This window comes from Melozone crissalis, unplaced genomic scaffold (genome assembly GCF_028551555.1).
Source record: "Melozone crissalis strain CALT ecotype California unplaced genomic scaffold, PUWL_Pcris_2 ptg000045l_1, whole genome shotgun sequence".
Taxonomy (NCBI): domain Eukaryota; kingdom Metazoa; phylum Chordata; class Aves; order Passeriformes; family Passerellidae; genus Melozone; species Melozone crissalis.
In genome coordinates, this window is record NW_026535823.1 from 16,697,421 (window position 1) to 16,908,369 (window position 210,949).

The 210,949-nt window shown below is 39.7% G+C and overlaps 7 protein-coding genes across 12 annotated transcripts; 2 read left to right on the top strand and 5 right to left on the bottom strand.

The window, feature by feature from the left end:
• The first annotated feature begins 7,735 nt into the window (after nucleotides 1–7,735).
• GFI1 (growth factor independent 1 transcriptional repressor) lies at nucleotides 7,736–17,556 on the top strand. The gene is made up of 6 exons (XM_054286130.1): nucleotides 7,736–7,864; nucleotides 8,093–8,291; nucleotides 12,960–13,375; nucleotides 13,463–13,600; nucleotides 15,186–15,351; nucleotides 17,378–17,556. The coding sequence occupies exons 1-6, from the start codon at nucleotides 7,736–7,738 to the stop codon at nucleotides 17,554–17,556; spliced, it is 1,227 nt and encodes a 408-aa protein (XP_054142105.1).
• Nucleotides 17,557–42,750: 25,194 nt separating this feature from the next.
• Nucleotides 42,751–76,411, bottom strand: RPAP2 (RNA polymerase II associated protein 2). Of its 2 annotated transcripts, XM_054285622.1 has the most exons (12): nucleotides 76,330–76,410; nucleotides 75,422–75,467; nucleotides 74,567–74,681; nucleotides 73,810–73,908; nucleotides 72,704–72,769; nucleotides 71,404–71,492; nucleotides 69,620–69,655; nucleotides 67,825–68,761; nucleotides 67,424–67,518; nucleotides 65,621–65,701; nucleotides 59,490–59,558; nucleotides 42,751–44,011 (listed from the first exon to the last, which is right to left on the bottom strand). In XM_054285622.1, exons 1-12 carry the CDS (start codon nucleotides 76,376–76,378, stop codon nucleotides 43,873–43,875), a joined length of 1,821 nt encoding a protein of 606 aa, XP_054141597.1. In that variant the 5' UTR covers nucleotides 76,379–76,410; the 3' UTR covers nucleotides 42,751–43,872. The 2 variants fall into 2 exon arrangements, with proteins under 2 accessions (XP_054141597.1, XP_054141598.1); XM_054285623.1 differs by lacking the exon at nucleotides 59,490–59,558 and having other exon boundaries at nucleotides 76,330–76,411.
• Nucleotides 76,412–94,536, top strand: GLMN (glomulin, FKBP associated protein). 4 transcript variants are annotated; one of them, XM_054285617.1, is made up of 20 exons: nucleotides 76,412–76,469; nucleotides 76,758–76,894; nucleotides 78,109–78,232; nucleotides 78,697–78,822; nucleotides 80,213–80,332; nucleotides 81,355–81,463; nucleotides 82,642–82,888; nucleotides 83,361–83,460; nucleotides 84,470–84,657; nucleotides 85,116–85,169; nucleotides 85,966–85,996; nucleotides 86,352–86,441; nucleotides 86,982–87,023; nucleotides 87,115–87,188; nucleotides 87,500–87,584; nucleotides 88,355–88,464; nucleotides 89,581–89,644; nucleotides 91,698–91,821; nucleotides 93,210–93,292; nucleotides 93,422–94,536. In XM_054285617.1, exons 3-20 carry the CDS (start codon nucleotides 78,167–78,169, stop codon nucleotides 93,527–93,529), a joined length of 1,821 nt encoding a protein of 606 aa, XP_054141592.1. In that variant the 5' UTR covers nucleotides 76,412–76,469; nucleotides 76,758–76,894; nucleotides 78,109–78,166; the 3' UTR covers nucleotides 93,530–94,536. The 4 variants fall into 4 exon arrangements, with proteins under 4 accessions (XP_054141592.1, XP_054141596.1, XP_054141595.1 ...); XM_054285621.1 differs by having other exon boundaries at nucleotides 88,358–88,464; XM_054285620.1 differs by having other exon boundaries at nucleotides 76,758–76,866.
• An 8-nt stretch (nucleotides 94,537–94,544) lies between these two features.
• CUNH1orf146 (chromosome unknown C1orf146 homolog) lies at nucleotides 94,545–101,949 on the bottom strand. The gene is made up of 5 exons (XM_054285624.1): nucleotides 101,881–101,949; nucleotides 99,491–99,584; nucleotides 98,221–98,389; nucleotides 95,140–95,218; nucleotides 94,545–94,677 (listed from the first exon to the last, which is right to left on the bottom strand). The coding sequence occupies exons 1-5, from the start codon at nucleotides 101,947–101,949 to the stop codon at nucleotides 94,558–94,560; spliced, it is 531 nt and encodes a 176-aa protein (XP_054141599.1). The 3' UTR covers nucleotides 94,545–94,557.
• Nucleotides 101,950–111,095: 9,146 nt separating this feature from the next.
• On the bottom strand, nucleotides 111,096–142,106 carry BTBD8 (BTB domain containing 8). Its single transcript, XM_054285595.1, has 18 exons — nucleotides 141,997–142,106; nucleotides 141,750–141,920; nucleotides 136,596–136,846; nucleotides 135,613–135,730; nucleotides 132,505–132,594; nucleotides 130,302–130,382; nucleotides 129,157–129,253; nucleotides 128,445–128,533; nucleotides 128,138–128,240; nucleotides 124,028–124,210; nucleotides 123,086–123,223; nucleotides 121,954–122,083; nucleotides 119,378–119,439; nucleotides 118,052–118,679; nucleotides 117,652–117,742; nucleotides 116,943–117,082; nucleotides 113,552–115,873; nucleotides 111,096–112,203 (listed from the first exon to the last, which is right to left on the bottom strand). Exons 1-18 carry the CDS (start codon nucleotides 142,104–142,106, stop codon nucleotides 111,734–111,736), a joined length of 5,274 nt encoding a protein of 1,757 aa, XP_054141570.1. The 3' UTR covers nucleotides 111,096–111,733.
• Nucleotides 142,107–143,709: 1,603 nt separating this feature from the next.
• Nucleotides 143,710–160,438, bottom strand: EPHX4 (epoxide hydrolase 4). Of its 2 annotated transcripts, none has more exons than XM_054285667.1 (7): nucleotides 160,246–160,438; nucleotides 156,551–156,636; nucleotides 152,992–153,149; nucleotides 150,823–150,951; nucleotides 148,616–148,719; nucleotides 147,547–147,695; nucleotides 143,710–144,630 (listed from the first exon to the last, which is right to left on the bottom strand). In XM_054285667.1, exons 1-7 carry the CDS (start codon nucleotides 160,300–160,302, stop codon nucleotides 144,396–144,398), a joined length of 918 nt encoding a protein of 305 aa, XP_054141642.1. In that variant the 5' UTR covers nucleotides 160,303–160,438; the 3' UTR covers nucleotides 143,710–144,395. The 2 variants fall into 2 exon arrangements, with proteins under 2 accessions (XP_054141642.1, XP_054141641.1); XM_054285666.1 differs by lacking the exon at nucleotides 160,246–160,438 and adding an exon at nucleotides 159,507–159,767.
• Nucleotides 160,439–164,739: 4,301 nt separating this feature from the next.
• BRDT (bromodomain testis associated) lies at nucleotides 164,740–184,773 on the bottom strand. Its single transcript, XM_054285847.1, has 19 exons — nucleotides 184,582–184,773; nucleotides 183,844–183,981; nucleotides 182,985–183,114; nucleotides 181,984–182,165; nucleotides 180,520–180,891; nucleotides 179,393–179,521; nucleotides 179,042–179,230; nucleotides 177,596–177,783; nucleotides 177,232–177,521; nucleotides 177,035–177,148; nucleotides 175,367–175,492; nucleotides 174,440–174,507; nucleotides 173,080–173,242; nucleotides 172,239–172,351; nucleotides 170,824–170,965; nucleotides 169,066–169,139; nucleotides 167,594–167,811; nucleotides 166,186–166,345; nucleotides 164,740–165,473 (listed from the first exon to the last, which is right to left on the bottom strand). Exons 1-19 carry the CDS (start codon nucleotides 184,771–184,773, stop codon nucleotides 165,405–165,407), a joined length of 3,057 nt encoding a protein of 1,018 aa, XP_054141822.1. The 3' UTR covers nucleotides 164,740–165,404.
• Between the last annotated feature and the right edge of the window lie 26,176 nt (nucleotides 184,774–210,949).

Genomic DNA, 210,949 nt, shown 5'->3' on the forward strand with positions numbered 1-210,949 from the left:
AAGTTTCAGCCTAGCTACACTAACAGGCTCATGTCAGAAATGCTTGTTCAAAACACTATTGACTGAAATCTTTTACCTTCATGTATATGTAATGAAAATAAATTTTTCATGATTTAACAAGGTTGCAGCATTTACTGTTTAGTCCCGTCCAAGCTACAGTCCTTGGTTAGCACATAGTTACTTGCATAGGCTCTAGCTAGGTTCAAATGAGGTGAAGAATTATTCATGTCTTAGTTTTAATAAATACACAGAGCAGTGCACATACGTTCAGTCCTCTTAGAGTTTATATTACGAAGCTATTTAGGAAATAAACAATTGGTGCCACCACCAAATAGCTGTGATTGAGCAGAGCAGTAAGAGCTGAGCAATCTGCTTCCAGGCTCCTGAAAACTGAGATCTGGTCAAACAGCCTGAGCTTCTTGAACAGAACAAGATATCCTGCTGTTGTCATATGAACATTTATGTGCACTTGCAGACACATTCTAGAGTCAAGAATGTTCTGTTATTGCCATCTTATGTAATTAGGCAATCTTTAAGACTTCTTTTAGTAATGTTTACAACTGTTCTATTAAATAAAAAGTAATGGTGCTGAAGTTTGGTACTGATAAGCAGTGTGTATGTTAACTGGCTTGCTACCCTCAAGAAGCAGTGTAGTTGTTTAAAATTGCAAAAAACGTCTGGAAGCATTCTGCTGAATGCACCTGCTGGTCCCATTTGGCATTTCCTTTCCCTTTATTTTCAATGTGTTTTAAGAAAGAAACAGCATAACTAGGAGCTAACAAACACTCAAAGAATGATAAGGACTGTATGGAAACAGCATATTATGGGCATCTCAACAATATTTATAACTATCTGCCCAGGTGCAATCTAATTTAAATCTTTAAGCATGTAGGTGACAAATTCCCGATTACTGATTTCTGCAGCTCCTAACTTATTTCAGTATTTCTGCCAAATTTCCACATCTCCTACCAGTGGATATGTACCTCCAAGTACAGCCTGTGGAAATTGCCACTTCTGACTTGGATTAGCTGAGTGATTCTTATTCCTGTTGAAAATGTCATGTATGCAAAACCAAATCAGAAGCATTCTGTTCACAAATGAGTAACAGTTGTCTTCTTTCCTTCCAATGAGCATCTGCTAACTGATGTTTGCACCTGGATCATTGTTGCCCAAGAGGATAGGTGACAAATGTCTTGTTGCCTGTCATCAGTACCAGCTGCAAGCCTCTCTTAAAGGTAATGTTCTGTAATAAGTGGCAGGAGTAAAATTCAGTTGGAGGGCCATAAAAACTGTGTCTGTTTGAATAGTGGAGTGTTATGATTTTGCAATAACTGCCTTACGGTTCAAGTGATAGCAAATGAGATTAGATGGTAAGGGTTATTTCCTGAACTTTTGTGGTTTTAAATATACAAATAGAATAAATACTGATACTGAATAATAGCATAAATAAAAATCTGCAGAAGTCCTTATCCAACTGACTACATCTCTTCTAGTGATAAAAGTGAATCACTGAACACACTGCAGTTTCAGACCTGGTTATACACAGACTATCCTAGAAAGGCAGACCAGGATAGGTTCTTCAGAATCATTCTGCTTTTTCTCCAAGTCTTCTGGCAAACAAATGACACTAATCTCTTTGCCTATGTATATTATAATTTGAATATACATCAGAATAATGACAAATCATTAACATAATAGACAATATATATAATAATGTGTCAACAAATAAAACATGCTAATTATGCTACACACCATTATTTCATTACCTTCTAACAAACATTGCTATTTGCTTAGATTTGCTCTTGCATGCAGGCTGGAAAAGCTCAATATGAATACTAAAAGCATAAGGTGAAAAAGCATGTAAACTCTTTGAATTGCATAGTACTGCACAAGTGACCGAAATTTCTGGTGCCCCACTATGAAAACTAGAATTCCTATGAGAACATTTTGCACAGTCTATGTTCTGTAACTATTGATTCAACTGTTTTCTGTTCACTGTGGAGGTACATTCTGGGTCCACTCCTTCCCAAAGCTGGAATCCCTCTTTTCATCCTAGCTTTCAACACCAGAGCCTACCATCACTTTCTCCAGTTTGTGCTCACAGTGATCATTTTCTAATCTGCTCTGGGAGCAGCAGAAGTTTCTTTGGTTTCTCCAGCAATCAAAAAAATTGCAATCAAAATCACTGATTAATTTCTGACATATTTACAGCATGTGTTTATGCCAAAAGGAGGACCACAGAGAAGGCAGTGATAAGATGCTGGGGGAAAAAAAAAAACAAGCAAGGTTTTACAAAGGTAAAGACACACTTCCCAACGGAATGCACAGTGCTACAAGTTCTAGCAGCTTTTCATAGTGGAAGTGTTCTGCATAACTGTGATCCCAAGTTTTATCACTTTAAAGTGGGTATAAATTCCCCACAGCATCATTCTTTTTGCTGCCTTCTCCCAGTCCTGGCTCCCCCACACAGGAAACCACTTCTCCTCCCCTCTGTACCAAGCAGCTAACCTGTCAAATCCTGTTCTTCAAATCCTTCCTCCTGTTGCAAAGTGTCTCATCACTTCTGAAAGCAAAGATCTCACCTCCAGCTTGACACCTTTTGTGCCTTATCTGATGTTTTAGCTCTAATGCTGACACCAGGCAACTACTGTAAACCGTGCAGTGAATTACACTGAGTAGCTCTTCAATCTTAAACACGACTATTACATAATCCCACCCTACTTTAAACCCCTCCTTTTATTTATTTATTCCCCTCTCTTGTCACAATGGTATAACAATCATGTGCCATTGCATTCAAATGCATCTTACGAAGTTTTAATGTTTAACTTTGAATATCACACTCCCTTTGAGAGACGTATTAGTGTAATTTCGTTACAACCCAGCCTTACATTTCCCATTAATTACATCGCTGTGCCAGCTCTGGGCTTGACGTATGGCTTTTCCACGCTGGACCACAGAACACTTGGCACTGTCACACAGCTCGGCACTGCAGGCGCAAGACCATCTCAATGGTTACTGAGCTGCGGCACACAGGTCACACCGTAAACCAAGAATAAAAGCTGAACCCCTTCACCTCTGCTCGGCGTGCTGGTAGCGCAGACAGCAGCTCCTCTCGGGGTGGGAAGAGCCGTGGGACCATGGCTGTGGAGGCTGCTGAGGGCTCCCCTCAGGGCTTCTCGCCTCGCCGGCCTCGCGCCTCCGCCCGCGGGCACGTGACGCAGCAGCCCGTGCGCACGAGGCGGCCGTGCCGGGCCCCGCGGGCTCCGTGGGCAGAGCGAGCCCTCACGGCCCCCGCTACCGCCGGCCGTGCCCGGCCCCCGCGGGCGGTGCGAGCCCTCACGGCCCCCGCTACCGCCGGCCGTGCCGGGCCCCCGCGGGCGGTGCGAGCCCTCACGGCCCCCACAACCGCCGGTCGTGCCGAGCCCCGCGGGCGGAGCGGGCTGTGCGAGCCCTCACGGCCCCCGCTATCGCCGGCCCGTGTCATGACCCGCAGCCCGCCACGTCCCGGCCAAAGCTGCTGCTCGCGCACCTTCCGGTGACAGAGCTAAAGACAAAACTTCGCAGGCAGAGTCGGGTCATCCTCGGCGCTGCTCGGCTGCTGCTCGGCCCGCGCCCCGCTTCCCCCGTCCTCACCGGAGGCGTGAAACAAATCGCCCGTCCAGCCGAGATTCGGGAAGGCAGAGGATGTGCTTCAGCACGAACTAGTTTTGCAAAACACGAAACACAGCCAGTTTCGTACCATTTCTCCTCTAATCGTTTGAGAAAGCTGACACCTCAGGAGCCGGAGGTGCGTTCCCTGTGCCCGTGCAGCACCCACGTTCACACGAGAGATTATATGCTAGATTTAGCATTTGCTTTGTTCACTCGTTGGATTTAATTTATTTCTGCTGAAGGGGTTTAACCTGATTAGGAAGCAGTAGGTGAGAAAGGGCCGTCCGCAGGTGAGCGCAAGGGGCTCAGCAGGGAGCCCCCCGCAGGACAGCCCCAGCGGAGCCCGGCAGCCCATCCCGCTTCCTAGAAGGCTGCAGACACCCTCCGAACGGAGATCACCACGCCTTGCCTTACTGCCCACAGCAGCACCTGTACACACTTTAAATTTACATATATAAAGACGAATGTGTATTTTCTTGTAACCAGGTCACAATTATTTGTGAGCGTTACTAGTAATTTAATGTGTTCTGGCGCTTTCATTACACAGTCAGAGAGATGTGTAGCAAGGTAAACGAAAGGGCATTAATTTATCATCCCATTTCAGAAGCAAACGAGAAAGATTGTTTTGCAAAAGGTAACAGTGAGTCAACGAAGGCACATACACGAAATTATACACAGTTGTTCTCATCTGGTTATTTCTGCTGATTCCAGCATTGATTCTTGAAGCTGAAGGCGTGAATGATCTTCGCAGTAATCAACCTAAGGCTGATGGCACCAAGGCGACTGCGGAAAGTAAAACTGCTGTGCCCAGCACCAGGAATTTTCCGGCAAAAATGAAGCTATCAGTCGTGTTCTTCAGCTTCCTTTTGTGTCACAGTAAAACATCACACAGCTGTTGGACAGTTTTACTCGAGGTGGTGTTCACTTGCTTAGCTAGATTTTGGGAAGTCGGGCTAGTTCCTATGAACTAGCCCGTACAGGCTCACAATCACCAAGTGGCTAATTTTTCTGTAAATGCTTCGGGACTGGTGGAGAAAAATAAGCATCTGGTCTCAAAGCCAGCATACTCCTGAGCGTGAGGGAAGCTGAAGTTTGCTTCTGTCGTTTCTGAACGAGAAATGGTGTTAAACCTCGATTCGCTCACTGCAGTGTCGCACTTTAGTCGATCCTACAGTCACTGAAACGAAGTTGCTGATGGCCTGAGATGTCTAAGACCGAAGCCCAGAATCGCCTCAGAAAGATACTGAAGATCTAAGCTTGACTTCCTGGCTGCATTAGGAATCCGAGATGAGACCTGGAAAACTGTATTTTGGGGTCGTGTGTGTGCATAAAGCAAGGCGAACCCTTTTCTTTTTGCAGAAGGGAGCAGGCTTCCCCGTTGTGCAACGCAGGGGTCCCCAGCGGTGCAGGATGCTGCCTGATGCGAATCCCGTTACCGTTCTCGTCGCGGTGCCCCACGGATCCACCCCGAGTTAGCACCTGAGCACCGGCACGCAGACGAGGAGGAGGAGGGCAATCTTTCCCCGCTTTGCCTGGTTCCGCTCCGCTTTCGCCTTAGAGTTTGAATCGCAGTCAAGCAACAGTGGCCGGGAGGGGTGGGGGGGACGGGACGGGACGGGGGGACGACACCTCTCGCCTACCCCTTCCATATTTAACCATTACCTAAATCCGAAGGGAAATGAGCAAACCTCTAGGTTTGGGTCTTTAGGTATTTTCAGCGCCTTTGGGCGTATTTATCCCAGAAGAGTTTTCCACAACAAGTTATTTCAAGCCTAGGAGAGGTCTCCGCGCCCAGGGCCCGGCCCTAGCCCCGATAACAACGCCATGCACGGCCCGATGGCGGCGGGAGCTGTGTTCCCCCACTGCCGGGCCAAGGGCAGGGGATGCGGCGCGGAGCGGGCAGGGCGAGCGCCGGCTGCCCCAGCCCCTGCCCTCTGCCCGCCCGAATCAATCTGTGTTTTGAATCTGTGACTTGTTCTCGTTGCGGAAGTCGAAGGGGATCCAAGAATAGTTCAGATAGATGTGTGTAATTTCTAGAGCAGAACCCCGAGAGAAACGAAACGCCCGATTCCAGAATGACACTTCGATGTCACTTCAGCGAGCTCTGTGAGGTGGAATACGGTAAGACGTTTTCATTTAAGGAAAGCTGAGAGAGAAACAGAGGCGGGGAACACTACTGATTTGTGAGGCTTTGGCGCTTTTTTGTAATTTTTTTTTTTTTTTTTTTTTTTTTTTTGCAGAAGCTCCTAACTAACGCTCAGGAAGTGGAATTTGTGGTTTAGGGGGCCGAGCTCTGAAGGAGTTGACAGAGACAGAAAAGTTAAAAAAAAAAAAAAGCCAACTCAAGCACCATTGCTCCTTAAAGGGAGGCTAAATTTAAAGTCACATAAATTAGCAGGCTGCCCCGCGCATACCCCGTCCGCAGCCCAGCTTTCTTCGGCCCTCCAAATGGGTAAGCGTTCTCGCTTCTCTCGCCTCGCGTGGGCAGCTGCCGGCGGGCGGGCTGGGGCGGCAGCGACCCCTCTGCTCTCGGCTGGGACCCCGCGCCGCTCCGGCCCTGCCTCAACCGCGCGGCCCGGCGCCAGCCCCGCGCCCCCGCAGTGACGGCAGCCGGGCGGGTGCGGCCAGCGGGAGCCGAGGCGAACGGCGGCCAGGTGGGCTGCAGGACTCGCCTTCCCACGGGCCTGGCACCTGCCTGGCCAGCTCCGGCCTTGGGAAGCCGGCGGCGCCTCCGCGGCGTGACTTTTGGAGGGAAACAGGCTGCAGGAGAGGCGCCGGATCCCCCAACGGCTGCCGCTGCCGTTGCTGTCGGGGCGCGGGTGGGTAACGCGCTATCGGGCCGCTTTGATTTCTCTGCCCCCTCCGTGCGGGCCCGCCGGCTGCTAGCCCCTGCTCAAGGATGAACGCAGGCACAGGTGGGTCCGGGCAGCAACGCTCCCACCCGGGGGGCGGCGCCTCCCTGGCAGCGCTGAGCAGCCCTGCCCCTGCCGGGCGCGGACGGGCCGGAGCTTTGTGGCGCAGCCAGTGCCGCCACCTGCGGGGCAGTTCCTGGGCCCCAGCTGGTGGACTGGGGCTCTTCCCTCTCTTCCCCGTTTGCAACCCTCCGAAGTGCCCTATCCCCCAAACGAACGTGGATTAAACTCGCAAAGTCAAGTGTAACGGCAGAGGCGGCCCGGTGCTGGATGGGTTCGAATGAACCTCTCCGGCCTTCTCCCGAAGAGTCGGCTCGGGGTAGTTTTGTTTAACCCGGTCCCCCCCGACTCCCGCAGGAGATTTCCCACCTTGTCTGCTTTCCCCGCCCCGGCTTTCGGTGCTCGCAGCTGCAAGGTGGCGCGGCGCCGACAGCTGCGGGCTGGAAGAGAGATTCCGTTTTGTTCGTTTTCGTGTTATCGTGGTTCGCGCGGGATGGGTGAATCAGTCCCTCCGACAGCAACAGTCTCTCAGGCGCCAGGTTTGGGCTGTCGGGTTTGGAACGACTCCCCCTCCCATCCCGGTAACAACCCCGCGCCGGCCAGCCCGTCCAGGGTGGTGGGACGTGATAAGCTGTTTCGGATGGCACCGCTTCTGCCGTGGCTGCCGGCGCAGGGGCAAACACGGAGGCGCGGTGTGCCCACTTGAGGGACGGGATAACACCCGACCGCACCCCCTAGCTCAGTCAGCCCCCGCTCGTCCGAAGAACGGTGCCCAGCTTCTGTTACTGCCTGCTCCCCGCAATCCGGCAGCGGCTGTTGGAGCGTGTCCGGGGCGGCCCCAAGGCCACGGTGGGAGGAAGGGGGGGGGTAAAAGGCGTTGGCTGGGGGCGGTTGGAGGCTGAGTTATCTGCACTCCTGGAAGAGGGGGCGAGGCGAGCGGGGCCGGGGGCGGTGGCCGGAGCCACCTGCGCGCTGCCACCTGGCACGCCGCCCCTGGCGAGCGGCCCCTCCTGGCCGGCGCCCCCGGCCCTCACCGGCGGGCGCGGCGCCTTTCCGCAGGTCGCCTCCCCGCCGCCGCCCCGCAGGAGATTCGGGGGTGACGCTCGCCGCCGCTGCCGTGCCCGGCTCTTAGAGAGGGAGTGCGGCCGCGCCGGCCGTGACAGCACCCCACCATGCCGAGGTCCTTCCTAGTGAAGAGCAAGAAAGCGCACAGCTACCACCAGCCTCGCTCTGCTGACGAGGACTACAGCCTGCGGCTGGAGACGGTGCTAGCCCAGATCTGTGCAGGTAGGAGTCCCTCTGTCGCATCCTCACTCGGAGACTGTCCACCCGCCCGACATCACCTCGGTGCTCTCGGCACCGGGCGGTTGCTCTGCAGCCCCTGCGGGACGCCGGAGGGGCTGATGCGGGCTTGGAGAGTCGGGCATCAAACCTTGGCGGGAGCGGGCCGCGCGGGAGGTGGCTGGCTCCCACCACGGACCCACGCTGAGGAGTTCCCTCTTCTCCTTTGCCCTGCAGACCCCTGCAAGATCCCCGAGGACACGGAGCTATGCCGCACCGCCCTGCCCGATCCGGAGCCTTCCCGGGGGCGCTTTTCCCCGGAATCCCACCTTACTGAGGTTGCCGATGGCACCTCCGAGTCGGCGCCCAGCTGCGAGGGCAGCGTCTGTGACAGAGTGTCCGAGTTCGAGGACTTCTGGAGACCTCCCTCGCCCTCCGTCTCGCCAGGTAGGACCGGGGCGAGCAGCGCTCAGCGAGGGTCCGGCTGCATGTCCGTGCCCGTGCCGTGGGGCACTGGACCATGCAGCTCATGGCTGTGCGCCACCACTACAAACGAGTATAAGGGACAGATTTGCCTGGCCCTTTTAAAAATTATTATTACTTTTCCCCCAGGTTTGCCAGAATCTGTTCCTTCCCCTCGTTTTCGGGTTCCCTCTTTTGGGTTGCTTTTCCAGCCCGTATTGTGCTCCTGAGGGAGCAGCAGGTGACACGCTACAGCAGGAAAGTTGTCGTGACATGGGGTGTTATTTTTTTATTTGCGATTAATTGTTAGAGGCGAGCCAGGTCATGTTTAATGGTCCTAGCATTCTCCTACAGTGTCGTGCCTCCACAGAGTTTTTCAGTCTTTTTAGACAGTATAGGCAATTTATATACCTGCAGTAAACAGAGCTGATTTTGTGTTTTGTACAGCCGGCTAGACATTCTCCTAACGCCCTTTCTTTCACTATTTGGTTGGGGGTTTTCTTTTTGTTTTGTGTTTTTGTTTCTTTGTATTTTTGTTTGGTTTGGGGTTTTAAAATGTCTGTTTATTTTTCTTTTCTAAAAACACATTTGTAAAAAACAGAGGGGAAAAAAACCCAGTGATGGTCAAATTTAAACACCCCAAATCCAGGAAACTCACACTTATGGCTGCAGCGCCTGTCTCTAGCTCCCTTGTCCTGCCTTTGATGTGGCTGGAGCAGTGGAAGACGCTGTCCCCAGCCTGGCACAAATACTTATCTCGTTTAAAAATACAATGGCGTCATTTTAGAACAAAAATATGTATATATATAACCACTTTTTATTGCCTCGATTAAAAAGAGACAGCTGGAAAAAGGACAATTTTTGTCTTGATGAAGGAAAAATTGTGTCAGCTTTACCGACTGACAGCAGACGCCAGCAAAAAAATACTTAGCCCGGTTTGCCACCCATTCCCACTTCGTCTTTGCAGTGTCCGTGCATATGAATGGCTAATTGTAATGATTTGAATTTGCATTTTTAAAGCCGCATCTTCTTTCAAGAGTCTAAGCTCCGTTAAGGGGACATTCAAAATGCTGTCCAGCATCAGCCACAGGACACTTTCAGTCTGTGCAAATGACACACCAGTCCAAATGCAACATTGCTGCATTACTCTTCTGGTAATATTTCTGCACAGACACAGTAGCAATGTGTGTAATTTTTGTTCTAATGAATTTTTCCTGCTTCTCCTTTCCCAAATAACTACAATTTCTGCACAGGAAACAGACCATTTTCACGGGGTGTCAAAATGATAGATGTGAAATAGAGCAGGTATTTTATCAGGTCTGCTCTGCCTTTTCCTCCTTCCCTCTTATTTCTTCCCTCACATTCATCAGCTTTTGACCAACCATCAGGCTGTCCAGGGAAGATATCTTTACAAAATGAGGACGATGTCCCCAGATCAAGATTCTTAAGGGTGGGATAGGCAATCCTGGGGCCATCTGATTCCATTCAAAGGAGGTTTGGGAATGTACAGGACTCCAAGCACATAAGAGCTTTATTAAATGAATCTCAGTGCATTGAGTGACGTGCTGTTATATTAATGATGAAGGCAGTGGCAACAGGATTAGATAGTTGGGCTTCCTCCCACAGCTCACCTCCTCCAGCCCCACTGCCTTCCAGCTGCTTTCTTAGACTCAGTGTGAAGCTGGAATTTGTGTCTAGGTCACTTCTGCAACATGCAGTGGTGAGAAACAGTATTCCTACAATTGTGTTCAGATGGGGCACAATTTTTGTGCTTTGCCAGGCAGAGCAGGTGAGAAATGCAGGTTCTCAATCACGCTGAAGGCGTGTGTGGTGAGTAGTACTACCACTCCTGTATCTCTGGAAGTGAACACAGCTGCAGGTTGCAATTCAATATGCAGTGAAAGCTGTATTTATTTCACTTTGGTCTTTGAGTGCTGTGCTGCTGATGTAGGCAGTCATACAACACACAGACATAATAGCTGTTAACTCCACCAGTGCAAATCACTTTATTTAATCTCACCTTCTACATGTGTCTAATCACACACATGTGCATATGCAGAAGGTGCATGACAGCTCAGTGCAACAGTATTAGTAGCTCCTGATGAGCCTGTTGATGCTGCAGAAGGAGAAAGACTTTTCCTGGGTATAATGGAGCTGTGCAGAAAATGTGGTGTTTTGTGTAAGAGGATGCTCCAATCTTTTTTTGCTGTGCATATCAATCTGTTGCCAACCATTTAAGGTTGAGTTTGTCTTGCCTTCAAAAGCAAGCACTGATTTTTTTTTTTTTTTTTTTTTTTTTTTTTTTTTTTTTTTCTCCCAGAAGTAGTCTCTATAACGGCTGCACAGAATTTCTAGGAAAATGAGGGAGAATATTTCTCTGTGTCTCTGCTCCCCCCTAGATGCTGTGGAGAAGAGGCACATACAGAAATGCCTTGCAGTGTGGGAGAGCAGAGTTTGGAGGTTGCTTTGCCACTAAGCTTGGATAGCTTGAGTATATTGTGAGGAAATATCCTGCATTTGTGCTTGAGAGGGCTCCAAAGCATGTGAGGTGATGGAAGGAACATTGCACGCAAACTGATCTGTGGTGCAATGTTCACTGTATACTGTATTGCCAATTCCAAGGGCTCAAAAATCAGGTCAGCCTTCCCTCTCACTCAATGAGCTGGCTCAGAAGTCAAGATTGTAAGTAATACCTTATGGATATTCAGTTCTAGTGTTGAAATATTGAGGGTTTATGTTTTCATGCTTTTCTTACAGTTTGAGCTACAAGTTGACTTTAAAAGGAAAAAAATACACTTAGAACAAACAAAAGCAGAGCTGAGGGCCTGATGAAATCACGCCATTTCAAGAGCTGGGACTTTAAGATAGGTTTGAATTTTGTGATAAAATCATGTGAGATGGCAACACTGAAACTGGTTGCAAAGATACAAGATAGATGATGTGATGCTGACCACAACTTTGCAGTCAGTGCAGAACAGGAAAAATCATGCTGAACACCATGTCAGCTAATTTGATTTCATCACTCTCTTCAAATGTCCCAGCTGGTATTGTGCGTATATTTCCAACCAAAAGATTGCTAATTTCAATGGAAGAATTTGAGACTGTTAACATCTGAAATTATGTAAAAGATAGGAAAAAGCCAAGTCATTCAAAGCTCAATTTTAACCTCATTTCCTACTGCCTTCTGTAACCCCTTGGTGACCACTTGCCTATCCAAGTGGATAGCCTAACACATCGTGCCTTCTTTGCTTAGTCCACCCCCATTTATCTTGGTTTGCCAACAGCTGAAAAAGCCGTGGGACCTGACATGAATAAATAAGAGATTCATTGTGGGTGGACAAGTTTCTGGTTAAAGGAGGTTACTCTGGAAGCCCAAGTTATAAGGGAAGCCAATATCTCCATGAAGACATCAGCATTTCAGTAGTTAATTGATTCATCTCTTCCTTGCCTCACTAAAACTTGTCCAGTGGAGACATTTGACTCTCCCAGTGCTGCTGCCTGTTATGATAAGGAGTGAAAGCAGCGCACCTCAGGCATTAATCAGCATCTCTGGCAGACACTGTTGGGGTCTGGTGCCTCATGTTCCATCCCAGCTGTGCTTTCCTCCATGTGAGGCTCTTTGAGCAGTTGTGCCTTTAGAGACTCCTCTCAAAAGCTGTGCTCCTGCCGTTGTATCAGACTCTGCTCCCCAAGTGTGACTCATGTGCCCACTGCATTGGTCAGATGCCACTGCTGAAGGCAAGCCTCTTCGAGCCTGCTGAAGCCATTTAAGCTTGCCCTGGTGGAAATTTGCTTTGATTATGACTGCTAGGAAAATGGGTTTGTGTCTTCAGGTTTGGATGTGGCCCATCCCAATGATTTTACAAAGCACTGTGTTTTGGGTGGACTCAATTTCTTTATATGGAGAACCTCAGAGCAATCTGAAACAACTATGATTTTCTTTCAGATGAGAAGTAATTTTTTTTTTTCTGAAAAAGTGAAGCATAACATGCAAGCACCTTAGAAGCTGTTACTTATTTAAGTTATTCTGCAGTATAGTTATGGTCAGTTGTGGCATTAAGTTGAGAGACTAGATTTGGGCATTAAATTGTGCAACAAGTTTTTTTCATTTTGTTGACCAGGTAAATCTCAGCACATTTGCTCTGCCTGGCACCTTTGTAATGTTATATTTGCACAGACACACACACACACACACACATATATATATATATTGTGTGTGTGTGTGTGTGTGTGTGTGATCTCCATCAGAGCTTAAACATGTGGACTGTCAGCTTTGATGTCCATCTTACGATATGGTAGATACATGTTTCAAAGAAGCTGCAGATAAAACTGTAGGAAGTTGCAGACCGAGTTGTTTAGAGTCTTGCTAGTCAGATCAGTGTGTACACACGAGGTATCCAGAGATGGAGGTAGACAAAATTGATGTTGGCTTTAAATAATTTGGCTGGAGTAATAACTGGGCAAGGAGTTAGTACTGGATACTCAGATTGTAATATGAAATATAAAATGTCCTCCCATTGAGATGAAAGGGCAGCCTCAAAGTGCAGTACAGGGGTCAGGCTCTGGACTTGAGCCTGGGTGCTGAGACTGCTCTGCCTCATTATAGTGTGGATTGTGAAGTGCACCAATTCCCATGCCCTTGTGTTTCCACAGCCTCGGAGAGATCTGTGTGTCCGTCCCTAGATGAAGCACCCCCTTTCTCGGTGCCCTTCAAACCCTACATGTGGAACAGCCTGGGTGGCTCCGAGCTCAGGCACCTCGTGCAAAGCTACAGGCCCTGCCCGGGGCTGGAGCGGACCTCAGCCCTGGGGCTCTTCTGCGACCGAGGCTCGGAGCCCGCCCTCTATGGTGCCGAGTGCAGCTCTTCCCTGGGACTGTACGGTGACTTCAGCTCCCCGGGCCCGGGGCTGTTTGAGCGGCCGCCAACAGCAGCTCCTGGACTCTATGCCGAAACGCAGCCTGGGCTGCAGCAGGAGAAGGGGCCAGGTGGCATCAAAGTGGAGTCTGAGCTTCTGTGCCGCCCCCTGCTCATCAGCGCTGGCTCTTACAAGTGTGTCAAGTGCAGCAAGGTAGGGATCCCTTTCTGCCACACTGGATTGACTCCCCCCAGCCCTTTCTCCCTGGCAACCTTGACGCTGTGCACTCTGTTTCCTCAGGTCTTCTCCACACCGCATGGCCTTGAGGTACACGTGCGCCGCTCACACAGCGGCACGAGGCCCTTTGCCTGTGACATGTGTGGCAAGACCTTCGGCCATGCAGTCAGCCTGGAGCAGCACAAGGCCGTGCACTCGCAGGTGAGAGCACGCAGGCTGCCAGCATGGGCGGCTGGGGGCCAGGGCCAGCTGCTCCATTCTGCTGGCTGGGGAAGCCACGAAGGCAAATACAGGGCAAGGAGCCAGAGACCTATACTGAGGAGGGGAAGAGAGCGTGGGAGAGCTGCAGTGGGCAGTTGTAGGTGAAGGATATGGTGAGAATCAGAGGAAAGGGTGGCCAGTTAGTGTGCAGAGGAGCTATCAGGTAATTAAAGAACACAGGCTTTGTTTCTATTCTTCAGACCTTGCATGCGTAGTCTGTATTAAGCAATGTGCACTTCTGGCACTCAAGCAGTAACAGAAAATAATAAATGTTCACTCTCAGAGCTGGAAATTGTAATGCAGACGTTGGCTATTTTTTTAACAGCTAAAGCAACTCAGTGTGATTTCTTCTGATGCAGCACTCCTCATTCTTTCTCCTCCCTCCCACAAAGAAGTGAGTCTTCCCTTGTTTGTAGTAATTTTTGTCAGTGCAGGGAACATCTAAACGACCATTCAGGTATAGGGCACTGACTTCACCCGTCTCGACACACTGAGTCACACACCAAAAGAATATGATGGTTAATTTTGGTAGGAGGACTTGTAACATTTTCCACCTTCTGATACCATGCCATGTTTCCCCTTCCCCACCCACCTGACCCAGCAAATCTTCCTTCTTCAGATTGACTTTTGGAGGATAGAGTTACAGTAATGTTTTTTTGCTCTTTATAATTTTGTGAGTGTGCAACCAGCAGAGCACACAATGAAGGGAGATTTCTCATTATCCATGAAACAATGGTGAAAAGAGCAGCACTGCATAATGTGTCCATGGAGGGGACAGCATTTTGGGGAGAATGCATAAAAGCCAAATAAAGAAGGTGATTCTGTGAAAGCATTGAAGTAAGCAAAGAAGGAAGAAGAAGGTGCAATGGAAGTTGAGGGATGTAAAGAAGAGATGATATGTGGTAAAAGAAACTGATGGAGAGGAGTGTGTGAGGGAGAGGTGAAAGACAGTAAGATCTTAATATATTTGGTTTTATATGTTAAAGTAGTAAGCTGAAAAGCTGTTTGTCCCAGGTGCTCTACATACCTTCCACTTGAATTTTAATGGAACTAAAAAAAGCAGTTAGTTGTTACCATGCCAGAACTCAGTCTACCAGAGGGATTTCCCAAGAAACCCAAGCAGCCCTTGGCACCCACTTTCCGGTGTACAGTGGAGAGGTGGCCTCTGAACAGTGCTGCAGCTGTTGGGCTTCCCAGTAGAGTGATTGTGTCTCAGGCCTCTGATAAAGTGTGTTGGCAGACTCTGCCTAGTCCATTGGGGTTGCTCCCACCTGGCCATTCCTGCCAGCAGGAAGAGCTGTTCAATTACATTTTAGTAGTGCACAGCACTAGGAGAAGATCTATTATCTTTTTTATCATGTGGTGCTGCTATCAAGCCAGTGTTATCTGTGTAGGCCAGTCCAGCTCTCTGGAGAAGTGTAAGTTCTTGCTAATGCAGAAGGGGCAACACTCATGTGCTGCTGGGCAGTTTGTTGCTGATGGGATCATTGGTGTGATGTGTGTGTCTGGGCTCATCTCTCTGCAGGAACGCAGCTTTGATTGTAAGATTTGTGGCAAGAGTTTTAAGAGATCTTCTACTCTCTCCACCCACCTGCTCATCCACTCAGACACCCGACCCTATCCGTGCCAGTACTGTGGGAAGCGGTTCCACCAGAAATCTGATATGAAGAAACACACCTTCATTCACACAGGTCAGCCCTGCAACTGCTAGTGTCAGCCCCAGCACAAGGGCACGTCCCAGAGGTCTGTCTGCAGCAGTCCCTTCCTCCTCAGCTGGGACAGCACACACACCTCCCTGTGTGTCTCACTGTCCTGCTGCTGTTCATGTTACCTGAGCTGTACTTGGGCAAAGCAGGGTGATCTGGAGGAGGTTTAACGGACAGCAGCTGCAAAATAACCTACAAAAATCCTCGCAATCCAATCAGTGTTTCCTTAATAGGATCCACCAATGTTTATTCACAGGGCTTTTGTGTAAGATGATTTGTAGAGTATTATATTCATGTGGCCTTGATTTACAGCTGAGGTCCCAGGAAAATGACAGGTAAATTTGATTTCAGCATTGCTTTTTGCAGGATCTACCAATTTACAATAGGAACAACAGGAGTCTCTTCCTCTAGATCAAACACTAAACTAGAGGGCCTAGGTCTTAGTCTAAATATTTGTTCAGAGATTGTCTGCACTTCCACCTGGACTTTCTGAGAAATGGCTACAGTTTGATACTGAATAGGAGAGGTGCAGAGTTCTCAAGTTTCACTGTTACTAATAAACATGGAAACTAATATAAAGTGCAGGTGAATCACCAAAGGAAATTGTTTCAAAAGTATAATTCAGTGAGAAGGCAGGTTTATCATATCAGAAATCATTAAAAGAATATCTTGCTTTTCAGACCTGCATGGTTCACTTGAGTAGAGGGAAATGAATGTGTAAGATATGGAAGAACCTGTACACATGAAATATCAGTTGTACTGGACAAATGTACAGTTCAGATGATCAAAGTCCTTTTTCCTGATAGTGGCCACTAGCAGCTATAAAGGGTGAAGCCTAGAAAGGGCAAATATGTAGAGAAATGGCACTATACGTAGCACTGCTTAGCTGTGACTTTTCTAGGTGACAAACTGTGAATAATAAATGTTACTTATAAAGATTTTTCACTGAATGTTGCTGGATGAAAATGAACTATTTATGAAATAATACAAGAAGTAGCTCCTTAGTACCTTTTTCAAATTATGCCTGATTAAGTAGAATTTCAGACAAATTCTAAATCTGTCAGATTATTTTCCTGTAAGATCAGAAACTGTGCCAGGGCTTTTAAATTGCTAATATAAAAGCAAGTCTTTAACTGAATGAGGGATTCCTTTCATATGCACCATATACATGTGAAATGAGCCTTAAGCACACTTTGCATTATTTTTTTGATTCTAAGAATCTGAACTTCAAACACCCAAAGAGTTTGTTGTTCCCAGCTGAAGCCAGTGGGCTCTGCAGGTGCAAAGCCACTCTGAAAATCTGGGTTGTTATTGTGGTTGGGTTCCCTTTTATTTGTTATTTGATAATAAACAGTAGGAAAATACACTTGGATCCTGCTCCCATGGAGTTTTGTCACTGACTCCTCAGTAGAAGTTCCAGAGGTTGTATTTATTCCCATTTACATTATCTGCCTGCAGGAGAACTTCAGGGCTCTGACTGCTAGCATTGCAGTGTGGGGAACAGAGAGAACCCTGGATGAACCTTGCCCTTCAGGGTTCACTTAATGGCCCTCATACCTCCCTTGGGGACAGACCCCAGATCACTGGGTTTGTTTTAACAACTTCTATCTACCTATTCCATCTGCCCTCATGCTGATGGTATAGTAATCAATGTCAGGCATTCATCACTTTTCCAGGAGTTCCTCATATTCCTAGGACACAAAGCCAGTTTAAACTTCACAGAGCCCATGCAGCCAAATGCACTCACAAGGTCTGGTGTCCTGAGAGCACTCCATGCTTCAGGCTACTCTCAGGACTATGCTGAGCTGATGGAGGTGCACCCAAGTCCAGGCCTGCTCAGTTAATGCTCTGTCTTGGGCTCCCAACTCCATGTCTTTTTGTAAAAATGACTTAGGTAATCACACAAAAATCTCTTTGATAAGCCCTAAGTACCAGTGTATATTTGCTGTGGTCTCACATAATCAGCATGTTGCCTCTTTCACAGCCTCTCTCTCCCACCTTCTGCTTGCAGGTGAGAAGCCTCATAAGTGCCAGGTGTGTGGAAAAGCCTTTAGTCAAAGCTCCAACCTCATCACCCACAGTCGGAAGCACACAGGCTTCAAGCCCTTTGGCTGTGATCTGTGTGGCAAAGGCTTCCAGCGGAAGGTGGATTTACGGAGACACCGGGAGACACAGCACGGCCTGAAATGAGTCCCAGCTGCAGTCCGGAAAGCGCTACAACACTATGAGAACAGACTCCCCTGGCTTCCCTGCTGGACCCTGTCTTGAACGCGGACCCTGGCATTACCTTTCTGAACAGGAGCTCTAGGAGGAAAGAGCCATATGTTGACAGCTCAGCCTGAATGACTGTGAAGGGGAAAGTAAAGGCTGGGGTTTCTCTTTCTCTTTCCCTCGTTGTTTCTGAAATAACACTGAAATACAAGCCTTTTAGATATAAAGCCCAATACTCCAAAGACGGATAAGCTATCAAATATCTGCAAGCTGGAAAATATTTCTCCCATGGCCATGATGAACCCCTTCAAGTTTTCAGTAGCTTGAATCAGCTGGCAGGAAAACATGGGTATAACAGTGTTTACATGGGGTAATGGCAGAGAGCAATCAGCACCTGCCCTGGTTGACTTCAGTGCTGAATGGGTTCACTCTTGGATGACTTCCTGTCAGGAAAACCTGGAGGATCAGGACTGTGTAATTTGACATCTTGCTGGTTTTTAACCAAAGGTACCAGCTTGGGTCTGATCCTGCTCTCACTTATTCTGGTGCAAATCAGGAGCTGTATTAACAGTTACAGAGAGGTCCTTTTTATCCTCCCTGAGCCATCTCTCTCTGTGCAAGGCCCGACTGCCAGTGTGTTTGAAGCATGGAGGGTTACTTCTTCCTACATCCACTAGGGAGAAGGAAGCTTGTGAAAGACCAGTGGAAAAGCCAAAGCACAGAATTATGCCTTAGAACTAGAAACCAATCCAACAAGTGAACCTGCCTGAGGAGGGCAGGAGCACCAGGGAAGCACAGACTTTCTGTCCAGAACCATTACTGGCTTCTACACTCTGGGCTTGTTCTAATAACTGGAAAATAGCTACTCAATACCATCAGTTGTATTTTTGTTTTTGGTTTTTAAATTTTTAAAGGGAAACTTTCTGAGGTGGGCAGGACTTACTATAAAAGTATAATTTACTTAATTTGCCTTAACAACTCTGCATGTACCTCAGTTTAAAAAAAAAGCTGTTTTTACTTTGTTGACAAGTTTGTAAATGTCCTTATTTAGATTTTATGGAGTGTCTTACATTTCTTGATACATATTTATTAGAACAATGTTTTAAGTTAATAAAGTATTGAGGATGGTCCGGAGTGATTATTATTTCTTATGTAACTGCACATTTGTGAATGTTGGCCATTACAACAATACACCGCAGTGACTGTCAGGGAATCCAAGGAGGAAATGCAGGCACAAGGGCTGTAGTGATTAAAGAACACAACTGCCATATTTATTGTTCGATTCCTACTGATTTCAGATAAACATTCACACTTTTGAGGACAAAGGGTATACCATGGCTTGGACTATCACTATAAAAGGATTTAGGGGGAGGAAATGCAGTTTTAAGGCTTCGCTTTGGAAACGTAGACAGCCAGAAGTCCCTGCTTAGCCCAGGAGTAACTTGAATGTCTCCCACAAGATTAAATATCTGTGCCTGGGAGTTTGCAGGGACACCTGAGCAGCAGGTGCATCATTTACACTTAAGCCTGTTGGGACTCACAATATGGCCTTTTGCCTGCCTTGTCAGCAGTGCTGGCTCCATCTGGCAGTTGCAGCCCATACAAAAGAGAAGCAGGCGGATGATGGAGGGGTCCCTTGTCCTTTTCCCAACAGAGCACAGCATGTCAGCCTGGCTTTTTAGATGTGCAAGTAATCTTATGTGCCCACACGGGTATGTATGTATACTCATGTTTCCAGCTTTTTATATTTTTTCTGGACAAACCCAGTGAGCAGAGTTGCCCTGTGCCCTGCTGGGCTGGCCCAGCCCTGAGGCGCCCTTCCCGCCCGAGGCCGGGGCACTCACCTGCCATGGTGCCAAGGAGGTTCTCCCTGTGCTTCTGCTTTCTGCCACCCTTGAGAACTTCAGTTGGCTCCCCAAGGGGCTGTCCCGGCAGGCTGTGGCTGTGGCCGTGTCCCCAAGGGGCTGCCCCGGCAGGCTGTGACTGTGGCCGTGTCCCCTCAGGGCTATTCCGGCAGGCTGTGGCCGTGTCCCCTCAGGGCTGTCCCGGCAGGCTGTAGCCGTGTCCCCGCGGGGCTGCCCCGGCCGGCTGTGGCCGTGTCCCCTCAGGGCTGCCCCCGCAGGTTGTGGCTGTGGCCGTGTCCCCTCAGGGCTGTCCCGGCAGGCTGTGGCTGTGTCCCCTCAGGGCTGTCCCGGCAGGCTGTGGCTGTGGCCGTGTCCCCTCAGGGCTCACCCGCTCGGGCTGCGCTCTACCCCTCGGGTGCCCAGGCCGGGCGCCGCAGGCCGAGGTCTCACAGAGCAGAAACGCGGCCACAATCACAGCAGCCAGGCTGAAGGGATGTGGCACAGGCATTGCAGGAGGTGACAGGTGCTCTGAAGACCACACTAGACCCATCATGCTGGATTAATTAATGCGGAAGGTCAGTGCAGGAGACTCGGTGGTTATGCGGAAGGCCTGTGATACCCTGGGTCCCACCCAGGCCAGGGGAGGTGGCACAGGCCGGCTTGGGGCTGCCCCAGGGTGATGCTCAGTATTTATTTTCCATGGAGGCTGTTGTTGTGGATGGAGTGAGTGCTGGCCAGTGGTTTGGGTTGGCTGGGGTGTAGCTGTTGCCCCCAGTCCCTCTGCCCTCAGGAAGACCTTTCCTGCCAGGCACAGCCTCCCTCCTTCCTCCCTCTAAGCAGGCCTTGCTCCAGCAGGCCCTGAGCGGGCTCAGTTATTGGTATTTACCTTTAAAAGTACAATATCAATGTTTGCTCGCCCCTTTGGAGCATCCTATTTCCAAACAGTGCAACCAGTGTGGTTTGAGTCTAGTGTTGCCCACAGGGTGGGGTGGATGGCCAGAGGCAGTATGGACACAGCACAGGGGGCAAAAATGTTCTTCTTCATGGGAAGAAACCCACAGGTGTTTTATTGGTTTAAGTGTGTCTCCTCCCAGAGCATTTGCAGTTAGTGGTGTCTCAGGGCACAACTGTTGGGTTGCAGCTCCAAACCCCCTGAAATGTTTGTGTGTTGCTGCATGGGAGGGTGTTCCCATGCCTCCAGCCCTGCTTGCATGAGTGCCAGTTGCTGGTTTGGGTGAAATGCGACTACCCGTGGAGAAAAGCAATGGCTTTAAGGTGGAGAATTGAAATGAAGAAGAGGAAAAGAAGATTTATCTGGAGAGAATCAGAACAGGCTACTGAGAGGCTGTGGAGCAAGTCTGAAGATTGGAAATATCTCTCTCAATGTTATTACTGTGTGCCATTAAAAATGCATTATGCATATTACATGACCCATTATTCATGAAGCAGGTTCCATACCTTTTGTTTGCCAGAGTAACAGTAGAAAGGGTAAGGAGAGACACTGGAGCACACCTTTGTTTCTTTCTGTAAATTTTTAATGACACCTCTAGCTAACCAGTTGGTGAAGCTCAGTTCCTGCATAAAAGTGGAAAGGCAGAGCTATCTACGGGACAACTAAGCCTTTCAGAAGCTAATTTGAGCTTGTGTTCATCCACACCAACAATGATTAAATTACCTATCAAGTGTGCAGAGCTATCAGGATTCAGGGCATTGAAAAACAAGGTGAATTTATCTGATTGATTTAAAAGACATGGGTGGAACAAGTGGATTATAAAAATAAAAGGTCTATTCCTTATAGATATTATAGAAGTACCTCTCAGGCAAGCTAAAGAACTTTTTACTTTGCTTCCAAAAGTTGTTTTGGCTGTACAGAAAACAAATTTATTAGTTGGAATCAAAATGCTTTATCCAAATCTGTTAGCAGGCTGAATTTATTCATGAGGCAGAAACAAAGTGCCTTATTAGGTTCCATCCGTATGCCAAGCAGAGATGTTTAAAATTAAAATATGCAAACATCAGCTGTGTTTTCTATACAGTCAGTTTCCAAAAGCTGATAGTAACACTCAGATTGGATATTGCACCACAAGTTAGAGAGCAGCTCTTTTGGGACTTGCTCCTTCCTCAAGCAAAACATTTGTTGCAGTTGATGGGGGAGGGAGGAAGAGGTTTCTAGAATAAGCCTTGGGTGAAAGATTGCGAGACTCGTGCAATTCTGCTTGCCAGCTGTGCTGCTGTTGCATGTTGACAAAGGTGTGCTCCTTAAGCCTCTGCATTTTCCACCTGTAAGAGAGAAAAACCAAACAGGTCAGTTGTATCAAATTCGTCTCCAGCATAACCCTAGGTCACATCAGGAATGGATTTTGCCTTTACTCTGTAAGATTTGGGTCTTACTCTAAATAGTGAAACATAGCTTAGCATACAGTCCTTTGAGGAAATTCTGATTTAGAAAAGCACTGAAATATGCATGTAAGTCAATGGAGTGTGTCTCTAGCAGAGACCTTTCTGGATGCCTGCTCAGAGTTAAAATTCCAGAGATTTTCCCTACTGAATCTTAGACCTTACTCCATTGCCAAGCCACATCCTGTCTGTCTATTTTCACCTGCAGTGGAAGTGGCTTCTGAGAATGCCAATGGTATTTTTTTTTAATTGTCAATAGGCTAGTGGTAGTTTCCAGTATTTTTTCCTCTGAGTAATAAAGCAGTCTAAATAGATTTTAGGTGTGTAAATATCTGTTATGCATTATGTGTAAAATGACAGAACCAGATTTTAAAGGTATTTATGCATCTAAAGTTGCAGATATGGCTGAAAGTAGATTGGATATGAGTATCTAGTTTTGTATATGACTTCTTTACTGGGGGAAGAAAAATGAAAAAAACCCAACACAAGTCTCAGAACATTTGAGTCTGTGTCACACCAGTTTGTGATATGCACAACATACAGACTGTAAAGAGAGAGCACATAAATCTGAAGGAAATTCTTCATACATTATAAAACTGCTGGCCACACCTTGTTGGAATAATGCTGCCTAATGGATTTACCTGGAACATGGGATAAAGCTTTCAAATAAGTTGAAAGCAAACCACTTTTATGTGCTTGTTCCAACATGCTGCTTCTCATCTGCATTTTTGTTTTTTGTTTTTTTTTTTTAGTAGAGGTGACATGACAAAAGAATATTGAATAAGGCGAACATAGAAGGAAAATAATGTAACAGGTATTGAAATGATTTTCTTTTAATACTGTGCAGCAACTTTTTGACACACATGGGATCCCCCAGCCAGGTGGATACCACAGTGCATGGGGTGCATCCACCCCAGCTCACTCAGGCTCAGCTTCCCAAGGCACTGGCAGTTGCTGCAGCAGTGCTGGGCTCCTCTGCTCAGGCAGCCCAGAAGGCAGCTCAGCTGCTGGCTGCTGCTGCCAGCTCCCTCTATGGCACCCGGCTCAGAGGTGGTGGCTCCGCCACCGCGCTGGCACTGGTTGGCAGGAGTGCAGTGCTGCAGGTGTTGAAAATGGCCGAGATATTCCATTGATTTAGGTACTGTAATAGGGCCAGCTGGCATTAAAGGGAAACTGTAACCCTCTGAGGTGGCAGACAGTTCATTATGATACATAACTTATGTTTTACACTTTTTTTTCCTCCTATGAATAATACATTTCCAAAGCTCACTGATACACTCAAGGGGTGAATTCAAAGGGGAAAAAGAGGTATCATTGCAAAAAACAAGAGGCTAACTCCCAATTTTTTTTACTATTTTGTATAGGAAAGTTCAAGTGTTGAAGTGAAGAGCCACAACATATTATGTGGTCAGCCAGAAAGAATAGACATTACTTTGGTCTAAATTGCTTCCAAGGACTCCTAGCAATTAACTTTAACTTATTTAAGACAAGGAATCTTATGTTGCCTGTTATACCTGCTAAATTCCCAATTTCACAGACTATCAGCTCTGCCTCTACTGTTGCCCTTTGCCTCCCTGAAACACAGCAACATGGACAGGCAGGCAGGAGGGTGAGACCCAGAAAGGGAATGGGTGAAAAATAGTCTTGATCCTTTTTATGTAGCTGTTCTAACTCTTTGAGGTGCTGCAGGAATGATGATTGCAGGTAGACATCCCTTATTGCAAACCTGCAGTCAGGGAGCTCGGACCTTCTGGACCAGGATGCTCTTGCTCACACTGAGTAATAGTGAGTGTGAGTCAGGGTGCTGTCACCTCGAGCTCTGAGAGCAAAGAGCTGGGTCTTCCTGTGTGCTTGTGCTGGGCTTTGTGCTGCAGGGGCCTGACCTTTGCTGAGCTCTGCTGTGTACTCTATATATCTGCTGTCAGTTGGTTTTGGAATTATTTGTGTTTTCAGTAGCTTAAATTAACATTAATGGCAATTGAGAAGAGTCTCCTTCCTGTGTGATATTTCCACCATGGCTGAGGTGTTTTGCTTGTCAGCTCCTTTACTAAGCCAGGTAGCCTCGCTCTCTCCCTGCCCATTTGTCAGCTGGGCCTGGCTCTGGCAGGGCTCACTGCTGTTGTTCCCTACAGGCATTTGGCAATCTTTGGATTGATTTCTGTGGCCAGTTGAGGTGGTGAGGCCGTTTGCCACCTCTCCCTTCATCCCAGGCGAGGGGGGTGATCTTCCAGCGGGTGCTTCCTTCCCAGTTTCCCCAGCCCAAGTTGCGTCACCAACCCTTGCAGGGATGGAAAAGAACGGTTGCATTTATGGGAGGAAAGGGTTTTATGCAAGTGGGGTGAACTCTGTCCTCTCTTACTTTTCCCTAAATTCTAAATACGTCTGTCTGAAACCTTTCACATCACTCACCACACTCCAGGAAAACATGGGGCCGTGGCAGAGCATGTGCCTGCTTAAGTGTGAAGTGCCTCAAACTGCTAGGCACCAAATAATTGCAGAAGGGGAGATGCTTGACTGTTACTTCTCTCTTCTGAGACTGCTGTGGTTTAGTTTTTAACTGTGGCTCTTTCCACTTGCCATTTGGATGTCGGTTTTGTTCCTCTGCATGTTCAGTTGCTGAAATCTCATGTTTGAGCAATTTTTTCTGCGAACATCTCTATATTGGAGAAGGCCACCACAGCCTTGATATTGATGCTTTGGCAAGGTTAAGGACTCCTGGTTTTTAGATCCCAGTAGTGGCTGGAGAGCCAAGATACTCTCTACAAAATGCAAGTATGAGGAGGTGTGGTTCTCATCCAGAAACTGTTGGATCCTATGGGTCCCATACAGTAAAGAGCAACACAAAAAGACAACTGCACCGGCTGGGTTGGGTTCTGCCACTGTTCATCTGAATGGGGGAAATGCTGCAGTTAAACAGCATGACTGGATGTGCAGCATGTGTAACAGCAATGGTGTCTCTTGGTACTGCTGGTGAGAGTCTCCTGGGTTTATGTTATTGCCCTCTCTCCAATCCCCCTTCCTGTTAGCTGTGTGGGGGGAATTCAGCTGACAATCACTGAAGCTCCCTGAGAGCACAAGTACTGGCATGTGAATCAGTCTCCAGTGGTGGTACCAGTGCCTCTTGGCCAGAGACCCGGCAGTCCTGAAGCTCTGGTGGGCTTTGTTTTGCAGGGAGGGGAAAAAGGGTAAAAAAGCCTGTTAGCAATGACAAAAAATTGTTTCCTTGTGCTTCATTTTCCTCACCAATGTAGAAACCAAAAAATACCAGGCCTTGCTTTCTACCCAAAATGCTGTTTCTCCTCTCCCTCTGGCTGGGCTGCAGGCATTGCTGTGCCTGTTCTCTGCTGCTGCTGGGGGTGACTCAGGGCTGTGCATTTTCCTGGCCCCCATGCTGTGAGGAGGGGAGTGTCACCCACGTGTGAGAGCTGGTGGCAGTCAGCTTTGCCAAGAGCTGGCTCCTGCCTGTGGGCCCCCAGGCAGGTCAGTGCATGGCAAACACAGCCCTGTGATAGTGCAGTCCTTCTCCTGGCCCGTGGTTTAGGTGCTCTGTTTCCTATTTCTTCAATCCCTTTATTCCAGCAAGCTGCTCTTAGGTATATTGACAATAAAGGCTGGAAACTGAAATCGGGTTTATGGGATAAAGGAGCTAAAGTGGCCTTTTAGCACAGTCCACAGTAGCCAGGGACATGATAAAATCTCTGATCACCTTGACACCACAGCTGGCCAGACATGCTTCTGAGAAGTTTTCTGTTTTCCACAATACAACAAAATAATTTGTCATCTTAAACAAGTGTAAATGAGCCCAATTCCTTATCTGTTGATTAGCAGGTTTTCATTGTTAGCTCTCACAAAGCCTTGTTCATGGGACTGACAATCTGACTTAATTTTACATGATGCCCTGAGGACTGAAACTCACTTCTGTTAGAAAGAGATAAACTAAACTGCCCTATTTGTAAAGGCTGGCCAGGGCATAGGAGCCAGAGGGAGCAGGGAGGATGCCATCAGTACAATAAAATCATGGGCCAGAGGAGGTTGTGTTTAAGTCCACCTGCCGTGGCATACAGAGACCTGGCTAGGGACTCCTAGCAGTCCTATAAACTTGAAAGAGAAATTTAAAATAGGGTAATTGCACGTCTTGCTAACAGTGGTGCTCAGGTTTATGTTGTAACAGTGGTTGCCAAAGAGGTAGAGGAAACTCCACCACAATACTGAGAGAAAATGTTTGTGCAGCAAGTGCCTCTGGCACAGCCAGGCTCTGGGCAGAAAGGTCAGGCTAAAGATCCATGAGGTGGTGCTGGACAGATTTGATTCCTCCACAGGAAACCCTCAAAGGGGGGCTATAAGCTGAATATTCCTTGGGAGATGGAGTACTCAAAAGCATGCTGCAGCCTGGAGGAGGGAACCCAGGCTGAACTCACTGAGACACGCAGAGCTGAGCATGCTGGACTGTCAGTCCTTAGCTGGGGAGGGAGCTCCTGTCCCTGTCAGTGCATGGTGGGGATGATGGCTCACAAGCCTCCGGGTATGAGGCATATTGACTGTAACATGTCTAGAGTTCCCTAGCAGGGAGAGACCTCAAATGGCCTTTCTAGATTTACTGCTGCATTAGGAGGCTTTACATGCTGTTGTGACATGAGGCCTGAGCTTAACTACCTTACCATGAGTACAGAGAAGTGTCTTCCTAGGGCTCCTTTAAAATAACCTTAGTTCCTGAACTGTGGTGTGTTACTGTGAAGTGTCTTGGCCTCTGGTAATGGACTTGGAATATTTTCAAGGAAACATATGGCTAAAGATTCATCTCTTTCCTAGTGCTGGTTTAACTGATCGTGATGTTGAAACCAATTTGTAACTCCCCTTTTGGGAGGTGCAATGTTCCTGCAGCTCAGTGTTATCAGATGAATTGCAAGCTTAGTGACTAAGTAGTTTTCAGGGTTAGTTTTCTGCAGAGATTCACAGTAAGCCTGTAGGTAAGCTGTATGGAAGGATGGGTTGGGTGCTGTAGTGGTCCTTTGTGACCAGGAAAGTTCCAACGCCCCTGAATTTCCAGTGGGGTTGGGAGGCAATGCATTAGAGGTGGGTGTATGTGTGGATCAGTATGTGGCTTGCTGGTTTTTCTTGCTCTGGGCAAAATCTGTTGACTGTTCAGAGGGTATAAGAGCCCCAGGTGTCAGGTGTTGAGTATCTGATGAAAAGATTCACTTGTAGAAAAAGACTCAGCAAAATGTTACTCTTGTATTTCTCAAGTGCTGTTTGGGATGTGCTCCCGATTCAATTATTTTAAGAGAGGTGCTTAAAGGGCATTACTATGAATTTCCAGCCCCAAAAGAATAATTCTGTTCTGTACAAAATTCTACCAATTGAGTGTGGCTCTGAGTGGTCCAGCAAACAAATATTTCACTAGTGTTTTCCCTGCAAATATACTATTATTCCTGCAAATGTACTGAACAAAATTCTGTGGTTTTTCTTTTCTTCTATACTTTGGTAAATACCAAAAAAAGAAACCTCTTTTTCTTCTGAAAATTTGTTACTTCCAAGAACTCTTGTTCCTTCTGAAGGGCCCCCAAAACGAATGCACATCAATTCCCAAAATGAAAATAATGGATAGTAGGAATAGCCATAGGTTACTGGATGGTGCTGAAGTGCTTTCCCTCCCTCCCTCCCCCAGTTTCCATAAGGAAGCTCTGTGAGTGCCAAAGCTGCACCTGACCGATGATATTTAGCAGGAGAGAGTAGATGCACACGAGGAATTGACAGCTGGGGCAGAGAGGGACCTGAGAATTGAAAACTGAAGGTATTCAAACCAATCAAACTACCTTTCTTTTGCTTTCAGCCTTCTAACAAAAGGTGTTTCTCTGCTTGGATGAGTGTTTTTGATGCGTGTTTTTTACTGGAACTCTAATTTCTAATTAGCTGGAGAAAGAGAAGTGGGAGAGGAGTGGGCAGTTACCTTCCCTTCTTCCCTTGGAACAGTGTCTGCATTTCCAAAGCTGCTGTCAGCTGTGGGCCACGGAAATGGTGCTCAAGTTCTTGCAGAAAGCAGCCCCAACACTACATGCCAAGAACTTTGGAGGCTGTGTCCTGAAGCAGTGAGCTCAGTAATTGTTCTCTAGCTAACAGACCTTTTCAGGTTGTCTTCAGAGCAGGAATCCATGGACCCGTTAACGTCTCAGCAGCGATCCTCAGCCCTTGCTCTATCATGTGGTGAGCTGCAGGCGCAGGGATGCACGTGCACGCCCAGCCTGACCGTGCATCGCGGCACTTACAGCTGCCTTTCTTCCTGTGGGTGAACCCTTCGCGCGCACTTCTGGCATCTGGGCACATTGAGAACAACCTTGCAAAGTAAACACATCCACCTACAATTTTTATTTTCCCAAATCACTCCTTTAGCTAATGTTTCAAAGATACATACGCACCACATCTGGTGCAAACCAAATATTTTCAGTCTGTTGGATCCGAGTCAATATTTGCCCAAGGTATTACAAAGACAGTCGTGAAGCTGTGACTGGCTAAAGGTAACAGTGCCCTGGCTGAGCATTTGTCTTGGGCTTACGTGTGAGCAAAGGGACGCAGAGCTTTGTGATGGGGAGCCTTGCCAGCACTGCTCCTGTGGTGATGGTGCTCATGGCCAGTTTCAGATGGCCCCCTTGATGACTGGCCCCCATGCGCTCGTGCAGACAGGGCTTGACTCATCACTGGTGCTGCTGCAGGACTGGCACTGCTCATGCACCTTCCCCGCCCTCTGGGCATTCCCCTGGGAGAGCCAGATGCAATGGGGACGTTTGCAGGAGGGGCACCTCACTAGAGTGAAGGCGGTGAATAAATCAGTGCATTCTGTCATGCTGGCTCAGCTCCTGTTTCAGATTTTTGCACCAAAGTGTTTATTTTGTGTAACTTGTGGGTTCCTGGTGCCTCTGCAGTCTCTGTGTAGGCTTCCTGCTGACTGATGTGCTGTACTTGCCATCAAGTTGTGGAAGTTGGCTTGTCAGAGCTGAATCAATCCTAGAAATGCTATTAAAATCTGACATGCCTTTTGGTCAGTTGAGACTCGCTTGGGTAAACAAAGGTCAAATCTTCAGTTTCTTTTTTGGTATTTACATAGTTCTATATAGAAGCTAACTCCCACTGCTCCAAGAGCATTTAGAAGCTGACTCACATGTGACAGATTTGTCATACTCTAACTGAAATTAAAGAACGGGAACCTGACTGCAGGATGACCTACATTTAATATATCATATTTAGTGTAAATCTAAGTGGTCTGTGCTCTAAACAGAACTGAACATGTTTGCAGCTCTGTAACTCAGTCAATGATGTGTGGATTGCATCTAGTTAGTACTGCAAGAGTCTCACTGCTGCTGGTGGGGTGTCTCTGCAGACTAAACTCGGCAATGATCAGTCTGCTGGGGGAAAGGGTCATTTCCTGGTCACTGCTGGCTGCTGGAGAGGCTGGGTCAGTGGGTGTTACTCTTATCTGTTACTCTTATCTTCAGTACTTCCACTGCACTTCTGTGTGGCTCAGCACATTTGGTCTTTGTGCTTATGGCAGCATCTGTTTTTCACTTTGTTCTTCCTCGAGGCCAGGACTAACATAACACTAAGGGCTACTCTTAAAACTTCCTGGAGAAAGAATTCACGCTAGGTAGCTGCACACCTGATTGTGGTCAGCCTGAAATTCATTGCATTGAACTGGAAGTGACATATCCAGTGCTGTAACAAAACAGTAAATCCTCAGAAACCAGGGGTGAAGGATGAACACATTCCTGGTTAGAACCCAGCCTTAGGGGAGAGGGGAGGTTATTGTGTGACAGAAGCCCCCTTGCAATGGGATTACACCCTGCCTGACTGCTCTGTGGTTTAAGGTGTGGGTTGCTCCAACTAGCAGAACACACAGAGCAGGGTTTGACAAGTCCTCTCCTATTTTGTAGCAAGTATTTATTTCAAATTCCTCTTTTTTGATCTTTTTGTTGCATTTAAAAAGCAGAATTGCTTAGTGCTTTTATTTTGAGATTTTGGGTGACTTAGCAGCCATTATGAGCTAAGAGAACTTGTTCATGGTGATTGCTGTATGTTATGAGCATATAGGAAACACTGTGTTTAAATGTTGTGTAAGAGTTGGTGCTGTGGTCCCTGCCTTCATTTGCCTGTAACTGTCAACAAAATAGGTTGAAGTCTCTTATGTCAGTGCCTGACCTGTTATGTTGCTGTTTGCTTGGGTTTACAGACAGTCACTGTGGTTCAGCCATCTTTGAGAATGAGATGTTGGGCAAATGTCACTCTTGCTCTGTGCCCTCCTCCTTAGGAAGCTGCAGTTTCCTCTCATGGCACCTTGGGTGAGACATCTTCCCTTTTCCACACTTCTATTTGCTGGGTACCTGCAAAATTGCTTTTTCCCAAGGGAGCAAGAAGCACCTGAAAGAGTTCATCCCCCTCAAGCTGCTGTTCTGAGATGGGCACTTTTGTCTCTTCACCTCAAGGTGTGTGACAAGGAAATGAGACCTATACCTGGGCAAACAAGGGAATATGGACATTCCTTAATGACCCTGCCAATTCCCTCTACCCCGTGCTTGTACCTGCCTGCCTGTGAGTGGTGTCTGGGTGACATCACTGTGTTTGCTTGAGCAAAGCAGTGGTTCAGCTGTGTGCCAGGGAATTGCTGTGCAGCCAGCTCCAGCTACTGACTTGGGACTGGCACACAGACCAGAGGTCTTTTGACTCCTGCCATGTTGGTGATGGCTATCAGTTTGGTACCTCTCCTGCCCTTTCATTCCTCTGGGGCATTGAGATTAAGGCTGTAGCAAACATCTTGGGTTTAGTATTGGATTTTTACCTCTGTCCGACATGCATCTCCTACTGCAAGCTGTGAACACACAGTTCAGGTTGGTGGAGACTTTCAAGGGCTCTGCAGCCAAATTCCCTTAATTCCCTTTGGTTCCTTGCATCCAGGTGAGAGCAGTCAGGCAACCTCCAGAGTCCTCCTCCTCCCACAGCCTCAAAACACCAAGTGCCACAGTTCAAAGGGCAGGTTCTGATTCAAGAAGTGGGCCAACACCTATAGATACAGTAATGGTAATAACACTGAAAATACTGCGCTGTATTTACCCACTACTCCAGAAATAACAGATGTGCAGCAGTAATTACCTAAACACTTAATTAGAGATATGGAGAACTGAGTGGTTGAGAGAGAGTATTGCTTTCTAGAAGTAATTTCTGAACTAATACCTAAATCTACAGAGAAAAGTGATTTCTGAGTGCAGTCATGAATTATGCTGCTGTGACAGGATGTTGTGCCCCATCTCAATCTGTTTCATTCTTAGAGGCATGCTTTGCATAAACTAACAGAAATCACACTGCTTATAAAAAACCTGATTTTAACACACGACAGGACTACCCCTTAAGTAGGACCTCATGATAACCTTACATATTGATGGAAATATAATTCTGTTACTGCATTTAGAAGTGTAAGGACATTTTCTTGTGGCTTCACTCAGAATTGCACCTACACAGGGTTTCAGGAAGCCTAATGTAACAGTCAGATTAAGTGCTTTCTTGCCTATGGCAATTTTACTGGAAATCCTGGTAATGAAGACCTCAGAAAAAGCATTTGTGTCAAAAAACCATGTTTTCAGTGCTTCCACCCTGGAAAGGCATGCAGTAAGAGTCTGTTTCTCTTCTATCATTGATTATTTATTGTAGTTCTCACTAGAGGATAGAAGACTAAGCCATTCTGTCTTGAAATGTCAAACCTTAACCTTTGTGCAAACTTTCTGAAGTTGAGCAAGCTGTGTGAAAATGGGCCACTGTGATTGAATAACGTTAATGTGGAAATAGTTAACTCCCACACAATGCTGTGTTTCACCATCTGCAACATGGTTTGGGTCTGCAATGGTTTCACAGGTCTGTGATGCTTGTGCAGATTTTGTGGTGGTTCTCCTATTTGTAATTACTACTGTACTTAAAGAAATGTCTGCACACTGATAAGCAGTACATAATATTGATACATAGATTCAGATGCTAAAAATATAGTTACACTTTTGTGCTGAGCATTCAGCTATCCAGCCTGAACTTCATACCTTGTACCCATAATTGCTTTCAGAGCCAGGTTCTCACCCTGACACAGAGATTTTTCTTTTCTCCCAGATGGGTTCTCTTGCATTTGGTTGTATTAAAACACATTTTGTGACTGTGTGAATCAGATCACTCTGTAACACTGACCTACCCTCCTTATCACCCTCTGGCTCCACGTGCTCTAATGTTATCTGCCAGTTCTACTGGCACAGATTTTTAACATGACAGCTTCTTCCCCACACCCTTTCTCTCACTGTGAGCTCATGTCCCTCCTGTGTCAAACCTCTGCTGACATCCTGCTTTTCTTCACTAAACCTCTGCAGAAGTTTCCACATGGCACCTGGTGCTGGCCCTTCCTTACCCCTCTCTGAACAGGAGTTAATCCCAGGCAAGTTCAGTACCAGCTGTAGGTTTACTGTCACAGACACACTGCAGGTACCTCACCTGTTGGGCTGATGGAATTCATTGCATGAAAAAGTGCCTCTACACAGATGGCCTGGATGAAAAAAATATACCTCCAACAGCCCCCCAAAACCAACCCACCATCAGTCAAAAACTAGTATTTACAATCTTTGCTCATAGTTAGCCCCATTCACTACTGGATTCCACTCTGAGATTGAGTCATTCAAGCTGGTTTTCCATACATTTAATGTGCATCCTTGTTATTTTTGTTCTCCCTAATGGGTTAATTTTTTTGTAATAGTGCCTGGTAGAAGAAACTCAGGATTTGTAATCTTACTAGTTTGTAATAACAGGTTCCCCCCCATGCCAAATCCCCATGCATTTATTTCTTGCTTTGACATTCCTAATAACCAGAACTATTGCGTTGTACTAGTAGTTAACCATGTGGCTTAGGCTTCCTTGGACCCTAATAACCTCTTTTACCTTTTAATACTACAAACATACTGAAGTTCACTGCTGCTTTCAAACACACTTTGATTTTTCAAGACTCTTAAAAAGTAACATTATTTGGTCTAGCCCATCCTGCTTTCTTTCTTGTATAGCCTAGAGCAGTCCATTTTCCTTAAGTGGCCACATTATCTTTTCCCCAAGAGCCATTTACTGTTAGGTGGCCTCAATAAGCAGCTTTGAACTAGAAGATCTCAAGCTCTCAAACTTCTGAGGTGTAACTCTGTCCCAGCCATCAGCTCCCCTTACATCTGTAGCCTTGTCTTCTTCAATGGGAGAATAGTTATAAATAGAGAAGATGGATGGAGTCACCCAGATTCCTCAAAGAGCTCAGCTCTTCCTCAGTTCTCTTTTGAGGCCAGAGCAAATGGTCTGCTTTAGTCTCTTATTCCAAAGTGGTTGGCCTCAACATACTTAACCATGTTCAGAACTGAGTCTAAAGGTGGCTATATCTACAGATATGACCCAAATCTGGTGCTGATTATTTATGAAAATCTGACCCAGTTCAGCTGTAACATTTCTGTTTGGTGTGCAGCCAAGTTTACAGTATCAGCAACTTCAATGCAAAGCAACTGATATGGAAAAATATGATCAATGGACTTTTATTTTTCTTCAGCTCTGTGTAGAGTTAGGCAAAAGAGTAAGGGAGGCATTACAGCATGTATTGCCAAAAAGCAAGCAACGTATTTTGAATTTCAAATGCATGTTCCACCAGAAGGGGATGTTCCTTTGCAACGTGGTGGGATGCCTGCCATCAGTTTTGGTACAAGCTGTGTTAATGCCCTGGCCATGAGTGTGGATACCAGGAGCTCAGAGTGTATTTCTGGCTCTGCAGGTGACATAGTCTGTGTGCCTGGATGAGTCACTCCACTGCCCTTTCACTTTCTTTTTCTGTGAAAAGGGGTTTAGCATCTTTGAAAAATGCTTTGCAATTGATGATCAAACTTCCACTTGATAATCATTCTAAAGGAGACTGCTAATGGTAAAGATGCATGTAAACACCTCAATGCATGTAAACATTCCACAAGGGGACCATTAGCTCAAACAAAAAAAATTAGCAAATAAAAATAAGCATGATCCTGTGAAGTCACTGATCAGTTTGTTCCATCTTCAGTGGTGAATTTGTAATCCTGGTCAAAGTTCTGAAACGAAACAATTTCTTAGAACAATTAATTAAAAGTAGGAATGCATCTCTTTTTTTAGTAAAACAATTTTCCCAGAGGTTGCATTATGAAAGGTAATGACCTTGATAGGTAACAGCCTATAGAGATACAGGGGCTGTTATATGGGGATTCTTATAGAGCAAGAAATTCTGAACAAGGCAGGTACTGCACCAGTTCATCACATAATGAAATTTAACCCATCTTAAAATGAAAAGTGACTTGAAACTTGATTTTCTTCTTTTTTCTTTCTTTCTTTCCTTCTTTGTATGTTTAGAAATGTCAAAATGAAACACACTGACAATTTGGACACTTTTTCAAGTTGAGAAATTAATCAAAACCAACCTTTTCCTGCAGAGGTTTCATTTTCAACCAAGTATGCCGCTTCTGATTAAAGAAGTTGCATAAAAATTCTTAATCATCTCTGCACAGGAGCACTGCTGTAGCTGTTGGGTGATTCATGCCTGTTTTAGAGCCAGCTTTCATAATAATCTTTAGGTGCTGTTGTAAGACTCTTTATATGAGTACTTTTGCCTGTCACAGCTCATGTGGCCCATGGGGCCCTTCCAGCTGCAGGGCAGCGCCTGTGGGCAGGGGCACCAAACCAAGGGCACACTTTGGAGGAGCAGGGGGACAGAGGGGCCGTGTGCTGTCCTGTGCTGGGGAATGAGCCCTGCAACAGGCTCCCCACAGCGAGTCCCTGTGCCCACACGAGCTGGGAGGCGCTCGGCTGGACAGAGCCATCCCTTGCTGGGCACAGGGAGCAGCAGGAGCGGTGGGAAGCCCAGGGGTCTCCTGCTGGGGAAGTTGGGTGGGATCTTTACAGCAACACATGGGGAGCAGGCAGGAGGATGAGTGCTAACTGTTGGAATTGGTGAAGTGGTACGGCAGAAAGGAATGGCCATGCGCTGAGATGGGAAGAACAGGAAGGATTTGGAAGAAGAGGGGACAGAAACAGAGTAGAGATATGAAACAGGGTGGGGTGATTGTCCATAATTCTGGCTTTATACCCAGCTGTGAATTTTTAGTTGAAGTTTTTCAGAAGCAAAAAGTATAGAGTATTATTTATGGAGTATTATCTGTGGAGTTCTGAATTCAGTATTTTTAAGAGCCTGTGACTCTTAGAAATTGTACTTAGATGGTAAGAGCGGATACTCTTCGGCTAACCTGCAGGGAACTTCCTTCCTCCATTTGTAAAGGAAATAAGGATGTGAAGATATGTATCTATGCTCTTGTGCTTCCATTTGCCCCTCCCTCATGCTTCTTAGCACTGGTGACTTTATCAGCTTTGCTTCAGGCATCATCTATCTTGTATTCAGGGTTATCAGATAGAGATGAACTAGGGAAAAAAAAAGAAATCCAACTTTTGACTCAAACCCTTAAGATATAAATGATGTAACCCAGAATCTAGCATTACTCCCATACAGATCAGAACTGGAGGTCAGTGTTTCACCTTCGAATCACCAGATTAGAAAAAAGAGACCTTTGAGTGAAGTCTAGACAACAGCATTACTTATAGTTAGATACTGACAGAGCCTTCAAGGCAGGGAGGTAAGTGTTTGTATCTACACTTTAACTTTTTTTTTTTTTAATGCTCTGACAAATTTTGAACTGTAGGGAGGAGATAGCATGCTGTAAAGTGTGAAGTGTGGCTCGACAGTTCAAGAAAACAGCGAGCAGGTCTTGAGTATTTGAGCGTGAAAATGATCCCTTCATTCTTTGCAGGACAGTATCATAAAACCTTTTAGATCAGTTATGGCATTACTGCCAAGGCAAATTATAGGTATTTGATGCCTTAGCACTACAGCATTGCAGACTTCATCTCGTCCCACATCGTGGGAGAAGGGACGGCTTGCAGAGGCACTGCAGCTGAAAGAGCTGTGGGTCCTGCTACAGCCTGGCCACGGAGAGCCAGACAAACGCTCCAGTGCGCTGTGCCCGGAGCGCCTCTGTCCCGCAGGGCCCGCGGCAGCTGCGGCCCGGCTCTGGGGCAGGAGGGAGCTCTCGGTGTGCTCCAGGCGAAGGGCTCTGGGGCAGGAGGGAGCTCTCGTGTGCTCCAGGCAGCAGGGCCCTGGGGCAGCAGGGAGCTCTCGTGTGCTCCAGGCAGCAGGGCCCTGGGGCAGCAGGGAGCTCTCGTGTGCTCCAGGCAGCAGGGCCCTGGGGCAGCAGGGAGCTCTCGTGTGCTCCAGAGAGCAGGGCTCTCGGGCGCGCTGCACAAACCGCACAAACGCTCCCAGGGCAGTGGCCTCGTTCGCCCCGAGTAACTCAGCCAGCACACCCATGCTGCTTTTCGGCACAAAGGAGACCCAGCTCGTTCCCACAGCAAAGCTCCCTTCAGCTCAGAGAGAGAGAAAACTTAACAAGGAAATAAAAAGTTGTTCACATTAATCTCTTATTTCGGAGAACACTCTCTGCTTATAGAGTAAGTGAGCATAAAAATGGCATTTGCATTCTTAGGAAACAATGCCTGTGCACAGTTTGCAATGTTTTAGATTCATTCTTTGGAAACAATTTGTGTGATTTATTCTGTTTTGCTTCAAGCGTGATTCTGTTTTTCTTCAGGGCTGCTTGGGGTGTGTGGTTTGACACTCAGCTTGTCAGTTTAGCATTGTGAGATTGTGAGTTTTTTGAAGAGGGCACATCTGTGGTTATAGAAGAATAACAAGAAGCATCAGATGTTCAGAGAACAAAAAAAGCAGAGCTTGGGAGGATCTTAGAAATGAATACTTAGCAGAGATGACATATATGTGACCCAGAGCTCTAGAGGGCTAATGTGGTATCAGTAAAATCACTTATTTTTCAAGTTTTCAAATTCTCTTAATTATCTTAATAACGAACAAACACTTTAACTAGATTTCTAGTTGTGAAATTTTTTAAGCCAAGGATCTTAAACAGCAAAAGTATCTATTTTTTTTTTTAATTTACTGAGAACCCGTAGTTGAGAAAAAAAAAGTACTCTTCAGTACTGAAAAAGCTTTTAAGCTTTTAAGACTGCTTGGGAATAATTAAGTTAGATGGACATTTAACCAGCCTTTGTGCAAGAAGGAGTTAAGTTGAACTGCAGAGGATGTAGGCTTATGCAGGTAACAGTGAACTGGATCTAAACCTTGTTCGAAAATCAACAGCCAAACTGTTTTCAACAGTGTCTGCCTTTCTTAAAGTGCAATTATTATTCTAGCTTAACCACCCACATTGTTATCAAAGGACCATAGTATTTTAAAAGTTCTTTTAAAATATTTTTTAATATTTCTCTCCCATACTGATGTGAATTCTCCTTCTCTTTTCTGACTATGCAGGTAAAAATACTACACCAATACAACTTTACTTGCACTTTCTCAGCAAAGTGTTTTTAGTGGATCACATGCTTTGTGACCATGTCTGCAATCTGAAACTTTTGAACAAGAAGTGCAAAAGTTCGTAATTATCTTCATGAATTCTGTGCTAAAGTGATGTTCACCATTTAACTGCTGAAGTAATGTACCTACACTCTGAAATACAGCCAGCCTTGCTAAATCAGTACTAGCCACAGATTTGCAACCATTTATTCTATTTATTAAATTACCAAATCAGAAGTGTCTGCAAAAGCTTTTCCCCTTACTCAGGATAGCACTTGCAGTACTGAGGTGTTTACGGAAAATCCTGCTTAGTGGCAAATCCTGATTAGGAAACTTTATCATTTTTCTGCATACAAGGTGAGATAGGCATGCCTAACATATGGTTGCTATAAAATACCTTAGATGAGTCAGATCTTAGCTGACAGCTGTAAGCAGGATTGCTGTGGCTTCTTAGATAATACTACCAATTATGGTCCTTTTTGTTATTTAACTACTGTACTGGTAAATTATATTCACCTGATTTGTAGACACTCCTGTTTGAGTAGAACAGAAAGGCAAGATTTATGATGTAAATCCTGATCTAATGTTTGCAGCTTATTAAAGCTGTATCCAAAGTCCTTCAAGCTCTCTGTAGTGATGACTAATTCTAACCTAATTGTAGGACTCCTCAGGAAGCTGCTGCTGCCCCACTAAGTGTTGAATTCAGCTACATACACCATGAAATTTAAGAAGGTAAAAAGTCCAGAAATGGAACTGATTTGATGATGCAGGATGTACCAGTAGCCCCAGTGGCTTTGTGCTCTGATCCTTGCATGCAGCTCCCACAGGTAATCACAGTGTGCAAAAATGTACTGCAGAATTTGCCTTTAAAGTACAGGCTACTGCAGTGTCCTGAGCACTGACTTCCCAGCAGGGACTTTGCCTTAGAACCTGTGCTTCTGCTCCAGCCTGTTGTTGGAGAGGGGCTGTTGGAGCTCTTGTCTTCAGGATAGCCAACAAACAGGGGGACAGCTGCAGTGTACAGGGGCACACTTACTGCACTGTTGTGATTGATTAGCCTTACCAAGTCTAGGAGTTTAATCTACACATTCAATCCTCATAGCAAAGTTTATCTATTTTCTTCAGAACTCCAGCTTGCACTTTGCTCTACTCTACAGCTACAAGCAATTCAGGGGGAATGACTTTATCACACATATCCATCCATTGCTCAGAGGCTCACCTGCTTTCCCTGGCTTTTTGAAACCAGAGAGCCTAAATGAGGAATGCTAAATGAGAGCCACCTGAAGATATGTGTTTCCCACACACATCCCCCCACCTCCCCAAATCCTCTGTAGCACCACAAATGCCACAGCTCACGTTCTACAGCACCTTCTGTCCAAAGAAGTGCTTTCAAGATGAAGAGTCACAAAAAGAAAGTTGGCAAGAGGAAAAGTCTGCACCAATATTACTTTCCGCCTTTGCTAATGGAAGGCACACCCACTTCCTTTGACTCTAATCAGAGGAGGGCTGGCTGTCAGGTGGTAGAGATACACAGTTGAGAAACAAGAGGTCTTTATAGTTAGGTGCCTAGCCCTACCTTGTATACCATCTGCTTCCAATGGAAACTTAAGACTTGCCAAAAGGAGAGGCTGAGTCTGCGTTTTCAATATTTAATGCTCACTGGAAATGACAGTTCAGCATTACCTGCTGTCCCAGTGAGATCAAGCTAAACCTCACCCACAGTACTGTGTGTTCACATGCAATTGCAGAAATAAACAGTAAGTATGGAAAACTTAGAGGCAAACTCTTGAACTAGAGTGTGACCCTATTTCAACATAGGGGCATTGTTTTGATTTCCCTAAAGACTGCCACTCACTTGAATTCTTTTGGTGTTAACTCTTATAGGTTAAGAAAAAATTGTGTGAAGTAGTAGCCATCAAAATAAGCGAATAATAGGATCAGATTGCTTAGAAACTCTCCACTGTGCAGGGCCAGGGCCCCCTTCAGTTTTGTGCACACTCTACTACAAATTACTCCAGGGAGAGCCAGTCTACTGTGTCAGCATTCTCAGCTGACTTTTCTGCTTTCTTTCCCCCATGAGGGAACAGGAGCTGAGGCATTACCACCATCCTTTTCATAAATGCACTAAGGTAAGATTTGAAGACCCTAAATTTAAGAGCATCAGTTCTCTCTGAAGCAGATGAAGATGGGAAGGTACCTAAGTTTGGATGCCTAAATTTAGATGGTATGAGTATTGCTTTCCCCTTCTCTCTTCCTTTTTCTTCTCTCTGATGTGCTAGTCCTTTTTTCTCAGCAGTTAAAAGAGACATGTCCAGCTGAGCTGCTCATCCCCTCCTGCACTTTGTAGAGTCCAGGTTCTCTCAAACTAGGGGGAGAAGGGTAGGACATGGAACATCAAGATTCACCAAACCGTCATTTTCCCCCTAAAACCACAACAGATGTCTCACTTTTAAGCTACTCACTGAGACTGAAGAGTGAAAATACAGGTGACTCTTGTTTGTGTTGTGTGGACAAGGCCTGTGAGGCCCCAGACACATCTCATGCATGTACCAGCACCTTGTTGCTCCCTGCACCTCCCTTTGAAAGACAGGGTGGATCTAAATTTCCAGCCCTGGGTTTGGACAGCAGCAGAGCCCTGTCAGTTATGCTGAGGAACTTTTTTGTTTTGATAGTTTTCAATTAAATAAATCAGGCTCTCTTCTGCTTGTTTTAATGTAGGATTTTGCATTACCATGTCTAGCTTGATTTGCAAACTTCACACAGATTCAAGGTAATCTCTTCAAAAACCTGAACGTGTATGGGTTACATGATGACTTTTCTACTTTTCTGAAATGGTGAACATCAAATGAACCACTCTGACTCCTCTTTTTCTCTCCAAAATGCAAGAAAAGTCACTAAGCATGGTTAATGGGAAAAAATAATCAGATGGCAGCAGTGAAGGTCTCTGTGCTAGGAGATTCAGTACTACAGAGTGCATTGCTTACACTGAGAGCATTTACCAGACTGTGAACTGAACTGTGGTGTGAGAATAGACACAAAAGTCTTCCCATCAGCCTCTTTGGCCAGCATAAAGTCTGCTTCGAATAATGTTGAGAAAATGTGACTCTGTGTAAGTGCTTGTTCTATTCCTGAGATTATTTCATTACAGCTATGGAAAATTTGGTAAGAAATCCATTCTGTGACATGCAGGTATGTGTCACACATTCCTCCTTTGAGGCAGAACAGCTGCAACAGCATGAAGCAAACTTTGCTTCAAGCTTTAAACTAAGCTGTTCTTCTGTTCTTTACTAAATCAATTATATATGCCAGAGGAAAAAAAGTCACAATTTAAGTCTGGTTTCCTTCCCACCCCTTTGCTATTAAAAGAAACACATCCTACTCCAATGCTGACCATGGACCAGACAGTGCTAGATGCTTTACATGGTTATGGCAGTGGACTTCTGAGACTTTATGCTCCTTGTCATCTAAGGTGCTAATGGCTTTGCCAAGTTATGCCCCTTTGACAGAGCTGTTCAGAAATAGAGGCTTCTATCCCATTTCCCCTGAACCCCAGATCCATGATGTCTCTCCTCACCTGCACCTGCAGCTCAGAAGTCAGTCACTGCAATTTAGTGTATCTGAGATAAGGCTGAAACCACCACTGACCCAAATGTCAACTGCTCTCATCTGTTTAACTTACACAGAAGGAAAAACAGTAAGCACAGAAACAAGGCCACAAGGAAACAATCTGTCTGCCAACATAAGCAAAAAGAGAAGGGGCAGAACAACACCAAAAACCAGCTGCATTATCTTCGGTATTATCTTCTGAAGGACAGATAGTTGTGACAGAAATTTGCTTTAAGATAAAAAATGATATCTAGATTTGACCATTTCTAAGCAGTTAGGCTGTTACAAAGCATGCTCATAAGAAAACTACATAAATGAACTGAATTTTTGGTATTTGAGTTGTGATTTTTATACACCAGTTAAGGCTGACAGTTTTGAAAGATCTTTTTGGGATGAGTCTATAGCCTCTCTCCTATTCAAAAGTATTGGGTACATATGTATACTTTCTGCATTTATTTACATGTGTGTTATGTCTAACAGAGATGAAATCATTACAAGGAAGTGAAGAATATCCCTTCAGGGTGTTCCTAGCATACTACAGAATGTTCTTCTGGACTCATGCTATTTTGTTTTTGAAGGGCAAGGAAAAGACTGAGGGAGCTTACTACACAGCAGTGAAAGAAGAGATGCAAAACTCCTGAAAGCTGACTTTTTTGAGCTGCTGAGGCAGACAGTAAAAGCAGTTATAGTGAACCCTGATAGAGAGCCTGCAACCTATTCATTCTTATTACAACATTATACGTTTCCTACACAGTAAGGGCTGAAGACCAAGCCTAAAAATAACTACAAAAATATCACACCACTAAACTGACAGGAAGCGTAAAAACTTTCCAAATGAGAGCCATCAAACCTGATAAAACACAGTCACATTCCTGGTATGATGTACACTTGCAATGCCTTCTAAGTGTATTCTGTATGGCAGAACTGTTACGAGGTATGGAACAGAATAATGGCTTGCTCAGAATCTACTAGCTAAAACTAGAAATTCAGTCAACTTCCAAAATCAGAAGTGAACAGATATAAATTCAAGGTTTAAGTTCTGCTCAGAGTATCATACCTATTACTCAGTCTTCTATAGAAGTTTATCTTTTGGTGAGGTCTTGACCCTTCTCTCCATATGTATCAAGTAAACTTTTCCATCATGGTACAAAACCAATGTACCATCTATCCAGTAATTCTTATAAATTTTGAATCAGACACTCTGATTGTAATGGGTATTTTCCTCCCTACTACATAAAAAAATGCATAGCTGTAACTCTGCATTCAGCGTTATCCTAATTCCAAATTGTTGCTTTTACAACTTACACTGAAAGTAACTTCCCATTACAATGTAAATTTGGAAAAGTCTTTGCCTAAATAAAGTCTACTGCTCAGTGAAGCTTCCATGGCAAAGCTGCATGAGTTTCTGTGTGTTGGGGGAATCTACACATATTTACTCTGATTATCATGAAGGAACTACACAGCAGCGAACTACTTAAGTCTAGAGTTCCTTTCTGGTGTCCAATTACAGAAGCAAACCAAAGGAATAAACTTTGGTTTTTTCAATGGAGTGAATGTGTAGCAGCCCTGGTAAGGCTTGTGTCAGCCTTACCTAGAGCTGCCATTTGCTGCAGACTAAGCACTGTCAGTTACAACTTTCTTCTCAAGTCTCTCAAAATACAGACTCCTATGAACTGAGAACTATGCAATAAAACATGGAATCATTAAGAATATTAGTGGACTAGTTTTAAAGTGCCATTTATAATCACTTAGTGACAGAAGCTATTCTAAACATACTCAGCCTAAATAACTCTCTGAAATGAAATGACTAGTGAAAGCAAAGCATTTTTAGTTATTAAAATATATTTAGGAAGTCCAAATTAGTAACAACTAGAGTCTGTTTAAAAAGAACTTTTACACAAGTTCAAAGACCACCCCTTTTCTTAGAAGTAGCAAGACAAACAGGCTATGGATCAGACATGTTTGTGTACTGTAGTCATCATTCCTAATGGTTCCTGCTCCATGCACGAGGGCAACTGGAAAAATGTCAGCAGCACTGCTCTTACCATCGGAGGCTCACATGCTTCCCCCCTCTTTCCCTGATGCCTGTAGACAAACTTTGACTAAAAGTTCCCAAACCAAGAAAGACCAAACCAATCCAAATTCCTTTCTACTGCTTTTAAGCACTTTTCAGATGATCCATATTTTAACTTGTCTTCATACTTTGAACAACTGTGGTTAGTCAGCTTCTTCGCAAGACTGCAAAATTCTTACCCATAGGAAGGAAATGAAAAAGCAGAAATGCAAGTACTACAATTCATACTAAATTTCATTTTTCATTTTAAAAAGTTCAAACAACTGAAGGTGTTCTTTTGTTCTCTGTGCAACTATTTCAGGTAGTAGGAGATGCTACGGTGATCATGTTATTCAGTGGGGAACAAAGGAGTGAGATCAGTAATGATATCATAATCTATATTCATTAAATCAGTTCAGTATGATCAACATAAGGTATTTGCTCTTAAATTTTTTGGCCTACCTGGAATGGAAAATGTAATCTCAACATCATGCAAAAAATACGCAGCTCTTAATTTCATATCACAAAATGGAACATAACAATTCCATTGTAATAATTAAAAAAACCTGCTGAGTCTTAGCCATTGTAGCCACACAGAATTTTTTTTTTTTAATAAACTGTGGTAGTAAAAATTCCTCAAAATTGCAGTAAACCAACCATACATTATCAAAAGATAAGTGTGACAAGTAAGCAGCTGGCATTTACTGGAAATTATTTACATTTTATTGTAAGTGACAAAATGATGACACTCATTTCCATACCAAACATATTTCTTTACTTTAAAATGTGCTTCACACATTTTCTGCTCCAGCTGATACAATCTGTAGTTACTGTACATACTTACAAAATGCTGAACATTAAACCTGTGGTTAACCAGCTTGGTTTTAAGACACACAAAGTAGCTTGAAGTTGACTGACCATTCAAGTTGTCAGTCCATTCTAAATATTCTTGTTAAACTTTCCAGATCTTCATTTTTGAAATGCAGTTCTTCCAGTAATGTGGTCAGGAACTGTGTGTGCATTGGGCTTGTCTGAGTATTCTTGAAAAGTGGAGTTGTTTGTGACAATCTGGAAAAAACCCAAACATATTTCACACAGTAAAGCAACTTTTGAGTGGCAGATGTTAGAAAGCAAAGCTTGTGAGTTCAAACTGTATTGAAGAAAAGCAGTTTATAATGTCACATTTGATTAATTACACTATATAATAGACTGTATGTATGATATACAATATGAGCTGTACCAAAATATGATTTATTAGTATGTAGTAAATAAAAAATCTAATTGGAAAAAATGAGAGTAGTTTGTATGCCTCTAATTAATTGTACATAGAGGTTATATAATGTACACAGATGTCAGAATAAACAAAGTGCAGAATGTACAATTAGACATATAAAAGGAAGTATGCCAGTCATAATTTCTTTACCCAAAAGCTCATAAACAGTCACACAGTGAAAGTCACATACTTCTTCATATGACTAAAATACAAAAGGGATATAAAATTCCTCAGTTTGGAAGGAGCTACCACTATGCAGATCACCTACATATATAATATCTATATGCAGATGAGCTGAAATACTGAACTGTTTGTTCCTATTTACCCTTTAATTTATCTGAATATATTTTTATCCTGAAGTCCTCCCTTTTTCTTCTAATTCTATTGCCAAATATTGCAAAGGTAGTAATAGCTGAATCTACTTCCTAAGCCCAAATATTAAAATCTTGAATGAACAAAATCAAGTATTAAAGCTTATGCTGAATGTTAAGAAACTGTAACACCAAAGATTACTGACAAGATCACTTAACAAGAACTCCTATCCCAGCAACAGTTACTTTGTCTCAAATGCTGTAAATAAACAGTGCCATTGACACCATACACAAAAGAGTTATTTTAGAACACATTTGTGCAACTTTTAATAAGAAATTCAAGACAGTCTGCAGCTTCCTGAAAACTTCCCAGGAAGTCTTCAAGTGAGTATCAACTGAGATCAATCTCCCTGCAGTCACTGGTATTAAGACCACCTCCACTTAAAAAAAGTGCATATGAGAGAAGATTCTTTTAAATTAAGCAAAAAGAGTGATAAAACACAAAGAAAGGACCTTACAAGACATAGTAAATAAGAAACCCTTAATAAAAAAATAAATTTACCAAAAAAATGAATGAAAAAATATTTAACTTCTAATGTGTTAAAATTACTTCCCATTTCTTTGTGGATTGCATTTCAGTGTGTACATTAGCTGAACAGTTCAGCTCTCAAACTCTGACACTTGGTGAGGATTTTCAGAGATGCTGAAAGTCAGGGCAAGGTGCGGAAAGAAAAGACTTCTGCATGAACTCTGTGTAAATATATAAAAGAGAAGTATTCAGAGCGGAGTTTGCGATTTTGGCCTGAGGCCGCTGGGTTTGCAATGGGACTGAGCTGTTTCTGTCCTGGGGAGGCGCTGGGGTAGCTGCCCGGGCCGGTGAATCGGAGCGGCCCTGGCAGGGCAGGCCGGCAGGAGGCCGCGTTTGCACGGGGACGCTGCGGTATCAGCGGGGACACAGCAGCGCTGATAGAGGATCACAGGGACCGCTGCCGAGTTAGGCTGGAGGAATTAGGCGGAATTAGGAGGATTTAGGCGGGAGGAAGACAGGACATGCATTTCTGCTTGTCTTCAAGTCACCCTTCTCAGAATGATGCAGGTTGTATATGAAAAACACTGGTGGCAGAAACAGTCATGACTTCCTGAGTGCTGGTTCGAGGCAGCTGTAGCCCTGTAAACTACTCTCCTGGCCATGATGAAGATTTACATGCATTTTTTACTTGAATTTTCTTAGTCCTGCCATGGGCTTAAGAGGATATTAACAAGGACATTATTTTTCAAAAACAGCAGAAAGTTTGTGCAGTTTTAAGGATTACTCTAAACCCAAAAGGTTTATTACCATGAAGCTCATATGCTTTTTTTTTTTTTTTGGAACTGCATTTGGTGATAGTACATAGTTTCATGAATTACAAGCATGTTTTAAATGTCAGACCCTGTTTGAAAAAGGTATTGCTATTTTCAGAGAAGTTGCCAGGTATTAAATATTGAGAAATGGAAGTTAAAAAAAGTTTTAGACATGGATCAAATTTTTTTTCTTATCTAAACTTTGTTTTAAAATTAATTAAGCTACTGGTTATCTGATAAGCAAGAGACTAAATCAACAAGCCACTTCAGAGAGGCACATACAAGTTTGTAGCAATTAGTTAAAAGTTGCATCTTGATGGGGCAACGTTAAATATTTATAAATCTATGTACAAACACTTTTCTCTTGGAAAACTGTGCCCTTTTGACCTTTAAATGATGCTTTAACTTGTCGTTTGAAAACCAGTTACCATCTAGTACTTTGCTAGTTTCAGGTGGCTGCTGCAGCAGAAGCAGAAGCTTTTGTCTGGGAAAGGAGCAAGCAGAAGTTGCTGGTTTGCATGGAGTGGTAAGTTACATGCTTTAAGTAACACTGCTCCAATGTATATTTGAGGTACTGCCCAAGAGAGTATTGAGGGACTGCTTAACTGAATTAAATCTTAATTGTATGCAAATAAGCCAGAACAGCATTTGGGATCAGTATCTTCAAGTCACAGAAAATTACAACGATCTTATCTCTCAAGAAACTCTGATGACTAATTCAATTTAATGACACACAGGATTTCAGTTCAAAGACTGTAGAATTCCCTTGAAAGTCTGCAGCATCTTCTACAGATGTAGAATATAAACAGGAAATAGGATACTTGGGACCACAATAATAAGAACTGGCTAGTGGACCAGTGGAAAGAAAATACAAATTTTGCTTTTCTGTTGCCCTTTTCACATGTTGCAGCATTAATCTGGAACAAACTTTTATGAATGAAGTCAAATAAAAATAAGAAAAGCTAAAGGATTAATTGATTTTAAAATAACTAACTACAGAAGTACACAATGTAAATGTTACAGTCCAAAATTACCATTTACAAATTACCAATTACACCCATTCTTCAAAGGCTTGCTTTCAGCAAGAGCTACTAAAAGGAAATGTTCATGCTCATACCATGGAAAAGTAGCATATCAGACTTGATGAGAGTGTCGTTTCCTGCACACCCACTTACACCATATGGTAAACAGGCATTTGTAACGTTTAAAAAGTGTTAAAAATGTCAAACTCTATCTGATTGATAAAATTTGTATTTGCTGGCTATTCCACATATGTTACATGTACAAGAAAAAAACCCCACTAAGGTGAAATTCATGTGAAGAATAATCAATTATTATCAAGCAATTAAAGGACATCTGGCTACCACAAAATGTTTACATAGTTTCAGTGCTTCAGCTTAAGACCCAAGCTTTCTATGAATCAGGTGCCTTACAGAGACATTTGGCAAGTATAACCAGGAGTCAAACCTCAATTATTTTTAGGAATAAGTTTCATTAATTAATACAGTAGCATGTGCATCTTGGTCTTAGATCTATGCGTACCTTAACGAAGACAGCTGAATACATCCAGAAAACAGAAAACTTTTATGTAATTTAAAGCATTAATTGGCATTTCCTATCCAGGGGTATGAATATTCTTCCTAAAAACCCAAACCAATTGTCCAGTACCATCCTTCCCCCTGCTACTGGATCTCAGGGAAAGCTTTCTCGACTTTCTGTTTAAGATGAATTTTGTGATTCCCTTTGAAAACGTTAAAAATTTTCAAAGCCCCCACTGTGTTACCAGTCAGTTACAGCTCTTTGAAACAGACACCTGAAAACAGGGATAAAAACACAACCACATAAGAGTCAGGTTCCTTTCTGCTCCTCAAAATTGTTCACTTGAAATTATACATAAATTGTTGAGACTTTGAGTGCACATAAATTGCTCCAATATCATGGAAAGCACTTATGTACTCATGAAGAAAAGCCATATGTTAATTCTCAGAAGACAAACAATAAGCTCCTCCTAGAAAAGTGTAAGCATTGCCAGCCTTCCTAATTTTTTTCCAGTGTTAGAAGTTTGAAAAAGTAAAAGCCACTGGTTGTGGCAGAAGTTATGGATCCAAACACAATTTTTAAAGTTCTTTATGTTGTTTGACCTGCTTGGAATTTGAATAGGAACAGAAGTATAAAGAGAATGATGGAACAGGCAAGCACTACTCTCTTTCCAGAGTAAGCTTGGAAAATAAGTTGACTTTTTGCCAGTTACAGGTATTGAAGCACTATGAATAAGACTCTTAACATAACCACCACAACATAAGGGTTGGGTTTTTTTATTCTCTGTTTCTTTCTACCTTTTGTTTTTAGTAGCTTAATTTTTTAAGATCATCATAACCAGGATCATTGATAACTAGTTTTCTGTCAGAATGATGGAGTTGAACTAATGAATAACCACAAAAGTTTCCTTAACACTTGTTTCAGAACACAGAAATAAAGCAAGAGCTGGCAGCACTACAGGCAGCATTTTCCCCCTTTCCCCAAAAAAACCACAGACACAGACACAGCATGTGTGCTACACGGGTGCCAGCAAATCTCTGACCAGTAGACTCTTGCTCCAGCTATAGCCATGCAGATAACCATGCCATTCTAATGGGTTTCACTGCATCAACACACAAGTGCTGGGTGTTTTGGTTTTTTTTTTTAACACTCCAAATATATTTGCACTACTCTTAAGTTACAGATCAGATGGGTGTAGCAATGCAATAAAATGTTACTAATGAGAAATGCCTTTCTTTTAATATAGCAGTTTTATAGAACACACGTTTAGATTCCATTTTAGTTATGTTCCTTTTAAGGAAGACTCCAACACAATTGATTAAACAAAAGGAATTGTTTTGTTTAAGACAACAGGCTAGACTGACTCAATCCAACAAGTGTTACACATCAGCAATAAAACTCAGTGAATTGATGTGCATTGCAGCCCACTGACCATCTGCCTGTACATGCAGCTGTAGTGCTGCATGTATCAATCACTTACACCAGTGCTTCAGCTGATGGGGTAAACTCCAATGCTTGCTGCATTTATCCATTTCATGAATCCCTACCCAAAGGCACTCAGACATCTGGGCAGAGTAAATTGAAACTATCATTGTAATTTTGCATGTTCTTCACAATACATTGGCTGCTTGCTTAATTTCAGGTAGAATCTCTCACTTTCAGTATCTCACTACATACAGTACACTTCTCCAGGGACTGCAATTTGTTAGTAAAGTATCTTAAATCCCAAAGCCTGGTGCATCCATCAGGCCAAAGTTAGTATTGGACAGAAAGCTGAAGCACTACATGAGTCTAGCTGTAAGATAAAGACAGGGACTTTAAAAAAATTATTAACTTTGGTGTAATTAAGTGGTTACACTTAATTACTACGTTTAAATGTATGCTCAGAAATTAGAAAATATGACTGCCTCAACTTATGTAATTTAGCTGTTGTTGCAGTTTCAGTGAAAAAACCCCAATCCCCTACTTGTTTCTTATAACTTTAGCTCAAGTATGATTTAAAAAACTCAGCATTAAAAAACCCCAAACCCTTAAAAGCAAAAGGCTGTCTCCAGAGTGAGCAATTTCCATTAGAACACATTAATATTTGACAGACAATCTTGAACTTGAAGCATCTAACTTACAAACAAGATGCAAAAGTATTTAGATATATCTTTGGAATTGAGTCTTTTAAATTAAACTACACTAGTACTGGAAAAAAGTAATTATGATGTCAGTGTCACTTGCAACTCTGCAATTAAAGTAGTCTCTAGTTTTGTTACCATATCCAATCAGTCAAAGAGGAAACTGGCATTCAGGGGCAGCTTTCTGTAATCTCCCCCAATATATTTCTGGATTATACTTTCTTAGTGAAAGATAAAACACTCTAAAGCTCACAGCATTGAACAGCAATAAGTGGCAGAAATAAACAGGCAATTTTCTTACTGAGATAAAAAAGCCACTTCTGATCTAGTTTTAAATATAGCCTGAAGATCCTATTCTCATCATAAAGACAAGAATTTTGTAACTGAAGTGCAACTTATGTTTTATTTATTATTTAACTTCCTTTCATTACTGTGTACTGACTTGTCCACAGAATCCAGCACAGGCACTTTAATCCTCTGATGGCAACAGAAACTAAATTATTCATGCTTTAAAATTTTTGTCCACTGCATTTAAATCAATGCTACCAACAGTGATTCAAAATCAACGGCTGAAATTCCTATATAATCCAAGTATACAGCAAAAATTAAGGTTCATTCCAAAGTGAGGTTTGTTAATTTTTGCCACTACCTTCATTTTTTCCTATGCAGCTTCTACAAGTTTCTTCAATAAATATGTTCTTTGATACATGTTTATATATATAGTTATATATATAAGTATATGCAAATGTATTTTTTCTTCATGTAAAGTTCACTTTCCACACAACTTTTCATGTAGTTGTTGTCCAGACACAAGTCAACTTCCACTCCTTTTTAATGGGGCCAACATTTCATGTGTGGTGTAGCCAGATATGACTGGATGCCTATGACTAACAGTAAAAGGAAAGCCTTTCTACAGCACCAGGAGTTAGCTAAGCATTTCATGGAAGTGCTTGGTATCAACTGAAAAAAAAAACAATGGATCTGCTTTTCTCTCTTTCCTTCTTACCCCCACCTCTCCCCCCAGTGAGTTGTTTATGTCCAAACAGGGAACTGGCAATTGGGAGAAGGGGCTGCGGCACAGCTGAAGGTGCAGCAGCCCCAACCCCACCCCTGCCTGGGGCACACCCTGCTCTCCTCACAAGGGCTTTGGGAGCCCAGTGGACATTTGCAAAATACTCTGCAGGCTCACTCTAACCTTCCATATCAGCAGTCATTTCTTGTCTTTCTCTGCGTATGAGAGTTCAACTTCTGTTTTTCCATTAAGCTGCATATGGAAATTTCTGGAAGGCATTTAAATGTTTTAACTAAACTATGTAGGAGAGAAGAGTTGAGGCCATAGACTTAGAGCTACCTTATCAGATACAGAAATTGTTAATTTAAAATGGATTTAAGAAAATGCAAATGTTCTGGAATTTTGGGGTTTTTTTTAACCTAACAAACAAACAAACAAACAAACAATTCACATGAATATCAGGATGCATTGTTTATGCCACTTTCTTCCTCTCCTTTGAAAGTTAAGAATCATTCCATCAGCTGGTAGCTGTTATTTATAACAAACAGCTGTATAACTACAAAGATCCTGCAATGAAAAAATTTAATAGCAATTAATGTTGGACTGATACAAAGACACAGAAAAGGAAAAAACTCAGTACTTGTCTAATACTGTCTAATGAGAAAGTTGACAGCCAATACTCTGGAAATATTTTGCTAATAACAACGGAAGTGACAAAAATTCCAGGACCCATGATTCCTTTAAAGCCACAATAATAATATGGAATGGTTTTATTTGCCTCTTGTTATAATGACATTTAAGAACACTATTTTCAAGGACTTAAACATTTTTAAATGACTACCATTTGCCATCAATACAAATATCATATAGGCCTGGCAAAAACCAAGCACTTTGGCAATTATATGCAAAACAGCACTTCCAGATTTCATTAACAGTGGATTAGAAAGACCTTGAGCCAGGCAAGACTAAGGAAGCACTAAAACCAGCTCAATAATATCTACAGTTTCTTATCCAGAGTTCTCTTCTACAAAGTGTAGTGGATCAGACTTTGTTTCACTATTTTGTACAACAGGTATGACTGCAGGATGATTTCCTCAAAAACAAATGGAGCATGGCACACATCTACATTACTGTATTCCAAAGATGAGTCCAACATTAGCTCACAGACAGACACAGAGCATTAGAACCTCTATAGCACTGAGTGCAATTTAAAGCCCCAGCATTCATACAGGGATTTGTTCCACAAACTTTTAATTTAGCTTACTTATCAGCATAATACCAAGGCAAAATAAGATTCTCAATATAAACTCAGAAGAAATCACTATCAGCTGTTTCTCCTTAACAAATCTAAGTTTCTTATGTACACATTTCAAGGACAGGCTTTGTTTAAAGAGCTCCATTTATTTGAAGCCTGTTTCCCGCTAACCAGCTGACAGATCAAAGGTACTTCTCAATTTGGTAATTTATTCCCATTTCCCCCTCTTCTTTAACTTAATAAAAGTTTAAAATTTATTACATTTAAAATTTATTTTTAAATTGATCCTCTCATCCTTTTCAGTCTTCTCTTCCTTTTTATGTTCCACAAGGTGTTACTGTGACACCTCAAATACTGGAATCTATGCCACTGAAATATCTGGATTACCTAGCTACATGAAATTAAGCCCAGGTATAAGTCTCAGATTAAAGAATGCCAAAATGTAAGCTTTTGAGAACCTGAACCTCTTAAGTACTTTGTAAAATACACAAACTTTGTGTGAACTATTGTGCACATGAAGTGGAACAATTTCATATCTAAAATATGCCTTTATATTAAAATCTGATACATTTTATGTATCAATTAAACACTGTTTTATATCTATCTCTATATATATGTATCTCCATTTTTGCACTTCATTATTCCACATATGGATATTCCTATAAATTCATTACCTTAGTGATCTGTAAGTTGGAAAAAAATTCAAAAAAGACAGAATAAAATATACTGACTTGCAGTACGTTAAAACAGCTACAATGCAATATGCTTAGGTAAATAATGCCAATACTTGACTTTATAAAATGCACTCACCTGTGCTCAGTTACTAGGGAAACGATGACCATAAAATTGATCATAGCTTAGTTTCACAACTTTTTAACATTGTAACTTGATTACAGTCCAGTATACAGATCAAACACCTGTAATAATGCAGCTGAGTAAAGAGACATGCTAGGAATAGCCTTGCTTACACGGTGTCCAAATGTTTTTTATTCAGAAGTTAAACATAACAACCTCAACACTCTTCTACTTGCCTTTCCCAGTTTGAAAAGAAATGCCAGCGTGGTTTTGGACCTCTCAAACCGAGATTCTTAGAAATCTCTGAAAGCTAAGGATTCTTAAGCATGTTTTCCCAGAAATGACAGCACACAGCAGGTTTAAAAAACAAACAAACCAAAACTGAAAAACCCCAAACCCTTTTCCTGCTTGTTTAATTTCCTAATCTACTACCGGCCTGATGATCTCCAGTAAATCACTTTTCTACCCTTAATCTCAATCTCACCAGCTCAACAGCAGAAGAGCACTGTTAACACTGATTTGTGAAAGTCCATTGAACTGAACACAGGCCTAAACCCAGCAGAATACGTGGTGAGGTTTGGAATGAATATGAAGAGCCAGATAAATCTCAACTATTCCTTAACTTTTTAAAAACCCTAGTACCTCATCACAGAAATACTGAGTTTTATGATGAATTACATCTATTCAGTGTCTTAACATGTTTAGATGGACAGAGGGTGGATGAGAGAGCTAAATGTGCATTTCTGTGGAACACAGGGTGTAAGTGTGATATACATCAAAATGAAACATGCTCTAAAATGAAACAAGCCTCTAAACACCCAAGCATCTGCACCTTTAGCACCGATGCTGGTTTTGCACCTGTAGTATGCAATTACACAGATATACTTTGCAGTTTCTGCAATAAACCTCCATGTGCTGGTTGGTTATGGTTGCTACCAGCCAATTAAAGCACACTTTTCCTGGTGGGGAGGAATGGGAAGAGATCATGTGCTGCTGCAGACATGATTGTTCTAGATTCTTTTTATTGTGCCAGGCAAAATTTTATGAAGGTATTATTTTGTTTACTTACACAACATTCTGGTTAATTGACTGGCTGCAGTCTTCTTATCCCCAGTATTTATTTTAATTATACACGTGTAAAAAGAGCCACCTGCCCTGATGCTAAATGCACTGGCTTGGATTGTCTGCAAATTCTGAGAGCTTTATCATAGCCCAATGTCTAGAGAAACACTTATACATCATCTTTGGGTGACCTGCATTTCCTTCCTTCCTTCCTGCCTTCCCAAAAGAAGCTTTTCTGTTTTCATATATATGAGAGGAAAACATTTCAGAAAATGCTGTACATTTTTACCTGTTAACATCTCACTTCAGAACTTAACTGCCAGACTGGATGAGTGCCACTGGGTGTCAGAATGGTTTTGTATCTCAAGAAGTAATGTGAGAAGTAATGAGAAGTACAAACTGCCTTTGCATTTGATTCCTGCAGTATCAGAACACAAAACCAGGTCCCCACCAGTGTACTGGCCACTATCAATTATCACATAAAAATAATTAGGCTCCTCTCTAAGTTAATCTTCTCCTATCACCTTCAAAGTTTCATGTGTCTGTAATTTTTAGTTTATTCCTCACCACTGTGGAATATTATAGCACCACTAATGTTCTCCAATATAACATTATTGATATGAAAAATAAATTGCATCTATTTCCTCTAAATGACATAGACAGTTGGGTCCTTAGGTAGGGTGAAGCACATGATGTCAGTCTGAATGCCCACACATACAGCTGCTGGGAACATGCATATTTCTATCTCTTGGAGGGATTTCCAAGACACCTGGCAGGCAGCCATGGCCCTGCTGGGGGGCACTGGGCAGCGGAGGGGGCAGGTGCAGAGCTGGCAGTTCCGAGCTTCCCTCCTGACTCCACGCAGCAGAGTCCAGGGCACTGTGGGTGCCAGGGCTCCACTCCTGCTGAGGAAGCCAAGCCCCAGCACTGAACAGAGAACTGATTATCCTGGACTCAGAGAGATTGTGCTGGGCATACATGGAAGTTACACAGCACATCCAAATGTCCCATTTAGAAGGCTGCCCATGAGAACACCAGCCTGCAGCTGTATGGGCTGTGATGAAATTCAGTATCACTTCCTGCAGAACATCACTGCAGCAACAGTGGGGGTTTTTTGCTCCAGGACAAACACCTTCTTGGAAACTGTTAAGGTTTGTTCTATTTTCTCCCTTATGAAAGGGGAATATATTTAATTAATTTTAAAGTTGGCACTGAATAATATCCCAATTAACAACACTGAAATCCCTCATGTGTATGTTTCCTAAATAATACATGCCAGAAAGAAATAAGATAATACTGATCATGTCCACAATATGCTAAATAAGCAACTTCAAGTTTGCTTAGAAATTGCTGATAACTAAGCAAGCTTAATAGAAATAACTGCTTAAAAGACTTAAGAACTGCTTAACAGAAAATCTATTTGAATTTACACTTATCAAATGACAGCCTAAAATTAAGAGAAAAAGGGAAGAAGATATTTTTTAATGCATTAAGACAAAGTTCCTCCTTCTCTATTTCACACAATAATATAACTCTACAGATAAACACAACACTATAACCAACTTCAAATGCTTTCATAAAAACTCTTTGGATTCTTGGTCCTGCAAACTCAGCTCTGTTTCGAAATGGAAAACAATTCTATTTCTAGGTTAATGATGAATGATTTTTCTCAGCTGAAACCTGGAACCAAACTTCCATCATGCTATATAAAATATCATCCAGCTGACTTGTATGGGGTTTCTGTAGTAAAGAGTCACTCTGCAACTCTGATTCATATCCTATACGAATTTGTACATTAGATTCATACATTTCAAGCATTCACACACTTTTAGATAAGAATAGTGATATCAGAAACATCTAAATTCCTCATGAAATGATTTAGAAATGTCAGTGCTGAGCAATAGATGTGCTCTCGTGTGCAGAGGAGTAAAAACACATACTTGAACCCAAGATTCTCCAGTTCCTGAACTGTTATCTCCAAGAGAGTAAACCTCTAGAGTACATCTCCACATGACACATTTATCTAAAGTGGCTGCACACATATAATGACTGCTTTTGTTTAGTGATCATGGTCATTTTGAGTTTGTTTAAATACTGCACCCAAATGCTTATAAACTAATCCCAGACCATTTTGAAATGCTTCAAAGCTTTTAGCGGGGGAACCTCTTGCATAGGCTTTGCAGATGAAGCTGACCACAGTTCACTGGAACCAGCCAGCTCAGATAAATAAGATGAAAGCAGACATTTCCTGAAAATATCTTGAAAGCTTTCCATTAGTCTGTGCCAGGGGTATACACTAAAAACAGAAAGTGGCCATGCTTGTATAGCAACCAATCCTCCCACTGCTTTCTCCATTCTTTCTTGAACTACTGTATTTATATCTATTTATCTGCTTCATTTAGTATCTTACAAAGTTCTTTGGCAGAAAAAGATGCAACTTCTGCATTCTAGTTTACAATAAATTATAAAGCAGCTATTACGAGAACAAAAAATTCTATTTAACATATTAAACGATGTAACAGGAAGAGACCAAAATCAACCAATGCCAAAATTACTACAGATTACAAATAAGTAAGAAATTTGATGTACAGATAATTTTTAAGAGTCACCCACTCCACGACAGGCATGAATACCACTGTTTGAACAAGAAGCTCTGGCTGTCAAAGTGTTCTCTAACAAGGTCAATTCAGCATTGCTGAATGTGCCATACTCATAGGAGTGCCTCAGGCTAGATTTTCAATAAAGGCAGAGACTGGCTGTGTTCATATTTTATACAATAATTTGATTGAATAAAAACAACTGTTCCCTAGGAACATGAAATACTCCACTACTGAAATTGCCAACATTTTATACTTTGAGACATGTCACACTGTCCAGTTCCAGGCACTTTATTTCAATGAATGAGAAGCCCAGGTTTCTTTCAGTAGAATCAGTAGACTCAAGGGCACATAAGTACTTTCAGCAGCTTTTCAAAGACATGCAGACTATGAAGTATGCCTAGGGTCTAATTTAAGCACTAAAATTAGGCATTAATGATATCCATCATGGTGTATCTTCCAAAGAGTTAATATGCACACTCAAACAAAGAGAGGAGAGCACGATCATACCATAACACACTGGAATTCAATACAGCCATAATGCTAACAGTTGTTCTGTCCAGTACCTTACCACAAAAAGGGTTGGGGCACTCTGAAAGTGCTCTGTGAAGTTAAGAACACCAAGTCCTCAGCACACACTAGCCATATATGTTTGAGAAGGAAGTGGTGAGCCACAACACTGATGCACAAAATAGGGTGCAAGCGAAGTCCAACAGTTGCTACTTGAAACAAAACAACTGTGCCCCCTTTAATACAAAACAGAAAATACCTGAAGTCTTAGATTTTTTTTGAGGTATACCTTGAAACTCATGCTCATTTTGCCTTCTTGCAATCCCTGCACCCTGGGGCAGCTGTAGCATGGTGTGGCACCCACCTGGGAAGAGCAAGCATTACCCTCTACCAGGGTGCTGCTTATGCAGCTTTACTGGGTAGTGTTAGCAGTGAAATGGTTGTGGAAGCAACAGAAATATGATATGTCATACCTATGTCTGAAACCAGGTCAAGACCTGTGAATAAATGTGAAAGTGTGGCTGAAGCTACCAAAGACCCCCTCTGACTCAGGCCCCACACAACTGTATGATCTAATTAACAGTAGATGTGCTAAAATGTGCATCATGTCTCAGTACAACTAAGGGAGAAGACTTAAATAGGGTGCAATTCTTTTTCTGAAAATTATTAGTAATATATGACAAGTTCCTTGGCAGACTGTAGAAAGTGAGAAAGGGCCTCAGTGAGAATCTGTGAGGGGCTGTCCACATCCTCAGTAGCCTTTCCCTGCACAGTCCTAGGCTTCCACTAAATTCTCAAGCTTGATTAGAATATCCAAATAATTAAATGTTCTGCTTTAATCTTTCTGGAAATAATGCAAGATGCATCACCTTATTAGAGGAATCTTAACACTCATTTTATCCCAGCTACATTCTTCCACATTCTCTCCTAAGAGGCAGCTGAGAGAAGTTATTAAAAATCTCAAGATCATGACCTTGCAAGAACCTTACAATAAGCAGAAATCAGCAGCGGTTTTATTTATGATTTCACAAATATTATAAATAAAATTTACTCTTTTTAGTGATCAAATGTAATTAATTTCTTTAGGGATGGAACTTTATGAAGCAAAAGTAAAAAGAGACTTGGTTCTCTGCTTATACTGACTGCCACCAGGACTGCCTACTACTTGTGTAACATTTTAAAGCAGCTGTAAAACAATCATTACTTATGTAAACATTTACAGCTCATCATATGCAGAGACCAGCTACATATTTTAACTTCTGATCAAAAAGAGACACCATTTCCTTAGCTGTACAGAAACTACTTGAAAAATTCATAAGATCTGTTTCACAAATTACCAATTCAACCATAAGAATATATAGTAAAAATGACAAAAGATTTGTTCTTATAGTTGATAAAAAATTTATGCCAAGGCATTCAAGTAAAGTTACTTTCTGTGTTCTGATTTAATGAATCGTTTGAGCAGTATCTGGCTGGGTGACACAGATGTAGGGCTCGCTGAAGCCTGCTCTAATGCCTGCTGGTACCATCTTCCTTGGGACAGCACAGCCAGAACAATGTGTCAGACTGAAGTAAGATCAAGGAAAGTAAGTGCAGGGCTGGGCGTGCCACGAGGCTGGCCCACAACACTTCCTGACCTGTGAATGGCTCTGAGTAGCTCTCTGTCCTACAAGCTCCAGTGACCCAGGAAGCCCAAAAGCAGCAGCAGCCGCGCAGTCATGAACAGACTTGGAAATAAAGATTTGTGCAATCTCGTAATTCAAGCTCAAGACATACAAAGATTGGTTGATGGTTTAACCCTAATGGAAGGCAGAGCCTGACACTGTGAAACCACCAGTGATTTCTTAAACATTTAACATTAGTTCACCTTTTAATACAAATTTGTGTGCGTTTAACACACTGCAAAGTTTGTGTCTTTAACTTCAGAAAAGTACATGAATTTGCAAAATACAAATTAAGGAACTCACTTGATGCATATGAGTACAGCTTTTATAGATCGTGCTTCTGTGTAGGAGTTTACTGAAAGACACTGTAATACAATCAGGCTTCCCATTAGGGAAATCATTGTAAAGAATTTAATTCCACAGTAAGTAAAACAAAGCTAAGGAGGACTGTAGGTACTGTGGTACTTAACCAACAAAGCTAATCCTCATAAAAACAAAATACTGGGTTCTAGTATTCCCTGGGAGCAATTCTCCTGCTAAAAGAGATTTCCCTTCTAAAAGAAGTGTGCTAGAATACTTATATCTATTTAGAAGCACACATATCGTTATAGAAATAATTTGAGTTTAATTATAAAAGTGAAACCTTTTAAGAAATTAGAAGCAAAATGAGAAATGAAAAGCCTAACAGTTATGCCAAATCCAAATAATACAATATACATGTCATTTTGTCCTAATGTCAGAGAGCAGAACAATGTATGTCAGCAGCAAATGGAAGAGGGTGAATTATACTCCTACCTCATCCTGCAAGGCCTCTTTAAAACCCCCTAAAGCTTAGCTCTTCTTTTTTCTTAACATAAATTTGTCTATTGATAACATTTGATGCAATGGTGAAGATTCTGTTTTCTCAAGAAAATTTTGTTCATTTTTATGAAAGAAATATTTCTGTTGATTCTACAGTTAGTTCCATGAAATCTTTCTTTTCTTTTACCTGAAAATTACATCTTGTTCCAATAGGCTAATAAGACAGTTGCACATAAGAATATTTGACATTTAAGGGTACTTACACAGATAACAAAACAATAGCAATGAGAGTCCATTCAGGCATTTTGTGAATAATATTTCTGTTTGTTAACCTGAAAAATAATTTTTAAAAGGTCAGTACATTTAAAAATAAAAGTAAGCAGATTTAAACAGCTCAATTTTAAGCCTACCATGAATACACTGGGTTACAAAGAAGCAATTACAGCTATATCTGAGCTATTCACCAGCCCTTAAGCTTCTGTCATCCTCTAATGGAGAAATTGCAGAATTGTCAATGACCCCTTTTTTTTATATGAAAGTGGGATGGGAAGACTGAACAGAAGCAATTTCTTTTAAATTGCTCACAAACAGTTCTGGCTGCTGTGAGGGCCCAGCTCTCACTCAAAGCCCTGGGAAATTCTCCAGAACTGACAAGAGTTTCTGAAAAGATGGACCTTCCTACACTTAGTTTCCCTCCTGTTGGCTTCAGATCCAGATTTGCTGTAAAACCTCATGTGGACACAGACTGAATTTTATAAGGTGGCAGTAACAATTCTCTGATGAGTCTTGTTTTTAAAACGGAAATCCAGAATTCTAACTTATGCAATGGCAGCCAGAGCAAATATAAGAGCCATAGAAATATAAATGAGGTGTGAATAAAGAACCACATAGGTGTTCAAGTGCTGCTGCACTGGATACCAGCTGACTCCTTTGGCTTAACTGCCTAAAAAACTGGATCTGCTTTAAGTCAAGTACTAATCTGTGTTAAAACAATTCATCTGTGAATTGCTGTCTCAAATTAGGCACGACCCTTGGTATTCAAAACAAGCAATTTCGTAGAAAAGTCACAGTCAAAAATGAAGCTGTGGCTAAGCAGGCACTCAAAAGAGCCAGCAGAATTATTTGTATTCAGAAATATGGAACCATCCAACAGATCAGCAGAGGGGCAAGTGCCTCCCTATGTTTGCTTCCTTCTTGCTTTCAGTTTCCCTTCCATGACCTTGTACAAATTCAGGTCCAGAACGAAGATACCCTGTCACTCATAGCCACTCCTACAGGCACTGGTGAGGATGGTTCATTCCCAGCAAGCTCCTATCTGGCAACAAATTCAAATCAAGGGTTTTCAGATTACTTAAAAAAAATTACTTTGGGCAAGTGTATAGTTAACCAAAAAAAACAGAAAAAAAGACTAAAATTTGAGAAAGCAGAACTATTTGTAGCTGTCATTGTTAAAATTCAAATTCTAATAAGTAATTCCCTAAAATTATATTCAAAATGGTCCTTAAAATGTAGTTATCAGTAAGATCATTTATAGTATTGGTCTGCATGTCTCTATTTCAGAAAGATACTAAAAATTAATAAAATAAATTTGTAATGAGCAAAGCAATATTATCCCATTTTTATCCTCAAATCTTCAAGTCTTCAAACCAAAATACAATATTGAAGCAATAATTACTCAAGTAGTGTCTCAACAGTCTGAGTTTTGTTCAATTATGAAAGGAAAAACAGCATTTTGCTCTACATACAAGGGAATTGTCACCAGAACCAAGAGTTCTGGCAAATACTGATTGTATTTGTTATTAAAAGGTTCATTTTAGCAATTATTATTTGAAATAGCTAATGGATTTAACTGGCAACAAAGTTTATGCCTGCTAAACTGTTACATTTTTCTGGCGACAGAATAAGAGGCAAAACAGAGGCTGAACATCTTGACTCAACACTGATGACAGTGATAAACACTACCAAGAAATGCCTGATGGAATCATCTTGACAGGCAATTCATATGTAACATTCCAGTTAATCTGTTATGATGAGACATAATGAAAGAGACAGCTCCAAGCCACCTGGGGAAACTCTGTCAAATAGAGAAAGCAGCTTTATTTCAATGCTTTACAAGGAGTTATTATTGATTAGAGCACAGGAAGGTGTCATTCTTGTACACAAACTCAGAGATGCAGTTATTTGTGTCAATTAACTCCTATTCAATGTTAGTATTGATTGGCAAGGTCTGAACACTAGTCATTGCCATCAATATGCTATTTCTGAAGGAGGTAGTCAGAAGACACAGATAACCAGCAGGACACAGCAGTGCGGACCTGCTGATGTACTGCAGTCACTGCACTGCATCAACAGTCAGGCTTCTGCAACTGAGTAACCTCTCAGTACAGCACCTGTCCTAAAACACTTGTGCAGCTGGAAAATATAACATTTCAGAGAGATCAGAGTAAAGCAAGCAACCTACAGGTGTGAAGCCTTAAATAATAAGGAGCAGTGGAAGGGCAGTCACTTTCAAACAAGCTCTGTGTCAACACCAAGGCCTCTGAAGAGCAAAGCTTTCTGAAAACAGGGAACTGCAGGGCCTCTGTAGAAATGGTTCATTAATTCTTTGTCTTGCCTCTAGCCAAAACTGTTACTTCAGAACAATCCATGAAAGAGGTCACTAGATTTCTGTCCTAAAAATATAATGTGGAAATTTTGAAACTGTACAAAACTTTGTGTGTGCGATTTTAGTTTTGCAGTGAAATCTTTTCTGCTAAAGAGTTTGGCCAAATTCTCCCTCACCTACCTAGAGAAAGAAAACAATATGCAACTTCCCAAAATGGAATGTGCCCACTTTCTTGGCCTGTGCAGGGCAGGATACACAAGCTAGGAAAGCTGGAGGATCCCAAATAGCTGTGTGGGTTGCTCAGTTGCTGCTTTGTGGGTCTTGTGGTTCCCTCCAGCAGGACACGCTGTGGCCACCCAGCAGGACCACAGGGGTTTCACACTGTGAGGGAGCCTGACTGAACACCTGGATCCAAGGGGAAGAAACTTCCAAGATAAAGGACTGAAGAGTAAGATGCATAAAAACTCCATCTCAAATGACCTCCTGATAACTGACTAGTGCCCAGCCTGCAAAGCAAGGGAACTCAATAGGAGAATTGTAGGAATCCAGAGTAAATAAAAACAGTAAACCCAGCATCTTTGCAATCACAGCAGCCTCTCCTTCCTACATCCAGATTCCCAGGTAGGGGCATATATAGCTGCAGGTCAAGGATCTGTCCATTCTGTAAATCTGCAAACTGACTTCATGGCATTAGGATGCAAAGCTGTGACTTTAGGGGATCTCAGCTACCTGTATTTTTTCCAAAACTTGCAGGAAGATGAGTGACTTTAACTAACCCAGGGCAGCACAGGCAAATACTGAAGCACATATTGTTTTTCTTTAGGTTTCAACTAGACCAATTTAACCATAAAAGGCAGCTTTTCTACCTCCTGGAAAACAGCAACATATTTACATACTGTAATATCATTTAGTTTGATGACAACCAGCAAAAATAAGTTACTATTCAACCTTAGGCTTCTTTTGAGAAAAGTCTAATTACTTGAGAAAACATCATGAACATCCTGATACTCCCCTACTTCCACGCAGAACTTCATCTGTGGCCAAGTAGCACTGATTAACTTGAAACTCAGAACTTAAAATTCCACTTAACAAGTGTAATAGGTAAAATAGGTATAAATAAGTGTATATACCAGAGAACATATATTCAGGATACATACTTAAAAGCTAAAAGACTGTCTTGGACACATGATAAAATCGAGTTGTAACAAGAAGTCTTGAACATATCTCACATTTGATTCATTGGTAGAGTTCAATGTCAATGATAAGCTCCATAATGGAAATTAAAATACTTGCAACCATAAAATACAGATGGAATCCTGTTTTTAAAATGAAGTATTATGCCTTAAAAAAACCCAACCATACATTCAAAATCATTTATCCTCAATTTATATATAAGAAGCTAATTTTCTCTGGATCTTTTAACAAAGTGCCCTTACACACTCTGGAGAATTATTTGACATCTCAGTTTTCGTAACAAAAGCTTACAGGCACTGAGGGACTTTGTTTGGGAAGAGCTCTAACCATTCTAAAATGTCTCTTGAGATCTCTCTAGTGTGTTTCTTAGCAGTGGTGATTGAATAAATGCTGCCCAAAGGAGGCTGAACTGCAAGTGTTCCTTTAAAAACCAATGGAGCTGAAAATCGTTGTTGCTTAGTTCACCACATGCTCTTTTACCCTTCTTCAGCTAAGCTCTACTGCAGCCATGTGTTTTACCTACTACCCTTTTTGCCAGGCTCTTCAGCCTGAAATATCTTCAGTACAAAAAGCAGGAAAGAGCACCAGCATTTATCAGTGCTCCTCCACTGTCATTAAGCATTTGAACCACATTAACAAAGTAACATTTGAATTTCTATACCTTGGAAATACAAATACCATTTAAAATTCATCCCACATCTCCCTGCCAAAGCACTCAATCCAAAACTTAAGAGACTACTAATATTAAATAAACCTACATACCAAATTGGAGATTCAAGTCTATGCCTTCATCTTAATATCCATGAGCTAGCTCTTGTGTTCCACAATCAGTAATGCAAGACAGAAAAAGGGCTCAAAGGTTTTTATTTATTCTTCCCTATTTCCTGTATTTTTGTATTGTTTTGCTATCAGCGACAACAAAACTGCATTTATTTTGAGATATATTATATGAAGGCTTTTAAAATTCTTGCATAGAGCCCACAAATGTCTTTAACCACCCCACACCCAGATTCCTGAATTTCTGAGCAGCTGATCTGGAATCTTCACCGTAAGAGAACCCCAAGAAGTTGCTACCATCACCTTCAACTTACTTCCTAACAAAAATGACACAAAAAATAAACTCACAGTGTTATCTAAGAGATCAAAACAGATTAGAGGAGACCTTTAAATTATGATGAACTACTGTTGCACGAACCAGGAATTGGGTTAAAGACCAAATAAATTTGATTTGGTTCTATTCTGTAAACCCACAAGTGTGTGTGCATATACATACATGTACATATAGGTGTTTTAGAAGTCTGTTTTGGTTTCAAGTCTCATTCGCTATAAACCACTGAAAACTTTATATTCATGCCCCATTGTCTCTGAATAGCAAAAGTAATTTGAGAACCTCCAGGCCTTCTCAGATAATCAATCATTAGAAAGTTTGAAAGACACCAAATGTAGTTTCTGTGCTTTTATCAATCCACAAGCTAAAGTGACTATTAAGCATTTAAACTGCAAAGCAATAAAACTGTTTTAAGACACAAAGATCTTACTCAAACAATAGCTATCTATACATAATATGCAAAAACATTTTCACTGGTTTCAGTGGTGTTAAAAGAAAAGGCAAGTCAGAACTTTAAAGACTGCAATCACAGAAACAAATTCAAACAGTATCAATGTCTTTATTTAAAAGAGATCATGCACAGATGAAATGCAGTTACCAGAAAGGAAGAGGGAATCTTCCACAGTAAGAAATCTTGCAGAGAGACATCTGTGTTTTAGTGGCATCCTTCCAGATGCGGGATAAGTCGTAAGATATTGGGTAGAGCTGGGTTTCTACTCACCAAAGCCCAGACTCCTTGTGGCAAATGCTACATGAATGAGTTTTGGAAAATATACATGTAAACCTCATACAGGCTGAGGATGTGCGAGGGACGTCTCAAGAATGACAATGAACACACAGCTAGCAACTGCTATTGCTCTTTTTCTGACAATACTTGAGGGTGAAGGACACAATCTAGGTCCAGGCTATGAGAGTTGTCTCCCAAAGAAAACCTAAGAATGTTCAGAGAAGTTACCATTCTGTTTTCCCTCCTTCTTTATCTCACTGTTTCCAAATACTGTCTTTAGTCCTACTGACTGACCTGTGGTGATGAAAACTGCCCACTAGATCTTCTTCCCTTTGAAATCAGGAACAAGACAGATCCAACTGACTCTAGAAGTTACTGGTAAAAATTATTAATCAGATTTAAGCCATTTAGCCCAGCTGCAGGAAGCTAGAGCAAAAGAAAGGGACAGATCTCAGAAACTCACGCTTAATAGGAGGTGACGAGGTAGCAGAACCTTTAAAAGACTCACCAGCATCCTCCAGAGACCACTGGCCTAGTTTTTAAAAATCTACAAACACTCCTGGTGACCTAGCCACTGTCAGGAGCAGGGAAAGGCTGACTTGTTAGTCCACAGGGAATGTGACATTACCTACATGAACACGCAGCAAGAGAAGGGGAGATCTGCAATAGGGCCCTCCTCTCTGTGCCAAATCACAAATCATTCAACTGCATGCTTAATTCATCCATTTATAAAAATCTCTAAGTAAAGACCAATACTCACCGGAAAGTTTTGACAAGATTTTTTAGCTCTGTGTAAACATCACCTGAAGCAATCTGAAGAGGGCCCAAAACTGCAGATAATCTAGAAGGCAAAAGACACCAGTCAATACACATTTTCCTCTCTTTCTCATTTCTTCTGAAGTAGGATTTCCACCAAAGCTTATCAAGGTTAGTAAAAAGGAAAAGAGACTGACTTCTGTGCAGCAGATCAGGCCTATAGTTTTCATTTCAGCTCTCTCTGTGCACTGGTTGGGCCAACACCTTCACAACCGCTTGTTTTTAAAAATAAGCTCTAGTTCTGAATGTGGAGATTTAAATATAATTCTACATACATATACCTACTAGTTTCACCTTTCAGTTCTGAAAAAGTATTTTTACAATTATGAGGATTAGAACTACAGGCCTTATACATTTTTTGAAGGTTTATATTTACTTGGCTCAAAAATAACAATACAAAAGGAAGCTGCATATCTAAATGGGGTATTCACACATAATATACCTGCTAACCTCAGACTCACACAGATGCAACAGAAATGTCAGTCCACTGTGAGCTTGGCAGATGAAATCTAGATGATAGTTACCAGAAAATTTCAAAAGAAAGAAATAGACAGGTTTCCTCCTTACTTATCTGTGCATAAAAAGGATAGACCACACAAACTGCACATACTCTTTAACTAGTTGTCAGGATTCCCAAATGATGAAAATAACATCCTTTGTTTTTCACATTTAGGATTAAACTTTTGCCTCTATTTACTTGTTAAATAGTTAAAATTCTCTTGTATTTGAATATCCAGTGATTTGCACTTATATGCACATAACACTTACTGCATCAGCATTCTGGAAGACTGCATATTTTACAAAAACTGAACACAGAGTTCTTATGATGCTGGGCATATTCATTGCTTTATCACAATGGAAATTATCTCTTGATTGTAACAGAACAACTGCATCAGCTCAGAAAATTTAAAAAAATTGACATTTACAGACAAGACACTTGGGGGATGGTTTGATTCCATGGTTGTGGCCTATCCACACATGGTGCAGGTAGAGAAAAACAGAAAGGATTTTCCTTTTATTTTGGCAGGGATGGGAGGCTTGGTTGTGAGGTTTTAAGTTAAAAAAAAAGGCTTCTGCAAAGCCTAGTTTGGCTAGGTAACACAAACTACAATGACAGAAAAGTAAATACCACTACCAAAGTCAACAGAATCATGACCTTCAAACTCATTTATCTGCACTGCCTTGACAATGAGAATATTTTCAAGGTTCTCCCACCTTTGACAGATTCATAATTCTAACAGCTACATCAGAAATGCCTTAATCTCTTTTGTGACTCCAAAGCCCTTTGATGCATATGAAGAAGGTCTGATGTTTGCAAAGTTTTAAGATCCAATTGTGAGGGCCTTTAGTGGTTGTAGCTAGGGGCATACTGATACCAGCCATCCAAACACACATTACAAAATCTCTCTTTGTATGACATATCTTAAACAATTACAAGGATTTGTTTACAAGTAACAGTATGCTTAACGTACAAGACAAATATTTGAACTCCTCTCAATCAATTTCAAGTTTTTCAGTCTAAATGTAAGCAGTTGGTAGCTACAGACTGTGCAAACTGGCACTTAAAACTGGACTACAGCTGACTATTGCAGAAATAAGTAAGTCCTTTAGGGCAATAATGGGCTTAAGTTATGACTAAGGCCATCTAGAAAGAGCCAGACCCATCCTTGGATGTGTTTGTTACTTAAAACAATAATGAACAAGCACCAACTTCAGACTGACATTCACCAAAGTAAAGGGTACTTACGCTTTTCTCAGTTTTTCAAGGACAATCCGCTTCCTAATCTGCATTTGTGCATTTGAATCAACAAGTGGGAAGGTGAGATCTTCCTGTTGATCATCCTGTATCAGACAAGAAATTTCAACAGCTATAACCTAGTGTTTAACTGAAGTCAGTACATCAAAAAAGTCACAGATAATCAATAAATATTTAAACATTAAATAACTTATCTCTGAAAAAAAAACAACCAAACTCCTTTTTAATGGGCAGACACTTGCATAATCTGATGCAACATAAGTATGCAGCTAATGGAATTTTCTCTTTATGAGAGATACTTATCCACTTATGACAGCAGAAACAAAATACTAATTCTTTGAAGGCCTATTCAGGCTTCATACAGCCTCCACACTGTTACAGCAGATACTTACTCTGTCTTTGCTGGGCTGTTCCCCTTCCTGTGCTTGTGTCGCTGCCTCCTCAGCCAAGACGTACCTTCCTTTATAGAACTCTTTTACCCGCAGTTCTAGGAGCTCTGTTTCTTCTTTTAGCTTTTCATAACTAGGCACAGGCTTAACTATTCCACTTGAGCCTGTGAAAGGTAAAGAGTAGTTCAAACTGTTTTCAGACTCCCCTACAGCAACAGTGCTGAGATCATCAGGTGTATCTAAGTCATCCTCATCAAGTTCTTCAGTCTCCTGGCTGACACATGCTATGCCCTCTGATGAGCACAAAGAAGTATAGTTTGGGCCATAGAGAAATTTTAAAGTTTCCTCAGTTCTCCATTCCATAAGTGTTTGCCTAAGAACTTCTAGTAAACTGCCTTTGGAATTAACTGGATGCCTCAGTTCAGGGTTTTTATGTTCTGTTGACTTAGCTAATGTTCTTTTAAGATGTTCTGCTCCTCTTTTGCTCACACCTAGAAAAACTATCTGTGATCCATACGTATTTTCAAAGATTTCTGAAGCACTTGATTTCCCAGGAGCAGTATTGTCTGAAGGTGGTGCAGTTACTTCATTATGAACAGAGCAAGCATGTCTTTCTTCCTGAGTGTCTAATTTACAATGAGAGAGTTGTTCAGTGGCTTCTGCCACATCTGCATATTCAGTTTTAGGGCTGGCATGGACTTTCTGAGCAGGCTTCTTTTTGAGAATGCTTTTTCTGTGCAATTGCTGTGCAAAATTGGCTGAACTTGACTGACTTCCTGGTAGGACAGAGGAAATAAATTCTTGTTCATTATCAGTACTGCTGTCACTGGCTATGTCATGAGAATGAGATTCACATGGCTCTGAAGATATCCTAGGATTTTCAATGTCAGATGCTTTAATTACTTCATCACGTAGTTTCACCTCTTCTCCAGACTGTCCACTACAAAAGAAAACACAAATCATCACTGAAATAAGAAATGGCTATTATCTGCAATAGCTTCTATTCTCATGTAAGAATGATAAACAAAGCATTTCCCCCCTTATAGCAGAAGTGTAACTTTTTGCTTTAAGAATCATGTGCTCTTCTAAAAGTCTTCTTCTAAGAGTTGTACTATTCTACAATCAAAATGACAAGCATAGAGACTATTTAGAGAAGTGAGTTGTCAGCTGATTATTGCTAGTTAGAAAAGAACAGTATAAACAAAATATTATTAAAGACAGCACAATGTCAGACTTAGCATCGTGAACAGTGCAATTTTACAATGAAGACAGGCACGTTGGCATATGTAGGAATATAGTACCCATAAATCAGGGGGACAGCTGAGCTGTTTCAGCATATGTAAGTTTGCCACCTAATGGCAACGTGTTGCTAAAGAAAACAAACAGAAAGTGCTCAATGCACAGCAAGGTACAGCGAGATGACAGAGTAGTGTGATTTCATTTTGGCTCATATAGACCTTTTAGATTAAGAAGTACAGAAGCTTTCATCACATATAATTGGCACAATTTTCTTTATAAAGAATAGATGGCATAAAATATTCAAAGTACAAACAGTGTATTTGTTTCAGATTTCAACAGGCTCAATTAAGACACACAATCCAAGAGCAGCTGTACACTAAATCATACAGATCAAATATGCTGGGTTAGAATCACAAAGGAAAAAAAAAAGCTTTGCATAGGTTCTAGTAAGGTCTTTTTTATAACACAACAAATCAAAGATTCCCTTTGCATCTGCTATGATGCTAAATTTCTAGCTATAAGTGCATCTAACAAGAAAAACAAAAATTGCTCAGTGTACCTCCATCCCTCCTTCAGCAGCTCTATGTCGGGTGGTCTGGAAAAAGAAAACAGAATGAACATTTTCCTGCTAAATCCGTTCCCTTGAAATACACATGAATACAAAACCAGTTGAGTTCGGAAGAGACATCTGAGGATCTTCTAGTCCAACATCCTCTGTTCAAAGCAGATCACCCTTTGATCTCTTCTTCAAACAAGAGAACATGCCAAGATCCTCATAGATCATAAGGTTCCTACAGTAAGGACAATTCTGGGCTATTTATAGTAAAATGTTCCAATTAATGTAAAAATATGAATACTCATGAAATTTTTACTTATTTTAAATTTTACTTTGTTAAAAATTAGGCTATCAAGTTATATATTTTTTAAAGAAAATGGTTTTCAAAGGTTTCCAGAAACTAAAAATATGAATAAACAAAATCTTATGAGTTTCTTTCCAAAGCCCTACTTGCAATTAATCTACTTCAGTTATGAGGCAGCCTATCAGTCCTATTCCTCTTATCCAATACCAAATGTTAAAAATCTAATGTATCCTGTGACTGAAATAAACCTCTTAAACAGACACTAAATGCAAGTCAGTGTACTAACACCTTTCGGTATATAAAAGACCCTGCAGGAAAGTTGCACCACTCATATCAATAAACTGAATTTGGAAACTAAAGGTGATAACATAGAGTGATTTAAATTTTTAGCTCCATATAATTCTTCTTTGGAGTTTTAAGTGGAGGTTGTAGTCTTTTCTGTCAAAGGAATTTCAACTATTCTACTGTGTCAGTGTGGGCACATGTGTGTGGTTGTGCAAAGAGATGTAGCTAGCCAAGAACTATCTGGGAGTTTGTTGGTTTGGTTTTTTGAAAAGATCACCTCCCCACCACCAACCCAGCATAAATAATTAACTATGTCAGGCATAAAAGAACTATACATTTTTGATGTGAAGACTAAAGGGAGATTTTAGAAACACTTTTCTTGACAACAGCAAAACATTATCTAAAAAGCACTGGTAAACTTTAACATTTAATGGAGAGTCTAGTTTTACCTACTAGAACACCTCAGATCTGACCATAAATTGACCATAAATTTCATATAACAGATATAACTCCAGCTGGTTTCTTTGTTGAAACCCAGGGACTATGAGAAGTAGCATCTTGGAGAATGAAAGCTGAGTAAATTTACTGAACAGTCTCTATGCCAGTCTTTGTTGTTCAACAGTGACACCCACTGGCTCCACTGAATATTTGCAAGCCCGTGTTTCCTAAGCTGGGAACATGGACTGCATACACTGTTCCAAAATGTGTATTGCAGGAAGAACAAGACATGGGCAATCAGAAATTTAGACTGGATAAAAAACCTCTTCATGTTACAGACTGCTTTCAGATGCAAGCATTCACTGTCTAAGCTTAAGATCAATGCCAAGTGCTGTGCTAAAATTAGAAAATCTCTTGTAACAGAGTAAGATTATTCCAACCTGTTTGTAAAAATTCAATCCCAGTCAGTCCACTTTAAAGTTAATAGGAGTTAACTATTATTTCTGACTAGTCAGCCCTCTAAACTAACATGGCCACGTCTGCTAAGTAGATGAGAGTAGTACTGAACCATGCCAATTTCTGTAATCCATACAGCTACAACACTTCTAAAACAAACACCATGCTAAGCTAACACGTTAACATCAGCTACCTCTGCTTCAGACAAATCATTTTGATGTGCTGCAGCTCTTAATTTCCACTGCAGATGCATAGAGAAATAATATTCTCAAAAGGTGCAATGAATGTATAAGATTATACTTACTTTTCCTCTTCTCTCATCCACACTGGACTTTTGGAAATTTGAGCTTCAAAATATTTAGATGCTCTATAGCAAAAGTTGCTGCAAAAGCACTGGCAATGAGAGAAAGCAAGAAAATACCACTAAGGCCAACTTTAATACATAGAAAGGTACAACAGTAATTTCTTTTAATGCCTGTAAAATTAAGTACCAATACTTGTTTCTTTTCCAGCCTATGGCCAGGCTTTCAGTTCATCTGAGAAACCCAACCTATCAAATAGGTCTAACCCATTCCACACAAGCCACATTTAGCTGCTTCTTTCTTCCCCATTTTTCTGCTTTCTGCACTTTTATTACACACTGAGAAGCAAACCAGTGTTGGATTCTATATAACAATAATTTTAAAAAGCCCCAACAAACCAAACTTTGCAAAGAGGAACCCATAACCCAATATGCTGTTCATACAGTTTGAAAGACATATACAATAAAATTCAGATGTCTAATAATGAAAATTTTTCTTAGCAACAGAACCTGCTATTTTGCAATAATTAGAACACCTAAAAATTTGCAGCATCTTTGAAAACCAGATTTGCAAGCTTGCATCACAAGGGAAGAACACAAATCATCCCACTTCTTGTTCGAGTCTTGCCTGATTGCTTATGAAAGCAATTCCTAAAATTTTGTGTTTCCCAGAGTTTTAATCAGAGGAAAGGAATGCATACTAGTGACACTGAAGAAATGTGTTCTGTAACTAGAAACATTTATGTTACAGTTTAGTGTCTATGTGCCTGTAGGCGATTGTGTATGTTGTGAAATGGCAAAGATGATTTTATTGCAACTACCTGTGAATAGGCTTCCAGAAAGAAACATTTTGTGGAGAACTAGGTTTTATGTTGAAAAGTCCTCAAAAAAGAAACCTAAATGTTCCCCAAAATATGTAAGATGTAACTTATACTACATTACTGTAAACTTCAGCGTTGAAAAGGATGTGCACTTTGATCCTACTAAAGCTCACTGACTATGCTGGAGCAAAATAAAGAACACTTCACAAATGCCTTTAACAGATCAGCTGAGCCACATTCAAACACCTATCCAAGTAAAACTTTCCATCTTATGTTTAAACTTAGAAAATCATGTATTTTGTCTCAAAGATATCATCTAGGAAGTGAAATGCACAAAAAATTTCAACAGTTTGTGAAAATTATTTTCATAAGAACCAAACCTATTTGCCTCTGAATCAAGCCACCATATGAATGCTGTTACAAAATGCATTTCTGATGTTGCCACCATTAAACACATCCTAGAAATACACTTCTTACCATACCTTTCTTTCAGTGATATCATAAACTCTGTTCGTTTTTGTTGAGATTCTGTACTTCTGCTTTGGCACCTAAAATAAATAGTTTCATCAGCAACAGTGTCAGTTCCATCATGAGTACAGAGAAATCTTCATTCTTAATTCACATATTTGGGTATGTGCAATATATTCTGTTTAACAGAACTGCATAATACAACCACCTTTTCTCTCAATTCTTCTGATGTTGCACCTTCTTAGATGTAAGAATGGCAGTTTATCTTTAATCACATACATCTCATTAATCAGCTCCATAGCTATAAGAAAACCAGTGCTGAACATAAAACAATGGAGCTGCCATGGCAAAGCTTTCCTCATGTGAAAGTGCTGAGCATTTACAGACAGGTCCTTCCTTAATCCAGATCTATTTATATGCACGTGGGACTAAACTGTCAGACCCCCACAAGCACCCAGACAAACCCAGAGGAACTTATGCAAACTGTAACAGTTTTGAAATGAACATCTAAGCAAACAGATGAAGTCCAAAACAGTAAATTGTTTTGTACGTGAGCAGAATGTTTTCAGATAAGCACATGTAGCACTGGCATCACATCACAGGTTATCTAACTGACCTCTGAGTTCTGCTTAAGCTCTCACACATCACACCTAAAGAGGGGTGACTTTCATATTGCCACAGTTTACATACATTTTCATAGCAGATATATATGCATTCACATAATAACATCCCTGCACTGTATTGTTTTTTCACTTCAATCTTTCTCATAGACATCTGTTGCTACACTGACAGAAGAACAAGATTTCAAAGTTTTTCCATTCACAAAGACAGGCCAGGAAGGCACAACTTGTTCATCTCTACCCCTGTCAGAACAGATCCACACATTGTGATTCTGATCATACAGTAACTGATTCTGTGATTCAAGAACTGCCCTCTACTGATCAAATTTCACCTTTCACTTCAGAAGGATTATACTGAAATGGAATTATATAATGCCTGGCTTCTTACTTGACAGTAATCTGTGCTTAATATTCTAAGTTTAAAATTAAAAAGAAACTGCAAGAGAATAAAAATTGTGAAAAGATTCCTGTGATAACAGCATTAAGGAAAAGCAACTTACATTTTCCAGCTTATTGTGACATAGAGGATAACCACACAGTTTGATGATAGACCTCTCATCAACAACATCTTTATAGTGAGATGGAGTAATACATTTTCCCTAAAATGACGAGAAAATAGTTCAACAATATATACTGGAAAACTTGCCAGTTTTGTACTCAAAACATCTCTTAAGCATATAAATATCTAAAATTTTATAACAGTCATCCATTAAGTTTAATAAACAACATTGAGAACCTACACAGTAGAAAAGGTAAAAGGGCAAAGAGAGAAGGAAAACAGACCTGAGCATTTCTTTTTTACATATACAAAAAACCTTCCGAGTTTTGCCTCTAGTGTGGCACTTATTTCTGTAATTTTCCTCTGTTTACATGTTTGGTACACCTATTAATCAGCCTATTTTCAACCTTAACAAGAATAATCATCATACCATTTCAGCAAAACTCTGCTGCCAGATAACTGTGGTGCTTTATAGAAACTTTGTGTACATTTACAGATGTGAACCTAACTTTTTACAGCTCATCTGTCAGTCCAGAACCACAGAGGTATAAACAAAGGCTGTGAGAAAAGAGTGAGGATTGATTAATGTACACAGTCCTGCACTGCAGGACCCTTAAAAATATGGAAACTGTTACCAGAGCTGGTAAAAGATGGAATCAATGGTTTGGCTATTTCAAACTGCAGCAAATTGTTCCAAAAACTTTTTTTAAAAGTATCACACAAAGATACAAAACAGTATAAAAACTTGCAACACCTACACAATTTAGAAGGAACTCTTCAGTAATGTCCTCTTCCAGGAGCTGCTCAACAATAGACAATGCTTTTTTCTCACATTCAATCTTGTGTCTCAGTGCAGCTTCCAGAGCTGCTTTCCTGTAACAGAACAGACACAGAATGATACAGATGGCAGACTTCCAAAAAGAATTTTCTAATAATATTTTTATATTTTTTTCTGAAATACAGCTTATATTTTTCTGTATCACACCATGTTGGCCAGACAAGTAACAAGTAACTGGACTAGTAATTCTGTTACAACTACAAAGGGTTATATATTTTATATTGGTTTGCTTTATTTGCTGGTCAAGAAAAGTATTGACTTTTACTATATTGCAATACATTCCCAAATTTTCTTGCAAGAGGGAAATCCAGAACTGGCTGGACAAAGAACCTGGGACAATTTATGGAGTGTTGTCAGGAAAACAGGAACTGGGTAAGACATGAAGAATGGGAAGAAAAAAAGAACTAGGACATGACTGTGAGGTTACAAAGCAAAGGTAGGAATAAAATTAACAAATGTCTCCTCCTGAGTGTTTTTTGATGTAAATAATTATAAATGGCAGGTATGTAAAGAAGTTAAGACAACAAAAAGCAAGCAATACAATTTTGGACATCAGATTACAAACTTTTAGTATATGACACAATGCTCAGATATGCATGCTGTTAGAAGCTACACAGCATCACTCCAAACATGTCCTACATGATGTTGATGCTGGTGATTTACTGAAGTTCATTGTGGTACTCTGAGAAAGCAAAGCCTCTGCAGCACACAGACTGTAATTCCAAAGTGAGATAAAACAACACAAATATCACATACTGTTCCTCAGAAATTATACCTTTGAGCAGCATCTTCATTTTTCTGAGCAGCTGAATGCTTATTTCCTAGAAATCAAATATACAAATTAGTGTACTTTCTTAACAGTGGAAGATGTTGGAACGTGAAAAATATAAAAACCTCTAAACTGTAAGCACAACCAAGATAATTTCTTAGTTATTATTATTGCTTTTGATGGGTGTGATTTCAGTAAGCTGGTATGCAACAACCATTTAGATACACTTTTTAAAGTGCGAAAAGAGACAGGCCCAACTTGTATCATACTCTCATTCACCACGTTCTGTATACAAAAAAAGGAAAAAAATGCTGGAAAAAATTTTGTGCCCGCCACACCCCCCGTGTCTCTTTACCCCGCTGGTAAAGCCCAGTTTTACCCCGGCCGTCCCCAGAGCTGCCATCGCAGGGCTTTGCTCCGGGCCAGCTCCACCCCCGGCACCTGACACGGAGCCGCTATTGCCCTCTCGGAGCCGCCCAGGACGGCCCCTGACCCAGCTCCCGACCCGGCTGTCCCGGGCAGCTGCTCCCCCACGACAAGGGCAACAGCAGGGGAGACACCGCGATGTTACCCTGGGAAGGAGGCAGCGCTCCGGGCAGGGCTCAGCGCTGTGACCGCTCAGCTGCACGGCCGCCGTCACAACCCGTCCCTGCCGTTCCGAGCGGGCCGGGGCGGGCCGGCCCCTCACGGCCTGAGGGGACCAAGGGTCCCGGCCTCGCCTCGTCCGGCCCGCCCCTCACCACGGCCCCGCACCCGGCCCGGCACAGGCCCACAGAGCCGACCTCGGCCGGCCCGCCGCTCCCCTCGGCACGGCAGCTTGGGCGAGTCCGCCACAGTGCCGGTCTGGGGGCACAGGGAGAGCCCAAAGCGCCAGGCGGGGGGAGCGGGGGCTGCCGCGCGATCCCGGCGCCCACCTGCGCGCCGCCGACGGGGCTTGCCCGTCCCGGCCGCCATCATCGCCATCAGCCCTGCTCCGCCCGCCGACCTCTCACCCGGGGCGGAGCCGGGAGAGGCGGCAGCGCGGAGCTGAGGGGTTCCTCTGGCAGGGATTGAGGTGAGGTGGTGTCGCTCTCGGTGCCGGAGAGGCGGCAGCGCGCAGCTGAGGGGTTCCTCTGGCAGGGGCTAAGGTGAGGTGGAGCTGAGGGGTTCCTCTGGCAGGGGCTGAGCTGGGGTGAGGCGGTTCGGTGCCCTTGTGGCTTTTCATTCGGCCGTGTGTTACAGGCTGAGGCTGGCAGCCTTTTCGTCCCAGCCTGGGTATTTTGCCGTCCAGAGAAAGGGTCGAGATATCTGTTTATTAGGAGGGAGTTTAGTGAGTATTAATAGAACGTTTCACGTGATTCAGATGCTGTCCACTTGCCGCTGAAACCTCCTAAAAGATTCAGCTGGAAACCGGATTAAGTATTAAGGCCGGAGACCATCTGCGAGCCCTGCCAGTAAATCCCTGCAGCACGGTGGGTGCTTGGGGTGCCTTTCCAGGTTGTAAGTACATTGTGAAGTTACTGAGGGCTGAAAATGCAAAAGTACTGGTGTTCGAAAGTATGTTAAATTGTTTTGGTGGGATTAGTAACGTTCTGTAAAATGAAAAGATTAAATAGTACAACGTGTGGTAAGAAAGTATGTGGTAATGAGCTGGGTAAAATGATGGCTAGAAAGGATAGGTTTCAGTGACATACAGATGTCAGAACAGGCGGTGAAGAATAGAAAGTGAGTTGTTTATTCTTTGAATAAGAAAGTCACACACAGATGCCTTTTAAGCTTTTGTGAGTTGTCCCCTTTTATGAGCATCTAGATAGGTTCTTTATCTGTGTATTGTCTCATGTAGGTGTGCTGGTGTTTGGCCAGTGTCAGCCCACCACATTCAGTCAAACATAAGAAGAAAGGCTGAGGTCATTGCATGGAGACACCTGTGTTTTGATGAATAGTTATCTAATTAACCAAATGTAGGGGTAATTGGCAGTCATAGTGATCATATAACCAGGTTTAGGCCCATGGCATTACTTAAAACCATAAAGATTATGACTGCTGTTTTGATATATCACGTAGGATAACCAGGCTTGATTGCATTTGTAATTCATGGGCCTGGCTACGTAAAACTTGGTATGTACTTGACATTATTCAAGTGTTATAACTTTGTTGTTTTTAGCAAGAAAGTTTTAAATGTTAATACCTAGAGGTATAAAGCCACTGAACTAGTCCAACCTAGACACTAGAAAAAATAAATGAAACTACACATGTAATCTTCACTGGACTGTTGCTGTAAACTGGCATGGAGTTTGGATCAGTGCCTTCACATGGCAGGTATCAGGTTAGTGTGTTCCAGTCAGGGCTGAGCAGAAGCTCCTCTGGTCAGAGTAGTCACAGAAAATGTAGTGTGTCATGGGTGTGCACAGTTGGTGTGCAGTGAGCCCAGACTTGCTCTGTGTGAGCTGCAGTTTTCCATGTATGTGTCACTGAAACCTTCACACTTCTTAAGATGACCCAGATAGTCCTTGAAAAATTGTTTCCCTTTACATAGAATGCAGGTTGTTTCCTGTCTGTAATTCTGTCTCCTGCAAATATGGGGAGTAGAATAATATAGCATATATTTTGTAAAAATGAATTTTCCCTTATTCTAATTATGTAGTCTTAATATTTGTCTACGTTGTTCTTATTCCTCCATTAACATTTTTCTTGGTAATGTGATTATTTTTCAGCCTCTGTTTTAAGTTTGTGTGATATAATACTGCCCTCTTTAATTTATAATAAATTTTCATGCCAGAAGAACACAGTCAAACTGTAATGGCAGTTGATGAACTTCAAGCCATAATACAAAGATGTGTAAGTAGTTTTCTTTCCTTAGAAGTAACAAGTGTCAGTAGTGTGTTTTCTTTTCATATATTAGAATTAAAGCCAAAATGACCTCAAAAGACAAGTCAGTTGTTGGTAGAACTCTTCATGGGGCAGCTGAGTTCAGCCTCCATGTTTCATTGACTTCTCTGTGGTGCTTATCCCAAGAAGCCTGATTATTTCTGCTTCTTGGAGATGGAAGTGTTCTTGTACCTAGGAACAAAAGCTGGTAGTTGTAGAAAACACATCTTCCAAAGAGAATGCTGTAATCTAGACTTAGTGCTATTGAAATACTGCCTTGTCTTCTGTAGTAACTTGGTAGCCTTTTTAATATGTGGAAAATGTATAAAAGTTGCAATGATGCTACATTTAATTTTGAAATGAAAGCATGGATTTTCTTACTTCTTAATTGACTTTGATAAGTATGGAGTTAAACATTCATATTTTCTTTCTAGCAAATTCTGGAAGAAGCTGATTTCAAAGGAGAAGATTTTAATCTGTTTCAGGTAGCAGGTCAGAAGTGTTTGGAAGATGGATATGCAGCTCAGTTATTGGAAGTAATTCAAAATGAGAAAAACAAGGTGAGTTGAAGTTTGCACTACATATTAGTGTTTATTAACATCATTAATATAAAACTGCTTATTAAGAGGGAAAAGCTACTTTCTCTGTGGAGCAAGGCTGTACATATGAATAGCTAATGGGTTGCTCTGTGTTAAGTGCCCATAATTCTGTGTTCAGGTAGCTCACAGAAACCCAACCCAATCTTAACAAAGCCATTAATAACTTCTGTGAGTGAAGCAGAGAGAAAAGGAAGCAGAAAAGCATAATGAGGAGAAACAGACAGTGTCCCACTTCCGCAGGACAGGGATTTCAGGTGGTGTGCTGGGTCTGGCTGGCATGGAGCTGGCTTTCTTCATGGCAGCTTGCATAGTGTTGTGTTTTGGATTTATGACCAAAATGGTGCTGATAATACATCAGTGTTCCAGCTACTGCTGATCAGTGCTTGTGCAGCATCAAGGCCTTCTCCCTTTCTCACTCTGCCCCCAGTGAGCAGGGAATTTGGGAGGAGGCACAGCTGGACAGCTGACCCAAAGCAGTGAGATGCTCCAAACCATACCACACTGTGCTCAGCAGTAAAGACATGTGGGTAGGGACCCATTCCAAAGCAGCTGTTGTTTGGAGGCTGGCTGGGCATTGGTCTCCTCGTGGGAGATGATCTGCATCATTGCCCATCATGCTCTGCTGTCTTTTCTCTTTCACTTATTACATTGGCCTTATCTCATCTTTGGAGTTCCTCTGTTTTGCTCTTTTGACTCTGGCCCCGATCCCACTGAGGGACAAGAGCAAGCCAGCAGCTGAGGGGTGCTTCATTGCTGTTGGGGGTCAGCCTACCACAAATGGATATAACAATACTGGCCAATTACAGGAGCCAGCTAGGCTGATGCTAATTTGAAATACTAATGTCTGTGGGCACTAGGATGCTGAGAAAATATACCAAATTGAGCAGAGATAAATAGGAAGTTGAGAAAGAAAGTGAAGGGTAGAATATTTTAGCAATGTTATGTGGAGTTCATAATCTGTTACAGGGGGTTCACAATCTGGTTTTGAATTTTGTGAGTTTGGAGTAACAACTGAAAGTCTCAATCCCCTCATGAATAATTTGTCCAAGTGTTCTTTTAGCACAACTCCTTTGCTCAGTCCCATTTTAAATGTATTGTCATGGACGTGTAGAAGTATATATTGACATGTCAACAATTAGAAGAAAACTATACAAAATATGCAGCTGTGTTTATAGGTATGGGCAGAGGACACAATGTGTGTCAAATTATGGTAACAGTTGCCAAATATTCAATGACAGTGATAGTTACAACCAGGACATTGATCTGTTGTTGCTTTTGGTCTTTATGTATAATCTTTCTGGGTTTAAAAGACATCTAGTTTTGGTTTATTCTCTGAATATCTGTTTTTTAGGTTATCGTCAAGAATATGGGTTGGAATCTCATTTCTCCTCTTGTTAGATGTATTTTTATGTATAAACAAGAAGATGATAAGCGAGAACACTGCCTGAGGATACTGGATCAGTTGGCACAGGTATGGTTTTGAAATACATGATTATGATACAACAATGTTAGGGAAGTTCTGCACAAAAAGGAGTTCAAGATCATTAATCCATGAAGCTAATACACCAAAGGCCAATTACACAAACATGTTTGTACAATTTGATTCGGACAATATTTGCATAATGAATCTACATCACTACTTGGGTAAGCTGCTCTTAGTTTAACGTTCCCTCACCTCAGTTTAAAGGTACAGAGAATTCTGAATTCATGGTGCATGTTCAGTGGGTAGGGCTCTTTGTTTGGAAGTGGTAGGCTCAGCATCAGAGGTGTGGTTTTCACATGAAAAGGAGCTAAGTTGATCTGAAGGACACAATCTTACCTGAGTTAGCTCACTTGAGTAAAACTTACAGTATGTTGCTAAATGTCTTTTCTAGTATCTAATTCAAGGTCTCTCCCTTCATGTTCTCTCTTAGTTGTTTCAAAATCATGCTGCAGGACCTTGCCATGTTCCACTTATCTCTGTCTGAATAGTATTTATTGTTCTCTATTCTATGATTCACTCAGAAAAGTCTTTTCCTTAAATCCTTCACCCTTCCTCAATATGAGAATCATTACCTGATGATTCTGATGGAGTAGGAGCAGAAAAATGTTTTAACCTGTAAAAGACTCATTCTCTTTCATTTATGCACTCCAAAAATAACTTGCAAACTTTATAGCTTGAGTTAAATTCACACTCAAGTTCTACTTCTCTCTCTGCTCTGAGTAATTACTTTGCAAAGGTACTCTGAGGTTTTTACAGCCCATTCAAATCAGGTTTAGTGTCAGTTTTTACTATTATATGTTTTCAGCTCATATGGAAGTGTCACACAGGTATGCTCTACAGCAGATGTTAATTGTAGGCATGTACTTACTGTTTCATATTTGTTTTTTAAAATCTTATCTTGGATGTTCAGATCTTCTCTCTTGACATTCAGGAACTTCTGTATTCCATGTGATTTTTTTTTTGAGTATGACCATGGTTATTTAAAAATATGCATTGTTCCTCTCTTGCAGCTCTGCAATCCAAAGGAACTTTTTTTGGGTTTACTTGAGCAGATTGAGCAGACCTCTGGAGAGCAAGTGTGTCAAACTGTCATGTTATTGCTTCAGCCTTTGCAGACAGGTGGGATTCAGTTTCTCATATGATTTCTGAATTAAATTATTTTCTCATTTATTTATAAATTTAGTTTAACCATTGCTGGAATGGTTTCAGAATAAATCCATCCTGAAAAGCTTTACAGTCTATTATATTCTGCAAAATAACACAAGGAATATATTTCATACTTATGTTGGCCTGTTAGAAAAAACATTTAGATGAAACTAATAGCATCAATTGAAAAAGCAATATTCAGCTATTTTTCATCACTTACAAGAATGTGGTCCTATGGCAGTTATATTTAGAGGTGTAAAGCACTCCTACTGTTGTTGCAGAAATAGGGAATCACATAGATTTGTGAAATTCTTCATTATTTGACTTTTAAAACATGCAATTCTATTTTTTATAGTCTAAAACTGTAATTTTGATTGAAGCATGTTGAAATACTGTATTGGTGAGAGGGGAGTGTTATTCTGGCTCACACATGAAAATTAAAATGTTGGGTTTGGCCAGTCTCTAAGTAGGTAACAAGCAGTAGTTTCTGGTTTATTATAGAGATGAAATGAAGTGTTGTGTATCAAGTAGAAGACCGATTGTAGCAATCTCCAGGATATGTTATTGTATTGTTAGAATTTAACAAGAGAAATGTGTGATTTTTTGGGTAGCCATTCTGCAATTAGTCTGCACTGAGTCCAGTTAAATGGAGAGCCTCTGGTGCTGCTTCCTCAGCCTGGGAGAGTGTCTGTTATTTTTGCCATGGAGTGAAAACCAGAGTCAGTTCTCAGCAGAAAAACTGGGCTATTGTCTCTGGTTTTGCCAAGCACTAAAGGAGTCAAGTAATAAATGCATTTTCTGGTCAGATATGTATCATTTCACTTAGTCCAGTTCTAGAAAACATTTTTTAGTTCTCATCCTGCTGCTGTGGAGAAAGGAAGAACATTGAAATGTGTGCCAGATTTAGTATTTGTTATTTGCAAATACATGGCCATGGTAACTACAGTATATTAAATTTGGTGATGATGTTTAGTCTTCCTGGATTTGCTCATGTGATTTCAGGTGTCAGTCCCTCTCCTTCCCTGAAAACAAAATGTTTTCTTTCCTGGTCACGTTGTTTTTCTTCATGTTTTCCTCTACTAAGTAAGTAATGACTTAATATCTCAAAATGTTATCTCTTCTTTTCCCCTTTTTTATTTTCTTTTCCCCAGTGCTTTTGAAGCTTCAGAACAAGAAGGCCTACTCAGTGGGTTTGTCATTGGCCATGATTATGAATCAGCTCACTCCCTTGCCTGTACCTTATACAAAACAACAAATACAAGAAGATAAACTTGGTCTCTGTCAGTGTTGCAATGCAGTGGTGGACTTTGCTAAACCTTTTGTGAGTGAAGTTGTTAAAAATATGGAAAAGTCATCAGAATACAATGACATGGAGCTGAAAGAAGAATTAATAAAATTGTGAGCATTTTATATTTGTGCTATATATTCCTGTAACTTAACAAAATGAATAGTAGGCATTTATTACATAGGTAGCAAATAAATAATCTTTTAGTGTTTTACAGTGCTGCCAACATATATCTAACTAATGTGGTGGTATTTTGATAAAGAACCCCTAACCAGATCTTACATATTCATGCTTTCTGTTTAGTAGAGGGAAATGGTAAAATGGAAATTAGTTGCTGCGTTGTGAAGCTGAGTTGGTATTCCTCTGTTCCTCAAATTTCCAGCAGTGAGAATAATCATAGTCTGGAGGTGAATCTAGGTAAAGCTTCTACAGGAGATGTTGGGTTTTTATTTTTTTATTCTCCTTGGAATACCTTGAATAGCAGCAGCTGCTATGAATACAGACATTATTCTTGGTTATCAATGACACTATCATAGTCTGTATTTATGACTGTACTGGTGATTTATTCACCCCTTTCTTTTCCAGCTGTATGCAAAGCCTGAAATACCCATTGTTGGCAGCTCAGCTTGAGCACCTGGAGGGCATTGAAGAACATCCTTTTCGGCAGTTTGCCACTGAAATTACAGTGAGTGCAGTGGAAATGGATTGCAGTGTGTGCACAGCCAGTGGTCCAGTTCACCACTGCCTGGAATTGTTCTAGTGCTCATTTTGATTTCTGTATTGGTTAGTGGGGTGACTTAATGGCTGTGTAATGTCCTGCCTTTCCTGTTGGGCACAGTCTGAAACCATGTTTTTAATGCTAATTATGAATTACCTTCTCTTTCTCAGTAAACTTGTTTATGGCTTTAGGTAGTGAGAGCTGAAGCTAAGGTCAGTAAGTCATGCTTAGCCTGTGTGACATCATGCATAATCCTAATTTTCCAAAATGTGCCATCCTGGATGTTGGGTTTGGACAACTCCAGAATAGTGAGCTGACCTTGATCTCCCCATTTCTCTTTAATATGTTCAAGAGGAGTTACACTATGTCCTCAGCCACAGGAAGGGTGTGAGGGGGTAACCCCTGTAGTATTTCTGATTTGCAAATGTTAGGGGTTCCTTGTGTTGTGCATCATGAGAAAGAAAGGCCATACAAAGCAAATCTAACTTTAAATCAGGGCTTACCTGTAGCAGCTAAATGTTGTGTTCCATATTGATTAGTGAGAAAAAACCCAAATACTGAGTTTTCTGTGATCTGAAAACCACAGAGATTTTATAACATAATGTTTTCATGAATTTATTGTTACTCAATGTTAGCATTGGGGATAAGGGAGCTGAACTAGGAATTTACAGTTGGTCTTCATTCTCTCTTTTGCTAACTTCTGTGTGCTTGACTTTGCTATCTTAGGAACATTTTTCTAACACTAGTTATTTTTCCTCCAGGATTTTTTGTGTGTGTTTGTGCATATATCATAAATACCACATATTTGTATTAATTAATATACTACAAACATACTATTTATATATTACAAGCATTTATATTAATTTATATGCATGCTGTACAAGAGAATGTATGTAAATACAGTTAGAGCTTTAAAACTTAATTGACACACAGTTATTTTAAAGGCAACTATAGGAAATCTGTTTTCATTTTTTAGGACATTTTGTGGAATATGGGAGAATTGATACCATTAGTGTTTGTACATCATAAAGGCAAAAGTCCACACTGGGAGAATCAGGAGTTTGCAGACATAGAGCGAAAGAATTCTGCTGATTCTTTGGCATGTCTGTCATACCTGATGTTTGTTCAGCATTTTGGTGTTGAATGTTTTCCAGTGGTTTTTAGGTAAGAGCTATTCTTTCTTGCTCATTGTAAGTCTGTACTTTGAAGATTCTTTCTGAATGGAAGAGAACTTTATTTGTGAATAGTTATGAATGAAAACTGTGTTTCAGTAGTATTAATTTTATGTCAACATTTAAGCATTTATATTTTATGTAACTTATGTTTCATAAGAACATACTCCTGCAGATTAATCTAGTGTAGTTTAATTTTAGATGAACAGTCCTTTAAAAGAAACTACTATGATTAGTCACGTGCTGAAAATTAATGTGCATTAATTGTTCATTTACATATCTATAGACAGTTTCCCCATAAGAGTTCTTAACAGTGATTTGACTTACAATTTTTTGTCTATTTAAAAATCAATAATTTTAGAAAGAGATTTTTATTTTTTAAAATATATTAATTATGTGCAAATGTGTATGGCTTATGCAGTTTAATGTAGCTGGATTCTTCTCTTCTAGTCCTTCATACCTTCTGCTGTGCAATATGACACATATTGAAGTGCTGCTGAAAAGGTAGGGTTTGCAGGTCTAGATAGTGAGTGTGATCTTTTACAGTAACTCATTAAAAAAATTTGAAATATTGATAAGTCCAGAGGAGGTTTATAAACTTGAGCATTAAAATAGCAAGTTTCACTACAAGATGTCTTCTCTTACTAAGAAGCAGAAGTTGTCTAAACATTTATGTATTGTTTTCATCTTGTAATGTGATACCATTTTTAGAAACCTTGTTCTGAAAATGTAAAATTAGTAGTTTAAACACATGCAGAATAATTAGAGTGTATACTTACTTGCCCTTCTATAACAATTATTACTAAAGGCAACTATTGTGAAAATATTATTTGGATGTATTCTGACATGATATGCAAAATGATTAAAGGTCAGGCTTTCTAAAGGAAACCAAACTTTACTATATTTACTATGTGATTATTTCACCCTCCATAAGCAGCAGTGTTACCAAATAGCTTCTAGCACTGCTATGGAAGGCAAGTTTCCTATTCTGACTGTTTATAATTTAATTTTCTTTGGTAATCAGTGTCTCTATACCTGTGGGAAATGACACTGCTTTTGAGCAGGTATAAATACTGAGGGGAAAAAAGTAATTTTTGGCTGTGAAGAGATAAGTCTAATGTTTATTTCTCATCAGCAAGTTTATTCTAAAAATCTTTGGGAAGAATAACAAAGATCCTATATTTAAAAAATGGAATGAAAATTGTTGAGGGACAAGTTCTTGTTAACCTCTGTTCTACTATTTCTTCTGAAATATCAACTGTCTTTTTAATTCACAATCTTAAATCTGATTTTTTTCTAGAACAGAAGAATCTGTATTATCTAAAGGACTTGTAAGTTGTTTTTTAAAATTTTTAAATTTTTGATGTTACAATGTTTTATTTTTTCAGTTTGAGGAATGGTAAAACTTCTGTTTGTCCTTCTTGGAGAGGTATGAATGATAGTTCAGATAATAGTTCCAGAAATATTTTGAGGCTTAAGTATTTGTCAGTCATACAAATACCTGTATTTATTGAACTTTACAGTCCTGCATAAATGTTTAAGTTACAGCTATCACTTATAATTGCAGCTGCTTATCTGAATGAGTATTTCTGAGTGAAGGCTGTTTTAGCCATGAAATGTTAAGCTGATAATGTCCTGTATATGTGCATACTGTTGACATCTTTCTTTTCTTTTCCACACCTGCAGGATCTGTTTGAGAGCTGTTTATTGAGAATGGAAGATAACAGCCTTCTCCATCACTATTTAGAACTCAGAGGCTTTATTAATGTACCTCAGGTAATAAGGAGCAGTGTACAGGAGTCTCCAAAGTTTGATTAGAAATCATACCTAGCTGTCCTCTGGGTGTTTGAGAAGAGGCATCCTACTGGACCTTTACACACCTGTGCTCTTAAACTGAAACCTTCAGTGTCTTGCTATGCAGAATTGTCTTTGCTACCTGCTGCAGCATGAAGTTCAGTGACAATTCCAACAAACCCAGTGGATGTGCAGGTCACTGAAGGTGCAGGTGGGCACAGATTTAGGTGAAAGGTGGTGCTTGCTCATTTTTGTCTCCTCCTTGCCAGCCTTGGCTACATTCTTACCTGCCCTGCAACCAGCAGCACAGGAATAGTGTTGCAGATCAGCCCTGGGATTCTGACCACTGAAGAAAGCATGAATTTCTCTGATGAGAATCTTCTATTGCCTGGACATTCCCAATGTTCTGTGGCTTTTTTGTTTGGTTTGTTTATTTGAAGTCTTGAGTAGATTATTATGTTACATCACACTGACTATAATCTGTATGTAATTATAAATTTTATTTCCTTTCTCTGACTGCAGGATTTGGTGAGAATTATGACCCTTTGTCCCATGGAGCATATGGTATGTTAAGTTGCCTACAGAATCAGTTGGATTCTGAATGCTGAGTTAATTTTTTTTTAGAATTCATCTGAAACGTCTCTGTTTTCTTTAGAGAAAGAAGAGTTTAAATGTTTTGCAGTTGTTCATAGACAAGTTTGATACAGAAGGAAAATACACATTATTCAGGTAAGCATCCAGGCACCAAAGGCAGTTTGTGTAATCTCAGCCCTAGTGCATCTTAATTGTATCAATACATTGATCTCTGACAGAATTTCCATCTGATAAGCCAGATTAATTTTACTATGTTAATATTTTGATAAATCATGAATTTCAATTGTCTCTTATAAAATTAGCTATCTTCTGTAAGCCAGTGTTTAAAGGTTACATAGTCATACTGTTCTGTGGTAAAACTCCCACTTAACTCAAGACTTTGATAACATTCACTAACTCTAGGGGCAGCTTTAAAGAGACAATATCTTTGTTTTGTTTGTTTGAAGGTGTTTACTGAAGACAAGCAACCATGCTGGTGTGGAAGGATACATTATTAAAAATGTAAAGGATCAGATTCACTTAGCATTAACGGTGAGGCTGTTACCAATAAAAACCAAGTTGTCTTCTCAAAATTCTGTCAGTATGATATTGAAAAAATGTCTACAGCTTAAACTTCTAGTGGTACATTAAAAAAATGCACTTTGAAAAGATGCATAAGGTTAGAAAATTTTATTAAAAACATTACTTTGGCCTTTTCTGTGTATGCATATTTAGGTTATAATTTTACAGTTGTATTTTTAATTGCAGTATCTTAGTGTATTTTTCTAAGAAGTTACTACCTTTTCTGTGCTTGAAAATACATTTCTCTCCTAAAGTGAAACTGCTCAGATTGTTTTATCCCCACAGTTCCTCATTTTTAAAATATAATTCAAATATTACAGTTCAGATAGAATTATTAATTTTTTTCTTTGCTTTTATGATGGCAGTCAGCATTTTATTATGAGTGCTTTGCAAATGATAAATCCATCAGGAAGAGCTGGGCTAGATCAAAGCCATTTTAATCTCATATTTTATAATAATTATACCAGAAAGTTGGGAAAATTAATTAAAACTATATTATTAACTTTCTACTATACAGTTTCAGAATTCTCTTACTATGTTTCTTCCATTTCTTTCCTGGCTGACAAAAAAAATTAAAATTATGAAGAGGCTGTTTTGTGTACTTCACTCACATGTCAATATTAGAAAACATTTCTTACAGGGTTTGATTTTTTTAAACATTTCTGTTTTCTGCAAGTTATTGTTACAGTATTTAAGAGTTAAATTTTGTACTCACCTGAACTTTTTGTATTTTTTTTCAGAAGGAGTATGACAACATTTGGTTTACAGGACATCACCTGATCTCCCTTTTAGATTTAGTGCTTTCACTTCCAGAAGGTGCTGAGACTGATCTTCTGCAAAACTCAGACAGGTGAGTTGGAATCACAGTTACAAGCTTTTCTTCTTTCTTCATTATTAAAAAAGACTTTAAACTACCTTACTACAGTGATGTATGCTGCCATGTAATTCATGAGGTGACAGCATCAATGTATTTTAAGGTTTTGCAACTAGAAATGGAAATGGTCACTTATTTTAACCAGCTCTGTGAAGAAGAATGTCACAATGCCATTACATTAATTTTTAACAATAAAAAAGGATGTCCTCCTCCATTCCCCAGGGATGTAAGACTTCAGATGTGAAATGACATAACTAATGGGTAAAGCATTATTTCCTCAGGAATGTGTGGTTTGTCAGCTCTCTGCAGAAGCAGCTGAAGGAATAAAAGCAATGGGGTGTGGTGGCTGATGTCATACAGGGGAATAATAATTAGATGCAACCTATGGTGCAAGGCATCTTTGAGGCAGTTTCACAGATTGCTACTGGGAATCTAGAATCTTATGAGTAGGATTACAGATCCATCTGAACAGTAAATAATTGCATTAAAAAAAACTCAGACAACTGAAATGTGTCTGAAAAATCTTGTGTATGTAGGGTAGGTCTTCCTGTATGATAAGTACTATGATGCTGCTTGTGCTTGTAAATCAGTGGGGAGATAATGTCCAGATGGACACATACCTGCTTAAAGAGCCCAGAAGTATGATGGTTAACTGTACTTGTTATCTGGAAAAAACCAATTCATAATCTGCTCAAAAGTATGGTAAAACAAAAGCAAAAAAAAAAGAAAAAAGTACATTCAAAAGTAAAAATTCAGTACAGTAATAAAGAAAACTGTCACACTAGTTTCAAATCAAGTTTGGATCCCCAGTGATATATATTATAAATCCTGTGATAAGGTTCTGTCTCTTGAGAGGACTCTTTCCCTCACAATCACCAGCCCTCTGCAATCTGATGGCAGTTTCAGTTTTACTTGCCAAGTGTGAGCTGTAGTATGCACATCACTACACACGATGCTCTAGGTGGAGCTGTACTGCTCCAAGATGGGGGGTTGCTTTATGTACAGATGGGTTCTCCATACCAGCATGTCTGCCTAAAGGACATTTAAAATTGCAATCCTGGTAAGAGGGATCTGTGTGTTTGTAATTCACAGGGTTATGGCATCACTGAATCTGCTGAGGTACTTAGTCATTAAGGATTGTGAAAGTGACAATCAGGTACGTACTATTTGATTTGAAAGTGATTGATTAGCTGAGAGATGGATTCACATGAACACTCTTATCCCTAATTCAAAAAAATGTGGGTTTTGCATTTTTGTTTTCAGTGGTTGGTTCCCCAGAAGTGATGCTTTTATTAAGACATTAGGAAATACATGATATGGTGCTTTGTTTTGATGAAATTGTTTGCATAGATGCTGTTCCTATAAACAAATTAATCCTTTTACTCTGCCTGTTGAACTGATCTATATCCATAACAATAGAGTATGTCACCACAAAATCACATACCCAACAATTATTCCCACATGAAAAAATAGTTATTTTTGCTTATTTATTTGCTGGTATCCCTCAAACCACCAACTGGATATCTTTATAGCAATAATAACACAATAATATAATTTATTGTTTTCTAAAATACAAAAAAAAAAATCTGATCTACTTTTAGACTAATTTGAAAATTTATCTAGGAATTAATTTTGTAAGCACCCAATAATGTTACTAATCTAATTAGAATAACAGTGAAATAACTAGTACTGATTGCTGAAACTGTAATGAAAATAAAAAGCAAAATTAGCTTTCAGTGGGTGCATTTCTAATTTACTATTTATTTAGTTATTTTACTAAATTTACTATTTATTTATTTATTTTACTATTTATTTACTAGTTAATATTGGTAAACTGTATCTGTTTGTACTATTTAAGTACTCATAGTGATCTCCTCAGTTAGATATAAATACATGGCTTTGTAAGAAAAGTAAGAATTCCTCTTTTATTATTAATAAAAAACTACACATAGTGGCACTCAGCTGTTCTAACAGTGCTGTCTAGTACCTGGCAAAAAGAATGTCCATACAGTTTGAGGAAAAAATAGCATCACATCTTCTGAAGATTTTCCCTTAAATTTAGCCTCTGTCAGTTCTTCTTGACTTCTTCCCTGTCTCTCTTCATACAGTGCAAGTGAGGCAGAAAGAAAGTGCCTCCTTCCACGTCAGTTCAGATATCTTGATTGCTGTGTAGCAAGCATTTTCATTAATCAAGTTTAAAAATAAGTCTTTTTCTAGAAAGCTCCTTTTTTAAGCCACATACTGGTGGAAGTAATTACTGTTCTTATTTGAACTGTTAACTCTGTCATCTAGTATTAAAAATCGCTGAATTTTCCACTGTTGTTAGTGGATTCACTGTATTTAAAATTGAAAATTCTTATTTTTATTGTCCTTATTCTGCCCTTTGAGGATACTGCCTGAAGAAAGGAGTTGTATAAATGGCTCCTCTATACAAAGCAGCCTTTGTGTCTTTGGATTTGTTTCCTTCTACAGCAGTTTGTAGCAAACCCAAGCTTATTTTCCTCTCTGTAACCCTGAACAGCCTTGGTTTTGAGCATCTTTCCCTTGCACCTCCTGCTTCCTGAATGCCATCATTGTGCCTCCTTTCTGCCCATGTCAAACTGGGACAGTTTTGTTGTTGCTGTGGCTGCTGAGCTGAAGGATGGGAGAGTAGCATATCCAGTAACATTCCTACAGTGCTTTTAAAATGCAATATAGACAATTGGGAAGCATGATATTTATCACAACTTTCATTTAATTCAGGAATGTCAATTTAAATATTTGTTCTGTTTTCCTGCTGAATTATCTGAGAGGAGCCTACATCTGCCATTTACTTGCTGTAGAGATTCTAGCCTGAGGAAGGGCCTAGAACCTCCCCTCCAACACATCCAGATTCTTTCAGCTTTGCTTACAGGAGCAAGCTGAAAATGTGCATTTCCATTGCTGTAGTTACCAGCCTACACACTAAGTCCTCCCTACCTCTGCACCTTTTTTTTTTTACTGCTTCATCAGCCAATCAACAAATAATGTAAGGGAGAGGAAGAGGAGCTGAAATACCCAGCACAATGCTGCTCATGCTTCAATGCATGACTCTGAATTATTTTTTTCTCTTTTCCTCCCTGCACAGAAGTATATGTTATAAAGACTAGTCAAAAAACTTGTGCTCAAAGCTTAGTATTGCAATGCTTCACTGAACCTGGTTTGTAACCTTCTCTGTTCTGTTTGACTAGACTGGTGTATGGACCACACTTGGCAAGATAGAGCAGAATTTCTTAAAACCGCTGCGTGTAGGACTCAATATGTCAAAAGCACATTATGAAGCAGAAATTAAAAATAAGAAAGAAAACAGAAAAGGTCAGTTTTTGTTGGTTTTTTGTTCTTAGTGTTGTTCATATCTAGAAACTTTGGTAATCCTTTGGAAATGAGGAACTGGTGAATGCTGCATAGATCAAGTTTTATTTAACTGTTGCCACTACTCCAAATTTCAAATAATAATTCAGTAGTTGCTGAATTAAAAATTTTCATTATTGGTCAGAAAAATCTGAACTTACCTGTCATCACATTTGTAAATCTTATGGAAACTTGATAGAACTGTCACATTTAGACCTTCAGAACTTGTTCTGCATTTATACTTTTGATTTTAATGTTACAAAGGAGAAACTAAGTTTCTCTGAATACATAACCCTTAGGTTTCAAACCAGGTGTGGGAGGGTTAACAAAAGAAAAAATAAGTCACAGTGCTCTCTAAAGCCTGAAGCATTACATTCATTTTTTAAAATACATGATTTTTTTTATCTGACACACAGAATCAGATTCTGCCCTGGGTTAAGCAGGCACATTGCATGGGGCACAAGAGCTGTAGCTGCTTTAGGCAATCCCTCTGTATGTCACATCCTCTGTTCCTTGTGGTCTCCAGTATAATTAAGATAGCCCAAGGAATTTGTGTCTGCCACTAAAAATGTCAATATAGCTTTTTGCCTCTAGTCCTATCCTCTTCCATTGCAAACCATGTACTTATGAGGCAAAGAAGGGGACTTTTTTCCTCAAGACAACCTGTGGATATCTCTCTAAAGGGAATCCTTCAAAATTAATCAGGAAGCTTTTTTCTTAAGTCCCTCTTACAGTTCTCTAGCCTTTGACAAAACATAAAGAAATATGAGTTTGGGAGAGAACATCTAAATAGTAACAGTAAATGGTTTAGCTTTCTTCCCTTGTGTTTAATCTTTGTAAGCATTACATTGAATTTCAAATATGTGGTCTGAATGTAAGAGGTTTTTCCCTTACTTTTCAGACCTGTCCTTGTAGTTTAGCCTGCTGCAAGTAATCTGTCTGAAACAGAGAGGCCTGCAGCCTTTTCTTAATAAAATAAGTATTTAATGTCTGGATTCATTTAGTCAAGCTAAAGAACTCCTACTATCTCCCTGGATGTGGAAATACTAAAAATGTATCAAAACTGGGCCAGATAACATTTTATTCTTCATTTTGAAGAGCATGTGCACTCTATAAAATTAGTTCCAGTTGCAGATCTTGCCTGTTTAGTAATGTAGGAATGTGTGTTATACAAAGTATAAAGATATCACCCAACTCCAATTGCCTTCCTTTTAAGGTTCAGCACCCTCTGTCATGTGTTTTATCAATCCCTAGATTTCTGTTCTTAACAATTGCTGTCATGAAATGTTAATATTTTAAATATTCTTTTAATTCTAAGGGTCATGTTGGTTTCTTCATGTTTTCTTCTATAGAGGCACACAGTTCTAACACAGTTTGCTCTGTAACTGTTAGTGGGGAAAAGATGCCTGCCATGACTACTGGAATGCAGCTTCAAGTGAGTGTGTACTTCCCTTCAGTCACTCAGAAGTACTGACTTTTTTTTTTCAATGTGGAGACAAAAGTAAATGTAAAATGTATAAAAAAAAACTAATAAAAATAACACTTATCTTTCTTGTCATTTCAGGTTTTACACTCAGCTCTCTTCACATTTGACTTAATAGAAAGTGTTCTAGCTCGGGTAGAAGAACTCATTGAAGTGAAAACAAAAGCTGTAATGGATGAGAATAGCTAAGGCAGCTGAAGTGTTTGAATTTACATCCTCCTGACAGGATCACTGGACTATGAGACTCCAGTTGCAGGGGAGGCTGTGGCCCTGTAAAGAAGAGCAGTTTAGAGGGGCCTCCAGAAGAACTGCAAATGCTGCTCTTCAGAAGTCTCACTGCTGGTTTTTATTTTCTTTTGCTCTTGTTGCATGTGATTTGGAGATATGGTCTGTTTACTCCTCTTCCGAATTTGATGCTTTTTCTTAAGTTTAGAAACTAAAAAAAAAACAGGTGTGTTCCTCTCTGTGGCAAGGAGGTATGGTTAGGCATTTATTTTTTTTAATTTTCAGAATTTGTTGGGTAATAGTTGCTGACTGGAGTCGTGAATTACAAAGATTTTTATCAAGTGATTGAAGAACCATTAATTCAAAAGCCCTGATTAAGCAAAATATGTTTTTATTAGCACATTTTAATGTTGACAAACAAGCTTCTCTATTTGCAGACAGGACTGTGAGGTACAGATAGCTAACACTATAGAATATACTATGTATAGATAGCACAAACCCTGTGGCAAAGGAAACCAGGTTTAAAGAAAAACAACCTTGGGCCAAATAAGATGTAAGAACTTAGTAACATAACAGATAACACTTATGTTTAAAAGCAGTGTAAGGTTGCATACATACAGCCGTTGTTTTTAGGGATACCTGTATTTTGGAATTGTTTTAATCATCCTTATCTTTAATTGTACAGCTTTCTTTAAAAAACAGTAATTTTTTTGGGGAATTATTAATAAATAGATGAGCCTCTAAGGTCCGAACCAAGTTAAAAATAAGGATGACTTTCCTATTGTGCAGCTAAACCACTTTTTTCCCTCTCTAGAAAGCACATTTGGTATCAAGTATGATATTTTTCATTGTATAGCTATTTAATATGAATTTTCATGCCAAATGCATATGTTGTATGTAGTCTTTTGAAATGTAACTATATTTTTAAGAACATTCTATATTTTGTTTAAAATGTAGCCACTCTATTTATGAATAAAAAAACAAATATTAAGTTAATTACGGTGCGATTGGTACTCCTGAAGCATCTTCCAAACTGGACTTTTTTCTATTATTTGGGCTTTTGTCATTTCTATTTTGCAACGAGTATCATCTGCTTGTGGCTTGGAAGTTACCTTAGAGAAAAGAAAAATAAGTAGAACAAAGTGACTTTAGGTAATAGAATATTCAAGACTTTATTTTTCCAATAGTAGAAATGCAAAATTATTTAGCAGTGAAATTTGATTTTTGTGTTCTCAAGTAGGTGTTCAGGAATGCTCTACACAGAGGTGATAGTATTTCAACAGGAGTTAACAGTAAGTGAAGACATCTTAACTTAACAGTGGTAAATAGGAGCCAAAGAAGCTCTTAGATATCTGATTTCTTTTCTTAGATGCTATTAAGAGCTATTAAGTTACCTTTAACAGTAGTTGGAAGACTCAGCTAATGCATCAGAGCACCAGTTCTACCTCAGTGTATTAATGGATTGTGGTCAGTATAACCTAAAAAGTTCCATTAAGGAAAACCAAGTATTTTATAGCTCTTGGCTTTTCCTGAGTAATACACTAATATTTTTAAGTGCATGCAACTGGACTTACCCTAGCCATAGTTAGCATTAATTTAACAGTTTCAGCAGGATTATGAACTGGTATTACACGTAAATTGCTGCCCAGGAATCTGCACATCAAAATAAATAAGGTTACTTTTAGAATATGTATTTAATTTGTTATGCCATAAAATTCAAACAGCATTCCCACATGAAGTAACAGCTTTTTAGTGTGCAGTGTTACTTACAGGGAAGGCTGCTTTTATTCTGAAAGGCAAGTGCAGCATCCATGCTGTTTGTAAAGCCATCTGTCCCATTTCTGTACCACTTATTTAGGTGGGATTTGGAAGGGCTCATTTCTTTATCTAGGTCTCTTCAACAATCAATCAGTACTTCTTAAGCATGTGTACATTCAGAGATCTAAAGTCTCTTCTGTGATATTGCTGAAGGCTCTCCTCAGTGGCAGTAAAAAATATTTGAGGTTTTTTTATGGCTGTGGAAAAGCACAGCAAAGTATCTAAAAACACTGCTAAAAATACTTCAGAATTTGAATTAAATCTTTGTAGTGTACTATAAATAAAACAACCTGTATTCCAGACACGATTAAGATAATGGGATAATTCCTCTACTTTCACGTAAAGACTTGCTCACTCAATACTTTAACCTAAAATTATTTCTTTCTATAAATAGTGTTATTAATATGCATTCATTCTTGAGAAGGGGATCTGAGGATTTAAAATAGTAGCATGAGTTGTTATTCAGTGAGATTATGGAGGAGAGACATCAAAGCTTAGGCAAGCACAGAGCCTCTCCCTAAGAATTGCACCTTAAGTGTGTCGTAACATTGAATTACCTTTGCTCCTGTTTTCTGTTGTAGAGCTAAAACAGGAGAGGCACTTCACAGCAAAGAATGAGGAATTTTAAATAACCAAAAAGAATTTAAATAATGCAGATGAAGTGCCCAGCTGCTCAGTTGCACAGTCCCCTGTGCCCTCCCCTTGTGCCCGCCACCTGTTCTTCCTGCAATCTGGCTGATGGCTTGGAGTCATTCACATTAGGACCTCCTGCTGCTAAGGTATCTCAGCTGAACTTGTCTGCCCTTGCTTCTAATTAGCAAAAATAAATGTTACAGGCACTGTCCTTCTCTAAGCACAGGCACTCGGGTCCCTGGTGAGTTTTGCTAAAATGTGATGTACAAACAAGGGTTGGATTTGCATTTTGAGATTAGGGAAATAAATTGGTGCAATTTTGTTCATACTAGAATGGGCTAAACAAAGCATGAATGAACAAAGTGCGGCAAAAAAACAATTACATGTACTTGCCTAGATCCACGAAAATCTATTTCTAGAAATAGGTTTGCTTCCAATAACAGCAGGTCTAAATTTAGTATTGTATGGACAGAATACTGGTCATTTGAACATGTCTTGCCTTTCCTCCAAGGTATTTAAACTTACCATGCAGATGTACTGAGGTTTTTTGTGGAATGCTCATTTAAGCTGTTATGGTAAACACTACTTTTCTCCCACTTCCCCCTTGCTATACACAACTCTACATAAGGTGTTCATGTTGTTAACAATAATCCTGTAGTTTTCTTGTTAATAATAATAAAAACTAATCCTTCCCCAACTGCAGCAAAAGCATGGATAAGGAGAAAGGAGCAGTAATAGAAGATAACCTGACAATACTAAGGGACTTTGTTTTTTAACAAATCCAACAGGTGACTTGTAGTTTCAAAGAACATGGCACAAGTTTCAACCCCACCAGGAGAAGCTCAGTCAGTGATTACAAACTGTAGCAGAACTTCAAGCTGCCAGGTAATAAAAAATTCATTGCTTGCAATGAAAAAACAAATTTAATTTTAATAAAATTACCAACTTGCCAAATGGAATACAGTTCCAAAACATCACATTTTAGTCATCAGCATGTGCACAAAACCCATTGTTCATAACCACAAAGTAGATTGAGAATTAGCATTGCCATCACCTGAATAATGTGGTCTTGCTGAATGGTGGCTGAACTTTTAAAACCTCTCATGAAAATTTACAACATTTTCACAAACAGGTAATAGATTTCTTACATTTCATCTCATACCCTCTTTATTCATCAGCATTTGGCAGAATGCCCAGGATTTAATGGAACTGGTGCTAGCTACTTAAGGAGGTAAAGATCAAAGACTTCATTAGAATAGTCACTTCTCTGAGGCCAAGAGTGACAACCAACTGCAGTTAGGGCTACTGTACCTACAAGAAAATAGTTCTGACTACAAGCATAGAGCACAATCTGATCACTGTTGTCAGCTAGTATGTACTAAAATATGCAAATTTTCAGACTTCATTAGAAATCAGAGATAAAAGTTTTAAACAAACCAGTTCTAACATAGTTTTATACTTTTGGTGTAAAATAACGTTGATTATTTAATTGTTCTAGCACAGTGTAACAGATGGTGTTCCAAGTAAACATTTTAAAAGCTGGTAAAAAATCTGCACTTTACACTACAGCCTTTTCTCATGACATAAACTTGCCTGCTCTGTTTTGAAAATGACCATGAAAATATGGTTATAGAGCTAAGAGAATTGTCTAATTTTCCAATTGGAAAAAAAAATTTAAATAGTTATGCTCCATAGCCCTAAAATGATTGAAAGGAATCTTATTTGCTTTGTTTTGAGGAACATCCTCTTTTGTTACCTGTGATATGTCAGATTGATTCACTTGGTATTCTTTTTATTTGCTATTAATAAACTAATGCTTTAAATAATTTTTTACAGTGAATTAGTAAAATAAAATTTGTGTATTCCTGAAATAATTCACAAAGGGTAAGGTTGGAAAGGACCATAGTGTGTCAACTCCAACCTCCCTGCTCAAGCAGGGTCATCTCAGAGCACACTGCACAGGATTGCATCCAGATGGGTCTGGAATACCTCCAGTGAAGGAGACTCTACAACTGCTGTAGGCAGTGGCCAGTCACCCTCACAGTGAAGAAGTTCTTCGTCCTGTTCAGGTGAAATTTCCTGTGCATCAGTTTCTGTCTATTGCCTCTTGTCCTATTTATTCCTAAAATAATGTTTCCATATCCAAGACTGCTATTTCATTTCTTCTTAGCAATATAAAGTCCAGTTTGATGTTGAAATCATACCTTCTCTGAATCCTGAACATGACACTCCATTCTTCTGGTCCATGAAGAGCAGCTGACAAAACGAAAAAGCTGTTCCGATGGATGTTTATGAACTTCTGAATTCTTTTGGAAAACTCTTCTTCCCCTGTCCTGAGCAAGTCTTGAGTGTCTGACAGAATAAATGCAATGCCTATTGGGGAAACTGCTGTAAGTGTACAGGTCATGGCAGTAAAGGGATTAAGTTCTCACCACAAACTGGAAAGCACAATTCTTAAAGCAACCATTAGTCTGAAACACAATGGAACAGAACGTGAATGAATTTCCATATCTCTGACAGGGAGATTTGGCCAGTGATTGCTAGTAGTTTTAAGATAAAACTACAAATATTTCAGGTTATTTTTCGACTGTAACATCCAAAAACCACCAGCTATTCCATCTACTCAAAGCAGACACATCTGAATGCCTTTGAGAGAGAGCATTGCTTCAGGAACAAGCAACTGCTATAATGGAATGAATTTGGGGCAAATGCAAAGGCTGACTGAAAAGCTCAGGAAGTCCTGTTTCTAAATGAAAGAAACAGCTGTAAAATCTTAAAAGTTAGCTTAACTGTCTGCCATGAAAAATGAACTTACATCTCTGTCAACTTAAGGTGTTGTGAAAGGGAAAGTTAAGGCTGAAGTTTAGGAGGGTTAACACCTGAGCATACAAAAGTCGATCTCAACGTGTGCTAGTCCTTAGAGTTCAGGCAAATGGAAGTATCTCATCTACATGTCTACAACATCATCTGTTCTAAAAAGGAAAACCAGCTGTTTCATGTTTACAATTTCAGTGATTTCTTAATCAAATCCACTCAAATAATCTTTTTCTTGCCTCCTCTGCCACTACTAGCTGTGCAAATTCAACTTGGAGGTAGAAAGCCAATGGCTCTTACATTTACAGCCATGTATATGAAAGATCTTGATGGCAGCTTATGTGCTTGTGGCATTTAGCATGTTTGCTCAGTTATAACACAAATTTACTGAACAGTTCAACTGATGATCACCAAATCTAATGTAGCTGTTGTACAGCAGGTCCAAAAAAAAAAAAAAATTACAATGAAAGTGGTTAATCCCCAACATTATCTGTTTCATCCTCTGATTTACATACATAGCCCAACTCCTTCCACTACTGCACAACATCCCAACAAGGTAGATTTTATTCAGTGTAGTGTAGCCCACAACTAAATAACTGCCCTGACTCTGTACTTCTTTGGATTTTATGATTTAAAAGCATGAACTTTAAAGTAGTGTACCAGAAAGAGGAAAAATCACAGATCCAGTTTCCACTGACTCTGAATATCGAACTCGGTGTTGTTGCCTCTGCAGAACTGTAGAAATTTCATGATCCTAAATAAATTTTAAAAGGTTTTTTAAAAGGTTATTTTGAAAAGTCTTCAGACAACATGTTAGAAATATTCTTAAAGCATTAGCTGGACCACTATAGATAGACCTTTGGCACTGTTGTTCAAAAAGTATTTCTTATTCCACTAAAAATTAAAAAAAGTACTAAATTGTTAAACATGATCAGTTTTGAAGTATTTGATTGGAAGTTACAAACACTGAATAATAATTATATATGTGTATGTTGTTTGTCTTAGGAAACTCTTGCATTATGCATAAAGAAGGGTTTTTTTTACAGTCTGTTTTGGTAAGATGTGCTAATAGAGGATTTGCAGAAGGGAGGATCATGCAGTAGTGTGTTTCTGTGACTGGTTAATTAGGCTGCATTATTTTCACAGATGTCAGCATCTCAGCTGGAAAATCGTTCAGCAATTTTGTATGGGACATGATTTTCTTTAAAGCTTTTTGACAGAAAGCAATCCACACAGGAAAAGTGGAACATTGCGCTATGCAGCATAATCATCTACAGAATGGAATGTGTTTGGATGTATTTTTCAGCCTGCAAAAAGCATTTCTGCAGTATGTTCCACAGAAGCTGCACGAACACACATATATTAAAGGTTAAATCACTGAGAGTTTTTAGCTAATAACATGTTCTTTAACCTACCCATTCAACACACAGCCAGCCTGCTTATGTAGGGAAGTGCCATGATTTAGTGGAAGAGTACAACAGAAAATCTGGATTGCAAGTGAACCTTGAAGGAGACATTAACCAGAAATGTCACGCTTTCAATTGTCTGGAAAGGGTACACTCAGTGGCAACTGCTTGTAAGGTTTAGCTACATTTTGCAAAAAAAATCTCAGCTTCAAAGCCACTGCTGAAATGTTTAATGTACAAATATAACTAATGTCTATATGAAAATGATAGCTCATAACCAAAACTGATACAGAAAAGCTGTGGGTGCACAGTGTGTGGTAACTGGGAGTGGGGCTGTGGCTGAGCCTCATCCCCAGTGGGTGCAGCTGTGAGCAGCAGGTGAGCAGCACTGACAGCAATGAGCCAGGGAGTGCCCAGGGGCACTGAGCAACCACCAAAGGGAACAGAGGGCACACAGGTGCAGGGCATCAACAGGAGGGGATAAAAGGTTGGGACAAAGAACAAGAAGGGCAGAGCTTGCAGCCTTCTGAAATAATGTGATGTTACTCTGCATGGGCAGAGACCTGAAGCCTTCTGATGTGGTGAGGTGTTGCTCTGTTTTAAAGCTTCCTGAAATGGTATGGTGATACTCTGTGTATTATGGCTGTAACAAAAAGCCATCTTGGATTTGTATTCAGTTCCCTCCATTGCTTTGCTTATGAGGAGGCCTTACTAAGAGCAGTAGTTTGGAGTTGAGCTGAGGACAGGAGTGAGTTATGCTGGTATGGCTGATGAAATCACTGCCATCCATTACCTCCCACCATATTATGGCACAAACATGCACAGCTTACAGGCTGTAAACTCCAAAATGAGTAGGCAAGTAAGTATAGGCTTTAAAGTGAGGTGATTCAGGAATTATTTCAACATGGTTCACCCATTTACACAGCGGAGATGGGGCGATAACCTTGTCAGCCAAGCTTGCATAAGACATACCTGCCTCTGAATCAAAGCTCTCTTGCCTCTAAATTCTCTCCAGCTGGCATGAAATTGGCCTCAGCTGCAGAAGCTAATTACCAGCTCCTTGACATACCCTTTCACTTTACTTGGGAACAGAGTCAAGGCTTCTGATGTTAACAGATAAAAAAATATATATTAAGATCTGTAAGACTCAGTATTTTAAACTGAATTATGTACTTACAGGGTAATTGTCTACCCCTATTTGATACTGCATAGGAAAAATTAAAATATTTAGGGAGAAATTCAGAAAAAATTCAGCAACATTTCTGATGGAATTATTTATAGAGCAAACTGAAAGAAGCATCAGTGCAGTGCAAAAACGATGAGTCAGGAGAATATCCTAAAGCAGTGTAACTCAGAATAGCAGGTGGCAAGAATACTAAACAGATATGGAAGTAGCTAGGAGAAAATACAGTTGCACACAAAAATAACCAGTATTCTAATAGAAGCAGTTTCAGACTAATATCTGGTTTATCCTGAAAAAAATGTACTCATTGCAATTGATTAAAAAGATCAAAAAAATTGATTAAAAATGTACTCATTGCAATTGATAAAATTGATTAAAATTGATCCCATATACATAATATAGGGAATTCTTTCAGCCTTTCCTAGTGAGTCAGATGCTGGCTTTCACAAGAGCTGTCCTACCTGCAGAGCTGTGCTCATAATGACGGTCGTTATCCACCTTGTCTGCTCCTGCCCACAGCTTTCTGCCATTTCTTTTTCAGTGGTTTAATAGCTCTGCAGTGAAGTGTCTCTTCTGAAAAGTTTGGGAAAAGAGAGACCACAAATATTTCCCGCCAGTTAACGAGGTGAGATGTGTGAAGCACAGGGATACATTAAAGAGCTGATTAAAAGCCAGCGGAGCGCCGCCAGCAGCGGGAGGAGGCCGGGAGGTTCCCCTCAGCCTTTGTGCTAGCAGCTCCCGATGCCAGCCTCAGCCTGGCCCTTCCCTGCCCCAAACCTGTGCTGAGGCAGCGCTGGAGCCCCGGCAGGAGCGAGAGGAGGCCGGGACTCCCTCAGCCTTTGTGCCAGCTGCTCCCCATGCCAGCCTCAGCCTGGCCCTTTCCCGTCCGAACCTGTCCTGGGGCAGCGTTGGAGCCCCGCGGCGCCTGCGGCAGGGGGCAAAGCAAAGCGGGAGCCGGGCGGCGGGGAGGGAGCGGGGCCCGGCCTCAGCCCTCGCGCCTCAGCCTCACGCTCAGGCCTCAGCTCTCAAACCTCAGCCTCACGCCTCAGCCCTCAGGAGCAGCCCCGCGACGCCGGAACCGCGGCTCCGGGGAATGCTCGCCATGGGCGGCCAATTCTGCAGCTGTTTGTGGGTAAGAACAGGCCAGGTTATTTTCTATAGAAGTTATAGAAATATAGAAGTTTCACAGGACGAAAATACAAAAGCAAGAGACTGTTGTATTGCACTAAATCAGGCACGATTTCTTACAAGAGACTGCGCCACTTTCAGTGAAAAAGAAATAATGAATATGTTGAAGTTTCTTTTTTAATCATGTAAGAGGAAATAACCCTTCCACATGGTCAGAAAGAGCTGGGATGCTGAATCATTAAAAGCACTGGTACCCAGCTCTGCTCTCTAGCCAGGCATGAGTCTAGCTTCTAATACTGTCTTCTGAAACTGGTATTTTAACCAAAAATCAGATATTTTAGTAAAAGCTTTTTCTTTTAATCACTTTTAAAGCATTTTAAAATACAAGAAACTAACCTCATATATGTATTTTTAGAATGTAATTGCAAAGAAATACAAGTACTGGATTTAGGCTCCTGATAGATACCTTTTTTCCCTGGTTGCCACTTACTGCACATGAAGTTGGACACCCCCAAACTCAGAATATCACTTGAGAAGCATCAAAGTACAATGATGGGTAAGTGTGGGACAATGAGAAAAACCCAAATCTTAAGAGAAAATGCTTCCTATCAGTATTTTGCCTCCAGTTGTTATATATTTACTCACGTATATAATGCATGTTAATTACAGTTGGCAAATATTTATACCAGAAAGTATTTCTGCTTGTCACTTACATTTGACAGTAGCTGGTTTTGGAAATAAAAATAGGGCTTGTTCGGAGACAGAAGGTTCTCAGCAGAATGGACCCTGCACTGTCTCCTGTGTAAGGGCTGCCCTGGCCTAATGCTCGTCTGGGACGTGCCCAAGGGACAATTCTGATAGAAGTTTGCTCTGCAAGACCATTTGAATATTTCACGACTTGGCTTTCTCCTTTGTTTTTGAGCCTGAATGTCAGAACACTAATTAAGTAGAGCTCAGACTCAAAGAAAATAGATTTTTCTGAATTGTGTGTTCTTCAGAGCATTCTTCTCCACAGAAGTTTCCTTTCCCAAAAGGGGCTTCTGAGGAAAGCTATCTGATGAGCTGAAATTATTTTCCTACTTACTGTTACCTCTGCTGTGACCATTTCTGACATTTGGCTAGTCTTAGATTTAAATCTCACATGCATTTCTTTCCCCATACCTACATGGTGCATTTCACATAAAGGTGAAGTTGCAGGAGAGAGAAAGAACAGGGCTGAGTCTGGCAGCATATCAAATATTTCCTGGAAGCAGAGTACAGGACCCTACTTAGGCAAGAATAAAAAGATCTTGTGAGTAGAACTCCCCTGTGATGAAGATAATGGCATAAGCATTTGAATGAATAACTAATTTATGACAAGGCAAAATCTATAATCCAATTAGTGTTTCTCTATGTTCTCCTGGCCCATATCCTGTATGTTCTACATCAGCTCCATTGTTTGGTTTTGTGGGACTGTTACATAGGTATCTTCCTCTATGTATTTTTATATGAAAACTGATTGTCTGTCTTCACACACACATATCAACTGTCCTGTTCTCTGATGACACAGTCAAAGGAAAATCAGTATTTTCCTTTAAAGGAGAAAAACAAGTGAAGGTCCACTAAAGATGGAAAAGGAAAGAAAGTAATTTTTTTTTTGCCATTTGCAGAGCACAAATAAAAATTCATGTCAGGATTCCACAAGTTGAATGAAATACAGTGACTCAGCATTTAACTTACACATAGGATTTATTATTTTCTGTCATACAGAAATCAGCTAAGAACCTTGAGTATGTAGCATGAGGAAGAAGGGTTGTGGGACTATGCAACCATACAGATATTCTTGAAACAGAACACTATGTTGACAAAAATTCATTTCAAAATAGGATTACTTAGGCCCCAGCTCATTATCTAGGTGTGGAAAGCAAGCAGGTGGGAATCATGCAAGCATTTGGTTTGAGAGCTTAACACCCTCCCCCTTCCCTCCACAGGATTGAATGGTCAAAATATTCCAGGACCATAAAGCCATGGACTACAGGTAGTGACTCAAACCTTTCTTCATATGCATCCCATTATACATATATTGGATTAATCTTGGTTACTAGATAATCCAGAGACATGATAATCTTGGTTACATGATAATCCAGAAAATAGAGATTGAAGGGTTTTTTTCTCTACAGATACAGGAGGAGATTTTGTTATAGGCAGGAAGTTTGATTTATAGGTGGGTTTCTTGTTTGTGGATATTTCCTCATTTTATGAAAGTCACAAAAAGCTTTTACACTACCTACACTGAATCTGGCATGTACACAGAGTTTGTCCTATCTGTACTGATCTTAAGCACACTGATATAACTCTACTGGCAGGATGTCATGCCACACTTGAAAAATGGTTATTAAAAAAAAAGTGAAGAATGAAAATTACTTCATTAAGCACAACTGTGAGAAAATGGCAAGAATTCCTACATTAAGGATTGCATAGGTGAGGATATTGTAGGTTAAAGTAAGTTGGTGAGATCAGTCTCAAAAATGTTTTATATATTTAAGGTACATGGGCCAAAATTTTTACTCCAGTAACTAGTCTCTCTGTCTAGACACATAAATAATGTGATCTTCATAAATGTGCATCTGATAGCACTCACACTGACTTAGGTGGGAGCTCAGAAAGAGTAGTCACTGTCATTGAGTGCATAAATACAAAGTATGATGGACTACCTGGGTAACTGGGCTGAGTCCCAAATTTGTGCATGTGAACCTGTGTTCAGGTTCACCAGAATACACACTCTAGTCCAGTTTACAGTCACAATCTCTAAGTGTACAAACCCCATTTTGACCATCAGTGTCCTTGATAAATGTATCTAGTTACTGACTTACAGTCAGCCCCTCCAGATACTGAGGTTTGAGTTACTGAAGACATATACTCATATTTTACAGTGCAATAGAGAAGGAACTTATGTTGCATGTAATGCAAAAAGTTAGATTCTTAGGACTTTGATTTCTCTAACTGGACAATCTTCTAAGCCATCATTTAAGGAGAACAGGGAAGGAATTTAATGGAATTCCCTTATTAATTATTTCATACTTTAACTGCATCTAGATGGTTCATCAGGATTAGAGCCTCATTAAGTTGAGTACTGTATAAAAACACAAGTGTGCACAGTGCCTGCCCCCGGTGTCAGCTCCATTACCCTCTCTGAAAAGAGAATGTTAAGCTGAAAGCCAATCTGCAGATGTGGCTGTGGATTCACTTCTGTGTTTGCAGAACTGTGGCTTAATGGAGTGCAGATTGCGAAGAGAAGTATGAAAGGAAGGTCAAATGCAAGAAACAGGTGTGTGTGCATGCCTGCTCTGTATAGCTTCTACTGGTTTTAGTTATCAAATATAAAAAAACAAATTTGTAAAAAAATTACCAAACTCAGTATTTTTCCCCAGCTGATATCCAGTTCTTAGATAAATCACTTTTCTCTGTTACAGGATTAGCTTCTTTAAACACACAGTAGTTGTCAATGGGAAGAAGTAAAGTTTTAAATTAGCTAAAGAAGACATTTGAGCTGTCATTTTTCCAAAGTTGAACATTAAAGCTTATTTAAAAAAAATAGCATATAGCTTTTGTTCAAGAGAGAAAAATGAAAATCAGTATGGATTTTCTGCAAGAGATGAAAGCTTCTAATTATATTTGATTTCAGATCTAAAAGCCCATTTCCAAAGAATCATCTGTTGTAATAAAGCTGCAATACTTCTCATTTTATCTTTTGTCCTCAGTTCCTATGTAGTCCTGGCAAGAATGTCATCCATCAATGGAAAAATGTTAAATCACCCCGGTCATGAAATATTAACAGAATGCATACAATTATGACTCCTAAATTGAAGTCTTTCTAGCTGTAATTTGTCATACCTACAATTGTACAATGTTATTAGTAGAATAAAACTAGAAAACTACAAAATATATATATTGGAAAAATAGCATTTCTAGTACATGCATTATTATAGACAGGTCCTGAGCCTCATTCAGCTGAGGTCAACAAGAGGGTTTCTTTGACATTAGTGGAAGCAAAATAATGAATTCCTAAATATCTTGGTTCTCAGCAACAGATGAACAACATAAGAGCAGTTCTTCATTCCTTCATGCAAAGGTTTAGGATTTCTGGAGCAAAGTAGAATTAGCATGCTACTTACTATTTTCCAGATGGCAATAATGTATATTGAAATATATATAAAATAGTCTCCTACAGTACGTACCTACAACAGGTATGTGTTTTTTATTTTTTTAAAATCATATTCCCTGAAACAAAACTGATAGACAATGCTAGGGGAACACATCCTTGGAACAGTCTTTGAGAGAAACATAGGAAGTTCTCTAGCCCTAGTTCTTCCAAAATAATAATAAAATTTGCCATCTCAAAACTTGAGTACAATTTTGAAATAATTAAAAACCTTAAAAAGTATGTTAGAAGATTATTAAACGTGTACAGTTCAATCACATATCGTCCAGAACTTAAAAATATTGCAAGCTAGCTATATTTCTTGTACTCAATATTTTCCAATGACACAAAAAGTAGTTTTATTATAATGAGAATGGTTTAATATCATATATCTGTTTTCCATAAGCATTGTGTTTCTGCCTGCTGTCTTTATTACCATTTTATATGCTGTGGATGTTGATGAGGCCCTGAGAACCCCATCTAACTTTGAAGTTGCCTGTGCTTTTAGTAGCAGGTTGGACTACAGACCTTTAGAGGTCAGTTCAAGCCTACCTTTTCCTGTATTGCTATGATTTTTCTGTAATTCTTTGATTCTGGAGGAAGCTTTTCTAAGGGAAAAAACTGAAGAATTTATGAAGTGTCCTTTGCATTACCCCCATCCCACAAAGCAGATGTCTGGGTTTTTATGCACTTATCTGATCACTTGTAGCAGTCCAGACTGGCTGCTGATCTCATTTCATGCTTACTTATCTCTTCTGATCTTCACTGTATGTCTCAGCCTCTGCATTTCTTTTGCTACACTACATCAACATGGTATAATCTCATGCATTGAAGAAGCAAACCAAAATATATTATTAACTGGTCTGCTTTTCTGTTGTTTCTCTCTTAGTGGTTAGGCTCTGTATCCTTCCTGCAGTTCTGTCAGGCTTTACCAAGCTGCTGTCTGTTGCCTTTGGCTCTGTGGGCCAATCTCTCATTTTGACCATAGCCCCTAGGAACACTTTCCTAATCTACCTCAAAACTGGCATTTTATACTCATCTGCCTTGTGGGCTGTGTTCAGTGAAGCCAGTGGTGCAGTTTTCCTTAAATCCTCATTTAAATCCTCACCCTGCCTCCATCTTTTCATTTCCTCTGCTTCCCTAAGTTTTTTTTTTAATAGGTTATTGGAAGAACTGCCCCCCCTCCTGCCTTTCCTGTACAGTTCCAAGTGCCTGGCCTTCCCTTTTCTGTCTGCAGTATGTCTGTTGGTGACTTACTCCACAATAATAATACTAGCTGTTATCTGTACGTAAAAACCCTGCAGAGCTGCTTCTCCAGTCCAGATTAGACTCTTAACTTTCTAAGTGAATAAAAGGTAATTATGCTTACAGATACCACTTTTGGAGGTCTACTCTTTTTTTAAACTTAAACTTTTAAACTTAAACTGAATATACATGCAAAACATCTTTGCTTATTTTTCATTTTCATGACATGTCATTCAAGGTAGGCCAAATCAGGGTCATTATCTGAGACTGATTGCCAAGTCCTCTCCTTTAAATTTCACTGATAGTTTACGAAATGTGTGTTGCTCTCTGTAGGATACAGCCATCTTTGCCCATTCACAGAACCATCTCAGGTAAGCTGTCACTTGCACCTGTTAACTGCAGCCTGGTCTTCTCAGGCTCTGACAAAGCAATTTCACTGCTCTTATTCCAATTATTACTGCCAGGGGAGTATTCTGACTGTGCCATCTTTTTGGTTTCCTCACTGACACCCCTTCACTGTTTGCTCAGATGTATCTGTCTGCCTTGTCTTTGCTTTAGAGGTCTTTCAGGACCTCATAATCACTATTCACTTGGAGCCCATGGCACCACCTCTGTTTCTCTATCAAGTTTTCAAACAAACCTTTATCCACTCTCTCCTGTTTTGGAGAAGAGGTGAATACAGTGATAAAATCACTGTCAGGAGGTATGAGAAGGACTCCAGAGAATTCAGGTGACTGATACTATTAAACAAATAGCTACATGCACCAGGTTTAAAGCTTGGACATTCCCTTGAATGAGGTCAGGGTCAAACAGTTTAGGCAGCACATAAGGCTGGTCAGGATTATACATTCTTCCAGCTCCCTTGTTATCCAACCTTCAAATCTCACCCTAAAGTTTCCCCTTCTCATAATGCATACAGGAGAAAAAATGACTATTTAAACTGATGATGTGCTGAAGCTATGGCTAATCAGCTAGACAAATATTGACACTCTCATTTTACTTTTCCATTCATGTGCATTTTTTTTTATCTTTTGTCTTATCTTGGATTCTAACCACTCTGTGGGCAGTCTTTGTTTTTGCTCTTTGTTTGTACAATGTCTAGCCAGTGGGATGCTGGTCTGATTAAGCCTCACAGGCGCTCTAGTAACGCGAATTAAAAACAATACCACGTCCTATTCCTGCTACTCCTGCAGACACTCTCTGCCTGTGGGAAGCTGAATTCTATGGCTGCCTCTGTACCAACTGAACAATACCCTATCCTCATCAGCGGGCTGCTGCAAAACTGGTAAAGGAATTGCAACAACAGCACTGGGGACTTGAAGAGAGAAGCCAATTTAAAGTAAATTAGCAAATAAAAAAAGTTAATGCAAAGACAAAAACCACAATTAAAAAAACTCTATATGTGATTGTATTTCATACAATACACTTGAAATTTTGTGTCAATTTTCAGTGTCACTTTATCAATTCACTAAAAAGTTAAAAATATGGGCAAAGTGAAAAATAGACAAAAGGATCCCTTCTTTCACTTTCTGTCACTTTTCCTTTCCATCACTTCATGTTGTTTAACATGAGAATGCCCACTGTCAGAATAACATCAGGATTTTAAAGCTGATTCAACTTTTTGGTAGACAACTTTTACTTTAGTGCTTTACACAGACATTAAAAACCACTATTCCTTGGCCTTCTGTAAGAGCTTCTCTTGAGCTTCATATTTTACTATGGCCAGTATTATAGTTCTCTATTTTATCCAAAAGATTATCACCTACTGATGTACCTTGTAAATGCTGAAGGTGAAAAATAGGTTTTCTTGATGTTTTGCACTTCTAAAGGTGGTTCTAACTCCCTCAATATGAAGAATGGGTTAAATGCAGAGTATTACATTTATAATATTTGGAATTACAATATCTCAGACTATTCATCCTGTTGTTAAAAGAGCAGATGAAAGATTTTTATGATGAGACTAAACATCTTCCTTCCATGAGTTTAGAGTCTTCCACTGACATAAAAAGAAAGGAAGGTTTTCCTTTTTTTCCCTTACCTTGATATTAAAGAACAAGATAAATTTCTTCCTCCATTCATTTTGAGAATAAAACTTACTTTTACTTATGTATCAGAAATTCAACAAAGTGCCTTGCTAGATAAATTATTTTGCCTCAAAGATCTTTATTCTGTCAAATCCAAAGTCATAACTTCTTTAATCATACACTAGGACAAGTTCATATTTCTGCAGAACTGAGTTTCTGACTATGAACAAAAAGAAATGAAGTTTGTCAAGTTAAGGTGCACTGCTGGAATTGTGCAAAAGCTTGCAGATCTGAAGTGTTATCAGTGGTTACAGTCAGCTTAAGTTTAGTACTTCTACAGTTTCAACCAGAATAGAATGTTAGTTAGCCTTTTACTCCTGTATGGCACTCACTCCTGAAGGCACTTCTGTTAATGACTAAGAGGAGGTAGAATACTTCCTTTTGAGATTTTAAGTTGTGTGAAAAACAAGCACTACTGTTTCCATAATGCAGATATCTTAAGGGGGTCCAACCTCTGCAGGGAACAAAGCCCTGCATGTCTCAGGAGTTCTGACTAGGGAAGAATTACAAGAAGTTTCTCACTCCTTCCTCCCCCGTCAATCAGAAAAGACAATAATCAGTCCTATCCACACCCAAAGAGCCAAAAGCAGCAAAATTATCTGTATATCCTATTTCACTCTGAATCAAAAGAAAGGTTATTGTGACATTTAGTCTCAATTTATAAAAGCTACACTAGAGATAATAACAAAGATGCAGTAATCCTATTACCACTCCCAAAAATGTGGCATCTATGAAAACACACAAAACCAAATTCCTGAGAATCTTGCTATACTTCAGCATGAGAACATGCAAGTGTAATTAATTAATGCCTGAAGGTAATTCTAGTTAGCATCAGACTTCAGATGTAACACTGATCACAACTTCAGATTCAGAGGTACTTTTGGAGACATCAGACATGCTGTTTCTTAGAGCAGGAGCAACATTCTACCAACTCCTTTGAATTCATGCACTATGCCATTTAAAATATTTACTTAAATATGTGCATTTTCATGAAAGAAACAGTGCTCTTCGTACAGCACAGACCCTGTGAAGTCTTAGATTTGAAGAAAAGGCAATTAAAAAAATTTATTGGAAACTTCTAAACAAAACAAACCAAAATACAAAAAATCAAATCTGGAAGAAACAGATGAAACAAGCTGCTCATATTAACAAGGTCCAAGGCAGATTCAGATTGAAACATTTTCTTTGAGTATGTTTTTCTGTCATTTAAAGTAGTGTTGGCACACATCACCTTTTGACACAACCATTCTGAATCTTTATTGTTGTAAAATGAAGTCACCATATTGGGGGGGAGAAGGAGAGGAATAGGTCTACTATAGTGCATTCGTCTTTAAATTTTTGATCAATGAGAACATTAAATGTCAAAAAAGAAGATAAAAGGGAGGGCAGAAACCTAGACTTTTCCTTCATGTTATCTAGTTTTTCTAACAATTCTAGAAAATACATGCTCAAGTTCATTTTTAGAAAAGACATACATTTAAGTCTTGAAAAATTATTGTACTTGTGATTAAATCTAGATGATAAGTTAACATATTTACCTCAATTTATCAGAAAGATTGCCTCAGTATCAAGAATTGCTCGTTCTTGACTGATGCAGTATTTCATTAAGGTATGGAAACAACTCATCAAAAATAGATTTGGGAATGGGTTGGAGTTCAGTTGCAAAGAGCTGAAACCTTAATGATGGGTTTCCAGTTCAAGAATTGTCCATTCCCCTTGAGGGGACGAGCAGTCTTCAGATGAAAAGCTCGCCACTGTAATGCTTGTTGAGGAGTCGTCAAGTGGAGACATGAGCTCAGTCCACCTGCTGAATGTGTCAGCCTGGGAGCTACCCTGAGGATTGGAACCATCTCGTGCCAGAAACAGTGTCTGATTGATAAGACATTGTGCTAAGTTAAGGTCTTCAGGAACAGAGTTTTTGAAATCTATATGTGAGTTATGCTCAGATAGCAATTGCCTGAGTAGAGTCCAGTCCTGTTCTGCAAACGGTTGATCTTCAAGATCCATCTCTAGATCTGCTGTTTCTGAATCCATCCTCTGCTCAATTGCTTCTCCAACATCCATCTCATATATTGGAGAAAGGGTTTTTGAAGGCCGATGTTCATAAATGCAGGTTTGTGCCATTGTGTCATAATCATCTATGTCTCCTGAAATAATTCACAATACTGTACAATGTAAAAATTGTAGATGATCCTCCCCTCAGGGCTGTGTAGAGCAAAATTTAATTCATTCAGGAAGGACAATCCAATCAGGTTAAAAAAGGGGGGATGGAGGGTTATACAAAATTGACAAAATTTGAGGCATTTATTACCTATATAAAAACAAAGTATGATTTATAAATTAAGTTAAAGCAGCAATCACCACTGGTAATTAACAATAACCTCCATAATTAAGTTTCTGATACAGAAAATGACAATGTAAATATACACTTAATGCACATGAAATTTCTCATTTACTACATAAATTAAATTTAGACCAGGAGGTGCATAGAGGGAATTAATAGAGAATGATTACTGAATGGTGACTTAAGCTATGTTAGCTTAGTAGAGAATTAAAACCAAAATTGTTTATCCACAGGCTTATTTCTACACTGCACATGCAAGGGCAGCTGCAGGCAAGGGCAAGCAAACTTAAAAAAAAATAGTACAACTTTTAATGTCTTCTTGTTCTGTGGTCTGGCTGAACATAGATCATCATCAGTGTTTCATTACTCTTGAATACACAATAGTTGTAATCAACACTATTGCATATTTTTGATGGGATAAACAGACTGAATTATTGATATAAAGAAGACAAAACACAAAACTAGACAGGTATTCATCTAGCTACATGAAACAAGTTAGAACTTTTTTTTGTATATAAGCATGAGTTCTAAGTATAAACTCTCTTTAGGAAATAAGCTTTTACTGGTAAAATTTAGAATTTTAGACATCTCATAAGCTCTAAAGCAGAGTTCAAACCCACTCCCACTGGTGTATATGGCAAATATTCAGTTATATTCAGTGGGAGAATGATCCAAATTTGTATATAATATATAAATAAATAAATTACAACAATAATGCATATAGCTGTTCAGGTAAACACTTCAGTGCGCTTTAGTTAAGGTTATTATTACTTTAGTTATTGCACATCCCATTCAGACATACTATATGTTGTCAAGCAGACAAAACAAATACTAAGATTCCATCAAAAGCTGATGCTGTCAATGTTAGATTGGATCAAAAATAACTGAAGTACAGACAACTGCATCCAATCTTTCTTTTAGCATTACAGGAAATCTCTTTTCTTGTAGTCAAGTTTCTCATTGAACAGCAGGGTATTAACGGATATTTCAAACAGACAAGCATTCTCTACCCAAGTTAAACACTTAAAAATATTTAAATACTGTTTCAGCCAAAATTACTTCAGTTCAGGATTCAATCCCAGACAAATTGCCAAAGCTTTCCCTATTAATTTGGTTTTGAATGACTGAATGTTTCTATTTCTGTACATTACCTGGAAGTAAATCAGTATTATCGCATTCAGTAGTTGCTGGTTGACTGTCTCTCACTTGACTTTCCTGAGTCAGCACCTGATTCTTACTGGCTTCTACAGGTTTGGCAGAGCTGCTCTTTTGCACATCAGAATTAGTTTCTCTCTGCTGAAGATCTAGATGACATGGTCTTTCTTGAGACTTTGCATCATTGTCTAAGTACTTATTGCACTGGTGAAATTCAGTAGCCATGTCATTCTTGATATTTACTTGCTGGTTTTCTCCTGGATGTGGACTACCTGCTGAATGTACTTTCTCTGGGCAGTTTTGTTCAGTCATTGAAGCACCTTGATTCTCCTTCCCTGGGATTTCAGCACCCTGAAGATGCAGGACAGAACTTCCACTTTTATCCGATCTGTTGTCTCTGTCCTTTTGCTGTTTGCCATCCAGGAATCCCTCTTCAGTTTCCAATGAGTATCTTGAATGAATAAAATGGTGCTCTTGAGAAACACTGTCAAATACTTCTGAAGGAGTAAGAGACTCTATTGAGTGCTGACGTGAAGTGTGAGTTTCTGCTTTATCGTCGGCTCCCAATTCTTCACATTCATCTACTGAAAGTAAAACAGATCGTTTGAAATTTTTAGTTTTAGAAAACTCCTGATTTGCAGTATCATTTTCTGTTGCATCCTCAAAAGCTAAATTATCAATTCCTTGGAACTGTGGAGTAGGAACATTTGATGGAGGAAAGCTTTCTGCAACGTTCTCTGCTTCAGATCTGTCATCTTCTGTTTCATCGGCAGAAGAAGAAACTTGGTCTGCTTCCTGAGTAAACTGAGCATTTCCAAAAGTAGAAGTTTTGCTTTCTCTAGTTGTGGTCCGTGAACTGTCTTGATGGGACCAAATTTTTCTTGGTATTTCATCATCACTTGTTGAATTAACACGAAAGAGATCAGAACCCTCTTTTTTCATTTTCACTTCTATTCTTAGGCTGCTATCATAAATTTTTAATTCCTCAGGTGTACTTGTGTCACTGCTGCTTCTTCCAAGAAAATCATGACATAGCATAGTGCTGCACTTAGAAATCCCTCTTTCATTGGATCCCTCATCGTCCTGAGAGCCTCCAGCATCATAATCTTCTGATCTTGGTTTTATATCATCAGAGGATGTGGTTGCACTGCCAGTGTCTGATTCAGGGCTCTCTTTTGGATCTACAGCACCAGTACTCCAATGGTCCACAAAGGGAATTTCGGCATTTTCATGGTTTTCTGGCATTTCCATAGGCTCTATAAGCTCTGTGTAATTAGGTGAATATTTTTCTGTTATTTGTTCTGTGGAACATTCTGAAGCATCGTCTAAATCTGTTGTAACTGATTTATATTCAGTCAAGGCTGATGTATCACACAGTTCATCAACTGTAAGAAATCCTTCCACATGGATCTGAGAAGATGATATCTCATCTTCTTTATTGGTTACTTGGGAAAAGCTTGACAAAGCACTTTCACTATAGTTATGACCTGTTTCAGAGTTTATTTTATCACTCTGTTCATTACAGACTTTTGCTGCTTTTGCATCTTTCACTAGTTCTCCTAAAACAATAGCCTTTTGATTGGTTTCCTTGGAAAAGTCTGAATATCCATCAGTGGAAGACTGTGCATGACCGTGAAATTCAGCTGTATTGTCATCTTTCTCTGGATCTTCAGTCTTTCTAATTCCAGTCTGATTGTCACAGATTTGTCTAGTTTCCATGTCATTTTGTATTGAAACATTCAGTTTATAAACAGTTTCTTCTGCAATTTGAGGAGAAGATTCGGATTGTATTTTGTATTGCACAGTTTCAGAAGAATCTGGTAATTTTTGTTTATTGTATTGACAGGACTCCAGCAATTTATTGTCACTGCTACTTTCTGTGGCAGATTTTAAAGATTCATTTGCAGAATAACATTCATCATTGTCATGAAGTTGACCTGCCACAGCATCAGCCATGTTTTTCTCAAGTTTCTGTCCTGAACCTCTGTGCTCAGAAGTGCGCATATTCTTCTGGACAACAGGAGAATCACTCCTTGAGTGCTTTTGGGCAGAGGACTGAGATTTTAATACAGCTGATTTCTGTTTCGGGTCTTTACTATTCGTATTCTCAGCTTTCTTTGATGGAGCCAGAGTCTTAGGTGTTATTTTTGAAGTGGCTTTTGTTACAGATGTTTGTGATTGTTTAATACTCTTCTTCGTAGCTGAAGAATGCTTTTCTGGGAGTGTTGTCTGAACCAGGTTTTGTAACACATTTTTTTCTTCATTATGTTTTGGAGACATTCCTGATTTCAGTGAATTTGGTGATTCCCCCTGAGGTCCTAACAAACAGTAAAAAAGACTATAAAGGTTGTATGTGCCAGTCACAGTATATTCACCAATTTTATGTTAATGTTTGTTTATGTTAAGACACAAGTTACTCAACTTTTAATGTAACTAAGGGAAATAAGACTTGTTATAGAATTAAGATTTGAAATAACAAATAATAGACAAAAATACTGTCTTTGCACCTTTAAAGCAGTTCATAGAAATACATACAGGAATCACTTCAGCCTGTAACTAAAGCAGCCATCCCTAAAGTAGAAAGCAGCAGCTCTCTAATAATGCATACAAACACTACACAGCAGCTTAGCACAGGAAGTAATGAGTACTGTATTCAATTTATATTGTAGAGGAAATGAACAGAGGCAGAAAATAATTACATTAGTTATAATGGGATTAGAACACCAGAGTTAATGTCCCTGCTCAGTCAGAAAATACTGCAAGATCTTTAATGACCACAAATTGACAGAACCTGTGTCTTCTATATCACAGTGCATTTAAGATAATAAAACTTGAATATTGGAGCTCCATCCTTAACACCTTGTATCCTTCTAAGCCAGTGTTTCCTCTCTGTGTTCTATAGTGGCATTTCTTACCCCTGCTATCAGTAGCTGTTGAAATTGAGTATTTGTTTGGGGCCAGTATCAGCCCCAAACAAATAGCGCTACTGACAGGGGGAGACAGGAAAACACCTAATTAGGGAGGCATAAAGCAGTCTGCAGTCCAGATCTTTGAGGCTTATTACAGACGCACAACCTACAGAATTTCTGTTGAGCTCAGTCACGGTTCCAAATGCGGAAGTGCAGGGGATCAGCAAATGGAAGCCTCTGCAATGCAGATTAAACAAGCAGAAGAAAACACCGACTGGCAGTGAAGACCGTCTTTTAAGTATTTTGAAGTTGACACATTAATTTGCATTTTACAGTTTAGGATTGTCACCAAAGTGAAATATGGAAAAAACCCAGAATTCTCCAGAAGATTTTTCCAAATACTTGCGCAAAAAACCAAACAAACCTCAAAGCTTTGCATAATAGTGGCAGATCATTGACCTGCTGTGTGAAACTTTACCTTGGTTCTTGGGAGAATTGGTAGGTGTGTTTTGAGTCTTCTGCTGTGCTGCAGAACTCATACTCACATTCCCTTTTTTCTTCGGTACCGCTTGTACATTTTGATCATTACACCCTTTTCCTGTTGTTTTTTTTGTCAGACTGCAAAGACATCATTACATCCATTATTTCCAGGCTTAGATCTAGCACTGTTTAAGTATATTTAAACAAGAAATATACGTGTTTCAATGTGCACACATATATAAACATTGAAAATGCAACCTAAAAAGTAAACTTTTTGAAATAAAAATTAAATATATATCTATATTGTTAATTTATATACAAACATGTATATATAATGACCCATTTCACAATGTCATTTCAGCTGTCTCCTGTCCAGTTCAATTTAAACTATTCCAGAAATGGTAAGTTTACAACACCTTGTGTAGTCATTAAGTGTTCCAGTATGCAGAATTCTGAATGACCTATAACAATTTAAAAATTATTAACATGCAACAGTCCAACACAAAAGCCAAACCAGTTTTATCGTTACAGCAATGTTGCCAATAGCTAACTCAAATTATTTTGTAAATAACATCCTACACACAACCATTCTCAGAATAAAAAGAACATCTAATGGTAAGCTTAATAGTTCACCTGAAACCTTTCTTCCCAAACTTATACACATCTATGCACACATCTATGTAGCAGCATGTTGCTTTGTAACATACCTGCTTGTTGTGGCATTAGCCTCAAGCTCAGTCTTTTTTTTTTTGGTGGTGACTCCATTTGATACCTTCACAGATACCTTTGTTTTCACTACTGTAGAGTAAATTCAAAGTTAATTACAGAGGGAATGCACTGCACATAAGTACCAAAAAAAATCGAATATATGAAGATCAGTTATTGAGAAGACCATATATGCATATATGCTAAAATTGTAAAATGTTTACTGTTTTAGGTGGCTGTTAATTGACCAAAAAGTCAGTTTATACTCATTTACAGGGTAAGAATGTAACTCTTAGCAATTTATAGTAGATTGTCTTAAAGCTTCCCTGGCTGGTTTTCAGTGTATGACCAGCCTGAGACCAATCAGAAGAGGACTTAAAACAAAGAATTATAAAAAATTACCTGTCTGTTTTTTCCCTTCCTCTGTTGATTTATCCTCTTTGGGTTCCTCTATCTGTTCACCCACAGTCTGGATATCCATGTTTGAATTTGCTGACTTGCTGGAAGCTGCTGCCACAGTCACCAAGGAGGGAGATTCCTTCCCTGTGGTTTTTTTCAATGGCTTTGTTTTGTTCTGCATGCTTGAGGTTACTGTCAGCACTTTAGGTCTGGCACCTGCAACTTTTCCTTCATGGTTCCTTAGTCCTTTGCTGCTTCCTGAATTTTTTTGTCCACTTGCAGATGATGTCTTTTCTACATCTTGCTTGGTAAGCATGCTTTCAGCCTTCACATTTCCATTATTTTCTATTTTTGTCTTTATAACAGCTCTAGCCTTTGGCAAAGCAGCTTTTTCCCCAGGTTTGGAATCCTTAGTAATCTTGGAAACTAATTTTTTGCCATCTTTCCCCTTTACATCCTCATGCTTTGAAGTCTTATTAACAGTGTTTCTATTGGTGGATGCATGTCCAGATGCTCCTAATCCATCAGATTTCATTTTATCCTGATTAGTGGAAGAATCTCCCCAGCAATCTTTCTTGCCGTGTTGTGCCCGGGAAGTATTCCTTATGCCAACAGATGTACTTTTATTTAGCTAGGAAAAAAAATGGCATCAGAAAAAAACCCAAACAAAACATACTTGTAATGTATGATTTTACAGGATGATTTTAACCATTACCAAACAGTGTATCCACACAGAAATGTCAATATTGATTCTCTCAGGTAAAGAGGAACTCAAACATGGAGAATTAAGTGCATGAAAGGGAATCTTTGTGATACCAGTGTCATTGCAATGTATGCAAGACTGTCAAATCATGTGAAACCTATACTGGTTTTTTACAAATTAATAGTGTAGTTTTGAGTGTGAGTTTCAATAGAAGAGTTGTTGAGGGCACTAATAAAAATTTTTCAGAGCAGGGAGTGTAACAGACTGAGTGTTGTGGTGGCTTGTGATAATAGCAGAGATTCATTAGCTCAGTAGCAAAACATTTGCTCTGGGAAACAGATGAGTTTCATTATGTAGCAAGAGAGGAATGTGAGGTTCTGAACACAAATTCCTGCCTTTTATTTGAGCTTATCTGTTTGAAAATGTCGCAGAACACAGTCTAAGTCCTAAGATGTTTCCAGTAGTCATTACTGATTCTTCAGAAACAGTTTACAAGAAAATACAGATTTTTCAAAACCAAGTTCCATTAAACAATATGGAAAATAAGTATCAATTTAAACAAATAATGAAAATTGTTTAGTTTGCAATTATCTGAATGTTTTAAATGTTTGGATATAAATGTTTACCTGAGAACTGGTGAATACAGGTTTTTTGCCAAGTCTTCGGTCATCACCCTTGTCAAATGCAGCTGTAAAAGGAATAAGCAGTTTCTTCACTGTTTGGCAGGAAAGGAGGGGGACAGAAATCAAGCCAGCCTACTCAGTTAACATCATGTGAAAGCAGAAAGTGGTTCTTTGCGTCCTGATTTACTCTAGAAAGGCTAATTTTGGTGACATGGCAAATGTTAAGTGGAAATACATGGCTTTATGTTTAGAACAAAAAATGTGGGATCTAGAATGACATCACATAGCCATAAGCAAGTTACTTAACTCTTCTGTTTCCCATGTCCATAGTCAGACTTTTGTTTATTCAAGCTCAATTCATTTATAGCTAGCGGTGCACTGAGACCTTTAAAAGTGTACAAAATTTACAAAAAGATACTTTCAAATTTAGAGTACTAACAGCTTTTAAGTGTGTTGTTAATTATAAGGTATTTATTTATACTATATAAAGAAAAGATTAATTACATTGAAGTAAATTATATTAGTTTTTAAAATTGGCAAAGCCAATATACCTAAATGTACACAGTAGGGTCATAGTGCCTCTTTAGACAGCATGCAGAGTAATGTCATGAGAATTATCCCTGTGATTGTCATGTGGAGTTTTCAGGCAGTGAATGCCTTTTTTTCCATCTGATATACTATGGGAGGAAAGCAGTTTTCAACAAAGCTTTTGAATCAATTGCAGTTGTAGAACACAAAAGGGATATTTATAGACACTGTACAGACCCAGAATCAATAGGTTTCATTTATGTCTGTATTCATATTTCAACTGGAAAAAAGGTTTTGCAAAAAATACATTAAAAAATGTAGGCATTCAGTGCCTCATGTTCTGAGGTACTATACATGGAAACATTTTTTTAATGTATAATACAAAAATTCTGCTGAATTCTTGCTAAAGATACTAAAAATAATTTTTATATAAGTCTCTAAAAATCACACAAAAGGTATGCTGAAAATGGCACCCCAGGGATCTAATCCTTTTTCTAGCAATGACTCTGCATATTAATACATACCAATATATTAAGACAAAATCCTTATAAACTTGTGCCTAAGAAAACACAAGACAGGCTGTAAATGAAAAAACCACAATATCATCTCTCTTACTTTGGCATTTTTCCTCTTCTATTATAGCCTTCTAAAGCTATACAGGCTAAATTTCTAGGAGCAAAGCCACCACCAGAAATCTTTAAGATGAAAGTTGATCTAAGTTATCCTACATGCATTTCACCTGAAGATTAAAATTTGTCTAGCAATATTGTACGATTGCTTTGCCTGTAATTAAAACCAGATAATTAATGCAAACATTTCAGTCTTTTTATATATAAAATATATGCAACTTTATTCACAATTTAACCTAAAAGAAAACAAAACAATTTTTGGCAATATGGAGTTTGGAAAATTAAGACACACCTTGATTTTAAATATTTCTTTCTATTGAAAGCACTAAAGTAGCCAAAGCATCGTTCACAATAGGGACACAAGCATCTTAAAAGTAAACCACCCCAAATGAGAACAACCCACCCTTTTTTCTAAAGGCAACTCCTCTGCTTCTGAAGGATTTTATAATCAAGAAGCAATCCTATCCCTGTTCTACAGACTAGTATGAGATATTACTTGACTACATTCCTAAATTGTGCTTAGAAAGACTGTCACTGCATCTTTCAGCATGTAATTGTAGAATAAAATTTGCATCTACCTCTAGGTATATAATTATGAAATTGCTACTAATGTCTTTAAGGATATAAAAAGGTTCACATCTCCTTTGAATCAAAAGTGATTTGAATTCAGAGCAGTATTTAACATTCTTTTCTTTTACAACACTGTACCATCAAAGCTAATATTAAACCAGAACCTGAACTCCATCATCAGTTCCACATCCTCAGAATGCTCGTGTACTTCAAAACAAAGGAGCATTCAGAACAAAAACTCCCTTTTGCTGGAAGTGCTGTCTGTTCAAATGTTGAGAGCACACCATGCAGCTCCTTGGGGGCTCTCTGCAGCAGCACACACAAGATCACAATGCCAGCCAGCCGAGCAGCCCAGCTCTCTGCATTTGCTCCCAGTGCAGGACGAGCATTATGCAAGAGACGAGCAATATTTATACATCATGGAGAAAACGATAAAGGACAGAAACAGAGTGCAGGGAATGGATAAGCTGCTTTGGGCAAATTTAATTCATCCACAGCTCTTATCTCCTTAAAAATGAGGCAGATCAGGTTTTTAATCCTACTGCAGTGTTTTCAGTAATTTAGAGTAGCTGTAAATAAGAATAGAATACATCTACATGATGGTGGAGGGGTTCTATCATATATATTCCTAACAAGAAAAGCAGGGAGGACTCTTCACAGAAAATGACTTACTGATTCCCATGTTTGAAACTACCTAAGCATGCCATCATGCTTCTATTCTAAAACACCACTTCAAAACACAAAGCAGCACAAATTTTGCTTCAATTTGTATCAGGCTCCACAATTCCATCTGCATTGTATCCACTGAACAGATTGCTAAAAAATTCTAATGCCGTTTGATGCCAGACATACCTGCTTGTATTTTCTGTTGATGGTCTGGCCTCATCAGCTTCCAGCCTTCTGTGTGACGAACAGCATAAAAAGACTGAACCAGGAAGACCCAGAGCTTATCACGCAGCGCCTGGATCTTGCACGTAAAACCCTGTGTTCAAGTAACAAATCAGCAGCTGGTGAGGGGCATATTGTCATAGCAACCAGTCATTATTCCTTTCAGAATCTACTTACTCCCTAAGCTAGATCAATGATGTCATCACTTATATTTTATAACGGTCTGCTAGATGGAGATGCTGTTTTTGAAGGATTATTGCCCACCACAGTGATTTTTTCTATAGTCTAAAACCTACAAATTACAGCACTAGTAAACACGACATTGCTCTCATTGCTCTTTTTTTCCTTTTCTTTTTTTTTAAATGAACCCCATAATAGCTCTTCACTGTCAGCTGTGTCACAACAAGGTCAAATACTCCAGGGAAAAATAATGTATTTGATTAAATTTTCATTGCTTTGACCAAGTAAATCTGTAATAGCACCAGATTGCAGTAATTAATGTTTCATTTATTTTTTATTCTTTGTCATACTGTTTATGAATTGTTCCCAGAATTAGCCAACCACAGCTTAAATGTCATTATTTAGATTGTATGAATATACACGCTATGTTACACACATGGAGCCTGACACCTCCACCCAATCCAAAAAAAACACACTGGATTAAGTGTCAGTCCTTGCTTCAGAGGACAGTTAAAAAAAAAGGTTCACAAAAAGCGGGGAGAATATTTAGGAAGGAAGAGAATAAACTCTCTTCCCCTGTAAGTTTTAGGTAATGCAACATTTTGCTAAGTTTTTCTCTTATCACAAATTTAAAGTGATAGTAAAGATCAATGGGGCAGTGTTGCCCATAGGACTTACATTTTCAGTAATACACAGGATGTTTTTTATTGCCAGGATGGGGTTTCTCTTTAAAGTAAACAAATGCCTACGTTTTCTGTACTTCCAAAAGGACCTTGGATTTATGCAATGCTTTTCTGTCTGACCCCAGTTGCATGACTGAGCCATCTGAGCTCACACCATATCATCTGATTTGAACCATGGCATGAAACTGTACCAGAATAGTTTTTGTACAAGCACTGCACATTTAAGAACCTACCATCTCCTCCACATTTGCGGACTCCAGCAAAATATCCACTGCTACAAGAAGAAAGCAGCTATTTTCATTATTAATGCTTTTTTCAATTGCATTGAAAATTAGTTCGAGGAGGTCAGGTTTGCTGCTCATTGCCTGTGCCTGAGGAAACAACAAAAGGCAGTCGTTTAAAACAAAAGCGTGTACTTTGTATGCAAAAGCATTACCGAGCAGAGAGGATCTGCTATCAAGCTGTGCAGGAGGTATTCCAAAGCTGAGCATCTTCTTTTGTATCCATTCCACAGCCCCACCCCTCTCCAGGCCTCCAGCAAATTATCCCGAGGCTTCACTCGTTAACAGAAATCTTAGGAACAAGCACACTGTGATGAATTTACAGCCCCATGCAACTCTGGATCCAAAGGCAAATACTTTTAATATTTCCCTCTTTATTTTTTGCACTCCTCTGTATATTATATCATATTAAAAAACATATTTCACAGGAGAAATGAACAGGCTAATTAACAAGCTGGGTGACTAGGTAAGCTCTCACCAGAACCTGCAGCATTGCCACATTCGTGCAACTGATGACAGAAATCAGTAGCAGTTTGAGTACACTACTCATACTCATAATCTTGTAAATCTGGGCTGTTTTTCCAGGGGTCTGAAAGCTTTTTTGAAGCAACACAGACACTGTCCCACTAAACCAAATGGAACTATTGCTTAACTGAAGCACATACCCTGAATGCAGTATTAGCACTGTTATCAAAGCATTTACATGCTTTAAAACAAACTTGAAAAAACTCGCCCCAGAACTCTTAGTTTTGGTGGTTTTTTTCTTTTTTTCCGTAGAATTGTAATTCAAAGCAAAACCTGAGACTATTTTGGTAATTTAGCAGCCTGATCTTTCAAAAATGTGACATAATTCAATTTTTTTGGAAGCATATATGAACCTGAGGGCACTTTTACCTGCAACAAAACAGAGAAGCCTTCACTTTGTACTATGTGCAGGAAGTTTGCAACAATAAAGGTTACACATTCCTCGTGTAGCCGTGCTGCCAAGGCCACAGCTCTCTCTGTCCATTTCACTCGGGGCAGGCTATTGATCAGCCGGTCACTCTCCATCAGACGAAGAGCAGCATTCTTGTGGTTCTTGAAACAGAAAGAGAAATTAGCCTGTTGCCAAGCAATTACCTAAAGAATTGCTGATTGTAAAATGGCATCTGTTCAGTTACTGAGCTTTTACACAGGGATCCAATCATGTAATTATTTCCCTTTTTAAAATAAATTTTGGAGTTTATAATTCTTAATATTATATGTGCCTTTGAACCAAAGCAGAAATGGAAATCTCTATTGGTTCAGTTTTGCCTGAAGTTAGGCAGTGAAGTTTTAAAGTTTTCAATAGCTTTTACTGTATTTTTTCAACTGCGTCATTACATACTGCAGTCCTGAAGATAAAAAGGCAAATGTTTGCTGGAGAAGCTGAATAGAGAAAAAGATCATAGGTCACCAAAAGATGTAATAAATTCATTAATAAAACTAAGTTGAGGTTTTAGGTGAGTGTGGATGGCCTTGCATTCCAGATACAGAAATAACTTTTTCATAATTATGAATCCTTTTGCTTTATTTAAAGGAATTGGACAACAAATATTTGTCTTCCCAGATGGAGTTTTGATTGAACTTACCGTCTTTGTTGTCTAAAGTTTCTCAAAGAAAAGTAACTGTTACATTTCTAGTTACCTTTCAAACATGCAAACAGAGTTGCTGATATTTATTATCCTGGTCTGTGTCTTTGGTTCTTTCATGCATTGCATCAGCACAGTACCTGAGGGCAATTTCTACTGGCTAACACAGTTACTTGAAAAGAACTTGGAATTTATGGTTATCCACATTAGAATGGCCTGAAAGCTCCATTCAATGTGACCTAGCAGGACACTGATAAATTATGCAGTAACACTTGAAAAAGCAACGATTCAGATAAATATTTGACACAAAATCCCTTACTGCAAATTCAGATCACAATCAAATTCGTCCTATGCAAGTTAGCAGGGAATACCTTCTTTGTGCAAATTATAGTTAAAAGATAAAATCTGACCATTCATTGTTAAAATATACTTTAAAAATGATTTTAGTCATCTCTGGGCAAAGTAGGTTTGCTTCTCTGCAGATCACGTAAATGAAGAATTACATATATGCTCATGGTTTGATTTGGCTCTCACTGGACTCAATTACAAGCTTTCTGAATTGTCTCAAATTCAACCCCTGCTCACAAGGCAATAAGCATTTACTCCCATTAGACACTTCCAGTGAAATATAAAATGCCTTCATTGACTTTTAATTAAATCAGCACGTTGTAGAAGTGGTTCTAACTGAATTTTACTTCTCTTGTTGTACTTTTTTCCTAACCATTTTAAAGTGGAGTCCACTTTACTTATCTAAAAACTCAGTAATTTTCATGCATGAAGTTGAGACCTCAGGGACAGGCACACATAAAGCACCTGGACAGTGCTTTAAATGATACTCCCATTTTAATGTTTCTGTGTTCATCATTGTGGTCTCACAGGGATTTTCCCATCAACAATCTCCTTTTCTTTACACCGGTTTTTTTTCCTCTAAAGGGCTGTCACATTAACTAAGTTTTACATTTCCAGCATTAGTAAATTAAAGGATGAGGAGAGTTATACTGTTTAACTGGGTGTAAATGTTCAAAGTTTTACAGCAGAGAACTCTAGCAGCAGAGAAAAAGGACTGTAAATTTTACAGTAGTCCCTGCAAAATCAATGTCAGACCTTTACTTCTTCATCCCTCAAGCAGGCTTAAAGCATTTTTGCAGATTGTGAAAAACTCCCCTGGGAATTTCACCAGTTTTTGGAATGGGTGTCTTAAATGCTGAAAGGAATGCTCACCAGAACCGTTCTCTGGGCAGAAGAGGCTTATGCTTTATCATTTAATTTTGTAACTCTAGATGCTTTCAAGACTTCAGTCCATAAAATACCAGTGACTCTTGCAAAGACACACCAACACAAATTTTAAATCATTACTGTGGGAACTAAAATCCACTTTAGTCCAAACTGCAGAAACCTTCCAGCGAAGCTGGGTACACAAAGGGGGCAGTACCAAGAACCACAGTGCCATGGCTGTTCTGCAAATGCTGGCAAGTTTGTGTATTTCAACACAAACTGTAACCACAGCATCTTTATTGATTAGAATAAGCAGAGGGGAAGGAAGGCCTGAACATTTACCTTTCAACTGTCCCAAAAATGTTGCACAAGGAAGAACCTAGACAGAGTTCAGAATGAACTGACCCGTATCTGAACACGTTACTAAAAACTTCTCAAATTTTACACTATGCATAATATACATTGCTATGTGTATATCCTAGGAACAGCCCAGTATGCTGATATAATATGGTAGCAGAACACCCAGCATCTTGAGATACTAGACAGTCTGGAGGCATTATGGCTGCCATCTTTATTCTGTCAGATTGATGCATTGTGGTAGAACTGCTCACATTTTATAACTGTGGATATTCTCTTGACCACAGAATCACAGCTGAGCTGGAAGGATACCCTCACAGGTCATAAGTCCAACTCCTGGCCAAGCACAGCACCATCCCCCAGAGTCCCACCCTGTGCCTGAGAGCATTGTCCAAAGACTTTTGGAGCTGTGCCAGGCTGGTGCTGTGACCACTGCCCTGGGGAGCCTGTCCCAGTGCCCAAACACCCTCTGGGGGAAGAACCTTTACCTAATATCCAACCTAAAGGCACATAGCTCTGCAATCTGTCATTTTTCAGGCTTTCAGCTGCTACGCCTAGCTGACCTGATGGCCTCAGCCCTTGAAGTACTTCATCACACAAATCCTGCCAGTCCCAAGAAGGCTTCACAGTCCTTTCAGCAAGAGGTAGTTCTTGGCCAGAACCATTCAAGAGCACAACTCTTAAACCAGGCCTGTTTGACAGTCCATGGCCACACCAGAGCTATTTAGTGTGGGTGACACAGGGACAAGGACTTCAGCATGAGATACATGTCACATATTTAGTTGTTGGGTTGTGTGCTAGAACCAGAATCATGCTGTGCATGTTACCTGAGCTAGTTAGATTACATTTTGTTTGTGACAATCCACGTTACAGTTACATACACAGACAGTCATGTTTGGCAACAGCTCTACAGATTTACCTTTATTTCTACATACTGTTCATATATCTGTTACAATTCAGTGTATTTACACGCTGAGTACTTGACCAAATATCTGTTAACAGTCTATTTCAAATCAGTTACCTTAAGTCAGCTCTAAGCAGAGTTTTATACAGAAATACAATTAGAAAATACTTAAATTTAGGCAGGTCTAAATTGGAACAATGTAAGTAAGTGCTACAAAAAATGAAAGCTGAGCTTTGGGGGGGACCAGTGTAGTACTGTTATCTGAGAAGTAAAAGATAGGGATACCATACTGCTACTTTATTTTTGTAAAGTCAGCCCGCCTGTAAACAAATAACTTATGATCCCTGATAGCCAGGGACCACCTGAGGTCTGAAAAAAAATGAAATAAATTTTTTCCAAATTAGAATACAGGCAAAGATGAGAAGGCAATCACAAACGATGTATGCCACCACATAACACAGAAATTGATACAGTGATTTCCTGTTTCTCACTATGCAAATACATAATCAGAGAATGACAGGATGGCCTGGGTTGAAAGGGACCTTACAGGTCCTCTAATCCCAGCTTCCTGCTGTAGGCAGGGACACTTTCCACTAGACCAGGCTTCTCAGAGCCCCATCCAATCTGGCCTTGAACACTTTCATAATGTTGCATTATAATGTCACAGTTGCATTTCATAAACATATTTTCTATTACTATGGTGGACTTGGATGTCACTAGACTGTGTATCATGAAGCATAACAATGACATTTCACATCAAAATAGTTTTTAAAATTGTTATTTTAATTGGAACTTTTACATAGTATAAATGTACTACAGATTTAAGAAACTGTATTTATTATCTCCTAAATTACATTGTACAGCTAAATAAGGAAAAAATTCACATTGCTCTATTTTTCTACAAAGCATACTACTTACCAAAGAGTTAATCAACATAACAAGACAATTGTTCTGAAGTTCAGTAGGTAAATTGGCAAAGCTTTTCTCTGAAAAACATCTTGCAAAATGTTTTCCTACCCATCTGTTGAAAAGAGAGCCATTCTTAGGTAAGGAAGATGAAAAATGTTCTATCTTCACTTGTTAGCATAAGTGATACCTCTAAAGTATTGTGAAGAAAAAACATTTAAAATGTAGACATTTCGTATGCCAAAATAAACCCTATCTTGCAAAATAAAATAATTTCAACAGAAAGCAGATAAAAACAATTTTATTTTATTTTACTTACTTCATGCAAGCAGCATATAGGTTTTCCACTCCCAATGAATGAGCAATAGCCATGCATTCTAGTACAGGTTGCTGTTTGCCAGGAACAGGCTAGAGTTGTTAGAAAATTATCTCAGTTATTGTACATTTGATTTACAGAAACTATACAGAAATACAAAATCTTCAGTTCAAAGATTCAGAAGGAATGTCAGCTGCCATGGTATTTAATTTTGTTTGCCTTTATGCAGTCATCTATTTCCACATGTCAGTAAAGCAGAATTCAGCCTCATGAGCCTAATGTGCGGAAATGCTCAATTCTAAGCAGGTGTTTGTTTTAAAACCAATTTTAATTAAACAGACTTTATTTCTAAATACATGCCCATGAAACAAGATACGCAAATATATAGCATTTCCACATGGCCCCCAAGAGCAGTTACATTTACAGTAGCACATATTAAACTACCCTGAGTGTAATTTAGTACATTGAATTAATCATGTGGAATACTGCTTTTAATCAGCTGGGGTTTCCAAGTGTCTATAAATAGGTGATGATATCACAGGCCTTACTCCCACCACCTATCCCAGATTCACACCTGAGAACAGGGACCCTTGACTTCAGCCAGCACCTTGATCATGTAGTTCTTACATATCTTGTCACAATGACTTAGTGTTAAGCAATAGACTTGAAATTCTCAGGCTCTGTAGCTCACCAAGTAGCATGAGAAGTGACATACCTTTTGGAAAAAATTGCAGTAATCTCTTTTCAAAATGTAGATAGCTACTCCTTTTAGTCCATCCAGCCCATACATGTCTGCAATGCTCAACATGTGACTGAAGAGAAAGCAGTAGTGACAGGAATTAAAAATCCTTGTGATATATGAATTTTCCTAACAGAACAATTTACGTTCTAACTTTACCTCTTGGTTCAGTCAGAACTTTCTGCAGAAAGAGACTGATAACCAAGTGTTATATCAGTGCCAAAGAACAATCTTCAAAGCAGAAACATACATTGACCTAATAATAACCTCCCAGCCATGGAGTTCAGCCTGTATAAAAACAAGCCTCAGTCACTAGCTGAGACCTGTTTAGAAGACTCTCAGTTTCTCTATTTTAAGGACAGCAAATGAAAAAAATATTTGTGCCAGTGGGATTCTGGAATTTTGTAGGGTTTTCCCCCAAGATCACATAAAATGTTATTGATGACATTCTTAAAAAAAAAGAGTGAGCAAATTATTAATTATTTTATATAATAATCAATACCATAATTTTACTTTCTATATCAATTAATTAGCTAAACATTGGTATTGGGACACATTATAAACAATTCCATATTTTTAGGAAATGGTAGCATTTTTATGTTTAGTGGCAAGAGTTCATCACCTACTATATAAATGGTTACAGAGAATAATTCACAAATTTCAGATTTTACTTCACTAAAACAGGATTATACATAAAACAATGATTAAAAATGATCCCAGAAGAAAATGCCAACATTTACATTAGTTCCTATATATCATCATTCATGGATCTAAGACTAATTCACCTTTTCATCACCTTGAGAGATTATTCAAAAATAAATTAAAAATATTAACTATTATGTACTATCACACATTGTATATATATGTCTGAAAACTAAAAGGAAGGTACAGGCCAATTGGGTATCATTTTGGTATAAAACATCATCCTGTTTTTCACTCTCCTCATAGAGTATTCCAGAACCAGCTGGCACACCTTTTCCAGTAGCTGTCAAATAAATAAGATTTCTTCAACAGCTTTTTTTTTTTTTGAGTCTTCCTTTTGATTTTTAACTGAGAAAATACAGAACAATCAAACGAGCACAAACTAAAATTAAAAAAGAATAATAAAATTTGACATATACCCAACATCAACTTCGTCCGGGAAGTCCAAAGTAGCTCCATATATAGAATGCAAGACAACATTCATTTCTGCATGGCTTATGCTGCAAAAAAGAATGAAAAAAATACAAATGAAGACATGCCCATAATAACATGCATCACATTTCTTAGCCAAAGGAAGTTGGCAAAAAAGCTGATACATCATCCAGCTGCTCTGTGAATGGAAGGCAAATGATCAGATAAAATTAAAGCAATAAGATTTTGCAATACAGAAGTATCTAAATGGACTACACTTGGGGTGAATTTAGCGACTCAATAGATTTGCTGAAACTTTCTAACACTTCTGATCTTTAAAAATAAGCAATAAACAGACTAATACTAATAACTATACTATTTACACTGATAATATAGAAGGATTTTTTCATCATTGCTAAGCTCTTTACCAGCAATAAATCAACTATTAAGTAACTATATATTTTAAAATTTTTTATTATAAGTACTCTAAGTCTTTATTTTATTATATATTTTTGTTCATGCAACACTAAAATATATATTTAGTAGTTTTATTACAATGCTAAGTAGAAATGTTCCTCAGAGTATTTAGTGTTTATTCAGATTAAGAAAGCTGGCAGACCTGCACAGCAGTGTTTGCATCCTTTCACAGTCCCAGCATCCTAATGCAGAAAGGCACAGAATGCCTCAATGACGGACACGATCTGAACAACACTTTCTTGTACTTGTGCACATACATTTTTGTGTGGAGTCTTCAGGACTCACAAGTGCTGTGTGCATTGGTGTAAATGGAATATTCATGCAGAACTAAGACCCTTTAAAACGTCAGACATGTTGAAGCAATTGACATGAGTGACTAAAAGCAAAAGGAAAAGAACCCAGCGCTGCAAACGCAAAGAAGCAAAATCAGCACAGCTGTCTCCCTGTATAGCAGCACACACAACAGCCATAAAGGCAGCGAGGAGGAGTTTCCCCACAGCCTTGACAGCTGTTACCTTAAGCAAAATTTTCATTATTTCAGAGTAAGCCATATGTACTTCATTTATAAGTGTTGTAGAAAACAGCACAGAAACCAGCACTAAGCAGAAAAGTGAACTGAAAAAGGTAAAATTATGCATATGACTCATAATAACAGAAATTATGAGACATTGGCATGAGAACAGTCTCATATAAGGATTCAGTACTTCTCCAGAGAATGCCTCTACTGAAAAATAAGGATAAAATTTCTTAACCACAGAGAAATCAATTACAGAGAGGTAAGTGCAAACACCAGAGTAATTGGTGACTATCAGCCTCTAAAACACCATAAAAATGAAGGAATAAATTAAATTGCAAATATATTGCTTTATAAGGATTTGGAATTATAACCAAATCAACACATAACCTTTATGATGTTGCAGCAGCATTATTACACTGCCAGGAAACTAAATGAACATTTAAGAAAGTATCACTTGGCCAAGAGATTTTATATTAACACAAAGCAGTTACATTTTGCAGCACTGTAAGGTACACAAATCTTTCTGAAGAAAACTGAGTCAACCAACATCATGCCTGAACAAAAAAGCTAACACGTAAATGGATCAGTACTCCTCTGCTTTTAAAGGAAATTGAATGTATTTCAATAGAGTTTTCTGATACTGAAAAGAACTCTAACCTAACTACTGAAAAGAACAGTCCCCAGCTTATCTGTGAAGTCTTAAGTATTCATCCTGCAGTGACAGCTCCATTATTCTCATGCAGAAAGCCATGGTGAACAAGCCCACTAGATAAAATTGCTTTAGTGTATGCTGCTGAAATATTATAATTAAACACTACTTAGAAAATGTTATTTATCTTTACATAGTAAATATACTTATTGTACAAATAAGTAGGAAAATACATTGTTCAGACACATTTCGTGACATGTACAACAAGAAGTGAAAAAAAAAATTTCAAGAAGATTGTGAATATTAAAACATACTCTACACAAAAGGATTAATGCCCTTCTGCTGATGAAAAAGACTTTTCTGAATCATCTGACAATATTAACAAATACACTACACGCAGAGTTTCATCCTGAAGTCAAAACAGTACTCAGGAAATGTATCAGGCTGGAGAAAAGTGTCAAGGCATATTAATCTTCAGCGCTCTGTTCACAGCACAGTTGTTACATATTTGCAGCAATTGTAAATTGCCTACCTTTGCTCCCACACGACTTGCAGAGACAACACTTACCCTTGAAGAGTGATGTGCTCTTGAGAGCTCTCAGCCCAACTTCCACTCAGCATGGCAGCAAAGTAACTAGATCTGGCACATAAAATGGCCCTGAGAGAGAAAAAGTAAACATTATTCCAGTACATACAAATATTCATGATGAGACTCTTTGATAACATTGACTTAAATCTTTGCCCTTTATGCATTAAGGTGTCAGCTGTGTACTGCATGCCTTTTCTCCCAGTATGTTTGGAATTTCAAAATATGCTACAGAAAAAACCAAACAGTACTCTATAAATTTTTCAGTTAAAGCTTGATTTTAGTATGACTTTGAGATTCACACAGAGGAAATCTATTACCACAAGCATCTTCCTTTTATATAAAATTTCACATTTATTTATCCTGCTTTATTTACCAAATCAGAGTAAATAACAGTTATTAAATAAAGTAAATAAATAGTTTATACAGCCTCATTATAAATAATTATATCCTGAACATCTTAAATTCTTCTATTACAAAATGTGTATTTATCAAAATGATAAGTATGTAATGTCATGTATTCAGAATTTTCTACCCACCAAATTCAAACAAAACTTGCTATTAGCACATGCTGGGACAATAAGATGTGTTTTAACAACAAGAGCTGTCAGCTACTTCTGTTCACACTTAGTTCCCTTCTATATTTAAAAGGCCTATAACTGGCCATAACAGGGCTAATTCAGTTTACTACTACATCCATAAAAGAGAATAAAGAAACCCCAGAGCCGCAGTCTGTGTAGCTCAGTATCTCTATCAGTATCAGTCTTCCAAATAACAGGTCAGAAGACCTTTGCAGCAGGGCTCTTAAGGTGGAAGTGCAGTGGCAGAGAGGAAGACAAGATAGTGGATGAAGACTGCTTTGTGATTTCAGTTTTCCATATCCACACCAGTTACAGTGTTAGCCTTTATGTACCTTATCAGGCTTACTACAGCCACAGATAATATTCTCATACATAGAATTTTTTCATTACACTTTTTAAGCCTCCTATTATTTCTAAAATTAGCTTATGTCATGTATTTCCTGTGGCAGAAAAAGCAAAACGTTATACTAGGCTTGAGAATCCTTTCTGTTACATGTATTTGTCTCTTAAAATGTTTCTGAGCACTCTCATTTTGCGTAGGAAGAAGCATGAAGAAGACTATTTATGGTCTCTTTTACAGTCATTTTATATTCTGTATTCTCTCATCTCTCCTCCCTCCTCCTGCTTCAGAAGTCTCAATACTTTAAATTAGAAACTTCTCGCACATTCCTCCTGTGAGTCATCCAGCAAAAATAATAACAACAAAGCTTTTACTGAAGGCTTCATATCTTCGTGAAATACATCCACATGTAAATGGGTATTACATCCTAACCTGAAGTGCATGAAATTCTGGGTACACATACACAATCTTTTTTTTATAAGATACAATAACAGTTTCATAGAGATATGGAATACACTTATCTCCAGTTTTTTTATTCTGTTAAAAATAAATTTTAGTAATGAACAGTGATCAGTCAACTTCAAGGGCATAATTAGAATTGTTATTTCAAAACTCATTTTAAGTAAGACAGGTACTCAGCAGAATATGGACAAATATGCAGTACCTAAATTTAAATTTTATCAGCATATATTTATAAAAAATATGGAGATACTAAGTTATTTTGAAATAAATTTATCTGTGCTTTCCCACAGTGATGGTTGGTGCCAGTTTTATTACCAACCAAATCTGACTTGCTTCATGCAGAGCTCTGTAAGAAAGCAACACTAGGAAGACATAAACCAGCAACACTGAAGTCTATTGGAAGTTGACAGAACTTCATGAGAAGGTAATGAATACTGACACAAGTGGTGGGAGATTCTGGGGGCCTACTCTGTCTCCTGTTTGAGAACTTAAAAAAAAAACCCTTTACAGTAAGTAAATCATTGTGGTGCTTTTGCCACAATGAAATTCAAAGTTCCATTGCCCTTATTAGCTCCTACTGTTCACATGACCCAGTGCTAAAACGAGCTCAAGTCCTCTGCCTGTTTCAGAACATCCTTGTTTTCTCTATGATTTACTGCTGTATCTTCTGATGCTAGTTAAACTAGATACATAGCTCCAGGCAGTAAGTGGCCTAAATTAAAGCACTGCTGATAGAAGCTCTTTGTTGCAGTATTTTTTCTGCATTAAAGCATTTGTTTTTCAAACTTACGTATCTGAGAACATATAATGTAGACCAGAAGAAACAAACATTCTTTACTACACTTCATTCTGAAAATGTAGCACGTATCCAAATACCCACACAATTGTGATATACCTTCTCTAAAGATACTGTAATGTCAGTAACAAACTGTCCCTCCAGTTTTGTGTTGAGAAAGTACTAAAAGTAATATGGAGGGTTTTTATAGTCCCTCTCAGTTACTTTATATACTCAAAGGGAACAAAATACAGGCTGTCTAGTTTGCTATCTCAAATGTAAACAGACTTATATCAAAGCTACAAGGAATGGTACTGACACTTTAATTTGCTTTCCCAAGCCACAGGAGTACAATAAGCCAAAGTTCTTAAACGGTCTTGGACTTTCAATCTAGGAAAGGCTCCTGACAATCTTTACATCTACATAACTGAAGTAATGAAAGTAAAACCAGATTTTGTATGCACTGATTCTGAAGAGCCAAAACAAAAATTACTGCTCCAGAAATTTTCTGCCTATATGGAAATTTTATTCAGCATTAGTAACTGAATAGTTTATTAGTAGATTTTTGTTTTCTTTACAGATCACAGTGTTTTAAAAATATTTTGTTATTCATATATATATATATATATATATATTATATAGTTAGGAAAAAAATCTACAAGTATTTCCATAAGTATTTGCTCAATATATGAGATTACAGTGGCAATCTTAAAACTGCTAAAAGCACAGTTGTTTTCAAAATAGTGGCAGTTGATGATAAATTATATTCATTAATATCAAAGTACAGCCACTCCACACATAAGACCTAAAACCTGTAACAGTTCACAGCTACAGAACAGCACCAGCAAAAGCTTCTTAGAGATAACAGTAATAGCAGCATTTTATACCAGATGGTTATTGATTGAAAAACTCTACTGTAAATACTTATGTACCTGTGAGCTTGAAAAGTTTTGCCTTCTACGCAAATATTAATATCTGGGCAACAGCACTTCTTGTAGAGCATCAATAAGTCTTCTCCTAATACAGATGCAGTTTCTACTTTGGAATCACCTGCATATAGGAGGAAAAAGCTGTTTTCACTTGGTCAGGTGTACAAGAGGCTATTGACAGTGCACAGACAAAATATTTGAAAAGAATCTGACCTAATTAAATTTTTTCTTATAGCATATTCAAGCTTTTCCCTGAAAAGTTCTCCAAACATCACTTTTTACTTCTTATTTTGATTTATCAGAAACTTGACGACCAATGCTCCCTATTTGGTATCTACAGAAGAGCTACAGTTTCTCTTTCATAAGATCATGCACCCAGTTCATTCTTTTCTGCAGAGGTCTGGCACCTCTGCACTGAAGAAGAGCAGCCCCTGAGGAGGTCTGGGGAGATGCAGTGCCACAGGTCCCACCTGAACAGATGTGCTGCTCGAGCCCTGGCACTGACACAGCTGGAGCAGCCAGCACCTCTGGGGAAGATGCAGTTAAACACTTCCTTGTATGATTTCATTCAGAGCTGTAGTATGGAAGATTCTGAAAGGTTCCAGAACCCTCCTAAAACAGCAGTGGAACCAGTGCAATTTGCTAGGAAAGGACAACAAGGGAGATATTCTGCTGTGTAGAAGTGCCACATGGTGAAGAGTGGAGCTCACTGTATTCCAGGGAAAAGACAGGACATGGTGATGGCCATGCCTGGTGCCTGGCAATTCCAGATTTATTACACCACACACAGGCTTGGAACTGTGCTTGCCTAACTTCTGCAGCAATTCATTTCTTCAAAGTGTGAGATCATGAGGTGGACCACAGAAAAGAATATCCAGCTGTGCTGTAACAATAGTTTTAATTTTGCCTGCATTTTTACAAGTGTAGAACTATTTGAACAATTATTTAAAAGACAAAAAGAGAAAAAAGTGCAATTCCAAACCTACCTGCAGCAGCTTTGTCACTTTCTGCATCAATGACAGCTTCTGGAATTTCTTCCTCAATACCAACCAAACAAACAACTCCTTTCTGCACAGCTCCACTTGGAGTAGTCTGATCAACTGGTGTTCTTTTGCTTTGTCCAAGACAATTTATATTTTGTTGAATGTTATGAAGAGTAGTAGTGTTGCTTTCTTGTATTATTGTCATAAACAGCTCCTCAATTTCTTTAAGATTTATATCAGATGAATATAGAATCCTAGAATATGACACTGATTTTTACTCTCATGATTTTTCAATTGAAGAAAACAAATTAAAAAATTACATTTTTAATCTAACAAAATTCATGACCAGAAAACAAAGAATTGGACTCTCTTGTGCTTAAAAAACCCAACCTTTATAAAAATGTATCTCTGGAAAACTTATTTCTGCAATTGCTTGAAAAGCATAAACAAGCACCACAAAATACCAAAACCATCTAACATCAAGATTACAGTAAAAAAATCATAAAAAATGTATAGAGATAGAAATGAATTGGAGAAATAAATTTCAATCTCAAAGGAAGCACTTAAAGCACAAAAATTTGCAGTTAAGATTACCCAAAAACTTTCACTTTGCCTATCTAGTAATTCCAGCTTCCCACTTTCCCATCTGTTTCACCAGCTTATTTTTGGCTCAGGATCTGGAAAGGCTAACAAAGCCTGCAGTCTGTGACTGCAGAGATCTCACATTTATAGAAACATACTGCAAGCCAGCACAGACAACACGTCTTATCCTTGGTTTCATACCATCTAGATGAAGTTAGCAAAGTTTAACAGAAGAGCTACAGTTCCTTTGGATGCAGCAGAAATATCCAGAGATCTGCTTTAGTCACTCACTCCATGGCAAAGCGGCTTTTTTGTTAATACTCAGATAACAGTAATTTGAGTGTGTTATTTGAACACTGTACTCTGACAGGGCAGAGAAAACATATAAAGAAATCATCTTCATTCTTGAGTCCTGTATTTAAAGGATTGAGATAGGCAGCATTTTTTTGGTCTATGTGATACAGGTCCTCACCAGGAGAGAAGAAGAAATAAGAATGTAGGGAATAAGAACGTTAATATTTTGTTTAATTTTGAAAGCACGCATCAGGAAAGGATGCAACAGGAAGAATAAGATTTCACATGGAAAGAGTAAGATCAGTGGACCCTTTTCACATGGGATTTTAAGGTTGTTGTGTATCTATGTGCTTTCAGGACTCCTAACTTATGAACTGACCATCTATTGCTTTTCAGATATAAAGTGCTTCCCAACCTAGCACAATAATAGCAAAGGGGAAAGACAATTAAAAACATCTGTACTGCTGATTCCCTTATGCCCAGGGAAAAGAACAGTTGTGCCAAAAAAATCCACCTGCAAGCACCACAAAAAGCCCTTTATGCAGCTCATTTGTTTTCAAGTTCCATGAATCGGTCACTCAGAGAAGATACTCCTTGCATGATAAGGTACACCTCATCAAATAAAAGGGAAGGACCATATCAGAACAGTCTGTATAAACTACAAAATTCCAAGAATATGTGAGGCAGGGCTATTCTTCTGAAATAGAGCAGTCTGCAACCATAACTCCCTAGGGGCAATACACAAGCATAGATATTAACGGTACAATTGCTGAGGTGTAAACAAAGGAATTCAGTACACATATGCATAACTCAGGTTTGTTTCCTCTAAAACACCCATTGTCCAATGGAGACTATGGCAATCCAGCAACTGGGAAAAAGAAACTCAGAGACAATTTATTTGGAGAAGTATTTTCCTTTTCACTACTTTATAATCCCGTGTTATCCAGTGGAACTCTAACTGGGAACTGTATTTAAAGAACAAATATTCACAAACATTCTATTTGGCATAACTTGTTTATGAAAATCTCACATGGAAGAGAATATCATGGTAGAAATAGTGCTAATCCACCACTTCTGTAGTGTCAGTATGATGCTGTGTAATTTTAACAGGTACCCCACCTTACAGCTTGAGGTTTTTTCCCTGTACACAGAAAAGAATCTGATAGACATGAGCAACAGTGAGTTTGCAAGAGGTGTGGCTAGGTGGCAGATGAAACAGGAACAGGGTATCTGTTGTATTCATAGCAGTTACTATAGCTGGAGATTTTTTATACAAATGAAAGGTGTGCATACACAGACTCTACGGAAAGAAGTTATTGCCATCATGCTGTCTAGAGGTTACCTTCTAAAAGGTTTCTGCCTGCACCTAAACAAGATGTAGCATCCTTGTCCTGCCTGGTACAGAATTCTGCAAGCATAACATGGTCAAAGGCTTGGCTGGTCTTTAAATCAACTGATGGTATTGCAAACTAACCCCTGTGGCAGTAACTGTCACAATGACAATCGTATTCCTTTGTATTTGATTGCTTTTTAACTGGATCTCACTGTCATTAGGTCCTTCTCTGTCCTTCCTTGTATTAGACCCTCTAACAGAAATATTAAGAGATAATATCTAGATTTTTATTGCTAAAGCAGTATTTTGTCCAACTGCAAGAGAAAATAAAAAGCAGTTTGCCTCTCAGCAGACAAGACAGTAATGATCTGTGACAGACAGCCATCCTTCAGGGATGCTGAGTTTCTCTTCTTGAGGCACACTGCAGAACCCTGCCTAGGCAAGCATCTCCAGCCATCAATGTACTTGCAACTGCTGACGTTTTTCTAGTTGTGTCCTTAAGAATGGCAGAAGGCTATTGGAGGGCAGAGTGAATATTGCATTAATTTCACCTGGGACAAATGTAGCATGCATAGTGTCTTCTGGGAACCAGAAGTTTCTTCCTGGTGTCCTCAGATTATGCAAGCGTACAGAAGGAAACAAAGCACTGCTTAGTTGCTCACCTACTTCGTGCTGAGGCTATGCAGAAAGATCAGCATGAAGTTTACTATGTCCTGTCTCCTGCCCCAAACAAGAGGGAAGAGGAGCTGCACAGCCTTCAGCACCCAAGTGACACATGGCCCACTTCAAGTCTCCTGATGAAGGGAGACAGAGGCCCACAGGAAGCGTGCCTCACTGAGAGGCAGGCCAGATATAGCTCGTGAGAAAATAAAGTCCCCAAATCCCCATGGAAAGATAAGTCTTACTTGGGAAAATAAAAGCAATAAAAAAAGCTGAATACAAACAGGAAAAGGAATGAGATTTTGTTATAGCTTTGATGAACTCTGCAATACTGTTACTAGTATTCTCCTTCTCCATATATACAAGAAACCAGAACTTTCGTAGAAGAAATAACTTTCTCTCAGGAGCTCAGCTGCAGCTACAGGTCTCTGTTACAACTCATCATGGCAGTTTACATGCTCCAAGAACCAGGCTGGCTTCCAGTACAACTAAAGCTCCAATTTAAGGCACTGTTTTGCACCTATGAAGATCTAATTAATTTGCATCTTAACAGCGAGAAACCCCTGAGATTCAGCAGCCACTGATATTACTTGATCACCTGAACAATGGATTAGGCTCTTTTCAACCAATCCTTTCTTTGGTCCAAATGAGTTCAAACTTCAGTGCATTCTGTAAGCATCAATCTCCACAGAATGTGCTAGGTTAGAGGACTCAAAAGGTGAAGTACCAAACAGCACTGAAAACTAAGTTAAGAAAAAGCATTTATCTTGCAAAGCACACTTCATACACAGCTTAGAACATATGGGGAGCTCATTTGAAGATTCTAAACTCACCGTGAAAAGACACAAGGTTTACAATTAGTTGAGCTGAGTTTAAAGATGTTTTCCAATACCATGCTTTTTGGAGAACATGCAGAACTTCCTTGCCTTAGAGCAAACCCAAACAAAACTGAAAGCAAGTATCAGTGACATATGAAGTGCTTACCATTAGGAATACAAGCCCCTGATATAACAGTATATAAATAATTATTCAGAATAATTGTTTCAAAATTAATTTCATTTCATTTTTTAAATTGCATTCTCCTACTTCTCTATGAAATTCTTCTGTAACACCACTTAGATGAATGTGAAAGAAATTAATGGCATCACAGTAACAATGAAATCAGGAAAAACACAAGACAAAACCCATGCTGTTTTGTTTCTTACCACTTGTTTTGCTAATTCTCCTGCCACGCTGTGGCAGTAACCCAACAAATGCCTGGTAATCAAGCTACTCCACTGCAAGGATTCTATGTTTCAGATATTACTCTGGGCTCAAAGTTTTCTTTCATAATTAGGCTGTGTTTCAAGGACTAAACTTTAAACTGCAACACTATCACGTTGCTGTTGGTAACAATCTCAGGAGCCTGCAAGTACGTACATTTTCTAGGCACATCCTGAATTCATGTGAAATCCCAGAATGATTTCTTTCCACCGCTTTGCTCCTGGTGCATTCCTGTAAGTGCCGATCAGCTCTAACACCAACTCTTTTTTAGGGAAAGTAGGTGGCAATACCAGCGCTTTGTTACAGAAAAGCAGTTCTTTGAAAAAGGGATTAGAGAAATTTACAAGAAGGAGGATTGCAAGGTCTGGTGGCAGCACCAGCCAACACCCCTCATGAAACTCACCTAAGGTTTGGAGCAAGACATGAGAGATGTTGCATATGTGGCACTGGGAAAATAGCTGGCAGTGCAAGAACTCGCTGGCCCTTGCACTAGTCCCTGGGGATCAGCCAGCCCACACATCTCCCTCTGGGATCCCAGCCTGCACCAAAGCTAGGCTGTGTTTGGCCTGTGGTTCACTAGGACTTGAGAGATGAGTTTTGAATTTAATGCATTTTCATCCAACTTGCTGAAGTTCTCCTCGATTCCTATATCCATAACTTTTTCAAATATGAGCTGAGAGTTGGTTTTATTTGCAGTTTTCATCTGGGACTCTTCCTGGAAAGGGTTTTAGTAGGCACAGACAATCTTAAAGGACTTTTGCTGGTTTTTCCTCTTTTTCTATTACAAGTCCCTTATATACAACACAAAAGCACGCTAAGGTGGAGAGTACAGCCATGTGCTATCAGCAGAAGGGCAAAGGCAGAGGAAAAGAAGAAGTTACAGAAAGTCCTCTGCAAACTCTGCAGGAAGGCTGCGAAAGTACTGCCTTGAATGGGAAAAACTTTAAAACAGGTGCTGGGACTAGGAGAAAAGGAAGCGGTGATGCCGAGCCAGCCCATCGATCCCGCCGCGGCCGCGCACTCACCGCAGCAATTCCCGTAACTCCGCGGGTTCCAGGCCGTGCAGCCGCAGCTGCCTCCCCACCAGACGTTCGCAGAGCAGCGGCGCCCGCGCTAGCAGCACCGCCCGGTGCACCCGCACCTCCTCGTCGCCCACTTGGAAGGTCACGTCGGAGTGGGTCCCCTCCGCCAGCAGCCTGCGGGACGGCACCGTTACCGCGTGTCCCCGCCCCGCCCGGCGCCGCCCCGGCTCGGCCGCCGCCCCGCGCCCACCTGTCGAGGTCCTGCCGGAGCTGCTCGGCCAGCGCCTCCTTCAGCCGCTGCCGCTCCGCCGCCGCCGGGCCGGGGCCCTTCGGCGCTGCGCCGCCGCCGCAGCGCGCCATGTGCCGGCCGCCCCTCCGCCCCGCGCCCGGCACGGCGACAGACACCGGACAGTCGGTGCCTTGGCGGCGGGCCGCCGCACTGACGGAGAGCACCGGGACGGCGCTCGGGGCGCGGACAGTAACCGGCCACGGAGCGGGAGTGCCGCGGGACTTGCGCCGTGCGGGACGCGGCTCCTTCCCCGCGCCGCTCGCGGGGCGGGGCCAGCAGGAGCCTCCACCAATGAGAGCCAGTGTTGCCAGCCTGGCCCCGCCCCCAGCAGGGAACGCGAGGGGAGGGTGGGGCCTCCCCGCTGGGGGCGGGGCCTCACTGATGGAGCGGTGCCTCAGCCGGCCGAGGGCGGGTGCCGCCGGGAGTGCGCCCCCTACCGGCCGCCGCTCCGCCCCACACGCGAGGGTCGCTCCCGCACGCCAGAACAGCTCCCGCACACGTGAGCCGTTCCTACCGCGGAGCGCTCCCGTACTTGAGGGCCGTTCTCGCATTCGAGGGCCGTTCTCGCACTCGAGGACCGCTCTCGTACTCGAGGGCCGTTCTCGCACCCGAAGGCCTTTCCCGCCGAGTCCCCCGAGCGCAGCGCCCTCGTGTGAGGGGCCCGGCGTTCGGCTGCCGCCCCTGCCGTGTGCACCTGCCGCGGGGAAGGAAGCGGGGCGGGCTGCGGTTTCCGAGCAGCCGGTGCTCTGCAGGACAATCCCAGACTGTCTTGCCAAAGCAAAACTGCTGCACAGGCGATAGAAGTCTCTCTGGGCCACCTCCTGAGACAAGGGAGAGCCTTTCCAACTTCACAGTGTAAGTAAGAGAAACACATAACCATTTATGTTCATAAGTGCTGAAAGTATTCAGGGAAAATGCTAGAAAGGCAGGTACCAGTGGTGGATGGAAAGGAGCAAATATAACACCACTGTCATAATCCTGAGGAGACTCTGCTGGGATTTGGTGACGAGAGCAGGTCTCCAGCCATGAGCTAGCGCTGGGCAGGCAGCACCGCTTGGTCCGTCCTGGCGAGGGTTACTCTGAGGGTTACACTGCGCCCACACCGAGTGGGACACAGTGGCTCCAAAGGGATGATACACTTGGCAGTGGGGGATGTGTTGGGACTCCCCAGCATGTCCCAGCTCTGTTCTACTTTAGTGTGGACAGTTGTTCAGGCTCACCTGGCCCTGATGCCTCCCTCAGTGGCCTCTTGTTCACCTCTGATTCCAGGGCACTGCGCTTGCTCTGCAGGTGGAGAGGGAGGCTTTGGAAACCTGATAGGCAGGTGACACCTATTCTATGGTCTTGTATTTTTGCTTCTTTTCCCATTGTAGTTAGCTTACATTTTTCTTCTCCCCTGCCATCACATGCCAGTTAATTCTACCCTTTGTGTTCATAATCACTGCGTCTCTTCCTCCTATAAACACAGGAACTTGGCAGCAGCTCTTGGAGACAAGAAGAGTAGTTGCTGACATAGGAAGGATAATGCCATCAATGAGGCATTATTTTCAAAAATTGACAACAATCATAGCATGAGTGTCCAGGCTGAATACCAGACCAGACACTTCAGCTATTCAAACTCAGTTCTTAGTTTCAGCAAATCTCTCCATAGGAAGACAGATAAAGAAAACGGAGTCTTGTAAGTTGCATTTTATTAGACAGAGGTGGATTTGATACATGTTATATCTTAATTTTCCATTGTTCTTGTTCAGACATGTGGAGTGTACAGGTTTTCCATTTTTTACTCAAGAAAGAAAAACACATTGCGCAAAGCAGCTGCATTCAACGGTACAACAAGATACGGATCATTATTCACTTGAGGACTAGAAACGTACCCAGAAAATTTTCAGTCATTCAGTATGCTAAAATATAGATAAAAAGAGTTACTGTTTAATGGTAAAATACATTAAAAAATTCAGGCAAATCTAGAATGAAAACTTGTGACTTTCTTCAGTATGGCACCACACCATTGTTTCATTATAAATTTGTAAAAGGCACCACACATTACAACTGTAAAGCAAGGGAGAAAACAAAACCAAGCAACTTTCCATGATTTTCTTTCTGTACAAATACATATGTATTTTAAGGCAGGTGTTTTTATGTGCAAAATACAAGTATACAGATAAAACCAATGTTGGTATCATATATTCTCATACTCACTTCTTTTAGCTGTACGATTAGTGTCCAAATGTACAGTACAATGAAAACACTTCTCTAACAGAGCTCAAAATAGAAGGCAGGCTGGAAATATGGCCCTGATAACAATTAGGTTTTAAATCCGAAGAGCTTTTATTTAGACCCCTTAAAACATGTACAAACAGTCATTCTCTTTTTCTTTTTGTCTCTTCCTTAAGAAAGGTCCATATCAACTTGTTCACTATGTCAGGTTGATCCTGCTGGAGCCAATGACTGGCTTCTGACAAAATAGTTAATCTGAAATGATTTTTAACATAAATCCTTGTAATTTCTGCCATCTCAACTTCCATAAATGCATCTCTTTCTCCCCATAACAGCAGGGTTGGCATGATGATTTCATGGTTCTGCAGAGGCAGGCAGCTTGAAAAATAAAACACACTTAATTAGGTCTTATTTAATAAAACATAGAGACTATGCTCTGTAAAAAGGCAAGAAAAAGAAGGTGACATGTCTTAGTTTAAAGTAAAACAAATAAAATGAGACTTTGAAGACATTCTTCACCTCTACTTACATGCAAAGTCAAGAAATGTTAATAAAAGATCGCTTTAGATAGTAATTTCATTTTGACTGATGATTGCAAAAATTCTTAAAATGGCCTTTTCTACCAGTGGATTTAAATCTCATTTTGCAAACAACCTGACCTCACCCACCGAACCACAGCTTATTCATAGTACCAATTTTAAAAAGTGATAATCTAATATCTGATTCTGTGCATTGAGACTAATCTCTTCACCTTTTACTCCAGTGTCCTGGATCTCTTCACTATTAACATGTGTGTTTTCTCACCACTGTACAGTTTACTGGTTTGTGCCTTGCAAGGTTTGCAGCCTGACTTAGGTAAACTCTATCAGGCTTTATACAGGCTTTTTTTTCACAGGCTTTTTTTGTCACTTTTCATTGCCTATGAATTGCATTTTATTTCTGTTCAGTCCGGAATATGGGAAATTATATCATGCCTGAAATTTCCAGAAATTGCCTTTAATAACAATAATGTGCAGATTTCTCATTTAGAAAGGGAAGTTCCATTTGTGAAATATTAGTCTTTGAAAAACAGACTCAGACCTTCATACACCATTGTTATACAGTTTCTCTGGAAACAGTGAAGTACTTCTCAACTGCTACAAGAGAACTAATGCTATTTTCTAAACAAATGGTGTATCACAAGACATTAAAGTTTCAGCTTCTTACCGAGCTCTCTTAACCAAGCATGATATAAAAACTTTATGGATTTATTCTTAAAGTGTTTGTATTTAATATCTAGTGAAAGGAATGACCACTGTGCTATTTATAAAAAGATGTGCTGGTGGTGGATGGAAGTAGGTTATTTTCTCTTTGGAAATAATATTCCAGAAAAATGAGGCTCTGAAGAATGCACCTCCAAGTGGACAGTAATGAGTCGGAGCCCTTTAACACACGGGTCACCAGTATCAGCCCACTGGGAGTTATGGTGAATACAAGTCATTAGCATCCAAATATATGGATGCTTAATGACTAAGATGAGAGGAAGGGAAAATTCCAATCCAGTTTTCATATTTAACAATTCCCAACCCATTAGGTGTGACCATCAGAACTGGTGGCAAGAACTGAGTGACTGATTTTTTTGTTTACTGCATTGTGGCTGACAGCACCTAAATAAGAGTCTCTGAATTCAGTGCAGGTGTACTTTCATTAGAAGAATAAAGCAAACAATGCACAAACATACACACAAAACACATGGAGGAATTAATAGCTGTGAAGATACTTTCTGACTTATAACTGATACTTCACTGTCTTTTTGAGTCTGCAAAGGTCTGAAACAATAGTGTAAAGGTCCACATCTCTCCCGTTTGTGTGTGAGCCCCAGAGCAGTTGAGCTGTCACAGCACGTCACTCTGCCGGCAGAGCAGCAGCTGGTGAATGTGCGCACGCACTGGAGCGAGGTGCTGGGCATGGAACGGGCAGGGCTCGGGGCGCTGCCGCCTCTGAGCTCCTCACCAGCCCTGCCCGGGGCTGCTGCAGGGCGGGGGAGCCGCTGGGCGGGCACGCTGGCCCTCGGACATCCCAGCTGATGGCATCGGCCGCTCTCTGCGCAGCTTTAATAATGTACTGTTACCAGCACAGCCGTCGCATTTATTCCCCACTGTCAGCCATGCTTGGGGTTAGCTTTCTGCCTTCTCCTTCCTGTTCTGTCTCAGCCTGGACAAAGCAGCACCTAGCTCAGATTCCTGTTGCCGTCACAGTGTTTTCCCTGCTGACTGCTCTCCTGACAGTGACACAGAAAGAGCAACAAAGGTGGCAGTAAATTCGGACCATGGAAAATGAAAAGTTATTCTACTTCAAACATCTACTGCCTGAGTTTAGGCAAAGAAGGGAATTGCTGTTTGAAAGGATATTGGGAAGCTGGTCTTTTGTTAGAGAAGCATGCAGGACATTTATCACTGCTAAAGACCAGAGATGGTAAAGGAAAAACAAATTCAATGCCACTCTTCTTGATATAGTCCAAGTTAGTGCTGTAAGTAGAATATATGCAGAGTTAAGATCTTCTGGCCCTGTTTTTGGTAAGTAAAAAAGGGGGTGTCTGTCTCTAAGGCCAAGCCAACTCCTTTCAGGAAAGTTAAAATCATTAGAAAGCTTTTTGAGAAAATAAATATTAATCTTGCAAAAACATTTCCTATTATGATGCTGTCTCTGTTTTACTCTGTGAAGGGAGTCTGCTAAGACCAATAAAGGAACAAAAAAACCCCAAACCAAATAAAGTTAGGTTAGTTTTAGGCTTAGTTATAAAAAACCTCTCCACCTGTCTGAAAAACAGAAATAGACTAAACACAATAAAATTGTGCCAGATATGGTTTTTTAAAGTTACAGGTAAGGGTAACATACTTGGATGCCATGTCATCTAGCAGTATTATATAATAATAAGCTCTTGATAGATATTATCATAACATGAATTGTAATGCAAACAATTAATTGATGTTAATTTTTAAAGTATTATTTAAAGGTGGATTTTTGGGATTGCCATGGGAGCTGTGAATGAAGAAGAGTCTTTGCTTTATTAGATTTTGAAACAAAGATTTTTCCTTTTGTGCACTCTGCTTGTTTTGCCATTTTGTGTGGACACCTCTCAGAGCACACCTGGCCTCTCACTGCTTGACTGAGCCTGTGCCCACCTGGTGAGGCTTCAGGAACACACCTGGGGGTTTCCCCTGGTCCAGCAGCAGGAGAGGAGCAGCAGTAACACCTTTGGGCTCCAGGGGACTCTCTAGAATGTTTTCCTTTGCTTGGGAATATTATACTGACCTGAAAAGAGTTCTGTAATGGTTAATGGGTCCTGTTAATGCTCCGGGTTGTGAAAAGACATAGAGATAAGCTTCAATATCCTCTGCAGTTAATCTGCAGCCTTTCCTTCCAATTCCAGTGGCCTGGCTGGTAAACAAACTTTTCAGAACCTACAAAAACAAGAAGAAAAAGCTATTATGTAAGATAGCTAGAAAATGTGATTTCTCTCCTTCAATAGGACACATCTTTCTAAAATTTGTTCATGCATATTTATGAAATCTATTTATGTTCAAAGTACAATGAATGGTTCAAATGAGTTTTTAGAGAGCTATGTGTAAAGCACAAGGTAAACATCTCTAGTAGGACTTATTCCAGAATAATCAAGTACAGAGAAATACCAGTATTACCAAGTCACTGCATCCTGCCCTGCTACCTGTGCCAGGCAAGTGCAGGCCCGTAGGGTTTTTTGGGATGGAGCCAGCAGGTGGCAGGGCAGGAGGGAGGAGGATTCACGGCCTCCCTGGTGGCTGTGCCGTGTGTGCAGCACGGGGAGCTGTGCTCGGGCTGTTGGTGTGTAGGAGGTGTGCCCTGCACTGTTGTCCTTTTCTATCGGCTCCTGCTCACGTTTAAGGTTATACAAAGGGCTGGCCTTGGCTTCTCGGGCACAATTCATCACCTGGCTGGATGCAGTGCCCAGCCCCCACACTGCCTGCCCTGTGGCAGGCTCTGAGAGATGAGGGGATGTCCCACTGCGCACAGGAACTTCAGATAAGTCAGCAGCAACTCCCCAGGCACCAGCGGTGTCCCACTGGGACGGGCACAAGTGAAACCAGCTGACCCTGTAGGTGCAGTAATGCACTGCTGAGGTTAAAACTGCCTCCCTCAGCTCCTCCCAGAAATGCAGAAGTAAGAGTAAATCTCAGAGACTCTATGGACTTGTTTGCTACTTTATATAAAGCTTAAGAAGGAAAATCAGAAGGCTCCATATTTTTTCCAGTAATTATATCTACATCAGAAGGGATCAATGTAGGTGGCAATTATTCCATTACTCACAGTTACATATATAAACAAGAGCATTCATTTTGCTCACCTTGAAATCATTTAGTGTAAACATGAATTCAGGAAACCATGGCATTTGGAAAAAGAAGAAGTAACCAGATTTAATCAATTGTGATGGATGTCGTAGAATGTATTCTGAAACAAAAATGTCCATGAATTAAAAATGAAAACTGATGGCTCAAACAAAATTACTAGTAATATTACTATTTTTTAAACGTAAAGGAATGTTTTAAAAATATTACATTAAAGTATGCTGTGTGACAAAAGATGATTATTTCAGCAGTAAATATATGATGTGGCCATTAAAAGGTACTTCTTTTATAAATGTTAGTAGAAACAGCCAACAAAATAAAAGTTTGCCAAAGATTAGGTGAGGACAGCAGGACTGGAGTTAATTGCATGGTAGTTTTTCACTTAGAGATCTATTTGTGTAGCTAGTCCAAAGCATTTTTTTTCCAGTTATGGAATAAAGGACATAAATAGGTATTCTCTCATCAATGAGGTGATGCACAGAAATCTGTACATGATGATGCACTGACATTCTAAAAACTGCATCACTACTGTTCATTGAAGTATAGAATTTTTCTAACAGTGTCATTTTGGCAATTTCAAGAACTGTAATCAAGATTACATAGAGTCACTTTTCAAAGATTTTTACAGTTATTTTTAAAGACATAGCATATATAGCAACAGAAAATTATATCTATATCTATCTGTCTATCTGTCTATCTATCTATCTATCACAAACTTGCATCTTGCATTGACTGTTTTGTTCTTTTTTTTTAATTGTAAATCTGTGTCTCCAGTGAGTTTCAAGAGCCAACACTGACATTCAAATACCTAACTTCCTCAAAGCAAGCACACAATGTGTGCAGCTGCTGGGAAGTCTAGAACTTTTTCTGTACAGGTGCAAATTTAGGAATGCAAAAAACCACATTCCCAACACAGGACATCTCTCTGAAATATTAATTCTGACTGTGAATAAAAATGGGTTTTAAGCCAATAGAAATTGAAGTGTTAGCTATCTTCTATAGTTTCCTATCTTATACATTCTTAAATTGCATTATCCATTATATTTTCCTGATGGACCATTGTCAGCACTGATCACTTTACTTTTCTGTACTATTTATAAACTGTGTGTTTTCTTTTGGCCACCCAAAGTAGAATAAATTTGATGTAGGGAGAATATATTAAGGTACAGAACAGATTTTGTAGTTCAACAAATATGCAAACAAATACTATAATAAAATGCAATTATCTTCTCTACAGCCTCGCTCCTGCTCTCATGGAAAACACAGCAAAATCTTCTGCTTTCGTGTGGAAAACAGACCTCTCCATGGGTAAGTGTGGATTTACAACCTGGCAAAAAGTTCTTTAGTATCTTAGAAAGGTGCCCAACAACACTGTGAGACATCAACAAATATGGATGGTGTGGCTGATCCCACAGTGTAAGGTCAGATTTACTTTCAATTGAAATGAAAATTAAAGTTCTGCTGAATATTCTTAGCTATTTATGGGGAAATGGGGTGACTTTTAAAATGGAGATAGGGTAAGGCCAGTAATTGAAAAAATTCAAATTAGTGAGATAGTACTTTCCTTTTGATTGCTGAATGTTTATATAATTCCTGTGAAATGTTTTGCAATTCTGGGTAGTAGACAAACTCAACTGTATCACACAACAAATAGTGAAACAAGTCCTGTTTCAGCAAAGTACTGGTATATTCCTGAACATCTATTAAGTAGCCTGGAAAGATTTCTTCCAATGAATATTGTACCAGATCACAAATTGCCACTTGTCACCTAAATCAGGATGTAATTCTAATGTCTGATTCACATTCATACAAAGACAGGCTTATGCAGATTTAATAATGCAGTGCAGCCTTTACCAAAGTGTAATACAATGTACATCCCTCTTTGGGAATTATTTCCTGATATATATAACAGTGATAAACAGTGATAAAGTGCAAAAAACCAGATTCATGGGTTTGAAAATTATGTTTGTGGACCCTCAAGGATTAAAAATACATCTGTAACTTTTGTGGCAAGTATTCCCATTTCCTACAATAAATTTATTTTCATAAGTCAAATACTTGATATCTTACTGCTTCATAAAATACAGTCCAGACTGTGAGAGCCATAGAGCTTATCTACTGAGGCAGGCTGTTGGTTCTCAAAGCAAGCACAATTGTGACCAAAATGCAGATACTTTGGATTAACAAAGACTACTGTCAAACTTACCTGTAAATACAGAAGGATGAGGGAAATTAACCACAATCAGCTTAGTCACCATTTCAGGGTAACATATGGCCACTAACCAAGCAATCATTCCTCCCCAGTCATGGCCAATCAACACACACTTGTTGTATCCTACCACATAAACACAGACACATGCTTTTATTTCAAAGGAATTAATATCCACAGAAATCAGCTCATACAATAAAATCATTATTGGGCTGAATAGGTGGTTCAGCACATTCATTAATGTAACTTTAATACTGCACCACTTCCATTACTAACAGTCAGAAAAAATGGGGCACTATTATAGTTTAAAAATTTACAAATATGTCAAAGTATTTAATTGGACTTGATTCAACTTGAACTCTACTACCTCCATGTCACCCTAAAGTCACTCAGTATGCAGATGGCCACCCTGTTCACATCTTGGCCAGTGCAGGCTCAGATGGACACTTCAGCCTGCAGCCATTATAACACACGGACACTTGCTGTGTTTAGGGGGTTTGGAATTGGAAACTGCAGACAAGAAGACTGAGCAATCTCCTGAGCACCTCCAGAACAAAAATAATCCTAATGTATTTCTCTGAATATGAGAGGTTATCTAAGCACTCAGTGGCATCATTATGCAAAAAGTGGGCATTATACTTAGTAGCCATATATAAAGCATGTGTAAACACTCCCATTTATATACTTAGGAGGCCTGTAGCTTTTCTCCATATGCTGTTTTGTTGGAAATTTTGTAAGTTCTGGACATTCACTTACTTATTCTTCCATCAATAAAAATTGTATTTTAGCAGCAATAGAAGTGGTATGGGCAGGATAGTGACCAAGTGTTTTGAAAGCTCTAACACTCCTTCTTAAACCATTGCTGGAAAATAACATACTCTAGTGTCAGATACCATCACCCTCCTCATTGAGGACTGGTATGGTGAGCAACAGACTACAAATGAAACATATAAAAGCCAAGATGTTTAGAATTCTGACATAAATTTGGATACAGTTGTCAAAGAGCCTTATAAACCCTCTTGGATAGAAATCCAAGAGGGAGCACTTTTGATATAATCAAGTTCTCTAAAAGAATTTAACTTGGGATTAGGACAAACAAAGATAAGGCTCTGAAGTGATTTTCCCAAAAAAATTTAAATCCCTCTGAAATTGAATTATGCTGAGAGCACTTCTCAAGCATAACCATGGCATTACCATGGAGATTAACACAACCAGCAAAGGCTGGAAAATGTCAACACTGTGTGAGGACTGCTGCCCAATCTTTTGCCAATACTCAAACATCAGAAGCAAAGCAAAATTCAAATCTCAGAACTTGAATCACTGCGTTATTATTTCTCCATATGAAATGCAGTAAGTTATTTTACTATGGCTAGAATATCCAAGGAATTAAAATTACTCAGAGAATGACAATCTAATCCCTTGTATTGATCTTGGTATGGAAGGGAAATAGCCTTCACCAGGGGTTACAATTTATCACCGAAACAGAGACACTTCAAACTGAGCTGGAGGGGCCAATTTTGCACTTCAGCTCTAGACCTTTACCCTGTGTATTTGCCACAGAGAGCAGTGTGCCCCTTGTTCTCCCTTTTGCTCTCACTGTTGTGTAAGACAGAGTAATTCAGCTCTTGAGAACTGACAGGAGTAGTATTGTGCAAAGGGTAGCATTTTTGGAGGGTTTTTTTTCCCAATACAGCAGATGAACTCTCACCATCTCTGTAAAGCCCTCTATAACAATAGTTATTATGTCTTGTTTGTGCAAGAAAAATGTCATCTGATATAAATTCCTTTGTCTGCAAGTTCTTTAAGACTCTAACTCAGAATATTATCCACTAAGGCAAGTGATTAGGAGGAAAGGCTTCTTAAGGAAAAGAACCATAGGTTTGTACTGCATTTTACAGTACATAGAAATTTTCTTTTCAAAACTCCTGATGAAAAAATCATCTTTACATATTGCTTATACAGACATACACATTGTAATTAGAAAACAACACTTCTTCATTTATAATTGTCCAAATAATATTAGTATCCTTAGATTTATACACCTCTGCAATGCGTATATTAAAACAAACAAACAAACAAAAACAGTGCTAGATCTTTATATGGGTTTCTTTTCCTAGAAAATTAAGTCATTTTTGAGTCAAGTAGATTTTTCTTCTACTAACGCACCTAGAGATTCCAAAATATCCTTTATGTCTGCTATCAGGCAATCTAACTTGTAATTTTCTTTGTGAGGAGGAGCATCTGTTTCTCCATAACCTCTCAAATCCAGGGCCACCACTCGATATTCACTTTTAAATTCCCGCAATTGATGGCGCCAAGAATACCTAACAAAGGGGAAAAAAAGTTGGAGTTACAAGGTCAGGTAGTATGATACCAAAAGTGCACTCAATGCTTTTGCATCCAAATATTTGAGGGTAAAGTAGCATGGCTTTGTTTGCTCTGAGATTCTTTTTCCTTTCTGTGCTGTGCTGATGGTCCTTTGTGGCTGCAGTAGTTTTGTGCTCCCGTCTTGAATCCCCCAGTAACAAAATGCAGCTGCCACAAAGGGGACATGGCCAGAGCCAGCGCTTTTCAACAATTCCTGGAGTCTGGCACAGCCCCTTTGCTGTAAAGGAAGCAGGCATAAACCAGAGCACAGGGAGGACTTTATCCTTAGTGCCATAGTAGCATCAAAAGAGTAAGACCTGAAAAGCTTTCTCTTCTCCCTGGCTTACACACAGCCATGTTTTGCAATTTTTTCTATTCAGAAAAAGAATATCAGATAATTCATACAATAAATAAACCAAGGAAAGAAATCCAGTTAATAACAAATGATCTTGGTGAAGCTTATAGGATTTGTCCTGTGTACACTTTCATCTGTGTCTCTGTACCAGAACTGTTGCAGAACAAGCTCTCTCAATGTGTTGTCACTCGACAGATTAATTTCATCCTTGGGTTTCTATGGAAAAGAGTGATAGCATTACATACATCAAAAGGCATACAAAGGCAAGAACTCAGGCAAAGGCCTGGGCTATTCCTCGCTCTGTAACTGTTTGTAGTGGCTGGATGTGTGTTATGAAGCAAAAATAAAAAGAAAATGGTGGGTCTTAACCTGCAAGAACGACCTGTCCTTCAGCTGTTATTGAAACCAAATAAATTTTAGAATAGCCAGTACCAAGACAGACATAGTCTTATCTTGCACTGTACTAGAAAGATGTAGGAAAACCATGATCCTTCTGGACATATATAATAGTGACTGCATCCCTCTGTGCTAGGATCTAGCTTTTATTTCTGCTTGTTTCAGAGAAAGGATATATAACATTTGGATCATCAGTGGTTGTAAGTGTGATGCACAGAATTCTACCTTAATCCAAACAACATCTGTATCAGACCATGGGCTCTTCCACTTTACCTTTGCCTCCAGCCTATTAGGGACTTCAAACTGAAATAAGGTTACAGGAACACTCAGTGGTATGAATCTGTTTTCATATAAACAAAACAGTCAGAACATTTTCATTTCAGTGCTATATAATGTGAAGACAAGGTTTAGCTGAGATCTCTGGGAATGAATTTTTTACAGGCATTATATAATGACTTGGAAGCTGAATTTGCCATGGTAACTGTTGCAGCTATTCTATATACTTCAGTAAGAAGAAAGAACCAGGCCCATAAATACATAAATCAACTATTTTTGTTTTCTGAAAATGTCTACAAGCTATTCTCATCCTCTGTTTTCACAACAGTCCATCAGTCTCCAAGTGTCTGACCTATCAAATGGGTAGGTTTTATATTCAAATAAACCCTTTTATCCCATATGATATATAAATATTGGACAACTGCTTTGCAAGCAGAATTTGGAAATGTTATGAATGCCTCCATGTTCATAAGGTTGAATCTATTTTGAGACTTTCTGATAATATTTTTTCTAAAGGGCAAGTAGTATAAAATGTAGCAGCTCACACACAACTTTTAAGTACTCAGCTGCCTCAACACATTATGTCCAGCTTTAAGTATTTTATTATTGACCTTCCACCATGTATTGATTTTCAAGTTCTTATGCATCTAAAACCCTCATTGGCTCTGGTGTGTTACATTCTTTAGTGATCTGTCATCTTCAGACATTTTCTATCACTCTTAGTGGTCTGGTTATATTTGTCCTAGTTATAACCTTGAGACATTTGAAAGCAGAGGATTTATTAAAATTAAGAACTGTAATTGTGGATAAAATTCTTTTTGTTTTCCTAGACAAACAATACAAATTTGCTGCTGCTTTACCTCTCTCTTAAATTGTGGTTATTTTATCTTGTGCTCTTAGAACAATCGCTATTCCTGAATGAAAAAGAAATCACAGAGTGAATGAATAACCTAACACAAGTATTGGTAATATGATTAGTTTACAGACTATTAGCATATAGTGTTCTTTTTAAAACAGTGATAGAAACTCTCGGTGGTCCCAGTGACCCACATAACACGTTTTTTATTAATCCCTTTTGAATGGTCAGACAATACAATCTAGTAGCTGCCACTTATAGCATGACTCACTATTCTAAACTGTAAGAATTACTTTCTGCTTTTTAAAAATAATATACCTAATCTCAGTAGAATATGCATATAAAATGCTAATTTCTCTTTTACTATTCCCCCATAGGGGAAATCAGCTGTAGTCTCATTGCCTGTGTTAGACTATGCTTTATGCAAGATATGCATAATGTTTGAATAGAATATGCACTGACCCATCTAACTGTCCTTTCAATCAAAGTTTACAGTTTTAATAATTTTAGATAGCAATTTATTACTAGAATAATGTTCTTTGAAAATTTAACTTAACAGAAATGTGGCTCTGTCCCATCACCCTGAAGGGCATTAGTGCCTAGGGGAAATTGCTGAGGGAAGGGAACTGACCTCTCCTACTTGGGTCAGTTTAGCATGGTATGACCTGAGTACAGACTGGAAAATCACAGCTCCAGCAGTGGCCTCTAGCCCCACAGCTGAGTTTGGTAAGGAAAAGGATCGTTTACCTTGCTGTATTTCTGGCATTAGTACTCCCCTTATTCCCTTACTGTTTTTCCTGTGCAAGTTCTGTAAGCCATGCTTCACTAGTTAAACCTGACAACGACAGCCTGAGCAATTTAGTTAAATCATTGGACACATGACTGCTCTTCATTGTTATAAACAAACATTTAGGATTGGGTTTGATTCATCATTCATCTTGTGATGAACTAATAATAGAACCTTTTTCCCTGAGTAGCATTCCATTCTGAAATTAGGCTGCACAATAGCCTATAGAACTCATAGTTCTTCCCCTCCCCTAGTTAAAAATTAATGTGTAGTATTTTTAATAAATGGAGCAATCCTGACTGCACTTAACATATAATGGATCTTTATTTTAACACCCTCTGCTATAATTCATAAGTTTACCCATATAGTACAAGTACTATCCAAACAGGAAATTTGTTTAAAATTAGCAGTTCGTTCACAAAGTCTGCAGGAAAGGGTACATACCTGAGGAAAAATGGATTGACAGTACAAAAAAGATGGTTGGTTTGTGTTAGTCTGAAGGAACTTTCTTTGTGGATGCAGCAGTTTAAAAGATGTTTCAATGGCTCATTGCCTACTGAAACTTCATACCATTAGTATTCATAAATACATATAAGGGATTGCACTGGGGATATTTAAGCAGAGGTGTTCATCCTTGGGTATCTTATTCAGCCTCTTTTATAAAAGAAAATGTTGAAGGGAGTTTTACCAGAATTCTGGAAAGCCATGAAGCAGCAGCATGAGTGGTTTGCCCCTTTCTCCAGCAGCCACATAGTGGAATCGTAACCCGGAATCCTAAAATAAGAGAAAAAGAAGTGTGTTTATTGCTGCACAGAACTGCTTCTTTGGGATTTGAGAATGATGAGGGTTTCAGATCATATTCTAAGAAACAATATAGTGAACCTAAAATAATACCAAATGATCAGTTTTGAAGCTGAAGCCTTCTTTACTTCTGAGATCAGGTATCTGCTACACGCTGGCAATGCTGAGTGTCCCCCAGCCTGCACACCCAGCACAGCTCCTTCCAGGAAGGACCATCCCCAGTACCTGCCCGGCTGTGCCTGTGTGCCAGCCCAGCCCTGAGCACACCAACACTTCTGACAGAGCACTGCCTGCCACAGCCACTGGGAAATGCAGGTTATTGTCACAGCAAGCACACTGCTTTCACACTGACACCAGTCAGCTGCTTTAAAGAAAGACTTTAAAATGCAGAATACTTTAAATGCACTTCCAATCTTTCAGTTAGCTGGTAAGATTACACAACTATTTAAAACCATCACATTGCATTCTGGCATGATAGATAAAGGACCACGTGGATTCTTAACAACCAAAAGCAATCAAAATTAAGTAACCAGAAAGCAAGACATATTTGCTAGTTTTTACAATTCTAGGTTTGAGATTCACTTCAGAAAATTAAGCCTTAATGTTATAATCTTCTTTCTGCTGTGTCAATAGTCAGTTTCTGATGCAACTTTTAAGGAATTGGGTCTTATGAGAATTACAAGCAGGCAACTTACTTATTGTAGAAGCTGAACACTGAAATGCTATTGAAGAGAATGGATGTACACAAGATTGCACTGACTGAAGGTTAAATCCAGTAGAATTTGAATAAACTGTGATCATGACCTAGAGGTTTTACTGAGTTCTGACACAGAAGTAGATAGAGAAGTTGGGAGTTAGCTCACAAAATACTGTTTAGAAGTCATGTGAAAGAAACTGCAGGAAGAAGGGTTGTACAGCTCTGAACAAATGTCAAAGCCTGCACTGTCTCTGCTATTTCAAAACAGAAAGAAAAACCCCATGCCTTTGCTACACATCAAGAGCTAATATCAGGGCAAGGATCACAAATGCATGAAAAAAGGTTTTCTTGCCAAGATGCTTCAAATGCTCTGACATATCTTTACACTTGAAAGTCACTAATTAGCTCCAAAACCGTTAACTTATATCCTCATTCTTGAAAGGACTCTGAAGAGGGAACTATTTGGATTTTTAATATTTGCTCTGGATATAATAGAGACTTTTACTCTGGATATAATAGGGACTTTTTCTTTTTTGGCCCCTAATTACATTGATGTTTCATCTCTGGGATGCCAATGAACTTGAAGTCCCTAGAGGTAAAAGTAAATTCCCAAGAAATTTTGGGGTCATTACATCATCTGTATCATTCTCCAGATCATTCTGTCTTTAATCTTTTTTTATTTAAAAAAGTAGAAGTTTCTCAGTCTTCTTCCACAGTTTCTCATTTACTGAGTAATAGGTAAGCCCTCTTCCATGCTGTTTCTTTCAGTCAGCATGCTCTTGGGATTTACCCTCCATGTTTTTATTCTAATCTATTTGTTGCTTTTAAGGAACTCCCTTTACTCCTGAAAATTCTATTCCCATGTGTACAGCAGTTTAAATATCACATGGCCCATCCTGGACTTTTTCAGTTGCTGCTGTTCCCTTTTTTCCAGCCTCCAGAACAGACATAGGATGTTGCCACCTTTTCCAACACAGGCTGTTTTATTGAAATTTGAATGGATTTGTAGGATATATGTGTTTGGAAAGTAATCCATTAGCCTGCTGTTATCCAACAGCATGAGTTTCTTACTTCCTGAAATGAGTGATCAACTGTCATATTGACAGCAATTCGATTTGCCCCCAAATGCTCTTCTGTTACTGTCATACCCCTCTCACTTCCCCAGCAGCCTGTTCATTTACTGCTTTGTGGTACAGGAAAAAAAGAACATGTCATATGAGTAAAAAGCCCACACATGCCTCCTAATGATGTTAGCAAAAGAAAACAAGCAAATCATGACAAACTGAGGCTCACTAATTTATATTAGTACTGCCTGGCACAAAACCATCTGCACAGAACCCTGGAAACAGAGATCTTTATGTTTATTTTATGAAAAATAGCACTTGACAAAACTAGCTATGCATTCTCTGCTCACCTATAGCTGCAAAAGAAACCTAGCTAATACAACTTCATTTAGAGCATTCAGTAAAGGAGCAAATCACAGAGACCTGAGACAATTGAGAAATTGACCGGTGGCTTAAACTGTACAACCTGAGGGTCAGCAATTAGCTTCTTGCTCTACGTTTTCCCTGTAACAGTGATGCACGAACCGAGCTCCCCGGTGCAACTGGGCAAACCGTAAACAGCAGAGAGCAGCGGCGGTGCAGGGAGCGGTGGCTGCGGGATACCCGGGGCCAAGGAACCGCTCACCGCCCACCCAGGGCTCCGCACCCGGGCCGGCCGGGCACCGATCCTCCCGGCCTGAGGCCCCGCAGCCGGGCCGGGCACGGCCCCGCTCGCCGGGGCAGCGCAGGCAGGTGCTGGATGCACCTGTGCAGCTGTGCGAGCACGCACGGCAGGGCAGGCGGGCTGCCCGCGCACCCCGCACAGCCGGGCAGGGCAGGCAGGGGTGCCGTGCACAGCGCATCCCGCACAGCAGGGCAGGGCAGGACAGGCAGGGGTGCCGTGCACAGCGCATCCCGCACAGCAGGGCAGGGCAGACAGGGGTGCCGTGCACAGCGCATCCCGCACAGCAGGGCAGGGCAGGCAGGGGTGCCGTGCACAGCGCAGCCCGCACGGCAGGGCAGGGCAGGCAGGGGTGCCATGCACAGCGCGGGAGTGGGTGCCTGCGCGCCAGCGGGCCCGCTCCCCCCGCCCGCGCCCTCACCTTGATGCGGACGTAGCAGTGGGTGCCCAGGGAGGGGTCGTTGAGGCAGGCGGGGGGGTTCTCCCGCACCACCCAGCGGAAGGTCTCGCCCGGGCGCCGGCCGATGCTCCAGAGCAGCCGCAGCCCGGCGATGCAGGCGCACACCCCGCAGTAGCTGTAAACCAACGCCCAGAAGAGCAGCGCCCGCGCGGCCACCATCACCCGGCGGGCGGGCGGAGGGCACGCAGCGCCGGGTCTCGCCATCGGGCCCCGCCGCCGCCGTCCCCGCCGGCCGGGAGGGGCTCGGAGCGCCGCCGCCGCCAGGAGCCGCCCGAGCGGAGGCACCGGGAGCGGCGGCGGCGGCGCGCCCGCCCCGCGGCCCTCGCCCTGCGCCGCCGGGCACAGCGCCGGGCACAGCGCCGGCCGCCCGCACGTCCCGGGGCTCGCCGGACCCCGGGCGGTGCCTCGGGGGCGGCGGCGCTCCTTGCGGGGGTCGCGCCTGCCCACGCAGGGCTTGGTCAAGGAGGGCTCTGCTCCCCAGATATTTGGCGGCGAAAGAGGGAGAAGCCGTCCCTGGGGCGGCGGGGCGCGGCTGTGTCACCTGCGCGCTCCGGCAGAGCCGCCAGACACATCGGAGCGCGCTCGGAATGTCATTGGGAGCAGCGGCCGCGGCCGCCGGGCCGCCCCCGCCGCCGTGCCTGCCCCAGGCCCCGGCGGCGATCGCGCTGCGCGCTCCGAGCGCGCCCTTGAGCGCCCTTACCTTATCGCCGTGCCAGAGGTGGATAACTGCCGGCATGGGGGTGTGCGCTCGCACCATGGTGTTTATCAAGACTTCATTCTTTCACTGCCGTTTCACTATTACCCATTTAAGGGTGATTTTGTAAACGTATTTACAATTTTAGTTGTTATATGCTGATACAAGTGAATATTTCTTAAAAAGATAAATCACCTAAACTTAAGTCTGTATTGATGTCTCACCTCCGGAGGGCTGATAGAGGCTGAACAGTCCCTGCCTGCCCATTAGTACATCACTACCAGCATACACCAAGGAGTCACTGTCTCATACAAGGCCACAGATGCCAGGGTAAGAAGAAAGTCTTCAGTCTGTCTTCTACTAACCTACTGATATGCAGGGTAAATGGAAGTTTAAAACTAGAATGGCTCACGTAATCCAAAACTGTAAGTAGAAGTGTAACTATATGAAGCAATTGATTTTACAGTTTGTAAAAGTGCATTTAAGAAATTACAGTTTATTAGCTCTAGAAGATAACAAAATGTGGACATGGTAGGTGCTGACTGCCAGGAAAGTATAATGAGCTTCTGTGTCAAATCCTGATCTAACTCACTGCATGGCCTGCTCACCTTTACTTCTCAGACTAGAGGATATGGGCAGGTTCAAGACTTTTGGAGGCCATATGAGAGTCACAGCTCATATGTAGGCCTACGTGCAGCTTCTTGCCATTTGAAGAGAGCAGGGTTGCCAAATTCTATGAAAAAAAATTGTTCTTGGTCCAGATGAGTCTGTAGGATTAGAACTACTTCCGAGAAATATTTTTGCTCTGTCCAGCAGTGCAAGTAGAAGCTCGTACAAAGACACCATCCATCTGTTAACTCTAAGATGTGTGATTCAATGAGCTAGTTTAAAAAAAATTGGATAAGCATGTATGCAGACAGAATAGATACAATTTTTCACTCTGCATGGAACACAGCTTGTAGATGACTTTTGTCTGTAACATACCAAATGCTTTCTCCTACTTGTTCTAAATTCAGACTTACAAATATAGACACTGATGTTGAATCCTAGGCCCATTGAAGGCAGTGACAGAATTAATGCTGGTTTCAATAAGGTCAAAATTTTTCCTTTTTTAGAAAAATCAAATGAAATTAACTAAAACAGCAGAAAGGAATGTTACAAATAATGGCCTGTTACTGCACGTTGATTATTTTAAAAGTTTAAACAAGTTTAAGCCCTAATATGAATTTATTTTCTATTACTAAAGATAACATTTTAGGTAGCTATAAAAACCTTCCAAGCTTGCTGTTATCTATAACACAAATGAAATATCAGTGACCTACACCAGCTGCCAATGCTGAATTAACACTGTTCATGATCCCTGCTCCTTGTCTGAACACCAGCCTTACAAATGTGAGGTCAGGAGCTTTATCAGTCTGCTGAGGAAAGAGGTGCAGGGCTGTTTAAGGCTCCCTCCTTCTCTTGGGCAAGAAGAGAAGGAACATCAGATGCAGATGATTCAGTTCAGACACCGACCTCTGCAGACTCCAGTAGGACTGCATGAATCATGCCTACCGAGCTGAGCTTTCCCTTCGTGCTCAGATTACTCACGTTGCCAACCCTAGGATTAGCATGCAGCTCATTTCTTATGCATCAGACTTCGTGCTAATGACCTTTCTTGTAGGGAAGAAGCCTTTGCAACTTCTCAATATCAGACTAAGCAGCAGCAGAATTTTTCCCTCAAGTGCACCTCAGTAAACCAGTGACCCAGTTAGATAAATTAGGAAGTTTGGCAGAAGCAAAAAAACCCAATGCTGTTGTTTATATTATGGTAGCCATCAAATTTCTTAATGAACCACTAATAAGAATTAATTCCTGTAAAACATCCCCTAAGAAAAATTGGAAAACACATTTGAAATCCTGAATCTGACCACAAGCTTTCACTTGCTTTCAAAGGAAGGTTGATGAAAGATTTAGGCAAAGCAATCAGAAAACTCCTGTAGTCATCTGGAATACAAGAAGGAATAAGGATGGAACCATGATGTGCCTTATTATACAAAGGTATTTGGCCATGCTATGCAGTAGTTCTTGTACAAAGAAAGAAGCAAAGCAAATTTTTTCACAAGAATAGAACCAAGTTTGTTTTTATTTTATACATCACAAACTACCTCAATAGTTATGTCAAACTTCTAAATTATACAAACCTTTTGGCTACGGAGTTTAGCTATCTGAGCTATCTAATTTAGCTATCTTGAGGTAGTGGACATGGATCTGGCATCAGAGCTGGGAAGAAGGTAGTGCTGGTGACCTAGCAGTTCTGAGCAGTGTTTGCACAATGAAATTCCTGCACACCCTAATGGAGGATTTCTGGGCACCACCTGTGCTGCCTTAGCTTTTCTGTTTTCCAAGGAAGCTGTAGAATTTCTCTATTATTTAGGAACACTTTGTACTCTAGGACCACACTGTCCACATATGTGTAACAAACGTGTTTGTACAAGGCAAATACCTGCCACATGTTTTCCAGGACTTTGGAGAAGAAAGCTTAGAATCTTCTACCTGTCATATGACTAAGAAAAAAGGAGAGCCTCAACAATTATTTTTCTGTCTTTACATTTTGATTTTCTCATCTTCTGCTCTAAATTATTGTTGTAATGGGTGCCAAGCCAAACCAACCCCAGGGCAGATGGTGTTACGTGCTTTGACAGTGTGCTTTGCCCTCCATAAGGTGCCATCTGCCTGTTTATCTTTTGTCAGCTCAACTAATCCTGGTTCTCTGAGAGACAAAAGAGGACAACTTTTCACATCACTGCTTTTGCCTCTGCCTCCAGCCTGACCAACTCATAGTTGATAGTAATAAATTTACCCTATTGCATTTATTAATGTCAGAGAAACTTCTAAAAGCTAATAACTATCTAACCTTTCATTTATATGTAGACACAATCTACTAGCATAGACACAAGTATGCAAGTAACACATTAAAGCAGCTGTTTTCACAAATGATAAAGGTCAATGAATGGTGTAAAAGAACTTAGTACACCTTTTATCTGTTTGGTAACTAACAGTTTATTTAAGCAGCTTGTTGTTTGCAGGGGTATTGTTTGCCCAAGTGGTATTTCTGCATCTTTGAGCATGTTCATGGCTTTGGGCAAACAGTCCTTAGAGGCTTGTTGCTCACATTTGGAGGCCATCTCCCTTACTTCTGGATTCAGCCTCCTGTCTGGGGACAGGAACTGATTATCCTCTCCAAGTGACTTGGAGGTTGCAAATAAAGGGTTTATCAGATTAGCATTAGCAGCACTGACATTGTGACCCATTGTGACAGTACAGAGTCATGGAAGCTGGAATTAGTTTTTGAAGGGACAAAAGCAGCAGTTCAAACCAACAATGCCCATATAGCTGTATCCAATGGATGAAATGCTCAGAGGGAATTCTTGCCCTTCCCTCTTGTCACCTCCTATTTCCAAAGCAAGAGCTCTTGAGCTTGCATTAGCCCAGAGAGAAAGTATATCCAAGTGACAGCAAAGTAGAGAGTCCTAGATGTGAACTGCAGCACTTTATTGCGGGACAGATAACTCTTAACAATGTATAAACGACAAATGAAGGTAGGTCACTTTTGATGTGGATATGAAAGACATCCTAACAGCACCACTTTACATTACAACCCACCTTTCATCCCAAATCCCTGTCCTAGCCAAGTCCTCAAATCTCCCAAACAGCGTACAACTTGAACATGCCTCCAGGCCAAGACATCCCTGGACATTTCACAGGGTGCTGGCCCAATCTGAGCATTTGCCATTCACACTCTTTGTGCTGTTGAATGAAATGATACCATTCCAGCAATGGCAGAGTTTGAAGGTCCATGACTATAGTGAATAAATATATTTGAACTAGCACTAACTCATCAGCCTGCTACCTGAAAGACTAGGCCACCATTTTTGGGCATGCTTTAGCTGGCATTTTTGAATTTAGAAGCAATTTACTGTCTTCTCTGAAAATTCAGTTATTTGTAGAAGGTTTTGTTCACTTAGGTTACTTAGTTAGGTTGCCTGTGGCAGAACCTCATCAGAGCTGGCAGTGTTACCTTCACTTTTCATCCAGGAACTTGACAAACTGAAGTTCTCTATTGGGAGAGAGTTTTGAGTAGGAGGCTCAATGAGATCAGTAGTCTCCAAAGTGGAGTGTGGGAATAAAATATTGAATACAATTTTTTAAATTACAAAATAAAATAATAAATAAACAGGGTTAAAAATAAAACAGAAATTTAAAATATTATAATGTAATGTAAAAAATAGACTACTACAGTGGAATATTTATAATGTGTATATAATTTATAAATTAATAAATATACATGTCTTGGGGGTCTATGTTTAAAATATTTAAATTATGGGGTACATGGAAGAAAGGGTTTGGAGACTACCAAGCTAGATTGTCTGAAGAGGGCCCCCCTTCCACCCAGCATTTCTGTAATACACATTGTGTTTTGGTAATAATTCCATAAAACAATGTTTTGTTTGTCCCATATTTATTTCCCATACCTGTATATAATCAACAAGAATGTCAAAACTACACATTCTGGTTTCTATCAGAAAATTTTTCAACACTAATAATATCTTGTATCAATCAGAAAATCTTGCAAACTGGAGCCAGTTTGCTATAATTTTTTCCTGAGAAGAACTAGAACTATGTGGCAAACATGTTTGCACCCTTAGCTAAATATTATGTTAACATGAAATACATTAAACACATCTGGACCTTAAAATACATGCAAGTAGATAAGATTTACTGATGAAATTAAAGAGTTCATGGAAGTTTTTTTGTGATGACAAGTAATGTTACACACCCCCTCCCTTAGTGCCACTTCTAGAGAGATCCTTTTGTCACAGCCCAGATTTTGTACAGGTGTGTCACAGTACAGTGATTCTTTGTAATACCAGATAGAAACAACAGATGAAACTGTAATCGAATGAACAACTCCATTCTACTGTTCAGCAGAACAGAATACATGTTATAAACAAGCAGTGAAAAGAAATAAACCTTGTGACACTTCAGGTATTAGTGAACAAGCTTTTAATACAAAGCATTTTAGAGAAGATCTTTAAAGTGGTCTTAATATTTAAGATCCTAACTAGTACAAAACTATGCTGGGTTTAGTAGTTTGAAGTTAAATTCTATATAAACTACTGCTTTCAGTCAAGATATTCTTCGAAAGAAGCCATAATATCTCTCTGCAGATTCACATCAATTATCCAAGCTGTCTGCAAGAAAGCAAACAAGTGTGTTTTCAGAGCAGTCAAACATTAATGGACACTATGCAGGTCAAATACTTAAAGATTTAAGAGAAAACTATAAGGCATCTTCTCAAAAATGAATGTCTTTTCTGTTATGACAAGTTTGAGAGTGTGTGTTGCTGAAGCTCTCAGAAAAGAGCTGAAGGATGAAAGCTTCAGTTGAACTTACCTGAATCCAGCATGGTCGCATACTGGTACTTACATTCCATTGTACAACACTATGAATTTTTAAAAAATGTTCAATCTAAAAGAGGTAGCAATTAGAAAATACTAATTACTGTCTCCAGTAAAACCAGTTAGTTTTAAAAAGGCTTAGGCGTGGTATTTCACACCAGAACTGTAGAACTAGCACTTTTGTGACATGTAACACGTTAAGGAGGATGTACAGCTTGCAACACTCAAGGTTGGAAATTACTTAGAGGGCAGGGACTCCTCTTCAGAATTTTTTTACCACACAATTATTCTAAACTTATGGGAGTACTAGGACCAAGCAGATAGTTTTCCATATCATGCCACTTGAAGACGTACTTTGAGTTTCCTATTGCATTTTCTGCACTAACTCTTCAGGTAGTAACTCTTCAATCATTTAGATCATTTGAAATAAAGACCTCGTGTAATATTTGTTTATTCTATAGTAAAGTTGAAAAATAAAATAGTTTAGCAAGAGTCAGAAACTTACTGCTTCCTTCCTCCTGCGTTCTTGTTCCATTTTTCTAGCCAAGTTGCGGTCTTGATCAAGAACACGTTGTTGAGCTTCAGGCAGTTTACTCTTAGGCATTTCTTTTTCAAGCTCACAGTCTGGCACTGCCATGGCATCCAATCTTGTGCTTTCAGGGCCCCTTTAAAGACAGGAGAGAAAATCAGTATAGGAGAAAAGTTTGTTTTTTTCATAACAACCTGATAGAATTCTGCAAATAATTTAAATCAGTGCCTAGCACTTAAAGGGTTTCCTTCACATTGTTTCAAAGTGATTTCCCTTCACAAGAGTTATGTGCACACAATTGTTGGGCTGTAGTAGTTCATGCTTCCTGTGTCCCATTTCTAATCTGCATGCATGTGGGATTTATAGATACACTACACAAAATTTACATACGCTTGCTTTAAAATGCTTTATTTTCTGTTACTTTCTTGGCCTATGATGGTTTTTTTCTACCTTCTTCCTATTCAGTTAGTTATTTGAGGTAGATTTCACTAATTTCTGAATGAGGAGTATACTCTTAAGTCCTTCAAATGCTCTGATTATTAAAATAAAACAATCCAATCAATTGACTTATTCTAATACAACCAGCAATGGGCAAGTGCAGGAGAATTTAGGAACCAGCTCAGATTTATCTTTCACAGGGTGAAACAGGCAAGGGGAAGAAACCAGCCTACTGGAGAGGGGAATATTACAAACAGTTTCCAAAAGGTGGCAAACAAACTCCAGGATATTACTGCAATGCAGTAATTAGCAGGCAGTCATTTATCCCACTCAGCATGGCCACAGACTTCAGGGCACTGCCTGAAACAGGAGCTGCAAACAGCCAGGGGAGCAGGGGCTTACGGAAGGTGCTTTTCTACAGCAATGCAAAGAATTCTGCTGTATGAAGTGGTGCACACTGGAACCCCTGTATAGCTATGTTAACAACGTGCTCTCAAAGACTGGACTTTGCTGTGTCCCCGTAGGAGAGCACTAAGATGAGGACATTCCTGGCTACAGGTGTAGGAAAATAGGACAAATGTGAACTCTGGTCATGAGTGCTCCAGGGGACCAAGACCTCTCACCTTAGTACCCAAACAAAAACCAAATTCCCTTCCATTCAAAAAACCCCCCAAAAAACAAACAAAAACAACAACAAAAAAATCCAGACGCAAACTAACAGCAACAACAAAGGAGGAAGTTCCTGGGAAGTTTCTCTGATTGCTGAAATAGTACTGATTTGAAGAGAAAAGGCTGCTCTGTGCATTTGGGATGTGCAGTTTTGCTTAGCATGGTACAGCTCCCCAGTTTCATCTGACATGTGGCAATTACACCTAACCCAAACCCCTTGTCCCTGAATAACTAAGCCCTCCAGTATCATACAGGCAAAAACCAGAATAATACTTACACAGAAGTAGTTACCAATCTTTTGTTTTCTTGTGGAAGATTTTGCAACTCCCTCTCAGCATGCCCAAGAGACCTTTTTGCCTCCTGCACTTGCCCACTCCTCTTTAGTACTGCATCCCTGAACTGATTGAAGCTCTCAGCAGATGCTTTTATTGGAGCTGGAAGCTTCATCGTTTTACACAGGCTTACCCAGGAATCTACAGTCTTCAATTCTGTGTCCTGAAGTTATCAGAAAAAGGAAAACACAGAAGAGGAAAAAAAAATACTCTTCAACTACTTTACCTGCCTAGTTCTTACATTAGCACAATGTTGTTTGACTAGGCCTGCTGGAAATAACTACACCAAAATATTTTTCCTTTGGCAGGATATTAGTGCATATGAAGCAATCTGAGCAGATTTTAATGTGCTTTCTCATCAACTTTGAGAGTCTTTGGCAATATACCAACAAACATTAGCCTTTGTAGCTACTCTGACTATTTAAGTCTCCCTCTCCACTTTTTCATTTCAGAAAACATGAATTCACAAGGCTGAGTTCGCACAAGGTCCATTGACAAGGTTTTAATACAGAAGTCCATCTAATTTTTATACACAGTCCTTACACAACAATAGTTTTATATTAGGCTTGTGGATTTTGTTTGTTCCCCTGTGGCATTTTCTTCACAGCATAAATTAGAACAAAACCAGCATTCTTAAGAAATCCTCCTTCTAGTAGAAGCATGTGCTTATGAAGGAAATACATATTTTTGGAATTGAATTCAACATGTTAGTTAATAATTTTCTGAAACCTAAGTGCCTAAAGAAAAATCCTAGAAACATTTTAGCTCCACAGATGATATAGAAAACTTTTTAGGTCCAGAGGTTGACATGATCTAGTATTAGTAATTTTGAATTAATGTTTTCAATTAGCTGATTACAAGAGAAGAATTTAGTAGATAAGAAAATCCCTCTGTCCTTCCAATTAAGGTAACTTACTGTATGCCAGGAGACATTTTGCTCAACTGTCACAAATACCTTTAGTCATTAAAAGTGCTTTGTCTTATTTCAGAACAGGTTTTCCAATAGTACCAAGACTATATTCCACACTACTCTTATTTTTTTACTGGATCAGTTAGGGAAAGCACACTAATAACTTGGATAGCAGAACTAGATCAAAGAACGCTAGTTCCTTGTTCAAATATTAAAACTAGATGAAACAAACCATATTTTAATAAGGCAACATGGGCATTTTGAATATATATTTGTGTGCATGTATCTTACGTGCTTTACCTTCTGCAATGAAGAGAGTCATTTGTTTGGTTTTAACACTAAAAATGAGATAAATCTATACAGATTATACCAATAACAAAGACCTATTGTATACTAAATATTCTATTTGTAAAAGAACCGACTTTTAGAGAAGATCTAGGTCAGGGAGTTATTCAAGCTAGTAACTACATTCAGCCTCTTCTCAAACAGAACTTGAGCATCACTTACCTTTCTTGGAAGGAGTTCAAACATTGGCTGTGGTATGGTTTTATCATTAGATTTATCATTGGGTGTACAATGACCTGATGGAAAAATGAAAAGAGACTTTTTTGACCATGTTGATTTTATAGACTATTCTTTCTCAAATTTAAATGATAAATCTTCAGTCTTTCCAGGAATTGACTTAAAAAGCTTACAGCGCAGTTTATTATTTGGTTCAGAATGACAGAAGTTCTCCCAAACATTTCCTAAGCTTAAATTGACCTGGACCACTTCTCTCCACTTTTGGGCAGGAAAAAGTATAGCTAGCTCGACTATAGATGAGAAATTAACTCCTGGTTAATTCTAGGAGAGGTCCCAGCAGAATGCTTTAAAGGTTTGGTCAGGAAGGCTCAACACAACACTTTGCCACTTGGTGACTTCCTCCCCTTCCCACTCAGGCCTCTTTCCTTTTGATTCCAGCTTTAGGGTTACCTGATGGATCATGCAAACTCATTTCACCTATAGCTCTCAGCCCCATTTACTTGTATTTAAAAGCAGATAGGTCAGCCATCAAGGGCTCGTCCTCACATTTCCAGCAGCCTACCCATATACAAACACGTCATCCTGTTACTTCTTTATTATTTGAGGGGAAAAAAACCCCAAACACTATTTTCAAACCAGAGATTAACAACACATTTTATCTCATTCACCAGCAATCCTCTAGTGTAGTTTGAGATATTTCATTATTTAAGTAAATGCTTAATAAAAAAACTTCGGGTAACACTTTTTAAAATTATGCAAATAAATGCTGGATTCAAAGTATCAAACCCTCAGCCAGTTTGTCATTAAAGGGGTTTTCAGAAAAACCTCAGAGCCACAAAACTTTGTTAGCAGAAATCTTAGCTATGTACCAATTCCAGCTGCTGCAAGTCTAAGCAAAAGGGGGCAGTAGATGTATGGCTTGGTGTCTTAAGATCCTAAAATAAATAGAAATTCATGGAGAATCAAATCTCCATTTTTAGAATTGCTTTAATACACTGCGACTGCTTAGCATTATTCTTTGCCAAAAATAAGAACTCATCAGTGAACAGGCTCTGCTTTGTAATTTCATCAAGTTTTCAGAAGTTTCTTCCCTTCTTCTCTAGGTGTTCTAGAGGGCAAAGAGTAAAGGAGAAACCAAAACAATCGTGTCTGGCAATACTGTACACACAGAGCATGGATGTTCAGTCAATTCTTTAGTTGGAAATATGAAGTATAGAATGCAGCTTTCAGAGGGCCAGTGTTCTTGTAATAATTGCAAGTTTATTCCATAGTGAAAGCCTCTTTGACAGTGATTTGCTGTCAGATGCTTGTCACCAAGAGCCAAAGATAATTACTCAAAATACACACAAAGTGCTCTGGGAAAAGAGGTCCATGAAACTTCAGCAGAAGACATTTCAGAAGCCAGTCAAGTTCAACAGATTGAATCATCAATTCTCAGACTTCATGGTTTACTGATTTATGTATCCCTAGTGCCACATTCTTAAATCAAAAAGTAATTTTCTTTATATATTTTAATACAGAACAAGAACCAAACATCAGTTTAATTTCACTTTTTTTTTTGTTGTTTTTAAGCAGCAAATAAAAAAAGGAAGAGCAAGGGAAAACTGCATACCCAACCATTATCCTGCAAAGTGAATAATATACAAGGTATTCAAGCTTGATATTTCTTTAAACTAGTTTCTTGTGCATTTTTAACTTTGCAATACTGATAATAGCTACAGTTTTTATTATGACATTACATACTTTGTTCTCGACTTATAGATATTAAATCAGCAGCTCTCATGCTGGTCTTGTTTTGCAGTTTATTTGATTTGTCTAGATGTCTTGTTTGCTCAGCTTGTTTACTCCAGTCAGCACTGTCAACTTGGAAAATGGTGTTGGATATCTAGAAGAGAAGCTAGACTTCAAAATACATCCTTTATATTACTTGTGTTTAGCATATGAGGATGCTTATTATACAGCATCAGGATTAAAGGTTTAGAAGCTTAGAGCAGTAAATTCTTGCAGCTCTAGCTTCTGTAAACACCAAGGAAGAAATAGATTTCACTCATATTATGGTAAACAACGCATAAGTTCATAAATCAAGACTTCAGATTTAGAATATGCACAGCTCAGCAATCCCAAGTGATGGCGTGGGTAGAGCATGAGAAACTGATACAAGCTCTTTAACCCTTAACATGGTACAGCAGAATAAAGTTGTCATAAAGGCAGTTGCTGCACTCTAGCTTGTGGCTCAGGGCAAAGGGTGACTGTGATCTTTGGTATTTTTACTCTGTGCAAGATTACTCTGTGTTGTAATCCCTTGAGCTAAGAAAAGTGCTGCACAAAACTGAGTCAATTGGCATTACCTGCTACCTTGGACAGTGGACACTAAAAGGAAGGTGTGAGCTGCTTTTCATCCTTACCTGCAGGACACATTCCTGGGCTCATAGATTCATGGATTCAAGAGGCAGTTTCTATCCATTGCCAAAAATAAAGCTATTACAGCCTGATTAAAGCAACTAAATTTCCAGCCATGTTCAGAAGGATTATTAATCATCATAGGATGGAAGTGATCATGCTGCAGTAACATCAATAACTTCCTTTGCTCCACAGAGGCCCTTCTAACCAGAATACTCTCCAAGAACATATTAAGACAGAACTCAACAGTCATTAAATATTTCACAACCTCATCTAGACCTGAAAGCTCCAGTTTCCACAGCTTTAGGAAAAGGTATGAAAGGCAACACACTTCCCCAGTAGAGCCTCAGTATTGCTGAGTTTGTGAAATTGATATTTCTACAAAACCAAGACACATATTATAATCTGCCTCTTTTGTAAAGATTTTGGTTTACAGGGTGGACTTTTAACCTGTAAGTGTGCAAGGGTTACTTAAGTTTAAGCTATAGCCCTGAAAAGAAATAAAATAAGCTTTATAGTACACGATGCGATCAGCCAAACTTTCCTTTACAGCCAATAGGCAATGAAGTAATACCCTGTTAAAGGATAAGAATCACTTTTTTACTGGGGTTTCAGAAAACTTTTGTTTTATACCTTAAATGGCCTTCATTGCATCAAATTCAAGCCTGAAGTACTGTATTACATCTTACTTCAAGGATAAAAACATGCTTTACAGATGCTGTTTGAAATGAATGAATTGGAGAGAAGCACGTATTCACCTCTGGAAAAACATTTCTGGAGTGGGTGACAGAAGACTCATTTGTCTTTGGAGTGCTCTGAGGAGTTTGCTGGTCTGGAGCATCACACAGAGCAGGTACAGCTGAGATTTTACCTGAGAAAGAAGTAGGGTATGGTTTTTCCCCTGTCATGTAAAATGCAGTCCTACATCTCAAAATTAGGTCACTGTTTAGATCTGTGGAGTAACTCAGTATTGAGATATGTATTCTAGCCACGTGATTTAAGAGAGTTATTTTTAATTACTTTTTAATTGATTTCTCAGTTAATCAGCTGCCAGTTCATGCTGTCTTCTACCAAAAATCTTAGTAGTGTCTGACATTATTAGACTTTTTTAAATGAGGGAGGGAAAATAGCTCCTTGGATCAAGTTCCTAAGCAACTTCATGTATCTGATGTGTCTAGACAACAACACTCTGTTCAGAGGACCTGTGGCACCAAGCCTTCCATTCAGCAAGTAAGCATTCAGACATGAACTTGGGTGGAGGGCAGGGGTTGAAGCCTCTAACCCTGCCTCAAGGTGTTCAACACTTCTGTAACTCCAAGTTCATTATGATATCCTTTTCCATCTCATAGGAAGGAATCATGAACACCTCCTGTTTTTAATACTACTTTGCCCCACCACAAGTGTCTGAAACCCCTAGCCAATCCTCAGTGCTCCCATGCTTTAATTTCCATCATGCTCTTTGGTAATCCATACTCTGCAAGAACTTTTTCAGTTATCTACTTGCTAACCTCCAAAATTCCAAGATAAGCTTATTTGGTAATACAGGCATCCTGACAACCCTTCTTTCCTCAGCAGTCAAATACTGCATAAAGGTATTACCTGAGAGAGTCTGAGCGTTTTGTTCTGATGGATTAAGTGATCTGCACCGAAGCATTTGCAGTGCATTGGGAGGTTGCTGCTGCAGTTCAGATGATCCATGAATTTGCAAGCTGCTAGTGAGAGAGGAGGGCCGTGCTTGCAGACCAGCATTGCAGGGTGTCCTCTGTAAACAAAGTGGTATTCTCTATAAAGAGACTGCAGTCGTTAATACAGCCAAATTTTTTAAATAGTTATCTGATCCTCTTTTCCCACCACTACTTATTTCCACTGTTTATCAGATTCAGTACCCCCTGTATTGTGATACTGATCCATCATTTTCTAAGCATTTAGATGACAAAAAGCCATGAGGTAAAGTGCACTCACTGCCTTGGTCTGACAGATACAGAAAACCCCTGAGAACAAAAAGTAATATGAGGATTTCAAGTATGATGTTTGTTGCTACTCAGGAGGTCAGTAAGGGGCTGTTACAACTGACCAAGCTGAAACTCATTTCCTGGATCCTGTTTTCTCCAGCTCATTGCTGTCATTCTGTCACTGCAGAGGCTGAAGCTCTTAAGCAAAAAGAGAGTGTTGCATAATTCCTTCTCTGAATCTTTGCTTATGAAGATGCAGAAGGAGCAGCTGAATAATAAATTTGCAGCCTAGTTTCCTGTACTTTAAGGGAAAGTCAGTCTACTGCAAGAAGAATGAAGGTTTGGCTGTGATTTCGCTTTGAAAATCAAGGTCTCTTTCTCTGGTTGCTTCAAGGGAAATTCTTAAAGGCAGCTAACCTTGACAAGAAATAACACCCACTGTATAATACAGAAATAGAGCAATTCAATCTAAGAGGCATTAAGAATTATTTCTAGATAAAACTGCTGTTGGTTCCAATAATACCATACCAATAAGCACATTAAAGTATCCTGAAAATAAGTGTACAATGTATTTATTTTCAGGCATAGAGGTGAGGGTATGAATAGATTAAAAAACATTACACTGTTTGTTAGGTCAGTTCTATACTCAGAGATCCAATTGGAGACTATTATTTGCCCTTTTTGGGGGTGAGTGGGATACATGGAGCATTCTGCCCTTCTTCATCAAACACAATCACCATAATGATAATAAAAGATAAAAGCCTCCCAGTATATCTGTTCCTATACAGATGCATAAGGTATTTTTAAAAACAGCTCATGGGACATCTTCAAATCAATCAGTCCTACAGAAAAAAATAGCATTCAAGCCATATTCATTATTTCCCGATGAAACTGCATAATTTCTATTACCATTGTATGTTAAAAAATAACTTTAACAAGGTTATTTGTATAATAACTTTGTTATTTGTTTAGGGCAAAATCATTATATCCATTCCAGGTAGATTTACCTTAGATTTTTCCATAGAAGCTGGACATTTGTGCCTGGTTCCAGTCTGGTTTGAACAGGTTTCTGTAACTGTAAATACAGTGAGGTGGGCAAAAAAAGGGGAATAGAAAAAAACCAAACCAGTCATTCACATATGTGTCATTATTCACACACAGAAGGTGTGAGTTGCAGTTGTATCTAGAGTCAACCTCACAGTGAAAGGAACATTCTTATCTTGAATACTTTGACTTGAGCTTGATGTGTTTAGAGAATTTCTCCCAGATATAAGAAGAGACCATAGATTTTTCAGCATCAAGGTCTCCATTGCCATTGATTCACTGTGTTTGCTCCCCCCCCACACTGCAGAGGGTTGAGCATTCATCTCACCCTGTACCTCATATGGAGATCTACACTGCAGACCTCCAGTTTGGCAGATATATTCTGTCCTAGAAAACTAAAGAGTTCTGTGCACAGAGAAACATCATTCAGTGTTCTGATGCTGAACAAACTTGAAACATTTTAAGCACCAGGGTGGATTTTGCCTCTACAGTTAATGCTGTAGGCACTTTTGTTGCTCAGGTCACCCTTCATGTGCAGACCAGAAGATGAAAATAAAGTGAATCACACTTACATAAAGGGATCAAAGCTACATGAGTAAGCTATAGCCCTATTGTCAAGTGTCCAGGGTAGATACAAAGAACTCTTGCTAGCTTATTTTGGTCCCTATAGATTTTCACTGGTACGTTGAATGGATGTACTGGGGGTTTGGTTGTCTCGTGTTCCCTGGGATCACAGTATTAAGGCATTCATTTCATAGCATTGGAATTAAGCCTTCAAAATGGAGGGAACCAAACCAAAGATTACTAAAATCCTTGGTAAGCATGGGGAATAGTAGATGCTAAGAGAGAAGATATTTTGCCTACACAAACACAAAAATAAACTTTCTAACCTGATTCAGAGTCACTGCTATCTGAGGAGCTAGAATCACTGCTAGAGCTGCTGCCAGAATCTGAGGAGCTGCTGCTGCTGTCACTCAGTCTGCTTGGCCCAGTACTTGACTCAGCATTGTTTTCAACTGCAGGAGAAAAAGAAAGAATTCAGAACAACCTGCAATAGAGCATTCTTCCTATACAAGACAGTGATCAACCTTGCTAGGTCTATTCTCCCATGCAAGAGTTCATTTTATTTCACTTCCTTGTCTACTGTCCATTTAGCAGTGGACTTGAAAACAAAGACTTCCCTCTAGAGACTATAGGAGTGGGATTTACCAGCAGCAAGCTACTTGAATGAATGAAATACCCAAGGAGAAGCTGTAATCACAGTTTACAATTCTGAAGCAAATTAAAACAGTAGACTTAAGACACAATTCAAGCAATTTTCCCCCATAAGCTTTGCTGTGGTCAAGAGCCTGTTTGTGTGCACGTTGCTGCTGCCAGACTTGCCTGCAGAGTTCTTTATCTACAGCCAACTCTTCCTTCCCTAGCCATATGCACTCCCAAAATTGCCATCTTTTGCCACCTCCCCACCATCTGACTATTTTGCATCTGCAGGGTTGATTTAACTCAGCTTACAATGATTTTGCAGTCAAACCTTTTTCAAAGTTTTTTCGCTGTGGAAGCTTCAAAAATGAGAAGATACATGGATGCCTGTTTCCCTGGACACAAGTCCAGATTTAGCTCTTGTAAACAAGCCAGATACCAGTTGTAAAGATTTCCTAGGCAGCTTCTTTGCTGTCCTCACAACATATAGTTAATAATTGATTTCAGCTCCTTAAGATTTTCTTTGTAGGATATTTTCAAGCCATTATGCATACCAGACAGGAAGACTTGACTGAGCTAATGCTGGATACACATGTCCCTGTGTCTTCCAGAGCTGCTTCTATCATGTCAGCTGATTTTACATACGAGCTAAATAGATATCCAGTGGAGGGCAATAACAGCACTCACTATTTTAATGAGGAACAGCTTGACTTATAATAGCAGCATCAGCTGCATTGATCCATTCTCAGCCCCTGATGAGAAGCACCAGTAAGTGTACAGCTCAAGTATGCACTGAATTTCTGGCTTTGATCTTGAAATGCATTATTGCCTGAAAAACTGAATTTTTCTCCTAGGACACTTTCTTAAGTCTAAGATAACACAGCACACCTGTCACTGATATACCAGTTTTGTTAGCATGACAAAACTGGTATATGACACTGCCATATAACAAGTATTACTAGAATTGGTTATTCTTGTGTCTCTAAACCACAGAAAGTTAATTGCAAACAAATAGATTGTGTGACCCTCCACATCCCCCCCTGTTTTCATATATTAGCATAGGGGAATTTTTCAGTGCCCCTCAATTTCTGAAACTGTTACCATCTTTACTTGTAATAAAGTATTAGGTGCAGGAATAAGCAAACTGTTTTAGACAGGATAAATAACTGACCAAATTTGCTGCTGTGACTCCAGCTCACTCAACATAGAAAGAATCTTGAGACTATCAGAGGGAAGCTTAAGACCCCACCTATTGTGAGGAGACAATCTCCAGATACCTAAAACGACTAAAGCCCAAGGGAAGAATTCCACTTTAAGCTATTTCCATTGCAAATGAATGAAAGTAAGAGCCACATTACTCTTGAAGCTCTCTCTCTTTGGGTTTAGTTGACCATTGACATCCAGTAGTCTCTTCTCTAACTCTTGTTTCCTCTCAAAATTAAGTTCTTCTTTTGACTTTTTTGGGTTTTTAGCTGCATGTGAAACAGAAGTTAACATGAAAGAAAACCAGAAAACAAATCTAATGGGTTTTCAAAAAATCATTTATGCTACATACCCTGCATTCTTTGTTTCTTCCTCAAACAGGTTGCTACATATCTCTCTAGTTCTCTGAGTGTTGAAGCATTTAAAGTTTCAAAGTCTATTTCTATCTCATCAGGGTTAGAGTTCCTCAGTGCAGGTTCTCTTGACTGTATTATACGGACTACTTTCCCAAGCTTGTCTCCAGGGAGTTTATTTATGTCCAAACTCAACTGCCGTTTTTCATCATAATTCATAGGTTTGGCACCATCTTCATCTTCTGACTTATGTGCCAACAAGACCTGCTGCATGGTGTTCTTTGATTGACTGCAGGAAAAAAGTGTACTGCAGTAACAGCAGTTTAAAATAATCTGACACCCACACAAGTTCCCCACACTTACATGTTTAAAGAGAGCTTTCTCTTAGATTTCTTCATGTATTTCAGATTTTTCTTCTTTTGAATCAAGCTTTTCATTTCAGCTTTTTCCTTGTTCTTTCTTTTCTCACTTTTAGCCTTCCCTTTTTTCTTTCCTGGTCTAGATAAGCATGCTTTGGTCAAAACCCACAACTGCTGGTGAAGAGCTTTAAGCTATCAAAACCAAAAAGAAAACAAGAAAACCCAAAGAATGTTGATAACCTTGGGCAATGTAGGAGGAACAATAAACTGGTCCTGAATATCACAGGAAATTAGTGGCAGCTGAATGGATATTAATAGGATGTCTGCTTTCCAAGTGAGATTTATTTCCCAAACATTTTACTATATTGTATCTCAGTCACAGATTATGCATCTAGAAGATACAGGACTGTTTATTTTATGCAAACATTTCTAACAGCATGTGCTTTTATCATTCTGTCAGGAAAACACAAACACACCCCCCCACCTCCCCCAAAAACAGAAAAAAAAAAAAAACCAACACTGCAGGGGTTTCCAACAGCCTCTCTAATTCCAGGGATTTGGGATGCACATAAATGCCTTATTACATTATATTTCTACAGCATTGCTGAATTAAGCAAGTGGGACTGGGCTCATGCATCTCATTTTGCAATATAAAGTGGCTAGTTGAGAAATGCTAAGAATTTCAGAGAAGAGCTTAACACAACTCAGTTTAAACCTCAGGAATTAGAAGATGGTCAGATGATGAGATTGGACGTCTCTGAAATACCTCACCACTGTAAAGGCTGGCTTGTACACTTAGGCTCATCCTTCTGCCTACATTCATAAATTGATGCTAATCTGTCAAGGACTGAAAACTGTCCCTCATTTCACTAACAGAACAAATGCTAACTTTCCCCAGAGTTTATATATACAGCAGCAACAGTTTAAAAACTATGTTCAAGCAGAAGTAACACCCATCCCACTCCTAATATGAAGCATGGCTTTGCTTCACTGGTTAGCATGACATACCTTCTTTTCTCTCTCATACTGAGCTCTCTGAAGAGGAAATTAACAACTTGCTTTTGTATGGCTCAAAAGAGACTGAGGGAAGGAACAATGCTTTTTGACCATGTGAAAGAAATGACCCTGTTGGAAGAATATGCCACTAAGCTACATGTGGAGTGCCTGGAGGCTCTCATACCACAGGAACACGCTTTTTTAAGAAGTTTGAGATACCTCTGAAGAAGTGGTAGGCAAGAGTAGTAGAACTCTTGCTCACTTGGTATTTGTTGAGGCACTATTCACTTAACATTTGGCAGTGCTTCCAAATGGGACTAAAATTCTGTATTAAAAATACAAGTTAATAGAACCTTTTGAAAACTGATTTTTTTTGCTGAGTCTTGGAATAGACCATTGAAAGTGGCATTACTAGAGAGATATTAAGTCACACACAATAAGTAATAATGCTTACTTGCTCCTGAAGCTTTTTGAGGTTCACTTTTCTCTCCTCTTCAGAATCTTCGGATGATTTTTCTTCTGAAGAGTTTTCATTACTGCTTTCGCTGGAATAAGCTTCTGTCATTTCTCTCACAGGCTGTGGCAGATCATCACTCACAACAGCTTCATCAGGAATTTTAGCAAAGTGCATTTCAAAAACATCCTGAAGAGTTAGGTTTGGGAACAGCATATTTTTCAGATTTTTGAAAGTGTTATGCAGCTACTATTTGCAGAACTACACAGTAGTTCACTAATATTAGTAGATTCTACATCAGGGCATGAGATGAACTATTCCATTTCAAGTCTGACTTAAAAGATAACTCACCTGAAGTTTTCTTGCCATAGCAACTATTTCATGGTCTGAAGAATTATGTTTGTAACAGTTCATAAACATTAATCTAACATCTGTAGCAAATTCTTGTATATCATTATATTCCAAGTTATCCATTTTCTTCTAGAGGAAAAGAAAATTAAAGGCACACTTAGTAAAAAACAGTATCTCCATGAACTAGCAGAAAGAAAGGAGGAACAAGAATTTTAAAGTATATATTCAGGTTCAGCTTGTATTAAGACAGTAAATATTATAGAAAATGTTATGGAAATACCTGCATCTCATTTCAACATTGTCTCTTTAACAAAGTAAGAGATTTTTTTTTTCCTCTTTTAAGCAGATTTAATTGTAATTGCTGAAAGACTCTGTAGAACTAGTTTCAGCACTTGGTCAAGACAACGATGTTTGGGTGGTTTTATTTGGTTCTGAACTCAGCATCTGTTTTGGATTCTATGCATGGTATTTACATGAAGCTTATTCCATAATAGCTGGAATCAAACAAATGGACTAGAAACTGGGAAATAACATTTGTATTGTGCAAGTCAGCTCTCAAGATAATTCTCTAAGCTATTAAAATTGAACATTCCCCAAAAAGTGTTGCTTCACTGGGCTAAATATTTTACCGCATACAAATACACTCAGCACCCACAGAGAGCTCTCCACATATCTCCATCTAGAATGGTTGCTTCCCACTAAAAAGGTGAAACGTGTTACGTAAACATCCAGTGTAGAAGTTCTCAGGCACTTAAAGAACATTGAGATTGAGGGAAAAGGAGGACTTGACAGAATTTCATTTCGTTTTATAGGGCATTAGTAACAGCACTGTTTACAGACACATATTTAACATGTGGCATGCTTGGAAGGGCTTCATGGAGATCAGAAATCCCTCACTACTTATATTAGCTTTTTCAGCAATTAGGTAGATTAGCCACTATGTGTCACAATGAAACTCAGAAGACTTTTAGTGACTTTGGCTAAGTTTGAGAAACAGAAATGCAATCTGGTTTCTAGGCCTGTTGTGTCTTTCACAGAAAAAGCAGCTTTCATGACACCTTTTTAGCTAACACATTTAAAACCTTGTAATTACACAAATAGCCTAATTTCCCCAGAAACATACTTACTTTAATGGCACACAGGTCTGTAGGACATTTGGCAACGGCTTGGTTCACCCCAGTGGAGAAAGATGCTGCATCTACAGGTTTTATGAAAGGCCATGCATATGCTGCATGTTTCTTTGAAAACATTTCTTTAAGTATTGCATTACAATGTTTTAGTTGTCCTGACAAATGAATCTTTTTAACAATTCCAGGTGGCTGTTGAGAATCTGAAAAGGATCGCTTCAGAAATTTATTTGTTACCATACATTCATTTTCACCTCTACATGCTTTAACAGCTTTTCTTTCACTAAGCATTGCAGAAGATTGACCACTTGCTGTGACTATTGAAGTAGTAGGAGTTGTAGTGTCAGCCTTCCTTTTCACACCTTTTTTTGCCTAAGAAAAGAAAAAAATATTCAAGTGTCCAGAACAGGAAGAGAATGGTCAGTTTTAGAAAATTCTTTTGTGTGGATAGCCCAAAAAAAGTGTCAGAACTTGTACAGCCATTGAAGTCAGAGCAGAATTCAGGAAATGCACAAGCTTAGACTAAAAACCAACAAGGTATTACAAGACTAGCACACCAAGCTCCATTTTAAATGCAAAGGAAAGAAGCAGATGTACTGCAGGCCATGCTGTGGTCAGATTTTAGCCATTTGTGAAGATTCCAGGAAGCTGGCAGGTTATGAAATTACCTGCAAGTTGACAGTCACAGGAAGGGGGTAGACTACTGCAATTTAATTTAGGCCTGGTTGAGGGCCCTTTCTAAATGGTTGATCTCTTTTTTTCTTTAAGTTGTGCAGTATTTGGTTTGGAAGCCATATAATGCATGCTTTATCATCAGTGTTCAGACTCCATGTGAGTGAAGTGTAAATATACACTATAGGGGAGACTGGCAAAAGTGCCTATTCCTCATTGGAAGAGCACAACCAGAACTAAGTCAATACAGGAATCTTTTCAGATGTTCACATACAGCTCAGATTGAAGTAACAAGAATTTGCTTTGTGAGCCACAAACATCACCTCTCAGGCTAGTTACACAGTGTTTAAGCAAACATGTTAATTTTTGAAGAAGCAAGTATTTGTTTTGCATAGAAAAGCTTGAGAAATTATTAAATAGAACTTAGATCTTTATTTTAGTAGTTTAAAACCAATTATCCTCAAGGTGAAGCCTGCAGAAGTATATATAGTAATACACTTCAAGAAGTATCATCTTAATTTTTTTTCTTTGAGAACAACATTTTAAAATTACATTTATAAGAAATGATGTGCCAAGCAATCATCCCAATTTCCATTTAACTTCTAGAATTAGTACTGGCCCAGGTATTTAGCAGAGACATTGAAGATCTAATAGAGATCTCTTACTGACTTGTATCATAACAGTAGTTTCATAAACATACAGCAATAAGCATGGCTCCTATGCTTTTGCCATAAGTGCCTGAAGGAACAATTTCAGTATCTTTCTTTCTGAAAGTTATTTGAGGAAACTTACTTTTGTTATAGGGCCTGCAGCTGGCATTAAAGCAGTCAGCTGGGCTGCAGACAAAGGAGCCAGTGTAACTTGCTGTCGCTCTTGAGTCATCACTGGAGGCTGCTCAGCTTTCAAGCTGCTTTCAGCTTGCTTCTCATTTGTGCTTTGTTCATTTGAAATCCCAGGGTTGGCCTGCCATGTTTCTGGTTATTTTAATACAGGAAATTTTAGAAGTTAAGTCTTAAATGTTGCAGTTAATTTCTTTCACGGTCAAATTGACTAGCTGTCCACATAACCACTAGCCTATATAGGAATGCCATAAATAAATGCAAACCAGAGTGTTTGTTACTTACACAGCATTGGTATCCTCCTCTGCTCACACCTTTAGTGTCTCAGCTACAATATCATGCCAAGTCACACCTTACTTGGCTTCAAGACAGTGTGGGTTAACTTCAGACCGAAGATTAAAGAGGCATCATACTACCTTCTGTATATAGTAAAAATGTTCTTGCCAGGGAAAGTATCAAGTTGTTGTCTACAAACACAAAGACCAAGTAGCAAAGAGTGCAGACTGCATCATGTAGGTTCATGTTTCCTAAGCATAGGTAATAGCTGCATATATTGCTTAGCAGTACTACAGATCTCCACTGCTGAGATCTGACAACAATTTAGACCAATGTTTTTCTGTATTTGGTTTGGCTGATTAGATTATTCATGTCTTTGTCAGCTGTTACTCTGTTTACTTCCCACAGATGTTCACACCTATTAGTTTATATAACACAATGCTGAGCAGCATGACAGTCTCTGAATTGGAAGTCAGGTCCTTTTCTAAAAAAAGGAACTTTTTTAATTAAAAAAAAAAATCTAAAGCCTTATAGCAGTATTGTTATTTGTCTGATTGTTCTGGAAAGAGCAGAGAACTCCCAAACTGCTCCAGGGTTGAGCTGTGACAAATAAGATACTCTGTTTCCAGTTCTGCTTCCTTAATATATCATAAATTCAGCATATAATACAGGCCTTACCTTCTGTTTTCTTCCCTTTTCTCTTTCCTTTCTTGAGACTCACTGGTCGTTCTTCTGGTGGCATATGGGCTATTTTCTGCATAAACACCTTTTCTAGTTCTTCAGCCATAAACACAATGTCATCACCTGGCTGCAAAATATGGTCAATACCATTCAATAAAGAGGCTGCAGTAAAGGGAGCTATCACATAAAACTACCAGGCTAGAGAGTCCTGCCCCAACAGATCAAAAAAGGCCACTAGCACCAGAGAGGTCTTTAAATCATTGCCATCCCTGCTCCTGCAACTCACTTTAAAGCAAATTCACCATTGAAATACTCTTTCTCTTACTGTCCCATAGAAAAATTCTCCTTTACTTCTGCATGCTTCTTCAGCAAAAGCCCAAGGGGACAGATCTGCAACTCCCTTATTAACCCTGTGTTCTGAAGAAGCTGTTGAAGCTCAAAGATACCAAGACACAGCCAACAAATGTCCAAGCACAGGGAGATGATTATACTTCATTAGGTTGAACTTGCTGAAGGAACAGAGCATGGCTCAGGGTTGCTAGCCTTGGACTTGTACAGCAGTGACATAGTGCTTGCTGTTCATGAGCTCTGCAGCTAAACCCCAGAGATTTTGGATATGGAGTTCTTGTGCAGAAAGAGCTATGCACTCAGTTGCTGGAACAGCAAGCAAGACTTCACTTATGTCCTCAGTCAATCCCAGATTAAAAAACCTCCCCAACACTTCAGAGAAAATAGTTTGAAACAATAATGAAATGTCAACTAACTTACTGCATATTCTAATAACCATGTGCTTGTTTTAGTCTTGTTTGTATCATTCAGTAGAACCAGTTACTGGTAAGAGTTGTGTTCCACATACCTTGTTGTACATGTAGCAGTTCCAGAACATGGTTTTAAAGTCTTCAATACATTCTGCAGCTTTTGTGTAGTAATTGTGTTCCAGTCGCTTTTTTATGGTGCCTAAGTCCATAGGTTTTTTTATGATAGTGTAATAATCCTGGGGAATTGAAAGAATAAGTCATCAAACATATCTTAATATTAGGACTTGAATATTTTTACACATTTAGTTATGAAAGCTAATTTGCAAGAGAGAATTGCATTATATTAGTAGCAGTATTTTATTTAAAGTAAAACCTTCCCCTATAGTCATAGGTACCAAAAACGTAGGTGTTCGGGAATTCTTCACTTCATATTTTTTCCTTGTTCTTCCACGTAACATATATCATTTTAAGTCCCAAAGAATATTGATTTCAAGAGGCTCCAGAGCTCTACTGGTAGTACTTATTAAAAGTAAGGCACTTCTCATTTGTTGTCTCAAAGCAGCACTCCGGTTTACAGAACAGAGGAGAAAGAAGCCAAACTTCAACTAAGTCTCAGTCACTAACAAAAAGAAGCTGCCAAGTTTTCACAATTGCTGTTGAAATACTTTATCCCTGGCAGCCTTTCTCTAGAAAGAAAACACTTTTCTTGTAGACTTGGATTAGTGACAGCAGTTCAATAGCAAAAATAGTCTTCCATAATCTGTTGCATTAGAAAAAACCTTTTTAACATTGACATAATTTACATATTAATACTCCAGTTCCAAAATGGTTCTTACAGGCAGATTCAGCGCTGCTGCATCGACAGGCTGGTGAAACGGCCAGGAAAAGTTATGTCTCCACATGGCTCTCATGACCACCCTCTGTAAGTACTGAAGTTGGTTTGTTTGGCATCCACTACTTTTGTTATTTATGTACTCTGGTGGAGGAGGGTTCATAATAATGGCACAGTGCTGGCTTTGAACAGACATCTTTAGGGAGTTTGTACATCCACTTGCTCAAATATCATTACACATTTAACCTGAAGGGAACAAAACAGAAGCATTCAGTGAAGATATCTAGATTTAATGCTGCTTACCTGTTCACTTCTGTTTGTAGAGCATCCATACTGTAACTACAGACATGCCTTTGTGTTCTGAGCAAGACATTGGTCTTAAAGTGCATATTTGGACATTCCTAGAGTCTAGGGATGCATACTAGCTTTCTCCTAAAAAAATCTGATAGCCAGCTTTTCCCACCAGAAGGCAGTATTGCATGAGGTGTGAAAAAGGTGATAATAAGATAGATAGCTACTGTAACCAGCACACTGCTAGAACAGTGGATATGGCCCACTCTTACAACAGCTGTAGCATCCCAGCAGATATTGCTGATTACACATCTTATCCTTTCTTTTGTTTATTTCAGCATTCAAAGCATACCTCTTCTGAGCTCCTGAAGCCTACACCTTAGCTAATAAGAGTGAATACTATTTGCACCACCACATATCATTAACTAAGTGCTAATCCTTTCACCAAAATATCTATCTTGGAAAGGAAAGATCTGGACACATACAGGATCTGCCTCTCCTATAACTGGCCAGCATTTGAAGACAAGTTCCGAGGTAGTTTTAAGTGCCTCACAACTCAACCAACTCCTTCATACACTATTTTCAACTATTAGGATACACTATCATTTTTGCCTGCTTTTTTCTGCCAAAAAACCCACATTAGATGATATCAAGTGCAAGCTGTTCACCTTCTCCAGCCAAAGCTCTGATGCTAGAAATGGAAGGCAGGAGCAAAAGAGTACAGTTTAAACTTAGCAAAAAAATCTCATAGCAACAAGCAGATAGATTAAACAACATTTAATACTTAATCTATATATATGTAAATAACAACAAAGTATATATGTAAATAACAACATTAATACGTAAATTAGAACATAATATAACATCTAATTTCTTGAACATTTTGTAAATTAGTACAGTAGAGTCTAGAATAAAAGGCATCAGGAGTGCCACGGAGACCAAGAGACTGAAGTTTTGTGTACATAACAGTGTCTTCGGCTTAGATGCTTAGCTTTTAAAACCTTAATTTATGCTGTGAAAACTACCTTCCCTAATTACAAGAGAGCTAAGCCTGCACCTTCTAAAGACAGACAAGTCTGTGTTTTCACTCCCTCCTTTACTACCTCCCTCTCCATCTCCCCAGTCACAGAAGACTTCCCTATCTTAAAATAAAACTTATGTTTGCATACTGAGGCAAAAGCGTGATCAGATTTCAACCAGGTAAGTGTTTTGATATTTTTCAAACCACCCCTTCCCAGCCCCACGTGTCCTTGAGCTGCTGAGTCAGGTCCCAAAGGCCAAGTAGTCTTAAAAAGAGAAGCCTTGAGTGTTTCCTTAAGACCCAGTTTGAAGATTCTAGCTAACCTGATAGAAATGTGGTTTTAGTTTAAGAGTAAAAAGCAAATAGCTTACAATGAATTACATCGCTAGAGAAGTCAAGGCTTTTGGCAAAATATCACATCTTGTGAGAATCAATCATTTTTCCTTTTTTCTCGGTAAGAAGAGATTAAATGCTATTAGTCAGTGCTCTCTAAAAGCATGCATTAAAGACCCTGCTGAAAAGGCATCTATTTCCTCTTGTTTTAGCTCTGTTTTACTATAAAACCTGTATACACCATACACTGTACAAGAACAGCAGCTTGGAGAAATATTAATACACCACATACAGAACAAAGGCAGAGAGTGTACCAGGTTCTACACACTAAGAACATTTCATTCTTTGATACCTTTTTTATAGATTTTGTTTAGGTGACTGCCAATAATCACACTGAACATTCATAAATAATATTGGAATCTCCCTTAGGTAATTATATTAATGCTACACAGAACAGAGCACAGCCTTCTTAGGGCAAGTAGCACCATCTCTTCTTTCAAAAGGACAACTGATTCCCATAAAGACACCCCTAAACCAGCATTTCTGTATGTTTAGGATCTCTCTTGGGATACATCAAACAAACCTTAGTTTATATAAATATTAGGTGTTGAGAAAACACTGACTTACAGCTATTACCATAACAAACACCAACCACTCTTGGGCAATTCAAACCTAAACTTCCACCCTCAAAGCAGATCAGTCATACTTTTTACCTTAATTTTAGGGAAAGCCACAACTCAATTCCTCCCTCCCAAAAGATGAAGGAAGAAGAGAGCTTTAGAAGGCAGACAGAGTAGTCTTTATAACCTACTCACATCCTCATCTTATTCTCTGGCAATAGCTCCATCAAACACCTGCAACCCCAACTAACCCTGCCCTATCAATGGTTCTCATTGGCAAGTCATCAACACAGAATAGGAACAGCTGCTAAGGGCTAAAGCACACCAGCTGGTTATTGGTGCCAGGGCTGCTCTCTTGGTAGCCAATAAGGCAGAGTAGAGGGACACAAGAAGGGGAGTAGATATACTTAGATAAATGTTTGTTTGATCTTCTTACCTTAACTTCTAAGTCTTAAATTTGACATCATGGGAATGTTTATGTTTTATCAATTATCCTGGGTCACACTGGGTTATGGTATAAGAAGATTGCGTAAATAATATGTCTGGTTAGGAGTGGTATAGTATTCATATTTTCTTTCACTCCACCAATTAATTAGTTAAATTAAAACCCAAATCTATTTAGTAAATGCACAGAAGTATAAAATGAGGACCAGGTTGTTTTGTAATAAATTTAATTTGTTGTCATTAAAGTCACAACTACTTGGAATTTAGCCAGATAATTTGAATTTTGGTTATTGACTAAGCATTTGTTTCTCTCAGTACACCTAAAAAGATTCATCCCCAGCATGTGTTAGCACAAGGCAGGTCTGCAAAATCATATTTCTGTTTAATTTCTTGTACCATTCCCATTTTTCCCCAACTTGGGATTGAAACCTGCTTGGATTCTCATCATGAAAGTAATTCATCGGCCTTCTTTTTTTATTTCCATTTTTTTTTCAACAAGATGTCCTGGCGACTTTGAAACTGTTGCTTTAAGACTACTGCATCACCCTCACAAACACATGAAGCACAAATAAAATTGAAACCTTGTGATTGAAAACTTTGATTTATTTTAATTTGTAAGAGTGGAATTGTATTTCCCAAAAGTGTTCACTTTCAGCATGTTAAAATTGGTGAGAGCATTTAAAGCACTGCTTCACTTAGTAAATGCTGTATGACAGAACCACTAACTATGCAAACAACAAATACTTAAAGAACCACTGGAAACAGAGTAATAGGAACTGAAGCTCCCCACAAATAAAGCATGATTACAGGAGTCAGCTTTGCATCACATTAAGACATAGAAATTGAGGTTCATTGCTACTGCTTTATGTCTAGGCCAAATATGGCTCTGGATAGCACCCTGAATTTGGAATAACCCTACTATCTTCAACATAGTTGCCTTAGGTTTTCATCAGGGTAAATGATAGCAAAATAGCAAAATGCCATTTCCTTGTGCTGTTTAACTCACTGTATCATTTTCCTAGATATTTGTAACTTTGTTCATCTGTGACTCCATGGCAGAGTACCCATGAAAGTTGTAAAGGCACGTACAGGAAATGACAGTGAAAAAACTTCATCCATTCCAGAAAGTTGCACTATTCCTGCTTGCTTTCTCACCCATTAGATTGTTCTCACACCCAGAGGAATCTCACACTTCATTCACTCAACCTTCAGCTAGTGTCCAGCCAAGGGGCTATTGCAGAATGATGCCTGACTGAGGAAATATTACATCACCTGATGCAACTGGCAACTATCTATTTCTCTCTCTGAAAATGAATTTCTAAACTCTTTCATTGCAATTGAGTCAATAATTTCTGATATTCAGTTGGTGAGATGCTCCCTGCACCCCTGCTGTGGCTCTGTGAATAAGCAGCCTCCTCTTCCTTGCTGTCCCTTCTGGCACTCCAGCTTCTCACCCAAAACAAACGTGTCTCCACCTGCTCTGCTCCTGCCTGGCCTCATTGTTCATTGCATTGGTATCTGCTTACTCCTTGGACTTCTAAGTTTTTTCTTTTCCCGTAGTTCCTTATTAATTACCTCCTCAAAAATAATTTCACTGTGGCCAGGCTTTCATTTTTGATGGCCAGCTTGTGTCTGTGCTTTCAGAGATCATAACTGGATGTGGATGTGGGGGCTGCTGTGCTCTGAAAGGGAGGTATCCTGTGACAATTTCCATTCCTCTGTAAACTGAGCAGGAAATAAGCCCTCAGTTACTAGGCTTCTCTGTGTAGCACTTGAATGCATTATTCTGAACAGTTCAAGTATATGTCAGTTCTTTGTCCCATCCCATGACCTTTGGCCATCTCACAGAGAGAATGGGGAAAAAATTTCAAACTCCTCTGATGTGGAAAAGGGAACTCTTTTTATTGTGTATAAAATTAGCAGGATGAAATTCTCAGCATGCTTTTCACAACCAAAGATTTAAATAGCTTGCCAAGGGAAAATGACTGGCTTGTTCAGTATATTTTTGTACTCCCCAGGATGCTGATACTCAATATCAGCACTAAATTTGTGGTTATTAGAACTAACTAGGGTGCAAAGAACAGAAACAAAATAGTTTACTAAGTCTGATTTTTGCATTTTTTATTTTCCTTCATGTGATGCCTTTTTTATATATTTCAGGAAATAAGCTGTTCTTTTTTCTAGGAAGTCTTCTAATGTTTTCTTAAAGCAACAGTACATGATAAAATCCTATGTGTTTAGCCATAAATCAGGGATCTTGTTGCCATCATATGATTGAATGCAAAGAATGTGTATTAAAGTTTGGGTTCTCCCCATGCTGTCAAGCTCTTCCTGTGCTCTATAAGAAACTGAGGGTGGAAAAGATACATCCACAGCCTTGTCTGCTCACTGAATTTAATTTGTTGAAGTAATGTACTTAGAGTTGTTTGAGTCCCTGAGAAAACAATCTTCTTCTGAGCAAAATTTGAATTTTTAAATCCTCTTCAGTGGTGGCCTTGTGCAAGCTGGGGTGGCTCTATATTACAGCTGGCTAGGGTAGCATACATGTTATTAATTACTGTGCCTCAGTTGAAACCTAAGAACTTTCTGAACAGCTTTAACACAGTTGCAAGCTATTATGTGTTCATACCCTTTGTGATCTAAGCTAACCCAAAGTAGATCTGACCAAAATTAATTTCAGCAGTCATTTCCATGAATAAAATTGCCTCAAAGTTATGCTTGAAATGCGAAATTTGAGGTGATGATTGAGTAGTTACATCCCCAAGCTATGTGCCTGATTTCTCTGTGAGAGATAATACCCTTGCAGCAGAATTGCATAAATTTATACTTTCATGAGCTCTTATCAGTTCAAATCCCAAATCATTCACCAGGTACCAATTGGAGATCCTTAAGAAAATACTTCTCAATGTTTCCTGTTGCACTGTTGCAGTTTTCTGCCAGTAGATGTCAGCTCAGAACTGGTGAAAGTTTATTCTGCTTGTTTCAAGGTAATTAGAATCAGTGGTTCTGTGACTTTGGCCCTAACTGATAATATCAGATTGCTTGTTCAGAACATCAGAAAGCATCATGTAACTGTTCAGACATTGAACGTGTGACCAGTGTGACATTTGCACACTTGGACATTTGTAAAGAGAGAATTCAGACTGAATTAATTGATTGAAAAAAAAATAAAGCTAGGTAGTGAGTTATTAAACTTTAAGGAAAAAATTTTCAAGATCAGACTCTAATTCCAAGTTAACTCCAATTCTAGATTATGCTAAGAAGCACCATGTTGCAGAGGGTGGTACTAATTTGTGGCAACCTCTCTGCTGCCAGAAAAAAAAATTACTGGAGCATTCCTAGGAGTCTCTGCCACAGTAAACTGGTTATCCCTGTGAGACAATGTGAGGGAGAGATGTGCTTGCTGCTGGGAATTTTTTCCCCTTTCCTAAGAACTGCAGGGCTAGTTTGCATGTGTATATGATTGTAGTTTGTATATGTTTCTGGAGCAGCATTTGAGAGGCAGCCCTCTGACCACTGGTGTTCACAGTACCATGGCAGTGTGCATAAAGCCCCTGCTGGGACAGGAGGAGCTGTACTTCTCTGTACACTGCGCACAGGCCCTGTGGCACTGCCTTTGCTCGCTTGATGGCATCTGCTCTGCAGGCAGGCACAAAGACAGGACATGTTCTTGGCACATGGTCATGTGTTCTGTGAGCAAGCATGGGACAGTCAGTCTTACCTTCAGAAATTTCTGCTTCAGGGGTGGAAGCATGCTGTTAGTGTACTTCCCCACTTTCTCCTGAGGACTCTGGAGGTCTGCCCCAGAGATCTGAGTGCCTCAGCCACAGAGCTGGGCTGTGGTATGAGAAAGCTTGCAGTGCCCTGTGAGGCAGTGACTTTAGCCCACTGTCATATCCTGATGGGTGTGTTTCTGAGTCTTGCCTCCTCAAATCCATGTTTTACAAGTAGGTTGGCTGTTCACACTTGTAGGTGAGTTGTTTATGCTGTGGAGTTGGTATTTGGTGACATCATTGGCATTTTCTCCTTGAAATGCAGAAGTCATAGGGCATGGAGGACAGACAAGGATACAGACAGGTGTGTGAATGCTGCAGTTACTGTGCAATACTGTGAAGGGACCCAGGCTTTGGGATCATAGAATCATGCAATGGCTGGGGTTGGAAGGGAGCTTAAAGATCATTTGGCTGCAACCCCCATGCCATGGGCAGGAGCAACTCCTAATAGGTTGCTCAAAGCCCCATTCTGTCTGGCCTTGAGCGCTTCCAGGGTTGGGCCATTCACAATTTCTCTGGCCAACCTGTTCCAGTGCCTCAACACTCTCACAGAAAAGAATTTCCTCCTAACATCTAAACTAAATCTCCCCTCTATTAGTTTAAATGCCATCCCCCCACATCCTGTCACATTATTTGGAATAGGCTGAAGCCATGTTGTTGTTGACATCTGGGAGAACCAACAGTTTTGTTCCTGCATTCAGGGCCAACCCTGACACAGTGCAGTGTGTGGCTTTGGATGGAACTGGGAAGAGAGCAATGTGAGAAGGGGCTGTGAGGAACATCATAAGATCTCCCTCTTTTGGCTCAGGTCTGTGCCCTTGCCTGAGCTATGTGATACTTGTACCCATTCCTGGCCATATCCTTGCTAGTCCTCATCCTCAGCTGGCTGCCTGGCTGTACCTGGGACCTGCTTGGTCACCAACTTCTGTGACAATCACTGGGCTATGACGCTAGTTACTGTTGGCAGACGTGCTCTTCTCACGGTGCTTGGGGACTTCAGGATGGGGACCTTGCTGGTGAGGCCGTTGTCACCACTGGCTTTGTGCTTAGCCTGGTGAAGCAGCCAGCTCCTGCTGCTCCCTGACACTAACCTGCTGCTACTGGGTAGCTATCACAGGCTGATTTATCTTCTGTAGATTACAAATCAAAATTTTAAAATACATGTATAAATTAAAATTAAAACTTGTCTTGGCAGTTCAGTTCTCTGTACTAGCACCATGGAATCTGTTAACTGATTAATGATGTGTCTCCTCAAAATTCATGAAGATAAGAATTTATAAATTATTTTCAGAGATTAGGCTTTTGAACTGGTAAGTGTCTTATAGATGTTATATCTGCTCCCACTTGATCCTCTAAAAAGAGAAAAGAAATACATAAATTCCAAGAAAACATTATCCCTGTTTTTTGCAGATTGCAGCCTAAGTCAACGCACAGTTGTGAATGTCAATACAATAAATTCAGAAAAGCTGAGTTGCACAGTTCCAGGATCTTTAGGATATTAATTGCCTATTTGTTTAAAAACTTGTTTCTAGTGACCTTGCTCCTTACCATGTGTCATTACTGGGGTTTTTTTGGAGGTGAGGAGGTTCCTCACTATTGCCATTGCTCAACAAATGGAACTTTTTTAACATCAGAGAGCCAAGTTTAATAGAACTGGCTGTAAATGTTTGACAGTGGCAAGAGGTGATTTTGTTGAAGTGAATTGAAGGTTGATGCTGGTGACAAAAATCCATTTGGGTACCAGCATGCTCAGGGCCCTCAATTAGACTGAGTTTAAAAACCTTGCACTGTAGACCCAGAGGTATTTCTGTATGGTTTACTTTCAGGAGCCTGCTTGTTTAGGGGGCTGATATGGGCAACCAGAAAGTTCCATTGCTCCCAGGGTTGGCTCAAGATGGGTGGGGAATTAAGATATACCCTGCATACCTACTTCCAAGGGGCTTAGGAAATGAGTTTCTGAGGGGAGCCATAAGGGCTTGAACACTTTCAATAAAATTTTAATTAGATTTAACTATACAACCCTCAGTTAATTTGTAACATGCTTTATAGGTTTATAGGTTTAGGGAGATTTTTAGGTGTTAAGTGACCATATGTTTTACAGGCTTAATATGACTTTAGGTTTTAGATGATTGTGACATTTTGCAAGTTTTGGAAAGTTTAGTAATTCGTTCCTTGGTTCTTCTGCATGTGCAGAACCCAAATAGCAATGCATTTTAATAAAAAACCAGATCATTCAACATTCAATTAAAGCCAACCATTTAAATCCTACTAGGTGCTTGTTCACATACAGAGAAAATAACTCGAGTGAAATGTGATTTGAAAAGATATGTATCTTTATGTGCTTAAAACATTTAAAATAGCTATAGTGAAATTATGTGAGCCCCTGATAATTACAGTAATAAAGGTCAGTCTCTGTGGTAATGGATATCTGAAGAACTCTGCATTCCCAGACTTGAGCAGTTCTTATAACTGTTTGTGTGAAATGACTTGAAACTGAGCATATGCTGGTGCTTCAGGGCAGTGGCACTGTGCTGGAGCTGGTAGAAAAGCCAGTATGACATAGTGTGTGCAAGCTCTTGTCCCCAGCCTGGTGACTGATTCACAAACATGAGGTCCTGCTCCTAAGTTTCTATCCTTCTGCAAGGAACTTGCCCTGCTATTTCTGCCTGTGCATTCTGCATCTACTTCTGTGGAAAACTCATCCAAGGCTGGCTTGACTTTTCTCCATTGCTGAACACTCCCTGCTCTGTGCCTGTCAGCAGCAGCTCTTGCTGTTAGTGTCCACCGGCACATTATGTCTTACCATACTGTTAAACAATGTTAGAACTTGGCCTTCCTCTATTACCAGCGCTGGTTCTAACTTTGTTTCAGGCCAGAGAACTCCTGGAGAGAACAACAGTTGCTAAAATGTCCTAATGGAAAAAAGAACTAATATTTGAAGCCACTGGGAATATTCCAGCTGTCTCTGCCAAGGAGCCTGTGAAGGGAGCAGTGTATCAGCAAATGGAGAGGCTTAGTAAGTGACCAGCCCAGTCCTGGGGAATTTGCCCAGTCCAGAAATCCAACAGCCTGTCACTGCTGTTGCTCTAACAGGTAATGCTGACCAGCATTATTTATTAGGGAGGAGGAAGGATAACTTCCAGTTATCCTATGCAATGCTCCACTGGGATGCACATGCTTGTTTTCATTATCAGAATGGCTTCTCCTCCTCCATCCTCTCAGCTATGCTCTGCAAATAAATGAGGAAGGATAAACAGCATGGATTTGCAGCTCTGTTGTTGCAATATTAACAGTCCTTGTGGGAAATGTTTCTCACTCTATCAGCATGGTGATATATGACTTTTCCAGGGGCTGAGGTGGTGTGATAATTAAAGCTACAGCCTGTAGAAAGGGAATGAGGAACCTCACACGGGAGGAGATGAGAGAGGTCCTTGCTGCATCCACCTCTTGCAGCTAGGGCTGTACCAGCTTCTGCACGTGGCCACTGCCTGAAGCTGAACAATCCCTCCAGGAGCTTTGAGCTTTGAAGGTGGCAAAGGAGAACAGAGTGCTCATGTTGAGACTGCATCCTGAGTGCTTCCGACCCAGCTGCACGGGCTGAAATGCCTTTGGCTGGAGTGGGCAGGGGAATGGATGGAGAGACGTTTCTGGGAGTGAGAGGTGCCTAGATTCAGGACTCTGATACTCAGTGAGAACAAATAATGAGACAGAAGAAAAGGGGATTTTGTCACAACCTTTCTTTTTACTGATGCAAAACTGAGAGATTTTTCAATAATATAATAATATTTAAATAATTATGTGGAGGATTTACTCCTCCAGCATGAAACTCTAATGTGCATATTTGTTTTTATTCATGGGAGGGTCAAAGTATGTTAAACTAATCTTTTAAAAAAAAATTGAGGCCTTTTTGGGTGGGGGGAAAGCTGAGGGCAAGTTGTAGATGGGATAGCTGGGATTTTTTTGAGATAAATGGCTGGCTGGAGTCTGTTTTAGCTTAAACAAGAGTAATACAACTTGTGTAAGACTGACAGCAGAGCCTGTTTATCTAACTTTTGTTTATTATTATCTAGCTTTCTGAATTTCTAAACCTCTATTTCAACATATTTAGAATTCCCATTTCCTTTTCGCAATAAGCTGTATTTTGCATGATGCATTTGGCTGTACTGCATGTGCAGGGGTTACAGAAAAGGTATTATATGTACATTAGTGCTGTACCTTTATATTTCTCTATATGCCAAGATTAATCCAAGATGCAGTCATGTTTTGCCAAGAGCAATTGTACCAATGAACCTTAACCCTGATCTTGAGAGACTTATGCTCTGTTCCTGTGACAGTTTGTTTATTCTTCACTTCAGGGCCTCTTTTGAGCTAAAACAGCCATTAAGAGCAAATTGTTCTGGACACCTTTTCTGCCTCCGAGTAACAAAAACTGTGCAACTTGTTTTCATTTCTTCCTATACCTTTTCCAAGTGATTCTTAAAAACATAAATCCACTGTGGTAATCATCCAGCACTGGAATGTTCTAAATGCAAAGATATTACTTGACTCTTTACCAGTGTGACCTTTTAGCATTCCCTGTTCAGCAGGGGACAAATCCCACTGTACTTTGTGTACAAATTATTGTGAATACAATGTGTACAGTGCCCATATTGGAGGCAAAAAATGCATCCAGGTACTTTGTATATTTTCAGCTGTTTCTGTAGGTTCCTGTGCTGAGTGCCAGATGAAATTACAGCTGTATTGTAAAAGAATGTTATGTGTTTAGAGTTTAGTCCCAAAATAGATCTAAACCCCTGTAATTCTGTGGAAGGTATAAGTGCTCTATTAATTCGAGAATTTGATTAATCCAAATAATCAACTTAATCATTAAAATTAATAATCTCAACATATGAATGAAAATATATTCCTATATTAAGCAGAAAATAGTTTTTTACTTCATATAAACAAATATATTATCTGTGAAAGGGTAGAAGAAAAGAAATGAAAAAGATTGTTTGCCTGCAGTACAGCAGAGATATCAAGGGAAAACTGGAGCTTTTGTTAAAGTTAATAAGAGCTGGATCAAGGCTAGGATTTCTTACAGCTCTCATGAGGCACTACAGCTCTTGACTTCACTAGTCGAGAATTAAAACCGAATAATTATGAACTATATCTTTCTCTTCACTAAAGAAGAAATAACTCCCAGGTAGATTTAACATGGTAAAACTTGCTTTATGAAACCTTTTTTAATTAACCAGGTACCTTACATTATTTCAGGTGCTGCTGTTCTGTTCCTTCTTATAGGAGACTACTGAAATGGAAACGAAGGTCGGTTTAGTAATATGAAATTTATTTTAGAATTATATCTCAAGTGAAAAGATAATCAGAAATAACAGTATCATTTTCTATCAAGCTAAATCTTCGGCTGGCAGTGCAAGTAGGTTTATAGTAGAATGACAAATTAATTACTGCCCTTCGAAAACATATTTTGTTGAATTGCAGTTGCAACATAATTGTTAGAAAAATGTTGGAAAGGAGGTAGAATGTTTTTGTTTGTTTACATTTTCACAGAGATTTTTCTATGGCTGCCACAGAACAGAGACAGCAGTTACTTCAGTAGTATGGCAGATACTCCTCTTTTTTTTTGCATAATTTTTACATAACTGAGACATTTTACTGCCTAGAATGAAAAAAAAAAGACATTAACAGATCCATATGTATAATGATTATGTGATTATGGATGTTTTTAATAGAGGTATTTTTATTGCTAAAGGTAATTGGGATTTTTATCTTGTCCCCTCTTTTTTCTTTATTTTATTTTCTTTATTTTCTTTACCTTTTTACTTTGTTTGAAATTACAATCTAGGAAAATATGAACAAGTGAAAAAATCTGATTTATTGTAATATATTGCATCTCATTAATTTTAAATCTTCATAATTGTAAACTATAGTAATATTTTTGAGCAAATTTATTTATGTATAGTTGAATTGCTAGATTGAGGAGCTGAAGTGGAGTCTTACAGGATACTTAAAATATTCTATGAACACTTTGTATTACATGCATTAATGGTAAATTTTGAGAAGTGTGAAGTGTTGATGGGTGCAATGAACAGAGGTGGGACTGAGCTTCATTTCAGCTGCAGTAGTTTGTAACTCTGAGGCTTGTGACAGCTTATTCTTGAAGAATAAGCCCCTGCTCATTGGCTATGTTATCAAACAAATGAAACACTGAGAGGAATCTCAGACTGGTTTCTCTGTGCAAAATCTGCTTCTGCTCAGGTATTATTGTCCTAGAGTGAGGATCTCAGTATGAAAGTACAATTTACCACCTGAAGCAATCTTGTCCTGTATGATTTTACTCAGAATATGTAAATTTCTCAGGTGGTGCTCAGTTAGCTGTAGCTTTCTGCAAAATTATGTAGGAACATAAATAATTCCGATAGTTCATGAAATATGAATAAAGGCCTATTCAATACTTTCTTTTTATTTGAGGCTCTTGGGAAACCTAAATTGAATTGTGTTGCTGAATTTCTTTTGAATACATATTCTGTAAAATTTTTAATGTTCCATTTACTTTTTCATTAATTTGAAATAGCTTTCAATTCTTTCAGTGTTCCTTCCTGATGAAAAGTTTTGGCAAATGCCAGTCCTCATTTGTACATGGTTTCCAACAATGGCTGTTGGACATGTCCTAAAATTATTAACCTCAGTGCTGGAAACATTTCACTTTTCTGCATTGCTACTTCTTGTTAATACAGAGTGAAACTGTCTTCTGTTCTTGTTGGGCAAAATGTTTTGCCTCTAAGAAAAATTATTGAGATGTTATTTGTCTTTTTGACATCTATGAATACAGAAAGCCCAGTGCTGCTGCTTGCAAGCATCCTCAACTCCCTGTGTGCATTCACGGAAGGGGCTTTCCTGCATCTCATCACTGTGCACTGTGAATGTAACAGGAACATGAAAGACAGAGGATCTGTCACAGATGTTTCTAAGACTCCTGCTGCTGCAATGTCTTTCTCGCCCCAAATTACAGCAGGCTACATCAAGATCAATTTGGTCAAAAGAAATTATAAAAAAGCTCCAAATCCAGAAAAGCTTTCAAATTGAGAGAGGTGAAAAACTTCAAATAAGATTATGATATACCTTAGATAAATAACATGTGCCATAACTCATCTGTTTTAAAAAGTAATAGCAAATGTTGCTAAGTTCGAGAAGGAATGGCTGTTCACTTTATCTTACAAAACAGTGAATACAATAGTCATGAAACTGAAATGTTTTGCCTGCAAAATTGAAAGGAAGTTTTTTTCATGCAATGCATATTGTCCCTGGGGAAATCATTATTTCAGCATATGGTTTGGGATCTAGAGTTTATTGGGATCTAGAAAAAAGAGTTAGCCATGAATATTACCCCAAAAAAACCCCAAACCCTAAAACCATCCTTAGTCAGATTTGACATACTGTTCAGTAAGGAATTAAGTATTTTAGAGGAGAGATAAACACTTTACTGACTTATGGGGTCTGAGGCAGGTGTGACCCAACTACCTCTTGCAAAACACCTTCAAGTTTTATGAGGCAGCTGTGACCAAGGGCAAAGCTCTGCTCCAGTTGAACCATGGGCCTCATCCAGCACACAATGCACGCCCACGACAGTCATTCCCCGTGATGCAGAACGAGGTCCTTGCAGTGCCCTGACACCTGTTGGCTTTGGGGGAATCTGAGAGTGTTTCCTAGGCGCTAGGCTGTCAGCAAAGTGCAGCTCAACCTCCTGCTTTGCACTAGCCTGTAGAAGCACCAAGGGTTAAAAGCTGCTATGTCAGTGTTGGGGCCATCAATGTAGCTGAGGTTGGTCAGGTACCCCAGTGATGCTGGTGAGGAGCTGGAGCTCCCACGGCTCCTGCCAGGAATCCTGTGTCCCTCTGTAGGGCCAGGGCACTGCCAGGCACCCTCTGGCTGCTTAGGGCTGGGCCATCTACTGATCTCCAACACAGGGGTCTAGGAGACTCCAGGTGTGCTTTTCTTTTCTGATTTGCTCCCCTGTGGGTGCCAAATACAGCTTGATGTTTTTGCACGCACTTTGGTGTCTTTTTGCTGGAAAAAATTGCTGATTGGCATCTTAATGAAAATCTAATGGATGTAGTCAAATTGTGTCTGATTCTGAAGTACATGTGATGACAGGCACTGTAAACAATTTATTTTTATGTGTAAAGAAAATACATCAGCACCAGTGTGCCCCAGGTTTACATGAAAGACACACTGTTAAGAGTTTTATCTGATAATTAAGAACCTGCATGAAGATCAGCTGCAATTTTAATTTATACAAATAATTTCTATGAAACAGCTACTTTGAATGAGACTATCTGAAAGTGAAACCTTGGAAGTGCTTTCCAATAAATGAGGCATTCAGCATTCTAACATTTACTGCTGAAATATGATTAATTATATGTTACACTTTACTGTGAAAACTGGATATACTTAAACTCTCCTCAATATATATGAGCTACCCTACTTGGATGCTTTTCATTCTCTTTTTAGCAGTGAATTTCATACATTCTTAGTGAAAATTCTCATTTTTTCTCATTTCTGTTCCATGTCTGAATTCTAACCTTTCTCCTATAATGCTGGGTGTGGTTTTACTTGCTTTATCACTGGCATTACCAATAGTTTTGTGGTGATTTGAAATCTAAATGCTAAAGACATCCCATCTCTAAAGTAATGGCAAAATTACAAGAAAACCTGAGTGTGGTACTACTAAATTAGTCTCTTTTACCCTCTTTGCACTTCCCTGTCCCAAGGGCTGAAGTTGGCTGAACCACAACTAGTTCAGTTGAGAAGCTTATTTACAGTCTTATGCAAGGGGCTTTCATTCTGCATATATTACAAATAATAGCTTTGGACAAATAGGAACATCCTAGAACATAACTCTGCCATCTGAAAGTGATTATTGGAAGTTACATTCCTGGTTGGAGGATCTCTCCAACTCCCCCTCCTCCTTTTCTCCCAGATCCCTGCTGGAAAAAAAAGTCAGTCTCTGTATGTTTGAAGAAACTGGTTCTGGATCTCTTATAGTAGGTATGTTGATAATCCTTATGCTGGAAGTCCAGTCTCACTTGTATGTACCAACAATGGCTAAGCTACATGACAATTACTGTGATAACAGAAATAAAAACTCCTAACTTTTGGTAGAGCTTATTGTCTGGTGAACCTATGCCTAAATGCTAGATGTCACAGGGTCTTTAATCTGCAGTTGCCTAATTCAGGCACTTGTGTCAATGTGTGAATTTTCCCAATAAGCAGAGCTATCAGAACCTTGGCTGAGTTATGCAGTATCCCACAAGGAAGAAAAAGCAGCACCTACAACACAGTATGTACTTTTTTCTTTGCTTATTCTGGCCTGAGTCTCATCTTTGTTTGAGTCTTGGTCTTTGGCTAGCATTTGTTTGCTAGTTCCACTAGGAGATCTGAATTCATGCAAACTGAAATGGTGAGGGGTTCCAACTTGCATCTCTCCAGGCAGATGATCTCATCATAGTTCTTGGCAACAAAACTCACACACTCGAGCAATTTCATTAACTCTGAGGGGAAAAACTTATTAATGGATTGGTACATACATCAGTAATGGTAGAACTGGGGCTTTGTGAGATATGCATTATGGATAAAGTTCCCTAAGAACTTCACTGGCACACATGGGTAAAATGATCTCCTGTATCAGAGCACCACAATAATCCATGTGCTGTTCTGGCATGAAGAACAAACCTAAGGTAATACTAAAAGTAGTAAGGTAAAACCACTTTGTAAAAGTTCAGTTTGTTGTTTTTTTGATGGGTTTTTTTGGTATTTTTTAAACAAGAAAAAGCGAGAGTGCTGTAACTAGATATTATAATGAAAATATTTTGTAAAATTTCTCGAATCAGCTGTCAAGCTAATGTAAGCTCTTTTTTCAGATCCACAAATAAGATTAAATTCATGTTTGCTTTTTAAAAAAATAAATTGACAAGAAAAATATTTAAGTTTACTCTGACCAGATTTAGTGTATGCAGAAAACATGTAATGGATAAGTGTGAAAGACTTGCAGACAATTTGTATGGGCAATTGCTTCTCTTTTCATACCTTAAAATCAAAGGATAGCACATTTCTACAGTATGTAGTTGATCAAAATATTGTAAATAATTGTAAATAATACTAATTTTCAGAATAATGCTTATTCTTTTGAACATTATAAGGACTGTGAGAAAGCATCAAAAGGGGCATACTAAAAAAAAAAGATTGCTCATATTAACATGGCTATTTAAGAGTGGGCTTGTATAACACTTTTCTTTCTGGTGTTATGTCCCATGTGCAGTATCTCTATTTGTTGGCAGATGGAAAATGGGAGCAGAGGGAAGTGTTCCTCATTGAAACAGATCTGCTTTCCTTTTTTTTTTTTTAAATAATAACCAAGAAATACACTATCCTTTTAGTGTGCTTGGCTATATGTACTTTGCTGCTTAAAATGGCCCTGAGTGTATTAATAGTATAGCACAGGATTCAAATATTATCATTTGTGGTGGGTGTGGGAGTGAAGGCCTCATAGTTGGGCTTGGGAATATATACCATGGGAAATCTCTTATGAAATAACTGTTACTTCACTCAGTGTGGTCCATTCCAAATGCTGACCATTTACTTGTCAGATATTTTTCACGAGCCTTGCAGATAAGATAGCTCTGGGGGGATAGATTTAGCTGTGTTCAGAAAACTAAGCTCACACTAGGCACCCCACCTTTCTTACAGTTTGGTATAGAATATTAACGAGGGGAGTGTTAGTCTCTGGAGCTTCATCCCACCCTTCAACACATCAGATTCATATTAGCAATATTTATTATCTAGAAGGGTGACTCACTGCCAGCTGTTTTCATTTTTGCTTATAGTACCCTGGAGCAAAATGTATATGTAAGCAACAATTTACATTTTCATTTCTGTATTTTATTGGAGTGGAGCTGATCACAATACCATAGTAACAGTTGCTTTGCAGTTTCACTTTTGATAGCATTTGATTCCTTGCCATAGGGGATGTGGTTAAAAGGCTTGCTTGTGGTAAGAACTGGTAAACCTGCAATTCTGAATAATTAAGTGCTATTATTTTGTAGATAGAATTTAAAAGAAATAATTTGTCTTTATTTAAATAAAGACAAATATTTACAAAATAAGTAAATAGAAATATTCAGTACATTATTTTGCTTCAGGACTTGGTTCATACATAAATGTATATGTATATTGTATTCAACAGCATGTGCAATGTGTAAAGAGAATTTTACAACTTCTACAGCTGTTCACCACATGTGGGGCTGCATGGGGAAAACAAATATGAGCTATGAATGGTCCCCAGATTATGCCCCTCTGGGAGATGTATATGGTTACAGTAAAAAATGTACATTTAGCGTTGTTAATAAAATACTAATAGTTACCAAGGTCTAAGTTTTGAGTAGTACAACAAGTCTGCATTTCAAAAACTACACATAGAACAAGAAAATGCAACTAAACTGCTGGATAGGTTAGTTTGGACTCTTTTTTTACACACAGAAATTCAACAAATAGACAAAATCGATACAGGCCTTAGTATTACTACTTAGGATAGGATTTACTTTCAAACATCCACTGCATGACCTGTAAGCAGAAAAGGCAGCAGCCCAGTCAGATGTTTTATCTGTCTTTTGCAAACTTGACCTAGCAGATACTAACTGCCTTTCTGCTGGATGAGTGCTTTTGTTTGTTGCCGTTGCACTTTTTAACATAAAAGGTAAAAGAAATATGTTGTATCTGAAAAATCACTCTTCATTTTGGTAAAAAAAAAGTTTCCTCAACCTATGGTAAATAAGGCTGGTTTATCATTAATGTATGTGGGATTTATTATGCAGCTGTTACAAAATTACCTTTGTAATCCCTTGTGCACTTAAGAGAATTTGATTCCTTTTACATTTCTAATATTGAACCTTTTGAAACAAGGAATTAAGTGGTTTTCTCTTCAGGGATCTGAACTCCATCCCATGCAATGACATAGAGCTGTGGTTGAATATTTTTAACTTGAAGAAGTAAAACCATTTACAAAATAATGGCCAGCACAATACAGTTTCTACTCTGGTGTATTTACCTCACACATACAAGTATGGATATGTAAGGTTCCAATTCTAATGGAAGAGTCTCTGTGTTTTGTTTGAGAGAAGAAAGAGGACTGGGGAGAAGGATTCTCCAATCCCTTCATGGACAGTCAGTGAAGTTCTCCCTAGCAAAGGGCCAGTACAAATCCTGGACACAACAAGGAGTCAAAATAGGATGGAAGAAGGGCAGAGCAGTACATGAAAGCTATTTCTCTGCATTGGCATGGATTTTGACACTTTAAAGCAAAGACCTGGAAATGTTTTGTGAACTTGGATTCCCTTTGAATGTGAACATCTTAGAATAGCATCAGATACATGTATTTAGCAGGTAGCAAATGCTAGTGCTGTCAGTGCTCTGCAGTATTTTCCATGTCAGTGTCTCTTGCCCATGTGTGTCCCTGAAGAGAAATTAGAGTAAAATTGTGTCCTTTGAGGTATTTGGGATATGTCGCCTTCAGCAGTTTAGGTTGGACCAGGAGCAGGCTTTGGAAATGAATCTCCTGGTCATTCCCACATGTAGGGCTTTGGTTTTTGAGGTGGTTTACAGTGTCAGAGTACACAAATGGGGTTACCTCCTGAGTAAAATTAAACTGAGACCCAGAACCTAACATGCTCCCGCAACTAATGGACATGCAGTTCCCACTGGAACTTGTTGGAAATAACTTCCAATAAGCTGTGTCTAGTGTAGATAACAGACTCTCAAGACATGTGATTTTATTCTGTAGATCCCTTCCTATTGTACCTGGCTAGTTGTTAATGGAGAGATACCCACAGCCTGATCATTAACAGCTCTTGCTTTAAAAAAAAAAAGATTATGAGAATCTGCTCTCATGTCTCCACTCCTTCTGGAATGAATTACTGTTCATTAACGAAGTGGTTGGTCTAGTTCATGGGAGAAACAGGATGAGACAGATGGAGGCCAGCCAGTGTTCTTTAGCATGAGGCCTTTCTCACCCTCATAGTGATAGTTTTGTGGTTTGCATATTAGGAACAGTTTTCAATGTAGTTAACTATTCTGCTTCTGTTGCTTCTTGGTATCTAAATATTTTGACATCTAAATATCTAGATATCTAAGAAATCTGAAAAAATATGTTCTTTATCTGTGAGATAACAAAAAACTCTCTGGTTTATAGATGTTTCTTTCTCTTTCTGTGTACTTCTATAGATCAGTATATTTTCTAGGGTAGGCAAAGTTTTCCTTCCATGTTCTAAAAAGAGCACATTGTATAGAAATGGTTTTTAGATTTTCCCATTTTTTCTTCCCCCCCTTCCCCATCCGCCTGCAAACAAGTGAATTAAACAAATGAAGTATCAAAAAGAAAATGTAAGTATATAATGTTTCTTTCTTCAAACCTTTGGGCTGTTACACCCTAGAGGTTGAAAACTCTTAGGTACATTTTGGCTAGTTCATAAAAACATGAAGTTTTCAGTAAAAGTTTTGAAACCTCCTGCAGATCTATATTGCTGTGGTGGCCATCTACGATGCCAGCCTGTAAAGACCTTAAAAAAAAAAAAATCAAGTGCAAATGAAACTCCCAGTCCTTAAGAGAAAATTAATCCTTCAGGCAACAGCAAAATTTGAAAGACCTGAATAGTAAATTTACTGGATGCATATATTTATAATCTCTGTTAAAGGCATAACTTGCCTTTGATTGTTTCCTTTTGTCTCTGGTTTTCAACAGCACTGAGTATGCAGTTGTGTTGCCTGTCTGCTAAACACAGATGGTTTGACAGATGAGCAGGTTACAGGTGGCAAGTGTAAGCAACCTGCTTTGTGCAAAAGGTTCTTGGCCTTGTGGTACAGCAAGGCCTGGACTGTCCCTGCTTTTAAGCAATTTCCACCTGATAACACTGGGGGCACTGGCTCTGACGTACTGAGTTTGCTGATGTCCTTCAGCTCATTATCACCTCATATTTGACATTGCCAGTTCTGTGCAAGTAATAATCCAGAAATACGTAAAATTCTTTTGAAGTTGTGCGAGGGAGGGAATGGTGGTGGCTTACAAGAAACAGCTGTGGAAATTACTAGGGCTTGTGTTTGGGCTCATAGAGAGAATTATTAATGAAAATACAGCTAGCTGAATATACCTGGACTGCTTATGATCTGGTATTTCTCATTTTTTGTCTTCAGATATGTGCTGTGATTAGGGGTGTTGGTCAGCTGCTTTTGAGTTGCTATTTATGTTGATTTTTATGTTGAAAAATTGTCATTCTCCACAAGTCTTTTTCTCACTAGTGCAATCAAGAGATCCAAGGGGTCAAAAGACTAATCTTTTCCCTCAAGATTTGGTAAAGGAGCAGATGGAAGGTTGGGTTGTGTTTTCCTCCTCTGTCTCATTACTCAAGATCTCTCCTGATCTTTTGTACATATTTAAAGAGAAAAGAAACTTGCATTTGGCTTTTTTAATGTGTAAATGGCAACAAAGACTGGATTTTTATAGCAATTCACACGATAAATAATTGATACTTCATGAATCAATGTATGACATGAAAGCCTTCCAGAAGCAAATTATGTATCAGAATAAAGTGTAATACACATATATATGTATATTATGTATAATATATGGATTATATGTATATTACATACATATAATAGATGTGTATATATTACACATATACACATCCATTATATGTATGCACTTGCCTTACATCCCCATCCAGACTCAATGAAGGACAGTTAGGTCTGATAAGTCACATTCCCTGGCACGTGTCATTGTAATTCCAAGGACGATGAAATTACATGTGGGAAAAACAAACAAATATCCAACATAAGGCATTAGTCAGTAGCAGTCTAAAGTAAAATAAAGATTTTCATGTATTGCAGATCACTTGGAGGGATAAAAATCAGAGCTAATACTTGCTTAAAGACTAATTCTCATATACACAACGACAAAAGAATACGTTCTCTGAAAGAGTTAATGCTGCACTGTATATGTGAAGGAAAAACTTTTATGTTGATTCCCAATTCCAGCTGGATCTAAACTGTAAGTCCCACAGGAAAGTATAAAATTAAGCCCTTTTACAAATTTGTTTTGCAATAGTATTTGTAATTTCCATTGCAAAAGAAAAAGAAAAGCTGTTTTCTCCAGGAGCAGTGCTAAACCCAAGCACAGAGCATCAGTGCAGAATTCCTTCTTCAAATCTTTGGAGTTTAAACAAGAAATAATTTGGAGCATGGGCAACGCATTACTTGGTAATTCTCAAATCCCAAAATTTTGCCACAGGTTGGTACGTAAGTTCATATAGCTAACTGGTTTAAATAGGTGACTTTTTCTCGCAGGGAGCATGGTTGGAAACACACTGTATCCTGAAGAGAGGCTCACTTTATGGCTTTGCTTTAAAATGTGACTACCTATATTGGGCTTCAAAAATACCACACAGTATCACCTAATAAACATCTCATGACCTCCTCTTCCTCCTCAAACCACTTTAGAGACTGATAATAAAGCAGAAGATTTATTCAATAAAGTAAGGACTTGCAACTTCTGGGGTTTTCTTGTTTGGTGGGTTTTTTATGGGGCTTTTTAAGTTTGATTGTTTACTTGACATGAAATTTCATGGTAAGTGTAGCTAGATTCTGAACATCTAGCCAACCTATTCATTATGTGACAGAAATATAGCTAAAACAGTCTTATATAATGCATTTTTACTCTGCTGGTTAAAATTTACTTCATGAAAGATAATGACTATCTAGCAGCTTGATTTTTGGCTCTGCTTCATCTGTGAGGCAGACTGTATATAAATCTCCTTCCATTTCTTTATCATGACCCATTTTATCATGTCCTTGCAATTAAATCAGATTGGGAAGAAAAAGAGAAAACCAGATCAGCTAAAGATCAAAAGGGCTAGAAGAAAATGTCCAAGAGAAATAATTATACCAGCGTATCAAACTTCAATGCACGGTTACACCTTCTCACATCCATTTCAGTCACTTACCTTTGCTTATTGAAATTGTTAGCACTCTATGCAGCAGTCTTGTTTTGATGTTTTTCAGTAAAACATTTGGCACCCTGTGGAATTATGCAGATAAAAACAATGAATTAATTAGGAAATTGTAGACATGAAGAACCTGTGATACTTTCATCTTGGCTACTAAGAATTTCACCCATAATTTGGTTTTGAAACCACAAGCGTGCAACATGAACTTCAAAACAGAATACAGCAGTTTGGAGCCCAATTCTGCAAACCACAGGTAGTTTTAGCCATATGTATAGTTCCATATTTTAGGTATTAGAGGGTGAATATCAGTTATTTAATATGTTGCATCTGATAGTATATCTTATTAAATAATTGTTATGTGTCTAAGTTCTAGGTGTGTTATGATCAAATATTGTTGAAGAGCATTGTCTGAAACTGAACAGTTTAAAGTAATCTACTGACTTTTGTCTATTATATTTTGGATTGAGCTCTAAACAGACAACTGCAATATGAGGAATAGGATCCAGCCAGAAGAACGTGATTGAACAGTGAAGGTATGTTAGTTTCACATTTGCTGTGTTTGATCTTTTGTTGATTTTTTCCTTCTCTCATATAATCTCTTTCTTTCCTCCCTCTTCTGCTCGTTTGTGTTTGCATTTGGTAGGTTGAGGGCCTATAAACATCTTATCAGAAAAATGTTGGAAGGAGGGTAAGGGGCATATCAGAGTCAAGAAGAGTGCTGGGTATAGAGGAGCCTGTGTAAGGCAGGCAGGGGAGGAGGCACAAAAGAGATGGTTAGTCTTGCTGGAGGGTTTTGGTCTTTTTCCTTTCTTTTTAAAATCTAAAATCTATAAGAATGTGTTATTTGAATTGGATATGTAGCCTCTGGTTTGAGTTTAAAACCCATGGTACCTTCCAGGTTTGTACTATACATGACTTGTCCATGTTTGGAATTATTCCAGATTTGGATTTGCTGCTGCACTTGAAATTCACTCCCTGCCTTAATCCAAAGTAACTTTCAAGTGTAGACAAGCCTAGCAGTTCAACACTAACATTTACTTACCTTTGGCAAAAGTTTTAGGTGTTCAAGGAATGCAGGATCATTTAGTAAAGAATGTAGAATTTTACCTCATTAGTTTGTATTAATGACTTATTTCCTAAGAAGCTTTTAATGGCTTAATTACATTAACTGACCCTTCATATTAAAAGTGGTTGGGTAGGGTCATATGACTAAAACAATGGAGTTAATGCAATGCAGCATAAGAACCCATACCTAGTCAGCAACCTATGCTTATTGCTTCTAGACCTTTCTTTTCCTTGCTTTCAGTGGCACAATAAATCAGCTTAAAACACAAAGCTAATTTTAAATAACAACATTTTACCTCAGAGAGGGACAGAATGGATGTGCTGGGCAATGGCTGTACTGATCTGAACATACTCCCTGTGCTTGATCCCAGTTCTAAACCTATCTTATGTACAAGATGTCCCTTCAGGATGCCTATTCATCCATTTGGGTTTTGGAATTTAGTGAATTAGCATGCTTACTATTTTCTGGACTTTCAAAACTACCAGAGGTTCTTTAGTGGTTCTTAGTGGTTCAGAACATGGCTGCTGGCTCGTTTTCTGGATCCATTGTTATTGGCTTAATGTAGAATATGATCCATTAACAGTGTGTTACTTCCTAGCTGTCTTTTTCTTTTCTAATGCTTTATTGATTGGGACAACCTTTTAGCCTTGAAAAGATTCTAGATACTATATGAAGTAAGAGAGTTTTGTGAGAATTAGTCTTTACTAATGTCCAAAAATAATTTCTGAGATCTTAAAATACTTTATGAAAAGAAAACATTTTCATACCAAGATGCTTGTTTATAGAAGTCTCTGTTTTCAATTAGAATTTTCAAATCTGTTTGGAAATAAACATTTTGTAGAGCTGTTGTACCCTTCATTTCTTTTGGTGGGTGAAGCAGGTTTAAACAGTGCTATAAAGAGATAAGTGATCATCAGATGCCTAATCCAGCAGCAGCTATTGAAAGTGCACTTGGGCTCGTGGCAGTGGGTCCATCACAAGAAGCTGTTAATTAGCAGGCAGAGTATTCACTGCCCCATCAGTGACAGCACACAGTCCCCAGCTCCGTGTTGAGTCCCAAGGCCCCAGTCTAAGGTCAGCCCAGAAGGCAGAGAAGGTCCTGTGTTTCTTAAAACTGTGGAAATTTCCCAGGCAATGACAGATTTAGTGCTAAAGTTTTGAGAGCAAGTGAATCCTAATTTTCCTTTCCAACCAAACTGTTCTGTGATTCTATGAATACAGAATGATACCCAAATGAATAGCCTGCTCCTGGGAAGGATTAGTTAGTTCAGCTTGGATGCCATGTTAACAGATTGATGCTGCTCCTGGCTCCTCAGGGCAGGTTAGGGCTTCATGACCATAACATGAAATGAGTAACTGAAAGTAGTCTGGAACTTTTGGGGAGTAGTAAATGGGTAGTTGCTACCCACAGGAGTATCCCTACTGTATTTTCTGGGAAAGGAGGAAAAAAAAAATGAAAACGGTGATGTTAATAGTTTTAACAGTGCATATTTTTAAAGATTTTACATTTACTTAGGCCTAATTCTGTAGCACCACACCATGAAAACCTCTAAACCTCCTGCAAAAGTGAACTGTCACAGCCTTCATGCATCTTAGTGAGGATAATACATTACATTGCTGGATTGGAGCAATGCCTGCTAAGTGAAATAATCCTGCCCAGGACTGAAGATAAGCACTAGATCAGCAAATATTTAAAAAGTAAGTAAATTGTAAATTATGTATATAATTGTGTTCCTCAGCTGCAAAGATTGAACACTGTAGTTAAGATTGCAGGAATTTTCCATGGTTTTAAGAGGAAATTATGTTGTTTCTGTTTATTCTGCCACAAAATGTAAAAATAAAAAAAAAGCCAAAGCCAACTGTACATCATTATGTTCCTGGGTGACCCAACCCACATGCCTAATTGTACTTTAATGTGGCAATTTGTCATGGCTTCAGTCTTTGAATATCATGTACATCAACTGAGTTACATATTAGTTCATAACTAAAAATCTGTGGTTTTGTGTCTTAGTCTTGAACTTTTTCAAACACCAGGACAAGTGGTGTTTGCTTTGCTCAAGGATGCTGACTACCTAACAGAATTGGTTCCATGGACAAGAACCATTTCTTACCAAAATTAGTGAAAATTGTAAAAATAATTTGGCTAAGGTTAGACCTATATAGAAACAATTTGATTTTACAAAGGCTTGTGCATACATATTTGATGTCACATACTTGAACAGCTCTCATGGCTACTTATTTGAGTGAACCTAATCTGGTTTATTTAATTTTTGCAGGATTGGGACCTAAATGAGTAATTAAAATTAAAATAACGTGTTTGCTTAAGTTTCAATCCCATTTTTAATCAGCAGTCTGGAATTTTAGCTAGCAGAAATATAGCAGACACACAATATGCCTTGAAATACATATATTGCTGTAGAATATTAGTGTTCTTCTTTGTTGAAGGGACTTCCCCCACCTCCACATCCCTCTTGCAAAAGTTTTGTGTCCTACATACGCGAGTGATAAGAGAGGAGGTATGTCATGCTCCAACATGCACAACTTTTCAAACGCTAAAAATAAATAAAAAGTTCTGTAAGTGAGCTTAGGCTGCCAACAAGCAGTCTGAACTTGTATTTTACTTGTTTCTGCAGGTTTTTCTCCAGGTTTTGTAAGCCTGTTTGCTAAAATATTTAATGTAGACTAAATGCTTGTTATTTGATTTACTTTGATTTCCTTGCTAGACCTCTCATATACAGGTAATGTTGTTTTGAGGACTGGTCTTTGGGGGACCCA

What these genes read in the sequence shown, in the direction of transcription:
- GLMN (XM_054285617.1), top strand. Translation starts at nt 78,167, where the DNA reads ATGCCAGAAGAACACAGTCAAACTGTAATGGCAGTTGATGAACTTCAA. An exon ending in TTCAAAATGAGAAAAACAAG is followed by an intron (nt 78,823 to 80,212) that starts GTGAGTTGAAGT and finishes TCTGTTTTTTAG; the next exon opens with GTTATCGTCAAGAATATGGG. An exon ending in CTTCTGCAAAACTCAGACAG is followed by an intron (nt 88,465 to 89,580) that starts GTGAGTTGGAAT and finishes TGTAATTCACAG; the next exon opens with GGTTATGGCATCACTGAATC.
- GFI1 (XM_054286130.1), top strand. Translation starts at nt 7,736, where the DNA reads ATGCCGAGGTCCTTCCTAGTGAAGAGCAAGAAAGCGCACAGCTACCAC. An exon ending in AGTGTGTCAAGTGCAGCAAG is followed by an intron (nt 13,376 to 13,462) that starts GTAGGGATCCCT and finishes CTGTTTCCTCAG; the next exon opens with GTCTTCTCCACACCGCATGG. An exon ending in ACAAGGCCGTGCACTCGCAG is followed by an intron (nt 13,601 to 15,185) that starts GTGAGAGCACGC and finishes ATCTCTCTGCAG; the next exon opens with GAACGCAGCTTTGATTGTAA.
- CUNH1orf146 (XM_054285624.1), bottom strand. Translation starts at nt 101,949, where the DNA reads ATGGCAGAAAGCTGTGGGCAGGAGCAGACAAGGTGGATAACGACCGTC. An exon ending in TTATGAGCACAGCTCTGCAG is followed by an intron (nt 99,585 to 101,880) that starts GTAGGACAGCTC and finishes AAATTTATTTAG; the next exon opens with GATCATGAAATTTCTACAGT. An exon ending in ATGTTCAGGATTCAGAGAAG is followed by an intron (nt 95,219 to 98,220) that starts GTATGATTTCAA and finishes TTTGATGTGCAG; the next exon opens with ATTCCTGGGCAGCAATTTAC.
- EPHX4 (XM_054285666.1), bottom strand. Translation starts at nt 159,749, where the DNA reads ATGGCGAGACCCGGCGCTGCGTGCCCTCCGCCCGCCCGCCGGGTGATG. An exon ending in CATGGCTTTCCAGAATTCTG is followed by an intron (nt 153,150 to 156,550) that starts GTAAAACTCCCT and finishes CCCCTTTGTTAG; the next exon opens with GTATTCTTGGCGCCATCAAT. An exon ending in TTACACTAAATGATTTCAAG is followed by an intron (nt 147,696 to 148,615) that starts GTGAGCAAAATG and finishes TTGTTTTTGTAG; the next exon opens with GTTCTGAAAAGTTTGTTTAC.
- BRDT (XM_054285847.1), bottom strand. Translation starts at nt 184,773, where the DNA reads ATGTCTGTTCAAAGCCAGCACTGTGCCATTATTATGAACCCTCCTCCA. An exon ending in CTATGGCAAGAAAACTTCAG is followed by an intron (nt 179,231 to 179,392) that starts GTGAGTTATCTT and finishes CTAACTCTTCAG; the next exon opens with GATGTTTTTGAAATGCACTT. An exon ending in AGATTGGTAACTACTTCTGT is followed by an intron (nt 166,346 to 167,593) that starts GTAAGTATTATT and finishes CTGTCTTTAAAG; the next exon opens with GGGCCCTGAAAGCACAAGAT.
- BTBD8 (XM_054285595.1), bottom strand. Translation starts at nt 142,106, where the DNA reads ATGGCGCGCTGCGGCGGCGGCGCAGCGCCGAAGGGCCCCGGCCCGGCG. An exon ending in CCGCAAATGTGGAGGAGATG is followed by an intron (nt 122,084 to 123,085) that starts GTAGGTTCTTAA and finishes ACTTGAACACAG; the next exon opens with GGTTTTACGTGCAAGATCCA. An exon ending in CTGTATTCACCAGTTCTCAG is followed by an intron (nt 118,680 to 119,377) that starts GTAAACATTTAT and finishes TTTTTTTCCTAG; the next exon opens with CTAAATAAAAGTACATCTGT.
- RPAP2 (XM_054285622.1), bottom strand. Translation starts at nt 76,378, where the DNA reads ATGGCGATGATGGCGGCCGGGACGGGCAAGCCCCGTCGGCGGCGCGCA. An exon ending in GTCACAATAAGCTGGAAAAT is followed by an intron (nt 72,770 to 73,809) that starts GTAAGTTGCTTT and finishes TATTTATTTTAG; the next exon opens with GTGCCAAAGCAGAAGTACAG. An exon ending in AACAGCCCAGCAAAGACAGA is followed by an intron (nt 67,519 to 67,824) that starts GTAAGTATCTGC and finishes TGTCTGATACAG; the next exon opens with GATGATCAACAGGAAGATCT.